The sequence below is a fragment of the Megalops cyprinoides genome, chromosome 4 (assembly GCF_013368585.1).
Source record: "Megalops cyprinoides isolate fMegCyp1 chromosome 4, fMegCyp1.pri, whole genome shotgun sequence".
NCBI lineage: Eukaryota > Metazoa > Chordata > Actinopteri > Elopiformes > Megalopidae > Megalops > Megalops cyprinoides.
Genome location: NC_050586.1, coordinates 24,154,992 through 24,443,349, shown reverse-complemented (window position 1 = coordinate 24,443,349; position 288,358 = coordinate 24,154,992). Strand labels below are relative to the sequence as shown.

Genomic DNA, 288,358 nt, shown 5'->3' with positions numbered 1-288,358 from the left:
GTGGTCTAAGAGGTTGAGATATAGTTATGTTCATGACATAGTGTTGTGGTAGTGGCCATGGCCATAACCAGGGTTTGAAAGATTGTGAGGTCCGGGGGGGGGTGGGGTAGGTTTTGTCAAAATTAAACATATAAACATTACATACATAGAAGGAAAGCTGTTGTTATTCACTTGTGTGTGCATTGCCAGTTCATACACAAGCCACCTGCTGCTGCCAACGTGCGTAAATTCTCTCTCTGATTTTTTTATCCAGTTGTATTTAGCTTCAAATTTTATTTTTAGCTCTAAAGAAATTAAGGACATACACATGATGTACAAAATGTACTTTACTGTATATTATGATCTGTATGATGTAGTATGGAGCTGCAAAGATCAGTAATGCGAATCATAGACATGTATCGGGTTGACTTTTTTCAAGAGAGGCATGGTTTACATTCATAGAGAAAATATTTTGCACTGTGGTAGTTTTTGCCATGGGAATTGAAGGTGAGACATAAAGACCATATTCCCTTAAGATGATAAGAAAAAAAAAAACCACGGGACCAAGTTACTAAAAATAATTTAAAAATATATTGAGTAGGTTTTCTTTGGAACAGTGCTTGTGTGACATTTTGTAATCCAAATAATAACTTTAATGATAGACCTATTTTGGCAAATGTTTCTGAAGATGAGAGAATATTGTTTATTTTAATTTATTATTAAAAAGATATGATTTATAAGAATGGGTATAGTGTAATAGACAAGAGTGTTCATTGTTTGTCATTGAAGTCATCTTCGAAGGCATCTTCGGTCAGAAGTAAAATTTAACTTGCCATTTTGAAAGTGTGCATGAACTATTACAAAACTAAGTGACATGGCTGTTCAGACTAGCTACCTTGCTTTTTCGCAGTTAAAATGGTAGGCATCTATTTTCTGCCAAGGGCAAAGGAGCCTTTACAATGATGTATTGTGATAGGAAAATTGAGAAGCAGAAGGAAGAAAAGAAAAAGAACACCAGAAATGTAGTGGAAAAGGTCCAAATTGAGGCATTATTGTGTTGCTGTATCCAAATTCTGTACTTTTGACTCAGGCTTCATCATCATTGTGGTTATTTTCATAGGAAAACACAAGAAGGCCTGACTGTCATTGCTGGATAGGTATAGGTTATACACTGCCAACTCTACCTTGGCAAATGGGTATTTCAATTCCATCTTCAGTGTGACTCCACATTCCTTTTCAGATTAAGATTACCTTTCTAAAAGCAATGACAAAACTAAAATACAGTTTAACAACCACTGTTGCCTTTTGTCAGGTCAGAGCATTGCTAGAAGTAATAGAAGTGATACCCCTGCAATACCTTATATTTTACTGTCATTATTTTATAATGTTCTTTTTTTATCTTGCATTTTCTGAAATGATTTTGTGCCCCCTTGTAGTAAAATTAGAACTAGAGTTTTGCAGTTACATGGCATTTCAGCGGCAATGGGATCAAATGGCTGAAAAAGGGAAGCAGATCAGTTTTTTGAACATATGTTTAGAACAGTCATATTAGACAATATATCTTATTATATCATTAACATGTGGTGTCTCTAAACAGGATCTGAAAATATTTTGGAATTTCTAATAAGATTTGAGAGCAGACATGAGATGGGATATGAATAACGATGCATGAATAATGAATGAATGGGTGTTTTTTACTTAGTAAACACATCTTCATAATAAATGCAAACTAGCCAACATAAATAAAATTGAAATATAGGAGCTGAAATATAAGAGGTGTGACTTAGAAATATGAGTGAAATGTCTGCAGCTGCCAATCATAGTAAAACTTGAAAGTGAAACAAGCAAGTCACTACACAGGCAACGGGAAATTTACTTTTCCCTCCCTTTACGCAGACCTGTTTTTACACTAGGCTTGTCTCACTGTAACAACCGCTGCACGTGCGCAGGAGTGCCGAAGCGAAACTAATGCAATCCCCTGGCACATTTACACGCAGCCTGCAACTGCATTTCACACTACATGTCATGCACTACAGTGTACTACAGTGGCATGAACATTCATTGGGGGATAGCTGCAACTCCACTGATGTCATCTGTCTGACGAATCACAGGGAGCAGTAAGACAAGGAAACACTGGCCAATCTACTCACTCATATCCCCTGTGAAATGAAGCCAGTTTGTTCCACCACTGTCCTGGTCATTGTGGAAGAATGACATAGCTAGCTGCAAAGCTCAGACTGCAGACTGCAGAGCTCATTCTGTGTCCAAAGTGATAGCTTTGCTGAGTGCACCACTTTGGATACAGATACTTAAATTTACATTTTGTTGCTCAGCCTCATGGACACTCTTATCCAGAGAGACGGACAAGAAGAGTACATTTAAGAAGACATTGGTCAAATTACATTTTTAATGCATTTCCGAAACATTTTTGAACTTCTTTTCAAAAGATGGAATATATCACAACTCTAATGTGCTATGTTATGCAATTACATTAATTTCAGTTTTCAATATACTGTATATTCAGTATAAACATTATTTTTAACAGCCCCATAATTGTTGTTTTGTTGTTTTGAATGACATTTTATATGCTATACATTATTTTTCTGTGTTTTATGTCTCTGTTTTTCTCAAAATAAAACATGTAGTACGTTTGGAGCTACTGACTTGAAAGATCCTAAATAAATAATGTATTTAAAAACTAAGTTCATTTGGGGGATTCTTAATATTAACAATGTATACAAATTAATTTTCATGAAGTCCTGATATCAGAATGTATACAAAGCAACCTCATTGGCATACATTCTGGATATCAATAAATTCATCACAATTTGTTTCTGACTGGATGTGAATGCTGTTTCTGGTATTGACGATTCAGGGATTACTATAATATGTTAAATTACTGTCATACTAGTTCATTCTTTTCATTACTACTTAGCACAAAAATGTATGATATCATTATGCGTGGAGCCATTGGTCAGTTTCTCCACATGCCCTGGAAGGTGTCTGAAGCTTAAGACTGAAAATAAAAATCTGCGCTTTGAGATGGCATTGGTGCTGGTATTGACTTGCCAAGGAAACAGAGTGTTTTCTAGGTCTCAGTGCGGGTTCTTTTGACCTCATTAGTGGGGGTGCAAAGTGATGGGTCAGTCTGCTGTTTCTGTGCCAGTGAGATGTTGTCGGCTCTCCCAGGATGTCAGAAGTGTGAGTGCAGGGAAGGGTGTTGAACAAAAACCTGTCTATTTACAAAGGCACCCAGGCCTCTTCACACCTGTCAGTGTGTTTGTATCAAGGTTTCTCAGGACTTCCAAGGTCCAAGGTCACCAAAAATAAGGACGTCCCTGATTTAATGAGAATGGACAATGATTATGTCTTTTTTCTCCATTTGTTCTTTTCCATCCATTGTTTACCATTTCCTGTCCTTCAGCTTTTTTTCAGTTTCTTATTTTCAAGAACCGCTTCCATGTAGCATTCCTGGCTCTGCCTCACAATCTCTCTCTCTCTTTCCTTTCCCATCTAAATATAACTGTTCCCTTCCTACTCACCCTCCCTCTACCCAACCCCCTCTTTCCTGGCAATGTGGTGATTGACACTTACAAATTACCCAACAGCACAGGCAGTGTATGTGACCCCTCTCTCGTCTCCGCCGAGCCCCACACCAGCCGCCGTTTTGTCATCTAATTACTGCAAATCCCCGGCCTGCTCCCCACTGCTGAATTTTTAATGTGGCTGTCTGCCTGTATGGCTGCCTCTACTACCTGCCTCTTCCTCTATTCCTTTCATCACCATCAGCGGCTCTTTTGTCACAACTCTTCCCTCAGAAGCTTCCTCTCTCCTCTCTCATGTTCTTCGCTTTCTTGAGGGAAGTTGTTGCCATGACTCTTTCTTGGTGCCTGGACAGCCTTGCCCTGTATTGTTGGGTCAGGCTGACCACTCATCCATAGTGTGGGGTCTCTCATTATCTGGTGTTGCTTTCTGTAACTATAAGGCATGATGTTAAGTACTGGAGGAAGTGGCTGCAATGCTAACCACCTGACCCTCCTGCTACTTGTGCCCTGTCACCTGTGCAGGTCATGTGGAACATGAAGTACCACCAGCAGTCTGGGATCTGTTCAGTGTAGATTGGTTGGCATAGGACGCAAAAGCCTTTTGAAATCCAGAAGCAAGGGTTCCACAGCCAGACTTGTAAAATCAAATAAAAACAAACAAATCAAAATTCCCCCAGTGATCTAGGCATGTCTTCTCAGAGAGTGAGGAGGGGGAATGTAGCTGGCAAGGGGCAGCCGAGGCGAAACCTGCCGTTTCAGTAAGAGTCCCATTGCTCTCTCTTCATAGCTAGAAATCAGTCGAGCTTATCTGCCTGTCGGCAGGGAACGGGGGGTGGGGGGGGGGGGGGGGGGGGGGGGGTGTAAGGAGGAGGAGAGAGACTTGGTTCTCACCTGTCAACCAGGCCTGAAGGCTGGGGGGTGGGAGGTGGTGTAAAGGAAGGCTGCTGTCACCCTTAGGATCTCAGCCTGATGTCCCTTCTTTTAAAATGTTGTCCTTGTCTCTCCCTGCATCAGGATGCCTTTTGCCTTTCAAGAGGGCATTCATTGGGATCCACCAGGAATACACAGTTTCCTTCCTGTTTCGGCAGCTGATGTTTGTTTAATAAGGGTATGTGGCTTTTTTTGCATCAGCTGTTCTTCCCTTTTGCTGATGATAGATTTGTCCAAAAGCAGGTGAATTTGCATACACAAACCTCACACCACAGTTTTCTCATTGTTGAGCTGGAGTGGTGGACGTCGATCTTTCTGATGGCCTTGAAATGCCCCGGGTCTTTTCATAATGAACATGTGGAAGTTTCCAATACAAAATGTCTGAAAAAGCCAACGCTGCAGAATGGACTCACCTCCTTGCGATCAGTGAATGCAAGAACGTTTATAAATGAGCCTGTGTCCACGCCTGTGGCACGTGTGAAAGCACAGCGTTGCTGCATGTGGTAAGCGCCTTCATATTTAAACATGAGCATATGGCATAATATTTGCACCGCCAATCAGGGGCAGGCATAATTGCATTGAGTTGCCTGGGTGTATATTTTATACATGCTGGTTTAGGGCATACAATACTGAATCAGAACAGCAGTACGGACAGTGGTTGATACACAGTGTCCTACAGCTGAAGAATAGATTGCTACACGGCTCCTGGAAAGAATCTCTTCCTGGCTAACGTGGCAATGCTCTGGGCATGTTCTCTGTGAGGGCGAGAGCAGGGAAGGGGGATGGGCAGAGAGAGAATCTTGGGGAGAAAAGTAGGTGTGGGATGACGGGAGGGAAAGGGAGAAATATATGCTCTGGATGGAGAGAGGGAGGGGAGAGGAAAACAAATGGCCTTGCACAGAGAGATAGTACTCAATCAATCATCTTTAAACAAAAGCGCTAGGGCCCGGGAGCCCTTTTAAAGGCTGCTTATTTAATTAAAAGTCCCATTTTCCATATTTATGGCTACTTCCTTCAAATATTAACCTTCTGGGCTGCGGCAGGTTTATATGGTGTGCTAGGGGAGCTTTGTGGATGTTCATTAATATCAGCTAAATTTCTCTGAGCTGGACTAGGGGGACAGACTCATTGATCGACATGGAAAAGAAACAACAGAACTGAAGTAACGTATGAGAGAAGTCAGTCCCATGCAGCATTCCTATATTTTTTTCAGTTACAGCACTGACATTTGCCCTCTACTTTCCACTGAGACTACCTTTCTAAGGAGCTTTAAAATGATCAAATACTTTTTTCTTACACTAGCAGGAAATAATGCAGAGTCTTTTCAGAATAAAATCTTTTTAGGTTCTTTCCACAAAGTTATGTAACCATACCATGACTTGTTCCCATATCCCCCTGTTGGCATGCAGCTGCATCCTCTTGTGGTGGAGCATGAAAATGTCTACCCTTTGGCTGACGGCTCAGAGGGAATCATTTTGTAAATTCATTGAATAAGCACAAAACCACAACCAGCTAGGTCATAGATCTTGCATTTGAGCATGCTAAAGGTACATTTGTGATTTAAGCTCAGTACAGTTGTTGATGATGATGATGATGATGATGATGATGATTTTTATTATGAGATGAAATTTGTCTCGCATCACAAGCCTCTGGTAGAGATCACATTGTCACAACATATAGTCAACATACATAGACAAGCATTTACACATTCACAAGGACCATATTATTAAATATGGTCCTTCATTGATAGATATTATCACTGTATTCATACTTTGAAAAATAATTTTTATTGATAAATCACTTAAAAACCCATTTATAGCTGTACTCCTGAAAACTGGAATTATATACCCAAGACTGATACTTTTTTATTTACCTGACCTTGTGTCAAATTAATCAGATATCAAATCAGCCAGAATCATAGTGGCCATTGCATCATTATATATTTGACTGCTGTGGATACTTATTGTCCAAAATGTGATTCACCATTTCTGTCAGGTTTGGCAAAGACCTTTCAACAGAACCGAGTATGTTATTCTAAAGGTAAGCCTCAGCTTCTGGCAAAACAATTCCTGACAGCATATTTCCAATCATAATACACATTTTAAACTGATGTTATTGACTCCATGGTGGGTTCAGGCCAAATCATATCTTTGGTTTATTTTGCTGAGACCCAGATACAAATCTGCTAAAGATAAAAGACCTCATGTCAATTATGCAAACTTGGCAACTGCAAACCATTTACTCTGATTCATGTAATTCCTAGTAATGTGGCTTTGAATCTGAGAGAATAACCTTTAATACATAAAGTGACTGTTTTCACACCATTGTCTCTTAGCAACGCCACCTTTCATGGCTAAGGGGCAAACTACACCGGCATATCAGATACATGAATATTCATTATAAATACATGCTGAAACTACACAGAACTAGCTAATGGTCTCTTTGCTCCCCACACGTCATGTAGTTAAAATATGTTCTATTCTTGACAGTCATACCACATGTCTGCTCTGGCTAACATCCATATCAAACTCTCCTTTAATTTCATTGTTTACATATTTCACTTCCTCCCTCTTCATGTGTCCTGCAATAACAGTACAGTGTATGTAGGTCAACCGAGGAGCTACGCATATTGACCTCAACAGACTAATTGTAAAATTGCAGGAGCACCACTGATAAATGATTATTGCAGGAAAAAATGATTACAGAGACTGTATAGTATGCTGCAAATTCTTAATGAATCTGGTAACTATGTAACTTTACATCAGTTCACTGGCAACTTTTCTGAATGGGTAATTGTATTTCTTGTCAACAACTTGGTTAGCTAAATGTATTAAAATGCAGCTACAATCCATTTATTCCATTATTACCAGTATTAGAATGTAATGCACTCAAATGAAATAAATGCAGTTCTCCCTCAATGGTTCAATCCATAAGTCAGCCCTCATGTCTACATAATATCTGCCATTTCTGGTAGATCTAGTTCTAACATGAAAGAAAAGCATCTTTTGGACAGTTGACTGCTTGTAGAGGTAAAAGGATATTTTGCAAAATGCAAGCGTAAGATGAATAGGACACTGTTGTGGGTGAGCCATGTAACTGTGTGATAAAAAGGTTGTGCCTCAATCTATTTAAAGCCTATCTATCTAGGAATATCTATGGTGGCTGAGGGGAGAGAAATTAGAGAGAGAACTGAATGAAATTCTGCGTAACTCCAGCTGTAAGTGATGAGGAGGTAGATTTTACACAACGCAAATGTGGCAGCAGTGCTTTTCTCTCACATGACTGATGAAGACACTTCCCACAGAGTGAGAAGTTGTTCACTTCATTTTTCAGCTTCCTCCCTTGCCCTGACTAACATGATATTCATGAACTTTTTTGTAATGTTTTGGGGCATTATTAAGACAGTACATGTCTTCTGTTGGTGATTTCCCATATCAAGACTGAACAAATATAATTGACATATTTTTGGATACAAATTTACTGTGAGTATTTAAGGCTGAAATCGATGCTCAAGTGTGCCAGCACACATCCTAGGATTTGAACCAATGGCCCTCTCTTTATGAGGGTCTCTCAGCCATTCCTTGATCTGCAATGCTGTCTTCATAACTTTTCTCCAACTGTTTCACTCACTCTTAATGGCTTTATCCCTTGAGATACATTAATACTTCCCACACTTCCCTTACCCTTGGCTGGACCATCAATTCAACTGCTGGACTCCTATGGCCTTCCTAACTACGTGTTTGGGGAAACCAGTACCAACATGATAGCCAGACACACAAAAGTTGTATTCCATTATAAATACAGGCGTGTACTACACTGAGTCAATGGTCTGTCTCTTCCTCATTTGTCTATGTGTACAACTTTTGTAATTCTCTACCATATTCTGTTTTTACAGACAGAATGCACAAAGCTACTTTAGTTAACATGTGGAGCTGAAACTCACCTTCAACAATATTGGCGACATTATTTACATCCTCTCTCCTTTCCTGTAACCTGCAACAACAGATTAGCATGCATGGATCAACAGTGCAGCTATTGTGGACCGCAATAAATTAATTGTAGAGGTGCAGATGCACCTTCTAGTATATGACTACCATGAAAAACAATAAGAAGATTATCCATTGAAGGTTGCATTTGAAAATATGATGCACATTCTTGATCGACTGGCAAGTCACGTGGTTTAACTGAGTGCTTATTTTTAAATCAGTGCCTTTATCACTGTGTTTACAAATCCAACTACTGTCCTATTTTGAAATAAACTGGTGTTGTTAATGGTATTTCAGTAGATACAAATTTTTAATACAATAAGAAGCACTGCTGTTAATGAGGGTGTAGAGGCACTGGTCTTCAGCTTAGAGTTTGAGGAAGGGGTAACATCTTGCTGTGAGGTTTTGGACCCCCCTCCCTCAACTGGACATCATACACAGGAATAGAAAAAAGGGAGGAGATGGAGGGGGATGCCATGAACAGCTGACATGAGGGGAGTGGGTTTTTTTTATTTGAGGATGGGACAGATTTGTATGGAGATTGTCTAAATGTTTTCTTCCTGAATATGTGTTTATAACTTGAGTAAAAATTGAACTAACCCTTCAACCATCCACTCCATGGCTCTGGTTCTGAGGTATACCAGTTAATCTAATCTATGGTATTCCTGGTCTATTTTAGAGAAATACAAAGAACAAATGAAGGAGCCACATAAAATGGAAAAAAAAAACAGACTAACACAGGGCATAAGCCTCACAGTTGCATCTAGCAACCTCACAGCCTCCTCCTTCCCGACGAGTAAGCTATTCCATACCTCTGGTCCACCCATCCTCTCTCCTGTCTCCAGGGGTGTCACACCCCTTAGTTAGCATACAGAGCCCAAGAATTCTCTTGAAGAATAGAATGGTGTTGACGTGAGCCTCGCATCTTGGACCATCTGTGTACGATTTTCGCCTATCAGTCAAAATGAAATGACAGCACATTTCTCTGAAGAGAAAGCCTTGTGCGTATCTGTGTGTGTGTGTGTGTGTGTGTGTGTGTGTGTGTGTGTGTGTGTGTGTGTGTGTGTGTGTGTGTGTGTGTGTGTGTGTGTGTGCGCGTGTGCATGTGTGTGTGTGTCTGTCTGTATATCTGTGTGTTGCAGGGGGGTGGGGGGGATTTGTGAGCCGAAGTGTGGGTATGGTTGGGGTGGCGGTGGCGGTGGCGGGGGGGTAGAGGGTTGATAGAGCTAGTTTCTCTGGGGGTGTAGCACCGGCTGAGGTTATCACTGGGAAGCGTGAAGACAATAATGCAAACTGACACTTCTGAAATGAGACAGTGGTTGCCTGGGCGACGGGCCACGGGAGAGGGGCTCCCAAGAGAGTGCTCCGAGATAGAGCCTAAATGATGTTTGATTAGAACTTAAATCATTTAGGCGGGCAGAGACAGGCCTTTTGTCAGCGAGGAGAAAAAGGAGGGGGTGCGTTTGGGGGTAATGGTCACCTGGGAAAAGAAATGGATTAAAGCAGTATGTATGGCATATGTGTTTTTGTATGTGCTTGGTGGAGTGGTGGAGCTGGAAGGTACTCCACCTCAAGGAAAAGGTAGGTGAGTGGAATAATGGACATTGAAAATAAATCTCGGTAGTGGACCTTTTTTGTGGGATTCAACAGTCACACCAATCCCAACAAATTGTACTGATTTTTTCAGTTGACTTTTGCAAAGGTACAAACTAGTAAGGGCAACACTTACAATCCTGATTTGGTTAGTAGCAAAGAGGAATAACACACCTTGTTCCAATATCGGAGTAAAGCGTCATCATTAAATCGAATTATAGTTCACTTTCATAATATCCACAGTGGAATTCCAAGCTCATGCACAGTAATACATACACAAAATATAGTGTAGTGGTTAAAATGTAAGGGTTAGCAGTACAACTAGCTGTAACACCAACATTACAGCTACAGTTTCAGCTCTATCCAAGTTTTCCCTTTGTAATTTCTATATGAAAGGGATGAGTGAGAATGAAATTGAGAATAGATGGAGTACAGGGACCAGCAGGGGTGTGATACACGCTGCCTAAACAGTGTGTCTGCTGTTCATTCCTCATCTTTCAAGAAACCACTTGACAAGGTACCAGGATTGAGGGGCCAAATATATACATGTGTAAGGTAAATTAAATGCATTCTAGAAAACAAAGCATGTTCTTATGACCATGGTTACCCACTTGATAACAACAACATATTTTCTCTTGCCTTCAGCCCTGGGATAGAGGCCGAAATGCCATTTACTATCTGATTTTAGCTCTGCTTAGCTGTTGCTCACATAAAGATCAGCAAACAATTGAATATGTCTTTCCTTATCAACTTAGACCCACTAAACTGCACAGATAGTTTCCTTACCATGTATTCTTATAAGACTTGCATTGTTATGGAATTTCACGTTTAGTGGCACGAAATTAACTTGGCTTGCTCAGTTTTCTTGCTCTTGCCAGCAGCTATACATATTCAGCTACATAACAGGTGACCTAACTGAAAACAATTTTCTCTTCCTTTCCCTCTTCTGCTTCTGGTACTGCTTAGCCACCTCAGTGCGTTTTGCACTTTTGACTTGGTATTTCTGTCAAGTCAGTGCCATTAACACCTCCCAGGAAAGTTAGGTACTTGTGGAGCTGCGTAACTGTCAAAATGCGCATGAGTTTTGATACAGAGGGCCTACTCACTGGTCTCAGCCATGATGAATTGGTAAGAGTTCCAGACAGTTTAGATTACCCTTTAGGGAGATCATGGAAATACCAAAGGGGGGTCTTTGGGTGTGAGCTGGGTGTCTGTATGTTATAATTGTAGAGAAGGATGTGCACATTTAAGAGGCAATAACTCCAGAAATGGTCTTTTACAGGTGATTCCACCCTGTGCAGGTATATGACTTGGGCCCACATTCTTCAAGCTTCAATGTCGGAGTAAGCAATAGGTCCTAAGTGGTGAAAAATCTGAGTCTGGTTAATTTAGTCCTACTCTAACTCCTAAGAGCAGAAGAAATTTAACAAGATTCTTTACAATTAAAAATGCTCCTATCTCGGCAGGTGTTTAGCGGTCCTCGCGAGCTGTCATACCCCGCTAGGAATTGCCAACAGATGGCTACATCAAAACAGTGTGCATGCATTTTTTGGGACAGAAAATATGTTTTGCGTATATTTGATGACACAGAGCTATTAAAAAGATACTGGAAAAGGAGGGTATTTGTCACCAACCTCATCACAAGCGTAGTCACTCCTTTTGTGAGAAGAACGTCACCACTCACAACTTTAGTAAAAGTAAGTTAAAAAGTAAGTTAAACTTGGCAACAGAGAAATGCTTTTATTTGAGAATATTTTTGACCACCAGGATGTGATGTACCCAGTGGTAAGGGATGACTGCTTGCAGGTGCACAGCACATGTACAACAGTTAGCTACACATCAAACATTTATGTTGCATCATAGTATTTATAGCAATATATGGCGGTGTATGAAACTTAAAGAATATTTCACATGTCAATTATGTAATCTATAGGGGTCATAAGATCACGGACAGTGATGAGGAGACAGGAACTGGGCAGCTGGAAAATGAGATTTCACGTTCTCCACACATAAATTTACCAGCTACCCTGAAAAAGCCAGCTGCATAATAGCATGTGCAGTTCTGCTCAATATCTGCAAACTGTGGACTAGGATTGGTATAGGCAGGGTGTCTATCCTATTAAAACCAAGAAATTAAAATCAAGAATTAAGGAAACATTAACTGTAATGAAAGAAATAAAACAATATATTCTTGGAAAACATTTTATTAATGTGATAATTTATAATGTATAATTATAATGTATAATGTGATATTGTTAAAGTAATTATATTTGTTGCTTTCAATTTGTCTAAGTATGGAAACCATCTGTACTAATTTGCTGGCATTTATTCACGTTTATGTTTGATCATGCTTACAAATTGCAGCACTATGACAACACTGTGGCTTTTGCATTTATTGGGCATTTCTCAATATATGAGACAAACTGTGAAAGATGTCATTATTGCTGTTCATTTGTGGCACTTCATATGCTGTAAAAATCAACTGAAATCTCTTTGTAGGAAACAATCTTACTCACATCTCAGGTGTAGGAAGCTTAATAAATAAATCCTACTGCTCACTGTAGGTAGGACTTTTTTACTCCTAAAACTTCTTTTTGTATGACTAATTCTCAGAAATTGCTGACTATGGGCCATTTATTGAGAGGTGAAAAAGACATTTTGGAAGTAGATGTGATAAATGGGGGTACAAGGATTAGCCATATACTATTTCAGAATGACAAACATTTTTAATGAAATAAAAAAATACATTCATTGATTCTGTCCGATGAAATGTGACAGATAGACCATGAAATGCATTCAGCTCTTGCCCTTAAAGTGTAGAACAACTGCGTTTCACTTTACTATTTAGAGTGAAAGAGGCAAGGAAGATCTTCAAGGCCAAGCGGTTTGAGACCAGGGCTGGCTATGACTTATGTGGATAGGGGTTCAGAGAAGCATGCCAGATAAACAAAAAATTATGTTTATTCACAGGAAATAAGAATTAGACCATACTCTTGGGACCAGTGCATATCAGGGAATTTGCACCACGTTTTGTTTTTCATGGCAAGGGAGGGGGCTTCCAACTCACAGGGATCTTAATAATGGTATGAAGAGAAATGAAATAAAAGGAGTGGTGCAGAATCTGCAGTTGTTGCTGAATATTTTCAGTGCACTCTCTGCAATTTAATGCTGGCAGCTTTGCTGCATGCAGAAGGAGGTGCACTGGCCTCGCTTGAAAGCAATTTTCCCCATGCAAATGGGTCCCCACTTCAACACCCCCCCCATTTCATTTTGCACACATATGATTAAAACCATTTCCAGGACTTAGTTTTTCCACATAGCTGATACAGCAGAACAAATTGAAAGTTTGAGTGAAGGAATAAAGTAGGATGCCCACATGTGTGAGAATAAACACATGGACAGATGGATAAAGAAAATGTTAGAGAAAGACAGGGTTAAAGAGAAGGTAAAGGGGACCATTTAGACTTTTTTCATTACTGGATTATTATTATTAGTATTTATTTAAAGAACACAGCATTGCAAATTGAATCTCTCCTCATGTGCAATGAAAAGGGAGCAGTAAGCAGAGGCTGGTGCAGAACAGACACTGCCCTCACTAACTTTGGTTGGTGCCACATTTAATGATAACTACTCTGAGGATAATGATGTCAAGCTTCCAGTCACATGTATATGGAGGATGCGGATTGGCCTTCTTAGATTCAGTATGCAGACACTGAATACATCATATGCTTACTGAATCAGAATGGTGGCACATCTACTGTATGTAAGGAGTCATTACACATTCAGTGCCTTGGAACACATTGAAATGGTTTGGTTTGTTAGTTCACAATTTATCACCACCAGCCCTTGCTGGTTTGCTGTTTGTGTGCTGTTTTTCCTAAACTGGAGTTGCAGCTACAGCGGTTGGCTTCTGGTGCTGGAGAAGATTTCTGGTGTAAGCACTCCTTTATTAATCTGGGGACATCTTCTAAATCTGTTTTTGCACAGTACCAAACAGAGTATTACGGACATGCATCTACATAGAGTGTACTTGCATGTTCAGAACATCAACTGATTTTTTAAACTCTCTGTGGTGGTAAATGACCACTGGGTGGTAGAGAGGACAGGTTTTGTACTGGCCCATCTGTACACCAGACTGACAGAGATCTGCCACTTTCCTATCTCTTCACTTTACACCAATGGAAATGATGTATGTTAATATACGTGAAATATAGAATGTAACACTTGAGGGAAATATTCCATGTATGTAATATTATTATTATATTGTATGTAATACTATTATTATTCATGTATGTAATATTATGAAATAGCCACCACTTGAATAATACATGTATATAGTTTAAAGCTAATTCTGCAATATATTTGTTTATAGCATGCGTACAAATGTATGTTACAAAATGCATATTATATGATGCATTCCTTATGTTCTGTTAGTTTCTCACCCATGCAACTCTTTTTTGTACTTTCCTATCCCCCCTCTCTGTATCTTGGGGCCTCCCAAGACATCCTTTTTCTCTGCTGTCTCCCCTCCATTCTTACCTCTCTACCTCTTTTCTATCCTATCACTCTTTTTCTGTGCTTCTTATCCCCTTTCCCTTTCCCCTGTTACCTCTTGTCAAAAAAAGTGTAGATATTTTCTGTCTTTGATTCCTCCTCCATCAGTCTCACTGTTTACCTCCTTTTTCCTTCCTTTCCTCTCTTCTCCCTCATCTCTCCATCTATCTCTCTTCTCTCTAGCTCTGTCTATTCCACTGAAACTACCCTTTGTGCTTGCTGCAGTGCAATAGATTGTGTGAAATTAGGCACAGATTTTTTTTTTTTTTTTACAGAATTTTCCTGGGAGCGATGACTTGTAAATACAGCCTGCTGGGACAGAAGGTCTAGATCATCAAGCACTAGAGTCTATATGCCTCAGTGCAGCAGATGTTGCACTTACCCTGCCCTACCCAAATATACCAAAGGTAGCCCATAGGTCACATCCCTCATCGTCTCCATCTGTTCCTGTCTCTACAGAGAGGGTGCGCAGAGCCAATCCTCTTTACAGTTATTGGACACCACAATACCACAATACCAAATCTACCCACATTAGTTTGGTTGTGTATGTCTTGTGTAAGGATGATAGTGTTTGATGGTGTAAGTACATTCTACAGTTAGTGCATTGTGTGTCTCAGTGGTTTGATTAGTGTCATGATGGGGGGCACCTGAGTAGCTCAGGCAGCAAGGCAGTCATCTTGAGTGAAGTTTTAGCTGTACAGAGTGTGTTCAAACCGCCTGTGCCACTTCCACCAATGACCAGGAGCCACAGCAGCAAAGTAATTGGCTTAGTTCCACTGGAGATAGGGGTAGGTAGGTCCAACTGGTACCTCAGGCACCTTGAGATTCATCAGGCACCTACTTGTTGGTTGGAGGACATCAGTGAAGTAGTGCCTATTCACCAATGAGCACCTACATCACTGAGGTGCACTGTGTATGACTTGTAGTATGAAAAACAGCTATTGGCTGTATTTGTGGACTGGATTTGTCTTACTTCGGCACTCCTGCATTAGGAAAGAAAATTTGTTTCATTGCAAATCCCTAATCATCTGAGCAACTCATAAGCACCTGACAAGTTGAAGAGTGCTGTCCAGAGCAATGTGAAGGGGAAACTACAGCTGACAAAACCTGCCCTATCCCTATAGAACAAAGAGGATTGTGTTTGACCACTACAGACTCCTGGTCATTGTCAATGAATGGGACAACGGGGACAACATGTTTTTTTTTGTTTAATCATTGTCTTCTTCATTGTTTAATTGTATTATTATCATCTCATACATCAGCGAGAAAGTAAAAAGATTTTCTTAGTGACCACCTTCATCATTCTGCCTGCCATTTGAATAAACAGTTGCTAGAGGGCAGTTTTCCAACTGCAGTCAGCAATTTGTAAGCTGCTTAAAATAAAATGTTTGGATATGTATTCTCTATGCCATAAAATATAAGAAACATGTGACCTACAGGCTAGACCCACAGTTCAAATATCAATTTGAAAACAAACCAAAATCAAATAATTTATGTAACTAAATGAGATGCTTTTTGTTTGAACTAAGTATGTCTATTTTTTATAACATTAGTTAATCCTTTTTGATATTAAATAGGGACACTTTTCTTTGTTTTAGGCTACATGGAAATACATGCCTTTCCAAATTAAGACACAAATGGAAAATTGATTAACTTTTACATATAAATTAAACAAATAAATTAAATATTGTATAGTGTAATTTTTCTTTCTTAAAATGTCTTCAAAGGAATGAAAACACAGCTTTTTACTAATTTTCCGAATTTATGTAATGTTAATTGCAACAACCTCAGTCTAAATGCAACAAAAATTATATTTTTTAGTTAACAATAAAAGCTTTCATAGTGCCAAACAATAGTATATCATACATACATGGTGCCTAAGGCTGCCTTTTGCAATTCATAAAGACATTTTATGAATAGAATTTTTAATATTGACTATTTTGTTTGCATACAGAAAAGATTCCTAGCTGAGCTAGTTGAAAAATCTCAGGACGTCTGATGCTATGAAGCACATTGAGAGGCAGAAAATTTCCTTTTATGGTCTTTAAAAGACTATAATGTGATTTTTTAAATAAATAGGGTTTCTGGTCAGGCATTTAAAATTATATTTTAAAATTCACAAAGATATTCAAACATATCCAATGCAATCGTATTCACATGAGTGCAAACATATACACACAAACACATTCTCCCTTTCTCACACATACACTATTACATTTACGCTTACGCACAGACATATACGCAACCCTCTCTATTTCTCTTTTTCACTCTTTGGCTGTCTTTCTCTTTCCACACACACGCGCGCGCACACACACACACACACACACACACACACACACACACACACACCTTCACAGGCGTGCTGGTATTGAATGTGATTGAGAAGTAAAAAATGATTAACCTCGGGTCAGCTCTCCGCCTCAATCTACGCAGCGCTCAAAGCTCATCTCCGCCTGATTTACAGTGGCCATGTACCGCTGCACACATTTGCATATATTTATTAAATTCCAGTTGTATTAAAGAATGAAAAAGAAGAGGAGGATGGATGGAGCAGCAGCAAGGTGCAGGGCTGGGAGGGGGACATTTAAAGATACAGTGTGATTTTTTTTTTCCATCACATTTTTTGGTTTTTATTGGAATACCACTTTGTCTGAATAGGAAATAGTAGGTGAATTGGACAGAGCACAGGCATCATGACTAGGAAATTCTTCTCATGGAGGCCCTTTACTCATAATAGTAATTTCAACATAAATGCAACATAAACAGATGCCATTTGAAAAACACTAATGATACAGAAATATTTACCACTTTAAACTAAATATTCAACCTCAGTGATCACAGTGTATAATTATTGTGCGGCCGTTGTGCAGCTTCATATGTGGAGAACAGGCATATAAATGAAATGACACATATTATGCAATGTTTTTTTACATGCTTGTGTATAGATGTGTGCACAATATATAAATGCACACCTAACAGAGTGTAACCAAAGATTAAGGAATCAAAATAGTTTGGTGTTGCAACGGGACTAGAATTCTATGTGTTTAATTAAATTTTGTTTCCAGGAATGGACTATTTAAAGTTCTACAATGCTGTAACAGCTATGAACCCACCTCTCCCCACATAAAATTATTCAAGGGGAGTAGAGTATCAGCATTCTTAAATGCATTCTGGGAAATACATTTCAGTGTTTCCCTTTGAAAAAATTTGTAGATGGGTGTTCTTGGATATTTTCTAGTTATCATTTAAATTTTCTCATAAAGCCATTTTTTCTAATAAATAGCTTTCTAATAAATAAAATAGTTTAATATGTTCTCTTAAATTTTCTACATTGGCAGCTGAAACCATCTACAGTATGAAAATAAGAAAATTCTTAAGAAAATTAATCCTGTGCTTAAAGACAATAGTATTGACATTAATGTGGAGAGTTATGGAACAACAGTTTCAGGTTATGGCATGCAAAAGTTATTTGACATTTATAGTACATTTTCTAAATTGCATGTTAATTTAAACAAGTGCCAATTGACTGATTTAAATGCCAAAAATATAACATTTGTGTGCCATAACCAGCTTCCAACACAGATAGTTGAGCAAGATTATTGCATGACTTGCACCCCTCATAGTTAATATTAGATTATATTGTCTATCAACTCTCCATTTGATCAACGAGAAATGACACTTTTTTGAGTTTTCTTTGAACATAATAGTTTTTCCCTTTTTAGCATGGTAGGCTAGATTTGTTAACTGGTAAAATGCATTTGCTTAAAACAAGAAACATTTTTGGAAATACCTTTGTCTTTTGGATAAGGATAATTAAGATACCTCTGATTAGGAACTAAAATGGTCTTAATATTTGTTGCAGGGTCTTGCAGGGTCTTCTTTCAGTTCTATTGTAAAACATTTTGCATGATGCTTTTGCTTTAAAATATTTCAGTTATTTTCAATCACTTAAATTGATGTTTAAAATCAATACTTGTGAATATTGTAATTAGAGGGGATTTTGACTCTTGGCTAGTCTTGATCAATCAATTCTGCATATTTAATTCCTGATCATAGGTGCTGATAGTATCAAATCTTTTATCTGTCTAGAGCCAACCAAAAATCAAAACAAAAACCAGTGGTAAAGATTCAGCTGAATAGTTGTGTCTTGACATTAAAACAACATTAGCAGTTTTATCGAATTAACATAGTAATAATGACAATATTAATGACAACCATAATTACAGTTATTATGCTGTAATTATTGTTTTTTACTTGACACACTTGCTGGAAGCACTGATGAATTTCTTTTTGCAGTTGGCAAATAATACTTGTAACTTTGTAGTTAAACTGTTGCAGATCACTCTTTTTCATATACTGTACACTATATGCTCTTAACAGTATTTTTCATACCTCAAAAAAGAAATGTTATTTTAAATGCATAGCTGTTTAGATTGTTGGATGCAACCTTGAGGTCCACCTAGACATGACAAGCTCCACTTCTCTATAAGCCTGTTTGCTATTGATAGGGAGTGGAAATGCCAGTGGAGATGACAATACACACCCCAGTCTGTGGTCACTGCCGAGACCCTTCATCATGCTGCTGTGCCTTCATCATCCACACCCCCCACAGGAGACCCCTGCCTGCCATTCTCCAACCAGCACCTCTATCCCCCTCATATCCCAGCAATCCCCCTCTAGTAAGTCACCATATCTCTGAGCTGTGCCCACTGCCTCCCCCATTGCCCAGTCCCCCTGTGCCAGGCGCTCCTCCCTCCCACCACCATCTCCACTCCCCGTTTCTCCCCCTGTGTGTAGTAATTAGCAGTGAAATTGGTGAATTACGGGATCCGGCACATTTGCAGACACTTCACATGCTCATAAGCGCCACTCTAAACTCCTGAAAGGCCCAGAATCCTGCACTATCACACAAAGACTGCACGACAGAGAGGAGCAATTCCCCCTTCCCTCCTGAAAGCTTTTCATCTCCTTCCCTTTGTTATCTTACGGTTACCAGGTTTCTGTTTTGCATGGTCTTTGAATTATATTTTCCCTTGTTCTGTTTAGTTTATTTCATGTAACAAACCACTGTGTAACATATTTCATGGTGTGGGCTTACTTCAACTACCATGTTTAGTATATACTTTCTTAACAAGCAAGCATTGTTTAGGCCAGCAATATCTATCTATCTATCTATCTATCTATCTATCTATCAATATTGTGCACATAGATATATAATTGAATATATCACTGAAAAGTTTTAAAAATAATAAGTTGATTATATGCTTATTAATAGTTTATATAAATAATTAGGACAACAATTTGCACAATAAATAAAATGTGATGTTGAAATTCTTTAGGTAAGCACAGAAAATTGGCAAAACATAGAAGAGTTTGGTCACATTCAGACTCAGTGTAATGAAGGGCCACTAGATGGGGTGTTGCTATAATACACAGCCTGTGCGGTGTAGCAGTAGGACTGCTACTGCTGGCCTGAATTTCAGCATCTGACATTGTGTCAAATCATCAGCATTGTTCTCAACCTTGTGGACCTCCCCCCATGACACTGCTAATGAAAGGATAAATGGTATTTTGACAGTCACTCACATCCGTAGTGAGGATATTTAAGTAGCTGAAGGGTGGTTTGGATCATATTCATTTTAGTATATGTATTTATGCCTGTATTCGTGCAATAACTTAAAACACATTATTTTTACAATATAAATCACATAAATGACAAGAGTGATACTTGAGACGCTTGTCTTGTCTCAATCAACTGCTTGAACAGCTTTGCATCTAGTGTCTTCATGACAGGCTTGGTGATGGATAACATGAGTGACCTTTGGATAAATTACTTTTTGGGGTGGTGAAAGTAGTATATTAGTGTATGTGATTATTGTTTTACCATATATGCCTTTTGTTTGTTGATATGCAAAATGATCTAATGTTGAAAGGGGTTATGCTGATTTTGATATAGGATATGCTGAAGTAGTTCCAGCTCTGATGTCCTTAAAGTGAATCAAAAAGTATTCAAATGTCCGCTCACTACAATGTCTGAAAGATCTGGTCAACCGGCTAGAGTGTGTGTGAAAGGTCTGGTCAACAGGCTACTGTGTATGTGAATGATCTGGTCAACATCCTGGTGTTTGTGTGAATGGCCACATGAACAGGCTGATGCTTCTGTGAATAGTCTGGTCAACAGACTAGTGTTTGAGTGAACAGTCCGGTCAGTAGGCTGGAGTGCGCGAATGGTCTGGTCAGCAGGGTAGAGTGTGTGTGAACGATTGCGTGTGACCAGAGTGGAGTGTGTGCAGCCATGATAAGTGCCACATCTCTAATGAGACCATCAAGAGAAGGCACACATTCCATCATTTCCTCTTCTTCCAAATTAATCACATCCAATTTGATATTAATGGCAAGAATTAAAATCATGCAATGCATTAAAGCAGTAATTTAAAATTAATAACTGGTAATTGTGGCAGATGTCAGACTGGAGGCAGGGGAACTGGCTCCATCCTCATGCAGCTGTGACAACTCTGGCCTTTCCATTACTACCCACATTTAAAACACTTGTCCCTACTGTAGACCAGGCTATATATATATATATATATATATATATATATATATATATATATATATATATATATATATATAGCCATGAAATATAAGTGCAAGCTAACACTTTCCACTAAACAGGTGTGGATACTCAGTCATGAAAATCCATTCCTCTCTATGCCAACCATGTCTATGCTGTATACTACAGAAGGATTAGTTTCGGGACCATGGGGACAGCTAGCTGTTCTGAGAATAAACTGGCATCTTCAGACATTTAAATATCAGGTTGTGCATCACTCACACATCGCTGACTACTACCCCTCCCTCAGCCCTCACCTACATTCACCAATCAGGCAAAGATAAAGAAAGTGTGTTCATTTTTATCTGCATTCCTCTTCACTTCTTCTTGTGAGGGCAGTGTGTACCAATATCTGAACTTCATCCAGGTTATGTTTGGGGTGAGTGTTCAGAGTGACAGCAGCCAATCATCCTTTGGTTTTGTTATTGGTCATACTGAATTGTTGTAGCATGTTTTGCTTCCTCTACACCCAGACAGTGATGTAATACACATATATTTGCTTATCCTTTGCAGTAGAACAAAGGCTACCCCAAACAATTGTGGCTGAGAACTCAAAGGCTGTTTCCCACTGAAGGCCTTGTCATCACAGTATATCTGTTAACATGTAACCAACTTCATAAAACCCTATTCACAAGGCTGAACAACCAATTAATTTGTACATCACAGACACTCTGAAATTTGTGTTGACCTGTTTCTCTTTTGTCCATAGTCTTCTATTATGGTTCTTTCTGAGAAGCATTCCATACATGAAGAATGCTATTGGGCAAAGTGCATAAAGTGAGAAAGCATCCTCAACTTGGAGGATGCTTTTGTAGCTTGATAACAGAAAGGTAGAATTTGACTCAATATTACTCCATTTCTGGTTCCACTACTGGTATAATTTCATTTTTGATGTTAGCTTTACTTCTGTTTCAAGTGCTGGCATTTGGGAAAAACACTTATAAAAAACCTTCTACACACCTCTTCCCTTGATCTTGGTTTCTCTCACTCTCCCTCTCATTATCTCACATAATTAAAAGGTGACAGCGTGTTGGAATTTCACAGAGCTGGGCCCAAGCCGGCCTTTACTCTGCTCCCAGGAAATTAGTGTGACATGCAATTAGCGCCTGGGGCTCCTAGCCACAAGGGGAGAAAGGGAGAGAGAGGGGAGAGGTAGTTTGAGAGATACAGATAGAAAAGGAAAAGGAAATAGGAGATGAAATGGGCAGAGACTGCAAAGAAAGAAGTTGACAAATTTATCATCATTACTGTCTTCACATTGTTATTATTTAGTTACTCCTATGTGGCATGATCTTCAGGTCTAACAATGACCAACAGGAATGAGCTGGTTGTTTCAATACCGGAACTTATTTTACTTGATCATGCAAATCAGTGAGGTCAAAGTTGCTATATACTTGATATGTAGCCACTATGTCATTGAGAATATAATTGTTTTTTTTGGTCATTTTTGATCCCACCAGTTGTGGTATCTGGGCAAGAATGGTCTGCCAGGGCTATAGCTCTGCAAGTTTCAGTAATGCCTTTCAACCAGCAGTTGGCAAATGGCCATAATAAGAAGAAACTTGAGTTACCACTCAGATACCATAAAAAAGTAGGACTTCAGAGCCTTCTTAACTCCAAGTTTTTGCATCAAAGTTTTTTGTAACAAAAGGTATAATGTGGATGTAGTAGTCCTGGGGGGGGGGGGGTGTAGGAGAGTATTCTTACTCATCCCTAACCAGCTTCTGTCTCTACTTTTCTTCACGATAAATGGCATATACATTTTTGCCCCACCCCATCGAAGTAATTATTCAAGCAATTATAAGTTGTATATATCACACATCAGTTTTTTCTTCTGTCAGTAATAGTCCCCATATTTCCCCATTGCTAATTCTGTCCAGCCTCCTGGTACCTATCAGTCACTAGTTGTTGAGTCAGTGACACCTTCCCTGTCTATTACCCCTTGTCACACCTGTGCAGGTGAGGAGAGCAGGTGTCTATGTGGCGGTGTAGGGCAATAATACCCTTTTAAGTGTAACCACCCACACACGGATGCCTCCTATATCAGACTGAGGGGTCCTCGCAATGCAAGAGACTGTGACTCAACTCCTGTACTTCACTTCCTGTCTCAGATAACTGGATGTGTGTGCGAGTCTCTGATTTTAACCTTATTTCTTCCGCCACTTCTTTTTCTCTTTCCATCTCTCTCTGTCAGACACCCTTAATTTCACATTAATATGTTTGAAAAGAAGGATGTAGCTCAGCAAGTGAGTGAAATGGAGAGAGAGGGAGAATCTAATCCCTGTTAATAAATCATGTGGCCACTGGCAGAGGGACTGCTTCAGCCAGCAGAGCTGGGTTTATCTCCCTCTCTCAGTGGCGCATGGGGACCTGAGATACTCAGCTGCCCTATCGCCTGCCCCATCCCTCACAGTAATGTGCTGATTAGGGCTGCGGTACAAGCGATGAGGGTAAATGTGTGTGGACAGACACACACTCGCTCACACAATGCATGGAAATATGCGCACACATTCAAATTTACATGCATTCATACATACAAACACATTTGCACCTAAATGCACATATACACCTTAACACACACAAATTTGTGTGGTGACAGCTGGCTCACTGGTAAATGTGTGGATAGGCGCACATAGTATTCACTCATGTAGTTCATACATCTCTCGTCAACTGTAAGATTCACCCTGCACACAAAGACACACACTCAATGGTAGAGACTAATAGATGGATGTCAATATAGGAACATATTGGATGCCAGATAAAATGTATTTGAAGGGATGGAAAAAATGGCAATTACCATGAAGATAAACAAGAACCTTTCTATCCCACATTTATGAAATTCCAAACTGCAACTTTGAATAACAAATATGCTACCCCAAAATGATATATTTAAGACAAAAAACAATTATGACCAAAATAAAAATAAGCTACATGTATTAGCATGAAGAGTTTTTCTACTCAGCATGAAGAAATGTTTAGAGCCTTCTTATAAGTTAGTTATTCAAACAATGTTGTAAAAGTCATACATTTAGTCAATGTGTAGTTTACAGAAATGAGCACCCTCATATCCATCATAAAAAAATAGATTAGAGTGTAGAAATGGGTAAATAAACACATAAATATACACAAACATTTTAATTCTCTATGCATGACTAGAGGTGACTAGCTAATTGATGTGTGTGGACCAGCATATGCACACAAAGGCATCACACATCCTACTCAGGCACATGCATATACAGTCACAAACATAAACCCACCGACAGATATACGCTCAGCGGTGGGTGAAAGTTAAAAAAAATTGTTTTGTTTCCCGCCCCTCTTTGTGTTCCTGTCTTATGCCATTCAATGCATCATTTCAGTGATCTGTATGGGGTAACAAAACAAAATAATAATAAAAAACAGAATGCTGATGAGGTAAACAGTTCTTTTCCCGATCACCTACTCTTACTTTTTAATGAAGTGTGAACAAACAATCCAGACGGTGAACGCAAGCGTGGTGCGGAAACAACAAATGACCTCCTGTGGGCTGGCCTCAGTGTGCTTGTGATGGTGCGTGTGCGCTTATGGGTGTGACCATGTGTGTGCATGTGCAGTGTAAAGGGGGCTGGGCAGGCCATGCAGTGACAGTTGGGAGTGTTGCTGTGACATTGTGCTCCCATTGAATAGGTGTGGGCGCCACTGAATGAGCCAGTGGGGAGAGAGACAGATTGCGTTTTAACAGCAATCGCTGTCATCTCCAACAGATGTCAACTTCCCATCTTCCCATTGAAAAGGCTGTGTTTGCATTGTTCTCCAGGGCTTCTCACGGCAGACACACTCAAAAAGAGAGAACCCCACCTCCTCCCATTTTGCTGCTATGACCAGGGTTACACAGTCCTACCACTTCAGCTCTGCTCTGACCACAGGGGAACAAGGGGCAGACATTTTAATGATCAAAACAATATGGAATTTACGTAACCTACCTAAATCCATAATAGAATGTGTATGATTTGTGTATTCTTTTTTTAACCCAAGAACAAGGAACTGTCTGTCCTTTCTATGTCTGTGAAAATCAACACAGAAGGCACCTTATGTTCCTTGCAAAAAAACAAAACTAAACAAAAACAGTTATCAAACATACATAGATGAAGTGGGTGCGTCTAAAGAAAATGTACACCCAGAATTTGATATTGATTAGCCAAGCAGTCAGAACTCTTGCTGATCATTGTCTAATTCCTCACAAGATGTTCTAATTAATTCTTCTGTTCTGATCAATTAACTGGGTGTGTTAAGTTCATGTTTGCTGTAAAATTGATTTTTTTTTGTTCATGAACATTAATTTCATTGAAGTCCATCTATGAGCTCCACTGGTCTCCTGTGGACTCACCAGGGGAGGACTTTAGGGATTGGAGCAAAAAAGGTGAGGAGAGAGCACAGAACATTGTAAGCCAGTGTCACAGCCCCGGCTTGTAGCTGGTAGATGGAAAGAAAAGGAACTTTTACACTCAGGGGATGTGGGGGGTCAAGGATCATCCCAACAACAGTGCCTGAGCCTAGAGATAAGGCAGCTTTAGTGAGGAATTACCATGCTCGGCATGGGGGTGTGTGGACATAATCCGGCTGCTTTTGCCGCTCATAATGCAACACTGATAGCGATCTCAACTTCTCCTAATCGTCCTCGCACATCCAAATATCAGCCTAGCGCAGGATTGCTTCCCACCCCACTCACCAGTCTAGTAACAACCCTTTTGGGATGGAGGACTAACACAGCCCCTGGATCCTGGGCTGGCCTTGGTCCTTGCTCTGACAGTGGGGGTCAGTGTTGGTGCAGAGACTGACTGGTTCATGGCTGGTCCTGAGGTTTGTGTCATAGCCTCTCTGCTGCCATTCTTTGCCAGTAATATCCATATCATTTGCACATCAGAACCTGAAACTGTGTCTAAAGTATGGTGCTTGCGTACCAGTGTTGAGTTTATGTGGCTTCATGTTGCTGTATTATGTAGCTATATTCCTTTTCTGCGGTGGGACTCCTAACACTGAATTGTATAATAAGAATTGTACTTTTGCTAGGTGGCACATGTCTTCTGTTATTGGGTGGGTGGTCTTGTCTTTGCTAGAGAATGGCAAAGCTTGGAATCCATCAGATGAGAGTGAAAAGCAGCAATGTGCAGATTGCTGGGTGGATCAGATACGCCATGCATTGCTTTTGTGAGATTTATGTGTTTGCTATAGCCTATTGATAACTTGGATCACTGTTTTCTGTGACAAATTATCAGTGTGCATTACATGGTGAAATATCAGTTTAGAAGACATTGTAGGTACAAAAATAAAATACTATGTAGAAGGTGACGACAGGGGCCACAGAGAGAACTCCTATTCGGTAAAGAGATGCCTTTTTATACCAGTCAGCACCCTCCAGGTTCCATCCAAGCCAACAAATTAACCCAGCCAATACAACTATCCTTCCATCTCTTTTCCACTCCCTCCCTGTTTTTTTCTTTCTCTTGACTGCAAGACTTGTGGGTACTCTCCCTCCCTCCCTCTCTTGCTTTTCTCTCAGCAGTTAGCTTTCTCTGAGCTCTCCCTCTCCTCTTGCTTGGCTGTGCACACTGAATTAGCCGACATGCCACCTCCCCGCCTGCTCCCTTATCTTCAAGCTGCCGTCCCAAGTAATTATTATTATGTGCCGTGGAGATAATTTGAAAGCGGTGAGAAAAAAAGAGGGAAAAAAGATAGTGGAGTTTAAAAAACAGCAGTGGCTTCTTTGGCTGTTGGTCCTTATCTGACCTTGGGCAGAGCTGAGGCTCATTGTTAGGCAAATCTCGTGTGCGGGGAAAATAGAAAGAGAGCAAGAGAGGGAGGGAATGCTCTGCGCAGAGATAGGCGTACCAGCGAAAGAAGAAGAGGGGGCAGAACAGGCAGAGAATGAAGGGTACAGAGAATTAGATGGAAGAAAAGGAGGAAAGGGAGTGGATGCAGGAAAGCGGGAGAGAAGATGAGTGAAAGGGATTTGCTGAATTTTCAGATTCCCAGGCACCGATGTGCAGTATTTGTCAAGTACTGAGGGGGTGTAATGTGTGTTGAAATGTGCCAGGAGGGGGAAAATTTCCATTCAGCTGTAGATGGGTTTGGGAGCTGTTTGTGTACATTTAAAATCAGGGTAATGATTTTTGTTTGTTTTGGACCACATACTTGCTCTTGAGAACTGTCATAATGACAATATGGGAATGTCCAACTTCAAAAATGTTCAAAATGAAACATACACAAACACATAAATACATGTACATATAATGTTATATATATATATATATATATATATATATATATAATATTTATATACTATATATATATTATTTTTATATACTGTATATATATAATATTTATATATATATATATAAAATAATGTAGGAGGTTGTTTTAATATAAGTAACTTCTGAAAATGCTCAATGTTATCTGTTCAATCTTGGCCCTGATCAAAAAATGCAACATAAAAAGGGGAGGGGAAAAAGGCAGACATTTTCACTTTGACAAAAATGATTGTATCCAAATATTTCTGTCTCCTTTTCAATTTCCATTTCTGAAAATTGTTTCTGAACTTTGACATCCATGTCTATGCGTTCCTCTCTCATCCCATCTAATCTCTCTGCTCATCTTATCACTGTCTGTCTCCCTCTGTGGCCCTGCCGTATGGAGAAGTGTTCCTGGCACCAAGGGCTGGGCAACGTGCCCAGCTGGCACTGCCAGAGGAGGTTGGCTGGCAAGGATGTGGCCCTGCCGGGCATAACAATGACTGGGTTGAGAGGGGTTAATGCCTGCATGGGCACAGTGGACAAAACCCCTCTCAGTGGGGGTGCTTTATGTCTTTTGTTTGCCAACATTGTGTGAAGGGTGAGGTCTGGCACCATTGGGGGAACCCTTGTTTTACCAATGCTCAAACTGAGGAAGTTTGCAGCCAGTTGGATAGAATAGAGATGGTGCAAAACCTGTCCCACTCCTTTTCCTAATGGGAAACACACTTAAGAAGCTCCACTTTCATTCAGCAAACAATGTAATCAACCTTCAACAAAAACATTAAATTCATTCATTGATTCATTTTAAAAATAATTCTATTTTCCTTCACTCAGCCTGATAAATCCAATGAGTTACAGGGTGTCAAGAGCTCTATGATGAGAGGACCCCTAGCCCCAGCAGAACCAAGCCAATTTGTTCCACTGCTGTGGCCTCCTGTTTCCCCTTTGTAGATGACCGTTTGTAGCTGTGGGGTTCAGTCTGCATCCAAGAAGAGAACCTTTCCAACTGAGCCATTTGGGTATGGCATCAGAATAGTGGCAAAAGTATGCATATTTGTAAATACCTATCAGAATCAGATCAGAATACTTTGATTGCATTTTGTGCTTCTAACTTCCAATCCACACTCATGATAAAAATGTACATTTCAATCTTAATCCTCGCCCCCTAGTATCTGCTATCTCTAGGATGAAGTTTACTTTATGTGTAGTATTGTGATGTATTTTGGATTCTATGTTGTAGTGACTGATGCATCATAATATACCTGGCTTCCGTGTTAACTTGTGCTACGGCTTGAATGGTGTTATGCTCACACTCACTGGTTTGGGAGTGTTGTTAGCCTGGACTGACACTGTTGCTCGTTTAACTTGAATGGATACACTTGGATGTTCTATTGTCCTGGAAGTCGCTCGTGATAAGAGAGTCTGCTAAATACATGTAATATGGTTTCGATAGCCTGCAAAGCTCATCTTGTTCCAGTAGGTGGTACACACACAAATAGTGATTTATTGCAGAATTATTACAGTACAAGTACAAAACCTGATGAGCCATGGTTGCCTGCACAGTTTGTATTACATGTTACCAATCAGAAAGCAGGAAGTTAAGTAGCTAACGAGAGCAAAATCTATAAATGACTTCCTGCATTATATAAAAGCTGGGTAATTGTTGGATAGCTAGTTATCTACTAACTTAGACTGCATTACACCATTTTCATTTGACATTTATGCTCTTTCTTGTGAAAGTTTTTGGCAATCCTTCCATGGCTTCTTTCCCTTCCACCTCCCTATAGCTAAATTGTTTTTTTTTTTTTTTTTTTAAAAAAAAAGAAAACTACAATTAACTACTAATTGTATAATTAAATGCATAATTAGGTAACAAATTATTTAAAAGATACGGATAATTGAGTACTGACAGGGACGCCTGGATTAAAAAACAGGTTTACATCGTCACGGGTCATGTGGTCAAGAAAAAGTGAGAAAAACCTACTTATAGCTGATGAGTTGGCTAACTTGAGTTGGCTAAGGCTAATAGGCACGTGCAGAAAGGCAGGTTAGGAATGCTACAACAGTACAGTCATGTCTTTGCTCATGGGGAGGGAGATTTGGTTTGTACTGATGTAGTTTCCAAAGAAATTCCCTTAACCTAAGTTGCTTCAGTTGGACTATAAAATAATGCATTCCACTCTTGCAGTATGAGGTTGTCAGGTCACACATTAAACAACTGCTCAATAATCAGATCATACAGGAGAGTACAGGAGACCCCTATGCTTCATCAATATTCCTGGTTTAAAAGAGTATGTGCATTGACTACCAGAATCTTAATATAAAATCAAAAAAACATACAAACATCTTCCCTTGCAGTGATGACTCAGTACCCTCACTGGATTGTGATGGTTTTTTACCATTTAATGAGCAAGTGGATACAATCAGCTTCCAATGGCAGAAAAAGATAAAGACGGAATTCTGGAATCCATTTAAGCCCAATCAAGTATCCATACCATTAGGATTATGCAATGCCCCTGGGACACTCCAACATTTCATGGAACAATTCTTTGGTGATCAAAGACAGTCAGTACTTTTATATCTGGATGACATGCTCATTCTCTCAGGGTCGATCCTTAAATAGCTTGAGCACAATAGTCTGAAAGCAAAGCTGAGTAAATTTCATTTTTCCAGCAGGAATTTCAGTATCTGAACACTGGTTGTCCATAGATGGGGTAGCCATGGATCCTGAAAAATTCCTGTAGTTACTAACTGGCTAAATAAACACCACAGAATGCAACAGAGCTATGGCATTTTCTTAGCTTTGCTAGCTTCTGTCCCCGGTTTGTGCATGGATTTGCAAAACTGGTGGCTCTACTCTATGTGCTGGCAGAAATGAGGAGGCCTAAAAGGTGTGTAGAAAGCCCAGCAGTTCCATCACCTCCACTGGACCGGACCCCTACTTGTGAAGCAAGTTTCAGGTAACTTAAAACTGTATTTGTGATTGTAATTTGTGGATTTTAATAAAGATTTTGTTGTTGAAATTGATGCAACTTATCAGGGCCTAGGAAAGGAGCTGTCTCTAGAGCACCACAGAAAGCTGAAACCTGTAGTTTTTGTTATTTGTGTATTGAGAAGGTCAGAAAAGAAAACAGAAACTGGACTTTTTGCACTTAGGCGGGCTATTTCAGAGAAATGGAATAATGGAAATGTGGATTCTTTAACCCACCAGCATACAGAATCACCAATGCCAGCTGAAACTGAGAGGATGGTTTCAGGGATACAGTTATCAGGAATTCAGAAGTCTGTGGCCATGCACAACACCATAGCCTTTCCTCCCAGTTCACAAGATGACTTGACCACCCTTCAGCAGGTAGAGTCAATTTTGAAATCCTTCTCTCTTTCCTGGAAAAGGCAATAGCAGCCAACTAAAGAGGAACTCGTCTTGCTGTCAGCGTGGAGCTGATCTAGCAGTGGGACAGAATTTGGGAAAAGGATGGCCTGTTTTATTGTCTGGCTCAAAACATGCATGGTGATTGTGAGCTGCACCAACTCCTCCTTCCCCTTTGTCTCAAGCAAGAAGACTTTATGACCATGACATGATGACCATGAACATCAGGGGGTGAAACACACCAAAGAGCTAATAAGGCAATGTTACCAATGGCCACAAATTGGAGTTGATGATGAAGGTTACTGTCAGAGCTGTGAATGGTGCACCTTATCAAAGGCAGTTATTCTAGCTATTAAAACTTACCTGGGCACTTTGATGGCTAATACTCCATTTAAAATAATTGCTATCAACTTTACAGTCAGGGAGCGTGCTACTGATAGCCAAGAAAATGTTCTTGTCTTAACTGATACTCTCTCCTAGTATGCAAGTATGGTCAGTGTGAGAGATTCAGTCGCACCTTATATGATCTTTTTTGCAGCTGAAATACTCTTGAGTATTTATTCTCTTCAACAGGAACACTTGAAAAAAGGCCTACCATTAATGTTACTGAAATCAAAATTAACACAAATTACACAAAACTGGAGGAAAAGGGTAATACTAATACATAATTGCTTATGGCTTATTGGTATAATTTAACAACAACTGCTTAGAGAGTTACAGTTTGGTATGTGGATGGTTTTGTAGTATTTTGGAGTGAAGAAATTCTGCTTACATATGCACTGCTATTGCTGTAATTTAAATATTATTCCTCATTGCAGGTAATATTGTTGGATGTATAAAGGTTGTAATCTTACAGTAATGAAAAGCAAGTTACAAGCAAATATATATATATATCTGTTCTGGAGAGTAATTTTTAAATTGTGGTGTTTTCTTTTGAAAAAAGAGGTGTAATTCCCCTCACAGTTTCGTCACTGGTAGTTTCAAGTGAGATTGCAAATGTAGAGAGTAGACAAAGGGCTTATATATGTCAAGGTATTGTTGTAATGTAAGTGCAGGTCTTTGCTGTGATATGATGATAATAAGTTAATAATGTGATGATGCACACAGGTTATATGCAAGCATAGTAATATCATGTCATATCATCAAGTGTTTCATCAAGTGTTTTTTCAGCATTTTTCCTGTTTTTCAACTATTTTTGTGATCACAGATTCTACTACTCTTCTATTACGCCTTGCCTTGCACACCTGGTTTGTCTCACCACTTGTAAAGGGCAAGTTGAATTCAATTCTCCAATACATACTGATGCCAATAATACTATTTTCTTTACCAGTGGCGTCATTAGGTCCGATCACTTGGGGCTGTAGCCCCAAATATTTTAAGCCTAGCCCCGAATATTTTCGCCCTGATTTATTAGGGCTGTACGATATGACCAAAATCTCATATCCCGACATAGGTCATTTCATATCTCGATAACAATACATATCATAATATAGCACATTTTCTGTAAATTCAATGAATAAATAGTTTATATAAAATGACCACATGGAAAGGCCTATTTCTTATTACAGTTTGAATTATATACTCGTTAATACAAGTTAATTTAAGTTGATTAAATGACATAATTAAATCATCAAATAACAAGTTAATTATTTACAGGTTGTAGGCATTTGGAGATAAAACGTGTCTCTCTCCTTGTGTGATTGTTTCTGAAGAAAAAACTGAAAATCAGTTGAAAACTGGGAGGAAACATTTTATAACATTATTTCAGAAAGGGGGGATGTATATTTCTCCCACTCACTTCCACAGTCTATGCGCAACTTTATCAAATCAGGGCCACATGAAATATCCCAAAAGTTACACACCCCCTCCCTCTGGTGTAATAGAATAGCAAATGATTACAGTGTACTTTGATCCCCCCTATTGTTGGTCACATGTGATGATAAACAGTGGTAATTCTATATATAGTACTTTACTTGTTCTCTTGTCTGTTAACGCAGTGTCAGAAAGTATGTGTTCTTTTTGCCACTAGTTCATCTTTGTCTCAAACTATTCCACAAGTTGGCTGCAGATTGCCATTTACTATGATAAGTATGCATTCTTACATAAATTGAACCACTTCTTTGATATCATGATCATGAAAATCATACCAGCAATATCTTCAGACATCACCATATCTGATATGGGCTGTCTCTGCAGGCCAACCCTGGAGTGTTCACCTTGATGATAACACAGCTGGCAATAGATCATCAGACATTACTCCCTGGCCTTGATGTTTGGAATCTGCAAGCAGAGTTGCTCTAAAATCTCTTTCAAGAGCAGTTAGCTAGTTAGCTATGAAAAGCAAAGTGATAAATTAGCTTAGAAAATCAGGTATGGAAATTAGCAGTAGTTACTGTGTTACTGAGATACTGTGTAGATTCACCTTTGTCTATCAATGAAGTATAATGAACGTAGGCAGAAAATCCATAGTCCCTAGAGCAGGAACTGCTATTTTAATGCAGTTTGTATGAGATGAGTTTGAAGATGAATTTTGTAAAGTAAGGGGGGGTAGCAACTGAATGTGTTTCTTGAAATATAAATTTAGATGCTTGTTATTGCTTGTGAGCTAGCTGTAGTCATTTGTTCATCACAGTATGTTCTGTCTTTATTCCATATTGCAAATCATGAGTGTTTGCAAATACTGAAGAGAACCTTTAAGATTCAACCTAGTCAGTAAAATCGGTACAGACGTAACCTCCGTACATCAGTTCTAGCCTTTCAGATTTACTTGTACTTTCCAGTTTCCTATGTCATATTTCATGCTGTCTAAACATCTAGGCTGTAAAAATTGTACCAGGATTAAATTTTGGGAGACTCAGAGGACTGTACTAATAGTTCTACTAATTATACTTATGTTTTGTCCAAATCTGTTATTACATGTTTTGAATTGCTTGCATATACACATGAATCACTATGTTATTGCATTATCACATTATATTACATTTGTTTTGTGGTGGAACACATTCCTGTTACACCTAAGTTCGTTATTGGTATTGATCCAGGGGATCTCAATAACATAGTCCCAAGAGTGAACGTGAATGGTTAGGGTCACCTGCATTGCATTAATTGAAAAGATGTCATGCACTTGGAGTTGGGCTTAAGCCACTGGTGTCAAGTGAACACAGCACAGTTACATTTCATACTTACTTGGATTGTGAATGCAATTCAATTGGCTGGTAAAAGTTCAAAGAAATTATTCCTTTTAGCAAGGGCTGGAGGATTGGTATTTGAACCTGTGCTGTTCATTACTTACATAAATGACATCAGTAATGACATTAAAAGCAAAGCAGTTTAATTAAACAATGTCACTAAACGTGGGGTTAAACAGTTAGGAAGCCACTAAAGTATTTCATGATGATTCAATCAGAATCCAGAATTGAATGGACACTTGGCAAATAAAAGCAAATGTAATATTCTACATTTGGACAGTAACAATTTTAGACAGGATTAATACATGGGATGTACCAAACTAGAATATGAAATGTGAAAAATTCTGGGGTGCAATAAGTCACTCAACTCTGTCTGCAACTTAGATATCGTGCCATAAAAAGGCAAATAAGATGCTGGGATATATAATAAAAAGTATTCATTATATTACCATCAGCTGGAGCTGGGAAGTTTCAGCACGAGGGGAGAGAAAGTAGAATTGTAGAATAGCGGAGAGGAAAAAAAAACTGATGAGTTTGGTGATGCCGTGATGGTTTTTATTCACTCAGATCTGTGACATGTGAAAGTAACAAAAATAATACTAAACTAACTTCATGAAAAAAAAGAAAAAAAATACTAGTGCAAACAAATAACCTACAAACAATAATTGCCTAAGGCAGGCAAAAAGAGAATACTTCAGTTATACAGCTAAGAAGCATCAAATAAATCAATTAACTGCACAAAGGCAATAAACCAATAGGTATTGACAGGCATCTCTCTAACATATTTAAAATGTTTCATATGTATTTGCCTCTTTAAAACACAATACAAATTAATTATAAAAGATTTAAAAGCAAACACAGCAAAATCCCCCACAGTCGCAGCCCATGTTGTTCAGCCCTATTTGCTGGTGCCCTCCCAACACTACAAATCCCATCAGCCCCCAGCCCTCGGGTCCTTTGGCTGATGGAACCTGTCCTGCTGGTGCCATTGAATGAACAGGTAAGCCATGTTCCCCCAAACCACGAACATTTAATTTACTTTAGCTGTTGAAAGGTGCATTTTGATGAAAAGATGTCCAAGATTTAGAAATTCTTAAACATCCAGTTGACCACCCTGCATGTTTAAGATATTTCTACCTGCTTCCTTGTTTGCTTGCAGAGTCCATGGTGTGGGTGTGTTTGGCAGGAGGCAAACAAAGGAGTTGGTGAAAGAGGTCTTAATACAATGTCTTTTCCTCCAAGTTGGGTGTCTGTGTATGTTTGTCCAGGATATTCTTGCTCATTTTAAAAAGGTCCATGGAATGGACATGCACTCCGTTACATTGACTTTGCTGGTGTTCTTTTTAACATAATGGGTGTATGCCAGTGATGGCCATGACTTACCTGATGGCAGTAGCATGGTGGCTGAGTTGAGGCAGCTCCTGAGGGACAGACTTGCATGGGAAGCAGAGAGTAAAGCAGGTTAGGCAAAGGTGGGACCAGTCGACAATGCTGCGTCTGGGGTGGAGTGTTACACCATAGATGGGGTGAGAGCTCCCTTATTGTAAAGGGCGTACTCTTTCTGTTCTGTGGACTGGCCTTGCTGCTTCCTTTCTCTTCCCCAAGGTGCAGTTTTTGACAGTATGGGAGACCATTTGCTAGAGGCTATGCAAAGTGAAGGGACTTGAAGGTGAAACCAGGGCAGCGGACTGGCATGTGACAGTGCTGTGTTTTTTATTTGGGTTTTCTTTTTTTACTTTGGGGTGTAGATGGGACTAGCATGGCAGCACAGGCTGATGCTACACCCCCATTTATCTTTTTTCCCTGAAGTAATTTTGTGTGGGTGTGTGGTACTGTGCAAGCTCTCCAGTTGCAGTACCTTGTCATACTCATAGGGGCAGTGGTGGAGAGGGAAGCCATGTGGCTGTGCGGAAGGGGACTGACTCGGGGGAGCTTTAAGTGTGGCGACTTCTGGGTTGCAGTTCTGAGGAATTATTTTGTGCTTAACAGTGCCAGAGTATGTCTAGAGAGATGAATTGCTTAAAGTGTGTTTAGTATAGTGGTTGTGGGAACAGGTGCACATTTATTACCTCCAGAAGCTCATCTGGGCAGTAACAGGGCTTTCAGACAGAGGTAGGAGAGAACCAAGGGGCATAGCATCATAATGATGGTATACAACAAGCAATGTACAAGAGGCCATGGTATGTCATGAATATAGTCACAACTAAAGTGTGTTAGACACAACCTGCAGCGGAGTACCTGCAACCCCTCAGCTGTGACTGTATTCACTATATACAACAGCCTTGAATGCCTTATTGCTTTTATAAAATGGTTACTTCATGTTCAAAATAATATTAAGGACAAATTTTCATTCTAAAAAAGGCTGTTTTAATAAGTAGATTTATTAGACATCTTCCTTCCATCAAAGGACACAGTCCCTGAGTGGAATGAAAAAGAAATGTTTGCTGTGCAACAGAAACCATTACATGGTTAAGTGAGTTATCTACTGTAGGCTACGTCCAGGGTAAGCTACAGCTGTGTTACTGCAATGCTGGAATGCTAGCAGGCAAATGGCTGTTATTAATTTGTATTTATTTTGATGTCACCATTTCTGTGCAGGAATGAAAGAACTGTTCCATTCATTTTTTTTAATTTAGAATGGCCAATGTTTTTTCCCCCCTTTCACCCAATTTGGACTCCCAGCCATCATAACTGATGTCATGACTAGGATTGAACCTGGGCTGTAGTGCTCAAACTGGCTTTTACTAGTTGAGCCACTCAGGAGGCCCAAAACTGTCCCATTTTACTCAGCTCTCAGTCAGTGGTAATATTTAATATTGTGTTTATTTAATGCTAATGTTGGCTGGTAGAGCATTGGTGGTGTCAGCAACATCACTCCAAATTTGGCCTCTGGTAGATCTGTAGCAAGCTGTCCAATTTATACCAATATTGAATAGTTTTTGCAGCAAGGTACAACGCAGTAATTTATAGAGTTAGATGTATGTGGTGGTGCCTGTCGCTTTGCAAATCCTCAGCGACATAGTGGGGAGTAAGTTCTTCACTACACTTGATCATTTTTATGTTGAGATTTACTGGAACAAATTAGGCATTGCACACTAAACTTGTTTTCCAACTGCTGTAAATAACCAGCTAGCACTGTAGCTAATGATTTATGTACCTACCTTTATCATTAGACATGACTGCCTGTAGCTAGTTAACAAGTTGCATTTTTTGTCTTTGTTTTGTCAGCATTGATGTTCCAGTTACTACAACAATAAATTGGGGTGTGTTTTTTCATGTTTTGCTTTTGTGTGCTGTTTGCTTTTGATACTAACATTAAGGTAAAAAGGTTTTAGCTGGGGTATATTTCGATTTAACACAGGGCTGGTATGCTGAATCAGAAAGAAGGACAGAAATGTTTTATAATTCCTTTTTTGGACCACATGTAGACTGTGGTGCAGTTCTGGGCACTACGCTTTGAGAAGAACATAAAAGCCCCTCAAAACATACTGAGGAGGGCAACAAGATTGGCTCCATGTATCAAACATGTAAGTTATTGAAAGAGTCCAGAAATCCAATCTCGTTAGACTCAGCAAACTGAGACTCGGGATTTGATTAAGGTTTTACATTTTTGAAAGGGATTAATTAAGTGGACTACAGAAGCCATTTCAAGATGTGTTCTGTCAGCATAACAAGAGGGCATAGGTGGAAATTGGTTAAATTTCACAGATACTAGGAAATATTTTATATGAAATTGCTTTCCAGGATTTGTAGTGAAGCAAAGACCCATTTCTCATTATTTCCTCATTAGTAATTGTGACATAGGCCCCTGGCGTGCTGTGAGCTTTATATTTTGCAACTTAGCTAGTTAAGTCTTTCAAATTTACAAATGCAAGAGGGTCCATCTCTTAGGTAGCATATGTACACACAACTACATTTTTTCTTACTTTACTGCATACTACTCAACACAGACCATAAAGATTTTCTTCTATTTTAATATCGATTTGATATTTTAAGTGTCCAGTTGGGTTGAGATATGATGACTGAGACAGCCCTGGCATATGTATACTTTGTTTCATGCTTATCAAACTATTCAGGGACCGCTCAGGCCCTGTGGAGATAACTTCTGTCAGAATAGAAATGCTTCACCATAAGATGAAGTTGATCACTCAGAATGGCTTTCTATTTATTAGCATTTACCTTGCCCTCTAAGGGGCTGAGTGGACCATAAACCATGTCAGGAGGATGCACCCCACAACATAACACAGCCATCAGAACCCTACACTGTTGGAAAAAAAAACACTTGGGCCTGTTGGTCTCTTTTGGAATGCACTACGCATGCACTCATCCTCTCGTTGAGAACAGGGTGAAAAATGTCTTATCTGACCACATGATGTTTTCCACTGCTCTGGAGACTACTGCCTGTGTTCTTTACATTATTAGAGAGCAGTGTAATGATAATTGATTTGTTGTTCAAAATATTTGATTGATAGCAATTATTGAATGGCAGGGTGCAATATTTCACAAAAGAAAAGAAAGGAATTGATTATTGGGTGAATTTCAATGATTTTACTGAAGAAATGCCTGTGAAATAATGACTGTGTAAACAGATATACACACAGAGCACGCCTTGTTTGAACTGAGGGCACCATGATGTAATCTGTTTCTACTGATAAATCAAGGTCCCCCTAACAACACCAAATTAGAGAAAGTCGACAATGCTAATCTTGAGGAACTACCATCTTTCTGCCAAAATCACTCTGTGTTAGTGGGCGTCTGGGGAGTGTAAGCATCAGTAGCCTTTCTGATTGCTCTGAAATTTTGCAAAATCACTTAAAATTCCAATTCCCTTTTGTTTTGAGTGTTTTCCCAACTTTGTGGTTTTGTGGGTTATATTTAGCTCCAATTCCATTCCATAAAATAGGCTGAGACACTGGGTTGAGAATGCTTTGGACCTGTGAATGCGGCTACTGAAGGAATTAACAAGCAGGAGTGTACCGTTCAGAGGTTGAGCAGGCCTTGCGAGGCAGGCTAATAAATTTCAATCAGCCGGGAACAGCGCTGAGCTGACGAGCTGCCTTTTCCACGGAGGCAGGTTCCTTTAATTAGATCCTGTTCTGATGGAACAACAGTTCGTCCTTCTGTGTGATTTAAAACTGCCGATTCTGGTAATTAATCGTTCGCCTGCTCTTCGTTAGGTTCGGGGAGAAGGAAGAGAAGGAGACCAGGAGAAGGAGGGGGAGGTAAAAGGAGATAGGAGACTCATATAAGGAATGATTGCAGTGGAAGTGTATGCTAGCTAGCAAAATGGAACAGTGAGATGAGGTATGAGGATGTTTGATGATTTAAATAGAGACATGCTTTTGTTGTTTATGCCGTAAAACTGGAATGAGATGCAACAGGGAAATAAAAAGAAAAAGGGAGCAGGAAGGACAAATGAAAATGAAAAAAAAAATAGGTAAAGCAGTGAGAAGAAACAGGTGATGAAGAAGAGATTACTACTTGTAAGGTCTTGTTACCTTGTTGAGGAAGTTCTCATTTCTAATGTATTATCTATCACCACAATCAACTACATTTGAGTCTGAAAAACCCACATGCTTTATATTATGTTTATACTGCAATATACTTCTTCTAAACTTCTGTATGTATTACTATAATCATAATGATTCAATATTGACTATTGTGTTGGAGACAGATGTGTACCTTAGCTCTGGAATACTCAGAATGTTTCTGAATCGTGGGCTGTGAGGTCAGGTTCTTAACATTTTGTTTCGTCATACTTGACCAGTTGCTCCAGTAAAGAAGCAGTGGTGTAAGTGAGTAAGATTTGTATGCTCAGAAAAGGTAACCTTCCTCACATAAGGGATAAAATAAATAAACAGAGCAAAATGCAGGACACTGTGATGATGGTCATGCACAACACCTTTAGTATATAAGCTGATCACAATGATTTTAAAATCAGATTTGAAAAATCAGCAAGAATACATCCATTTTGTTGTTTATTTGTGATTTAGAGCTTTACATTCAGCTTTAAGACAGAAGAGCTGTGTGATGGCAAAAGTATCTGCCCGCTGACATTCCTGCCATCTGCATGCTTGTTTGCCTAGTCATTTCTTGTAGTTGTGCCAGTTTTGTTTTGTGTATTGAGAATGAAATCTTTTAAGCTTTCTTTATACAGTATAATGTTTAAGGTGCAAAATCAACAGAAAGACCTGACAACCTTAACATGTTGACCTCAAAATCAGAGTGCCACCATTGATCACATGACAATATTCAGTTGTATAGATTAAAATGAGTCAGTGTGTAGAGAGCATTCAGAGCAATTTATTTAATAAATTGTCCAGTTTATATGTCCATTTGATGCTTCTCACTGTAAATTTCCCTACTTGAAACGTTATGTAAGACCTTTGAAAATGGCATTCTTGCAATATCTTGGGGATGGATGTTCCCACCATCTTACTTTTCTTGTGAAGTGATTATGACAAACTAAAATTATCTGGCAAGGTAACTAGCTAGCTTCCTAATGAACCAAATGCCAATATAATGCGCTATCTTTTTAACATTGTGCACTAACAATTGATAATATGGTTGAACAATGTGATATTAGGTAGCTATACAGCTATATACTAGATAGTTAACTTCAACAAACTTCCCCCTGTTCCCCTGCAACCCAGTCCACACACACTCCCCCTTAGCTATGCATGAGATGTGGTAATGTTCTTGCCAACATCAGCACCCTCCAGGAGAATAAGATTGAAATAGACTTCTTCAGAAAAGACATGCTAGACATCTTCATTATCCCCTTGGGCAGGTGTTGCATTGAGCCAGCCCCATTGTAGAGCAGTAGTCAATAAGATAAGGTGAATGGACCTTTGCACCAAGAGAAAGCATAGGGCTGTCACTCAGCAACCCAGGACCACTCATCGTCACACCCTCACCTCTGCCACAGAACCTCCAGGCCTTTTGTCCACTGCCTCTTCAGTCACCTGCTACCTGTGGGATTAGAGATCTGTGTCTCCCTTTCCCAGATGATCCTTCATTGTTTTTGAAGAAGGACAATGGGAGTGAAATGACACTGATAGCAGTAATGAACATGTCTTTGCAAAAAGGAGAGCTCCTCTATTGACAGAGGACTGAAATGCCTTTTAGAATGAATGTGATCCGTGCAATGGTCATGTCCTCTCCACTGTACTAAAACAGAGCATTGAGGGAATGCCCTATGGGCCAAAGGGCATCTTTCTTAATCAGAAAGCATCACTGAACTGGATATAGCTTTGCCTTCTGTCCTGTTCTTCCCTTACTGGCCTGGCACAAATGTAATCCATTATATTTCAATGTAACTGTCAGAGATGAAGGGTTTACTTTCGCACTCCTGTGCTCACCTTATCAGTGAGTTTACAAGTGTATCCACAGTATACTGACTATTGATTCTAATACAGCTGGTAGTATTGAAAACCTGTAGGCTAGGTTGTTTGAATGCATGCAAGTGTGTATGGGTGTATATTTTAGCACTTGGCTTTTGCTGAAATGACTGGTTGAAATAACTATTATTTCTAGACAACGTTTAATTAGTTAGAAAAATCATAAATGTACAATAGCCAATATTTCACCAGAGAATCAAATCCACATCTCTTCTGGTTCGGAAGCCAATACATAAAATGGCACCAGCAAATTGCATCAACTAACAGAATAACCCTGTGACCAATCCTTTTTTCCTTCAGTCCTGATAAAAGTGAAGTGGCACTAAAAGATTCAATATCAGCAGGCATCACTGGATATGGTTAAATATCATCTCATCTTCTCATCATCATCACAACATCTCCAGTGACCATCACACAAACAAAGTGTTTTGGTAATGGCACATCTATAGTGTAGTGAATGAAATTGGGCTACGGTACCAGCAAGTGAGCTATGACATGAGAGCCCTTGACAAAAAATTTCTCTTCAAGGTTATTTTTATTATTTGGTTAAAATGAGAGGCCCTGTAGGTTTATCAAAACATATCCAAGAAAGGTATGGTTTGCAGTTATATTTAAAATGTTGTAATCTTAGACCATCCCAGTACTGCATCCTTTCTCCATTTGAACCTTTCTGTGGAGACACTCTAAATTATCATTAGTAATTTACAGCTAAAAACTTTCCGACCTGCAAACAATCATTTTCCTCTTCAATCAAACGTTCTTTATAGAGAAGTTGCAGTATTTGGACTAAATAATATCCAAGCTGGAAAATTGTAGCCCATTAACCATTTTCACCAACAAGGCATCATTTACTGAGACAAACTAGCTGTATTTGCCTGGCGATGGTATGCAAAAGCAAATTCGCCTGTCTTTGCAGTCTGACCACATCATGAAGCCAATACAAGAGAGTCATAGAATAGAGTAATGGCATTTATTGATAATGCACTTCTGAAATGTTTAATGAGAAAGAAGAGTGTAGCTTTATAGTGAGTGATAACAGGCATCATACATGCTCCATCTCTTGCTTGCATCCAGTGCATTCCCAGTTTAACATTCCCCATCCTCTGTGTCTGCATTCCTGCAGCACAAATTGTGATATGTTTCTTCTCTTGCTGGGAAGTGAGGGTGACTTTCCTGAACGTCTGCACATAACAGTATCACCGGGATCTGACAGCCTACATGATGGGCTCGGCACAGCTGGGCTATCGGACATAAATAAGCAGACACTGACATGCCATGCAGATGGCTGTGTTGGAGATGGAGAAGATCGGGGTGGAACACATATGGAGAAATGAGGGTGTCTTTCTAGTGGAGCAGATCTGCTTTAGGGCAGCATTTCTACTGTGCACTATGCAGCAAGGTGACCCAACTTAATGCAATTAACTGCATGTCAAGTCTTAAGAATTTAAGCAACTTATTTGTGCTATGTTAATATGTATGTATGCAGTATGTATATAGTATGCATATATTGTTGAGCATGCATATGTATGTTATTGGGTTGAATTTGCATCCACATTTTAAAACATTGCGAAAATAAGTTAAAAAAGATGGAACATATTCCACAGTCAAAAAAGTGAATATTGAAATATTGAAATAAAATATACTTGTGATGCAAATAGCTGTTTATTCATAAGATGACTTTAGCTAACTTGGAATGAATTTCACGTCTTAAAATTCAACTTATGATGCAGAATAAAATGTGCACACGGTTCATACATTTCATTACAAAATATATATATGTTTCCCCTGGATGTAAGTTATCTTGCATCTAATGTAACAACTGAGAAAAAATATTTTCAGACAAGTCATTTTGAAAGTAATTTGTCATTTGATAGTCATTCAAACAGTAAGAAGAACAAAATGTTCACACATATAATTAAATAAAAATTCCAATTACAGTGGGAAATTATAAGCACTGCATACTTTATATTATAGTGCTCGCATAACAACATACATACTACCAGCATTAGCACCTACGTCTACTGCAATGTTGAGCAGCCTGCAGTTGCTAGATATGCACTCTATATATTTTTATCCATTCGTACAGACATGATTTCTCTAGGTTCTCTGGATCTTTTGCTTTTCATTTGTGAACTTCTTAATTGATTTTTTTATGTAGCAGTCAGGATAAAGTAATCAATAGATGTTTATTAGAAGATGACATCATTTTAATTGCATAAATATGATGTGTCTTATTTAATGTTGTTACTTTTGGAGTGGCATGGGGCCCTATAAGTAGTTGGCTAAATGAAGTTTTGATCACCTAAACAGACAGCATTAGAAAATGAACCGACCTGTAAGGAAATGATACTGATCTTCACCCCTGACAGAAAGGATACTGCAAGTAAAGCTCATCATAGGCACCTTCATTACATTCAAGGCCTCACTCTCCTGTTCTGTACAACATTCTGTTCTTACAAAGATATTGTGTTGGTCACACTTTATCTTAGGGTTCACATAAGTGCTAATTAAGACCTAATTAGACCTAATTGCTGAATAACTTCCAAACAACAAATTATTACATGGTTACTAATCACTTTAAAATTTGAGATTTGTTGAGATTACATTTAAGCCTACGAAGCCATAGAGCTCACACCAGAACCCAGCCTCAGTTCAGCTCAGCTTAGTGAGTCTGACTCAGGTGATGAACCAGCTTTGCCCTCATCTTCCAGAAAAAGGAAAGAGGGCATTAAGTGGAAGAACAGTAAGGAAAGAAAGAACATCCACTTAGAAAATGTGAGAATATTTTGAATAACTGTAACAAAAATGTAATTTTTCAGTTAGATCTTTCAGCGGTGTGTTTGGCTGAGGGTTTGCTGAAACTACTATAATGTATTGTTAAAGATTCACCAAGAGAGAATATGTCTCATATTTCACCATACAGTCATGAACTTCTGACAGATGCTGTTGTTACTGAGTTTAGCTCCATCATCAGTGTGCTGCACCTGATATATATCTGCTATGCTGATGTTACAATATAATGGATCTAATATATTGATATATACAGCCAAAGGTCACAAAGAGGCCATCTGACAGTGTATAAGAGTACAGAAGACATACAAAGAAGTGACTGGAACCTCCAAAAGGAACAAAGGAATATCGTGGAACTATCACCACTACAAGTGCTATTCCTAAGCTAGAAATAGCTGATGAAACTATATTTGAGAGTATAGTTTTTAATGTATCAGAGGAAACCCTGCTGAATTTTACTAAAGTGTGTTCTGCCAGCATGTCTGAAGGAACAAAGAAAAGAATGAAGACAATCAAAGACAATGGTCTCTTGCTTCCAATTATCTCAGAAAATTGAGAGTGGCCATGCATTGCTGTTATAAATTGTTGTTGTAGTAAGAAGTCGTTAACTTCAGATCAGAAGAAATATCCTGTGTACAGTATAAAAGCATGTCTTAAGAAATGAAAATAATATGAGTATAAGAAAACAGTTCTGCAAAATTGTGAAATTACGAGTAGTACATTTCATTTGAAAGGTTAGATGTTATAGTTTGAAAAGTGAATGTTATGGTGCTTTGGCATGGCTTGGCATGACATAATGAATAAATACCTATAATATATGGGTAACGTTTGTTTAAATATTAAAAATGTATGTATAATAAAATACTTTTCAAGAATATTGGGTTCAGTGGGTTTCCTTGACATTCTTAGCAAACAATAAGCAAAGACTATTAGACCAGTATATAAGAAGGAACACAAGATGATTTACTAATGATTTGTTCACCATTTATTAGGGAATAAAAAGGAAAAAAAAATATATTTGTCTGCTTCAGAACAGGGAACACATGATGGTGATCAGTAAAAAAGAGTATTAGTTCATTTTAGAACAAGTTAACCACTAATACTACAAGTTAACCACTAATTTCATACTCTCTAAACAGTCTTTTAGATATTTTGTATAGTCTCTTTTTCCTGTATTAAACTGTCTAAATTCAAAACTGAGCAAAATTCAAGGATTTATTTAACCACTGCAGAGACCCCTTATTCAGCTTATTTATCCTTATGAATTTGTACTGCAGACAGAGAATAATTTCTCTGAATATGTGCCAATTTTCATTCATTGTCCCACAGTCTAGAAGATTTACCCAATCTTTGCTGATTACATCGTATCTCATCTTATGAAAATTAGCTTGCCTAACCTTGAAAACCTTAGGTTTGGGTAAGTTAGCTCTGGCTTTTCTTTCTAATATAGCTGAAATGTAACTACGTTACAATTGCATTTACATTTACATTTACATACAGTTACATATGTTGTGATCACATAACCAGTGACTCAGCTACGTCAGCAGAGTAGTAAGGTAAGAAACCTGTTGTGTTAAAAACAATCATTTGCAACATTCAAGAAATTTTCTCAAAAAATCAATGGAGGGGAAATTAAAATAACTTTTCTTTAATGGCTTTCCTAAATGACAGATATTTTTTGATATTGTTACAGAGCATGTTGTCAAGGTTTTAATCTGATCCAGTGCATAATTATATATTCTTATATTTAGGTCCTTCTCATTTTCCCCCATAAAATTTAACCCATATAGGCAATCACTTCCAACAATTCCAATCCTGCACGTGCACACGCACACACAACACACGCACACACACACACACACACACACACACACACACGGGGTAAACTGACATTGCTGGGACAATAAACAATTTAACTGGATGATTTGGTGATCTTTTCTACTCCATGAACAGAGCCCTCCTAAAACTCCCTGCACTCAGGCAGGAAATTGTAGGTCAGACCTCACACCACCTAAGAGCAGGGGCTATCGTGTTACCACTAACCTTGTAATTTGGGATAATTTTACAGTTTCACACATTAGCTCCTCACTATACACAGAGACAGACTCGTGGGGATTGGACATGTACTGCAACGGGGAATGAGCATTTTAATAGCCCACAGTTACTTTGTTTTTTCTTATATTTGTCTCAGTGACAACTGTTAATTCAGCGGTGTTGTTTGGGGCAGTGTTGACTTTGTTGGATCAATGAAACCCTGCCAGTTAACTGCTAAAGAGATGGATACATTCCAGACTAGGGGAAGGGCTGTAATAACACAGCAAATGTGGCTGACCTTTCCCTTCGAGTGGTGACTTGATTTCTGACATTTAAGATTCAAACAAGAAAGAAAACTGCCTTATGAGTACAAGTTATTGTTTGCATTGTGGAAGTGACACTGAATTAAAAGAGTGGAAAATAATTAGGTTACATTTAATTATTACAGAAAAGAAGATAGCAAGTAAATTTAATCCTTATGTAAAAAAGAAAAAAACAGAAAGGGGCCAAAGTGTTTGAAATGAAGTTTTGCTATACTATTGAATAAAGTTTAGCTGTAGGTAGCTTTAGGTAGATTTCTAATGCTGTAAATTGCATCTTATTTAGCAAAAACTGGAAAGATGAGAATTGGACTTTGCGGTTTGAACCATTTTCATTTAGTTACTGGTGTGAAGAATGTGACTGAAACATGCTGATACACAATAGACTGAGAATTTTTCAGGCGTCTGAGAATTTAGCTTTGATGTTTCTTTCCAAGATGCATAATGTCTCCTTTTATCTCTCCAGTTTCCAGGTTTGGTATTTTTGGAGTTTTTCACATGTTATGGGAATGAGGGAGATAGAGTCATCCTACAGTAGAATCATAGCAGAATTATAGTATTTATCCATTCTGAACCAGCATATTTTTCTTAAATATGAATAAAAAGAGCAAGTATGTTATTCTATTATAATAAAAAAGAGGCGAGAGACAGAGGCATAGTATGTGTTAATATATTGCTTGAACCAATATACATAGGCAGACACGCACATATATTTAGATATACATACTCAGGCTTTTTTTTCTCTCTCTTTCATTTTAACCACACCATGGGGTCAGGGTCTGTTTCTATTGCAGCTGTCACAAAGGCTGTGTAGCTTCAGCAAATGACTTGCCCAAACGGCCCCTTGTGGTAATTACCTAAATGCGCTCATTCAAAAACTCTTCATTGTGGAATCAGTTAATTAATTAACGGTTTCGGTGACAGGCTGATGGCAAGAGCATGTTAAATAGGCAATGAAAGAACTTGATTTATTGTTGAAATACCTCCCCCATTCTCTGTTTCTGTCTGTCTAAATCCCTCCCTCTCTCTCTCTCTCTCTCTCTCTCTCATGCTCTCTCTCTCTCTAACATACTCTCTCACTCTCTCTCTATCCTGTTTTAAAACTCACAGATACATTGTTATGATAGGATAAGAAGAAAGAGATGATTATATCTGGGTAAATGTGAGGTGCCTTTTGCCTTAACAAGTTAGAAATATTTATGTATCTACGATACAAACCTCCTGTAGCATAAAGCGCAATATGTATTATACAACATATATGCAATTTCCTCTATTGGTGCATTATAAGGAGGGGTTCAAGAACCTCGGATGCACGCAAATTAGTGTTATTATAATAATCATTTTGATCACTATTTTGAAAAACTAGGATATAAATGAAAACATCTCATAATCTACTGGTGTGCTTGTCCTGATATATTATAGACAATGGAAATTTCACTACATGCAAAAACAAGGCCATCCCAAATAAATCTGTTGTGTCTTATGTATATGTATATGTATCTTTAGTAATTTATTCCTAAAACAATTACCCTGCTGGACATTGGTACAATTTTGAAATTGCCAGTTGTATTCTAGGTTTGTTTCTGGGTGCTGAGGTGATGTAATCCTCTAATAATCCCACAAGGGGCATATTTTTTGTACTAAAACTGCATCCCAGTCCACATTTTTGCTTACGTGCCCAAAGCACTTCCCCCGAAAATGGCACTGAGTCACATGGTCGAGGGTATCCCAACCTGAAAAATGAAATTTCACTTGCTCTCAGCTGCGCCCCACAAATGAGTGTTCAGGCTTGTACCCTTCATGTTTGGTGTGGCATCCCAGGATCCTTTTCGTTCTGCATTCCAGAGTGTGCATTTGCGCAGACCGCTCTGTACAAATTTTAAAAGAAGTTCAACTTCAGTAATATCAAACAACACTGTGAAGTTACCACAAATAGTGCTGAATCTTACTGCATGAATGAACATTTATAGAATCGATAGAATCAATGCAGTCTAATTGGCCGCAACTTTTCAAAATTGTGTGGCATTACAACCCTCTTTCAGATTGTTATATTTTTTTAGTTAAGATTCCAATGTACTTAGCAGATGTTTCTGTTTCTGCCATTTCCAGTTTTGTGTAATTTTTTGGAGTCGTCTTGTCACAAGCCATGGCACTGGATTGATGACAATGGAGTGTCTCAAATTGCTCCCAAATAACACCCTTCCCCATCCTTGTAGGGTTCTCCTCAAAGTACCTCCTCAAGTATGTACATGTGTGATGTCACGTGAAGTATGGACTGGTTTGCTCACTTCCCTCACTCACTTGCAGATTGGGATGCAGCTATACAGCACACTACAGCTACAGTGGAGTGGGCGCTCATGGGAGGATCGATGTTAATCAACTGACGTCATCCAAACAACTTTCCGGTGCCTGACGAATTGCTAACCCCTGCTGACATACCCACCTGTATCGCTAGTGGAGTTTGTTCTATTGCCACAGCTAGGATCAAACTAAAATATTGCCCAAATATTGCTTTTACAATGCTGCACATTATTGTAATGTAAACTAACAAAGCTGCACATTGTTTTACAGTAAATGTAAACCAGACAAATACTTAAGTTTCTCGTTAACTGCCAGTTCAATATATTGTGTAGGATATTTGCAATGTCTTTAATAGTTTTTCTCTTTGAAATCTCTGGAAAACAAATATTTCTCCATTGCTTTTTCTTGGAACTCACAGTCACTTCTTGCGGCTTAATTCATTATTACTAGTATTTTTATCTGTCATAGTTTTATTAATGTTGCTGCCAGTTAAGGTAATATAGTTGTTATTCCTATAAATTGTGTGAGTTTTGGGCCTCCATCTTCCTAATGAGAAAGCAAGTAGCCCAAATTTCAGAGACAATTTACAAGTAAATTAAATACTAAATCTAACCTGTTTTATTTAAAATGTCTTGTTAAACATTTGTCCGCAGTTCATGGTCTTTTACTTTTGCCCCTACAGTAGCTTCAACAGATCTGTTTCTTTTCTCATGTCAAATAGAAAAAACTGACAAAAGGAAAATGTACAATCTCACCCTTTGCTTCAGAAACCCATCAATCCCCACTAGGAGTGAATGTTCCTAGCTTTCTTGCAGATGCTCACCTGCCTGATAGGAGAGTGATAGCTGAATGTCTGTGACCTATCTAGGAACATGGGAAAGTTTTAACATCACATGGATAATGCAAAGTGAAACTGTTGTTTTTACACCACAAAGTGGCTAAATGTCATGTTATGGTGCCACTACAACCAACTAGTCTCCATCTTGTGACATTGTATTACTATACCTATTGTTATTTAGTGTTCCTATTTTTGTTTCTATCTAAAATAACACTTGCCATAGTTAGACTACCTACATATTTCATAAATGGACTCAAATTGTGAAAAGGACTGCCCCAAATAAAAATGTAGACTTAATGAGTTAGATTTTGTAATTGCACATGATTAAAAGGACAGCAGCAATAACATGCTTCAGATGAAGTTTTAATGAGATGACAGAGAACTAGGGGGCAGCCAAGTCAAACCCCCATTTGACAAGACTGGGGGGGGGGGGGGGGGGGCGTTCACAATGGACAATTGAAGTTATCATATATAGAGAGGGATGAAGCATTCGCTGGACAGTAAAACTGTTAGGAGCTTAACTGCTTTTGATGATTAGGAGTCAGGGTGATGAGTTGCCGGCTGTGATTGCATAGCAAGGAGTTCCTTCTTGAACTTACAACTTTCCTTTGCCCAGAGTAAGCAGTAGTGCTACTGTAGCTTACCTATGCAGCTTTATATAGCTGACTAAGCAACTATGATTTTTTTTACAGATGTTATGGACAGACATGTATATTTTAGCTATGTAGCCAGTGGGCAGAACCGAGCAGGAGATAGATCCAACGCTACGTGCAAATCAATGTTTCCATGAGGTATGAAACATTGTCAATCCCATTTAATACATAAATCAATGTGCTTATACTTTTAGACTGAGACGCAGGGAGAATTGCATCTGTATTGATTTGACATTTAGGAGGCCCCTTTGTCACCCACATGACTACATAAAAATACATTTTTGGAAGTTGTTTTTATTTATTCATTTGGGGTCCACAACCACAGGAAACACAATGCAGGATTATTCTGGGGATGAATGAAGAGAATATAATCATTTGAAGAATAATTTGTTATTGCAGTGAAACATTACAGAGGTCTAGCATTTTGTGTGTGTGTGTGTGTGTGTGTGTGTGTGTGTGTGAGTGTGAAATTGAACAATCTTAAAGTAAACATATGTGCTTGTATGTTTGATATTTGTTTGTGTGTGTGTGTGCATGTGTGTGTCTGTGTCTGTGTGCAAGTTTGCGTGCCTACATGCGTATTGAATTAATCTGTGAGTGAAAGGGAAGGAGGCAAGCTGCTCCTTGATGAACTGACTCTTCTCTGTCCCATTCCCTAATCATGTCACAATACCCCCCTGCCTATTCTGGCCCAGCCCTCCTCCCTCACACCCCCTACTGCGCTCTTGTATTGCAAATCTCAACAACTCTCCACAGCATGCCCCCCCCCCTCCCCACAACACACACATCCCCATCTCCTCCATCACCACCTCCTACTAACCAAATTTCCAAAGATCCTCCTCTCTGTATAGCAGGCTTCAAAATCCCCAAGATTAATCTGATGGTCATACACACAGACAGAGAGACACACAGACACACACACACCTTCAAACATGCAAATAAAAATACACACACCCCATTCCTATTCCCTTGTGCCTTTATCACTGGACAAAATGCAGACAGGGGATTTACAAAAAGCCCCCTTTTCATTGTAAGTTTGTTTGCAGACAGATTAGCCAAAAAAGAAGAGGAAAAAAAGAAGAGAAACACAACTGCCATCTTCAAGTATTTTTAATAGCAGAATAAGCTTCATATAGGGAAACTGAAGTTAAATAAAAACAATACCAGAATAAAAAAGGTGTTGACAGCCATTCTGCTGGAGTCATATGAACAATAATAAAAAAGTTATCTAAAGATTTCTTTTTCTCTTTGAAACAAAATAACTGTTCTGATCTTTGTGTTTGAGAACACAATTAAAACTTCGTGAAATTTATAAAAATGTGTGTGGGAGTTGCTTTCAACTCATTTTTCATGTTGCACATTCAACATATCAGGTCAGGTGTATTGATGCTTTGTCTGTGATTAAATTCACAAAATTCTCAAACTAAATAAAAAAAGGAACATGATTGACAGGCTAACAATGGTCTTCTTTGAACCAAAGGGTAATTTGATTTATAATTGAAATATACAAAACTAATTTGTATTTTACATACTATGCCACATACTTATCATTCATTGTGTGTGTGTGTGTGTGTCTGTGTGTTTGTCCTCCATTCTTATTGAATGGATGACCCTCGTTTTCAAATACAGTCTAACTAGCATTTTGTTATTGTACTTATATTCGTTATGGAAGCTTCAGGCTCCAGTGGTTGTAAGAGGCCAACCCAGTACCAAGGACAGAGGTCTTAAGCTTCACTTTGGCTGGAAAAGTCATCCTGGAGACTACCCCAAAGAACAGGTGACATTCCATCTCCCCAAAGAACAGGTGATGTGTGAGAATATATTCTGATGTCAGAGTATCCTTTGTCCATGTTGACCACTTAATCATTCCTTTTTTGACTACTATGTTCCATTGTACATGTAATATAAAATGCAAGATGGCAGAACCCAATAATCAATGTATCGTTCCAGAATATTCCTTACTGTAATTCTTTACATTCTGTATGAGAAAACGTGTCACCCAGCAACTCCTGATATGCCTTCATGGCAGTGGTGTGACACACAATAACAGCGTGACCTGATTGACATACAGAGCGGAGCTGCTGTTTCTCCACACACTCACACACACAAACAAGCTGCTATCAGGCTACCCCAGACACACACTCATGAAATAACTGCACTTATTCAGAGTTGTGTGAAAAGCTGCTTGTTTTGCAAGTTTTACTCTTAATACACTTGCTTCTCAGTCAACCAGATAAACACTATTTTCATGTGCAGGATTCATGTGTAGTATTACATTTGGATTATCTTGCAAATGTGTGTGTGTGTTTGGTTGGTAATATTAGAAGCTGAACAAAGTCTTCCCTTTGCAGGGTTTGATGTGCATCTTATTTCACAGGTAACGACATACTTTAAATATAGGTGTAACCATGTTTATTTATAACTCCAGTCCAGTCTGCTGAACTTAGAGTATCTCATCCTGAAGTAAGCTTAGACTTTGTCCCTTCTACCCACAACCCAACCACAAAACGTCTACATACTGTTGAGCTTTCATCGACCCCTTCAATACTCCCTCAAAGACTTCCATTAAACTGTGGAATACAGAAACAAACAGGATGGAGTAAAAACTGACACACCAGTACATAACTTTATGTCAACACACAGCCCAGCTACAATGATAACAATTATTCAGTCTGGAGAAAATGCTCAATACTTTGAGGGATGAGAAAATCCCAGGTTAATCAATAGCGAGACACAGCTCTCACGCTGAAGCTAATAAAAATTAGAACACAAATTGCGCCACTCTGCATGCCAAATCCTCTTGTTGCTACAGCGGGGCATGAAAGCCAGAAGGGGAGCTCTCTTTTGTCTGCACAAAGGCAATTTAACATGCTTTCACACCAACAAGAATAAGGAGGGGTGGGAGGGATTGTCTCAGGCTAAAGTAGCGAACAAGAGGTGTGAATGAGATGTGATTTTCTTTGGCTTTACCTAAATCCTGTCCGTCTTTCTCCCTATTGCTTGTTCCTGAACAAAACAACAAACAGCACGAAGGAGTGAAAACAAGGGGTCTGGGAGCTTACATGGCTTGTAATCCTTATAGCACTTCTGACCCAGTGTTGGTACGCAATGTGCTGACCTCTTCATTGAAGCTTTCTGGTGTATTTCTATAGCTGGGAGCACCCCCCACCCCATCCTGAAAAAGCTGATTAAATGACTACCAGTGCCTAGGAATTTAGGGCATTGAAACCTGCTTGGGCAATGAAAGGGAACTCTAGGGAGCGTAAGTAGGGAAAGGCTGATCGCGTTTCTTTCTTCTAGCCCATAATTCATCTTCAGGAGCACTCTCGTTAACACGATCTTCCTTCACTTTTTTTCCCCTGAACCCCTTTTCCCCTTCTCTCCAGGCTTCAAAGCTCCCGCTGACCAACAAGAAGTCACCTCTTCCCTTCTTTCTTTCTGTCTTTCTTTCTCTCTTCTTCTCTTTCTGTGGGTTTCTTTTTCTTATGTCCCCCGGCCTTTCCTGGAGAAATCAGCTCAGTTTCTGCATTTTTGCATGTGAAAACAGGAGCAATTAACCCCAGGAGGTATGGGTGGCAGGGGAAAAGGGGTGAACAGTCCCTTCTCCCTTTCTGGTGGGCTCCCCAGCACCCATACTTACCCAGAACGTAGCTCCAGGCCCCCCAGACTGGGCTGTGCTTGCAGAGACTCCAAGTTCCTCCTGGAGGCTTATGGTAGTTTCAAAACTATCTGCCACACACCTGATGGGGTTTCTTAATTGATATTGAGCAATAAATCTGAAAGTACAGAGTCTACATTAAACCATTAGTAGTCCCTTGCTCCTCAAGTGTCAACCTTCATGGGTTAAATCATCATCAGTGTCTGTAAAAATGTGCATAAATGTCAGCCTTTCAAAATGATCTTGAGGAGACTTTAACAGCTGATGATGACTGTTACTGGTGGTGACATTACTTCTTGGAATCATGAGCCAGAGCTGTTTCAGTTCCCTGTGTAAAGGACCTGGATGTATGATTACCAATAGGCTAAATGTTTATTGTCTTGTGTAGTGAGCTATAAAATTATGAAGTTTGCTAGTTTAAGTTGCTAGCTGCTAGCTGAAGATAAGAGATTCATCATCCCTAGCAAACAATCTGCAATTCATTCCATATTTACAATTCAAACACATTCAAACAGAAATTCAGCTGTAAACTTTTGAACCTGGAAGTTTTGTTAAAAATGTCAGTTGTGGCCATAAAAGGTATTTATTCTAATACACAAATATGTAAGTCAGAATTTAAAAAACAAAAACTAGTTATGTGAAGTAGAGGTTGATTTTGGAAAAAAAAACACATAGGAAAAAAAACCCTACAGGGATGGATCATCTTTCATCTTAGGAAATGGTAGGATGCACTGACTATGAAAGAGTCACAATGGGTGAATCCCAAACCTTCCTCTCAACACTGACATCAGCACCCAGCCCTGAACACATGTCATGCACATCTCATACTGTCACCCAACATTAGAAAAATGAGACTAGGATATGATGCTCTTAATTTTCTCTCCACAACAAATGAGAATATTTAGTCATGTCATTGATCTGTTTAATTAAATTTAAAAACATAAAAGCATGTATATAATAACATTAACGAATGCAATACATTGAAATAACTATTTCCAAAGAAATATGGTTCGGCAAGAGTCAGCATATTTAATGGTCATATTTTTATGACCATTAAATTTTAATATAACATTTTTTAATATAACAATATAACATTTTAATATTACACTAATATTACGTATGCTTCACAGAGACACTTATGCAGAGGAAGGTACATAGCATCCACTGCTATCCATTTATTCAGATAGATATTTACTGGGGAAATTTGCCCAAGGATACAAAAGCAGTGCCTCACCATTGACTTCAAACAGCAACCTTTAGGTTGTCCTGCTCCTTACTTTACCACTTTGGATGTTTAGAACCTATGTGGGTTTTTGGCACAAAATTCAGTAATCAATGATATTACAATGAATTAAATATTTAGTATATGGTTATGAGAACAATAGGCAAAAACAAGGATGTTTTTTTATTGCTGCCCTTCAATTCTTTGAGCTTTTTCTCATGAAGGTGCTGTAGGACTTCATCTGATGTGTCCTTCACACTGGGGCTCTCACAGTGCCAGTTGCAGAGTGAGGCTTGGTGGAATGTATTGGAGCTGGAAGCCTTGGCAGCAAAGTCTGTCAGAAGATCATGACATGGCTCTGAAAACCACATTGTAGAGCCAGATAAAACTAGAGCAGACTGAGTGAGCGCATGCACATGTGTATGTAGGGAGGGGGATAGCAGCCATACATCGGAGAATCTGATGGCGCACTCAGCCCCAGAGAGGGAAGGATGCAAGGGAGGAAGGACGGGGTGGAAAGAAAAGCAGAAAGACAATGAAACTAGAAGGGGGAAATTAGATGGTAATGAGAAAATTTTTATAATTAATTTTTTTATAATTTTTTTTTTTATCATTTATCTAGTTTGTGTGTGTGTGTATATATATATATATATATATATATTATACATATGATATTGATTATTATATAGATTATTATATAGAATAAAACATGCATGTGAGGAAGTGGTAAAGGTATAACACCCTTGCACACACACCAGCCATAGTCCACAGACGAGACAAGAAGACGGAGAATGTGAAAGGTTCTCGCCAGTTAACATTAGGCCATCTTAATCAAAGCGTGAAAACACTCCTTTAATCCAGCAATATGCAAAGTGGGGGGCCCTCTGCATCTGCGCTGGATAATTTATTCCTCTCTTGTTTTTTTTTTTGTTCTTCTCCTCTGCACTGATGCAGCCGATAAGGCCCTACTGTTATCGGCACAGAGCAGGCAATTAACACACTCGCCCCTACCTCCCCACCTCACAGGCTCTTTGTGCTGTGCAGATCAAGGTCAGCGTGGCTTGTCGCATGGGCTAGCAGGCTTGCGTGCCTCCCCCACCACCACACACCCGCGTCTGCAGTATGGACAATGCTGCCCTGTCCCTACCACCACCTCTCAACAATACCAGCCTTCCATGACCTCACCATCCAACACTGAGTCAAGTACCTTGCTGACAAGGTGTTCCATTCATCTACCCAACAATAGGTGACACAGGATGACAGCTGCAAGGAGAGGCAGACAGACTCAACCCCTGCCAGCCCCCTCATGCAATGCCATGTCTTTATTGTTGTACTGCCTCTCCTGCTTTTTCCATTTCACATCCCAAGCAAGTTCACCTCCCAACAGCAGGCTCCATCACATTGCATGTTCTGCCCAGCCGCAAAGTGGCTGTGGGTGTGTGCCTGTGCACACTCCAATAATTATTATAATTGTAGCCCCTTTAACTACTTAGTGGTTAGAGTGTGATCATGATATGTTTACTTAATGTATTGGAACCCCGATCCTCATTGAATAGGTGCATCCATTTCACACAGTGAGTGAAAATGGAATTGCCTTGAAAATGGGCCTGGGACTATGAAGAGCAGAGCTCCTCTTGTCTCTTGGAGGCTGCCCAAAATGAACCTGAGTACTTACCAACAAACTGTCTGCCTGTCTATCTGTTCATGTTTGTTTGTGTACCTGGAGCATTAATATGTAGCAAGTGTTTCTGCATTTTTATATGTTTATATGTAGATATGTAGTATATGAGAAATATAACTCTCTCTCTGCAGTTTGGGGAACAAGAAACACCATTGCACTTGATGTGCCATTGCGTCTTTGCCATCTGTTCAGAAAATATTAAACGTAGCCTTTGTGGCAAGACTGCTCAGGTCTGTGTGACAACCATATTACTGAAAACAGGAATTTAAGCTGTGGTGTGTTACAGTATTGCTTTCATAAATATAGTAAAACTAACAGGAGTTTGGAAACATCTATTATTATTCTCTTAAACCAAAGGTCTTAGATAATGCTATCATAATCAGACTATCAAAAGTACCACACATGTGACTGTATAACAGTGACCTACTTTACAATCTTCACTTTGAACCCTTCCTCAAGGAATGTCACCAACGCATGCTCATTTTGCATCTTAATATATCCAGCAGTTTAGAAATGCAATATTCATTAGCATGTCTCTTATTGTTTAGTAGTATACCAAACCACAGTGCACATTGGATTCACATAAACAAACATAAATTTATGCCCCATAAACAAGACATTCTCATGAGAACAGCAGAAGCCCATAAACTTCAGACGGACTCTGTTGTATTGAGTAATCAATGTGTTTGACTCATTACTCATATACACACACACACACACGCACTATATGGCACAGGGGTACAGTCATGCTGGAACAGGAAAGGGCCTTCCCCAAACTGTTGCCACAAAGTTGGAAGCATACAATTGTCTAAAATGTTTTTGTATGCTGTAGAATTAATGTTACCCTTCACTGGAACTAAGGGGCCTAGCCCAAACCCTGAAAAACAGCCCCAGATCATTATCCTTCCTCTACCAAACTTTACAGTAGGCAGTGTGCATTCTGGTAGGTAGTGCTCTCCTAGCATCCACCAAACCCAGTTTCGTCCATCAGACTGCCAGATAGTGAAGCGTGATTCATCACTCCAGAGAATGCGTTTCCACTACTCCAGAGTCCAGTGGCAGCGTGCTCTGCAAGACTCCAGCCGTCGCGTGACATTGCGCATAGTGATGTTGGGCTTGTGTGCATCTGCTTGGCCATGGAAACCCATTTCATGAAGCTCCTGACGCACAGTTCTTGTGCTGATCTTGCAGCCAGAGACAGTTTGGAACTCTGTAGTGAGTGATTCAACAGAGGATAGGTGTTTTTACGTTTATGTGTGTGTGTGTGTGTGTGTGTATGTATGTGCATGTGTAACACCAAATGTGAATAAAAAGATACACTCATATTGATGTACAAATTAATTATCTTTACAATTTTCTGCTTGTGACCTATCATTGGTAATGCAGAGGTTTTTCTTTTTTCTTTTTTTAAACATGGAGGTTCATTAAGGATATACAAACATAAGCAGTAATGACAGAAAGCTGCACATTACAAGAGAAATGTAACTAAACAACAACATTGTAACACGGCATCGGAATGGTCACACTTCATACTCCAGAAGTGCCCATATTGTCCACCCTCAGGTGCCACACTGATGCAGCCAACCCTGGCCCCTGCCCCCCGATATGTCAATAAGCCTCCAAACTCAGTAATACTCATGCCAGTGACACTGTGTCTGACTGACACTGCACAGATTCTTGGGTGGCTTCATGGGCCCAGTGCCAAAAGAAGAAAGGAAATCAAAGCCTGAATTCAGATGGAAGGGAGAGGTGTGACAAAGCCAGGGATGGGTGTTGATTTTGTAGTGAACACCAACTGTCAGGGATCCTGTCAATGGACCAGTAAATGTGAGTGTCTGTTCTGGGGAGGGGAGCTGTTTATACGCTTCGAAAAATATTGATCTTTGCGGAAGGGAAAACATTGGCAATAGCGCCTTCTTGGCGGGACGCATTGGTAAATAGCTTTGTCAGGCCTGGCAGATCCACTTCCATCAAGGAAATAAATAGAGGCTGTATTTGCCGGCCGTCTGCAGGAGGCAATTACCACTGAGGCTGATGCCACAGCCAGCCCAACGGGATATCTCAATGGCTCAGTGCTGCACTGTAGTGTGCACAGACGATTTGTGTTTTCCTACGCTTATGTCCTGTGGCTGTGTGTGTATTAGCTGCTGGCCTACAGTTTGTGTGTTATAGTTGACCAACAGCATGTTTAGTGCTTCTGTAAGTAAGTGCTGACCTGCAGTGTGTTCAGTGGCTTTGTAAATGAAGCACTGAAGAGGCCGGATTGTGACAGATGAAGAATGTAAATGAGAAGTGGAAAGAGAGCAGGAATGATGTGTGTCTGACACAGCTGCTTTGAGAGTGTGTGAGAGCGGTGGGTACCTCCTCCTCCCCCCCATTCAGTTTGGCAGCTAGCTCAGGTGTTGGTGTGAGACTGGACATTCCCAGCTCATGCATAGCAATCAGGGGCTGTGAGCTTCAGCGCTGGAGCGTGGCATGCCTAAATGTGCACCAAATATCTTGCCCCCCTGCCATCCCAGGGGAACTGCTGTCTGCACACCCATGTCCCAGACCACAGACATCCCTCCCCATCTACCAACAGCTCCCTTCAATTCCCCCACCACCACCACCACTACTGCCCCCACCCCCTTAACAATGCAGGTTTTGGCACCTCCAGTGCCACTCCCCTCTCCCCAGGCTGTGTGGGCTCTGCACAGAGGGTCCATCCAATCTGTCAGTTGCCTTGGGCCTAGAGCACACGGTTGCAGGAACCAGGTGGCACCACAGGGCAATCTTTACTCTTTTGAGCTGGCACCTCAGGGGGGTGCAAGGGAAAGGGTGGGTGTCTGGGAAGTGATGCTAGGATATGGTGGTCTATCACCTGTGGTATTCCATCCAGCCTTTACCATCTGTATAGATGCAAGCAGACACTGACATAATTGTATGTGAAACAGCACTGTATGTGTCAGAGAATATGGCAAGGATGGAATGACGGGATACTATTTGCTGTCTGTTCCTGGGGACTGGCTTCTGGAGGTTAGTTAGATGTAGTGCTGCTATGTCAAAATTTAGAGAAAGCATGGAAATACACGCTGAGGTGCAGCGGTCATCACTAAGTGAAAGGAATACAAGATGGCGGTGGGATTGTATGTCTTTAATACAAGCAAATACCTGTTAGCACTCTAAGCCTGAGGAAAAGCTAAATCTGTCATATCCTCTGCCCTACTCTTATTAAAGCCACACCCGCCCCCCCAAACCATACTACCACTTGCACACACACGCCATCACCACCCCTAAACATACACACACAACCACCAAACTACAAACTAGGCAGGACATGAATATTTAACAGTAGCTCCTTGCAAAGCACTAAGCCTGCCAATCCTTGTCAAATAGGGCCTAATCTTTTCAATTTCTGCGTGCAAATATTCACACTGACCACTGTTTGTCAGCGAGATTAATGAGTCCCTGTCCCCATAATCCTCCACAGCTAATTCAAGTGGCTGTCGGCAGGGACTGGGAGGGTAGGGAGGCATGCTGGGATACATACAGGGCCAAGATTATTTCCCTTCTCTTTCTCAAGATCTTGTGTTCCTGCTCTATTGTCACAGTGGTGTATGCAGCCATTATCCAAGAGCTGAGTGTGGAGGTAAAGCCAGAGTGCTTCAATACTTCAGGATCGATAGGACAGGCAACTGTTTCGTCTTTATTGCTGCTGATTAATTTCTGTCTTTGGATGGTGAAACAGAGACGGGCCCTCCCGAGACGTGGCAGAGTGGCAAGGCATGCTGGGAATGAACGTTGTGTCAACCTGTGAAAAGTAATGGCAGTGTTTTAACACTGAGAGGAGAACAGAGTGCTTCTGTGATGTAGAGGGCCAAGAATGAGTTGAGAGGACATGTTTTAGTGCTGTGGACTGAGCAGTTTTTTTATAGCTCTGGCCCTCCAGTGACAATACCTTATTCTGATATATCACCCCCTTGCAACAATAAAAATGAAAGTAACCAATCTCAGACCTAGAAAGCCACAATGAAAACTTGTCCCTCCACCCTTCTGTAGTGCAAAGGGAATGTAAGAAAATTTTCTCTACAATCTTTAGATCTGTGAATGTGTTTATGGAGGGTTTAAATACAGGAACAGCTCTCATATATTTTCAAGAACCATAACATCCCTTTGATTCTATGGTGATTTTGAGTTTTTCCTCACATGCACATACAAACACAGTTGTGCACATGCACACACACACACAAACAAAGACACAAACACACACAGGCTCATGCACACCCTCCTCTACCCACAAAGCCACAGACGGAAGACTGATCGCAGTGACACTCACATTTGCTGTGATGCATAGATGGCTGTCAGAGCTTCATTCTGCCGTGAGCACCATGAGATAAAAGGCTGACCCTTCTTCTTGGGGTCACACAAGGGTTAAGGGCATCCGAGATGCGCTACACACTATCAGATTTAAAAAAAGACTGAATTTATATATGGGGCCAAAACATTTTTCCACACAAAGTGTTATCCATTCATTGTTATTAAACAAATAATAAATGAGTTAATAACATTAACTTTATTTATTGGAATGATTCATAAATGAATACATTGGCTGCAATACTTCGGTAAAAGTTAATCTCTTCATTGTTTTGTAATAAACTTTTTAAAACTAACTTCAAGCTTATATGACCTTCTGACATAAATGAAATGTAAATATACTGAAAAGTTTACCGTTTGCTAATGACAATTGTTTATTGCATGTTTGCTAACTTTCAGAACAGGATTGTTCATTTAAAATAATAAATTCATAACCATTTTATTAGAATTAGAATTAGTTGGCTTCCATCAAAGCAGAGCACCGTGGTTCTTTTGCTTTCATAAAGCAGCTGAATTTAGGGCAAGGCTTTTCATTAATGGGTTTGAGTGGAGTTGAAGTATCAGCTTTCCTACCTGTGCCAGGCAGCGAAAATGGTCTGTACACATAAAAAGGTAATATTCTCTTAATATAACTCTTCCACAATCAACCACAATGTCAGCTTTCCCCCTTGTTTGAAGTACAACCTCCAAATGTAGAATGAAATGAATGACAAAACAACAATGTAAATTTACTGTGAATTGGAATTTCTTCATAGCAGGTATTGCCATTCTGTGTTTGGATGAAAGAGATGAGGTTTTGGCACTGGAGCTGACAACTCTGTGTTGGTGTAATCAGGCAACCTCTTCTCATCAAAGAAAAGGGCAGAACTGTCTGCCTCTGGTAGGAGACTGGTTGCTATTGGCTTAGTTTATTATTATATAGAGACAGAGATAGAGCAAGAGAAAGAGATTGAGGGTAGTGCTGTTCTGCACACCGTTCAGATAACACACAGACACACGTGCATGTATACACCTCCACTCTGACACTCTGTGGTGCTTTGGGTGTCTGCTGATGGGAGCTGCATGCTAATGAACTGGCTATGCGCAGTGATGCAGACAGTGTCATAATGGCCTCCACAGAGGTGCTCTACACCTGATTCTGTTCCTGTTCAGAACCATCACAAAGGTGATGGCCACATCCTCTCAGTGTTACAGTTTAGCAATTTGAAAAGAGATATTGTTGAAAAGGTGCCAGCATGGAATGTCATGAGTTAACAGGACCCTCTTTCTGCTCCTTTGGTGCAATGCATCTCTATATTTCTCTTTCTCCCAGCTGATGTTAAAAGTTATTTATCCAGTTCCCACAGAAGCCTCCCCTTGGTTGTACTCCAACCCTAACCCAAAACCATAACCCTAACTCTAACCCTTTTGGTTGAAATTTTCCAGAAACACACATACTGTGATAGTTACATATTCAGCTGATAACGAAGAAGGTCATAAATCAATTGTTGTTTGACATTCTTATGTGAATTGTGGGTTGATGCTTTTCCTGTCCTGAACAAAATCTCCAACATACAACAATTTTCAAATGTTGTGTATTACATATTGGATTTTATATTAGTACAAGTCATTATTCCAATGTCATTACAATCCAGTGTAGAATCTAGAACTGAATTTTCCTTCAAATGATGGTGAAATGATAACAGCAATTCAAAGTGTAGAAATGTATGCATTTGAGGAGGAATGTGCTCAAAAAATGGTTTGTATTTCAAATCTTCCTCAGACACTGTTCAGTAAAGGGTTGACCTGAGTGGTGATATTGTAATCCCACATACATGAGACAGTCTGGATGCATCCAAAGCTGCATCATATTTGACATCCAGTTATTGAAACTCCAGCTAAGAATTTGTCTGGCAAAGAGAATATTTTGATTACCATCAAGTGTTCTCAATTCTCCTTTAATTTCCCTCCCTTTTCCTCTACCTAATGTAAAGGTGACATCCTGAATGGCTGTGGGCGTCAGGCTTTACACTTCCTGTCATGACCTCCTATCTCCATTTCACTCTCCTTCACTCCCTCTCACTATCCAAGAGAGGGGGGTAGCAGTTGTCTGACTAAACGGACCTCAATTAATGCATCAGCGATGGTGCAGGGTGAAGAGGACAGGATCTGGCAGCTTGCAATATCTGGCCCCCTAATCTGATTAATGGGGCAGATGAGGAGAGGGAGCAGGCGCAAGACAGCTTGCCGCCACGCACCCCATCCTGGCTCATTAGCACGGGAGGTCACACTGGCGGCTGCAGGTAATTTCCCTCATTACATGTCAGCAGCAGATCTGCCTGATAGCACATTCAAGGTTATGAATATGCAAACCAGTCAACAGTGCTGGCCTTGGGTTGGGAGGTACCACCACCTGACAGATACTGAGTCCTGGTTCTAGAACAACCTATATTTACTGGGTTTACTCTCCAGTTCAAACGAGGGAATAAGGCAGCTAAAATGCAACAAACTCTCTTAAACTTTCTGTAATGTTATGTGAATTTAGCTACATCAGCACTGAGAGAGCGTCCTGTGTTGGACACGGTGGACGAATAAAAAGCAGAGAGCTCTGGATGGTTACCTCAGAGCCTTCTTATAGCCCTTGTCACTCCTTAAAGCCATTGTGAAACAGTCCTGGTGTATATGCATCCATGCATACATCTATATGTGCTCTATCCCAGATGGCTATGCTAGCGGATTTTATTTGGTTTAGTGAGTTCTCATTGTCTGTGTGGCTCACGATTGGGTTGTGGTCAGGTGGTTGACTCTATGCTAATGGGGATAGAGGCAAGAAGTGAATTAGATGATACATAAAAGCCTCCACTGAGTGCTGTTCAGTATAAAAGGAGCCCACTTTAGGAGAAGTAGTGGTAGGGCCTGACAGTGGAGAGGAAGGAAGGAAGGAAGGGAGGTGGGGAATAAAGTGTGAGCGCCAGCCTGCCTGTTCAGGGGAATAAGGATACTGTCCATAGACCACGACTCTAGAGACCTGAATTTTGTAGTCACATTTAAAATGAATTATTTTGAGCGTTTCAGAAGAAATATCATGGTATATTTTTTGCAATCGGTAAAACTCATCAATAGAGTGTGTCAATGTTTCCTACTGTGTGCTTTTCAATCCTCATGTGAAAACATGTATCTTTGAAGCAGCTTATGCATGTGTGTCTGCATTTGTGCAAATGTGTACTTGTCTTTGATCATGAATGTGTACATTTCTGTGAGCGCCAATGAGTATACATAGGTTTGCATTGTTTGTATGCATGGTTGCGTTTGAGCCTGCTTTGCATTTGCAAGTATATGAAATGTCACAATATATATGTGTGTTACGGTATACGTGTATGTTCATGAGCACTGATGAATACTACATTTTCAAGCATGGGTTCTGCCGTGACTTAGCCTCTGCTACTCATTGGCCATCCAACGAGGGTGCTGTGTGACTATGGCTATGATACCAACATACATCCCCGTAACTGTGTGTGAGCAAAGCTGGGAAGAGGGTATGCTAATAATTTGGGTGCAGAGTGATAGCGGGTGTCCCACAGGCTCCCCTCTTTGAGATCCCCTCGAGCATGTCCTGCTCATGATGGTTCCCCTGACAGCCTTCTCTAATAGCCTCTCTCAGCGCTGCAAAATTGCCATGCAGCACCACGCACCTGAGGGCTAGCTGCTCACTCTCGAAGGCAACAAACAGCCTTTTAATTTGGAGCATGAAAGGTGATGGACACAGGCCCTGGGGAGGATCACCAATCAGACATCCATCAAAGGGATCTCTCTGGGGGAATACCTTCTCTGAACAGAGGGGGAAACCTCCTCCTGATGCCGCACTGCCCCGAGGTATCCATGACTCCTATTCAGAGAGGCAAGAGATATAGTGGAGGGTGCATCAAACAGATTCATCATTGGATTCTGTCCACTCTGTCCTTCTACTGTTGAAATGGGCCACTTGTGATTTTGTTGACCCTGCAGTGAATCAATAAATTAATGAACTATTGTTGTCGTTTAGCATATGCTTGTATACAGTAGGTTATAGTTGTATGCATTTACAGCTGGATATTTGCGTAGGTAATTATGGATTAAGTAAGGGTACAACAGTAGAGACCAAATGGGGAATGAAACCAGCAACCTTTTGGTTACAAGCCCTGCTCTTTACCACTACACCATACTGGTGTCCATCAGTTTCATCAAGAAAGGGCTCGTCCAGGATTTGAACCTGGGAACTCTCACACCCTAAGTGAGAGTCATACCCCTAGAACAAGGAGTCCTATCCAAGAAACCAGGAAACCTCCTCCTGCTTTTGCAAACTTTTATAATTGTACTGTTACAAAAAGCTGGGCAAAGTAAAATTTCCCAAGGAAATAAAAAATGGAAAACCTGGATCCAATGGACCTGGAAGATCATTCCCTGACCTCATCAAAAGGTGGGTGTGAGAAAATCTTGGAAAAAATATCTAAATTTTAACAGAAACAAATGAAAAGTTGCAAATGAAATATTTCCATTGGTTGACTGGGTAAACCCAGAGATCCTTAGAAGGCTGGAGGCTATTGCCTTGGCAGGTCATGGGTGGTGGGATGGGGCAGTAATGTAGGTGAATGCTCCAACAACACAGTCAGCTGCTTCACAGCAGGAACATAATCTTGAATAAACCTGATGCCTATGACAAGTTCAGCCTTGGGACACCAAAGCAGTTCTTCTAAACCATTGTTGTAGTAGAGAGCATTTAATGTTTCACTGAGCTTCCAAATGTCTGGGTGTCCGGTGGTAATAAACAACAATAGTATTGTCTACATTCAGAGGTATGTCATAGGTCTTTGGCTTAATTTTAGGACGTGGGGTGGCAATTTAGACTTGTCCCTTTTACCACCTGCCCCCTGACTCTCCATCTGCATAACTGAGTGGACAATGCTGGTCATTTATAATAGTCCCTTTGCATCCCCTATATAAATTGCTGAAAATAAATTTCAAGCAATTAGTACCACACCATCGTGCTACTTGCTCAGTAAACTGTATTTCTTGGTTTTATATAAAATAACACATGAGACATCTAAGTTTTTATTAAGTTCTGCTCAGCAATAACATTTGATACAACTTTTGCAGTCAGTCACGCTTAAGCAGGCCCTCAGCTAAATTGGACATGGACAAAATTGTCTGATCCATTCACAGCCCCTTCTCTTCCCAGATTTTTCGTCACCTCCTCCTCTTCAGTGTGTAATTGAAAAGCCTTGTGGATAGTGCAGGAGTCTCAGTTTATTTTCCTAATATACTGTAGATGTAAACATGCTATAGTTCCTCCAGGGATAGGGCTTAACTGGTTAGCATATTACAAACAAGTTTGATGCTTAAAAAGCATTACGAAATAGAAGGTGACCCACCCTCTTCATGACTGATAAATTAGTTATTTATTTCCTGACAGCAATGTTTTTTATAATATGATTCTCTTAAAAGGGTATAAACATCTCTGTTTCTTTGAAACCCAAGTTTCTCTAGACCAGCATAGTAGGGCTGTACTCTTTAGTACATGGTTGCAGTTTAGAGCAGTGGTTACCCATTAGGATATGTGCTGTATCTTTGTCAATGATGCAATATCTGAATGGTCAAATTCATGTATGGTTTACTTTTATGATTGGGCTGATTAGTAGATAATGTGCCTCTAATTATGAAATGAATACATCCATCAAAATAATCATAGACAAACAAATGAAAAATTTAAAATGAACAAAATTAACCCTTCACAGGATGATTCACACACACAATGTAAAGCCTCTCCCTATTTTCATTACCTCACAGATGGGTCTTTGTGTCCAGGGAGGTCTTTGTGACAAAGGATGCTTAACCACCGGAACTCCCAGCTATGCTAAAAGTAGCTGGGCTAACTTTATAGTGCATAATATAAAGTGTATTTAAATAAAGCTGCAAAAAAGACAATACATACACACTGAACTACCATATCCAAACATGTGTTAGCCCCTTACACAGTGTGACAACTAATGAACAATAAGTCCACAAACGTCATACATAAGTGTAATACAATATACCCGAAGGTTAATAATGTTTGAGTAGGGGAGCTACAATTGAGTCTGAGGAGATGGGTCTTCAGTTCATGGCAGAAGATGGCCAGCAACTCTTCTGTCTGACCTACATGTGACCTCTATCAGTGAGCACTATATTTGTCACATATATTTTTGTCGGGAGTGTGTGTGTGTCCACCTGTAGAGGGAGAGAGGTTATTCAGGTTATGGCGGTAGGTGACCACAGGGGTGAACTTGAGATTTAGTAGAAAGGGAAGAGCAAAGGAATTGAAATTGTGGTTAGAGAGATGGAAGGGGGGGTTACCATGAAAGTGGAAGTTGTATTGTTCCTGGTTGCCTGCCGTCTGGTCAAATGAGTGGAGGAGGAGGACGCCTGTAGTCTGGGAGTTCTCTAGTTGAATGTTAAAGTCTCAAGTCTCAAGTGGTCTTTGATTAGCAGAGGCCAGAGGCCTCCTGTGATGGTGTGATAGCCGCATTGAGGGAGCTGTGGGTATGAGGTTAGATGGGGTACAGTGCTCTGGAAGATTGTGTCAGTAGCTGCTCATTCTGTGGGAAGATACAGAGGAACAGGCAGGGATGATACACATGTTAATTTAAGCGTAAAAGAATGAATTCTTTCATTTACCCACTTTGTCACACTAAGGCTTTAAAGACCTGAGTATGCTGAAATAGATTACTGTTTATAGGTAATAAAACTAAATAGGTCACTGTTTGCTAACCATTTTTTAAGTCATACTTAATCATTTCACATTTATTCATTTAGCAGATGCTTTTATCCAAAGCAACTTACATAGGTTACAGTTCTTTACAATGTTATCCATTTATACAGCTGGATATTTACTGAGGCAATTGTGGGTTAAGTACCTTGCCCAAGGGTACAGCAGCAGTGTCCCAGCAGGGATCAAACCCGCAACCTTTTGGTTGTGAGTCCTGCTCCTTAACCACTATGCTACACTGCCACCCATCATAACTACCAATGTATTTATCAGCTGTAATAAGTGTAATCAATGACTAGCCCCTGAAAACATTTTGTAAAGAAGCATTTTTAAGAAGCTTTGACTTTAATAAAAAAAGGCCTTATGGTTCAGTGGAACGTGATGAAGGTGATTGAACATTTCCCTTCTCCCTTGGGGCTGTTTTTGAAATAGCTTAAGGAGGAAATGAGGTCCTAAAGGGCCCCTGTGGTTGTATTTTCTTTTCATACTGTGAATATCATGATCACTGAATATTAACAAATAAAATCACACCTGTGCTACTGAAAATATTGACTGGCAGTGCTCTCTGTCTCCCCCAACAAACCACTTCGGTTCATTCACTATGCTGCTTCTCAGTTGGTCTTCATACTCCAAAAGTGTTCCCTTGTCTCCGTTCGTTAAGTTCCAAACACGGTTCATAGAAAATTCAAGGCTCTGACAGTATGCTACCATGATGTCAAGGGCATGGCTTTCTCCAACCTGTTGTCCATCATCTGACCTTACTCTCCTACTCGAGTTCTCAGGATGAACTACAGCTTCTGGTTATCTTGCAGTTTCTTCTTTCAGCAGTTGTGAAGCCCACCTCTTCTCTTCAACAGCCTCCCAGTCTTTGAATGACCAATTTGTAACTGTCATACATGCAGAATCTCTCACTATTTTCTATGGTAATCCATAAATGCTTATATGTATGGTAATCCATGTATGTATGGTAATCTATGAAGACGTGCTGAGGCATAGCAAATGTAATCCTCCAATACACTTACACACCAACCACAACTATTTTTCACACTGCAAGTTACCTAGGGCACTGTGATGCTAAGCAGAAACTGGAGAATGAGCCACTAAACTACCTGGGAGCCCCACAAAGACTTATTTGTTCCTCTTTCTACCACTTTATTCCCAAAATACAAATCCATCATATGTTTAGCACACACACAAGCATATCTATTTAAATCCTGAATGAAAGTTATGCTGTTTGTTGAAAAAGTACTGTAATCAGAAGCAGGGAGTACTGTATGTGTTCTCTAGCATGTTGCTGTTCAGCCGTTTACAAATTAAATTTGGATATTGTTGTGAAAATATTAAGCAAAAAAAAAAAAAAAAAAATTCCTCAGAGCATATTTCCTTGCTTGTTTGAGAGCTTTTGTGTAATGCACATAATTGTAAGCTGTCTTTGTCTTCAGAGTAGTCAAACAACCACCAAAAAAATATTGATTTGAATTTTACTGCCTCTGCTTTTTTTCCAACGGAAGCCATGCATTTCTTTTTGGTAATTAAACGAAGCTTTAATTAAAGGTAGTGCACAAGCTCATACGTGTTTCGATCAAATTAATCTTTAAATTACAGTGTTAATTGGTTGTCCTGAAGCTGAATTTTATGAACTGAAATATTTTGACTGATCTATGACCAGATAAAGAGAATAATGAGAGGACAGAAAAGCATTATTTTTCAGAGATGCAGCATTAAAGTGGTAATACTTGAAATAAATACAGTATTTGACAAAAGATATTAAAAGTATTACATGTAATTCTTCTCTTTGTATTACCTTTGTCTATCCATCTATCAGTATCCTATTTTATGGGAATTCCACAATTTTCCAGAAGTTTGATTCTGTTTTGTAGATTACATTACATTCACTCAAGCAGTCTTGCCCAGATCAACTTCCAGCCCAAAATGGATTAGTTTGATTTTACAGTGAATGTATATAGTTTTTAAGGTCATTTTTAATATGATAGGCTAGCTACTTATTTTTCTTTCAGGAATTTATTTTGCTATGCAAAATAAAAACTACCAATCATGGACATTTAAAATATATTGTGGGATGTTTATAATAGCCAAAAAGGTAACATACTTACAATAAAACAAAGAAAATTCCAAGAGAAATTGCCACAGAGCACACTGCAGAAAAATGATATCCAATATTATTTTCTCATGGCACGCATATCTGTATCTCACATTGTGTGACTTATGGAAACAAATCATTGTAAGTAGATAATACAGAGATCTCATTACACTTGGGATATGAAATTTCAGTTTTAACAAAAACCTACACAGCTTATACAGGGGACCCAGCACAGTGTTTGGGAAGCTACAGCTGTGTCTTGGTTATATAGAAGTGCCTTGCATAACAATATCATTTGATTGACTTGAAACATCTGTCTAGTGGAAACCTTTGCTGAGAAGTATTTAGAAATTACAGCACATATTGTACATAGCCCCCCTGCCCCTTACATTTTAGGGCAACACAAGTATTTAGACAGATTATAGTTCAATGAAGAGGTCATGTTCAATACTTCGTTGTGTATCTTTTGCATGCCTGCTTGATGACAGCCTGATGTCTGCGACCCATAGATATCACCAGATGCTAGGTATCTTCCTTGATGATACTCTGCCAGGCCAGTAGTATAGCCATTTTCAGTTCCTGCTTGTGTAAAAGGGCTTTTTCCTTCTGTCTTGCTTTAACATGCAAAATGCATGCTCAGTCAGATTTAGTTCAGAGTATTGCCTTGGCTAGTTGAGAATTCTGCACTTTGTGGACCTGAAAAACTCTTTGGTTGCAGTAATTGTTAGTTGGAGTCATTGTCCTGCTGCATGATGAAGCACTGTCCATTGATTTTGGTGGCATTTGGTTGTATCGGAGCAAGATGTTACAGTACACTTCAGAATTCATCCTGCTGCTATTAGCAATAACATCATCAAAAACAAATGAGCACGTTCCAGTGGCAGTCATACATGACCAAGCTATAATACTACCTCCTCCATGTTTCACAGATCAGGTGGTATGTTTGGATCATGGATAGCTCCTTTTTTGTCCACACATCCCTCTTTCCATCACTCTGGCGCAGGTTAATCTTCATCTCAACTGTCCAAAAGACATTGTTCCAGAACTCCACAGGTTCTTTCAGACTTGTTTTAGCAAACTGTAACCCGGCCATTCTGTTCTGAAAGCTTACTGTGTATGGAACTCTATGACACATCTAAGCCTACATTCAGGTCAATGTTCCTGATCTATTGAACTTTTGTGAGTGGGCTTTCTTCACAACTGAAAGTATTCCTCCCTCATTAACTACAGAGGTCTTCCTTAGTCTAGCAGGTCATTTGCAATTGCTGAGTTTACTATTGCTTACTTTCTTCTTGACAATGGCCAAACAGTTGATTTTGGCTTGCCTAATATTTTGTCTATGTCTCCGTTCAATGCATTCTGATTCTTCAGCTTCATGATGGCCAGCTTTACTTGCGTTGATGCTTCTTTGATCGTTTTGCTGTCAGTCACCAGCAACAGACTCCAAAGGTAAATGCAAAGCCTAAAAAGAAGACTAGACATCTTGTGTGAGTCTAACAGCTCTTGTATGCATGCACTAATGTTGCAAACAAACACACCTGCCCTATAAAAAGACCAATTGTCCAAATACTTGTGGCACCCTAAAATGGGGGGACCATGTACAAAACTTGCTGTAATTTCTTAACAGTTCATTCAATGTGGATGAAAATACCCTGAAATTGAAGCTGACAGCCAGCATGTTAACCCTGCAGTCATTGTATCCTTTCAAATCCAAAATCCTGGAGTACAGAGCTGAAAAACCTCAAAAAATATGTCACTGTACAAATACTTTACTGTAGTTTGACAATTCAATGCCAACACTCATACTGCTTGGTGTCAAAGTAAATTGATTCCCCCAACAATCAGACCAGTTTTGCTAGCTCCTGGGATTACCTTTTTTTACCTTGACATGCTAAATGTCTTTTCTCATTGTTCATTGCTCAGTCAGCTCCAGACCTATTTCTTGATCTCTCAGTTCCTTTTAATGCAATGCACTTCTCAGGAGAAATACCGTATGAAATGTCCATGGAATTAATGAACAAAATCTGAATGCATATTTTGTATGCATTTTGTATTACTTTCTCTTTGTCATATAGGCACTGTTCAATGATGAACCTTTCTGCATTCCATTCATGCATTTTGCAGACATGTAATTAAGGAACGAATATGTTGAATGCCTTCAGATTACCCATGATCACTGACTTGACCCTATGAAATGTAAAAGTACATACTTAAGTGTATCTCATAACATACAGAATTGTAAATTATCCAATGCAACTATTCAAAAAGAGCTGAAAGCCCCTTGTCAATGTGTTGTCTGCTTTAAAGACAGCGGTACAGTAAAACATGGAATTAGAATTTATGTTTTACATCCCACTAAATGTGGAGGTTACGTTATATGAGGTTACGTCTTTACATGTGAACATCAGGGATTGGTGAGATCAGTTCTCTGTTTATGCCTCCCTGAAAGACTCACTGCAATTAAAGTGTGCCTAAAACTACAAGTGTTTAAAAATATTGCACTCAAATAAAGAGGAATGGGTGAACAGAGCTTGGTGGTGATGGAGCTTCTAGGCAAAACTACCTTTTAAATGTTATCATCTTTACCACATGGTGGCTGTGAAAACATCAATAGTGATTTTATATTCACTTCACTGAAAAGTGACTGAAGTAAGAAAACAACTTGCCAAGAGTCTCTTACTCTTGCTACAACAGTTGAAATCAAGAGAGGTAGGAGACCTGTTTGTGCACAGATCAATACCAAGACCTTCATATCTTTAGGAACAGTTGCACATTCAGTAAGTACAATGTACATACAGGTGCAATTGCTGATGTTCATTCCAAAGACACTTTCTCATTCTTTTCTGGGCATCAAAGGTGCATCTGTGCTTCAATGTGATTGCTGGTGAGAGGGCAAATAAATTGTATCATGGTGGCATAATATAGCTAGGGTTTGCATTTAATAATCTCAATCCCTGCATTTTCACTAAGTGCCAATTTTATAACTTATTATTGTGTTAACCTATGTTACACCTTAACAGTGTGTGGCATGTAATGATGACTTGATTATTTATTATTATTTTGTGGTTAGTTTGGCTAGTTGTTGTGCTCAACATTGGTAGTTGATCCAGATAAGAACTGGAACTGCTAGATGTCAAAAATGTAAATGTAATGTTAAATGTACTTACATGTTGTACATAGCTCTGGATGAGAGCATCTGCTGGATGGCAATATAATGTTAAATGTACTCACATCTAGCATGGTGCTCTGGATAAGAGCATCTCCTAAATGACAAAAGGTAATGAAATGTCAGTCAGGGCTGACCCACAGTACAGCTAATCTGTCCTTTTGTCTTTATTGACCATAACCCTATATTCATAATCATTGTCAATAGCATAACTGTGGCTACCATTGTTACTCTCCTCTCTGGGTTTGATTGGCTTGTGTGTTTCTTTTAAGGCCCTTTTTACAGCTATAACAATGCTGATGTGTAAGCCTTGTGCATATTCTGGTCACAAAGCCCCCAAGGTCACGTCCTGCATTGTGTACAGTGCCACTGTGTGTCACTTGTATTCACCTTTTCCGAGCATGCAGGGCCATTGACATTAACAGGAAGAAGGGGCTGCTTGACTAATGTTATTGGACTATTGAAACAACTCTGGCTCATTATTTTAGAGAAAAAAAATTCTCATAGATTTAATGTATATGGCATTGCTGTAGTTAGAAAGGCAAGATGTCAAAGAATCTTTTCAAGGATTCGATTCCTTGGCAACACAACAAGGGGGAAATGATGGACACAAAAAATTAATTTTATACAAGTGCCAAAGCCCTATTTGATAATGAGCAAAGACATTGTTGACTTGTAATTGTCAATTTGTAGGGCATATTATCATTTTAGCCTATTTTTTATCAAGGAGTCTTTTGGTTAAGAAAAAAAGGGCAATAATATAAGAAAAGTGTACCCCTACCCTTGATCCCTAGACATTGCACCAAGGTTAGTAAAAAAGCAAATAAGATGCTGGGATATATACTAAAAAGTTTTGGCTACAAATCTAGGGAATTTATTTTAATGTCATGTAATGCTTTTGTTAAACAACATTTAGATTACTGTGTCCAGTTCTGGGCCCCTCACAAAAAGAATGATATAGAAGCTCATGAGAAAGTATAGATGGACAGAAAGACTGATTTCAGGTACACAAATGACCAGAGACTCATGACAATTAACCTCTTTAGTCTTAGCAAAAAGACACTCATTTTGACCAAGGATTTTACTTCTAGAAAGTGGAATACAGAAACTATTTCAAGTTGAGTTATATCAGCAGAACAAGGGGACATAGGTGTAAATGAGTTCCAGGTAAATTTCACATTGACCCTATGAGGTTTTTTGTCATTCCAAGAGTTATAAATATATGGAATATCTTACTGGGATTTGTAATTGAATCAGAAACCAAAATTAGCCTGGACACTATAGACTATTGGCAGAATGACAAGCCTAGTTAGATTGAATGGCCTCATCATTAAAATTCTTATGATCTTAGTAAAATTTGGGCTACGGAAGACAGAAAGAATCAGAAGAGAGCATTCATTTGCAGAACCTTGGATAAGGCAAGATGTTTTCCTTGGTTGGCCTCCATCAAATACACTATACAGATAAAGTAAACATTGAACATCATCCATACAGAGAAGAAATAAATTACACAAAACTGCTCCATTATCAAACTTTGAGGTAAATACAGCCAACGTGCAGACTCCAGGATTTAAGTGGGTTCACAAGTTTGTCAAGATGGTTGGATTCCCAATAGTTAAGCATTAATGTGTGCTTAATGTTCATTATATTTTATCTTTATCTTTGGGAAGCAAATATCAGTCTCTAAAGAATACATAAGCATGTGTGTGCTGAAATACAGGCCATATTAATTTAAGCAAATCTGCTTAGCAATAGTGCTAATTATATTGAAATACAATGAATAGATACTTCAACAACAAATGGAACAAATGGCCAAACGGTTTTACAACAGTAGTATTTCATTGTATGTGGGTATAACAGAATGAGCACTGTACAAGCTTAAAATGAATGGGTACCCATACTGATTTTAAATTATTGAGGCTTGCACGACAGATAACACTACAACAGTGTGAAACCAGTAGTGCTAAGACCCATCAGCAAGTCCATTTTAACACCCTCATAATACAGGCAAAGTAATATGAATAAGTATGAGGAATGTGTGACTCACTATGGCAGGGCTTTAACAGTTACAGCTCAATAGTCTTTCCCTAAGTGATCTGGAGAATAATGATAGTTCTTTATATCTACAAAAGCTCTTTTGGTAGATGTTTCTGATATATATTTGCAGAAAGAATGCTTGTTGTTCAGTTCATGCTTTTAAAATCTATTTTATTCTTTCAACTTAGAGATTTTTAATGCATTCTTCTTCTTCTTCTTCTTCTTCTTCTTCTTATTATTATTATTATTATTATTATTATTATTATTATTGCTACTGCACTAGCATATTTGGAAAGTCTCCAATGCGTTAAATCAAGTAACAACCGGTTATTTAATCAACACAGAAAAATAAATGGTAGACACATTTACCTTCAGTTAAAATTACATTCGCGTTTGAGCTGATGCATTTTTTTCAACCCACTTATATGACATATGTGATGGTTATATGTCTGTGGTTTTAAAGTAATAAACAAAAGGTTTCGCTGTGGCTGGGACTCACTGGTTACAATTTTACGGTGTGATGCAATGGTTCCGTTCACAAAATACTTGCTTTTCCTTCACCCTTAAATAAGTATGCAGCTGTAAAATCCGACATACGGTTTCTGCAACATTCAATGAGTCCACTCTGTGTAGGTAGTTATTAATCTGGCTCATAATGACAGGAGTACACCTTCACCAATGGCTAAACTTGCGAGGAAAGCAACAATATCCAACATGCACTTTATATTTTGAAGAGAAGTGCCATTTATTTCTGTTAAGCAATGAGCCACATGGGCATCTTGTTTGTACACAATATTTACGCACTTGTAGATTCACATATACTGTACACTGACCAATGGTCCAATGGTCCACCAAATGTGTGGGTCCGACTGGTGTGTTGCCAAAATTACACACAAATTACCTTCAGGGCGTGTAATTTAGAAAAACCTATTCTGAGAGGGCGTATTTAAAGTTGTTGGGGAAACACTCTAGCAGCAATTGTTCCTCGGAGACTTTGATGAAATGTTTTAGGGAAAATCAAGTGCACCTTAGTGGGAGAAGTATAATAATAATAATAATCACCGCCGTGATCAAGGAATTCAAGGAAATTCAAGGAAGGAATATCTAGGGTCCAAACAGGTCCAAACAACCCGAACCCCCGAGTTCGTGGCTGCAGTCGCTTACCAGTGTCGGCAGGGGTCTGTCATCTGCCTGCGGGCTTCCCCTTTCTCTCTGTACAACCGCAACGGCATCCCCTTGCGAGGGCAAATCGCATCTTTTTTATTATGCAGATTCGCTTCTTCACGCCTTCACAATGGATAATGAAGCCAGCGTTCTCAATATCAACATAAAACTATTTACCGCTGAAGTAAAAAAGCCTCATGGATTTAAGAGTAAACAGGTGCATGGTTGCATTTAATTAGTTTAAGGTGGGGTGAAAGCATATTGTAGCGACGTAATAAACGGGAATACTCGTACACCGGTGAGTATTTGAAACGAAAAATCATGTTTCAAGCATTTAAGGGTATCTGATTAATATACACCTTAAACTAACTTCTCGCCACGTAATCTTTTTCATACACAAAAACACGGGCGCGAGGCGAGCGCACGCTCCTGCTCTGTCCCTCGCTCTCTCGCGCGTCCTTGCTGTCTCTCTCTCTCTCTCTCTCTCTCTCTCTCTCTCTCTCTCTATCACACACACAAACACACACACACAATGGTGGAATAAACCAAAATAGTATGGTAAGGGAACTTATTTCCTCCAAAACATTATATTGTTCCATATACATTATGCACTTTCAGAACATGAGGTGGTCTTTCTGCTTTTATTGATTATGTTTATTTGAACCCATGAAGATGGGTTGACCTTTAGATTACTAATGTGAAGTGAGGTGAGAGCTAAACATGGTTCTCATAATAAATCACATTATTTGAATGTCCGTTGAGCTGTTTTGTTTGGTGAATAGGTGAATCGAGTATCTTCTGAACTTTAATTCGTTGCTATCGACAAACGGAGACATCTCAAGGACCACGACATCTTTACGTCCTACACAGCGGTTCTGAGCCGAGCATACCCAACACGTTCACCATAGCTAACCTTCAAGTACCTCTTACGGCATCCTTTCAATTGACTGTGCAAAGAAATTAACATAATCTTTGTTCTTCATTTATCAACCAATTTTACGTGAAATCTTTCAAATCTGAGCTGCTGAAGGTGGTGTAGTATTTCCAATCATTGTTTTATTGGAACGAGGTATATACCATTAAATCAATGAGCAGTTGCATGGCTGACAGTTTATCGTTTTGTTAGCTACATTATAACTACAACAATACGAGTAAATAATAAGCAGATTTTGCGCTTACAATGGTATACATTCTTTGAATCTAAACATCAGATAATATAATCACGAACTGCTACAGAATTGCATCTTGTGCTTCAGTCAAATAATTCCAATAATTTATAGGGTTATAAGAAAAACAGTAATAATAGCAAAATACGAAGAATTGTAGATAAATAGTGATACAATTAAAAAAAAAAAACAATACATTTGTTTCGAGACACTCAGCATTTAATAGCAAGGATTGCTATCAACAGTGGTATTAAACGTATTTATTCAAATATTTTGTTTTGGGGTGAAATTGGACAAAATCTACTTTGCTTTCACACAAAAAGTTAATTGCTAATGAAAAAATTATGTTAAAATACCTTCCATTTTACTGCTACTAGAGAGCTCTTCAAAAATCCGAGTTGAGTGAAAATACCATTTAGTACCAAAATGTGTTCGGTGTGTGGAGGTGGCTTATATGAAGTACCACCGTTAATGAGACAATTAACTAATTGATTTTAATAAACCCGTACGGTCTGCCCGCGTTTAACATCGCCGTCGCTCCAGAGCAGAAAGAGGGAGGGAGGGGGAGTGGACAATGTAGGTGGGAGAGAAATCAGCGTTCGTAAATACAACGCAGCCAAATAACAGCACTACATGTTGTGATACGGATTTTTTTTTTTTTTTTTTTTTTTGCATAAGTTCTCGTTTCACCATTTTATACTGCAGAAAAAGCTTAATATTTTAACGTACATTCCATCATGAATAGCGTTCCTTTTCGGATTATTTTTCAGTTGTTTAGAACTGTGGGAATTCATATCGAATGTATTTACAGTCTTTCCATCCACAAATAGTCCTATTTGAATCAGGAGGAACTGTGTGACAAGAACAGAAGCCTTGCTATACGAAAACATATGTAAATGGCGTGAACCCTCGTACAAAATTTTTTAAAAGCGCATTAGGTTTTAGGTTTTTTCTTGTGAGATGCGTACTTTGTGTATATATATATATATATATATATATATATATATATATATATATATATATATACACCGGGATTTATATCCTCAGAGGGCTGTTAGATTCAGGTATAGCATGCGAATATGTGCAAATGTGAAGACAGCTGAGATGAGATGCATCCTCCTCACTGTGTCTGTGGCACAGTTAGGCTATGTTCTGAGCCTCAGGCTATCTTAATAAAATAACTGACAGATTTGATCTTTAATTCAGAAACCGCCTGTTAGGTAATAGTCACCCCTTCATCCTTTTGTTGGGGGGAGTAGAAAGTGACTGAGAGAGCGAGAGAGAGAGAGAGAGAGAGAGAGGTGGTGACTGGGACGTATTGTTCCGCTTGGCAGAAATCAAAGAGGCTTTATAATGAATGTGGCGAATTATTTATATATACAATTTGGAAATCAGCCACTCGTGCAAAAGTAAAAGAATGTCTATGAAAGACATGCTGTGCTTGTTTAAGACCTGGACAGTTAATATAGGAAGGAATAAAACTGAAAGGAAGGGGAAAACCAACCGAGTTCCTCAGCTGAGGCGACTGGAAGCGTTTTTCTGTGTTGGTTTATCTAGACGTTCACAAGGCTATTGCTCTTGAAACACAGCAGAACAGAAAAAAAATCAGACGATTGTGAAGTGTCATCATACTTACATGTCTCTTGCCTCACCTCTCATTTCAAATGATAGAAAGGCTTGACTGTTTCCTATGTAAACCAAGCGGCCAAACAGAGCTTCGGATGTACTTAAATGTTCAGACCTATGGTTACGAATATAGCATTTTTCATACCACACTTTTAGGAAAGACGGTAGGTTTTTAATGGCAGGAAAAGGAGAAGTGAAAGTTGTTGAAATGTAATGTAATATTTACGGATATTCAGAAATTGAATACAATTAAAATGATCGTGATGATCATATTTGATTCATATTTGCCAAATTTTACATATTTCTAAGCACATATTTATATATGATGGCTATCAGATTGTGTCTTTTGTCGTCTTTTGTCATGTTTGACACGTCAACAAAATCAGCGTTTATTCTTTGCATGGTATAGGGTGTGAGATAAAGCTGTTGGAATCCATGCTCAAGAATTTTGATCGCACATTTTCCTAAAGTAAAGAACTTTTTAGTTAGAGTTCACGTTGGTTACAAGTTACAGCTGTAATCACATACACGTGTATGTGTACATACACACAACAAAATCTGTAGTTCACGGAGAGGTCAACTCGGGGACTCTCTTTTTCACTAGCTAGGCTACGCAGTTTTCGCTGGTCAGTGCCAGGACACACCAGCCCAGGTCTGTTCACGTGTTTAATTAACTCAGCAAATGAAATGACTAACTAAACAGTCCAATTCCACTCCATTAGCGACTACTTTGTCCTGCCAATTGCCAACCCCCCCCCCCCCCGTTAATCCTTAACATTTCTCTGTAAGCATCGCGCGACAAAAACCATTGCGACGGGCCGCCGGCACCTCTGGCTGTCCCTGGAGTCAAACACACCTCTGCACACTCCCCACACACTCTCTCTCCTACATTCCAGTACACGTATGCCACTCCTCTCTCTTTCAGTTTTTGGGTGTTATCTGTTGTCTGTTGGTAGCCTATCTGTTGTTGGGTGTTATTTATTTTTCTGACCACTCTGCGAACGCAATCACAAATTAATTAAGATGTTCTGAAACAAACGTACGCTATGCATACAGATATTTCAATAACGTCGATACAACTGTGACAATGTCGATTTGCCCAGCATTCCTAGACTGCTTCCTTCATCCAGCGTGAAATAGCGTAAAAGGACTGTTTACAATTGAAATCAGAATAGCGTTGAAGCCCACCGAATGTTTTCAATCTCAAACAAAGGCCAGGATCACCTCGCGGGCAACTAAAATAATATTGCAGATTCTTAACTGTATTCCTTTCTAAATGTTCCCTCATTCTACCCTGGAAATGTCGCTCGCTGATTGGTATGCAAGCATGTCGCCCGCATAACAAAGCCACTGTTTCTCAATGGGGGATTGGGAGTAGATTGGTTTTCGCTTTATATCGATTATGCAACGAGTAAGACACTCTACATCTACGTAGAAATAGTCTTGAGTCGGGACAGCCCAAGGCGTTTGGGGTTTCAATGAGGCTTAGCCCAACCATGGCCCAGTCAATAATACAGTTCTCTTCTTTCAGGTATATCGCTTACAGTGACTTTGGGCTTTTGTATTTATGCAAAAAACCACTATCCATGAAAGCACTCCCAATATCCGAGTGTAATCGAAGGAAAACGCCAAGTAGGACAAACGGGACTGTTTTTTTTCCTTCTTGATGTTCTTGGCCCAAATTGCAGAGCGGTGTTTGTGACAATGTTGCCATAATGCTGTTCCAGGGCCATGGTGAAGTATACGTATACTTTCTGTTTTTAGTCTTAATCACTGCCAAGACTTAAACATATCAGATAGGCCAATCAGAATTATAAGCAGTTGATTGTTTGAAAACCAAATGAAATGTTTAAGTCCATATGAGATAAATTAAACAGGTTGCCATGACAACTTCACCCCGATTGGCCATCCAAGTGCAAACGTGACCCAGGACGTCATAAAATCTGAATAAGGGTGCGCGAATTACTCCATACTGGATGCACAATGATGAGAATCGTGGCTGTGTGAGGTGATGTTAAAAAAAGTAAGTAAAAGAATATAAAAAGACCATAAGGAGGAAGACGAGTGGGGAAAGGACAAATATTTGCAATTACTTTCTTACGTTCGTGCTAAAAGACAATAACATCCATGCCACCCATCTTTACCGAATTCTTCAATGAAGACCACCACATTACTTACCCTTCCTGAACCCTGGAGGATAAGGATGACGGCTACAGCGTGACAGGAGTAGCTTCTCGGGTTATCAATTTGAGTTCCAAGCGGCGAAGGAGGTGACCCGTTTTATGCCGACACTGGAGAAAAAGTGAAGGGGGGAACATTTGCTCTGTTTTGGTCTTCTTCAGCAGTCAAAACGTTGTTCCACGCAGATTCGTGTGGCGCCGGTCCGGACAGCAGTGCCCACTCCGGAAGGTCGGCACTGGTTCTTCTCCAGGACAGCGGTAGGATGGTGCACTGCGCTGGGTGCGAGCGGCCCATTCTGGATCGCTTCCTCCTCAACGTGCTGGACCGCGCTTGGCACGTGAAGTGCGTCCAGTGCTGTGAATGCAAGTGCAATTTGACGGAAAAATGCTTTTCCAGGGATGGCAAGCTTTATTGCAAAAATGACTTTTTCAGGTAAGACCTTTTTGGGTTGTTTTTTTTTTTTTGGCAAAAATGGCAAATGTTGAAGGTCTTCACTCCTGATTACTTGAAAAATTGAAAAATACTTCTAAGGATTCTCTACATCTGGGTGATTTCCTTTTCAGCGGGGAGTCACATTGTTCGCTTCTGCAGTAAATTCTCATTTCATTAATTTGCAACCTTACTGAAACTGCAGTGTTCCTGGTCACACAGCTACCGAAAATTGCACATTTATTGCTTTGTCTATATGTTAGGCAAATGCAAAGTGATTTTTTCATATCTGGATCTACTTTGTCGCTGTCTGTCTTCTTTACTTAATGTGGTTTGGCGATCACCGTCAGGCAGGTGACAGATTAAACTATAAACTATCTAAAATGGGAAAATAATGGATCAGTCAACAAATATATTTACACAGATTGTGTGTATTAATAAAATAAAAACTATTCTGCAAAGAGGAAACATATATGTTTAAGATATTCAAAACTGTATTGACAATGTTAATGTTTCTCATTGCCGTAACGCAAATTACCTTAATTGTTGATGGTAACTCTCTCGTAGTCTTCATTTGACTAAGTATATGTATGCGGCTTAACCTATAATCAGCCTTAATCGATTTTCTTAAGAATTTCATCTGTATTTTTCTCCTTGCCACCCGGGTGTTTGAACCTAGTAGTAACTGTTATTGTATTCATATAGATTTAGCTTTGTTGTTGCTGTTATAATACCACCATAGAAATCAATAAGACGTGTATTCATAAATCATCCCACATAAATTCATGCGTTTTTAAAATATTCTAATTTAATGCTGTCATTGTATTATGTCGACAGAAAACGCCGTAAACACGGTACAAGACATAAACTTCATGATTTAAAAAGCCGCTGTCCATGCCGTTATGTGCTGTAATAAAAAGGTGAAGCTACTTGAATGAAATCAATGGAAACTATAACTTTGGCCATGATTTCATTCGAATTATTTAACAAATTTATGCATTATTCTTTATTTGAACATATTCAAAGTGCTGTGCATTTTGTAGATGCAAACATTCCATTGATAAACTAATAAAATCTCTACAAATACATATTTTGACATACATTAAAAATTGTATACAATATCTGCGTACATATAATTGTATTATATTTATGGAAATATGCATAATTCAACGATGTAGGCTTACCTTAAATATTACAGCCATTAAAGTAAAAAATAACACAATGCATTGTTAGCTTACACAAAATATCTTTATATCCTTCATGCATTGCAAAATTGTTTTGTTAAATTGTTTCGATGGTTTTGACCAAAACGGGGTTGACCATGTAGGACAACCATTAGTGTCAGCTGTGACAGCTGTATGCAGAATCTTTACAATGTGTATTATTGGGAAACTGTATTTGTAGTAGAGGCAAGCCCTGTATCTCCTGACATATCCAGGTTCATCTGAAAGGGGCCATAGGGCCATACTACTCACCGAAATTGGAAGCTAGATTTGCCTTGCAGGTTGCGAGGGATTATAGTGAGGGAAAAGGTGTAAATTGATTTATTAATGATTATAGTCCAAATAAATATATTAAAAAACATTCTTCGTTATTATTATTATTATTATTATTATTGTTGTTGTTGTTGTTCTTGTTGTTATTTTTGTTATTTTTGTTACCAAAGCCATGAATAGGAGGTTTTACTAGGAGTCATAGCAGTAGGGGAGTAGGAGGCAATTAGGAAATGACAACTAAAATTAATCCTAAAACCACTGTGACTTCAAAACCTTCGTGTCTCTGAAATTGTATTATTATGCTTTGTGTATTTCAAAGCTGTAAATCTGAAATGCATTCTTATCATCTTATATTAGGGAAATGGTTTTACAACCTTAAACGTTTGCAGTCTTCTAATCCTGTACTATCTCTTGCTATTCACAATGTCTTGATTGTCAGTAATACGTTTTTGCGAATTGTACTGAGCTTAACTGTTGTCAGGTTAATTTCTAGAATTCCGTCAGAATTGTAATGATGTTTTAGAAGTATAAAAATGGCAAAGCAATCTTGATAGACAACCATCAGCTGTTTAAAAGAGGATCAGGCATTAGCCCAATTTGAAATGGGTGCAACAAACTGCTTTATTTACCATCACAGTCTACTGAATTCATTTGAATATTAATGTCCCACGTTTTTTTCAATGTAGAAAATACGTTACGAAGTGTGGTTTGAACAAACAAATTTTTGACTATCACTACATATACGCTATACGACAATTATTGCGCCTATATTAGTAAGAATAACAATGATAACAATAAAGAATGTTGCTTTTATTGAGTTTGGTACTTTATTTGTTTCATTTCAGAAGTACTTCAGAAAGGAAAGGACAATATTTCTGTCAGGCTGACACATTTGGCAACATCTGGAGTATCTTACAAAAGAAGTACAGCTGCTGAACACGACGAACTGTTATTTTCTGAGCTGCAGACAATTTAAATGTAAATTTGAGGCCTCTCAAGGCCTTCTCCAGCGGAATTGCAGCGCGAACATAAGAGGTCTAATCTGTCGGAGAGCTGCTAATATCAGCCATTTTCGAGGAAAGGGGAAATGTGACCTCCATTTTATAATCATCGAGATGGATAGGCTAATTGTTTTAATCTTGTCGATTTTTATACGAAATCATCCGCTGTCGTTAATATTATATAAGTGGGTGGTTCTCTTTCTCTGCCATTTTCCTATTCTTAAACTTTATTTTTTTCCTTTCTGATCCGGGTTTTTTCTCCTTTTCAATTCCAGGCGGTTCGGAACAAAATGCGCTGGTTGCCTCCAAGGTATCTCCCCTAGCGACCTCGTACGAAAAGCCCGGAACAAGGTGTTCCATTTGAACTGCTTTACCTGCATGGTCTGCAACAAACAGCTGTCCACGGGAGAAGAACTGTATATAATAGACGAAAATAAGTTTGTCTGTAAAGAAGACTACTTGAATACTAGCGCCATTAAGGAAGTCAGTTTAAATTCAGGTAAAGTACTTGCTTTCCAATGCTTATTTCCATTTTCTGTGGGTCTTCAAATCAGTATGTAACTGAAGTGTACAGCGCATGCACGAGCACTGGCGTTGAGCAATAAAGGACATAAATGACTAATTAACAAATAACATCCGTACTCGAAATAGTGTCATTTTAGACTACATCTGCCAAGGATCCCTCAGTAGTAAGGTCACATAGGCCTATTGAGTGCAAGGATAAGGTTAGACTCCCACTATCTGTATTGTACAGGAAGTAACTATATGAGAACATTTACGGGCACATTCATATTAATTTACCACAAAATACATATTTTGATGTGTTTCGTAGAATTATATTACAAGTGTGGTCATACCACTCACTGTTCTTCAAGAAAAGTATTGTAAAAGATGGACGAAAGCGAATTTGTGTAAAAAGTATGGTCTTCTCAGTTTCGGCATAGTGTATGGTTAAGGGGGCAGAACAAACATTAAGTGGATTGGTCATATTACTTTCGATAAGGAATTTATAATTTAATGCTATGAAAATTTAATTCAAACTGATTTGCAATTTCATTGGGTCGCTCCAACCAATTTCAGCTGGCGTCACAAAGACTCGTTGCATTTTTTGATGTCTATGCAAAATATCCAATATGGAAAATTCACATCATACATCAAGAGTAGAGTAGAATAGAGTAGTGCTATTGCAAGTTCAAACATTTATTCAAAACATACATTCCTTTCAACTGTGAAAAAACAACAACAGGAAGTACACAAAAACTTCATCGTCGCCGGTTTTCTTTAGAGGAAATTAATCCGTGCCAGGTTTTTCTTGGCAGTCTACATTGGCTTTACAGAATTTATCGGATTACCCAGCAAAACACAAATCCGCGGTGGCATTACCAGGTCTGTTCACGGAAAATAGCATCTACAAGTAAACGTTCAAATGCGCCCATTCTCTCAGCATTAGCCCAGCGAGGGAAGACATGGAGCAGGATAGGTAACGTTGGCTGTATACTCTCTGCAATCATTTATTAATCACACTGATCATTTGTTCTGAGTGAAACATTATTGTCGTTACGGTAATGCTGTTTGTTAAAATTTATCCCTGCCCATAGGGCGTAATTGGTGGGACGACATGTTTCTTCACCTCTGATATAATACATAAAACCCAATTTTCATATTTTTGGTATTTTCAATTGCTTTACGAATCGTAAAAATTGCTGTGTTCAGCAATCTGAAATAATAAACTGGGCCCGCTTTTTGAAACGCTTCTCGAGAGAGTGTATTTTATATTTCTGTTGACCTCTCTGTTAGCTTGGACTTGCACGCTTGGAGCATGCGTTTTAGATGGGTGTATGAGCATACACCCATCTAAAACCATAACATTTACCATAAACTTGAACTATCGTATGCTGATTTGCAGAATTTATTTTTCCCAAAAATTCCTCCAAACGTTTACATAGATTGCTCAATGCCCTTAAAAGTTATTTTCATCCATATTAAAGTAACTTGAATTTTATTAGGCCTGTGGTCAGTAAACTATCCACATATTAGTGAACATTGGGGAATTACTGGGGTTATTTGTTCAGATGAATATGACTTCCCAAGATGAAATGATAGGGACCATTTCTTCAGGAAATTCAGCACCATGGACAGAGAATACAAAATGCAGGTCCAGCATGAAACTGCATTTAGACGCATTGAAAGGCGCGATACTCGTTATCTGTGTACTAAATGTAAGCAAATATTTGGCTATTTTGCCGTTTTGCCATTTTGGCCGTTTCATTAACTGCTACATTGTGAAAGAAACAACAAGAACGAGCGTTCATCTAAATGTACTACTAGTATATGTTGCGGGTGGATTGCTTTTGAGCATGCTCCCGTACGGCAATCACTTTCATTTATCATTTCAATTTATTCTAGAGGTGTTTATAGAGTGGCGGGGTGTTCTGAGTCTGACTGAGGTCCCTAGTGTGAGCATGTACGTGTGATGTCGGAGTGAAACACACACACACACACACACACACACACACACACACACACACACACACACACATTCCACACACACATTCAGCTCACTAATAAAAAACTGTTAAAATTACAGTTCTAATGTGATATGCGATATACCCAAATCTTCATATAATTAGTCTCTGAAATGCAAAAATGATGGTGTAGCAACTGGCTATGTGATGGTCATGAGATCATGTAAATATTTTCACATTCATCCTCCTCCGCTTCCTCCTCTTTCTTAGTTTTATTCTCCTTTTGGTGACCATTGACAACTGAGACCGTGTTCTGAGGGTGAAAAAAAATGCTTAGAAACTAGTTTAAAGGAAAATGTACATTGAAAATGTCGGGCACCCTGTGGGAACAGCCATTTTTCACTGTCATCGTGTAAACATAGAATTGCTGGAAGTTAACTTGTAAGTTAACTTCAGGTAACATAGAAAATTAGGTTTTCTGTAGGTAAAATGCTGTAAGACAGTAGTTGGCAGGTGGCTAGACTTGGAATAGTTTCTGAAAAACCGGTAATAATTTCACGATCATTGTTTAATGCCATGATGAATCTTTTTTATGTTTACATTATTACTTCTCACTCTATCACTCTTTAATTATTTTCACTGCGAAATTGTCCCTATTCTCCCCGCCTAACTACCAGTACTTTTGATTTCTTAGTATTCAAAAAAATAAGAACATGATGTTCTTACTTTCCTGTCAAAGATGAGTAAAACTGACTTTAACCAGGAAATTAACAACGTTCAAACGGACAACGTGATTAGATGATAAAACGTATTTGGCACCACTGTTTTCACCGGGCCGCATTTTACCAAACAACTTTATTTTTCTTTTTGGCATGAGTAAACGAGTCACAGAAAAATAACTGTTAAGCCACCATTCATACAATACAACCGAATCGACCATTGGAAATGTTTTTCCAACAAACAATTTTGCTCGCGTACAGCACCATGGCGTATTCGGCTGAATAAAAATGCGACGTGGATGAAAATATTTCAAGAAATACTAAACGGTGAGTTATTGCATGGATTCAAGTGATTCCTTCAATATGAATCCTGGAAGAACCATAGTTTCCTCTTCATAGTGTAATATCGATATCGATTCAACATAGCATAACATAAACGTAACTAGGCTGAATTTTCAGGTGGCAGACACGTATTTCATTTTTATTTAAACGGTGTCGTTTTATTTCTAAAAACCACGAACACGGGCGTACTTTATCAACAGCAGTGTTTACTGTTACATACAGATGAAGATTAAATGCACTTTATCATGAAATGAATGTAATTCATCTATTCTAGGCATGCAAGTTAGGTCACTTTTTCACGTTTCGCCTTTTCACATTTCTTTTTGTGTGTGTAGCCTACATGAGATGTTGTTTTAGGGGTTATCTCAACCTGCTTTCATATAACAAGCCGCTGCTGCTCAAAAGTGCACCTAAAAGACTTTACATCAGCAATAAACAAAGGCTTGCTTGTTAACAAGGTTCCATCTTAATGTATCTAATATGAGACAAATATGGGATAAAATATTTTGCATAAAACATACGAATTGAAAATTAGAAGAGGAGTAAAAGTTTTAAATTAATTATTAAGTGGCCTGTTCTACTTTTTAAGTTGTAATACTGTTTTTCGTTTTTAATGGTCTTCCAGCAACAGGTTCTACTTGTTACGGATTGATGATGAAAAACCTGCTTACCCTCTGAAAACACCAATATGCTTTTAGTTCATGTTATTGTACCTATAATCTTGGATAACACATGTTGTCTGTGAAAATGAAAGCGAGTAGCACCTATTAAGGCATGTTACTTTTAATTATGTGTTAATAATAATTATTAGTAATTCTGTGACCTAGCCTATTGTCCACACGTATCAGATAGTTTCAGAAGACAACAAACACGCTTTCTCTTCTGTATGGTGTTATTATCCCACAAAACGGATGGGTTATATTGAGTTAATTTATTATTTGTTGTATTTGTGACATTGCATCCGACAGGCTCAATGATTGACAATTATTTTTTAAAAAATTGTTCGAGTACAGACAGTAAGCATGACGCGATTGAATATTACAGGAAATGCACTTTTAATATGTGATGTGGTTACAGCGATTTCTGCAAGGGGAAGAATATTTTAAGGACATTTAAAGACCCATTGGTTTGTACAGCCCCTTTACGTTTTCGATCCACTTGCAGTGTCTTCATGTACAGACAGAAGTTTGTCGCCGGACCTCCAAGACCCGATACAAGATGATACAAAAGAGACGGACAATTCCACGTCCTCTGATAAGGAGACGAACAATAATGAGAACGAGGAGCAGAACTCTGGAACCAAAAGAAGGGGGCCTCGGACAACTATCAAAGCTAAACAACTGGAAACACTTAAGGCAGCTTTTGCCGCAACGCCCAAACCGACCCGACATATTCGAGAGCAGCTGGCTCAAGAGACCGGCCTAAATATGCGAGTAATCCAGGTATGTCGACTCTTATTATTGACCATTGCGGCTTTTCTCTTCCAAAGATTCACTTTAACCACTGGTAAAAGAGGGAAAAATGTTCTATCGAGTATCATCGTAGTATAAAAGCGCATTTCAAAACGCTTTCCTAGTTTTGTTGACAGTGAGGATATATTTAATGATTTACAAATCAGTCATTCACCTACTCTTCCCTATATCCACCCCCAATTACATTAATACGTAGGGCTACACTATTTGGAATCTTGTAAAAGATGAATATAAATATTAATATAGCAATGCATGTTCTATAGACAATTTAGGCCTACATAAATTGTAATATGAATTTACGGAAATGAGACGTCCAATTGGTTGTCTTAGACATTTTTATTACCTACAGGCATCCTGGTAAAGAAATGAATCCTTGAAGCTTGCACACTCTTAAACGCTTATTTATCACTATTCCTGTTAGTCTATTAACCCACGCAAGTTTGTTTTGAAGTTAAAGGTTTCGTTTATGAAAAATGGAATTAGAAAATAATTTAAAAATACATTTAACTTGCAGATTTTTTGAAAGAAATCCAGGTACACGTTTAAATAAATAATTTAGTCTGTATCATTTGCATCATTTCTTCGTAAGTTGCTCTGGATAAAATCACAAAATGTAAATGTAATGTAAAGCCAGCACAATGTTGGGTCGTGCATTTATTTAATTACTGAGAACATGGCTAATGTTTACCACATTATTCTGAAAACAGTGTCTTGGGATACGCTTGCATATGAACAGTTTTGGGGGAAAGGTTAAAAAAGGTGTAGTAAGCCTATTGAGAATGAGCTCGCAGGTCGATTGTTTTGCTTGGCCGTATACTTCATCTGAGATGAAACTCATATAATTGAATCACAGAGAATGAATAAAAGCCCATGTCTGTAAACGTAGCTATTGCAAATATTTTCTACCAAACGTAAAACAAAAATGATCGAATTTATATTGAATCGCAGTTGTAAGGATGCAACTTAATTTCCCATTCTAAATCTCAAATAGTGTATGCATATAATTATTTTCAAATATTGTATTATATGGTTTTTTAGTTATTCTTTATCTTCCTGAAATTACACATTTCAAATCCAAATAGCTTACAACTAAGCAATTTTGTTTAAAAAGGCATATTAAATCTCGCATTCTCAACATCGTGCACATTACAGCCTGTTAGAACAACGTTAACAACGTTATTCCAGAGAATGTGTGTGAGGTTTATGCTTTGTATTACCATGTTCTGGATGGATTACTAAAAACTGCAACTGAGCAGATGATACATTAACTTCTCAAATGCTTTATTTCAGAATTTAACGTTTTTTTCTTCTTTTTATAAAAAGGACATCAATCAATAAATACATTCACTGAACAACAATGACGTCCGGTACAATACAATCATTATAATTTTAGATACTGGGAATTTAATAACATCTTCTCATTTTTTGTGTATTATGCAAACTTGTATTTGGTATGTCCTTGGTATGTCCATGAATGGTACTCTAATGATTTCACATTGACTCAAGTTCTCAACTTCACTATGTGAGCTATGCATTGTAAATACAGAAAACGAGAGCTTTATCCACTTTCTAAAGGCATTGCCTTTTTTAGAATGCATAAGGGATCATTTGTCATTTTAAAAACGCTGTAGACTTGTGACTAGTGAAGGTTTGGCGTGTTGCTCAACTGACATGCGATTATTATTTTTTTTCTCAACTCTTAAATATCATTGGGAACTCTGAATTCACTGGCATTGATGAGAAATGTGATGTGAGAATAAAAAATGCAGTACTTCAATGATTAAAACCGTTAAAGACGATCCGTCACAGCCGATAGACTGAATGTCGCCCTCAATTCAGAGTGAATGACTTACACATCCCATAATTACCTGTTGCTATGTTGGGAAAAAATACAGTAAAACCACTAAACCACTAAATACATATTGTTACAGTCCATAGATGGTGTATGTACAAATCACTTAATCTTCTAAATAATATAGATGTAGATAATCTATTTCCTGTGTATATCACAAATAATCCTCTCACTCATCCTTTCCTAATTTTTCATCACCTTTCTCTCTCCCTCCCCCCTTCACACACACATAAAACATGCATCACACTCTTGTCCCCTCTTGACAACCCCTCTTGTCAAATGTGCATCCTTAGGAACCTGTCAGTCTATATTGTACTCAGGCACAGGATTTTGCCTTTTTAACATATTTTACATTCAGATCCCTCACATGCAACTTGAAGGGTATGGGGTACTGAGTGGGGAGCTACTTTAATCAGATACTTCCATTAATAATCCATTATGTACAGCCATTTGTTGAGCTTCACAGGGGGACAGGTCCTTTATGTACAGTCCTAACAGAAAACGGGTTTCCTGGGGAATGTCACTAAGGCATTTAGTGTTAGGGGATACATAGGTATGCTCTGAAGTGTTTTTAAGCCATGTTGCATGTAAAATCAAATCTCTGAACCCATATACTGAGGATGGGGATATATTACATAGATAGATGATTACTTGTCATCTACATTGCACATCCATGGGGAAGCATACATATACCATATTATCATTATGATTGCTTTTTATTGAGTGGTATTGTACGTTTCCTTACCAGATCATTTACTTTTCAGTTGTTGAGATACATTGGTGTTCTGCCTTTAGTGTCACCAACCAGTATATTAGCATCCATAATATACTTATTGTGCCAGTACAAGGGAACTTAATAAGACATTACAAGTTTTGAGGTCTTACATACAAGTTTGTAATGTCAGTGGTATATAGGAGAGGGCCACTGATCTTGCATAACTGTGGTACGAGGACAATCAATATAGTTACATCCATTCATGCAGTAGTGATGTCTGACCATAAAACTGACCTATCTCTGGAATCAATATTTTGATTTTGTGTTGCGGCACAGAACACGGCTTCATACATTGCAATAATGTGCTTTTATTTCTATCTCAAATGTGTTTATTGGTAGAGGCTGTTGTGTTTTAACTCTCTTTATCCGCAGTCTGTAACTGTGGTTGATGGTAGTGTTTGTTACAGTTCCTCTGGTATTCCGAATAGTGGATTTATGTAAAGGCTGGAGTGGCAGGGCTGTAGAAGTAGAGATGGGGGAAGAGGAGACATCAGAGTATAGGTTCCATTCCATGCACAAAACAGAGATCTCTTTACTGGACTGAAGAAGGGTAGAGCTCCAAAAAGGAAAAGGAGAATGTTGTACTATTCAAAATTCAATGAAGAACAATGATTTTGTCACTCAAAGAGGACAAGACACAATGTTAAACATTTATACATGCAAAAAAAAAATTCAAAACAGTACAGTTAAACACTGCAATGATGATACAGATTTATTTGCTTTAGTAAAATCTGAAATAAACATTAAAGAGACAACAAACATGTATTTTCCAGAAATAACTTCTGTTTATATAAAGTACAAACACGGAATGTTCTGTTTCAGTGAATTGGCTGTTCCAATACAAGTCTGGTAGTGTTTACCCAGGTATAGTTTCTGTGGCACTTTTGGTGGTGCAAAGAAGTCACGAGTGATGGGCACAACTTTGAAAAGGAAATTCAAATTTGCACAACAAATCTGCACTTACAAACCCAGCCCCACTTTCCACAGGAGGGAGTGCTCTGTTTGTTTCCTTGTGTAAATATGTACAATGAACACAAACACTTCAATGATTTCCGCCCACCCAAGGGCTGCTGAGCCTCAGAGGAGAACTGAATTACCATCTTGCTGATGCCATGCCAATCCTAATTGCAAACATTCTATCCAACAGTGAATGCCATGGGCTCTCACACCCTGGCACATCAAGACTGAGGAGCAAAACAAACCAGCATTTTGTGCAGCCACTGTTATAGATATTTAAACGCATGGGGTTTGGTTCATGTGCATAAGATAGTTTTGCTTCACGATAGTCACATCATGTTACGTGCTTGCCTTCTTTTCTGTGAGCGTTATTGTGTAACAAACTTCCAAAGCAATGCATCAATTTATGCAAGTGTAAAGTTTCTGGCGTATGGTAGAAAGACGGCAGAACCCCCTATACCAAGATACAGCCTAATTGGCTAAGACTGTGTAGCTTAGTTGGCTAAGGCTATCATTCTGTGTGAAATTTGAGTCCGACAGCTCAGACCCCGGTTTGTGTCTGAACTGTGTCATTCACTGACGTTTAGCTTTTTCCCACTGAGGTGCGGTGGGTTTCATCTGTCTTTCAGTATTGTGCCTTGTCAGGTGCCTATGAGCTACTCTGATTACATTAGGGAGATGCATATGTCCTCTATTCAGTGCTTTCCCTCCTGGTGCACTGTTGGACTTATATTGTGAAAAATATGTTTTTGCTGTGTATGTGTATTGGAGGATTGCATCCCAGTGCTCTTGTGCACATGCAGAGGTTTCTGCTATGAGACAGGCCTAATATAGAATTGGAGATTCCAAAAGGCACCTCTGTGTTGGGCTCCTGAGTGAATAAGACGGTAAATGCTCTTGTTTCAAGCGCAGACTGAGCCATATGGCCCAGTTTAGAAACTGGCTGTGTCATTTGCCAACAATGACCAGCAGCCCACACTGGCGGAACAGATTGGTTTCATTCCACCAGGGATAAGGGTGGGCAGGTTAGCCAGGCTCCACTCATTGCTCCGCTCTCGACTCTGTGGGACTCATGTGGAGCTGCTTAGATAGCGTTAGTATAATGTGCCTATCCTTCAACAGTAGACCTAGAGGATTCCCCGTGCTCCTGCGTGGCTTCTGTGGTTGTAATTGTCACTGTAGCAGTAATGAGCTTAATGTATAATTGGCAGCTTTTTAAAAAGTTGGTTATGAATGAAGGAAAAATAAAAAAAAGTGTCATGACAGAAATTCCAATGATATCAGTGTCAACTGGACTTATATTTAAACTGCCCAAAGTGACTACTTTGCCATTACAGGTGTGGTTTCAGAATCGTAGGTCCAAGGAAAGGCGGATGAAACAACTGAGTGCATTGGGAGCCCGGCGACACGCCTTCTTCCGGAGCCCGCGCAGAATGCGTCCACTGGGCTCCAGGCTGGAGGACTCAGAAATCATGGGCTCCGTGCCTTACAATTACTATGGTGGTAGGTCAAGTTAACTTCCCTTAACAACTCTCTCATTACAGCTAGCTTGCATGCATATCTGTATTTTGGAAGCTTGATTCTGTGTCAAGGTTCTAGAAGCTTTTGATCTACAAGTCTGTAAATCCATGGAAATACAGAAAAATTATGTGGAGTTCTAAAATGTTCCATTATTTCATGCTCCTAAATTGGTAGATATGTAAAAATAGATTGGTAAATGCAGCTGGTGATTACTGTTATGCAGTCATTACTGATATTGTTTCCTTTTAATCAAGATTTATCATTTAGCGGTGTTCTGATTTGTACTGCTGCTAAATATGAGTCACACAATTGCTAATAATTAGTGTTGGTTAATACTACTAAATTTAATGCTGACAAAGTAAATTCCATTCGACAAGGAGGTCTGCTAAATGAAATAAATGATAATGTTAATTGAAAATAAGAAACTGAGAAACATGTAGATGATATAGTATAATTATCCATTGAATGGTAGGGGCAGAAAGGTAAATACAGCATTTTCAGATATTATCCAAAAACAAACACATGTTGAAACAATTGCACACATTTACACAAACAAACACACACCATCTCTCATTCACAAGCAGACACACATTCTGTTTTACAGAAGATGCTATTACTTCTGTATACACTCACACGCCCTTTCACACACACACACACACACACACACACACACACACACACACACACACACACACACACACACACACACATTTAATGGCCTACCCGCTGGCTTCCATCACTATTTCTGCAGTTGCTGCTGGTACCCAGACTGTCACAGCAGTTATTGGTTTTACTGTTGGGCTATGACACACTGTCTTTCTTTCAGACATTATAATGCTGTTGTGTGAGACTGGCTGTCATATTGCAGCCATTCATTTTCTATATTATCAATGCAATAAATATTACAAAAGGCATTATTAGCAGAATTATTCAATGCAATGTCTTAATGAATCTTTTACATGGAGGATATTTGTTGTTACAATCATATAATTCTATAAAACTGAAATGTGTTTGACAGCAAAGCTGAACTGACTAGAAATGCGTTGATACATTGTGCTTGCCAATTTGAAATATTTATCCTCTGAAATCAATATAATTGCTTTTTTTGTCTACGTGTGGGGTAATTTAAGTCAGGAGTTAATAGTTCAGATATATTTATTATGCATAAATCATTTGGTAAAACCAGTTTATTTTTCCATATAAGTGTATCAGCGCTAATTTGCAAAGACAGTTGGACACATGTGGCTCAGATTATATACTTTAATAGATGTTATCACAAATGATTGGCCTCTCAGATTACCCACACTTATGTGTATCAAGAAAGACTTGGACTACTTGATTTGCCAGGTTGTCTGTGGTCAGGTCACCTTTTTCCCATGAGGTCAGTTTTAAGGAGGGAGAATAATTATGGTAACATTATCAAACCCAACATCTTGTAATAGACAAATTGATAAAAGCCTGGTTAGTAAAAATGCAGAAACAGCTAGTTAAACCAAAGGGTATTCCCACACATGTCTGTAACTTTGGTACTGTATTTCATTCATTTGAAAAAAAAGTTTGACACTTTAAATAGTTTTATTTGGAAGTATTTAATATGACGAAGATACTATGAGTTATCTAAAAATTCTGAACTGTCATTAAAGGAAATTATGCAATGCTATTTTGTACCACTGAGTGTTCCCTCCCATGAAGTCCATAATGACTCATGTTACTGCCTTCAGAGCATGTGAAATGTAGCCAGATGGTCAGGTGAAAGAGAGAAAGGTAGCCACCTTGCCATCTCCTTCCTAACAGTTCACAGTACAAGTCTTAGTAACACTGCCCACACCCAGTTTTCTTATTATTTGATCCTCATGCTTGCTAGTTTGAGAAAGGCTAGTGTAATATTGAGACATACTGTATAGTGGCTGACATACCCTTAACCTAAGTTACTGTCTACCATGCTGTGTGATTACTGAAAATGTTGGATTTCAGTCATAGAATGTTAATACTGTCTCAGTAGTGCAGTGGCAATAACACATACATAAAAAACAATTTCATTTAACTGTAAAATGCATCAATAACCACAGTTAAAATTCCATTCTTATTTCTCCCACTTGGTAATGCCATTGGATAATACTGGAACCCCGTTAAAATCACAAAACTACTAATAACACTGTAGGTATTTTTTTCTTGTTTATTTGTTGTTTCCTTGATTACTTCATTTTTCCCCAAATGCAATATGAGCTTGGATCTTCAGAGGTATTTTCTGCAGACACTAGAGACTAAACTTCTGTAAAGATGCCTCAAGACTTATCACTGTCTCTACCAATGCAGTTATGCAAAACTTAAACATGTTTACATGCACGTACAGTAACATTAGGACAATTTGACATCAAATGCCATTGACAAAACCTGAACTTCAACTGTTAATTCCAAATGACTTGTGCAAATGACAAAACAAGCTTTAGATTTTTATTCTGTTCACCCTTGTAGTGTGGAATGGTTTGCATTTTCTGTAAACATTCATGAGCCTACATCCCTTTCAGCACCATTGGAGGTTCCTGGGTCCTCACTTCGTCCACATTTATATCTGTCTGTGTTGAAAACGTCTTGAAAATTGGGCTGCTGAAGCACTAGGCTGAAGCTGTTTCATTGCACTAGTGAGGTATTTAGCTAATGACCCCGCTGGCTGCCAATAAAATGAGCAAATTATCTAGGTAGCTAGCTAGTAAGCTAGCTGACCCATGAGTATGCCAGCAAATTAGCTTCCTAGCATGGGAGGGGGTTAGGTTTTGTCTACATACATAGAAAGAGACTTGTTGCTATTTACAAGAAACAAATTTTATTTGTGTTTTAATTGTAAGGTACACCATCTGAACTGGATTGTACTGAATAACCTGTCATGTGGGTTCTGTTTTTGGGGGTTGCCCCCTTCCATCCCTGCAACCCCCCAGCCCCCCCACCCACATACGAAAACACAAACATCTATCTAGAGCATCACAATACATAGGTCTACAGTATGAAGCATGATAATTAAGCTAAGGTTATTTGTAACCTTAGCTACCTATAAAAATGAAAGAAAAATGCTTGAGAGTAACACCATTATAACATCATTATATACTTATATTCATTTCCAAATTTGGCTTTGAAATGTTTCGTTGGCCTACTATTATTGATACCTTGCCCACATAAGATGTTTTTTAATCAATGGCATTGTGTGAAACGTTAGCTTGCCTACTAATATGAAAGAAATAGCCTAGCCTTCATCATGACCAGAGTACGCATATTTAACATGTTTCATACAATTGCTTTTACTCCAGATGCTGTACCAGGTTACTGTTTTGAACGTTTCTTACAGATAATGGCATAACGATCATTACTTTGTCTTACTGAATGGTATGCTGCCAGTTTACACACAAGCCACCTGCTGCTGCCAATGTGCGTAAATTCCAATTGCTGCTGTCAGTGGAAGTGTTGATGATGCAAGGGGCTGCGCTCGCACCCTCTCTCACAACTCTCACACACAGCAGACACTAAATAACAATTCTAAACTGAATTAAGCATGCACTCATCTCGTCGGAGAAGTTCTCAACCACTGAATTTTTTATCCAGTTGTATTTAGCTTCAAATTTTATTTTTAGCTCTAAAAAAATCACCGAGGTCTGGACCTCAGTGACCTCATAGCTGGTTACGGGCATGTTTCCTAGGTATTCAGCTAGCTGGCTTGTGAGCATATTTAACCCAGAGATGGTCAGTTGCAGCTGGATGTGCATTCCAAATAAATTGGGGATGTTAAGGCCTGCCTTTCAACCTTGACACCTGCCATTAGATGACATGTCAATAAATGATATTGAATGTATTTTAGAAATGTCTTGACAGCCTGTTGAGGTTATTCTGATATATTGGGATTATTATTAAGTCTGCTTGGGACTGAGTGCCAATTGAGACATGGTTAATAGAAAGATTTTCATGTTGTAACTTGAATTATGGTTTGTTCATTGTAAGGAATCGAGACAGAATGTGTTTTTATTATCTTCTGATCAATTTGCTCATTAGTTACCTTTAGAATAAACAACATTAAAATATGTATTTTTTTCTTATTTGGATAATCCAGCCCCTTACTTTATATTCTTTATCTAATTAAAATATTTCTTAGCTCAGCATAATGAATAGTTTTCCAAAACACCAGTTTTAACATTGCCCAAATTTCCAACTTCAACGTATATCTGACGCAATTTAATTTGATTTGTGTGAGGCTGCTTCAGTTACAGCTTCTGTCTAGTCTTCACTCTTTCGGCAGCCATGAAGGTGCTAAATGCAGTCCTAATAATGTTGAATTTTTTTTCACTTCATAGGAAGGATAATATCTATTTTGAGTAATATCTGTAGTAGTTTAGGCTATATGAACATAACTGGAACATAATCAAGTGGGACAGTACTGAGTGTTTGTAAGTAAAGTATTGCCAAGGCCAGATTGTATTTTTCATGTGTTTTTAAATTGTATGTTTTTTTTTTTATCTAGTCATAAGACATAGTGTCTTGTTGGAAACTGCATATAGTGTCATCATGAAGTCTGAATGGGATTTGCAGGGGTAGATTTAATGTTATTTAACTGTTTTGTTTGTAGTTTGTTAGCTCGGCGTAACTGTTGTGTGTATATACGGAGTAGCATTGACCTTCTAGAAAATGTCCAAAATATTCAAATTTTCATTATCCTTTTCAGCTGCTTACTCACACACACACACACACACACACACACACACACACACACACACACACACACATACATGCACACACACGCACACACACACATTCACCACTTACGCATTATCACAGCTGACTCCTCTAAACAGGCAGGTGGTATTATAGTCATAACCAGTTCAACATCCTAGAGAGCACAGAGAACAAACACTAGACATTTTTTTCAAACTGGGGCCATAGGACCAAAACAATAGCCAGGAACTTGAGCATGAACCTAGGAAGCTGTAGTGTTTTTGCATTGTCTTTTTGTACATGACCTCTGGCTCTTAACATCACACTTGATCTTGATCAGGTTGAAATGGAACATGGATAACTGCCAGTCATCCCAAGACAAAAAATGATTTCATTGTTGTTATATTTAGTAGTCTAAGTTATGACGACCTCCAAACTGAAAAATGAATAATTTTTGCCATTTATTTAGCAAACACTCTTATCGAGAGCGAGTTACATAGGTTCACTGGTCAAGCTGGCTTTGATATGCAAATTATAAATGCTGAACCCTGATGCCTTCTCAAAAACTTGTACCTTTTTAGTTTTAGATTTCTGTATTAACAATTGATGCCAAAATACTTAATGGAGTTGGTTCATGCTGCAGATGACAGATCAGTACAAGAAGCAATACATAATTCTTTGGATGCCAGAAATCACTTGTCAATGTATAATATTCAATAAGCATCTAAAGAGATTTTATTTTAGTGAACTAAATTTTGGCAATGAATCTCAAAAGTACAGAAGCATTGAGCAGTTGAATTGCTTATTGAGTAGTGAGTTAAATGATGAAAACCACATTAAAGGGGAAACATTGTTGGTTAGAAACCCTAAGCTTATCATTTAAAATGTTAAACAAAAACCTGAATGAAGGGTTATTTATACTGTGATAAAAAAAAAAAAAAACTTGAATGAAGGATAATTTATATTTTATGGAGGTTATTTTATGGAGGCTGTGTCCAGGTGTGAAAAAGAATCCCTGGTCTGCCCTCCCACCCTCTGTGAGGACTACATGGGAGGGCACATGTGGTGCTTTCTCAGGGATGATGGGAGCGCAGACCAGGATTTCCTTTTCAGGATAGTTGCTATGGCACTGTATGGTATGCATCTAAGCTTACTGGCTGAATGCTGTCCTGACCTGCTGGGGTATATAATCAGCCTTGCCAGAGATTTACTTGCAACTTTAGGACAATGTTGAATGTGTGAAATAAAATTCTGTGGATACATGTTGAAAGCATTGAAAGCATTTCTTGCTTTGCATTTATAAGGTTACAAAGGTTACAAAGATTTGTTTATATCCCAGGATAATGCATCATTGGGGCAAGCTAAATTCATTTTAGCTGTAATTCCTGAAATATGTTTTCAAAACTATAGTTTTGAACCAAGTTTGTCATATTGCTGTATGTGTAAGTTTTGTGGTAATTGTCTTGTAAACAGAAGATTGGCAAAACCATTGGCATACTGAGTATCTCACTTTGAATTGACCTAGGTCTCAGCAGGGAAGTTTTTCTTAATTAGCAAAACAAACTTGTTGTGTGTGTATGTGTTTTCTCAGTGTGCCTGTATTTAAGACTTAAAACAGATTTGGAATTGTACTACTTTTGACCTCTGGTATGAAAGCATTCACATTTATTATATTGGAAATATAAAAATAGCTCCATATTTTAAGTATAATCAAGGTTAAACATTACCCATTTATTATGTCTTTTCAGAATGATTTTTAACAGCAACAGTAAATTGCTAATTACTTCCTCCCACTGAAGATAAGGATTCATTTAGGGGAAAGAAAATGTAGTAACAATTATATGTAACGCAACCATTGACATTTTTATAAACATGATGCTTCAGGCTTCCATCAGTAAAGAATAACCTTAAGGCATTTTTTAAAAGAATTGGTGGGGTTGGTCATTCCCCAACGATTAATTTAATGACTTGTCTTTCTTAACTGTAGCACAATTGGTAAATTGTAGAAGGAAAGTGTTTTTGTTGTGGTATTATCAAATACATAATTATTCTAAGCAATTATTGAAAAGGCATTCTTTGTACAGGAAAAACCTCACAATAACCATGGATTACACATCACCATTGTGAATTTCCTTTTTCTCTTGTTCTTGCCTACCCCTCAGTCTCCTCTTTCCTCTCTGCACATAAGGACAAAGATCCAGCTGCATTCTCTTGTACCACATTCACACAGCATTTGTTCCAATTCCCTCCCAGCCTTACTAGCATATGGAAGGTCACTTTCACAACGTGGGGGCTCCTCTGTTTATTGTTTATTGAAACGCCCCCCTCCATCCCCAATACACATACACTAAGCCCCTTCCTTGCACTCGTTGAAGAACAGATTTTCTTACTCTTGCATATCTTATGGAAAACTGATGAAAATATCATTTTTTCCAAAATAAAAATGTTTTTTTTTTTTTTTGCATAAGCAGATGATTAATTAAATGAATACATATGCACTTTATGAAGAATGCAATCTATCCCCTTGGTTTGAATGTTGAAAACCATACCGCAATGTGAGCCTTCTTTTACTTATGTTATGTTTACCTATGTTATATTCTTCTTTAAGAAATCTATTGTGTATTGCATTTCCTTGTTTTGGGGGACAAGCTATCCTCTTGGAGATGGAGGTATGAGGCAGTCTCCCTTGCTACTAGAGCTTAGACCTGTGATGAAATGGGATCAGTATTCTGCCCCTGAAATATCTTGGAGGTCTGTTTAATGTGAATATGTAGGGAGTGACACAGTCAAGCCAACTCAAAGAAGGAGAATGATGCTTATATATTTTTTTCATGTGTGGGCATAACTATATGATGAGATGGAGTGACAGACTGCTGAAAATTGAGATTTTTGAGGTATACATAGATAATTAAGTAGTATATACTGAATAGATGAGATAGATGGAGGTGATTAGCCTGATAAGTAAGTAACTTATTCACCAGTGGCTTTCATGTCTAAACACAGGTGGGTATGTAGCAATAAAGACAAATGGATATATGGATAAGTAAGTAGGATTTGAAGCCCTCCCTAACCCTCTTTGGCTAAGTGTGTATACTCTCAGCCCCATTGGCTTGTGCACTGCCATCTCTGTAGAGAGAAATCAAACCTTTATTCTTCATTTTATTATTGCAACTCATAACACAATTTATGCCAAGCTGAGACCTTAAGAGCAGGTAGATATTCACCTAGCTGCTGCAGTGCTAATGCAGTAACACAGGGCAACCAAAGAAATGAAAGACTATCTGAGGGGATCCTCTTCATTTCTTTAACCTGTTTACTGCAATAGCCTCTTACATAAACACAGAAATACTGTACTATCATGATATATAGCTTCTTTCTCTGCATTGTGTAAACATTTTGCAAACAATCTGTAATAGTGTGCACTTGTCCTTTCATGGACCTTTAAAGTAATAGTTTCAAGGTCTCAAGGTTTCAAGGTCTGTGTATGTATGTATGTGTGTGTGTGTGTGTGTGTGTGTGTTAAGTAGTGATTATGAAGGTGTTGGCTGACATAGTCATATCATTTTAAATGAAATATATTAGTTGTAGTGTTATAACCCTTTACAGTAACCTTGTAAATTCTGAATGAAAGAAAAAAAAAAGTTCCCATTGCATCTTAATGTTATTTTATGTCGCTTGCACTTGTGTGTTGTTTTCTGTTTCTTTTCTTAAGTCATGTATGTCTAGAGTAATTAGTCCTGTGAGCAACATATCAACTAATCACTCAACATACATAACGACTCTCTGTTACCCCCAAGGGTCAAGGTTTTCATGCCTGCCCTGCTCTCAACTCAAAGCAAAGAATCCAATTCAGATGGTTAGGTAGTTGTAATATGCCCGTTTACCTTCTCAATTGTTCTGAACATCGTGCCATTGTTATTGTTCAACGCCTTGCTCATCGTCTTTTTTCTCAGAAGGTCTAAATGGCAGTCTTACCTTATTTGTTAAGGGCACTGCAGTGTACCAGAGACACGGTAGAGAATGCCAACAAGGAGAAATGTAATAATTAGGCTTGAAGCATCACCTGCTCCCTGTCTTCCTCAGAGTGCCCTCTCGCACTCTGTATGTATGTAAGCTGTGCTACAGTGCAGAAGGGCATTCATTAGCCTCTTACTCTCAACACCTTCTTTCACCCCAGATCTGTGAGGATGTGCAGTACTCAGGTCATTGTGTAGCTTTATTTAGGTGATATATTCCAGAAGGACTGATTACAGCATTATTTCTGATGGGATTAATTAATCTTTGCCTGCATAATTTGTGGAAAGAATGGACTTTCTTCAGAGTGTTTTGAAGGGATATTGTGCTGTGTAAAAGGGACTGTGCATGTTTCGTTACTTAAGTCAACTGGGGCTGTGTACAGTGTGCTCACCAAGGCTAGGAGTGGAGTCTTGTTGTGATCATATATGAATTATAGTGGTTACCCTGTGTCCTATTTTTAAAACATTTTCTTCTATTCTCCCCAGACTACCAAGGTGACTACTATGGCCCTGGAGGTAACTACGACTTCTTCCCTCACGGACCCCCCTCCTCCCAGGCTCAGTCCCCTGCTGATTCTAACTACATCCCTGGCTCAGGGCAGGGGCCTTTGGAGGGGCCCCTCTCAGGCCACCATCCCTCAGACAACCAAAGGTATACGGACATGATCTCCCATGCTGACACACCCAGCCCAGAGCCTGGCCTCACTGGGCCCCTGCATCCTATCCCAGGAGAGGTCTTTAGCGGGGGGCCCAGTCCACCTTTCTCGTTGGCCAGTAATTCCAGCTATAGTGCCCCCCTCTCACATCCCAGTCAGGAAATGGGTGAGACAGCTGTGTGGTAGAAAGGGATGGGCACTGTGGAGAGGTGTGCCATGAACTCTTGTGTGGAGAAAAACTGCGTCAGGGGTCCATTGTCACTGAAATATGGGCCTGTGGCATCTGGATACCTCTCTTTCCCAATAGCTCCCTCTTACCTCTGTGAACTTTGCAAAAGCTGGTCTGCCTATATCTTTAGAATCGTTTCACGTTCTGTCAGAACTCTCAAGGTTGTACTGAGTACAAAAATCAGGGCAATGTTTCCACCTTAATTTAAGTTTCATTGCAAACAAACCATTTTTTCTGTCTGGGTCTCAGTAGAGGGTAAATTGGCTGAATTCTTCCTTGCTTTTAACGTTTAAAAGCATACACTTCTCATTGAAAAGAAAGCAAACTGGTAGCTGCTCCAGAAGGTTAGAGCTCAGATACAATAAAGAATTGTCTGATGTCTTCTGTAAAAATAAGTGTTGCATCTTGTTCCTCTTTATGACCTCCCCAATACATTATCCACAAAGCCACAGAGATGCACAGACAATTTTTTTTCCTTTGTCTCATCTGATGGATAACTTTCCTGGTTTGAAATTTTTTCCTGAATGTTTCTTTATGATTTACTTCCCATAAATTTTATCCTCACTAAAAAAATTAAACCCAATGAAACAATCATTTCAGTTATGAAAACTAATAATGGGCTGTGTGCATGCAAATACACTTACATGTGCAATGAGCTGTGCTATAGGGGTCCTTTAATGTATACTAGATGTATAAGAAAAAAAGAGGAAGAACTGAATGCAATCCATGGTTATATAAAGAAATTCAGTTTCAAATTTTGCATCATAAATCCTAATGTTTGCACTTCTAATTGAACCTAGTAGGTTTTGACCTCAATAACAGACATAATTGGTATATATATATATATATATATATATATATATATATATATATATATATATATGAAATTCTGATCTTTCTCTCCTGTAAGCTATATAATATGTACTTTATTATCGCACATATACACTTGTTATTTATATAGCATATTCATTCACTATATAGTTACAGTGTTTCCCACAGCTAAGATCAGATCTCACAATGTACACATAAACAACGGTGTTCTTCAATATTCTGCCCCTAAATTACTTTACTTGATTATATGTAGCATTAATTTTTAAATGGATTTCAACATTGCAGAAATATATAGAGTAAATACAAAAAATTACTATAGGGGGCAAAATGAAATAGTAAATCTGTAAACTGATTAACTGTATCATCATACAAGAGATTGTTTTGGTAGTCATAATGATGCACTTAGGATCTCCTTTAAAATACTCCAGAAGGAGCTGTTGCCATGGTGTGTATTCAAATGGAGAACAATCTTGAGACATGCAGGGAGCAGCCCAACACCTCAGCCCAGTTTTCCCAGCCCACCGTCTCTACTGCTCCACAGCCCAATTGATCAGAAAAGCCCCCAAGTGTGACAGGAGGTTGTAAAATTGCCTGATCTGCCTCATTTTGTTCTGCTGCCAATAACCCTCATTTTGTTGCCTTCCTTAAAAAATGTTTTAAAAGACATTATTAACACGAGAACATCGAATCCATTATGGGCCATCCCTTGTAACAGCTGAGACCTCCTCCCTGATTGGTGTTTTTCTTTGCCATTTTTTTTCTTCTGATGGAAAGGGAAAAGGAGGGGGGAAGAAAAATGACAACATCTGTGACTTGACCCTCTCCCTCTGTCTGTGTTCTGTCAGATGCCCTTATTTGCCATTTTTCTGATGTCCTGGGAAAGGTCAGCTAGTTATATAACCCAAGGCGTTATATGAGAAAAATACTTTTAATTTCACAAAGCATAAAGGAAATGACAATGTAAACGCAGGCTCTTTTGTCATTGGTCATATTTAAGGTCATACCTGGAGATAGCACTATTTCACATGAATGCACTGTATGACCCGATATGGTCTATCTTTGCACAAAGGTCAGATACAAAAATTGAGCTGTGAGTATCCATAATCAGTTAATTCAAAGAAAATCCGTAGGGAAACCCTACAGCATTTCTTTAGCAGCATTTTGAGTTTCTTGTCCACATCATAACAATTTTATGTCAGTAATACAAGCAATGAAATGGAATTTACGTTATTCAGCAGCAACCACAAATTTTGTTTTATTATGAGGAAGTTTTCTATGTGTGTATATATTTATAAATATATGAATATATTTTGTCCTCTATTTCATGGAAACCGTTTGCTCCTCAATTTCGTACTCTGTATGGACATCAGATGAGACACATGCCTTTTGTTAGGAGGTCTTATTTATTGTGGGATATCTGAATGAATGCTGGAGTATGACATTGTGAGAAGTGGGGGTGCTTGATATGCCAGCCCAGAGGGATGAATATGTGTCACTGTTTCTGTTGTTTCAATGTGAATAACAATAAAAAAATAACATTTTAGCTACACTTCAGTTCCAGCTGTCTTTGTTGCTTTGTGCTTGGATTTCTTCACTCTTGCTGCTGAAACAGACCACATAACAACGTAAAAGGAACAATGTCATGTATGTTTTATTTTCCAACAAACATCAGCCATGTTCCTCATTCCATTGCCCTCCAGGTTTCCAGTAAAGAGCCGCAGGCCCTGTTTTCAACCCATCTCTTGGGAGGATATCAAAGGGGCTGGCAGAAATTGGAATAGCAGCACAAAATCAGACACAGTCCCCTGTCAGGCTTGCTGACTGGGAGGGATGATCCAGGTGGTCTCACAGTGTGAGGGTCTGCTGCAATTTTCCTCATGACTAGTTTTAATGTAAGAGTAATGAGGGCCATGGTGAGCCCTGCACAGCTCCTCCCCCCTACACACACACACACACACACACACACACACACACACACACACACACACACACACACACACACACAAACACATATACACACACCACATTTTACAGAGGAGACCAGGGAGCAAGATTGCCCCCTCATGCCGCCCAGGCCAGAGTGGCCACAGACCACATAAACATCTTTGTGTTACCTTGGAGGAACTGGGATTTTATTGTTGTCTAATCTGACATTCACATAATGTTTCTGTTATAGAAAGGTGCAAGAACATTGTGCATTTTTTGTTTTTTATTTTCTTTCTGACTCAGAACCTATTTGGACAAGACATTTCAGGTACACATGTAACACATAACATGCTAGAGGTTTGCAAGAGATGGGTTTCATGATTACTTCAGAGGAAATTGCTCTTTGTTTCTTTATCTTATTATTTTTTGCATGCCTGAACGTAATATACACCAGCACACAGCCACCCCTTCCTGATTCTCCCTGAATAGTGGAACTCACCCATTGGCCATTACTGAAAATTCAACAACATTTTCATTAGATTTAGCAGTATTTAAAGAAAACATGCTGCTTTTAAGGTGCTTAGCAGTGCTGGAAATGTAACAGTTTCATTTGTGCAGTGATGTCAGCATTAAGTTACAAATTTTTGTTGACAAAATGACTTGCATTATTCGCAATGTCAGTGATTATGTGTGGCCTAACAACATCTTACCATGCTTATGAGAAGTGCCCCTCTGGTGTAGTTATTCTCCCAAAATTATTTGAGTTAAAACAGCATCTTGTTGGGCACCATTTCCAGTTTAAATTATCGTGTTTTTCACAGATAGTAATGGACATGATACGTATTTTGTGAATTCAGAGTGAAATAAAGGTTCCCCACTGGACGGCTGCAGGCAGCTTCTTTTGAAGCTAGCTGTATCAAATGGTGAAAAGGGGGGAGGAGCTGAGACAGCTCTTTGAAAGTGCTGGAGTTGTAGTGTTTGCATATACAAAAACCAACATAAGATTTCACATCCATTAGCAAAGTTTATCTAAATACACTACATTTCATGGCTACATTGTTGCATATCGCATTTTTATATTGCATTGTCACATGGAAGATCTCTTAACAATGTAGAAATTATATTTAGCATCTTAACAACTATACACTAAAATACTGCTTTTGTTTGATTGTTTTGCTGAAGTTTGCATTCAGTTCAATTGAATATAACATGAACATTTAACTAATGCCTTTTATTGCCTTGCAACCCAATTTATTGGCGCATACCTACAAAGGAATGATTTTCACTGGTACAAGGTTGAAAACTCTGATGCACCTGGTAATTATACGTTACAAACATGAACAGAGCTGATTTTGTCAGTTCTTTGTTGCAGATGGGAAAGTGTTAAGATTTGGTGCGTTTGTATTGTGACTGGCATGTAGGTAAAAACGCGGAATCTGCCTATGATTTCACCTTTAGTCTCTCTGCTGAAAGGTTGGTTTTCCACAACATTGGCTTAATGATTTTCTCACACCATAGATACGAGCATATGATGGAACCAGGTATACAAATGAAGTCATCCTTTTTCAGGTCTCGCTAAACTGATGGATAAGGGTGCTGTCTAGCTTCCTGGTTAAGCCTGGTAGTGTCAGGTTTTGCATCCCACTGTAATTAATGATATGACCTTCCTTCTGTCTGCTATTTGCAGGGTAATAGGATTTCCCAGCCCCTGGCAGCAACTGGGAGCACCCATGTGCCAGCACTGATAGTGCGGTGGGCGAGAGACAGGTGGGGTGTGGGAGCGGGCAGAGCAGGTGATTTATAAGGGCTGCATTGTGCTACTCCCTCCCACAGGAGCAAAGCAAAGGGAAATCCATTATAGAAAAAGGTACGGCGATAATAGGGTTTAGGAGGTATGTGTGTGTGTGTGTGTGTGTGTGTGTGTGTGTGTGTGTGTGTGTGTGTGTGTATGTGTGTGTGTGTGTGTGTGTGTGAGAGAGAGAGAGAGAGAGACAGCAGCTTTAGAGGATAACGAAAATGTGAACAATAAACAATTCATTTTAAACACCCTTGTTCCTTTTCCAGTAAATCAATGGTACTCCATAGGGTATCATATTTGGCAGCATTTGAATCAGAAGGACCAGGCATTCCATGTCCTTGCAATGCCAGTCTGTGCACTTGCAGGGCTCTCTGAAACATCAATTACTAAAATACCTGGAGCACATGGTCTCTGGTGTTCATTTGGCCAACATAACTGACCCCACAATGTAATTAAAGATTTGGTTAGACTGGACGCTTTGCATCTCCAGCAATCCAGGACTAAGGTTGAACACCCCCCACGCCACCATTTACAGTATTTGGTTCTTAGAAAAGGGGTAGGCAAGCTGCTATTGGTATTATTAAATTTCTTCTAAATATTTGCAAAGGCTGATGATTTCTGTGGTAAGTTAATACTGTAAGACCACTACTGTTTACCTAACTCTAACTAGCATGGCGTGAAGCTGGACACCTAAGAGAAAAGAGAAGTGGCCACTTGATTCTACTGCACACCTGTGCAAGTGGGTTTCATTTCCCAGCCTGCACAATGGGGCTGCAGTGGGCTTCGTATAGGAAACAATGGGGTAGAGTGAGGTTAAGGGAATCAAACAGCTGAACATTTTGTTGCCTTCGGCACACAAAGACAAGCAAGACCCTTTTTCACACTGGCTGTCTTTGGTAATACACACTCCCACTTACTGGCCCTTTCAGTTTGAGGAAAATAGACAATGGGTTTCAGATAGTGAATGTTTCATGAGCACACAATTACTGGGTGGATGTCCATTCCCCTTCAGCTATGGGTTACAGAGCAACAAGCAGCTGGTTTGTATTTAATTTAGATAAGTTTCAATGAAAGCTAAACTTGGACAGGTCTGTCTAAATCCTGAAAAGGTCAGAATGGTGGGCAAAACTGGAAACATGCACAATGTTCCATGTGATATTATAGTAATATTCCAAGGCAAATTCCCAATGGTGCACATCTAAACGTTTTGCCACATATCATTTTGTTGCGTAACTCTTTCTAAGTCTTTCTGTTTCTGTACTCCTTATTATGTAACATTGATTTCTCAAACATTGAAAGTGATACTGTGCAAGATCATGGGAAAATAAAATAGAGAAGAAGCAGAGGAAGACTTTATTTAGAAATTGCTGTGTGGCCATCCAAAGTGACACAGAAGCGAATGTTTGTGAGGAGTCAGACCTCAGGTTCATCATGCTTATTTCTGTGGGACAGCCCCAAACGTGGTCTAATTCTCAGTACAGTAAAGGCATGAGATATACCTTGCCAACTCATGCCTGTCATCCCAGTATGTCATTTTGGGATATTTCATCGACATATCAATGACATCAGGTTAATCAGGTTCTAAGTGTCTTCAACAATGTTTAGTGATACATGTGCCTTTTCTACATTCATATGACAATTCTACTGAATAAGATGTCTATGACTCCGATATATGTCTTTGACCAAACCATGAAGGTGTCTTTTATATGCCCGGTTGGCCATCCCAATGAAACATTCCTGCGTTTTGATAAAACACTGGTGTGTTTTATTAAGACGGGTATGTAAACCAAGACATCGGCAAACCAGGCAAATACAACACTGCCATCATGTGGCACCGAAGACATGGTAGGTCCGTGCAATGCATGTTTACGGTGAGTTCACTACATTTCCCATGATCCGACGCCACAGAACTGACAAGACGGAAATTGCAACTTTTGTTACAGATTTTTCAAGAGCCAGATAATTCTGTGCTGATCAGCCGGCGTCACTTGCGTCGTTACAACCGAGACAGCACTGGTGGACATTCAGTAGCGTCTTCACGCATGCAGTAACGTGAATAATAGTAACTTAATTCGTTGCAAAGTAATTGGTTTGACTAGAAGCCCTTGCTTCACAGTGGAAACGTAATCATCTCTCAAGCAAGCAAGGTTGATTCATTTTCATAAAAACATTCGTGCTGTTCCCACCACAACGATTCAGCTCTCGAGTAGTGTAGTGTCTTGCTCTGTTACACTCTTGGATCGACTCTATTGCTATCTCCAACATTTGACAACAGACCGACGGACTGAAGGTGGACCAAGGTGTACGGGAGGTCTTTTGCGATGTCTGGTTATACTGCTTTGTTTTTGGGTGTTTTCACGTCGTTTTTGGTGCCATGGACGGTGCTTTCCGAGGTCCACTCGGTTGTTCTAGACAGCCTTACTGGAAAACTGTCCCTCGAGCCAGGATTTCGAGCTGACTTCGTTGCATGGGCGAATTTTACCGATGACATACATAACACGGGGTAAGATAGCTGTAGTTACCTGAAACTTCCGTGATATGTGCAAGTCAGTCACTAGACAGTTAACGTTAGTTATGTTTCTTAGATTTTATTTAACCAGGGCTTGGAATTCGTAACTAGAGCTAGCTATGGTATCAGGCTAGGCAGCTTTTTGGCTTGCTAACTCATTGAAGGTTGACTAACAAGGGAATACTTGGTGCAGTTTGTGTCTGTAGCTCTGTGTAGCTGGGCTAGGTACCGAGCTACCCTCCCAGTATAGCTGATCTTAGCTAGCTATGTTTTCTTATCCTGGCTGTAGACATTTTGTCATCCCTCAAAATTCTTATGGATTACTTCAGGTGGGCCTACCTACAAGTGACAACCAGCGGTACCTACAACGACAGCCTACAAGCTTATGCAGCCGGTGTCGTGGAGGCTGCCGCAACGGCTGACGTGAGTGCAAACAAGTCTCTGAACATCGCATAATGACTTGAAACATTTACTTATACATTTTAAATACAAAAGATTTCTCCAGTTCAGAAATTGTTTTGGGTTGATCATTTGGAAGCTTTTGGACAAAATGGTTTATATCAGCTGTAGGAATTATGAATATTCTTGAAAGCACAGACAGACAAGAAATATGTTCGGATAGCAAATTACAGCTTTTTGTGCCTACTGACTTTTATAGTTGGCCTAGAAGTGATAGGCATGCACCAAAACTGTGGCATGTGCTAACATCTTCCAGCTCCTCTACAAACACTGGATGAACACAATGGTGGGCTACTGTGGACCGTTCAAGTACGAAAGTGGGTACTGCCAGCGGCTCAGGGACTATATCCTTACCAACCTGCAGTGGATGTGGCAGCAAATGGAGAAGGGAGAAGACTCGGAATACTGGCACCAGGTACTGTGGGCTCCTTAGGTAATCTGCACAGTAATGGCACCAGGTGCTGTCAGCTTGTTTAGTAGTCCAAATAGTAATTGAATCAGGTACTGTTTGGCTGGTTATCTGCTTTCACTATCATGTGGCACTACCTTAAAGGGATGAGCACCATATAGATAAGGAAGGATTTGTCCTGGTGAAGCCTGCACTGTCATGGTGACCTGTGACAGAAGAGGAAATTCACAAAAACCTCAGTCAGTCACATGCGTTATGCTGTAGAGGAAGTGTGGACTGTATGTGCTTATGGATGCAAAATGCAGATTTTTGTGGAAAAAAAAAAACTCCTCACAGGCCAGCTCTGCCCTCTGGGCTCCACAGCCACAGGGGCCACAACAGTGGTTTGTGTGATGTTTAATTTATTTCTTTATATTAATAATTATGGCACAAAGACAGCAGTCCAATGCTCTGCTTCATGGGACCAGCAGCAAACAGGTGAAATGAATTCCAGTCCCATTGACACAAAAACAGCACAACAAACAACCCAGCAGTATGGTCATGTTAAGTCCCCAACAAACCTTGTGTACCAGCAGCCCATCTTAAACACACAGCATTTGCAAATGACTGAAATTGATGTAAGCCCAATTACATAATGCTGATTACATCAGATTGCATCAACCAGCCCCAATGGCTACATTGTGTTTAAACTTTCAGTCATATGTATGTCCTCTCCCTCCTCTTCTGGTCAGCAGTTCATCTTGTTATGAAAATCTGCAAAGGAGGCTGCCTCATATTGCCTGTTGATGTTGCAGCATTGCCAAATAAAACAAAACAAAAACTGTGTGAGTGGACTGTGTGTAGCCTTAACACCAACATATCTTCTCACTAATAGAATTTTTTTTTCACTCAGAACACGCACACTATATATGGTATGCACATACAGTGGTGATATATATTTAAGAGTACACAACAGATAGGAAACGTCCTTCATAAAAACTCATTCTACCCAGAAGGGGAGGTGAGAAAACTTGGCAGTTGTCTTTGAACTTTAAAGATACTTTGGGACTAGTTTGGTTGTCTGAACAGGGAGACCAGTGTTCAGCATTTGTTGGTGGCTTACAACAATCGAGTCGTTTACAAATGTTGTTTGTTTATGGTATACAGTCTGTTGGGGCCTGCCATGCCTGAAGGGCTAGGTTGTTTGTAAATGCCATTTTGGTTCACTAGGACCTGCAAGACTACCTGTTTTTGGAGTCACCTGTTCACCATTGGGTCAATGAAGCAATGCTTTTGATGGTCGCCACTGTGCTCTTGTTTTTAATAAAACTCAACTGAACACACCACCGCTGGGGATCTGGTGGCTGCAGAACCCAGAGGACAGAACTGGTTTCAGAGGAGATCAGAGGGGAGAGTTCACCTTGGTTTCTAAGAACAGCACAATTAGCTACTAATTGTATAATTAATCAGGAGGTGACTATGCCAATTGTTTAAACACTACTGATAAATCAGTGCCTACAGTGACATCTGGAGGATGATGACTGAAATACTGATTTATATCCCAGCAGATCACGTGGTTGAGAAAATTATGTATATAAGATATGTAGGGTTCAGATAATTGTATCCCTTTTATTTCTTGCTGTCTGTCAGATCCGCTTGGCCTTGCTGCAGCTGAAGGGGCTAGAGGACAGCTATAATGACCAGGTGACCTTCCCCAGTGGCCCCTTCTCAGTCAACCCATTTGGCTTCTTGTGAGTGACTGATTCATGTGCCCTATGCCACATAAACTTTTCCCAAGAGAGAAGGTCTTACTGTGCTATGAGAGAGTGGTGACCACCAGCACCCTAAAACCCCTACCTTTGCTTTTTGGGCAGGCTGTTTCAGATGGGTGGTGACCTGGAGGACCTGGAGTCAGCCCTCAATAAAACAACTCAGTCGCGAACTCTGGGCTCAGGCTCGTGCTCTGCCCTCATCAAGCTGTTGCCGGGTAACAAGGAACTGCTGGTCTCCCATGACACATGGAACAACTACCAGTCTATGCTGAGGATCATAAAGAAATACTCCTTTGCCTACAGGATGACCCCTGAAGGTACCACAGTCCCTCCCCTGACTTTGCCTCACTGACTTGCCGTGTGTCAGACCTGCCTTATTTTGCCACAGTTGAATATTTTTGGTGACAACTGTGTGTTTATCTAAGATAAGTATGGACAACCCCATACATATTGATGGAGGGAGCAATGCCTTTTATTCACTTGTACTGACCATGCTAAACCAGCCATAGAAACCAGGAGTGAATTCAATAGGCAGTAATGTAAACAACATTTCTTATGAGCAAAGTCCACAGAGTGGTTACCGTTGGCCTGTTGAACTCAATCCATTTCAGCATTGGGACTAGTCAGTGGGACGTCGGATGCAACAGAATATTATTACAACATCTGCTGAGCTTTGAAAGACTGGAGTAAACGTCTTCTGGAGTAAATCTTTCCATTTGTTGTGATTTCAGGGTTGTGCCTGGGATCTGAGACAGTTAGGCAGTGTATTATATGATAATTGAAAGCAGTTGGACACATGGGCTGGCAATTTATAATTGGGGCTCTGTTGTGGGAATTGTGTTACTCATCAGAGGCTGCAAAATGATCAGTTATGCACAGTGAATGCAATAAAATACATTGTGAGTTGCATCAAAGACCTTTTTAGATGTTTATAAAGAACAGATCACGTGCAATGCGCATGCATTGTACTTCCTATTTTAATGAGCCCACGATGGCATTTTTTAAAAACTTGGTAAAATGACTTTCTAAATTTAAGAGAAAAGCTATTTTCATTTCTTTTATGTTTTGTTTCCAAGATTGAAGTTATTTCACAGAATTACAGAATAGTTCATAAAATACAGAATTATTGTTTACATAGATTTGAAAGTGTATTGTTATGTTTATAAGAACCTGAGAATCTTTTATATAAAACAGAATTTGTTTTTCAATACATTATAAAACTAATTTCATTTTCACTTACACTAATTTTACACTCCCTTTTAAGCTGCTCAATGAATGTTAAGTGAGTCTGTAAAGGTAAAACATCCTTGATTTTCAGTACCTTATGGTTAAGGTGTGTAGTCCAGTCCATGGGTGCTCTCCCTCTGATTTGCACAGAATGTTTCTTGTCAGATATGCATAATTGTTAAAGATTTTTGAAGGCCAACAATTCACTCAAGTAGGAAGCTCATTAGTATTGGAAATGGAAGTTGTAAATGTTAACAGTTTTGGTTGCACCATGCATGAAAATGATTAACTCTTGTATAATTTAGCCAAGGCGTATTGTCTTAAAACATTCTTAAAAGAAACCTCATGCTGAGCAAAGAAACATTAAAAGATTGAAAAAAAAAAACTAAAAGAGATGTTATTGCTTTTTAAAATCTCCCACTACTCAGCTGTACAACAAAGCTTCTGGTAGTTGCTTAGAAATATAAACAAGATTGTTTTGTTCAGTGTGCCTGTGTAATTTGCAGGTAACACCCCTATTCCTGGAGGGACCCAGGTTTTCTCTTCTTACCCAGGCTCCATCTTCTCAGGAGATGACTTCTACATTCTGAGCAGTGGGTTGGTAAGTGACAGAACAAAAAAACAAAAAGAATAAAATTCAGTTCAGTCAAGCTGTTTGAGCATTGTAATTTTATTTGGTTTGGATATCTCATTCCTTTGTGAATGGAATATAATTGTTTTTTGACACCCACAAGTCATAGTGAATATAGGCTTTATATGGGCTTTTAAAAGTCACAGCATATTTGTTATATAATGTAGGTATCTATAGCCAGGTGGATAGCTCAGGATCAGACAAGAAAACTAGCAAGCTACTAGAGTTGGTCTCACATGCAGTAATAATGTCACATCATGAGGGAAACTAATAGAAAACTAATAATTAAACTAATAATCTAGCCTTAGTCCTATTCCCCAGTATGTCAGTCTTACTGGTATCCTCTCCAGTGTCACAGCTTATCTCTCATACATAACAGGCACACAGATCACTATGTGGCTACCAAAAAAATTATACATGAACCTTCTACACAAACACTGCAACCTGTTCTGCCCATTTCCTATTCAGGTTACCCTGGAGACCACCATTGGCAATAGCAATGCTGCCCTGTGGAAGTTTGTCACCCCAAAAGGGACAGTTATGGAGTGGCTGAGAAATATTGTTGCCAATCGACTTGCTGAAGGTGGCAAGGACTGGGCTGCCTATTTCACCAAGTACAACAGTGGGACGTAAGACATTAACTGTTTCTCTATGCATGTGTCATATGTACTCTTTGAAGTGCTTTCAGTGGGCTGAGTTCTCTGTTTCCAAATAGTGTTCATGTGCCCTTTTAAATGAGGTACACCTGACAATCAGTTTGCCATGTTGTGTCCTGATTAAGCATGATTAAATGCTTGAACAATCTGCAGCGCAGTATGGACAAAGGTTGAACTCTAAAATCTGTTAGTGATATTTTAAGCCAACATATTGTGTAATGTTTCCAATATGTAATAGATCTTGTATCTCAGTGAGGTTTTTGATAACAAATTCCTTTGTATGTGTGTTGGTGTGTGTTTTAGGTACAATAACCAGTGGATGATTGTTGACTACAAACACTTCACTCCAGGAAAGTCAGACATCCAAGACCAGCTTTTCACAGTTTTGGAGCAGATTCCGTAAGTTAGAAGGCCTAGAAGTGTTGTTATATTCAGCAAATGCATTGAGCTAATTATATTCAGCAAAAATGGGGTGGCACAGTTCTGCTGCTGACAGTCAGATTCCTTTGCCACTGGTGAGGTGGAGAATGTAAAGACTGAGATGTACAAATGGAAGAAAAAGAAGCTACTGGTTAATGATGAGCAAATGAAAAAAAAATCATTTTATACATTTTCCTTGCAGTGGTTTGATTGTGTCTGAGGATAAGACCAAAGAGTTACTTCAGACAGGATACTGGGCCAGTTACAACATTCCGTAAGTACTGCACAGTGTGAAGAGCCTCATGCAGTGGTAATCAGTGGCTCAAGAGCCAATAACAAACAAACAAGATTTTAATATGCTAGTTTATTTTTCATTATAAGCTTACGGGTCCTCTCAGAGGTATTTCATAATCCCGTGGAAACATGATAAAATATTTTGCTTCGATTTTATAACAGTTTGTGCTGTTGCATAAATTCTACAAGTTCATTAATGAGCTTGTATAATCTCTTCTGAGCTTGTTCATGGGGAAAATCTGGGATAAACACAGGCAGAGGAGGAACCAGTTCATCAGCAATGAGAATATTAATGCTGAAATTGAAGCTAGGAATGAAAATCAGGGACTACATTAACATAGCATGTTGATTAAAGTTGTAAATATCAAAGTACATTGCAAGGTTCACTTTTGAAGAGAAATAAAATGTTATATATTTTATTATCAAGAAATTATTAAATTGCATTTTGTTTTGGGCTGCCTTTAATATTGTTGTGCTTTACTTACAGATACTATGAGGAAATCTTTAATGCCAGTGGCTGTCCTGAGCTAGTCCAGAAGTATGGAGACTGGTTCTCCTTTGACATGAACCCACGGGCCCAAATCTTCCGCCGCAACCATAGCCTGGTCACTGACATGGAGTCTATGATCCGCCTCATGAGGTCAGTCATTCGCCTGCACCAGGGCCATTCCTAGCTTTCTCCAGTCTCTGCTAAACCAAACGTACTGTTAGTGACTTCTTTGACACTCCCTACTCTTCCTTTTGGACAGAGATTACAAGCTTTTCTGTTGAAAAGGACATAGAAATACACTTTCAAGTGCTAAACTGATGACTAGAAATGACATGGGAGTGGGAAAAATGTCTGCATATTTTAACTTTAGCAATATACTGTAAATAGATCAATAAGCATGTACATTCAGCATTGTCATCTGATTGTCTAGCAGTGGGGTGCAAAAACTGATACAATGGCTAATTATGTAGCTAGACACTTTTTTCTCTCCAGATGTTACAAACCACCATTATTTATTGTGCCTTTCTTGGTCCAGATACAATAACTTCAAGGAGGATCCTCTGTCCAAGTGCCAAGGCTGTGACCCTCCCTTCAATGGTGAAAATACCATTTCTGCCCGCTCTGACCTCAACCCTAGCAATGGCACATACCCCTTTGGTGCCCTGAAGCAGAGACCACATGGGGGCACAGATATGAAGGCAAGTCTCTGAGAACCCTTTGCCACATCCCTTCTGTGAACAATAATTGAGGGCATCTCTAGCCAAGACATCTTAGTTCACTTGATCTGTTTAAATTGCCCAATAAAGCTGCAGTTCACTTTTTCTTACATTACATTACATTATTATCATTTAGCAGATGGTTTTTTTATCCATTTATACAGCTGGATATTTACTGAGGCAATTGTGGGTTGAGTGCCTTGCCAAAGGGTATAGCAGCAGTATCCCAGTGGGGAATCAAACATACAACTGTCCGGTTACGAGTCCTGCTCCTTAACCACTATGTAAGATAGTGCCATGCACAGAAATAATGTACATGGCACTATCAACATTAGAAAACTTTATACTGCATTCTTGGATGCTGTCTCAGTTTGTGGAGTTATGTTTATTGATGCTCTGTCTGTTTCTTCATTCCCACAGGTGACGTCGTATGCTTTGTTCAGGGACTACCAGCTCTTTGCAGCGAGTGGGCCCACCTGGGATCAAGTGCCTCCTTTCCAGTGGAGCAAATCCCCGTATAGTGGGCTGCTTCATATGGGACATCCTGACCTCTGGGCCTTCCCCACTGTTTCAGTCCGCTGGGGTTGAACTGTCCCATGCCCCACTGGTTCCATCAGCACCACAGGTCTCTCCACTGTGAGGGCTAGGTCACATCAGGAGCTCAAGAAACCTTGATCACATTTGGAGAGAACGCACATAATAGAATAGGGAGAATTAAAGCCCAGAAACACAAAGTTGGAGACTGATGAATTAGTTGGAATTTTTTATGGATAACACATAGCAGGCTGGGATTTACTGCACAGTGTTGAAAAATGTTCTGCTTTTTATTGATTCTTAATTTTGCATCCTAAATACTGTAAAATATGCAAGGACGATTTTGTAATGACCGTGCCTCTAATGACTGCACTGTTCATTTTAGCAATATATTAAATGTCACCTGAAGTTGGCTGCTATTAAAAAAGGGGTTTTTTCAGGTGCTTTCCAAATGGTGGCAGTAAGTCAAGATGCTTGTGCAGGCCTTATCTCAAGCACATTGTTTTGTAAAGTTCATGTGTTGAAGAAGCCTCTGACTTCTCAATAATAAATGTATATGAATTACACAATTATTGTGCCGTTATTCAGAGAGCCCCTATAATCATTGTAGGGATTAAGTTGTAGGTGCTGCATTAATTATGACCGAGAAAAGAACATTCTCTTAACTGTCTGATAATGTTTCAGATGGTTTGCATTACTGTTTTTCATTCTCTTGAATTTCATTCATGAGGTATTGTTTTCATGTAAGAGTTCCAGGCAGTGGAAGGGATATATATAGGAATTGGCCTATAATTGGCAAAAGGTGCGAAAGTATCAGCTCAACAAACCTTGTGGCTGGTTAGCCTTTTTTCAGTGTATATTGCAATACATATAATAATGATTAATTAACATGAAATTGCCAATGTAATTTTTACTTTTTACATCCATAGCTCAATTTCTGAAGTGAAAGGTTTGTCCTATCACAGGTAGGGTTCTCTCATCAATCTAGAACAGCGTTTCCCAACCCTCTCCTGGAGGACCCCTTGTCCTGCATGTTTTAGATCTCTCCCTGCTCCATCACAGCTGATTCAAATGATCAGTTTGTTATTAAGCAACCTCAGGAGTTCATAACAAGTTGATCATTTGAATCAGCTGTGTTAGAGCAGGGAGAGATCTAAAACATGCAGGACAAGGGGTCCTCCAGGAGAGGGCTGGGAAACACTGGTCTAGAAAGTCAAATTTGGAAATACTAATCATAATGACACAGAATAATGAAATTTGAGACAAATGAATGATGAAATGTAATTGAGAGATACCTAAAGTTATTTGTGGGGAGTAAAATGTGGCCATTTCTGTGATTTAGATTTTTGTGGATTGTTCTGACTGTTTTAATCTTGTACTATAAATAGTGTCTGGTAATGATGTATAATCCAGTAATGAGACTGCTCAGTTGACATACTGTTACCAATCGCTATGTAAACTTCAATTCCAAGTTGGGCACCACGTATATAGACATCAAACACTTGGTTCAGAGACAGCCACAGTGAACAGAGGCAATGTTAGGAGAGTTGTCCGTGGGTTTAAGATGGCATCTTTTTTGTGAAACATACATATATTTACATTCACATGTAGCCATTTCGCAGATGCTCTTATCTAGACCTGGTGGTGACTTGGCAATCTGCCCCAAATATTCCTATTTCATATTATGGCCATGACGCACAAACATGAAAAAGTTAAGGTAGGGAATTGTTCACATCTCGTCAAAAATGCCACTATATTGCTACCCACAGGATGAAAAAAAAATGCAGAAATAGGCATGGCAGGATTAGAACCTACTGTTTTACTATATAAAAAGGTTTGCCCCCTCGCCATTTTTAGCTGCCCCCTCAATCATTTCAACGTGGCGCCGGGCCTGGGTTAGGCATTGTATGGAAGAGTTTTTAGGGACAGTGTGATTTTTTTAAATGCATTTTGAGGTTATAGTCAATTTTTTGAGAAAACTTGTATATATGGAAGTGTTTTGTGTATATGTATGGAAGTCAATAATATGACTATACATAAAAGTTTCATGAGTATACATAAAATGCGTGTGTGAGAGCATTTCAGATAAATGTGTAAGGATTTCAGAAGTATTTGAGTGTTTCATATGAATGCGTGCAAGGTAAAGTCTGAATTATGCACCACACCATGCCTGATACACAATGACCACCTGAGACACATGCCTGATAGCAGCCAGTAAACTCACTGTTGGTATACATTTGTAATATCTTTTATAACCTTATCTTAATGTCATTATGTCATTGCTGATTTTTGAAGTGTTGCCTCTGCAGAGAGGGTTTCTCCTAAATACTGCAATACTCTTTAAATATTATTAGCAATTGGTTTAAAATTCTTTTAATGCCTTGTGGCCGATATGTGACATTATAATTACATTATAAATCATCAGAGGGAATTCCTTAGTATTTGAAGGTCCACTATGCTGTTAAAAATTCTGTGCACATTCACTGTCTGTGATAGTGTGAATATCAGCTGTTGCGATGTTTACATTGAAAGTATCAAGCCACACGGAAAATGTAAAAATTCGTGAATATGCTTAGACTTTTGCGCATGACTTCCTCAAACAGGACCCTCCCACTGATGTTCTATGCAATATCCAGATATTCAACTCAACTAGTGACTCCCTTGTATCGGCGGTTCTAGGCCTGTCTCCGTTGCAGTGTTAGCTGTTGATGCTCCCTTTTGAGATCATGTCACTTCACGGATATTTCTGTAACCAAATCAAACAATGTACAGCACGCAAAAAGCTTCAAAAACAACAGATACAACTTTCAGCTTGAAGGACATAAAGTTGAATATCGTTTCAAACCATAGAAAATCTATGTGCCTTGCTTTGCGTCTCTCACTTGGGTTTTTATTCAGGACGTGTGCTCCTAAAATGTTATAGTCAGCGAGCTAGTCGTACTTTGGTCAGAAATGGCCGGGGCACAATGTAAGCTTGCTAACGTCTGGAAGATTTTCTCTTACAGGCATGGATAGGATTTTATGCGAATTCAATTTATGTACGGGTACTCTAGTTCTCGAGCTGTCTCTCTTTTAACGTTACGATAGCTAGCTAGCAGTGTAAGCGTATAGTCGTTCTGGGAATCTGCTCAGTCGGGGTATGTATGTAGGCTAATCTAACTAAATAACACACTAACATTACCTGACTGTTTGTTGTTGTAAAACCAGTTTCCAAAGCGTTTTGTACATAGCTAGCTAACGAACAAACTTAATGCAGCTGTAAAGTTAACGAGTTAACGATAATCGCTTAATATTCGTACGAAAAGCAGTATATCCTAATCACCTAATCGTCTGAAGACGAACTAAACTAATCTTAAATCACAAGTAAATTAATTTGCTTTTGGTTATCAATCTACAATCGTTTTCACTGTTTGCCTTATTGCCATCAAAAAGTATTATGATGCTTAAAACCAATGTATAAAACAAACGTAAACACCTTCACTGCGTAAAAAGTTTACATATACTATAGTTCTTGTGAATTACTGTAAAATGTCAATCATGTTGTGGATGCATTTATTAGCTGTTAAAGAGTTTTATGTTAACATCCGTCATATATTACGGTAAACACTGAACAACGGAAAGTAAAAAGGGACAAATGAAATTCGCGTTTCATAAAGAAATTTTATACTTTATCTTACCTGCAGACGTGTGTTATGGTTATTTATGAAAGTTAAAAACAAATTTGTGAAAGCTGGGCACAATCTGTTTTGCATAGGGAGCTCCATTTATTATGATATCTAAAAAACCCCACAGATACTGTTCTTTTCAGACCGACTTTCTGCAATGATCCGACTTGCAGATTCATATCCTGTTGTTATCTGCTGGAAAGAAGTATTTGCCAGCTAGCTGCCATTTAACTATGTCAAACTGAAACTGGGCAGTTGTTAGTGACAGCTTATCTTTCTTTTTAGGTGTTCTTGACATTTGCAATGGGAACGTGGCAGCCCCTAGGGAATTTGAAGAATTACCTGGAGCATCATCCACCATCCATCGTTTTTCTCGTGTGCTTATTCACATTGGCTGTTACTTTCATTAGCTTTGGAGCATACATCAAGGATCATGAAGTGAGGAACCCAGATGTAGCTCAAGTGAGTTTCATTCTTTTGTTTTACATAAACTATAGAAGTATGATTGAAAAATGTGGGACAAGTTGTAAATTGTGCAAATCCCTTAGCAAGCTTGTTTTGTGTAGACAGGCAGAAACTGTTGGTAAAGTATATATATAAAAAAAATAATTGTTGTTTCTTGTTGGTGGCATTCAGGTTTCAAAGTATTCAATTGGTCTGAGATCTGGTGACTGAGACAACAGTGGCATATAGTTTATACCATTTTCATGATCACTGATGCTTCCATGCCCATTCATGCCCTGTGGATGAGGGCCTTGTCATCCTGGAAGAGACCACTCCCATCAGGCTAGAACTGCTATCACCATAGGATGAAGGTGGTCACTCACAGTGGCTTTTTATTTCTTGGCAGTTGTCTTCTTACCATCTAAAGAGTCGAGTGGATCTAAATCATCCCAGAAAAATTAACCCCCCACCATAAAAAAGCCATCAGAACCCTTCACCACTGAAAACTAGCAGTAGTATCTGTAGGTTTCTTTTGGTGTACGCCACATATGTTGAGCTTGTTGAAAACAGGGTGAAGGATATCTTATCTGACCGTATGGCTTTTTTCCACTGCTCAGTAGACCACTGCCTGTGTTCTTTACTTAACTTGCAAATGTGCATTTTAGCTGTAAAAAGAGGGTTATGCCCTGTAACCTGAACACAGTATCCCTCTCTGTGAAGTTCTCGACAGACTGTTCTTGATTAAACTGCCTGCTTACACCCTAGATTTATGTTTGTAGTCAGTGTTGCTTGTTTTGCGTTGCTTCTCAAACCAGTGAATGGAATTCATGGTTAAGCAGTATGCAACCAGTTTCCCCTAATTCAACCAGTTTCCCCTAATTAGTGATGTGTTTCCTTTAGATTTACATGGCAACATCGCCTTCATTGTGAAACACCAGCAAGTTAAGCAGTCTTTGTCACTGAGGTAGGGCTGGGCGATATAGACATCGCGATATATCAAATAGCTATTTTTAGTGCAATAACAGCAATCTCCGGTATGTGGCGTTTGGTTTCTTCCCATATTGTTTTCCCTTAAATCATACCTAATGCGGGAGTACACCTCCAGTTTTCCGAGGCCATGTGAAATGCTTCTGGGGGGAAAAACACCACTCGTATATTCAATGTTGATATCACAGCAACAACTTCCATGTGGTAGATAGAAACACAGGCTACAAAGATAAAGAGTGAAAACATATGCTGTGTCTAATCCATACAATACATATGCTATGCCTAAAACAAATGCATAATATGTAAGTTAACCAACATATAGATAGAAGTGATGTTTTTCTGCCCTGGAAGGCAGAAGCACTTCACTGAACTTTGGAGGTGTGCTCCCGTATCAGGTATGACTAAAGGGAAAAAACACGGGAAGAAACCTAACGCCACATACCGGAGATTGTTGTTACTGTGCTAAAACTAGCTATTCGATATATCTCGACAGCTATATTGCCCAGCCCTACACTGAAGCTCCTGCCAACTGTGACTCAACAATCGCCTCTCTTTCAAAGTTACTGAAATTTCTTCCTCTAGCTATAGTAGCCAAAATAATGGGCGGTTGTGCCTGTCCAGCATCCCTTTCATTCAAGTGTTTTTTTATTTAAACAGTTACCTATACAGTATTTTTACCTCCCTTTGGAAGATCAGAATACGCACTCCTGTGTTTTCTTACATTTTTAGGACTGGAACCAAATTCTGGCTTCTCTTGCTAGTCTGAAGTTCTGTGTATTCAACAATGAGACGGACGCAGAGGCTGTATCTCTGAATCAAGAACACGTGGTTGCCTCTCCTCCGCTGGTTGAGCATGAGACTGCAGATGGAATCCCTTCCAACTCTTCTGATGTTCCCCTTGCTTCCACTCACCTCTCCCTGTTGGTGCCACTAGCCTTAACTGAGAGCAGTCAAGGCAGAAGCCCAGCCAGTCTCCATACCACACTATTGGGAAGTGAACTGGGGCTAAAGGGTGAGGGTCACCTCTGCAGTTACTCACTTCCACAGTTTCAGATCCCTTTCCATATCAGTTATTTCACTCATTTTCAAATGTATCGCTATGTTTTTGAATGCTACTAGTTGATGTTGTTATGTAAAATTACATAGAAGTATTGTATCTAGTTACCTTGACTAGTACATAGCTGGGAGTACTGCCAAAGCAGGGAGACAAGCTGTTTAATAGTGCTTAAAAATATAAATTAATTATGATCATTAATGTTTCCCTAAGCCTTAATTTTGTTGTAATAGCCATGAGAAATTGATAGTTCTCCTTGTCACCGTTGTCTGCTCTAGTAAAACATAACAACTTTAATAACTTCTCTAATATTTTTTCATCATTATTGTCATGAATGAAATGGATTTTCATCAGTTTAATACAGTAAAAAATACAGTAGCTTGGATGTGACAAATTACACACTAGCATATTGTACTACCCTACCCTACTAAATGTTTTAGTACATAGTATACTTAGTACATGCATAAGTACACAAGTACATAGAAATACATCAATTGTGAGTGCAACTGTGAGCACACTGCATCTTAATTCTACATTGGTAATGGTAATTCATCTGGTAATTTGCTATTATAATATATACTTCAATTACAACTACCACTAGCATGTTAACTTACATGACAGTACATCAAATCATTATATTAGTGTGATACCAATTGAAAACAAATGTGATGTTTGATATATACAAATGGATGTTCACTACCTGAGTTCTTACATGGACTCAACACCACCCTTCAAATGATTCATCATTTTTTCACTTTGAATTCCACCATAAAGCCACATCCCTTTTATTTTGCAAAGAATTCTATGATGGGAGAAATCTTCCCAAGGGAGCAACTGAGGGCACCCATTGAAAGTTCCCATTGGAATTGGGATGCCTTTGGCCACATGGCAGAGTGCCATTTTGAGAGGAAATGCTTAGTGAAAACTACATAGTATGCTCAGGTGTGATTTGGGACACCAGCTTTATGTAACCACTGTTGAGAAGTTAACATTTTACACTTAGTTGGATATCATATTAACAACATATAATTTTGCTAACAAGGTTTTTTTCATATAGCTAGTAGGCCCGAGAAACATGTCACAATGGTATTTAGCTAGCCAGCTAAACAGCCTTGAAAATGCATAAAAATACAAACTGAGCCAAGCTAGTTAAATGTCAGTTATTAAAGTGATCGTCACTCTCTGTAAAGTTGACAGAACTCATTTCTTGTATATGGACTTGTATGTCTCTCTTCCTTTTCATTTAAAGGTCCTGCTGGAAAAGAGACCTTGAACTTGACACTGCTCTTCTACTCTCAGCCTGAGCTGACCAGTAGTGGGTCGGGTGGTGAGATTATACCGACAATTACTTGCCTGAGGGTCACTGCACCTACATATATCCTGCCCAAAACTCCGTAAGTAACTCATGGAGACAATTATGATGTAGGAAACAAAGAATTACAACAGTTGAGGGAAAAGTGGTTATTTTAAATGTGCATGTTGTTAAGAACAGTGGCAAGTACAACTGATTAGATCAGGCAGGCTATTTTGTAAGTAAGCATTCTGAAGTCTGCTTCCACCAATGAGTCTAATTTGATGGCATGTCAATTGCACAGTACAGAAAGACTACCCATAAGTATCAAATTGAAGTTCTGAAACCACTTCAGTTACATCTCCGAAACTTAAGTTTGTGTTTCCATACATACTGACACTATTGTTGGGATTGTTTTGCAGTCCTGGACATTTCAGTCTTGAAAGTCTGCCAATCACACTGTAAAATGGTGCATGTGATAGTTTGGAACTATCCAGTGTGAATCATTTCACATAGATACTCTGAAAAATATGAAAATGAGAATGGCATGTATTTTTATGCTGGTAGTGGAAATATAAGTGAATGTTTCTTTATGTCAACAAGAATTTGAAGTCCCCATAATGTCTCTTGAATGTATGTACTTGAAATGAGTGATAGAAGTAATGTTGTGACAGGGTGGTTGTGATTTTTATTCAGTTATTACAAATTAATTTCCTCAGTTCAGATTCACATTTTTTATTCTCACTTTCTACAAATATTAATCCTGAAGGTGAACTATTTTTTACCCGATAGCCATCCTCCTGCATGCCCAGTCAGTGAAGATGAGGACTCTGATCACTCCCCCTTGACGGCCATCACCTCAGAACAGAGAAACCCAAATCCCCAGCATGCTTTGGACTGCTACTCTATGGACTTTACACCTAATCCTAGCCTCACTGTTATGCTCTCGCAGGTGAGCACACCAGGGTAATTTACAGGAGACTGTTGTCCACTGAAGTATGACTTTGGCCATGAGGACTCGGAAGAATGGAAAACTTGTATGAGCCTATGCCATAATATGTCTTTGTGCATGTGAAATTGTAATTAAGTGGTTGGGGCAGTCCTTGAATTCACTGGTTTGCAGCTACTTACATAGTTGGCATTTTCATCCTATGATCACATGGTAACACTATCCATCCAATTAATCATGTGGAATCCAGTTAAGTAATCACTAGAGGGGGGACAGTACTACTAAGTGGTGCTAGCAGTCTTCAAACACTGTTACCTATGGCAATGAAAGGAGTTGGACTGGGGGCTTTGGAGCACCAGGTGAATATCAGTTGCTTAACATTTACAACACACTAGGAACACTGAGCTACTGAACATGTCATCATCCCAATGATACATGTTCACAGCTTTGAGCGTACACTAGTTGGGATTCCTGATGTCAGATTACAAAAATGTGATATTATGATGAAAAAAATGAATATTTATTTTCCTTTTCATGCATCGTAAACATTAGTGATCTTTGACATCTGCAGGGGGAGCGGGATCTGGCTGGACACCATTTGATGATGGTCAGCGTCTGTCTGCTGAGTATATGTGGTGTGCTTTGCTTTTTTTGGAGCCTCTCTTGTTCCAAATCGCGGAGGTTCCATGGTAATGGACTGGACTTACAGAAGGTAACTTGTTATTGTTGTCTGCAGGTTCTTGTTATACTCCTGCTCCTGAGTATCTTTTTATTCAGTATCCTAACTGCTGTGGAAGCTCAGCATAAGTGTCTAAAGTGTAAATATTCCACTGAATTCTCCATAAAAAAGGGAAAAACTTGCTAACATTAGTTTTTCAATTGATTATTTAATAAGAATCCTGTTTAATGATTTGATGGCCATTGGTGCTTTCCATACAAACATGTTATGACATATACACTATATGGACAAAAGTATTCGGACGCCTGACCATTACACCAACAGGGACTGTAATGACATTGTATTCAAATACATATACTTTAATATGGAGTTGGTCCCCCTTTTGCAGCTATAACAGCTTCCACCCTTCTTGGAAGGCTTTCCACAAGATTTTGGAGTGTTTCTTTGGGAATTTGTGCCCATTCATTCTGTAGAGCATTTATGAGGTCAGGCACTGATGTTGGACGAGAAGGCCTGGCTCACAATCTCCGCTCCAGTTCATCCCAAAGGTGCTCGATGGGGTTGAGGTCAGGGCTCTGTGCGGGCCAGTTCTTCCACACCGAACTCATCAAACCATGTCTTTATAGTCCTTGCTTTGTGCACTGGGGCACAGTCATGTTGGAATAGAAAAGGGCCTTCCCAAAACTGTTGCCACAAAGTTGGAAGCATAGCATTGTCCAAAATGTCTTGGCATGCTGAAGCATTAAGACTGCCCTTCACTGGAGATAAGGGGCCTAGCCCAAACCCTGAAAAACAGGTGTGGCCAAATACTTTTGTCCATATAGTGTAGGTCTAAGCATTAAACAAATTTGAAATATGCAATTCAATTTTGTTCAGTACTGTTGTGCTGTGCAAAGAGTTTCATTGTTTTTAATGTAATGTTTTGTTTTTTTTTTTTTTCAGGAACCATTGATCGACTCCTGAATGTTGTCAGTGCAAACAAGACTTTTAAAAACACTGATGAATGTTGTAATTCATTATTTTTTTTAAAAAAAGCCTTTTTTCCTTCCAGTTTTTTTTACCCAATCAACAGTAGAGCAAACACATTAAAATGTAGCAGGGATGAACAAGAGGGGAAAGACGGAGTGGGAGAAATGCAGGAGCACAGTAGAGGAAAGGAGACATTTAGATAGAGGTAAAAGGTCTGACTGAACATTGTAATCATAATTTCAAGTTTATCATACATAGTTGTGACCCACTGAAATCAGGAGGATGGGAATGCAAACTTCCATTTGAATGCAAAAGGAACTACAAAATGATGCAACCTCATATAGTATCAGATAAATGTGTGGTGAATAACATCTTCAGGGTTATACATATGGCTGTTATTGGATTTAGTTTTTTAATGCTTTTTTCCTCTTTATGCAACCATATGGAATTGCTAATTCCACATCAGACTCCTATCACTGTGAGAAATTCTGCACTTTTGCAGCAGTGCTTAAGTGAGATGAATGAAATCTTTAGATACACTTTCATGCAATCAATGGACATTTTTCACACTACAAGTCACACAGTGGAGCTAACCTCAGCTGGGCAGCAAACAGAGGACAGGGGCTATGCCTGGTCGTTGACAGCAAATGACACGTCTGCTTTTGAGTCCAGGCTGTAAGGGTCAGTCTGAAATCAAGATGAGTGGCTAGCTGTGTGAGCCACTTGGGAGCCTCCAGTTATTGGATTGAATTTATCAGTCCATTATCATGAGAAAAGGCTTTAAAGAGGAAAATATACAGTATTCTGAATAATTGCTGTTTTGAATCACATGATATGATTTCATGAGTTAAATACATGAGAGTATTTTTCAATTAAGGAAATCTATTGATAGTAACAGTTATATATCCATCACTTACGCTTTGTTCAATTTATTTGTTGCTAATTAAAATGATAAAATCTGGTTTCATAACATATGCAGATGTGTAGCCTTAAAGTTTGTTTCCTGATACATTCTCGTTGTTTAAAAAAATGTGATTAATTTTCCAATTGTCCAAGCCAGAAAATGTGATAATAGATTTGGAGATTATTTTAATAAATTTACAACTGATATAACTTGAAAATGTATGAGTTCATACATATTGCTATTCATGTCCAGCATCTCTGGTCTCAGCTAAATGTATCCCTCACTTCTGCATTCACTTAAATGTTGAAGTGAATTCAGCAAAATTTGCATCACAGGTAAATCCTGTAAAGGTAATATTTTTCATGGGCCACTGAGTTTCAAGACAAAATTTTTGGAACAATAAAAATTACTAATTGTCCTAAGTCCCCCAAACATAAATGACTGGAAATTGTAGTGCCAGTGGCTGTCTCTGTATGTTTTCTGTGACTCATGGTTTGACTCCTACTTGTGTGGCGTGATACTCATTTTCAGTTTTACTGGTTCATTAGTTTCACACCAAATACCACAAACCATAATGAAAGATGGAAATAAAAAAAAATACCACAAACCATTTTGGTAGTTAACCATTAAAAAATTATATACCATTCTTGCTTAAATCTTCATACCCATTTTACAATGTTTCAGAGTCATAGTCATATCTGGGATTGTCTGCACATCCCTGAGGAGTTATTTCACCATCAATTACTGTGTATATTCTATGCAATCAGGAACTACTTATCTTCAATTTTTCTCATCCTTCTCAACCTTTTAAAATGAATAACATCACCTGCATCATTTAGTCACAAGTGGCAGTTTTCTCTTCCAGTGTTTGGCTATTTACATTCTCTTTTAGCTAGCAAAGTAAGTCCGCAGACCTCAGTGTGAATAAAATTAAAACAAAACTTCTCCCTCCACCCATGCTGTGTCTGTTCGCTGTAGAAAAGATTTTACTTGAGGAAGATCCAAAAACAAAGGCTACTTGTTGTTAAGTGCAGCAACCTCCTTGTTTGTCATGTCCATGAACATGGCTACTTCTATCAAATTCAGAGTACACTTTTAACTTAAGACAATGGTAAGTGTAAACTACCTTTTTAGTCTGGCCACTATTTCACTATTTTTTGCACAACTACACTATGTAACATATAAGCGATTTAGGTACCCCTATAAAATTAGCTTGTACATTTTATTTTAGATTGTATTCACAACATGTACCACACCATGAAATTTAATTATTGGTAGCTAACTAATGTCAAGGATTATTGTGGCAAAAACTAGTGCAATTATGAATTACTTCAGAATACATAAATAAGTAAATAAGGCTGAAAATGGATTGCTCTTACTGTCCAGGTACATAAAAAGTTGAAAACTGACTGAGCTCTAGGTTTCTAGAAAGCTAATGTAACAATCTTGAAAATGAACTCATTTTGCCAGCTAGCTGACAAACTGATAAGATTTACAATTACTTTAAGATTACAAGATTCCTCTAACTGCCTAGCCAGCTACTTATATAAAAATGTTGAAACTGTATTGATCTGTTTGCTTGCTAGCAAGCAAGCTTCAAAGCTGACCAAAGTCAGCTGCCACCTAGCAAATATGGTTGAGTTGACTTGCTCCATATCATTTGTATTGCCCCAAATAATTTTGATATATTACATAAATACAATGTCTACCATTACTACTGTTAGAATGGCCATAGTATATACAATCCAGACAGTGCAACAAAACAGAATTACTTCGATATGAGTAAAGCACAGGTATTTGATGGGAAACGGAGAATAACATTGGTATGTAATTGTTGGTAATTGTTCAAACATATATTGTACAATTACAACATTTACATAAATATCCTCCAACAAGCTGCCACAGCTGAATGGCATGCACTTTTCATTGACTGTCCAATATTTTACACTTTGAAAAACAGTGCCACTTAACATTGTAGAATTTAGGAAACAACTGGGTAGGTCTGCGTTGGAATACTGCTTATTCAGTTTATATTTAGTAATGCAATCTGACATTGTTTGATATAACTTGATTTCATATTGATAGCAGTAATGTAAACGGCAGCCCTATTTTGCAAGCGTTTTATTAACTTGTTGGAAAAATGGGGACTTCATTCGTGAACTGGTTTTGCGTTTTGTGGCGATCAGGGTTATGAAAACGACCCGGATTATGCTTGATCAAAACACATGGCAGCCATTTCATGGAACTATCATTGTAGTATTCGCTAGCTAACCTCGTGGACGTACAACATGGCTGATGGGACACTGCATATTAACGTTTGAACACCACTCCATGCAGTTCATTTCCCAGTTTACCACATTAGTTAAATCATTTGGTAGTTAACTGTCAAAGGGTCAAAGGTTAAAACACGCAAACTGACCACCAAAACACGAGCCGGCCACTTTAAAATAAACACAAGTTAGAAAACTAGAACAGGTCGCTAGCTAACGGTAACTAACAGGTACTTACATCCTGTATAACTATCCAGTGCTAAATTAAGAATACGACTTCTAGGTATTAGCTCTAACTATCGTATTTACAACACCGTTAGCTTGCTAGGTTCCTTGTGGCAACTAGTTAAGTGGCGATGCAGTTAGTTATGGGATATGTTAGCATCTGGTTGAAATGAGCTAGCTAATTAACTAACATTACGTAACGACGACTGCTAGTATAGTTGGTTACAGCCAGTGAGATAATCATAATAGGGGTAACTAGGTTGCTAGTAAACGTTACCAAAACGAACAACATCTTGCCAGATATCTAGCCTGCTAATAACTTTAATGAACAGCTGCCAACGACGCAGATCTTACAAAAGATGACTTTTAGGTGGCTAGACAGAGGTGAGTTAGATAACACCTACAAAGAGCAGACAAAAAGAAACGTTACTCAACAGGACGTACCAAGGTAAACTAACTGACTAGCACGCCATGCCGGGGACACCTAATGGTAACGTTAATGTAAAGGTACAACGGAAATCGACTAAAACAAAAAGTCGATTTTCTGTATTGTGCTCCAGCAACAGGGGACATCGACTGCCACTGCTATTACGGTTACATTACCAGAGGGTAAAATATTTGGAACGAAAACGAGGAGGGAGGACGTAGCTCTTTCCCGTCTTCTTCTCAAAAATTCAAAATAATTATTCCCTTGTCGCCCGTCTTTGTGTTGATGTTTACTGACGGCTTGTTACCAACTTTCCGCTGCACTATCGCCACCTACAGAGTTGGAGTGTGGATCAGAGCCATTGGGAAGCCTTTACTGTGGATGGTAGTCCTTTGAACCCGAGAAAAGAAACAAAGAAATATGAATTTATTCATAACCCTCTCGACTCTTTCGTCTAAGACAGTGACATGTCACCGAAATTTAAGCCACGCCCAGTGTCCTTAAACTCGCGTGTACATGTTGCCTGCAGTGATGTGGACAATATGGACAGGAAAATTTGCGAATGAAATAATGGTCTCAGCTACTCGTATGCGCTCTGATTGGCGATTGTACTCTGGTCCGGAGGCGGGTTTTCAGTTGAAGGCAAGACTTCTTCCTCAATTGACTACGGCGTCTGCGCACATCAGCGAGTGCGGAGGTGCAGTAGAGATTTTCGCGGCCTTTGGGTTGTTATAAGCCCACTAGCTACATAGATAGCAGCCTTCACGGAAACATAGAAAAAAAGTACAGAGTAAGATATCGTGCAACAGCCAAGGTTTGACGAAAACAAAAATTCTAGCAGGAATCGCTGGCCGTTTAAAGGGTTTGCTTGAGTAAAATAAATCCTGCCAGTGTTATACAACGAGCTAATTGGCTAAGTTAGCTACCAGAAATGGTGTGTAGGGGACGGATAATGGGAACATTTTGGGGTGCAGAGATGATCTATTTTTCGGGGTATTTGTGCTAACTAATTCAGTGATGTTTATGTCGACAGATAACATAGCTACAGCTCTTGTTTAGCTGGGAATGGTATTTTCAGATTATTTTGCTAATAATGTAACGTTAGCGATTTTTAAAAAAGATACAGTGAAAAGGCCTTCCACGTGAAAATGCATGATCCGTCGTTCTGGCCGACCAGGCGAGAGTCAAGGCTTAGTATGTCCGTGTCTGCTATTATGCTAACAGGGGATGTAATCATGTTGCAGTGTTGATGTAATTAAATACATTACCAATCATACGAGCTCGTACAGTTAAGATAATTAGACAGTTAGATATATATTCAAATGCATTTTAGCTTGCGAGCTGCCACATCAAGTGTATAACTTCAGCACCTATTGCTTGTTTATGTATTTTGGGTCATCTGCAATATCTAGTGGATTTACATTTCTTGTGTCATCCAACTTAATACACAAAATGTATTTGAGTTACTGGATGCATTTTATTTATAGGAGTGTCAGAACCCTGAACAAATGGCTGGATTTTTAGATGGACCTCTCCATTTGGATTAAGCTGGTAGGAGCTCCAAGGGAAGGATCATAAAGGGTTGCACCCACTAAGTTATTTCACAAAATGGCCTTCTCAAACTACAGCAGCTTAAACCGAGCACAGCTGACCTTTGAATACCTGCACACTAACTCGTAAGTATCTGGTTAGCGGGAAAAAAACCACTGGCCATTGACACAAATCACTGTCCTGCATATTTACAAAGTGGGTGATATCAGTCTTAAGACTTTTAAAAGCTCAGTAGCCATTGAATGTGTTTGATGTTATGTTGCAAATAAAGTCCATTGTTTGAAGAAGGCAGTATTTAAAATGATTTTAATGGTTAAAAATTCATTTGGATTTGGATGTAGTCACCACTGTCCATAGCTGCATGGAGGAACCTGTGTGGTCAGTTCAATGCAATTAACTTTGATAAATGCACTCGTTTGTACACATCTCTATAGTGTTGAGTCTCTTAAAAGGTAATTGATGTGAAAGACATGTTAGATAAGTGTAAGGTAACAGTACATTTTTTGTTTACAGCTAGGTAGTGTCTCATCTAGCTTTGCACATAATGTAAGATCAGAAACATTTTACATTACATTACATTACATTACTTCATTTAGCTGACGCTCTTACCCAGAGCGACTTCCAAATAAGTGCATCACTTTGCTAAGAGTAGTTACCGCAAAGCATTACAAGAGGTCAGTAAGATACAAAGGTAAGTGCTAAGCTAGTGTAGAGTGCCTTTTGTAAATGAATATATCAATCGATAGAATAGATAGACATAGATAGGGTGGAAAGTAAGCTAGAGATACAGCTTGAAAAGAAGAGTTTTAAGTTTTTTCTTGAAGGTGTCCAGGGAGTCTTTTAGTCTCATATTAGCGATTAATTGGAACTTTTCTAATAGTTTGACTACTTAATATGACAGACCATTAACTAAACATCTTGACAAATGAATCTTCATTGACTAGTTCTCTAAACTGAAAATCACGTTTTGACATCATTTTCAGTTTAGGTCATGAACGTCATGACGTTTTGACCAATATTGAAGAGGAATTGGATTTCTTTGAAAGTGTTTCGTTAAGGGATGGAAGCAGCTTTAAAAATTAATTATCAAGAAGCTGTACTTTGGGTGGGAATACTTTCATGCTAGTTTTGTAAGGAGATAACTGTTGTCTGCAGTAAAACTTAACTTTGTTGTAAGCTACAACTTTCATGAATGTGATAGCTCATAACAAAATAAAATGTTCCATCAGTACAAATTACCTAAGCGTGGTGAAAACAAATATGTTCTGATTTAAAAAAATGTTTCAAGCACCTTTTTTGGAAGGCAGGGCAAACAAAATCGAAGTGGTGGCTCTGACATTGCTATGACTTAACAAGCGGATTATCTGAATGTGTGGAAGAGAAAGATCGTGAAGAGCCAAAAGATAGGAGACCAAAGGACAGACTCATTTTTTTTGTCTTGGACATGTAGATTGGGTTACCAAATGTGGGAAGTGTGTCTGTAGACTTGTAAGGAGAATGCATTGTACCAAAGATGAAATAAGAATGAACATTTGATGTTTATAGGAACTTATAATTTTTTCTCTTTTTAGATGTTCATATATGGGATCACCTATAGAAATGCACAGAGAAAAAAAAAGCTAGATCTCTAGAATGGAAAGAATCCAGAACCTGTTTTGAAGTTTGCAGTTATATTGTGCTGTGTCTGTGTATATGGTACCCATTGCAAACGGTTTTTATTTGAAATGTATTCCTACCTGCTAATTTTGTGAATTCTATCCCTAAAGAAATTGCTTTGACTTTGTATACAGATTTGAGTTTTCATCTCCCAATTTCACATGCATGCATATATGGAAGAGCAGAACCTTGTCTGTTGACAAAACCAGTGGCAATCTAGTAGCTATGTGGTTAGGTATGAAATATGATCTGGATGATTACTGTTCTAGGAGGCAGATTCCAGTTTTAAGATTTCATTAAGATCAGTCTTAGTAGATAGTTAATTGACAGTGGAGTAGCAGCACTAATTCAGTTATATGCTATGGAAGTGAACTTCCTAGTTCACGACTTTGCTGAAAATGATAGGCACAGGTTTTGCTGCAGTCTTGTCTTGTATACTTGGAGAATAAGAGAATACAAGAATATTTGATTTTCCTTTTATGAGGGTTTTCAGTCTGTGCTTCTTGCTGCTTTTTAAAGTTTTCTTTGCCGGTTATACCACATTTTCCATCTGTTTTCCATACGTTCACATACCACTGTATGAGGTACAAAGTGACTGTTAAAAGTGCAGTGTGATTTTGTTGCAGATTTGTTTCTTAAAGTAGAAACAAAACATTAATGCACTCCAGTATTTTTTATTGAGCCTGGGAATGTTTATGATGGCAATTTTCATTGAAAAACAAAAGTATCCAGTGGAGTGAAGTGAAAACATCCAGTTATCATATTTGTGAATGGCAGAGTTATAAAAGTTGAGATCAAAACCTAGGCTAGGTCTGTGCAAAAGACATTAAGGTTGAGTTTTGTATTACTGATCTTGAAAGTTAACCCTGTTTGCATTCTTCTACATGAACTTAACCTAAATCAGTGTGATGTCTTTGAATGTCAGTTTTCCATTATGAGTGATTGAGTTGTACTTGCAGGACAACCCATGAGTTCCTATTTGGAGCCCTGGCTGAACTTGTGGACAATGCAAGGTAACATTTTTTATTAGAAATGAGTGCCCACGGTGTTGTTGAAAAGTCTCTTGCAGATCCTTGTCTTTTCAGTAAGCATGTTTGGCTTGAGTTGGCAGAGCCCCTGTGACATAACTGTCAGTGCTTCAGGATGTAATTATAAAATTTCAGTTGTAACCACAGTCCTGTCTCTTGATCTTCAGAACTGCCTGAGGTGGTTCTGTTGTATCTAATTAATCTCTTTGTTTGCAGGGATGCCAATGCAACGAGAATTGACATCTATACGGGTATGTCACAGCCAAAGATTTGAACATGAAACAATCTTTTCATTTGGGCTATGGAAATTCACTTGCCTGTTTCAAAGTTGGGGAAATGTCTTTTGTTTTATATCATTGCATATTCAATATTCAAGCACAGAATCATTCCACTCGATATCACCTTTGTTATGCAGAACTAATATTTTAAGTAGGATGTGACTTTAACTGGCTTCCAGTATTCTTCCATGATGCTTCCTAACTGGAGTACAAAGAATGATATTTTAACTCTGTATTATCATTCATGTGTTTAAAACTTGCTTATTCATACAGTTAAATAAAATTCATTTTAAATGTTATTGCCATACTGAAAAATAACAACAGAACACTAGTCTGGGGTTTTGAATAATTGCACTGTGTTGGGGAAAGTCATCATTGATTATTAACATACAGCATAGGAATTTAAGACCATGCCAACAACTATACAGTATTTCCCCAAATTATGTTAATTTTTCTCAATCTGTCAAGCTAAAGTGTTAAATAACTGAATAGTATATTCAGTGCTGCTGTATATATATATAGCAAAGCTGTTTCCCAATAAAAAAGGCAGCAGCCATTGAGAATGTGGCGCAATTTTGTCAGTGCTGTTTATAGTTGAGAATAACCCAGAGTACAACAGAGCCAACTGTTGTAGTAGCTATCAGCTATCCAAGTAGCTATCCAAATATGTTTTGAGATTTGTTAGTGGTTAAAACTGGTTTAGGTATCTGATCCTACCAGAGAAGTCTCAAAAAGCTTCACAATCAAAACTTATCATTAAATGAAGTCTAGCCCTACACCAGATTGCAAGGAAATCTACTTTGCAGGAAAACCACAAAAAGATTCAACTTGAGTTTGCTAAATATTCATCTGAATGGTAGCTGGAATGTCTTGATGTCAGATGAAGCAACAACTGAACTTTTTTAAACATGCTCATCAGTGTCACAGTTGGTGTTAAAGATTGAATCTTTTGGGGAAAAAAAAACATGAAAACATAAGAACTGAAAGGGCTAGAGCAATTCATCTGTTTTTCGGTGCAAGCTGAGCTCTACGGCCAGGGTTCGATCCCAGATATGCCATCAATTGGTTCCATTGCTTGTTCCTGATTATATTTGCCAGGAATTTGGTGGAAAGGTACGCCAGGGGTACTCATCTCAATGCTTTGAGGCAGTATGCAACTTTTCAGGTGCATTCAGGTTGCTCACATGACATCAACAGAGTAGGGCTTAACCTGCGAAGCATTAGATACATTTTCCTGTCATGTTAATTTTGTTCATATTTAGTAGGGATTTGGAATAAATATGGAGGCCACTGTGTGTATAAATGAGAGTCCTCATACTTACTGCTGCACAGAAGGAGGTTGTCCCCTGGCCATGTGATCCCCTCTGTCCATATACACAATATACAAACAAGTGGAACAGAAAAACTGACAATGTCATTCAAAGCTGTACTTTTAATGCTAGTGAGCTAATTGGCTACAATATCAGTGTGTTATTTATGATACTGATTAATGTCTGATTGCTGATTCAGAAATGTAATCGGGCAACAGCTGCTGGATCTACCTCTAAAGCACAATTATAACTCGTTCATGCGTGCTCCTGAATAGATGTAAAACAAGGTAGGTGTTTCACAAGCATCTTATGTGTTGACTTGCTGCACAGATCTCACGGAGTAGGCTGTCTTCATAAGAATCCATGTTACCTGAAGAAAATTGCACTTTTTGTTCTGTTTTATTGAGAGAAACATCTTATTGGTCTGATGGCTAGTAACACATGAATATCATCTGAAAAATACTTTTCTTATGCAGGCATGCAATTGTAATGTCCATCCTTAATACTTATAAATTGCAGTCCAAGGGTACGCTTCCACTGCAGCGAATTTCGCTTTGCTCTCATTCAGGTTGTCTGGGGGTTAAATTCGCTCTGGTTGGGCAAAATCAGGGCGAATTTGCCAAGGCAAGCGAAATTGAGATGGCGAAATCCCAACTTTATACAAATGAGAATCACGTGAGAACCAATCAGTTCAGCATGTGATGTGTTTGGTACTTGATGTTAAAAAGAGAGGCGGGAGTAGCAATAAAAAGTCTGACCAAGATGGCAGAGGCTAAAGGATACATGTAGCATACAGAGAGCATACACAACACAATGTCTATGCCATTTCATCGCAGCTGACTGGTTGACTTCACAAGCTAGCTGAATCGCTTGCTACAATAGCTAGCTAGCTGGCTTGCCTGCTACGTCACCTCACCACAACTACACTTGCTACTGGCCAAACATGCTTGCTGTTTTTGCGACCACACCCCCAGAGCGAAAATTCACCAGGCAAAATTCGCAAGGTGTTTTGCTGTGTGGAAGCCTAGCGTAAGGAGGAATCTCACATAGACTGGCAGAAACCCATTAATGCTCTATAGATTAAAAGCATAATTTATGATAATGCCACAGTTTTGACCTAAACCTGTGATGTCTTGGGTGGTATGGCATAAGCTGTGCTCAGAATGAGCACCATTTGGAAGCCTCCAATCTGGCATTTATTGACACACAGTGGATCAGTCCAAGAAGGGGTATGATGTAGTGTAATGTATTTGTTTCAGCTCAGGGTCCTGAGCAAATGACACTCAGCCTGCAGTCAAATTCAATGCCTTGGGTGTGACTGAGTCTAAAACTTGACTGAAAGGTCTCCCAGATATTGTTGGAGTTTAGGAAGGCTACAGGCTGTTCAGCTATAGCTTTTTTCCCCAGGATTTTTGCTTTAAGAAGTTAGATTTGATGTAGGCCTGTTTTTTGGATCAATATTTATGTTTTTTCAAAAGGGGCTTGACTCCAGCTAGTTTTAGAGAAGGCAGGGTTTTTAGCCATATAAAGTGAATAAAACAGTCTTTAAATGGGCTGGCAGCACAGGGAAGAGATAATTCATAAGTATGGTTGATCAAGTGCACAGGTTGATTTAGATGATACAATAACATGATAGGTCTCTTGGAGGCCAAACCAAACCAAACGCTTCAAAGTCAATGCCTTCTCTGACTGAGCCACTCAGGAAGCCAAGAATGTACTTCATTTAAATAACTGAGTGAATAATTAATAAGCTCAGGACTTACACAATTAGATTGGTGTAATCATTTGTCCAGTTTCATTAAAATATGAAATAAGCCTACATTGTTGGATGCTTGGTGCCTGCAATGTAAAATATATGAAAATGTGAATAGTTGTGAATATGTTGTGAAAGTGAGTAGCTAGAAGTAACACATCAAATACAGTGTAGCTTAACATTATTACGAATTCATGTTTTTTGCCCTGATCTACCTACACAAAATGCTGCCAACCAATCTGAACCTGAACCTCAAAGAGACCACACTTTCAGTTACCACACTGACCATTACTTTTTCTTCTCACTCCCCTTTCACAGGGGTCTCCCACACCAGTGGTCATGCTCCGATGAAATGTGTAGTCTTGCACGCAATGTAATTTTCTCTCTTGAAACTGTAGAGGTGTTTTTTACAGCCACATGTGGATATTGCAACATTCTCATTGCCATTGACACTGTCATCCACTCTGAACAGTTCATGTCCACTCACCTCCAGGCCTTCAAAGGCTTCCTCTTCAATCCCATGCTTGACTGAGACACTGTGTGCCTGCAGGACTAGACTGCACTGCACTGTGCTGAGCTCAGCAAAAATGGGGGGAAAAAAGCAGACCTGCCCTCCGATCCAGTGGAATGTTGGTGTTTGCGTTCATCTTTTTCCTCTGCTGTCTCATCTACCAATGCTTTACATTTTCAAACAAAAATTCAAGCAACTTTTTATTCAGCCACCCCCCCCCACACTTCCTTCTATGCTCAGTGCTAATTTGAATTCTATTTCAAGAAAAAGTGACCACAACCACTCTCCTAAAGTGGACCTGTTCCCCCAGTCACGCTGCTGCTGATTCCACTGCCAACATGCCAGTTTGTCCAGAAACCTCAGTAATTTCAAGTGTTGACGACCTACAATAGGATAACCACCTTTCCCTGAACCCCATTCCATTTCTCTAATGCAAGCCACCTCATCTGCTCTGCTTCCATTTATTTCCTTTTTGTATGAAACTATAGTCTCCCTTCTCTAGTTCTTTCAGAAATCCTAGAATAGGCTGTATCTAACCAGCTACCGCATTACCTAGTTTAAAATGACCTACTTGATCCTAACCAATCTGGTTTCCTAGAGAGTCATTCAATGAACACTACTCTGCTTTCTGTAATGGAGGCTTTCAACCTTGATAGAGCTACCCCCATGTCATCTTTCCTTATCTTTCTTGATCCATCTTCTTCATTCATTACAGTTGACTTTCAGGTCCTCCTGACTAAACTGGGACTTTCAGGGCACTGTCCATAAGTGGTTTTAATCCTACCTTTCCAACCACTCCTACATGGTAACATGGTGTGACTTTGTCTTAAAGCTGCACAGCCAACCACAGCAGGCTTTCAGGGGTCCATCCTTGGTCCCTTCACTTCCCGCTTTACATAAAATCTCAGATTGGTCATTTCCTCCCACCATTTCTGAGCAGGTGATACGCTCTCTGTCATTTTCACCCACTGACAAGCATATTGCCTCATTCATCAAGGCTGACCTCAGTTATGTGTCCTTTTGGATGATTAGTAAACATTTCAACTGTAATCTCTTCAAAACCAAACGTCTCTACATGCCAGTGGTCATCACCACTACACCATATTTCCTTCTCCCTTGACAACAGAGCTACAGATTCCTACTCTGTGGCATCCTTAAAATCCACCCATTTCTTACTACCAATTTAGCACAACTCTTGGTTGAAGTTACTCTCCAGACTATGCTACTGCAACTATGCTATGCTATTTTTGGCAAATGCTATCAAACATCTCCAGCTGATTCAAAATACTGCTGTTTGACTGATCTACAACCAACAAAACTACTGTCATGTCACACCACTCCTCCTGTCTCTATACTGGCTACATATTATGGCCCAGATAAAAGTAAACTGTGACTCAGTATCAAAAACTAACAAAAACTGCATTCCCATGCTTACAACCTATCATCACACCTTACACTTATGCCAGACCACATCACTGTTGTTGCCTTGTAGTCCATTCCTGGAGGGGTTGCTCATCTCCTTCATGCCCCTGCCCTACCCTTGCTTCCAATGGCTGGAATGAGCTCACCACAACTGTCAGAACAGTGGAATCATTGTCCGTTTACTGATGCAGACTCAAAATCCACCTATTCAGACTACACTTGGGTTCTCCCAACTCTCACCCACATGAAGCTCTGTAGGGCCATATGAGGCCCAAGGACCACAGTGTTGCTCTTTTTGTATGAAGACATAGGAAATTTTAATGAAAATGCAAGCATTTTCATAGAGAACCATATTCAACTAAGTAGTCAGTAACAGGTGCGTAATAACGGGCCTGCAAGCCAACACTGGGTGAACTTCTGTGGCTATCAAGTTATTCCAGCCTGGTAGTTACTTGTTTACACAAGACATGTTTACACAAAACACTATACTTGGATTATGGATTAGTATGTACATTAAACATTTAATTTATTATGGTGATGGAAAAAACCTCCCATATGCTACGCAAACAAATGGCATGATTTCAGTCTTAACGTCTTTATAAGCCCAGACACCATCAGTATTTTGAGCTGTTTCTGCATATAATGCAAAAAAAAAAACAAACAAAAACAAACTATGAGGCATTAGCTTCATCTCCTATCATTGAAGCCAGTCCTTTCACATTTCAGTGGAGGGAGCAGTTAAGGGTACAGCCACATTGCCCCTCAACAGCCACATTGATTTAATCATCTATCTGATATACTAGAGTATTTACGCCTTTGATTTGTTGTCGGAGAAAAACTGGTGAATAGCAAAAATGCTGAGAATCCTGCTTTCTCCCACTCTTTTGTTTTACAATATTCAGAGAAGAGACCAGAGCTCCGAGGTGGTTACATGTTGTGTTTCCTTGACGATGGGACTGGAATGGATCCCAGTGAGTAATTTTTCATACAACTTCTGGTTTGAAAGACAACCATCTACTTTGTTAGTTTTACAACCAAGAATTAGAAATGTGGAGAAGTTTTTGTTTGTAACTGATCCCCTGTTACCCCCTTCATACAGATGAAGCAACCCATGTAATCCAGTTTGGGAAATCTAGCAAGAGGTCCCCTGAGTCAACGCACATTGGGCAGTATGGCAATGGGCTGAAATCGTAAGAGCCTCATGGTTGTCACTTTTGTTTCTGGGTTGATTGGAGAGAGAGTGAGGACACCATTGAATGTTGAAGCAAGCAATACATGTAAATCTTAAGCGACTATGAGGATGTTTCTCCCATAAGTGATGGGTTTGTGTCTGTTTGTCTATTTTAGGGGATCCATGCGGATAGGGAAGGATTTCATTCTTTTTACCAAGAAGGAAAACATGTTGACCTGCCTGTTTCTGTCTCGGACGTTTCACGAGGAGGAAGGTTTAGACGAAGTAAGAACATAACTGAAGTCTCCTGTCGGAGTTAAGCTAAGGAATGATTTGATTCACCGTGTATTAAAAATAGTCAACTGAATCAGAATTTCCCAAATGAACTTAAGTCCTGGCAAATTAAGGATTTGACCTGAATTTAATAAGAAAATCACCAAATTACAGCCTTACTGGGAAACCTCCACTCCATAAGCGTAAGTCTGATGCTGTCAGGTCTACATTTGTGGTGTAAGGTAGGTTAGAGATCATTTTCACAAAAAGTATCATGGGTTTGACCCTTCTATAAGGCTTCCTTATATATAACGTTATAATAAGGTGTTGATCATTGAGGAGGACAAGGGGACAGAGAGTGTAGGAAGAATAAGAGGGAGGATACTTTACTATCTCTTGAGGTTGTAGGCATAGTTGTGACTACTTTTGTAAATTGATTTGTGTAGATAATTTTGTAATATTTTTATGGATAGTTTTTTTTTTCCAATGATTTAGCTATACTTTGCTCAGAGACATAATGTTTGCTACATCACCAAGAGTGTTATTCTTTCATTTAAGGTTATTGTGCCACTTCCTACCTGGGACAACCAAAACAAGCAACCAGTCACTCAAGACCCAGAGAAGTTTGCCATCGAGACAGAGCTGATCTACAAATACTCGCCCTTCAAAACAGAAGCTCAGCTCATGGAGCAGTTCCAGAAGATTGAAGGGCAGAGTGGTAAGTCCTTTCTGTTACAGTAGGTTGAGTGCTACACCCGATCATCTTAATGCATTGTTACAGGGCTCCCAAACTGCTCAGGCAGTAAGGCGCTTGCCTTGAGTGTAAGCTGGGCTGTATGTCCCAGATTTAAGACGGGCTGTGTCACTTCCTGTCAATGACCAGAGGCCTATAGTGATGGAACAAACTAGCTTTATTCTGCCAGGGACAGGGCCGGGCTGGCCACACTACAATAATAATAAACTGTTATTACTTATAAAACTGTTAGCATAATTGTTATTATTTTACTTTGAAAATAAGTCTGTGAAGAATGTGTGACGTTTGGGTTTGCTGGAGGGTACCACTTCTGAGAGAATAAGCTTCTGGAAATGGCATATGGGTGAGAAAAATGATGTGCTCAGTGTTCCTTGTTGAAGAGGAAATAAGAATTCATTGCCTTCTGTTTATGCTTCTGTTTATATAGCAATGCTTCTTATATAACTTTCTGTATGGTTACACAGTATGAAATACAGAAAATTAATTTTGTGGTCATGTTGCTCTATACTGTTTTCCCCCAGTTTAAGACCTGAACTGTACTCTTTAGTTTTTGAGATAATATAGTTTATGGAAGACCTTCTAAAACAGGTAGACAGCAGTGCCTTGTGAGAGTAACATGATGCCTAAAAGCATGTTGACAACTTGATTTAATGTTTCATTTGCATATGAACAGCATATTACTGGAAAGCTGATTCAAACAATGACCTCTGATTGTGAGAGATCCATATGAAGTCTTTTTTTTCTGTAGTTTGACGAGAATGGAGAGATGGTTGATTACAGTTTTTACAATGACTAATACTTCCTTTCAGTGTATTTTCTGCATGACTGCCAACTTTTTTGTGTATGATTTTTATTTGAGCATTTTTTCTGAAGGTACTTCTGTAAAATTTTAGGCTTGGGATGGATTATACTAGATTTTTTTTTTTTTTTTGAAAAGGTAGATAGCTTTTTTCCTGATACTTTTTTTTAAATTTATGTTTAGGCTAGTATGGAGTTCAGGGTTCTTTTATCTCAGACTGTTCTGCACAAATATGTATAGCTTGCACTTGCTATGTCACTTCTGTCTCTATGTCACGAGGCAGTATTTGCTTGGTGGGAACAAACTAAGTTCACATGCTAGTCACATAGCTTGTAGGAGAAAAACAACATAAATGAAATCTAATCACCATCATAAACATCAATCATTTATAAAAAATATCTGCAAAAAGGCCGGATTTCTGTTCACAGCCTGGATTTTTTTAACTTAATGGAACCACAGCAGATTTTCAGATTCCCTTGCTTTTTTGCTATAATTTTTAATTAAAATTGGAACAGGGCTCAGTAACAGAGAGGAGCAACACAAAACCTTTGATTTTTTTGTTTGAAAAAACTCATGTGTCATGGTTTGTTCAAATTGGTTTATTTTTTTTATTTTAGCTTGTTATAGCAACTGAAAGACTGGAGTCCTTGAAGATTGGAGATATCCACTCCTTGTTTGAATTTTTAGATCTACATTGAGTTGAGCCTGAGGTTACAGAGTGTCATGTTGCCCACTCTGCAATCTGTCTGTCCAGGGACTCTGGTCATCATCTATAATCTGAAGTTGATGGACACTACAGCACCAGAGCTGGATGTGGAGACTGACCACAAGGACATCCTGATGGCTGGGACACCCCCAGAGGGAGTGTGAGTGAAAGCAGCTTCTTTAGTGGTAGTTTAAGGTTCGGAGGAGTGCAACATATAGGTGGTTGCATACAACATATTCCTGTCTTCCCTTCACTCGAAAAACAGGAAACCGGAGCGCAGATCATTCCGGGCCTATGCTGCTGTCCTTTACATTGATCCCAGGATGAGGATCTTCATCCAGGGTCACAAAGTACGCACCAAGAGACTCTCCTGCTGTCTTTACAAGCCAAGGTACGGCAGAACTGGATTCTGAGACACTTCACCTCTTGCATATGGTAGAGAATCACTGTAAAAATAATAATACTAGGGGTGGGTATTTGTAAGTCGCTCTGGGTAAGAGCATCTGCTAAATGAAGTAATGTAATGTAATGTATCTTCCCACACAATAAGCGAGAACCCATCAAGGGAAAAAGAATAAAATTGCCATGAAGACTTCCTTGGCTGATATCGCTGTACAATATCTGACGATACTGTGTTGATGAAATGTGCATTTTCATAGTATAAATTCAATATAATGTAGACACACATACAATAGTAAACAAGGGATCGTTGAAGAAATTCACACATATTAATATTCTACAACATTAACATTTTTCCCTCCCAGGGTCTACAAGTATACTTCCACACGTTTCAAAACCCGGGCCGAGCAGGAAGTGAAGAGGGCAGACCACCTTGCCAAAATAGGTGGGTAGAATGGAGGCGGAGATGGGGGGAGCTATAACATTTTACACTTTGTCCTCAAGCATTGATCTTTTTCATCCTTCTGTTCTTCACGTAAAATTCTTCACATAAAATTTTTATTTTAGTTGGTCTATGAAACTTTCTTAAGAAATGTTTCAACCCATTCCCAACAGTTATATTTATTATGTCTGTCAAACTTTAAGGGCTTTAAGAGCCTAAGGATACCGCTTGGTAGAAAGTTGTAGTACATTCACAGCTTGTAAGCTGTTAGAAATGAATGATCTTATGTATGTCATTCTGAAATTTGGCCAAATTAAAGTTGAATTCATTGTTATGTATAGAAACTTGTGTTCACCTTTTTTCTCAATATTATTTGTTGTCCAGATGGATAGTCAGTGACAATAATATTAAAACTGGTATATTAGTACCTCCAGTGGTTGCCATTTATATATACTGTATGTTCACTCATTTATATAGTTATCAATATCAACATTGATATGATGTAGTAGTTGAGAGGTATCTTATTACCGGTGTTTACATTCGTAAATACATATTTGTTCATTGCTCTTCCTCCTGTAATATTTTCATATATATTTGGGGGAAAAAATATGGATGCCCCATCTGTTATACAGAATATCATTGTTGCACAAGTTGGCATTAGTAAATTATTTTCAATTCCATTCTGTTGTCTTAGCTGAGGAGAAGGCGAGAGAGGCAGAGAGCAAAAGTTTAGCCTTGGAGATGAAGCTGGGAGGTGACCTTTCGAGAGAGGCACGGGTAAGAATGTATCTGCACACTAGTCACACTCAGTGCAGTAGTAGGTACAGGTGAGTGAGTCCTCTCCCCCTGGGTCTCACCCCTTCTCCCAGGCCATGCTCCGGAAAGCTCAGGAGTCGGCCATGATGCTGCGTCGAGAGGCAGACATGAAGAAGAAGATCCACGAGACCAAACAGAGGTGGGTCTTTAGAATCTGATGAGAGGATTTTGTCCCAAAGCTGTCCCTGTATTCAGTAATACTGAACCATATTGTTCTGAAGTGGCACCCCGGTATATTTTTTGTACTAGGGCACTGGCTGTTCTGATTTATGCTGGATAAAAAATAGAACTGAAATAATAGCAGATATAAAATCACGCTTAAATGTGTGAAATGTTAAGCAGCAAATTGATGTGTTGGTCTGCTAGCTAATTAGAAATAGAGGTCAGTTTTATTGCTTTAAAACAGTTGAAGTTGGAGATTTGGCCCTGGTATTTCAGTGCTGAAATCTTTGAACCAGCAGAAGCCTGTTTTGTACAGTGCATCAGTTTTCTGTCTACTACAGTAGGCAAGAACCTCTTCTGCACTTTCACAAACTGATCTTGCAGGGAAGGCTTGCTTTGAATGTAAGCTTGAAATCTGTAATTCTCGGTTCTTCTCCTCTGTCTCACTGAAATGAGAATTTTGGCCTCTGACATTACTCCTGATCCAGCTAATGCAGAATACAGAAACTGCCTGTTACGACAACATGACCACACTGGTTGGGCATCTTATTTAGCATGAGCACCAAAGGCACAGGTTGAAAAAATGTAAACATTCCACTGGAGCAGCCAGGACACAAGGTCAGAAAGTATGCACAACTTCTCAAAGTTTTAATAGCTTACTTATTGTCAGTTGAAAAAGAAGTGACAGTGTATTGGAGTATCCTAGCTCGTTGCCCTCCTGTTCCTCTTTTGATTAAGGGCCACAAACCAGGCTAAAAGCAAAACCTCACGGCTTAAACCTCATTTGTGACCTTACAACGTCCTGAAAAAGATAGTTGAAAAGTTTTTTTTTTTTTTTTTTTTTTTTTTGGTGAGTTCTAGTTCTGGTAATGGAAATAACTAAGGTTCAGTATTTTGTATATTGTAGTGGACAAATATTTTGTGCTGAGGAATCTTGCACCGGTTTTACACTTAGGGCACTAGCTGAAGGCTAAATATACAATGCTAAGATAAACCTTGTAGAAAGTCTGCAGCTTGAAAATAGTTGGATAGTGGTAATAGTAGTAATAAGTGAGAAAGGAGGCAAGTACTCTAATACTCTTGTATGCTTTGAAGGCACTGCTGTGCCTTCGAAGCATTGAATAGAATATCATAATTACAAATTGTGTTAAATTGGGTTGAGCTAGCATGCTATTACTGCTTGTCATGTTCAGCCATTAGTTGACAATGTATTATTTTAATTTAACATGTTTTTGTTACCATGCCGCTAAGGTCAAAATCCATGCCTTACTTTATGATTATTTTGAGTTCATTCTTGTGACATTTGACCTGGTCCTCAGAGCCCTGAAGGAGCCCAAGGAGCTGAGCTTCATATTTGGGGTGAACATCGATCAGCGGGAGCTGGATGGCATGTTTGTGTACAACTGCAGCCGACTCATCAAGATGTATGAGAAAGTAGGCCCCCAGCTGGAGGGAGGCATGTGAGTAGCATGATTTCTTTTTTTCAGACAGTGTTTTAATATTTCTTGGTGGCAGCAGCCACCTGAACCCACAGTAGTATCAGTGAACAATTCTGGTTTGACAAGGGCATGTTAAGCAGTTCTGCTAGATTATGGAGAGTTAACACAAAGAATGAGTCCAAATGAAAACCAAAACATATTCCTCATTACGTCTCTTCCAGAACTTGATATTAGCTCAGCCCCCCTTTCATGTTGGTCCTCTATTTGAGTTCACCCTTGTGTTTATTATGTCACAGTGACCATTTATGGTCATACAACAGCAGCTGCCACCAGGGATGCCTCAAAGCCTTTGTCTGAAATCTAAACTAGTCAAGACTAGCTGTATGTTACAAACAGTCCACAACACAAAGCAACAAGTTACGAAAACCTGCAGGGGTGATGAAGATGATGTCTGATCATCTTGCAGCAGCTTGTGTGATTCCACATCCACGTTGTCCATGGTTCTAAACAGTCAGACTGAATTCGAGATGGTGTAGGACCTAAACATTGCAGCCATTTGTGCTCAATCAGTGGTAATTAATTAATCAATTTAGATGAGGAGGTCTTGCAGCTGGATAATTGTTTAACAAGTGGCTTGAAAAAAAAACTGAGGTCTCTACTTAGATCTCTACTACTTTACTTTTTAAATATGCTTTCCTCAAAAATGTGAATGTTTTTTCAAGTGTTTGTTTAGTGATGCTAAATTAATTATAGATAGTTTGATAGCACTAATGATAAAAATGCTAATCAGTTTTTCCCAGTGACTCCCGATCTAGAGTGTCCAACCTGGTCTCTGAGGGCCCAACAGTTTTTTATTTTTTCAAGTTCTCTATAATAAGCTGTTGCGAAATCAGGAGACTGTTATTGTCGTTCTTCACCTGCTAAGAACAGAGGGTTTTGTGCTCAATTTGGATATGATTACAATTTATTTTTACAAGGGCTTGTGGGGGTGTGGTCGGGGTTGTGGACGTGCCTTACCTGGTCCTGGAGCCTACACACAACAAGCAGGACTTTGCAGATGCCAAAGAGTACCGTCACCTTCTGAAGGCCATGGGCGAACATTTGGCACAGTACTGGAAAGATGTGTCCATTGGTAGGATTTTTTTTGGTGTGTGTTTGTGTTTGTTCGTTGAGAGGGAGGGAAAGTGCTGCCAGTATCAAGACTGTCGGCTTTTAGACCAAAAAACTAACTAAAAAACTGTGTCTTTGAGAATATACTAGCTCTCATGTGTGGTACTATCCTCAAACACCTGATGTTGTATTCTGCTTTGTCCAGCCCAGAAGGGGATTGTCAAGTTTTGGGATGAGTTTGGTTATTTGTCAGCCAACTGGAACCAGCCTCCTTCCAATGAACTGCGTTATAAGAGGCGCCGAGCCATGGAGATACCTGTCACCATCCAGTGTGGTGAGTGTAGCTCACTGCTCCTCAGCACTGTAAGAACTTTCACTTCAGCTCCACTCAGTCACAGCCTTTGCGCAGTGATTAACTTAATTCACGTTACTGGAAAATTAGTTACATGTCTAACAGGGTTCAACATTAACAGTTGCTTGATTCCCCGGGACAAGTGAAAACACTTCAAGAAAGTAAAACTACCCAGTGACTTACTAGGTAGGTGAGTGACAATTCAGAGCAAATTCAAATTTCAGCTTGCAAAGTCTTTCCTTTCTGCATGCAGGAATTGGCAGTTTTTTGAGTAAAAAACAATCAAGGCAGGTCACACCGGGTCCTGTGACCAATAATAACTTGGCATTTGACAAATAACAAGTTACCTGTGACAAGTAGAACAGAGTAAAACGACTGCCAGTGTTGGAGTGCAATGTTTTCTTCCCTGTGCACCTTTCACAGCTACTTACGGGATTTCTCTTCCTGATCCCTCCTAGTCGAAAAACTCTCTCGCATTTCTCCACCACTGGGTTGTGACTTAGAATGGTTCACAGCAGTTTCTTAACTGGGTTGCACGAGAAAAAATTCTCTGTTAATGCTCATCAAATAGCAGTCAGTGAAGAATTTAATCATATGACTGAACAGCAATGACATCTACTTTTGCATTGCAGGACTCATTTTTGATGACATGGTGAATTGAATTATAGAAAGGTACAAGTTAGAGGGTGGGTAGCTAGCTTGCACTTCTTTTTAAAAGTGAAAACTATACTTTGTGACTCCGACGGAATTAGCCACCCAGAACGAAGTTGTGTCAGAAGGAAATTTGATCGCTGCTAGCTTGCTAGCTAGTTAACACTTAGCTGTCTTACCATACCTGTGTAGCTAGCCTGCCAGTTATCCAGCCACCTAGCTGTAGTAGGTGACTTTATGTTTTCTCTCGGAAAAGGCGGAATTTGTGCCATGTTTGTATTTCTCATACCTGAACTACCGCGATGCGGGCACGTCAGGCAGATTGGGCAGTGACTGCATCTTAGCGTGGACCCTGATATGAGACATAAGGAACAAAAAGGAAAACAAATTATAAAGCAAACACACAGGTGATAAAAGTAATGACGTCATTTTTCTGTGCTTTATATTACAGTTTAACTATGCCATATCCGGGGAAGTAGAAATTTAGTTCGGGCAAGTATACCTGTCGCACTTACTCAACTGAGCAAGAAAAAACCTTAATGTTGAACCCTGACTGATATAAACACAAAATAAATGCTTACCCCATGTGATGTAATTAAGAGGCTTCTACTGTATGAATGAAGTTTAATGAAAAAATTCCCTGCCAGTTTGGTTGGTCCGACCTTCCATGTGTTGCTCCCATAGGATGTAATACGCTTATTAATTGCATTCTGATTGTATCCTGATTCATTTTCAAGCAGTCACAACCTTTCACCTTTCCTACACTTTCACATGGGTGTCATAGTAGTATCATCCTCCATTATATGCACAGGTCTGTGCCAGGCTCTCTTCAGGGCTTAACTTTTTATGAATTATGCTCATATTTCTAATTATTTCCTTAGACAAGTGCCTGAAGTGGCGCACTCTCCCTTTCCAATTGGATGCCGTGGACAAGAGGTACCCTGACAGCTGGGTCTGTCTCATGAACCCCGACAGTACACAGGACAGGTAACACCTAACTTGTGAAGTTGTCTATATGCAAGAGAAATTGTAGTTATTTGTTTATAAATTGTTGATAGTGAATAGGATTTGTGATAAACATTTCATTGACTCAGTGTTTTTTTTTTCCTGGAACATTTCTTTCAGATGTGATGCTCCTGAGCAGAAGCAGAATCTGCCCGTGGGCGTCCTGCGCAAAGATATCAAGTCCTCAGAGGATAAAGAGAAGGAGCTGTCGGAGAAGATCAGGCAACAGCAGGAGAAACTGGAGGCCCTGCAGGTGAGTGTCACATTTTTATAGACAGTTATTTAGCCAGGATTAGTAAACTCACAGGGATTACATGATAAGATAAGACCAGCGATTATGGGGTTTTAGTGCTGATGACGTCACTGGAGTGTCCGCCACTGTAACTGTGAGTATTGCTACTGTTAATGTAACTGTTGTAACTACTGTAACTGTATCAATGAATATTGATACTGTAGATAGTGATTAGTGGTTTCAGAATGAATTCTGAACTGATGCTGTCACAGTGCTCTAGTAATTGCCCAACACTTGTCATGGGTTCCATTTTTTTCTTTTTATTTCTTCTAGAAAACCACCACTGTAAAATCTTCTGCAGATGTTAAAAATTACCGCAAGGTCGAACATTACAAAATACATAACAAGTGTTCTGTGTTGCAGTATATGAAAACAGCATGCTCATTCCAATTTCACACATTACACATTATAACATGAAGACAATGTCAGTGTTTTATAGTATGTTGTAGACAGTAAGATGTGTAACTCAATGACTCTGTCAGGAGAAAAGACTTTTGTGTTTTTGATTGGCCGTGTCAAAGTCCTAACCTGAATCCAATCAAGATTCTGTGACAGGACCTGAAGCGGGCTTTTCATGCCAGATAGCCCTCAAACCTCACTTAAAGACTGATGGAGGGTAACATATAATGCTGAGGACCCTCTTTTCTTCAAAATCTGATAAGCACCCGTGCAAGTTTTGAAATGCTTTATGTTTCTCATGTTACATGATGCATCTTACATCTGCCCAGTGATTGTGGATACTAGGGGTGGGCATCTTCAGTTCAGGTTCATTTGTAGTTATCGAGTACTCAAAGTCTGTAAAAATAAGATGAATACTAGAAGAGCATCCTAGATGTTGAAATAAGGATGCATTTAATGTTTTTTATTTCCAAATAATACAGATGCACTCAAATAAAGAGCACATATATAATTGAACAATGGCTTTTCAAGTATGCATTCAGGATAATCGTCCAGTGTATTTCACCTCTGAAAGGGTCTTCTGGCCATCATAGGCAACAAACAGATTCCTGACCAATGAAAACAGTAGGATTGATTGGCAGTTGTCACAACAATTAGAAGAAAGCCATCACAATGTACATGAAGAAAAGACGAAACACAGTAAACCTCATCAGCTTATCAACAGTGTAGTATGATCACAAATTATCTAGTAGTGAAATTTAACCACAGTAATAAAACCAAAGAAGACTGAGATTGCAGTATCTGTTAATAAATGAATGGTGCCTCTGATTGTGTGGCGTGTGCTTTTGCACCGGCTAGGCTACCCGAGCATCAGAAAGGACAATGCGACCCCGCTCCCCACCGCTTCCGGCCATGATCAAGAATGCGCCAAATCGCCCACCCCTCTCCAAACCCCCACCTTTGAGCAGGAAACCTAGCACCCCAACACGGACAGCCAAACTCCCCGCCACCCCTCCCCAACCCCCACCTGTTCAAAGGGAGGATCCACCTGTCAGAGGAAGAGCCTTGACTGTCAGCAAGCCTCAGCCAGCTCCCCTCAAAGTGGCTCCAAGCGTGAGAACCCCAGCAGCCAGATCTCCTGCCCACGCCCCCAGCAGAGGAGCAGCTAGCCGTAGCCCACGGGTAAATGTATGACTGGCTCTGGCCTCGCTACTAGTGTTTGAAAATCTTTTTCTCTGTTTCTCTGTTCCTCTCTTCAATTGGTGCATCAGTGTTTGACTAATTGACTAATCGTTCTTTAGCAGTATACTTGGCTAATGAAAAGTGGTGTCGCTGCTCATGTGTAAAATCAAATAATTTGGGAGTATCGTAGCAGTGTGTGGGTGTTCTCTGATTTTGCTTGTTTTTTTTTTACCCTGCATTAAGTAGCTCAACAAGACTTGACATTTGACATAATTTGACATAATTTTCAGTATGGTACTGTATGCAGCCTGGCAATGGCTGTATCTGTACGTAAGGGCTATCAACCTTCATTCAGCAGGCACTCCCTGCCTGCTATGTTTGTCGTGGCCCATTCTCACTGAAAGGAATAATGTAGCGAATAACTAAATTGGAAACCAGCAACACTGCTATGTCTGAATTTGTATTTTATTCTAGGTACTGTTTTTTTTTTCCCTGCATCTGTATCTGTTCATCTATTCAGAGCTCAGCAAAGCAGACCCCTTCAACAAGCAGCCAACGCAAGAGGGTTCCTGAAAAGGAAAGTAGTGAAGAAGAGGAGGATGAGGAGGAAGAGGAGGAGGAGGATGAAGAGGAGGAGGAGGAAAGTGAAGAGGAGGGAGAAGAAGATGAGCCACAGCCCAAGAAATCCAAAATGGCATCAATGGCAGAGGAACGGGGCAAGGCTGCTGTGAAGAAGCTACCTGCAAAGCAAGGGAGAGTGACAGAGGTGCGAGCGCAGACAGCGGAGCATAGTGTGGTGATAGAGGCACTGCAGCCTTCCAAAAACCCCGCAATGCACCTTTCCATTTACTGTAGGTTCAGAGAGGCTAGGATCATCGGCCAATACAACAGTCTCATGACCCTGTCACAGTATATGTTTACTGGACTCCTGACTGGCTTAGTCATTAAATGAGCTCCTTCTGAGCGCAGGCTAAGATCCAGCCCAAGACATTGCATGCTTCAGTCTGGGCTGTCACATTAGCTGACAGTGACTTCGAGTGTACAGCAGTGGAACAAAATCATTTCCACTCAGCCAGGTAGGGTGGGTTGGCATCAGGGACTTGTGGACAGTGTGCAAAGAATTAGTGGCTGACATCACGTGTTTCTGAGGAAAGCATTGTGCTAGTCTGAGCTCTCCTGAATGATAGTGGAGGTTGCAGCAGCGAATTCGGTTGGGAATTCCAAATTGGGAGGGGGAAAAAGGGGGAAAATAGTAATAATAAAAAGAACAGTTTTTAAAAATCCCAACACAGTGGTGGTGGGATACCTGTGGGCTTATCCCTTCCCTTTGACAAAATCTCTGGAGTCACAGGGAGTGCGCTGTCCTTGATCCTGCAGAATGTTCCAGACCCACACCGCAGAACCCTCCCTTCCCCTGTCAGCAGCAAGGAGAAAAAGGAGATGGTGCAGCAGAGCTCTGGGATAAAGGCACTGGTGGCTGCAAATGCGCCCCAGTCAACCAAGGCAGCGCTGAGTGCATCTGCACCCAGCTGGTCTGCTGCCCCACAGCTCAGCAAACAGGCAGTGCTGAAGGTACTGCCCCCCAGCACCCGATTCTTCGTTTCCCCTTGTTTAACACTCCCAGATGACTCCCATTCTCACCTGTCCCAGGACAGCGTGCATGAGTGGAACACGGGTGCTCCAGGATTCTCTCAGCAGCTCATATTCAAGGCTTGGGGTGTAGATATGCTCAAATTGTGTGGTAGCTAGGGAAATGTGATGAAAGGTTTTGTAAACACAAACCAAACGAGAAGTAAAAGGTTGATTGATAAATGACAATGACAACAGCATAAGTTGTGCAAGTAGCTTTTGTTTTATTTGGGTTACCTGTTTCTATCGTGAACGTGGAGAATGAAATTTTAGGGATTTTGAATGAATTTTAATGAATCACAAATGACGGATGTGTGTAGGGATGCTATGTAATTTGGTTGTTTTTAGTTAGCAAGACGGATTTGCTGAATTTTATGAACCTCATTTTATAGCATTGTGGTTTTTGCAGTGAGACAATCGTGTCTGATGTGTCTACAGATCACAGATGGCAAAGGAGAGGAGGATGCAGGGAAGTACCTGAAGGATGCCCAGAAAGGTGAGCCACCAAGCATCTGAGTGAGAGGCGTTGATGTGCAGCACTGCAGTTTGCAACAGTTCGTCTTTTAACCTTCTGTCACATTTGATTACTAATATTCATTACTAATATTTCCGTTTGAGACCAAAAGAAATCAGAGGCTAGCCTGTAGTGAACCAGTGACGTGTGCTGGAAAAGTTCATGCAGAGGCCCATCTTGACTTCCCTTGTTGTTTGCAGACAAAGGGCTGCTGGTGGAGGTGAAGGTGAACAAGGAGTGGTTCACTGGCCGGGTGGCAGCTGTCGAGGCCAGTAAGCAGAGCGTTCGCTGGAAGGTTAAATTTGACTATGTTCCCACCACAACCACACCTCGTGACAGATGGTAAGGCATTAATCTGCACTAAAGAGTATCTTGCCTCCTTAAAGTTTAACCCTGCTAAGGGTTGGTAATAATTTAGGGCCATTTATATTTCCTTGTTTCTCAACTTGCATTCTGCCTATTCTCCACCAGGTGTCTCTGTAACCACAACAGTTGAATTAACAAATACAAATTAAGTATTTTCTCCACATCATCAGTAAGTTAGAAGACTGATAATTATAAAAACTGATAGAGAGAGAGACTGATATGTACAGAGAGATTCACACCCTGCTCCATAAGTAGGATGCTAAGAATTTGACAATGGACACACCTTTGAGATATCAGAAAATGACACTGAGTGAATGTGTGAAAAAGTACCCAGAGGGAACAATTTTTGAAGCAACTTCAGAACACAAGTTCAAACAGAACTGATTCATATTGACATTCAAAGAGAGATTTATACTGCAAAGCTGAGAATAATAGACTTGAAGAAGAGACCAGTGAAGCAAAGTGAGGAACAGAGATCTCAGCCCCACAGAATTATCTTTGGTTTTGAAACCCTTCCATTATTCTTGGCAGTATGCTAGCTCAGAAGCTGTAACGTCATGAACAGCATAAAAGGACAGCAGTGGATCTGCTCAGTTAGATAGCTAGATACTAGTTTGTCTTCACAGTTCTCGATTTGAAGTTCTAAACAGCCAAAACTGTCATTTTGTGGGCCTCAAAATACTATTTTACTGTCAATGGTATCATTTGTAGGCTGAAAGCACTGAAGGCGTAAACCTTACAGAGCAAAAACGGAATAGTTCGACCTGTGCATTTTTCTGAATTATTTTGATGGCTTTTTACTGTTTCTGTTCTGTACTTTTTATTATTGTTGCTCCTGTGTATTCAGTGTATCATTTAATATCAGCCTTGTAAGATGCTCTAATTAAAAGCATTGTTAAGTATTATTATTGTTATGTATCACTCCATGTATTGTCATATGCTATAAAATTAGTTATATAAATGTATAACTGAGTTAAGTAATATATTGTCCTAAATGAAAGTGTTTGTTGGTGTGGGCGACAGGGCGAGGGTGACAGTGTAGCATAGCGGGTAAGGAGCACGGCTTGTAACCGAAAGGTTGTGGGTTCGATTTCCCTACTGGAGTACTGCTGTAGTACCCTTGGGCAAGGTACTTAACCCAGAATTGCCTCAGTAAATATCCAGATGTATAAATGGATACTATGTCAAAAAACTGTAACCTATTTAAGTCTCTATTGAGTGTCTGCTAAATGACAATAATGTAATGCAATATAATGTGTGTGGCTTGCAGGGTGTTTAAGGGCAGCGATGAAGTGCGGTTGATGCGCCCCCCATCTCCCGTGTCCCAGAGCCCCGACACCCAGGAGGAGGCAGAGGCGGAAAGAGCACCAGCCCGCATGGAACCTGACACTACACAGCCTGGCACCAGTCGTGAGGTCACTGACAGTCTGGTCGTCATGATGAGGTAACCAGGCTAATTTAGGGAGATGCAGCCGCCACATTACATTTCATTACATTACATTACACATAATATGCCGTGCCATCTTTTTGTCTCTGTGTCACAGTCCACTTCATCCATGTTTGTGTACAGACCTTTAGTTACATTCACTCTGAATTACAGTCTCATAACAGACCTCAGTACTTGTTTGTTGTCATAAACATACAGTTGCCTTTTTCCCTGCAGGACATTCTTGCGCTACTTTTTCCCTCCTGATTTCCGAATCCCCAAGGAAGACGTGAATACCATGACTGCTGAAGAGCTGGTGGCATTTCCGATGGTAAGTCTGGTTTTTGCGCCACTGAATGAGAAACGTATCAGGTCAGCCAGCTAACTGTTGCTGGTGCTGGCATGTTTACAGATGAGCTGCGGGTGAAGCTGGCAAGCTGCATAGCTAGGTTGCTTCTATCAGCACTCAGGCAAGAGATACATAAACAAAGTAACATGCTACTTTGGCTGATCATTGTAAACAAACAGTAGAAAACTAAACCTCAGTCTAGGGTTGCCAGTGAAGTCAAAGGAGTTATTTAGGTCTACTGTAGGTAGACACCAACATCCAGCAGCAGTTGGAATTAACACTAAAATTGAAAGGTTTATGATGAAATTGGCACAGGTGATGTGTGAAATGTGTGAAACGGTGCAGAGATGTCCAAATGTGACATCATGGACCCCAAATCTGGTAGCAGATAATGCAAGCAGTCGTTCCTGCTCAACCTGAGTTCGGCTTTACAGTGAGACTGAGATTGGATGGTTTGCAAACCTGTGGTTTGGGAGGTGCTTGCAATGAATGCATATCTCCCTGCAGAAAGAGTACTTCCAGCAGTATGAGCTGGGCCTGCAGAGTCTGTGTAACTCCTACCAGAGCCGAGCTGACGCCCGAGCCCGTGCAGTAGAAGAGAAGAGCAACAGTGCAGAGGCTCGGCTACGCGAGTCAGAGGAAAAGCTTCAGAAGCTGCGTACCAACATCGTGGCCCTACTGCAAAAAGTCCAAGAGGTGGGCTTTTGTTTCAGGACACGATTCTGTGAATGGAGTGCATGTTTACTATGGGTGTTGGCTTCATGGGGCCCTGTTAATGTTTGCATCACTCTTCCTTTCACTTTCCCTGTAGGACATTGATATCAACACAGATGATGAACTGGACGCCTACATTGAGGACTTACTCACCAAAGGGGACTAACTTCAGTGTTTCTCCTACATTGGCCCAGAGACTAACTTAACTGCAGTACACATAACCAGCATGGCTCTCACTCCAGCCCCACCAGCCTTGTTTCCATTGGACCTTGTTCTTTGTTCTGGGCTACAGGGACTTGTCAGTCAACAGTGGGCTGGCACAAGGACAGCAATGTGATGGACTGCTTTGAATATAAACCTTCTGATCTGTATAATCTCCAGTTAAACACCACCACATTTCCTGTATGCAGCTGTAAGGAGACAGAGTTTTTGGTTAAAATTGGTTAATCTTCACTTTCTATGTACAAATACAGTTATCCAGGAGGTGTGCAAGCAGGGTTTGGTTGTGGACCAAAGTGACACAAACAAGACGTAAAAATTCAAACCTGAACCTGAGAATCTTTTATGTCTACCCACTTTTACTCCACAGATCACTTTCTCAGTGAGTGAGAAGTTTCATAGATATCCTGGAACTGGGAAAAGTGTGGAAGAGCTTCAGAGGAGCACTACAGGGTTTTGAGTAACTTCATTTTACAGCATATTTATTTATTTTTTTCACTCGTCAGGATGCTCTTTGATTTAAATGGGATACATTGTTTCATCTTGTGTATTATTTAGCCAGACTGAGATTAGTGTAATTTTAGAGCCATTGTGTATAGCTGGTATGGTTTGGAATGGCAATTCGACTAAAAGCTCTGGATATCTTAATTTGTCCATCACCACAGTTAACCTCTGTGCATTTTAGGCTATTGCCATGTGTAACGGAGGTGGCTTTCATGGACATAAAGGTTTGTCTGAAGAGATAAATGAAACTACTATTTCAGGCAACTGTTGTGCATTACACTAAGGTTGAGGATAGGTGAAAATCCGTTGTATGTAAAATCTGTTTCTAATAGACGTGGGGGTTAGTTGGTTACAAAGGATGACCTGCATTTAATCATGCCTCTGTTGTGCTTAACAACACGATTTGATGGATACACATTCCACTGTAACTGTTCAAATGTATTGCAATTTCAATTTTCATTTTTATTTGCTGTTGAATTTGTTACTAATTGAAACGTAATTGTAATGTGGATTAAAATGATGGTGGAATTATAATGGACAACTACAGTTGACTGCAGGACTGTTCTCCAGGGAGGTCTGCTTTTGGTATTCAGAAGATCAGGAGGTATGAGTGATGGGAGTTCAAAGGGAAGTTGTCTTCCACTCACTTTTTTTTCTGTTCCTTGTAGCGAATATTGTCTAAAATGGAGAAGGTAATAAATGGGAAAAAAGTAGTGTATCAACCAAACATTTGGGGGAATTTCCACAAGCATACCCTCAAGCCAATGTGTTTACTGGGTTTTATCAGTATATATTGTTTTTTATGTTTTATTTAGTCATAATACTACATTAATCTTCACTTTCCTTGTTTTTTTTGTCTTGGAGAAGTAATTTGCAGTTTTGAATCATCTGAATATTTTGAAGTTTATTTACTGTTGAGGGTATCTTTTCTCTGAATATTCTGTGGCAATGTTTCTTTTAAAGAATATTTTTTAAAATGTTAAAGAACTGTTTTATTAAAAGGTGTGATTTACCTTGTGTTGTGTGTTCTTGGCATAAAAGTGTCATTTGGATTAATAGCTGTCACGGGGTGTGCATGTATTACTGGCTGATGCGTGACACATTACTGGGTGAACCAGTTGTACTGTATTTCTCTCGGAGGGTTGCCACACTGTTATGCAGCGCAGTGGTTAGTACAGCTAGTGCTGTGGTCGTGAGCGAGGCTGTGAATCTGTCAAGGTGGGACGTGTAGATAGCTAGCAAGTTAATATTGATTTTTTTTTTTACCATTACAGTTGTCAAAATAAAGCAATTTTAAAATTTGCAGCATTTTGTTATACATCTGACGTATAGCATTTAATACTGAGCTTAATAACTGAGCAGTTTCAATCCCCTACGTCTGTTATGTGATAGGATGATAAAGTAATCACTTGAAATGTGCTGTGTTGCCAATTGTTTCTAGCTAGCTAAATAGCTGTTGCTGCTCTATAACATCACTTGGTACATTCTCACTTGATATTTCCCATTGAAATAACTGAGTTAAAAAAAAAAAACTGAGTTACACAAAGTTAGCCAGAAAAATTGTCACACTGACATGATCATTTTACTGGTGACCACAGAAACGAAAATGTTGGGGCACCTTTTTGTTAGGTGTAGCTAAAATGGCTCCGGCCCACCCTTTTCAGCAAAATCTATTTTCTTTTTGCTTATGTGGGCATGCACTTATACAGTTCTTGTCAAGACAGGTGATTCCTGTTAATTTCATTACTGATAAAACATCTCAAACTCAAGAAAAGGGGAAAGCACAATCCAGACACTGGAAATGACAGCTATCTGGCTTTAACTAGACAGGAGATGATGTTTACCCTTTAACTGGGTTAACAAGCAGTAAAACGTCCAGTCTGGGCTTTTTGACCAAAGTAAATGTAAGCAATAAAAGCACAAAGTCAGAAAAGGCCCATAAATTAGGCTACTGAACCCGTTTCATTAATACACTTTGTTTTTTGTTACAACCCAATATACAGTAGGTGTCACACTTTGAATAGTGCATGTGTACCAAACATATGAATCGACGTAAAAAGCTCTAAATGTCGAGGATTTCACATATATATCGTTATTGTATGTTCTACTCGACGAATAGGCTTTTCGTGCCAACAAAACGTAATATTTGAAACATTATCATATTTCATCGGTAAGTGAGAGCTTTTATTTTGACGTATTTATCAATAATCGTAATCCGGAAGTACTTCTGGTAGTTGCTAGTTTGACGTTGATATTAGCAAAATGATTGGCTGGCTGATTGTTGTTTGTTGGTTTGACGCTAAGGCGTCCTAGATCGACGAACTTTGGCATACTTTTTATTGATCACAAGTTGATGTTTAGAGCATGCACCGTAATTAACAAGTTAACGTGAGCTATGAGGAATCCGCATATTTCAAATATGAAAGTTACATACACGGGTCACTGGTAACTTCGCTGGCTTGCAGAAAGTCTCTCCCAACTAATTTTATTACTGAACGTTTTCTCCTGTGCTGGTGTTTCTTCTTCCAAACTTTACAGTGCTCACTAATATAGAGGTCAAGCTATCAGAATCGTCTACCATGGCAGTGCATATACTGATCTATCCACGGTTGGCAGCGGGTGTCAAAGGCAGAGTATTTCGTGGACTCAGTCGCTTTCTGTCCAGCAGTAATGTCCAAGGTCGAGCGGAGCCTCCTGAGGAGCTAGGAGATTCCGTGGAACAGCCGATCTTCTCGCGTTCTTCCATTGGTACCTTTTTTCAGGAGAGACCAGTTCTCAACAACCCATTTCTTGAGGACGCCTTACTTCAAAAATACCTCAGTAGACACCTCCCAACACAGGTCAGTTTGTGTGCATAGTGAACTCCAGAGATATTTGGACAGTTGTTTTCGCTCCGTACTCTAGCAGTTTGGATTTGAAAGATTGTGACTGAGGTTCACACTGTCAGATTTAATTTGAGTGTATTTTCACCCATATCGAACGAACAGTTTAGAAATTACAGCACATTTTCTACATGGAGCCCCCTATTTTATGGTAGAAATATTAAAACAGATTAACATTACAGTTCAAAAAGTTGACATGTTTAGTACTTGGTGATCGGTATTTGCATGTCTGAACTCTGCAGCCCATAAACATCAGATACTGCCTGTCCTCTCAGGTCATGCTCTGCCATGCCTGTAGTAAAGCCATTTTCAGTTCCTTCTTGTGTCGGGGGATTTTTGCCTTAAGTCTTGTTTAGCATTTGAAATGCAAGGTCAGTTAGATTCAGATCAGTAGATAGCCTTAGCCAGTCAATAATTTTGCACTTTTTGACCCTGAAAAACTCTGGCTCGTTGCCAAGTGTGTGGGTCATTGTCCTGTTGCATAATCAAATGTTAACCATTGATTGGGGGGGGCATTTGGTTGTATCTGAGCAGACATGATGTTTTTATGCACTTAAAAATTCATCCTGCTGCTTGCGTCAGCAGTCACATCATCAAAGAAAGTGAGCCTCTCCCAGTGGCAGCTATACATGCCTAAGCCATAACACTACCTTCGCAATGTATCACAAATCAGGTGGTATGCTTTTGATCATTGGTACTTCCTTTTTTTTCTCCATATTATCCTCTTTCCATCATTCTAGTACAGGTTAATCTTCATTTAATCTGTCTGTAAGACAGAACTCTGCCAGAATTCTGCCAGCTCCTTTAGGTGCAATTTAGCAAACTTTAACCTGGCCTTACTTGGTCTGCTGGGTCATTTGCCATTGTTGAGGTCACTGGTGCTTGCTTTCTTCTTAATGATGTACCAAACCATTGATTGTTTTATGTTTTGGCTATATCTCTGATCAGTGTATTCTGTTTTTCAGAATGATGGCCTGCTGTACTTGCATTGACATTTCTTAGTTAGTCACAAGCAACAGACTCCAAAGGCAAATGCAAAGCCTAGAATCAAGGCTAGACATTGACAGCTTTATTTTGCATGCACTAATGATGCAAACAAATACACTTGCCTTATAAAAGATAATTGAGAAACCGGAGGGGTGGGGGTTGGGCTTGGGGTGTGTTTGAATACTTTATAATGGTATCAAATATATTTTGGTGTCCTTCAAAACAAGGTACTTATGACCTATTTTTAAAAAATAGGTTAAACTTAGCTTAATATATGGGTAGTCATGCGGGTTGTTTTGAAATTCTCATTTGCCTGAAAAATAGTGAAGATCATTTCCAAAAGGTACAGATTTATTGATTTTTTGTTTAATTTATTTTATGAGTTCCACTTTTATACCTTTTAAAAAACCTTTATTATTTATTAATAATAACTTTGAAATGTTTCATGATTACAGTCTTTGCATTTGAAATTTCAGGCACTGGGGAACGTTGGGGCAGATCTAGCCAAGTTTGGAGAGAGGATTGTAAGAGAGATTGATGCTCTGGGGCGTCAATGTGATGAGAACCCTCCTCGCTTGCAACACTATGATGCTTGGGGCTGCCGTGTGGACAACATCCTCACCTGCCCGGCCTGGGCACGCATGAAGGAGATATCTGCCGAGGAAGGGCTTGTGGCAGCTGGTTATGAGAGAATATATGGCGAGTGGAGGTACTGCAGTTGCAGCCACTAAAATCTGACAATTTTTTAGCCAGTCTTTCCTCATCAATATTTTATATAATATCCCTTATGAGAACCTCTAACATGAAGTGCATTGTGTTGAAAATAAGTGTGTCCTTTGGCATTGTTTTTATATTGCATAATTTTGTGAAAGTCCTAACCATGAAGAAGCACTCCTAATTGGATAAAATGTCTTGGTCATGTTTTCCATAGCCGAGTTTACCAAATGTCCAAACTGTATCTCTACTCCCCTTCCGCTGGACTGTATACCTGTCCACTGGCAATGACTGATGGGGCAGCTAAAGTTATTGAGGTCAGTGATGACACTGTTTTCATTGGTTAGCCTCAAGTGTGTCATCATTTCATATACTGTTTGCATGGTTGTAGTGTTGAGATATGTTTGTATAGATGTGTGCCTGACTGCTTAACTAACATCAAGTGATTTTAACTTTTTAACTTTTCTGTCCTCATGCCATGTAACAGAATTATTAAAATTGATGAGAAACTCTATCTGCCGTGACCTGAGGTTATTTACAATAGTGGATACAGTGACTCATCACCTTTGCACTCTTCTGATATCCAGCTTTTATATTGCAGTCCTTAGGGGTGACATGGCCTGTAGAGAAGGCTTACAGACGTTTAACTTCTCGGGATCCACAGCAGTTCTGGACTTCGGGGCAATGGATGACAGAGCGGAAGGGGGGATCAGATGTTGGTAGGGTCATTAGCACACTCTGTATGTGTAGTATCTGCTTTCATTATTTTTAGGTATTCTGAATATTTTTATAGCAACATATAGTTATTCTTTTGAATTTTCAGTTTATTTCATGGTCAATGATGACTTTCTATGCTATGGCTGGTGTAAGTGGCTTTCCTCTCTTCAGCTAGTGGGACAGAGACTCTTGCCTTATCCCAGGCTGATGGCACTTATAAACTTCATGGCTTCAAGTGGTTCACCTCTGCCACGGATTCAGACATGACGCTCACGCTGGGGAGGGTGGTGGATGTACATGGACTCACAACAAAGGTTTGATCTACTCATCTTCTTATTTTCACCTTGTTGTCATTCTCATTAATTCTCAGAGTACAGAGTAAAACTGAGATGTCCTGTGTGTCACAAGCCACTGAGCTGCATGTAGCTAAATCTCGGTGAACTCTCTAGTGAAGTGTGTGGTAAAGCTTGATTTCGAATGTACATAAATGGATAGAGACTGCATCGTTCACTGATGTCATCTATCAAAATGTGCAGACAACAGCTTTATATGCATAAAATATATAAGTCCAGGATGACAGCTTAATCATGTTAGGTAATAATATGAGCACAGGCAATCCTTGATTTTTTCATAACTAAAACAGATATGGAGTCAATTAATTAATTCTGTATATATAAACATGAAAAATATTGTATGAAGTGGAAGCACTTCTCTACATAAAACAACATATTATAATTACCCTTAAAGGGGTACATACAGTTCAGAAGTTGTTTGACTATATATTTATCACTTTTATTTTTGTCTGGTTTAAACAGTAAAATTCTCTTTTTTACTGGTGTTACTAATTGTTCTACTAATGGATGTTTTTCTTCACGCCACATGGCACTGCAATCCATGTTTGCATTCAGTTGCATTGATCTGTCATCACACATTTGCATTTCTGTTTACAAGAAGTGTACATCAGACAAAGTGTACATTAACTAAACTAAGCACTGTGGAGCTGTACACAACCCCTCTGTAACTCTTTTCTTAGGGCAGCAAAGGGCTGTCTCTGTTTTATGCAGAGATTCGAGACCAGCAGGGGAGGCTGAATGGAATTGAGGTCCAGCGGCTGAAGGACAAGTTGGGGACCCGGCAGGTGCCCACTGCGGAGCTGCTGTTAGACGGCCTCCCAGCGCACAGAGTTAGTCTTCTCCTGTTCAAACTCAAACAAGCCATCATGGACGCTGTTGAATGACATCTTGAAGGATTTATTAGGATCATAGGATTTAATTACTGGCTCAGCACAAGCACTGACCTTTTTGTAACAAAAAGATATCCTGGATTTTATTCTAATTTACTTTCTCTGTTAGTGTCCAACAATAGCTTTGCACCATAGATTGAAATCCAGCTTATGTTCTTGTGCTCTCACCCTCAGTGACCACTGTTCTCTTTCCCTTGTTCTGTACGTGTACCATGCTGTTACCCTAGATCTCAGATGAGGGGAGGGGTGTGGCCTCTATTGCTAACATGCTGACAATCACCCGCATCCACAACACAGTTGCTGCAGTGGCTGTTATGAGGAGGTATGACTGTAGTCTCTTGAATATTTGTAATATCAAGTATTCAAAGTGCTGTGTCCAACACAATAAAGTTACAGTACTGCAAAAGTCGATATGCGATATGATGGTGTATATCATATAATTTCTTGTGTGTGATCCATAGTATTTACCATTTTTAGTGGAGGTTGTTTAAAAAGCAATAATTCTGTTTCCTATTTGCAATGTCAGGTTTCACAGGTTCTGGGATATTTTTTCATAGGGGCAATGTAATCGTTGCAGTACAATATATGTTCTAGCGTTATACATGCTTTAACCAGGTACAAGTAATCTCTTGTCTTTGGCTTATCGTTAGAATCATTCAGCTGGCCCGGGAGTATGCTACAAAGCGCTTTGTCTTTGGAAAGTTCCTGAAGGAGCATCCCCTTCATGTGCAAACCATGGCTAGAATGGAGGTGAATTCCTTTGAAGCGACTGCGGTGGAAGTCTCTGGAAATCTGCTCCCAAGATTCCCAGTCTCCAACCAGTATCTTACATTCCTGCATCTTGGTGCATTCATATTCATCCTGAAATCTGTGATAAGCTGTATTGTGACATCTGCTGTGTGGCTGCTCATCATATGATGAACAGCGGTGATGGTCCTTGGACCGGCATTCGATAGAGTGAGACAGTGCACCTCACATAATTTAAATCCATAAATCATCTTCCTTTCATGGGTTCACTGTGTGAGAACACCTAAAATAAGAAAGATCTACTTCACCACTCTGACTTATTCTAACTCTCGAGCTTTCCTCTCATTGTAACTCTGGATTTTGTGTAAAAAAAACTAACTCAGAAAAAGTAGACAATATCCATGCTGCTCAGTTGCTATTGCATTACTCAACTATTATAGAAGAAATGTGTTATTATAGCATACCTACCTTTTAGAGATGCATGTGATGGGCTTATATTATACGTTTGTGGCTAGATAGAAAGCTTAAGAGAACACAGAAGAGGATACAGAGGTGTATATCATAGCATTACTGCTAAAGGTATGATCAAATGGCTTTTCTCTTTTCTGTGAGTTCTGCGAGGTTTTACCCACATATGACACCTATTGCCTATCTCCTTTTAGGTGGAGACCCGTGGTGCCTTCCTACTGCTGATGAAGGTCTGTCAGCTCCTGGGCAGAGAGGAAACTGGCTTGGCCTCTAACATAGACCTCCATCTGCTCCGCCTCCTCACTCCTGTAGCCAAGCTCTACACTGGGAAACAGGTACACAGACAGCTGTTATTTGATGTGTTTTGTTATGCAGTGTCCACAACTTACATATGAGTTCCAAACATCTGTACAAGCTCACAAACTGAGTCTTGGCTTGATGGTGATGTGTCTGACATAATTGTCTTGAAACGTCTGTTGTATCTTGTGGTCAGGTATCTTGTAATAACCAAAATTTTTGATGGAATGGTCTCTTATTAATTCCTCTTTTAAATAATAAAACAAAAAATCTTTTAAGTGTACAAAAAACAAGTTACAAGTACAAGGTAGAAGTCAGTAGAAACGCTTTGAGGTCTGCCATTAAAATGGCATTGAAAGAAGTTATCCTAAACATTTTTCCTAAGTTCTTGGTCTTGGCCCTGTTTCTTTTTCTTTATCTTTAGCTCGCTGGAGAATTTACTACCTAATAAGTTAGCTTGTGCTTAAATTGTCTGAAAATAGAGTTAGTTAGCTTGGAAGCTAGCATGCTATCTAACTAATTCATCTGGTCATGGATTCATTATGATAGGTTTCAGCTTCAGTTTAATTTTTCATGACCTAACGTGGCAGGAGTATTAATATGGAAAAGAAGAAAATAAGGAGGAAAGGAAAATTGGTCCATGATTGAGCATTTTTCATGCAGCGTTTTGAGATTAAATACAAATTGTGTGTGGTGAAACCCAGTAAGTGTTGTATAGGTATGGGGTGTGCCCCACCAACATGTAGCTTTGAGAATGGCATACCTACTATCCCAGTATGTGGTTTGGATATAAGTACACTGTGGATGGATTACATAAATCAGAGGCCTTATTTATTTGATTGGACTTTGATAATGGGTATGCTGTGGAAATGGGTTACCCCACCCACTGAGGAGGGATAACAAGTACACACACACACACACACACACACACACACACACATGTATTTCTGTGAGGCCATTATGTGTGAGTAGATCTAGGAATAAGTTTAGAAATTAGAGGTATAGTACTGGGTAGGTTTGTGATAGCTACAGTGTGTGGGGGCAGGTGTGCATGAGCATTACATTGTTCCCTTATCATAAAACAATCTGTTATAGTGATACAACATTCATGGAATGAACTTGTGACTCTCATATCTCCATATAATCTGTAATAAAAGGTTATACAGTAATGACAATACTTCATCTATGGGTCCTCACAACAGTATTACGTAAGGGATTAGGCAGCAGTGAGTGTCTCTTCTCAACAGTGGAAGGGCTTATAGATATTTGTTTGCATTGAATATAAAATAATTGCATGTCCTCTCTGTACATTCTGATAATTGTTCGTGACTATGTCTCCTAGGCTGTTGCCATAGTGTCAGAGGGTCTTGAGTGTTTTGGGGGCCAGGGCTATATGGAGGATACAGGGTTACCCAGAATGCTGCGGGATGCACAGGTATGTTCTCTTCGGATGCACAATAGCAGTCTGTGCAAGGGTGTGATGTCGCTGAAACAACTACCATCAAGCTTTGTGATACACAGGAGGACAAATGGATAGATGAGTCTAAACCCCAAACCCCATCTGAGAAATGCTGCTGCTTTTAGTTCTGTCCATTCACATTTTGACCTTGGCTGACAATTCTTGAGGGGTATCAGTGAAACATTTCTGCCTCCAACAGTCATTGTTTTTTGAGCGTGTGTAACATACATTCATACGTGCTTCTTCATACATGCATTGTGTGCTGTCACATGGCAAGCATGGTCATTTAAAATGGTTTGACCATTCATGCATGAACCCCTCCCTTCTGCCCCTTTCCATTGCCTTGCAGGTGCTGAGTATATGGGAAGGAACCACAAACATCCTGTCACTGGATGTGCTTCGCTGTTTAGCTAAAAGCCGTGGACAGACGCTGGAAGCGCTTTTCACTGATGTCAAGGTAAAAGGGAGCAAGGAGCTGGAACGGAATGAAATCTCCTTCAGTGTCCATTTCTGTGTACACAGTTCTTTGTACTTCACTATATATTGTTTTTTAAGTGGATTCTTGTCCTTAAAGAAGACAAGTTGTGATTATCAATTACAATGTGATGTTATAGTGGCCTGTACTAATAGTCTGTTGTGTTTAGAGATGTGCACAGGAATGTGTGAGACGTTGACAAACTCCAGTATTAATGCACGGCATTGTTTGATGTCTAGGCCAAGCTCACGGCAGCCTCTGGAAACCAGGCTCTTGTTCCGTCAGTGACTGTTGTAGACAGTGCCCTCTGCAGGCTGGGGCAGTTTGTGCAGGCTGCAGTCCGCAGGCCCCCCAGTTACATGGAGTTAGCAGCTCGAGACCTGGCATACAGCCTGGCACGCATCTACATAGGTACAGCTGCAGTTTCATACCTTTGAACACTCACATTTTATTCATTTAAGGGCAATTACTTGATTTTCATATGTTATAGCTTGAAGATTGATGTTATTATTTTGTGGTCTTAAAAATGTTTTGAGTCAAATTAGCTGAAATCTGATATTATTGCAGCTGAGCTGTCAATATGTGAAGTATGTCAACAACCATGGGGAGGATGTAGTGAGAACTTTCGTTTGTGTATGAATCCTTTAAATGTGAGTAACATATTATTCTGATAATGTTTTTAAAACATGTCTGTCCACAGGGGCCCTTCTAATAGATCATGCTGCATGGGAGGGGGCATCTCATGCAGACATTTATGCGGCTCAAAGGTAGGCTCCCCCAATTAAAGACAGGATAATGTTCACCATAGTAAGAGTAGACCATCTCTTACCACCTACTGTCCTTTCAAAAGGCATAGCAGGAAATACATATGATTACTTCCTTTGCTTGTTGCTTCAGCATTTGATTACATTTTTATTGTGGAGCAAGGCACTAAATAATGTCAAGCACGAAAGTACCACTGTATTTTTACTATGTGTTTCTATGAACCTCTGACTGAGCTAACCTCTTGCAGAGGTGGAAACCCCAGCTTCAAAAAGTAAAAGTCCTGCCACGTATTTCTTCCACCCATGCACTAGACCAGCTGAATTTAATTAGCAACTCTTCAGCCAGGTAGAGGAGCTAATTAGTGAAATCACCTTGTTTAGTGAATGGCTAGAACAAATACGTGGCAGAACTTATACTTTCTGAAGCCGGGGTGTCCACCTCTGACCTCCTGTTACAAGTTACATCTAGCTGGCTAACTAGAATCTTGTCAAAGCAGGAGCAAATCATGGATACTTTGTTTTTCTTGATTGGTTCATTTTTCATCATCATTTTTTCATCGTTTCACTCTTCATACTTTCTAACTCAGCTGAAAGTGAAAGGTAGCTAACTAGCTGACACGACAAGTTAGCTATGAGACAGACAACTGCAGTTTGTTTTATGAGGCAAAAAAAAATTGCTAGCTAAGTAATATTACAAAAGGAACAATGTTTTTTCAAGCAAAAGAAAAAATTAAGCAACTATCTGGATAAATGGTGAACAAGGGAATGGTTGAGTAGTGCTAAGCTCATTCATTTAAAAAATATTGGAAATCTACACATTATGTGCTGTGTAGACTGATGCTAAATTTTATTTGTTCGTTTTTCATCAATTTTGAAAGAAATGTTGGCCAACTAGCTACATTGGTAGTATTGAAAGGGTGTGTTTAGAAGGATCTCAGAGGAAACTAGTCACAGTATCCAAATGTCAACGCCAGGAAGCAAGTCCAAAGATCGATGAAAAAACTTCAACTACAGGCAGTGCAAGCTCTGTTGCTTACTGAGTTGCTACACTTATGTGAACACATTATCCTCAAGATTGACAAGATGCTTCATTGCCTTATGGTTAACTGCCTTGAGAAAAGGAGAGGCTAGGTGGAATGTAAGCTAGAGTGTTCTGCATTCATTACAGTCATCTCATATTGGATCAAGGGAAAAAGCAGTACACATGTGCTGTGTGAAAAATCTTACTGTATGGCTGAATTGCTTTACAGGTGGTGTGAACAGGACTTGTGCCCAGTGTTCACCAAGGATGTCAGCAGTTGGTACAACCTTGAAACCCCAGACAAAGATGCAGCACTGGTGTATGAAGGGAGCCCACTGGTTCCTCAGAGTGCATAACCAGGTTCAGCCAGTACCAGTGGTGGAATTGGTCAGATAGCTTACCTTTGACTGATGATTATTCATGTTGTGAGGGAAATGTCTTTTTTTCCATCATCTGTGAAAGTTCATTGACTTCATGTTCTTGCTGTGGCCATTTGATTTAATAATACACTACCACAGATTGAGATTTAAATCTATGAATCACCAGGCAGAAATTGAGTTAGGCTGTTTGAGGATCCACTGATGCATTTGTCCTAGGAATATGAATAAAGTGTAGGTAGGGGTTCTTTTCCTATGATGGAAAAGAAATTTAGACCAGAGCGTACATACTTTTTAAAATAAAAACTCACAATAACTTAATGACATGAGTTTGCACCTTGTTATTATTCTCCATCACCTCCACCTCTCCCCAAAAACTGCTGAAAATAATTGTTCCACAGTAATACATGTTAATTGTGTTTTAAATTGTTCATAGTTTACTGGTAAATCCTTATCTAAATTACCAACTCAAATCTATCAAGAACAGATCTATTTCTAACAACCTCATGCCAAATAGCTATAGTTGTAACTCTGTGTAAGAGCCAGTTATTGACTAAAATATGCCAGATGGTTAATAAGCCACACCTGCCTTAATCAGCAGCTTTTAAAAAGGGTGTGTGGCTGCTGCTCTGGGAGTTTTTTGGAGTTACTTTTAGCAGGTGGTTTAGTTGTGACTGTGCTTAGGCTGGAGCCTGCGTAGGCCTGTGTTTTATGAAGTTTTAAAATAAATTGTTTTTTTGTGTTTCTTTGTGTTGGCCAGAAGTGTTACACTCTTCAAGTAACCTGGTTATTTCATGAAGAAATGAGAGAGACCAGTTTTGGTCAGGTGGAGTGCTCCCTCAAAGATGGAAATAACAGCTTACCTGTCATTGAGGGTACCACAATCTCAATTACAATGTGTGCTAGAGAGGTTTACCAGAACCTAATGACTCTTTGTTAATGGTTTTTCTCACTTCTGGGTACCTTGGAAAAAAAACCCAATTAACCATTTATGATAAAGAAACATCCCTTTAAATGCCATATGGACATTTGATTAGCCCCAAAATTTTGGTATAATGGTTCAAACAAAGAAATCTAAGAAGAGAAAATATTCAGAAACAGAAACATAGTGGTTGAGTCCAAACAAAAATTACTTTTTGGATCACTTAATACAGGCAAGTATTGTGAGAGTATGTTTTTGCAGGATAAGACAATAATTACACATCTGTCTCTAGGGAAATGGCAATTCATCCAAATCAACACAGATAATATGTAGACACTGAAATTGTTTACGATAAGTTGTATCTTGCTTGCTGATTTGCTGGGGTGCTGTTTCCTTATTCTACCACATGGTGCCATTGTAACAATTACTTTTAAGTAACTTTGCACATGTGCAAGGTTGCTCTGTCTGTGAAGGTGAGAGAGTGAAGTGAGAGTACAAAGTATGCTGTTATTCTAGCTATCCGAGCAGTAACGTAGAAGGAAGTGTATTGCTAATGTCCTCCTATCAAATGAAAACACACACACACACAGTGTGTGTGTGTTTTCATTTGTATATAACACACACTTATTTGTCTTGCCATCTAATACTTGTGTCTGCCTAGGCCATTACTAATGCAGACAGAAGACAGGATAGCACATTTTTGCCCACATTAACACCATGAGTATGCATGGTTGGAGCTGTGTGTAAATTTATGCACAGTCTGAAGTAAACGTGTGAGATGTAAAATTTCAAATGTTACTTTGAAAGTATGGTTTACACATAGATTTGTGCATATGCAATGTTGACAAATGACAAAACATGAACTTGGCCATGGAGGTAGGAACCAAATTTGTATTGTCTACACGCTATTGAAAATGTGTAAAATGAAGCTCCAGACTGAAAGTGTTTCTGAGGATTGTATTTGTCATGCCACAGTGTTCCTATGTGTGAATACAGAGGTCAGGGTGACATGAGCATAATATACAACTGTCAATTCAAAAACAGGGTTGTAAATGGGTAAATGTATAAAGGAGATTAATAACAGAATCCTAGTTAAAATCCTGCACATAAAATACATTCTGGTGAAGATTCTGTTCATGAACAAAGATCTAGTTAAGATCCTGCACAGGAAACCAAAGTATATTGTGTTTTCATACAAATTATTTTAAGAATGTCAGCATCATGGCCTACCTTATTTACAGCAACAACAGGCCTAAAACAAAGCCACATATACACTCCTCTGATTTTTTCAATAAATACAAATACAAATAAACAGGCTTACACTAAAGAGATCATTTTAAACAATTCTGGAACTTTGTGAGAGAATACTGTGTTTTAAAAGCTTTGAACTACAATTTCATGGTCTATGTGTTTGACGGGTGAATGTAAAGAGAGTGTTGTTTATTATCTAAGACAAGGACAATGGCATCTGTCATTGTTGCAGTAGTAGTACCATTATGTGTTCTGAAATTGGATTGAGTAGGCCATATCATTGAAAACCTCTTCCATTGTCTTCTAACCAGGTACTCAAGGCCAGTAATTATTAAAAAAGAGAAGTCATTCCCTTTCAAGGGGAGGAGTACACAAGGAGTACATAACAAGCCTTCCATACCCACAAGAGTATATTTTGTTTTAAATTAGATTGCAAATGTAAGATAAAGGTTTTATTATGAAATCTTTACTACATAACAAAAGTTAACAGTGGCGCCATCGATGAAATAGAAGCGCATATGACGTAAAATGATGGTGAACATAAGTCTACTTTAAAATGATAACAATTCTAATCTTTTAAACTGCATGAAAAAAATAAATAAAATCTCAAAACGAGCCACCGCTATATATATTATGAGATGACAGAGGTAAATCTGTAATTCAACTGATTGTTTTTTATTTAGCTTTGTCAATTTTTAAGTGTAGCCTACTTTTGTTTGATGTTTGGTGATTGTTATTTGATTATTGGATGAGAGTTGTTTTATTCCAACACACGTGTTATACCTTAGTAGTCTGTACAAACCGTCCCCAGTTACATAACCAATATTAATAATCGTAACGGTGCGCTGTTGTGCCTTTAAGAAGGAGGGATTCAACCCAAGTCAGCGTGACTTTTTTTAGGAAGTAGCCTGGCGAATAAGGACGTGCGTTTGATGAAGCACAGGTCAGAGGTAAACTGTCGACAGTGGAACAAACAAGCGGTGTTGGATGTGTACACTGGATCGTTGCGTATTGAGTTATGTTTGAAGGTACATTCATGTTTTTCTTTCAGAATTCACGAGTACCGTTTTTCTATAGCAAACGAATTCTTGAACATTTGGAGAAATGCCTGTTTTGTAAATTGGAGACAGGCTACTCACGTGGAAGAACGTAGCCAAAGCGTGACGGTTGTGTCTGAGGACTGCATTGTGACACAGGTAGCTACAGTAGCAACACCTAGCTGTCTAGCTACCTAGGTAATGACAGTCTTTCAGAAATGTGTACATTACGACATCAAAGTGATAAGTAAGTGTTCAAGTCAAGTTCTATAAGCTAATTCAATAGCCTGTGTAGCTGAGTGCAGCTATTGAATAAGTCCATGCCAAAGACACCGAATCGCCTTCAGCGTTTTTATATTGGCTGTAGTTGGGTCCTCGCCAGTCAAAAACAACACTTCGACGAAGTTCCGGCAGTGGTGCTACCTGGAAAATCATGTCTTTTTTCTTTTTCACAGGACCCCACATACACAAAACACAGCCCTGTGATGAGGAACATGAGCTAATATCGGAGTTAAAGTGATTATGAAATCTTGGGTTTTAGTCTCAATTTTGCTGTCGCCTCTATGGTGCAATCTGCAACACCATGCACTGTGTTTGACTGTGGAGTCGAGCCACAAGCCGATGGAGTTCAGCGCTACCACTTCAGTAAATTATACTGGTTTCAAGAATGATTTGAATTTCTTTGAAGATAAGCCTTTCGAAATACTACTGAAGGGGACAGATGACGAAGTAAGTTCTTTAATTGCAGCTGCTCAGCAGTATCGTTTCAATAGTGGAGAGTAATTGTTTCAAAAAGTGTATGCAAAATCCACAATTTTGATATAATTTATGATATAGAAGGATATGTTTGAAGTAATTCCCTATATGTTGGAAAATTGCAGCATGCTGCATTTCCAGTGGTGGCTGGCTACCCTAAAAGCATCATCTTTGTCATTGGTACTCTGTATACATTGCTGAAGGTGTGCATGTGTGTGCTTTTTACATCTGAAATCAGAACAACTCTAGTTTTATTACACCTGCAAAATAGACCTTGATTGCTTCAACACAAAGAGAATGTCACATTAATATACTGATGTACTGTTTGCACCACTGTTTCATTCATTGTCCATTCATCTTAAATTTCTAAAATATCCTTTTATCTGGTTGGTAAAGTATGCGGTGGGAGGTTAACTTGGTGGGGATATCATTTAAAATACATCATGAAAACTGGTTCAGTGTGACCAGAGGTCTGGGTGTACAGTCAGAGGTCCTCTCTTTCTTTGAGCCCACAGTGTCACCTGGTCATGAAGCATCCTCCAGATGAGCGCTGTGCTTTTGTCCAGAGCACTCCTGACTGCTCCCAGGAAGATGGCTTCATCAATTACTTGCACATGGCCTTCTGTCTGTTCCCTCCCCACCTCTTCCCACTTGCCATCTTCCTCTTTGTAAGTTCATTGATTTCATTGTCTCTTCCTTCTGTTATTACTGCATGGGGACATCCCAAGAGTGAACCTGTTTTGACTAGTATCATAGTGATGTATGCTTCCCTTCTGCACTAAGAAGAATGAGTAGTCTCTAATTTGAAGATCCTGATGTAGCACTCCTACATGTTGGCAGATCACAATCTTAGGCAATGGTATAGAGTAGTGGTCAGGGCCTGATGATTGTGGGTTTGAGTCTTGATGAGACTTGTCTGAATATATCCACAATACATTCTGCTATATGAAATGGTTAATATGAAATTAAATGCATTGCAGTGCAAGTCACCCCCATCCCCCAGGCTTGTGAAGCAAATGAATGTTGAAATGTTAAGCAGTTAGGTAAATTGGCCTGCATTGTGAAAGGTGTAAACAGAATGGCCCAGAAACACCTCCCAGCCCTTTTGACTTCTCTTTTCTCTCCCCTGTAGATCGTGTGGCTTCTCTTCCTATTCATGGCCCTCGGAGTTGCTGCATCTAAGTTGTAAGCTTGACACACGCTGTACTACTTGCCTCCCTTGTCTGCTTTTTTACACTGGGCAACAGATAGGCACATTTTTATATCTTGAGAGGACTTTGTTGGCAGGTTAATGGAGAAAGGTGCCATAAGGTACCATAAGTAGAGGAAAATGCCCCCACGGAGAGTAAACATGCTGATCTTGTGTTTTATGGCTCTGCAGTGGACTTTTTTGGGCTTTTACAAATAAGTGATTTCCAGTTTCACTGCGAGGTCATGCGTACTGGCTTGAAAAATACTTGACTCCAAATGTTTCTCATTGTGAGAGATAAGAATTATTGGCACGAGACCGCTTGTCTCGTGTCAAGGAGGAACTGCAAGCCCAGCAGACAAGCAGTTCCTTCATTTTCTGCAGACAAGGCGTTAACTTGTTGCCTCTCACAGCAGGAAGTTTGATGTCAGTTTAGAATGGGGTAGGTGCAGAAGTTGAGGTTTCAACTTGAAGTTCACTGTTGCCTGGGCAGTGTTTTTCTGATTTTATGCATGGCATATCCACTCTTGAGAGATGATGTGAAACTGCTCACAGTTTGCACACAGTTTTCTATTCCATGATCTTTATGCTCCAGCTCTGAAGCTGTTACATTTGAATTATTTATATTACCATTAATAACAACAACAATACCCTGTCTCTGGTCTCAATCCACAGCTTTTGTCCAAATCTGTCTGCCATCTCCTCCATCCTGCGGCTGACTCACAATGTGGCTGTATCCTTCCCAGAAGAACCAAAACAGTCATTCAGCACATTCCCTCCTCAGCTAAACCCACCATCTAAAAATAATACAGAGAAAATAACAACTCCCACAGCATGTGGTCAAACAGACAATGGATCAATAGCGCTGGGTGCTTTGTCCTGCAGACCAAATTGTGGGTACACCTTTTCCCCTACAAAGAGGGGAAATTTTATTGATTTTACCATAGATCAGTGGGAGGTTGATGTAAGTGGGAATGTTATGAGTACAGGCATGAGTTCCCTGTTCTTGTACTTTCTTTGACTCATCCTGGTTTAGGGGGTGACATTCCTTGCTTTTGGGAATGGAGCACCAGATGTGTTCAGCGCAATGGTGGCATTCTCGCGCCCCCACACAGCAGGCTTGGCTATTGGAGCACTTTTTGGTGAGGTATCCTCATGCGATGCAATTTGTGAATTTCAGTAAATCATCACACTATGTAACACTATACATTGCATCATTGCAAACTGTTAGTGTTGAATTTAGGGGATTGGAGATTTAATTCTTCCTCTTAAGCCTGCTCTTGCTTTCTGAATAGTGCCCCCTGTTTCATGTCCTCATTCTTGTGAGAGTAGCTCTGAACTGCTTTTAGCAGATGATCCCCACATGTTTCCCTGTTATCCTGATACTACCTCATCCCAATGGCACATTTTTTTCTCTTCACAAAAGGCAGTCAAAAAGTGTTTACCAATGATAACCAATAAGAAATAAAAAAAAAAGAAATTGTGGGAGTTATGGCTTTAGTTCACAAAGGACGATTCTTGCTGTGGTTCGGAGCTGAGTAAAGGCAGGGACTGATGACAACAGTAAAAACTGAAATGTAAGTCATTTAATAAGCCATGAAGGCATTCTTTTATGAAAAGAAAAGGATTACTACATGAACATGGGCAGGATAAAGCCCTCAAGTTATGAAATAAGATGATCTGCTTCCATTATGACTGGTCCCCTTCCATGTTTAATTAATCAGACGGAGTCAATCAGTCAGTCAGAGAAGGAAGTTAATTATATAATTTCATTCTAATCTGAATACGAGGTTCCTCCTGTACCTCTGCAACTGCTTGCACATCTTCCTGTTGTCAGTATCAAAGTTTGCTCTGTGTTGATAAGAACTTGCTGCTCCTCCTCTTTGTCTCTTATTTTTGCCCTCTTGTTCCCCCAGGTGCAGGGATCTTTGTCACCACTGTGGTGGCAGGTAGTGTTGCCCTAGTCAAGCCCTTCACTGTGGCATCCCGCCCCTTCCTGCGCGACGTTATCTTCTACATGGCCGCTGTATTCTGGACCTTCGTCATCCTTTACAAGCGTCACATCTCACTGGGGGAGGCCCTGGGTAGGCTATGTATCCTCACATTTTCTACCTGGCATTCTCCCCTTTTGTTGTACATCTGTTCTAGGCTTGTATTATGAAACAACCGTGCAAAGAGAGAAATGTTAAATTTGTGATGGAAAACCCAGTGATTTGTGAATTGTTGTCCTTGTGAAAACAGAAAACTCACACTGAATTACTACATCACTAATTCAGCTAAATTGGCTCTCTGAAACTATAAACAGTCTGAGCCCCTGGCTGAGCACAAATGAGTACAAAAATGTGTGTAAAAAAAAAAAAAGATAATTGCTAATAAATGGCTAATAAATGCTGACTTTGATTTTCCCTGCAGGATACATTTCCTTATATGTTGCATACGTCTTCACAGTCATCATCAGTGCCTACATTTATAACCGGCAGAAACGCTCCATAAATGGACCTTTACAAAATGGCTCTACACATACCCCAGGTAAGATGGACATACCATAAAACCCCATTAAGGTACTGGATAAACAGACATCACTTTTTGTTTTAGTTCTTGAATTTTATGAGTAGCTAATTTTGGTGATTGGATAGTATTGTAATACTTGGTAGCATCATATACATATAAATATACATATACACTATATGGCCAAAAGTATGTGGACACCTGACCATCACACCTATATGAGCTTATTGGACATCCCATTCCAAAATCATGGGCATTAATACAGAGTTGCCCCCCCCCCCTTTGCAGCTATAACAGCCTCCACTCTTCTGGGAAGGCTTTCCACAAGATTTTGGAGTGTGTCTGTGGGAATTTGTGCCCATTCAGCACATGAGAAGGCCTGGCTCACAGTTGGCGTTCCAATTCATCCCAAAGGTGTTCAGTGGGGTTGAGGTCAGGGCTCTGTGCAGGCCACTGGAGTTCCTCTACACCAAACTCATCAAACCATGTCTTTATGGACGTGCTTTGTGCACAGCACAGGAGCACAGTCATGCTGGAACAGGAAAGGGCCTTCCCCGAGCTGTTGCCACAAAGTTGGAAGCATACAATTGTCCAAAATGTCTTTGTATGCTGTAGCATTAATATTATCCTACACTAGTACTGAAGGGGCCTAGCCCAAACCATGAAACACAGCCCCAGACCATTATCCCTCCTCTACCAAACTTTACAGTAGGCAGTGTGCATTCTGGTAGGTAGTGCTCTCCTGGCATCCACCAAACCCAGTTTCGTCCATCAAACTGCCAGATAGCGAAGCGTAATTCATCACTTCAGAGAACATGTTTCCACTGCTCCAGAGTGCAGTGGTGGCGTGCTTTGCACCACTCCAGCCATCGCTTAGCATTGCGCATAGTGATGTTGGGCTTGTGTGCAGCTGCTTGGCCATGGAAACCCATTTCATGAAGCTCCTGAGGCACAGTTCTTGTGCTGATGTTGCAGCCAGAGACAGTTTGGAACTCTGTAGTGAGTGATTCAAAAGAGGATAGGCGGTTTTTACATGCTATACGCTTCAGCAGTTGGCAGCCCCGCTCTGTAAGTTTGTGTGGTCTACCGCTTCGTGGCTAAGCTGTTGTTGCTCCTAGATGCTTCCACTTGACAATAATAGCACTTACAGTTGACCGGGGCAGATCTAGCAGGGCAGAAATTTCGCGAACTGACTTGTGGCAAAGATGGCATCCTATGACAATGCCACATTTAAAGTCACTGAGCTCTCCAGTATGACCCATTCTACTTCCAAGGTTTGTCTATGGCGATTGCATGGCTATGTGCTTGATATTATGCACCTGTTAACAATCGGTGTGGCTGAAATACCTGAACATGGCATGAACAAGTAAAAGCTTTTAATTAGGAATGATGTGTAGTGGTTAGGTTGCTGACTTGAATTTGCTAGACTACTATACTGTAGATAGCTGGCATATAAGTTTAAAAAAATGTAAGGAGTGGCAATTGGGTTATATGTTTAAACCAATACATTCAATCCCTCTGTTTTGGCCAAATCTGCCGTTGCTGCACTTTGCCTTTATGTGGCAGTAAATGTTTCCTGTTGGTACAGAAAGAAGTAACGCACAGAAGAAATTAGCAACATGCATTGTCATGGTGAAGGTTAGAAAACTGGAAAAATGGTTATTGATGTCCACAAGTCAGGGTGCATAAAAGAGGCTGTAAAAACAAAAATCTGAACCTAATACATTCCTTATTAAAATTTTTGTTCATTACTAGGATTTTGTAATGTTTTTCTCCCATTTATGCAACACTTTTTGCAATTGCCAGTTTTGCAGTAGGCTCATGTCACCACAGCGTCCTCATCGAAGCAGGACAAATGCAATTCTCTGATGTAAAGAAATGTAAAGAAATATAAAGCTCTGTAATGTTAAGGATATTTTGTTTTTCCAGCAGACCTTCAGTCTGACTCTGATGATGACAGCCCCAGTCTGCCTAATGGGAGCATCCAGGACTATGGTACGCTCCTTTCCATCTTGGCTGTTTGTACAAAGAGCAATACAGACTGAGCTGACAGTTACATTGGCTACGAGACTGTTCAGCCCATAAGTCTGTCCAATTTACCATGCAGATGGGTTGTAAAGAGACATGGTTTGGAGCGGTCTTCCCTTATTCTGCATGGCTAATCTTTGTTGACAAACAGCCTTTCAACACTGAACCAATCAGAGAGCGTGAGGTGTGACTTGTGGATCGTTTAACCTTCCGCTTACACATATAGGTCATAGAAATCAAACCGGCATCATGTTTTTAGCATTCAGTGTTCATGAATGAGGGGAAGCAACCATGAACTACTGTAAAAATTAGTCTGTGAAACTGTTTACAGGGCATATATTTAAATGCTCAAATATTAACAAGGCCAGGGTTTTTTAGATTATAGGATTAAATGGATTGCTATTAACACATTTATATATTCTGTTATTTGTAGGATAAAGTTGGAATATTGATTTTATTTTGTCTTTTTAAATTGGATGTGGTTCTGTCCGTTAAAATATGGAGTGGTTTTCAGTGCCCAAGAATTGCCAGTCTTGGCATATCAGGGGCTGTTGGATTGAGTATTAGAGGAATGGGATGGGGTGTAGACTTCCTTGTGCCCATTCTAGAAATGGATCCAAGTCTGTTCTCCATTCTAACACCTTGTTCTTTGGATCTCTTGACCCACAGAAAAGTGCCTGTCTGTGTTGTGGTGAATTGACTGAATTTAATGCATACGTGTTTGTGTGTTTCAGAGAACGAGTACCAGCCCTTGCTTCCCTACACAGAGTCTACCAGCCAAATTTTCCTCAACTCCATTAATCCTGTCGACAGTAGAAAGTGGAGGAGAAAACCCTGGTATTGGAAAGCCATCAAGGTTATCAAGGTAATCACAGCTTCTGTGATGTTTCCATGTTTTATAAATGTTAATTACAACTTTACACGGACTTCACCTAAGCTTTACTGTCAATTTTAGAATCTCAAGAAAGGTTAGGTTGATTTGATTTTTTTTCCCTGTAAAGGCCATGTACCTTTTTTTGAATCATTGAAACTTGCCCATTGATGGGACAAATAGGCCTTCCAGCATTAATTTTAGGGGTGGTGGTCCCTAACTCAGTCCCTCATTTTCTCCACCATCTCTAGCTGCCACTAGAGGTGCTTCTTCTGCTCACTGTGCCAGTGGTGGACCCTGACAAAGACGACCGCAACTGGAAACGGCCGCTGAACTGTCTGCATCTTGTCACTGGGCCATTGGTGTGTGTGCTCACCTTCAGCTCAGGGAAATGTAAGTATGTTAACCTTTGACTTTGCCCCCTTTAAGTGTGTGTGTATGCGTGTGTGTGTGTGTGTGTGTGTGTGTGTATGCGTGTGTTTGTCAGCATCAGTATGTTTCATCATGTTTTCCTTGCCAACCACTGCTAACTTTAAGTCGGTGGTACCCTGATGCAGTGGTAGCGGATATGACTGGACTATCTCACCTGCCCGTCAGAAGCTCATTGAATGTTGCCATGTCCCTGCAGATGGGCTGCAGTACATTCAGGGGGAGTTTCCAGTGTGGGCACTGACTCTGATCACTGGCCTGTTCCTCTCTGGCATTGTCTTCTGTACCACCACCAATGAGCAGCCGCCGAGATACCATTTTGTAAGGGTCTGCTTTACCATTGGGGTCTTGGAGCTGTATATTATTATTATTATTATTATTATTATTATTATTATTATTATTATTAGTAGTAGTAGTAGTAGTAGTAGTAGCAGTAGCAGTAGTAGCAGTAGTAGTAGTAGCAGTAGAAAAAGAAGTAGAAATAGAAGACCAATGTCATGTCCTGCCCAGGTGCCAAAGTATATTTACTTCTCTGTGTAAACAATGTGATTTTGTTACACCTTTGTGGAAATGAACTTTGTGAGACCTCAACTAAAAACCTCTTTTAATGTGGAGGTGTTATTTTTAAGGGTCTGTTCTGACATTAACTATGGTGTCCAAGTATGTAGCGCTTTTACACTCTGGCTTATAATCACTCTACTGGCACGCAGCTAAGGTGTGGACATCCAAAATAGCCATTGCGTATTTTTGCTGTTTATCAGTGTCAAACATGATGGTGAAAGTGCAAGAACTGGCGATTTGATCAAAACGCCTTGCTCATTCTGCAGGTCTTCTCCCTGCTGGGGTTCGTGGTGAGTGCATTGTGGATCAGCACGGCAGCGTCTGAGGTGGTCAGTGTGCTGCGCGCTCTGGGTGTAGTCTTCAGCCTCAGTAACACTGTGCTGGGCCTCACCCTGCTGGCCTGGGGCAACAGCATTGGAGGTAATGCTCACCCCTTCATCTTCTGGCAGGCCGTAGTGGTTTGAGAAAAAGTCTTGTGCTCTTGTTCAGTTCTGTGTTCCTAATGTAAACATTGTCTTGTATGCTGCTACTTTTTGGGTTTTTATTTATGTTTTTTTTTTTTTTTCTTCGCAGATTTTTTCTCTGACATCACCATTGCACGGCAGGGATACCCGAGAATGGCTATCTCAGCCTGCTTCGGGGGCATCATCTTCAGTATCCTCTCCCTGCCCACCCAGAGAAGTGGACTAGAGTTCAGTAAATGAAAGCAGCCTAGGGTATCTGTAAAAGATGTATCTACTGCATGACTTATAATTTTAGTCAAGCACATAATTCCTAAAAAAATTAAGTATAATTTCCATTCCATTACAGTCAGTGGGATCTTTCATAGCACCACATGCTGTCCCCATGTGACTGTCTTCCTCGCTTCTTTTTGATTAACTTGCAGATTTCTGCCCTACTAAGGCAGGAATCCATCAGCATCCTTGCAGTCCAGTGCATGGATCCACCAAACTCACATGTAATACATGTTACTGGTATGGTCATCCAATGCAACAGTCATATTGTATCATACATAATTTATAACAGGTGAAGTTTGATTTGGGAGATGCGTTCATTTGGTAATGGAAAATTTGCGACAGTGACACAGTGACACGGTGACATACAGCGAAGTCGCTGCAGCTGTGAGCGCAGGGTAAGAATACAGAGTGCAATGTGCATATATGATTGTCCACCGTGTCCTGATGGATGTGGCATTGAGTACTGCTCTTACCACCATGGTGAGCAGGAAAAATATCTGTATGGGTGAATGAATGAGCCTGTCCTTGACTCTGGCCTCTCAGATATGCTCTTTGGCGTAGGGCTGGGCTGCCTGCTACAGCTATTCAACCACAAGCATGTGGTCGTGGTAAGTGAGATTGTCACACCAGCTGCATTCACAGCTCGACATGCACACAAAAGAACTGTCTATACAGAGGACAAAATGTTTGCTTTTCTCAATGAAAAGTACTGCCATTTGTATGGATATGTGTATTTAGTCAGGATTCTACACAAACATGTTGAGGTTATGGAACAGTGAAATAAGATGTTACCTACTCTGTGCTAAACCGTTCCCTCCTCTGCTCTCTTTGGCAGCTGGAATCAGAGGGACTGCTGGGGTGGGTGCTGGCAGGGGCACTGGGCCTCAGCCTGGTACTGTCCTTTGTGCTGGTCCCTTTGCAGTGCTTCCACTTGGGCCGCGCCTACGGGGTCTTCCTGCTACTCTACTATGGCGTGTTCCTACTGGTGGCGTTACTCACTGAGTTCGGACAGATCCACATGGGCGGGGTGTGACTGACACACTGTGGTCACAGCAGAGGCTAATGGCACGCGTCAATCTTTCAAGCGTTCTTTCCCCTCGGTAGGATGGAAAAAGATTACGGAATCAACCCCAAGGTAACCGAGGGACATAATTTTAACATGAGGGTTATTACACACAGAAGTTATATTTTTCTGTAAATACAGGAAACTACTTTTGGTTGTTTTGTTAGTAACGGCAGTGAATTCTTTCTAGCACACTAAACCCATGTATTAAAGCCTGGTGTTCTCAGGAATCTTTTGGTATGATCCTTTAAGGACCCTTACACTGCAGTCAGTGCATTCTGGCTGAGAAATCTTTAACTATATGGGGCTGATCTAAGCAAACTGTGAAAACTGGGGTCAGGGTTGCCCTTTCCACCAAGCACCAAGAAACTCTTCAGTTTGTGTGATTGAGTTTCACAGGCATATCACGTATTTGCTCCTCACTTTAAAAAAGGGGAAAAGCAACATTGAGGCATTTTTATGTAGTTGTGTAATGTATTATGTTTTTTTTATACACAGACAATCAAATCTGGTTTTCTGTCTTGTCCAGGGGAATTGATTGTCCAGTGGACAGATGGGTTTTTCTCACTAAACACTGAAGCACACTACTTCAGAGCCAGTCTACTTTAGTTACCTTTGCCGGTGTCAGTCTGTGTTTTGCTGAGGAGCACATCACAGCTCGCTAGACATATGTCTGAGCTGTGGGTCTCCCACGTATTCACTTGTGGTATGGGTGGAAAGGTAGGAGGGTTTTTCCTCTGTTTTGAGGGACTTCATTTTGTGGTCTACTGCATGTAAGGGGTTAAGCTGATGAACAAAATTGAGGGTCAGTGGTATCAAGTTGGTTTCTGTGCTTAGTTTTTTCATAGTTTAATGTAGATTAACTTCTTATGGATTTGCCATGACTTTGAAAGCAGGGAGAGCAGCTAAAAGTATGGGGATGTTTTTGGCTTCTAGAGTAAACAATAACAAGACTGGCATTTCCAGTTTCAAGAACAGAAAACAAGGAGGGCACACAAGTGCCTTTAATTCACTTTATACTCTGTTCCAGTAGAGGGAAAACAGAAGTATTCTGCTACTGCAGTACCTGTAGCCTTGAAGCAGTTGGTCCCTTGTGTTAAACCTCTACATGGAAAAGAAGGGAACGCTCTTCTTAAATTTAACTTTGTAATAATGCTGTGCCAATGCTGTACCTGAAGTTTCTTATGCAACACTCTCAATTCTGTTGTCACTCTTAAGCCACGAGGGAAGGAATATGAATACACAAAATTGAATTAGCACAGTACTTTCAAAGGGATGCATTTTTACATTTGAATTTATAGGCATTAGAAGTATTGACTTCTGAGATGTAGTGCATTAACTTGAATAATGGTAATGTCTGAGGCAAACCAGTGATGTTGTGCATGTTATAACCTAGTTGTTATCAAGAGCTCATAAGCATGGTAACATTTGAAATACAGTTGGAAATGCATTTGTTGCATTCTCAACGGCAGGGTCTATTTACTCTAGCTCCTCCTCATGTATATCCAGGTCAGTATATTAGCATTTTTCCCCACTTTGACCTTTTTGTTTTTGCACATTACTATATTTTTGTACATATGTATGTACCCTGAAAAATTCAAATGTCTATGATTTATGTTAAAGAGGATTTCTGTTGTTTTAATAAAGAAACTATAAAGTCTGAGAACCTTTTTCCCCTTCTGAAATGGTACAAGATGAAAGAACTCAAAGCAGTGTATTTATTAAAATGTATTCCTCATATTTAATACACAAATACATTATACAGTTACAGAATAACAAGTTAGAAAAGTAAAATGCTTTCTTTGTCTTTAAAACATGAGTAAATTTTATTAGAATGATCTCATGGATCTTGATGACTGAGACCTTTGGTGCTGCTTGCTGGGAAATAAAGGAACTGGGAGTGTTTAGACTGGAGCTAGCAGCGAGGAGGCTGTGTGAAGGGCATAGACAGAGTGACCTCTGACCTATGAAGAAAGAACTCACTGCTTGCCCAGGGGCAATATGGCAAGTCAAGGGGGCCAGTACATACTAGAATCCTAAGATGACCTGCCTGGGTGCTAGACTGAGGAAGCCAAGCATATAAGGGTGCTTTTCCCCTTTTGATAGGCCCTGGTCTTGTGCTTTTTTTAAAAGAGTCCTCTGATAGCAAGATACAAGCTGACAGCACAGTGAACCGGGAATTCACAACTCCCAAATGATGCCAATGCCTGAAAACAGTCCATTAAAACAGGCGAGAAGAGGCTGTAATATATTAATGCAGCTCTGGGTTTGCCTGACAAGGTTAAGTGCCTGGTCAACCACAATAGCAGCTTGCTTTGAACACTGATGGGCCTCATCTTATTTCAGTAAAATCTAACGAAGCATAAAATACAAAGCACATTATTTGCAACATGAAGTTCCACCTTAGTTTAAAGCTTTAATTGTAATACTTTCATTTGTACAAAACAATGGTACTTGGAAACCTGGCTAGCAATTATTCAGATACTTAAATATGACATATGGGCCTCAAGGGAGGAAGGAGTATTATCACTATGTCAGCTTATACTATTTTAAAATGGTCCAATAATTTACCTTAAAAATTGCAATGGAATGCAAATTGAAATATTTCCCCATTATCAGATGTGGAAATAAACAACAACTATTAAAACAGTTGGAAATGTCTGTCAAGTTTCAAAGTAACTTAGCCTGTGTCTGTCTGGGCAGTGGCCTTTGCCATAACAAGGCCTCTCTGCAGTTCACATTGGCTTGTGACTGTGCTTTGAAAGTTGTCGACCTAGTGCAAACGCATGATTTGTCTTCAAGCTTTACCTGATAAGTCCTTAACTACAACTTCCTTGTACTGAACCACACCATGGCTTCCATCCCCACCTGCCTCAGCTTATGATGAAAGGAAAGTATTCCTTGTGGCATCAAGCAAATAAAAATGTTTTTCTTATGTAATGCCTGTGCTGGGAGGGGTAGTGCTTTTAACAGAATTGCAGGAATGGCACAGCCATAGTAATACACCTTCAACTCTTCCCTCTGTGGACAGAACCCTGTCAGCTATCCTCCACTGGGTGCAGTGACAGGGCTTTCTCAACCTGTTAATGAACTGAGTGAGGACAGGAGATTGCAAGGCAGGCAGGAAGCCGGAAGGGCGGGGCTGGGGTAGGGGGCGTGGCTAGTTGATGCTCTGAGAGCACTGGCGTACATCCTGGTAGGCCTCCTCCTGGGAGGGGCAGTCCATCTCACGGTCCGACAGCTGACTGGGCTGTGGCAGGCTCTCCCTGGAGTACTCCTCATACCACTCCTGGAAGAGTGTGAACAGTAAACCATTTTACTAACCATTCGACCCACGACAGTCCCCCACCATGTGTGTGCTGCTGATGAGTAACTAATGCCATTTCAGTTAAGACTTAAAAATATGGCTATTTTTTCCCATCTTAGATTGTAGTAAGCGGTATATGTTATTCCACATTTCACACTGAAAAGATCACAAAAAGATCTGAATTTTGGCATTTAAGTTGACACACTGAGCCACACCATGATTTTCAGTTGAACATGTATATTTTTTCGTAAAGAATCTACAGTGATGGTTCCCGTGTGTTTGCCATCTAAATCCTCACACCCCAAAACTACAATCCCAATTAACTGTCATCAAACCTAGTTGTAAGAAGTAAAACACAGATGTAAGACAGTATCTACACACATGTCCACATAATATTGTTCCATTGTGTTGATTTGTCAATGGATTCTTTTTTATTTCAGGTTTTGCAATGAGTGGTCATAACAGAATACAATGCCCACAATAGGTTAAGGCAGAATATCCACTACCACAGCCTTTCCAGGGTCTGCATGAATTGTTTTCACACAAAGGTTGTCCAAAGTCCTCTGCTGTTTTTAGCAGGTAAAGTGCAGCATCACTGTTTGAGTTGCATCTCACTTGTGTATCAGAGTTCAAAATAGTGTAATTCAGGATCTGTTTGCACGCACAAGTTTTATTTATTTATTAGCATTTTGTAATTTCCCCTCCATTTTTCATCCAATTTGATTTTGGTAAGTGCAGTACAGAAGGTTCCCGTCTTTGCAACACCCTCTTGTGCAGCACCACTGAAGAGAGATGAATGCAGTCCTCTGACACACTTGCACGCATTTGGAGAGCCACACTTGAATCCCTCTAAAAACAGAGGCATTCACGCAAACATGAAAATCATCTGTACTGGGTGTGTCCTTAATTACAAAATCGGATGTTTCATGGAGGGCAGGTGTACATGCTGTTTTTTTAGTGCACTCCACTTATAACAGTCATATCTATTGAGATATAAGTATCATATTGTCCTAAGCACTTAATTTTTTAAAAGCGGAGGTCCAAATGAAGGGATACAACCTTTGTTTTTATCTTAATTCTTTGAGAAGTCTCCATAAATAAGTTATTCAAACTTGGAACAAAACATATTTGAAATGTTCAGTATCTTTTAATATATTGTTTTAATGAGATGAATAACTCCCGAGCATATCAGGAGGCTATAACACTATCTTGGGACTGAAGAAAGCAGCGTTTTTCATCTGTAGGAAGTATCTCTCCTACCAAGACTAGTCACCCAGGCTCTTACCAAATCTGTACAATGCTTTTATCAAAATATTTATCATACTGGGCCTTTTGGTAATTAGTACGACTTAAATTCTAATTTGAACACTTTATTTCATTAATGATGTACCATTTCAGTACTTTAAGTACTGTATTACAGTACCCATTGGGCTTTGAGCCCAAACTGATTCATACAAATTGCCTTACCATTTCAAGTGGAATTTTTAACCCAACATAGGAATGATTCACGCCTTTGTTTTTGACTGCTATGTACAAGATTCTTATACCTTTTTTCTATAACCAGAGTGCTGTGTAATTGTAAAGCTACCCAAATATTCTACAATGAAATAATTTCAGATTAACAATAGGCATTGTGTGGTGAACACCTGATATGATCATAGACAATCGTACTGTGTAGTGCCCCTGGTTAAAGAACAGCACCCACTCTGAAAGGGTCAAAGCACTCACCTGAATCTCCTCCTCATACATCTTCATGCTCAAGTCGCTCTTAGTACGTGACCGTCTGCCAAGGTAAACCAGCGAAGAGTGCTACAGAGTGAGCAAAGAGAATTACAGACTTGAGTGAGTACCTTAAACCCGTCAGTGAGTAACCCTGAGCTTTTAAGTGACCCTAAGCCCTGGAGTGAGAAATTCTGAGCTCAACAGTCTGCCACAGCAATGATCAGACCAGAGAGGAGGGAAATGTTTAGTCAAAATGATTAATGGATGCAAATGGCATCAATGCAAGCCTACAAACATAGCAACCCTTTAAAGGGTTAAGTTTCCCTGGATTAGATGATTACTACCAACACATATAATGACAGTTTTCATTAAAGGAGATTTTAAGGAAATTTAACCTCAATTGTAAGTTGCTTTGGATACAGCCGTCTGCCAAATGAATAAATGAAAATGTAAACCTGCCTGTTTTCAGCGACATGGACCTACCCCAGTTCGCTCCATGCTCAGCAGCACCCCCTGCAGGGAGTTGAGGTTTGAGCCTCCAGGACAGGTCTGCTTGTACAGCTCCAGCGTGGCCAGTGCTTCCACACGAGTCACTTCAGCCTCGTACACAATGCCATTCTCATCTGTGCATTCAGACAAGAATGAATATACTCTCAGCCAAAACATCAGTTGGCATGAAAGGCATGAAAGAAATCCTCTACCCACACTCAAAACGCAAGACCTCACTTTATAACAAATGCACAGCATCTAACCTTCTGGGTCGCCCACTGGCTCTCGGTTCTTCCGACAGTAGTTCATCCGGAAGACGAAGGCATCCAGAATGAAGGCCACAATGATGGTCATCACAACCTGAGTTGGATACATGAACGAAGATGGTCGTTCCACTCAAACAGAGCGAGGATGTGAGTGCTCACAATCTAGTACTCCAAAATTGCCTCACCATGGTAACAATGTAGAAGGTCATAAAATACAGGCGGCTCCAGTGGGTGGTCTGCGATGTCACCCCTTCCTGACGGTGAGATCACAGAAATGGGACAGTCAAAACACAAGGTATGTTAAGTCTGTAAAATACTCTTAAGAGAGGGCAGACTTAACAGATTGAACTAAAATTGAATATGTGATGCCTCAGTAGTCAGCAATAGCTAAAAGGTTTTTACAGTACTTACCATTGTAATATACCAGTTGTTGACAACTGTCAGCTCGAATAATGTAACTGAAATTAGAAAGAATGGTATTCTTATGAAGAACTGTAGACCTCCCTATAATTCAGCAAGTTAAAAGTAAATGGGAAGTGGCCCCATTGACCTAAGTGCCAATGGGACTGAAAATGTCTGGAATATTAAGCACTGTAACAGTAGAAAGAAAACTTGTGGAACAATAAATATTCAACTCAAGTGGTTTTAATACCATTCATGGTAGCAAGGTAGCCTGAAGTCAACTAGGAAGTGATAGCCACTTGAACTTCACAATTTTTCTGAGAAGTCTGTGGGTATATGTGGTAGTTTACCAAAGCTGCTAAGGATATTGTTGAAGTTGTTGAGATAGTAGTAGCCCTCGTCCAAGACTGTCCGGTTGCCCACAGTGATGTTGACTTGCCTGTAGGATGCAGCCACTGTGCTGGTGCTGGGGGAGGTGAAAGATTTCAGAACTGAGGAAATGAGTAGATCATACAATACCATTATCTAATCCTAATCTCATTTCAGCAAAAAGATAAAATGATCTGGAATGTGTTCTTTTAGATACTGCCATACGACCTTAGTTCAGTTTAAATTTAACTAGTACTCATTTAAACTGTGGCTTAGCTGTCAGAGATGAACACACAATGATACTATATGCATGGGTGTCGCCATATACTCATAGTGAACGGCTACTTAAAGAGTTTGCTATCCAGATGTTACAGCAACTCAACATTTGATTACTTTAACATTTGTTTACTTTGAGAAAAGAACCTTGTTATCACACATTGATTACTTGATTGTGCAGGTTTTGTTAACACAAAACAACAAAGATTAGGCTGAACACCTCTTTGAAGACTGAAAACACCTTACTTGCAGCAGTTGGGGTAGACAACATCAGCAAAAAACTCCATCCCCACAATGGCAAAGGAATAGTAGAAGATAATGAGGGTCAGACCCAAACTGCAAAGGAGAACAAACTCAGAGAGTCACATGGCCAGAGCTCAAACATGTAACAAAAGTAGCACTATTGTTCAAGCCTCCACTGGCATGGAGGGCTCTTTACCTGGCCATTCTGGGGAACAACTCGAACATGGTGTCGAGGACATTGCGGTACCTCAGCTTGATTTTAAACAGCCTGGAGAAGAAAGAGGGAGGTGGTTAGCTTGGCAATATCGTGTCACTCTGTCCCATGGAGGTTTTCATGACATAACGCTGCCCCTTCACATGCACAAAGCCCCTTCTGAATACCGTGGCAGAGGCTGGTGACACTGTGACTCACCGGAGCAGCTGTAGGGGCCGCAGCACTACAATGAAGTAGAAGGGCTCCATGTCGAAGGCCAAGGCAATCAAACCCAAGAAGGCAAAGAGAGTGACAGAGAAATCAAACCTGGAGAGGAGGGGGAGAGAAGCACTGATGTCCATATTTTGAACAGACACAATGATGTTACAGAACTTTACCCTGGTCCTAGAAAGAGAGCAGTAATAGAACTTAAATGATGACTCTACCCACTCTCTGAATACTGCAACTCATCAACTAAGAGTTTTGGAAATATTTAAACAGTACTCAACATTTCCATTATGTATCTGGTATCTGTGTCTATGTAGATAACTCAGGTAAAGGTTTCTTATACCTTACTCATTGTTTATTTTCAGGATCAACAATTCAGATTGATGATGCATATGAATAAAGCTGGGTCTGTGTCCATCATATGAGAACTGAGAATTAATAGTAATAAAAAGGTTGTTAAAAATATGCTGAAGATACTCACAGGTTCCATCCTGAGCTGAAATATGCCAAGGGTCCCAGGCCAGTGATTTTCAGCAGCATCTCAACTCCATAAACTGCATGCCAGTAAAAAGGGGAGACAGGGCTTTTGCTCACTGGCACTTCTAGTCTAGTATGAGGGTGCCCTCTTCTGTTGATCATGCAAACTACCCACTGAAACTACCAACAGGAAACGTTCTACCAACAACCAACTACCCAAAAATTTGTATTTTATCACAGGCTGGCTTATTTTGCTGCACCACCACTTTAGTTTCAGTCTTAAATAATGTCGGCAAACAGCAGTATTCTAATGACACGGAAAACAAAAGTTATGGAACCCAACTTCTTTCAACTGTTATGCACATCTACATATGATCAACAGCAACAACACCAAAAAACCCCACAACGCAGGAATGGGATGGGGGCACAATTCAAAATTAGTTACTTACTTGTGAGGAAGACTATGTGGGACCACGAGAACCCACCTGCCGACAGAATATGACTGGATGAATATCAAGGGCGTAATTACAGAGACAGTGGAAGAGGACTCATCAAAGAACCTTGCTGACTTCTTTTAACAGATGGCCTTTTTCCAGTGTGGAGAGCCAAAAACAATTCACCCTCAGACACATGTTTAGACATGTGAAGGACTGAAGAAGTGTAATAAGAATAAGCAATGTTTCAAATAGCTCTGAGAATACACCAGAATTCAGCTGTATTGTGCTTGTGATCACTACACAACATGTGTACAATGTGTACAAAGTATAATTAAATAGATGTTTATTTGTTGAAGTGAGTTCACTCAGCACAGCTTTTAAGTGAAAACTCTGAGCACACCTTAATTTACCCAGATGAATTTATGCACATCCCACTCCATCATGAAATCAATAAGAAAAAATTCTAAAAATTGCCTTGACAAAGACACTCAAAAAGACTTAAGCCGCAGAGTTCAGAACAGTATGAACACAAAATCAAAATTAATTACCAGTTACATACGTGTCTGGATGTTAAGAATCCGAAGGACTGTTTTACTGCATGTGATTCTCCATTGTACTACATAATCTGTGGTTAACTGATTGCCAAATGTCTGCTCTCAAAATCAGAATGTATGTTCAACTAGTGAAATGTATTTTTAGTGAGGTGCCCTCCGCCATTTAGATGAGCACTTTTCATGGTGCTAATAAGAGATAATGTTAATCAGAAAAACAATACTAATAAAAAATTTAAAATGTCATATTGCATCCAATGTTTCTATCCCCCAGTCTTCATGCCTATTTAAAAGAACGACTCCATACTCTACACTATATGCATGGAGTAATTTGCAATCAAAGTCTGGCAGCAGGAATGCTATGGGATATCACAGTGACACAAGGTGATATCTAAATGATCACATATACTGATAGGAGGCATCTTACTGTTCAACATGTATGTCTCCACTAAGATCCACACGCCATTGACCGCAACAACAGCATCTGTTGAGGACAGACATAAGCTTAGTCTCAGTTCCACACAGGTTTGTGGTGATAAAAACCATTTTCACAGCATTTGTTCCCCTTTGTAGAGGCACTTTCAGTGCATAATAAGAATGTGGGGAAGTCCTGCTACTTTCCAGTCACACTCAGGCCCAAACTCTTATTTTTCTCGCAAACTTATGTCATCTCCTTCACACACAGTTTTTAAAACTAGTAATTGTACTTTGCCTGCAACATAGTATGTCTTCTATTTACACCTTCCAAGTTCATTTTAACGCAAATCCCAATACATCTTGATACAACTGGGGCCTTGCATGAGGACATTTGCTCGGAATAGTAGCAATAGTAAATATAATGATAATGACAGGTAAATCTGGCATTAGATGTTTCTGAATTTTTCCCTGTGAAAAACCCTCTAGGCCAAAGAAGAGAGAGAAGAAAAAAAAACATTGTGAAACAACATGAAAACAACACTTACACATTGCATACTGAAAAGCTTTGGATTTCACAAGGATGTTGATGCCTGTAAAAAGATATTTCCATTAAAGGTGACAAGTTCAAGGAGAAGCAGATGTAGACTATGTTTACAGTAATTTTGACTATTCCTTCAGCCTATAAAACAAGGTACTTGAGACATGTTGAATACCACTTTCATAGTAATCAAATTGTTATAACTATTACACACTTTACACACTGATGCCAGTTTCATTATCAGTGAAATGAATTCATAAACTCCATTTCCTGGTAGGTTTTCTATTAACAGTAACATGTCTGAGAAAATGTCAGACTTAAAAATGTTTTTCTCATATATAATGGGCCATATGGTTTACATGCAGAGTCCAAAACAGAGATTATCACCTTTAAAGATGAGGAATGTGGTATGCGGGAGGTCATCAAACCAGTGCTCTCCGCTCCGCCGGGCCTGTGACACACGCAGATACACAAACACTTAGACAAGAGAAAGTTGGTAGTGGAGCAGGTATTGAAAACATCAAGAAGTGGTAAAAGGAAATTTCCTCCAAAGTACCCACCTTCCATTTCAGGCCAATCACTTCATAGAATTTATAAAAGTCCTTCAGGCTGGAACACAAGACCACAGTGTTACTGTAATTCTACATTTCTGAATTACTGCTGTTCTCTCTGCTGCTCAAGGATCAATTTCTAATGGCAATGGAGTGCATACTCCATTAAAAGACTCCTTTCAAATCCAAATATAGAGCCAACAGGGATGTGCATGTGATGCTAGTTAGCTACACAACTATAGATCAAGGTCAACCTCCAGGTGCTAGTTTCTTGGTTGACAGCTGCACATATTACCACAGATCCAGAGTTTAATGCCTGGCTGACACTGTTCAGCATGTGACCTTATGATACATAGGGGCTCTCTTCAAAAATGCTGCTGGCTGGGTACTTTCCTCATGACATTCACAGCTATGGACACATACACATTTCAGAGATGGAAAACTATATGACTACACAAACACACATACAAATCTAGAACATTTCCTGTTTCTTGTAACACTGCTGGTATTCACTTGTAGAATGATGTGAGCGCATACTGACTTCATAGTGCAAAGGAACAGCCCAGGCCCGTAATGCTGAACAGCAAGGGAAGGTGGGTACCTCAGCATAGGCGCGCCAGACTGGTTGAGGGCCTTGAAAGTGAGAAAACGGTCCCGTGCACTCATCCGTGGTCGGTAGAAGCGCATCAGCCCATCAAACTGCTTGAAGGACACCCCGTTGGGCCGCTGAAATGAGATACGTTTCACATCAATGAGTATAAGCATTGGAACAATTTAAGTTAACATACAACTTATTTGAATACTCCTCCAAGATGGTCGCCCCAGCAGCTTGAAGTGCCCTGTACATGAATCCACACTAGGTTAAATATAGTGCTAACAGAACAATTTTTTTTGAAAGATCAGCAACCTACAATATTATTAGAGTCGGTAGGTCTCAAATAAGGAAATGGAGAAACAGAGTACTTCACTGCCTGGAAGAAATCTATCCCTTGGCTTGAAATTTTCAACATGAGGATGGCAGCAGGCTGCATAACTCTAATTTCAGCTTTTCAAGCAACACTGCCATAGTTTTTGCATTACTTCTACATTTTGTCTTGTTGTTTAGTTTCAATTCAAGCTTTCAGTTGTATGCAATCAGACAGATGTTTCTACCTATTCAATAAACAGTCGGTGTAACAAATGTTACAGTCGGTGGTGGGGATGGAACAGAATGCAGAAGACGCTGGTTTAGGAAGTGAATTATGGAACTGGATCCACATTGTGGTTTGAACAGCTGCACGTTAATGGACTTATTTTTGGATTTTTTTTCTTCTCGCCGGCAGATGAACTCCCCCTTGCACTCTCTAACTTCGAAATTCATTCTCATGTTTATATGGTAACATGTTGTTCAGCTTCTGTACAAATTCCTCCATTTCTCCACCTCATCTGAACGTCCCTGCTCTATGATGCCCAGATGGCCTTAATCATGTCTGTACCACTGCAATGTACTGGCAGGATCACATTGTCTTACTCAACATTCCATCTTATGACTAACTGAAATAAGAGGAATATGAATAATATTTTCCATGTGAGACTGCCATTTGTAGATGCAGAGAAATTATGCAATTTGGGTGTAGATACAATATACCTAATACATTCAGGTGTATTACCTAACCAGTGTTAACTAGTGTGAAGCTTATGACTGAAAACTCACCAGGATGCAGTATTTAGTTGCTCAATTCACAAATTTTTCCTACAGGGGAGCCTGCCCCAGGAGACCCCTGGGTGCATTCCCCCAGTGAATTTATTGAACTGCCACCACTATTGTAGATATAAATACCTGTAACAAAGCTCTCACATGACACTTAATAGCACTGTTTTCAGCAACAGTAAGTGGGGACAGCTCTACATGAACTCAGCACTTACAGTCAGTATTAGCAGAAGGCCCACTCACCTGTCTGCTGACCAGGAGCTGGAAGGCATGATCAATGGCGGACCTCTTGTGTAGCAGCAGGGATTTGAACTTCATCTTCTCCACACCATTGAAGGTGTCAAACACCACAGCTAGAAGCTAGGAGCAGGGGAAGCCCAGTAATACATTTACTTAAAGAGGGCTACATAATTATTACAGTTAGTAACAAGGGAAAATTGTTCTTTATCACCCCCTGACTTTTTTATGCATCTTCCCTTTATACAACTCTAATTTGGAAGCACCAACTGCACGTAAACTTGGCTCATTGCAATAACCGAGGAAAATGAATGCAATTCTTCTATTATGTTGCATGCAGTCAACCATTACTTCTTCAAGTCCCACTGTGCACTATAGTGAAGTAAGCACCAACTGGAGTATAGACAGCATGCAAGCAAATCACAGGTGCCCGACACTCCACAGGGTGCCTGAGAGAAGTGAGAAGAGGAAGCCTTGGCCAAAAATCCCTTCCTACCTTGGTGTATGGAAGGCAATTTGTTCTACCACTGTGAGCTTGCTGTCATTATAAGCTAACGACACACTTATAATCAAACCCAGGCCATAGGGTTCAGCCTGCACTTGAATAAAGTGCCATCTTCTGGTATTGTAGAGATTTCATCTCTCTAATCTCTTGGCACATAGATGAAATTGAAAGAAAAGATGAAGAAAACGATCATTTCAGAGACCTCTATGCTCTGTGCTATAATCTTGGTCTGAAATCATTCATCATCTGGCACTGTCCATCATCTCTGAAATGTGCTACAATGATCTATCTGATGTGGCTCAACAAACTAGCCTGCAAATGCTGTAGACTCTTCTGCATAAACCTTTCACAGTGCCAGCTCTAAAACTGTTTATCACACACTTCATACAGCAGCATACACCAATTAGCATAAAACTGTCACATGAGGCACTCTGAACAAAACCTTTGGACGTTTAGTCCTTTTGCACTTCCGTTACTTCCATCAGAATAAAGAAATTCACAAAATGTGATAAGCCTTCGTTTTGACAGCAGATGCATTGCTATTGTGTATGAGCTATTTTAAAGAAACCACAGGCTGTGATAGCAAGACAGAGGTAGGATTATATACATATCATCACTATCAACATGTTGATTTTTGTGAAAGGCATGTGACATCCCTAAATTGAAGTGAAAATTGGGTTTTTTAGAAAACCACGTGGCTCACAGTAAAGACCCACAATGACATGCAAGGTGTAAAAGGGGCTCACCAAGTTCATGATGAAATAGAGCTCAATGGACAGGTAGACAATGAAGAACACACAGGACCAGCGGTTCCTAGAGTATGCTGGCATCATCACATCTGGAAAGCTGGAGAAACATCAGGCCATTACTATAGACAGACAGCATAGTTTATACATCACATTATTTTATGATAAGTAAGGTAGCTTCTTATTTTATGATAAGTAAGGTAGCTTCTTACTTTGCTGTAGTCAAGAGCACAAAGAGACTGACAATGCTGTTCTCTAGAGTGTTGAAATACTGAAAGGAGAAAGAGAGGTCAGTCAGGAGGCAAAAAATAAGGGCAGCTGTAAGTAAAGAAAGAACTGGCTATAGCCTACTTACTGGGTCTGCTGTATTTGGGGAGAACAAATAAAATCCTGGTAGAAAAAAGACCAGATATATACAATCAGTCTTTTAGTAATTTGTTGGGGCTATGATCAAAAAAGTAGCAACATTGGTAAAATGCTCACCCAAGATAGAGAAGATGACCATGAAGAAAAGAAGCAGCAGCAGGATGTCAATGAAGGGAGGCAGGGACTGAAAGATCTGCCGCAGGTTCCTGGAGGGAACGGGACGGGGGTTCAGCTCAGACTATCACCAACGCATTATGCTGAGTCTTGCAGGAGCTGGACTTACCTGCGCACAGCACCGCAGTACCGGCAGTCCACAAGGAAGATGGGTCGGAGGGCCCTGGTTACACGCAGATGGGAGGTCTGCCGGACCAGCACCACAATGGCCTCTACAAACTGGAGCAGCAGCACACAGGTCTGCCCCAGGGTGCAAGAGGGGGGACTTTGTAGGGGTTACATTGCTTTTTGTAAGGTAAATCATATGCTACTACTTTTACTCTTTGTACCTGTATTTTGCATTTTATTACTCAATAATTCCATTTACTATACGCGTAAAAACAATAAAAACCATTTATTATATACAAATAAATTTTACACACACACACATTATACACATACATTTACATACATACATTTTTTAAACACTTTTGGCCTGCAGTCCACCATCCTGTCCACAAAACACTTACAATAAGACTGATAATAACTACATAGGCTGCATATTTTTTCACTGTTGAGCAGCTGCAAGTAAAAAATCTATACTTTTTAGCAAGTCTGAGAATTACTGCAGTGTAAAATGCATGTCTCAAAGTGATGTAAAGGCATAAGAGATGATGACAACGCCCATGACAGAAATGGGAGCTACCTTGACCATGGTCCTCTTGTGGCGAATGAACGTCTGGAGGCCCAGCCAGCGTAGCTTCATGCACAGCTCGAAGGCCACCATCACCAATGCCAACAGCTCCAGGGTTGCATGGACCTGTGGGTAACAGTCTATGGTCACTGCAGCTCAGCTAAGCACAAGTTTATCTGTCATGGCATCATGCTACAATGGAACCAGCTATACTCTCACATCCAAAGGGAGCTGTACAGTTCAGACAATAATTAGTACAAGCTAAACAGCATGCTTCCTAGGTCAGTCCGTGTGTAGAGAATACCTACATAGATATCCAGCCGAAGGGAGGGCACAGCAGGGGCCTCACACAGAGACAGCATCATCAGCAGCACCCCGGTCAATAGCTCCATCATGTAAAACAGATGGTTGTGGGCAAACAGGTAGGCGGCCAGCGCCTTTGAGTTTCGCGGGTGGGTGAAGAATTTGTCATTGTTTTCACCTTCCTGTACACAGCATGCAAACAAGCAACACTGACCAACTGTACACTCATAATTAAAGAAAATCACATAATGTGTCTGAGCAGTTTTCACATGCATTTAGGGCAAAACATAAAAAAATACATACACCCCATTTATGTCAAAGGATTTTTACGACTACAAATAAGGTTAACCACAAAAGCAATGTCTACAATTTGAAACAAAGGTTGTCAGCTTCTAAATACTATGTTCTCAAACTACGACCACAGCTTTTTTCCCCACATCACAGCAACTTTGTATGAACTCAGGCTACATATTAACTGTGTCCATGTTGCGTTTATGTGCCCTCACCTGCAGATAGATTGCTGCCTCTTGGTAGTTCATTTCCCAGCTCTGCCTCAACGTGCCCAAGGTGGACCTGTGGTCCTGCGCCCCAGGGGTTGGGATCACTGCATTATTCGCAATGTTGTATCCACCACCATCTACAGTGAAACACAGCATGCAATATTGACTGACATACATACAAGAATTAAGACCAGAATTAACATGTTAGATCCTGGTCTCAGCATGAGAGTATTTCAGAAACACTGAAACAAAAAACCAAGTGCAAACTGCAATGCTTTAACTGTGTATTCTTTCACTGGAAAAGATCGACTCAAATGAAATTTTAAAAAAAAAGAAATGTGCAAACACTGAAAAAATTCAAAACAAGGACACTACATTTTGTTGTTACCCTCACACACTTGTAGACAGCGTATAGCTTTTCTACTGAAACCCAATATTTTCAGAGTTCTCATTTCTATTTAAAAGTAACATGCTGACGGAAAACTACAGTGTGAGTTATAGGTACATGTCAGTAGAAAATACATCATATTCAAACCACAAGGAGACATGCCTATATTATTGTGTACGACACCACAGATCACACATGCGTTTACCAACCACGTACCGACGGCGTCAAACTGCTGGATGTATGAGGAGGTATACGCAGGGGTCTCTTGGGTCTGCTCTGGTCTGCTCGTGTGCACACCACTGGCCTGCCCAGCCTGCATGGCCATATGCTCTGACACTTTTGAGGCCCCAAAGGTCAAGAGGGGAGCACAGAGGTCTCTGGCACTGTCCTACAGTCTAACACAGCGGCCAGGTCTTTGGCCCCTCTCTGTACACCAAGCATGGGTCATTCACACTTCAAAAGAAATCCACAGTGTTACAAAAAGATCAACCCAGCAGAAATTGGGCTTGGTGGAAAGAACCAGTATTTCCAATGTTAGGCCCAGAAACAACAGCAGCAACTGGTTTCCAGCAGTTTTTTTTTTTCTTCACAGCCGCTTCCCACACTTTCCCAAACAGTCAAAAAGACACAAAATCAAATCAAGCCAGTACTATGAGAATCCAGTTACTTGTAAAAATGAATCCTCAGATGATGTCTTCATTTCTGCAGCTGATGTCCTGGAAATGTCGTAAGTAGGCAGGAAAAGACATGGAAACTCCTTCAAGTTTCACCATCATCTTCCACGTCCAATTCTGGGTCAAGCTGGAACTACTTACGTTGCCCAGTACTATGCAGATTCTACTTCCACATGCTTTTGGAACTTCACACGGAAACCATTCAGAGCACCAGTGGGCTCACGCCTAGTGAACAGCCTGTAGCAAATCTACAGAAGGTCGTAACTGATTTAACAGCTGTCTCCCATGTGCTTCCTCTTCTGCTCAGAAAAGGCTAACCTTCGGACATGGCATAAATTGTTTTTAATTCACCCCACGACATGGGCTCTTCTTTCTCTTCCCTCACACGTGATGTGATGTTATTTTGAGAGAGGACGTATTTCCTCCTTTTACCAGTCTGAAACCCAAACTGCAAATCATTCAGAATGACTAGCCTAGTCGAGTCCTCACTGATTAAAGGTCCCTTCTTTAGAAAGAAGATAGTTTAAATTATTCATAATTTGTTCAACCGAAACTGCTAGAATAGACTCATCTAATTCCTGAGATTACACATTTGATAAGAACATAAAAACAGTCAGGAGGAAGGAAAGCATAACTGGTCCATCAGTGCACATACTATTCTGTATTCCATAATCTATACTCAAAAGAACTCCATGCAACCCTGAGTAGGGGGACCACCTTGCCTCTGGGCCAGATGCAACGTCTTACAGAAGTTAGGGCTCCTCAATCTACTTACAGAGTGACGTTAGTGTTCCCTCGTCCCTAAATCAATCTAGTTGTTTTCCCTTGTACGACACAATTTATCTTCACAGAGATACATCTGGGTCACAATATATTTAGTCTCTTATAGCTTACCGATACACAAGTTTATAAATTTGATAAATCTGAAAAATATATTAACAAAAGCTTCAGAAATAATTCCCCACACTCAGGATTTGCAAAATACCGTATGAGACATATTTTTTGAGACTCTTGAATAATTTTCATGAAACTTCAAACAAGCAGGAATCTTAAGCTTTCAACTAAACTGAACTAAATCATATAGAATTCTTAAACAGTTTGTATTATTCCATGCATAAAGATTCCTCTACATGTCACTGTCAATACATTACACTGATATGGGAAATATCTAGAGATACAACTGAAACAGTGTAGCAAATAGCAGGCACACCCACAATAATAATATTCATCTTTCCATGTCTGACTGTCCCTCCTCACCCCAGCACGGAAATTCCTGTGTCCTGCGCAGTAACTCTACTTCTGCCAGCTGATGTAGTGGCTGACACTCCCACAAAGCAGATGTTTGTCCTCACACCATCAATCTACTTTCTGGTAACTATCCATAGGTTTGCAGTAATAAATGCGTGAAATCATTTTAAAAATCGATGCTAAGAGGTTTGTTTTTCTTCTGGTTTTCTTCTCCAGTCTTGTTTGCGCGCACACATTTCAAAAAGCTGTTCTGAAGTCACAAGGAAAGGGCCAAATGTTCTTGAGAAAAAGATGTTTGCTCCGTTTTTTTGAGAGTATAAAAGTACACAACCTGGCACTAGGCAATGCTTCATGGCAGGGTATGTTCTTGGAACAGACTCATCAGCAGCACACGGCTGTATGAAAGCTTGTAAATCCCTCAAATAACACGCCCAGTGGTGTTTACATTATTACAGGCTTCTTTGGTATCCCAGATGACAGACCATCCAGAGTGCTTTAGCAGATCTCAAACAGAAGTTTGACGGTGTCATCCAACCTGTTTTCATGCTCTGCTGGACCAACAAGAACACCTGCCGTCTCCAAACAAAAAAAAAAGCTCCACAGTTTATTTGTTCACCAGAGAATAACAAAATCCTAACAGTCTCACCGTCAACAACACATGGTGCTCAGTCCGATCCAGGGACTGCAGCTGTTGGGCCCCCCGACAGACAGACACAGGGAGGGCTCATGGGTCATTCCAAATCCAGTCAGAGAGACACAATAGAGCCACGTCTCTGTCATCCAACACAGATCGAACAAAAACATAACAAAAGAAAGCCCAGGGACACTTGTTTGAGCTAGCTTTTCTTTCACGTCAGCTCGGCCCGGCTTCCTCCAGTTTGCCATGAGGCTGCAGTGGCAAAGCACATTTTTTTGTACAGACAGCAAGCCTAAGACTATAGAACTTCTGTACGGTTATGGTTTGGTTCCTGGCCCAGTTCAGAAGATGGATCACTCAGACCTCACTGTGTTTCCCATACTACCAGAGGCAGGAAGCCACAGAGAACACTCCCACTGACCACTAGCAAGCTGGCCCTACAGCACCCTTTGGGACAGGGTACACAAAACAGAAAGGTATCTGTGGCACTGCTGAGAAAGCAGTTTCCCGGCAGTGGGGAAGGTACAAAGGCTGCCGGATTAATGAAGTGGATGCGCTAACATGTGATCTTTAGTTTGGGAGCCCGCTTTTTTAAAGCTACAGTGATCACTACAACCTGACTTTTACTGTATGTCAGAAGGGACACAGAAATAGCTCAGACACTGTTATATAATTAACATTGGCTAGTGCAGCATTTTGCTTTGGTTGCAAAGATTGCACTTCCATTTTTTGAAAAGGGCAACTTCCATTTTTCAAATGGCCAGTTTCATTTTTTTCCTCCTATTTTCACTACTTTTTTGGCTTTTTTGTTCATTTGTTGTTTCTTAACCACATTTCTCCACCTACTAGCATTATAATGTATTTCAATAAGGTAACAAAACCAAATACACAGAAAAACACTTTCAGTAACAAACACACATGCAAACAATTAAACAGCAGGGAATGCGTCTATAAATGCGGCATCACGGGCACAAACTTTGAATGGGTTTTAGGTGCCCAAGGTACATGTGTTATGACTGCACCAGTGCTTCTTCTCACTATCGCTGAACTACCAGTTGTTTGGAAACTCAAAGCCAAGCACATTTCTTAATGTCATTTCTTAAAACAGGAAGATAGCTGCACCAGTGCTGCAAGTGCTATCATGCATATACAAGCAACAAACGTGAACTGACTTCCTATGCAGCAAAATCAATAAACACACCCTCTTCCAACTAATTTTATTGGGTAAAACTACTGAACAGTGTTCTCTATTTAACTCACATTACACTATTTGCAGAGCCAAAAATTATGCATCAATGGGTGCTCTTCAATCCTATTTTAAATATCCCCACACACTGAAAATGTTCAGTGTTAATAAATTATTATCTATTAGAGACTTCTGAGACAATTCTGATGCTATTTTCTGAGGACGACTCTATGACCAATAGAACACTTCTGCATTTTAAAATAATTCATTGACACAAAAAAAAACACTTTCAAGTTTAATGCTGACAAAAGCCACAAAAGACGAGAAGTTCATGAAATTACCTCTGTATTAAATTCGGTCTTTGCACTGCTACGACTTTTCAAGACACTAATTTGGTACATGCCAAGATATTTTAACTACATGGGGCGACTTCACACAACATATACTCACCACTGGGTAGATTGCTGAAGACTTTATCTCAAATAGAAAAATATGTAGTCCTCAATGGTATACAACAAACAACCATGTAAGTATTTGCTTACTATATATACTTAAATATTAGACATATGTCTTATGTTTGGCAAAAATGCAGAGCAGTGAGTGACACAGTATCATCAAGTGAGAGGTTTTACAAGCTCGACATGACTTTCTGCTTGCTTGGGAAATTAAACTAATCTGATTTAGCTAGTCTACCTTCTATTTATCTGTCTATCTAACTTATCTAACTTAGCCTAGGCGATGTAATAGTCATTTTAACATGTGGATGTTGTTTACACTTGTGCATTCACAAATCAACAATGCTTACTTGGTGTTATGTAAATTGGAGCGGGGTGACCTGTTGGCTCAGGGTCCGTGGGAGTGACCAGTTGGACCTTGCAGAATTGCCAGGTTGCACGGCATGATACTCAGGATGGGGGCTGACTTGTGGGCTCCCAAAGAAAGTGTGGTGGTCTGTGGGCAGGGCAGTTAATGCCTGGTGAATCTGGTGTTGGTGCCAGCCGTGGCTGTGGAAATGGGGCGGAGTGCTGTGGCCCACTGAAATGGTGGGGGAAGCTGGTGATCAGCATCTGACTGAAAAGACGGCTTCATCCAGTCATTTAGTTGATCCTGTGGGGCCTCAGGCTGTGAATTGTTAGCATGTTGCTATATGAACGCCATTAAATCTACAGCCCCTGTGATCACACAGTTAGGACACGGCACTGGTACTATTCATGGTACAAATCATTTGAAATTTTAAGACTAAACTGCTCAGTAACATATTTGGTATTTGAGAGAAAAGTTTTGTATTTTCACTTTTGTCTTATTTATGAAAAATACTGCACAGATTTTTGCAGCTGTGGTTGCAATTTGTTGCTTGTCATGGTCAGAGTTGTGCAAAATCTCAGCAATTATACTGAAATTATACTGAAATGGTTCAGATATCTGATGCTGAATTTTGCCAGTTTAGCTGAAAGCTGGTTCAAAGTTAAACACTCCAGTTATGCTATAATCAAATGAATTCTACAAGAAAAAAACTTCAATTCCAACATGTAATATAACCGTAAATCAGCTGCAGTCAATTTGCAGGTTTAGGCCTATTTTGTCACACCAGTTTAAGGTTGTATTGTACAATGGGGATACAGTACCTTTTAATGGCAGAAAATGGTACTGCATCCTCTTATACAGTATCTCACAAAACAGGTGTAAGCCAACTGTGTGACTTTGTACCCCACTGACTTCAGCCTCAAGACACCTTCATCTGGACAGGTTTATGCTATTAATATTTGATCTACAACTCTCCCTGATTGAACATATTGGCCTGAACATAAGGCTGCCAGAATCATATGCACAGTCTGATTAGTACTGGTTAACAGTATGCAGAATGAGTCTGGTAAGACTTCAATATCATCAGATTTTTTAAATTACTACTGTGGGCTATATATAATTAGGTTTCAGCAGTTCAACTTGGTTCAGTAAGGAGAAATCCAACAAATTTACATTCATAAACCAGTATAGTTTCTGCTTCTGAAGATGTTTTTCAATTTCAATTTACTGTCAGGACAGTCAGTGTGGTTTACTGAAGACTGAAGAAGTAAATGAGCACCATGATGTTAAAGGTCACTTGGTCCCTTAAAGGCAGGCAAATACCAAGAAATGTTACAATATTACAATTGTTACATTACTTAAAAGAACATGTCAGGAGACTCATATGACAAATATTCCTTCCAGTAAAACGTATATGTTTTTTGAAAGAGTATCTCAATACTGAATACTATAGGCCTTCCTTGCCTGTTAAGCCTGCAAGTCAAATAAAGTCAATGGCTAAATTTAAAAGACAGAGGAAAGGCACTGAAGTAACAAAAAACAGTTTAACACATTCATGGAGAGAGAGCCACAGAATGTGGTCGAGACCTAAACTTTCAAGAATCCAGAATGCTGGATGCAAAATCTGTGTTTTTGTTTTTTTTGTTTTTTTTTTTTTGTAAATATGGATGCGGAACTTCATTCTGGTGACTGGTGATTCTGGTGAAATAATTTGCTAAAACACTTCTAAAATTTCTAAAATGAAAAAAATGTAGTGCTTCTGAGTTTGCAAAGCAATGCTTGGGTTAAGGTTTTTTTTATGATTTCTATCCTGGAGAATTAAAAAAAGCTTGGGTTCCATTCATTTTTTCTCCCTTAGTGAGCTGTGAGCTAAGCACTTATTGGTGGATGGGAGTGGCTTCACTGACATCATCCAAGATCAACAGAGTGGTGAGAAGAGGGGACCCTCGCTGATGTACCCACCCCATCCCCAGCAGAAGGAAGCCAATCTGTTCCACCACTGTGGATTCCCAGTCATCATCTGAGGATAATGTGGCTAGGAGCAACCCTGAGCTGTAAAGTGACATAGCAACTCTGAAGCCCTGGGTGTGATAACTCAGTGGGCAGCTACTTGCAGATTGTCCTGATTTAATTCTACACCTGGATGGTGGAGAGTTCACTTCACAACCATGGGCAAATATGCTAAGCATCTGTTACAACAATAAAGCTGAAAATATTCTGTTGTGATGAAAACATATGGCCTCAAGGCTGAGGGTGAGCCCCTGAAGTAGGATATAGGGACACAGAGAGAAAACTGAAAACTGCAAGAAAATGGTTTTTGTTGTCATGTCACTTGCTGATGAGTTGAATGATGTGATTATTATGATATTTTCAGTTATATAAATAGCTAAACAACTAGCACGACAGGAAATCTGTAAGTACATTACCTACAGAGTCCAGAGTTTTTCCAGACTTGTTTTTTTGCATGTATTTCAGTGCTTTAGCATCAAGAGGGCAGTACAGCCTCATTTTAAAGCTATCTGTTAAACAATTCCCTTGTGGTACCTCAATCATCTCAATTCACCATTACGACAAATTAAGGCATGAAGACTGACAGCGTGTATTCCCATTCACACTTACGTGTCCAATTCAGTCTTACACTTTAGCAGTGCAGACAATATGACAACAGATTCTTACCAGGAACATGTAGACAAAATAGTTTTTCTTTGAAGGCATGGGAAAACACTAGCTTTAGAAAATGAATTCATTTTAACCCATTGTCACAATCACAAAGTAAAAATGAGGTGAAGTGCTCACAGCAGAAGCATGTGAAATGCCCATCAAATAGCAAACTACTAAAAGTATGAATGTACGTGAATGTCACATACACTATTTAGTTAATGGCTTTCAAGTAGCTGAGTGGTGAAGGTACTCGCGTTGAGCACAAGCTGAGCTTGCCGTAGAGCTGCGATTTGTCAGATGCCTGCAAGTTGCCTGCATGGCATCAGTGGATTAAGTTGGCCTATTGTCCAAAGAGTGTCCATTAAGATGTGGTATGCTGTGTGACTTGCAGTACCAAAAACAGCCTCTGGCTTCGTTTGAGTATCAGAGGATTGCTTTTGTCTTCCCTCAGCACTCCCGTGAGAACGCAGGTTGTAGTTGTTAGATGAGTCTAATATACAATTGGCATATTCAAAATAAGTTGCACAATGGGTAAAAGCATAGAATAACAAAAAGCTGAACACTGTTGCTCTTTGCCTCTGCTCTCCATCACACATACATATGAGGCCAACTCGTTTCTCCATCTGAATGTGAACTGCATTGTGAGCGTGTATCAGACTTTGATGTGAAGGAATAGCGCCCACAAACTACATAATGTTCTAATTAGAACTTTTTTATTTTGACAGCATTTTGATCCTGCTGAATCTTTGTTATGTCCAGAGTTGTAAGGATGGCGATATCAAGATTTTATCTTCGTACTTACCTGGGGAAACACTATGATACATCTTGATCATAATACATGATCTCCAAAACAGATTTTTTATTTAAAGTTTTATTTCAATATAAAAACTAACTGCAAAGCACTAATTTGCCACGCTTATTTTGAATGTTGCGGAGGCTGCTATATTATCATACCTTACCCCCTTTATGCAAACTGATACAGATGCCACAGCTGTTTTCTTTTTTGAAGAATTGGATGTTTCAACACATTTCATGAACTTCATGAACACATTACATAACTTTTTCATACACACTTTTCCCAACCACAAAATACAACTGTTTCTAGAAAGATGAAGCCCAATGTCTCTAATGTTTCTAGATGAAGCCCAATGTCTCTAAAAGTTGCCAATCAGTGGGATATGGCTTTGATTCAATTTGTGAGCATGAAAAATATGCAGTAAGCATCTAATATTGTCAGAAGCCAACCTCCCTTTTGAAAAACCAGTCTCATCAAATGTATCATTTTCCCACAAGCAGATTCCATTCTGCTCCATTCCATTCTGAAAAGAGCCAAATCTGAATAAAAACTGTCCCAGATTGCAATCAAAAATTTGGGTGGAAATCTATCAAGACCTGGGGATTTACATTTTCTGTTTGAAGAAAGTACAGTTTTATTTTGCAATTTTTAGATATTATCCCAGTATTTTTACAAGAGTTCATGTGGACTTCCAGAAAATAAATCAAGGAATGAGTTTCAGAGTTTCTTTTCTGTAATTTAATGTTTTTTCTTTGTTTTTTTTTTTGTTTGTTTGTTTGTTTGTTTAATTCCCTTTGAAATATGTCCACTCTGAAGCAATGCATGACAATCTGATTTAAAATGATACTACAAAATAAAGAATGATTGACTGATTGACTGGCCCAAACATTCATCAGTTTATTGAAACCATCTACTCTAGCTAGAGGGACCTACTTTCTGTAACATTTGCAGTAATTATAGCCAGCTATAATTATATGACATAAATGCTTCCCTTAATGCATGACCATATTTGAGATGGCATGTATGCCAGTCACACATTAACAGCTGGTGGGACAAAGAACAAACTTACACAGCACTAAAATGGAGGCGCTTGTGAGTTCCAGCCGGAATAAACAGAATGACCTTTGAGGTCTGACTAATTACAACCATTTACTTGTAATCTAACCTCACTGAAATATAAATCTGGATACAATCTCATACAGGCACACACAAAGTACTGTAATTTCATTGTCCTGAACAATGTCTCATGTCTTAAAGTGTCCAAACTTCAACCCTGTTCACTTCCTTCCTCTTTCCTGCTGCATTACATCAACACAAATGCTTCCCATTGGTTTCTTCCCATATTCATCCAACAGACATCTTGGCAGACAACTGCCAGCCACTTTATGCCCTTGACATTGATGCCTACCATCTTTTTTTACTTTTAACACATTAACACATTTATTTTATGGTAAGAAAGAAAAAACATTGGACCAAGTTACCCAGAAGAATTTAGGAAATATTAGGTTTTTTTTTTTTTTTTTCCCACTACTACTTGTTCGGTTTGTGTGAGGTAATGCGGCTTCAATAATTTTAATGGCACACCTTTTTGGGCAAGGTAACTCATTTTGATATCTTGTTCATAAGCTATCACAAACAACTTTATAACAACTATATATAGTAGCTATGTATTGCATGCTCATAATGTGATGGGTTTGAACTTATACGCTAGCTCACTTGATTACCTAGCAAACATGCCTGTGTAGGCCCCTTCAGGTTTTTTGTGGCAATGTGGGCTTGGGCTAAGCCACAGTAAAGCTACAGTGGGGTAGCCCATGCAAGATTCTAGCACAGGGGCCCTAACAGCATTTGAGAAATCCTTAGGGTAGTAGCCCTAACCCACATGAGGCCAGCACTCCAAAGCCCACGGGGTGAACAGCAGGCAGAGAATGGTCCTGCAAATTATCTCAACTGCATGATAAAAATGTACATATTGATCCAATCAACCTAAAAAAGAATGAGTTTTGGTTAAACTAACCGAATAGCTTTTTTGTAATAGTTTTGTAATTCATCTGTTTTTATTTCACCAATGCAATGTAATGAATATAAAACCAAGTTAAAACCATATAATAAATATACTATAATAAATATAAAACCACCAATAAATATAAAACCATGCATGTACTTTATATATATAATCTGCCCACAGTAGGCCACTGCATCAAATGTTTGAGCCCCTTATTACCCCTACAAATACATATGTGCAAGCAAAGTGGTGCAAGGAACACAGGCAGTGGTCTTCATCCTGTACTCAACAAGCAGATGAGTGCATGTGTGGCCCATGCCAAGAGAAATCTACGGGCTCAAATGCTTGCTTCCCATGGTGAAGCATTCTGGTGGCTATTATGGTGTGTTGTGCATTCTCCTGGCAGCATTTAGATCTTCTCAACCCCAAGCCTTAGAGGACAAGGTAAATGCCAATAAATGCAAAGCCATTCTGAATGATCACCTTCATCCTATGGTAAGGCTTTGTTTCCTGATGGGAGTGGTGTCTTTCAGGATGACAATGCCCCACGTGGCGTAAACGGTTCCTGAATGGTTTGATGAGCACTGAAATAATGTAAACCATATGCCACGGCAGTCTTGGTTACCATATAGCAACCCAACTGAACAGTTATGGGATTCTGGAATAGCACCTGAGACAGTGTTTTCCTCCACCATCAACAAAATTCCAATTGATGGAATTTATCGTGGCAGAATGGTTTTGCAACAGAGCTCCAGACACTTGTAGGTTCTGTGTCAATGCACACTGAAGCTGTTCTTGCAGTTCCCTGTGACCCAACGCCCTATTGAGACACTTTCTTGGCGTTTCTTTTATTTTGGTACTTACTGGATAGCTAGTTGCTTGGGCAAAGTTGTTTTGTGCTGTTTAGGAAGGTGACATGAGGTTGCTAGGAATTAGCAAGACCGTCGACGTCACACTTGCGTTCGTGTGCGGGGTGACAGCATTTGCCATTGAAAAACAAGTCAATACCCAGTCAGTCCTAATATTGTTAGTTACGTTAATGTGGCTGCTTAGATGAGTTGTCCATTACATTTAACGTCAGCTATCACTAGCTAGTTAACAGAAAACAAACTTACTTTCACTGGCCACCTCCACTCTCTCGGTTTCTTCGCTTAGTAAGCCACAGTTTGCATCATCCCAGGTCAAGATGAGAGGCACATCGTCATCGTCACTGCCTGCCATCCTCTGCCGGATCAATCCGTATCAGTCTAACGTCACCCAACTATGCAGAAATTAATTTTAATCTATTTTAATTTCGCTAGCTAACTTGCTGGAGTCTGTAAAACGATGCCCTGATACGGTCAATGTAAATTCAGTAAATTAGAATAAATCATTTTAGCTTTCTTTGCTAGTTTGAAGCTAGCAATATAACTAACGTTACCATATGGCTAGCTAGCAAACTTCTTTTTTAGTCAATGTCAAACTTTTTCTCCGACAAACTGGCGTTTATTCTGGTACAAGGAGGCTGTCACTTGCTAGCTAGCGTTAAGCTAGCTAAATAGCTGTCAACTAGCTAGCTACTTTAGCTAGCTAGCAGCCACGCATAGTTTCATGTAGCTTTCTTCTTTTTAAGGAGACTATGTCAAACCTTTAACTAGCTAATTTTACAGCAAAACTACAGTGATAAATGAGAATGTTCGGCATTTCAAAGCCATCTATATAGCTGATCCTAGTCTCTTGTTGGAAAACTTGCTACAAATTTCAAACCCCTCAAAACATCCGAGCGTAAAGTTCCGCCTTTATTTCAATATCATTGGGTAAAATATTTTCACACGCTCTCGAAACCCACACTATTATTGGCCAAATACATGCCAATCATGAACGAACCCTCTTCTGTTCCTGTGACGGTGACGCACAAATTGGCCAGTGACCGTTCGTCCTTCGGGGACTGATTATTGGCTGAGAGTTTAAATGGCAAGAAACACTGTGTTATTCTAAACCATATCTTAAGGAAGGGTTGTCTAACATGAACATTAAAGAAAAATTAAAAGGAAAGAGCCCACTTCGCTCATACAGAAGCACATTTCTGAAGTAAACTACAATAATCACAGGAACCATTCAGCTGGCATTTTATAGGTTCCACTTCTAGCGAAGGACACTTTTTATGACCATGTCAGGTCTTCGTTTCTTTCGTCCTCTGGCACTAAGCAGAAATTCTGTCGGGTAGAGTAGCATCAAAAAGCGAAGATATGTTGGGCACAAACACATCAATAAATAAAATGAAATTTTTTAAAAAATAGAAACGCTTTGACTGCAGCTCGATTAGTAAGTTATGTGCCTAACTTTCCGAATTTTGTGTCTATGAGACTTTAACAGCGAAGTTAATAGCGAAGTTAATAATGAAATATAACGTTTACTAGACACTGATATGGATTACACTCTGTTAAAAATGAGCATTCTCATATCACCGATTGCGGATCCGAATATATATTTTATAATATGTTGCTGGGGTGAGCGCGTTTATTTTTGATCAGTTTTCAACAGCGGAGAGAACCCTGGGTGTAAGATCTCGCGGTGATACTTGAAACAATGAATCGCCGTCATTTGGTTTTTGGTTTCTTAGCAACGGTGTTAGTTAGCAACGAAGTCAGACAGACAGAGACGCGGTGCACCGTTGTAATGTCAGTTTTGGCAAAGAGTTTTTTTTTTTTTTTAGTTTTATAGGCTAGCTATATGGAAGTTTCAGAAAGATCCACCTCTGAAAACATATGACGCGCCAGTTTATCAAGTACAAATACATCACGGTGAGTCCCTCAGCTTTTGGCTAAAGCTGCTGTCTGTTCTTTCTCACTTGAGAGCACATGCAAACCTGCCAAAAATCCAGCCCTAACTCATGTTTTAGCTGTCTAGGTAGCTTGACACTACATTCGGTAGACGCTTTTCATTGCTGACTTAGTGCCGCATTTTAATGGAATGCGTTTCGTTTTGAAGCCAGTGTTGTCAAATTTGAAAAATGTGGCCTGTACCTATATAGAAAAAACGTGTTCTGTGCATTCACATTGGTTGCAAAGCTTTTAAGATTGCATTGATTCATTTTAACAACATATTTGATTGTACCACCAAATTTTCAGGTGGTACATCCATTTGTGAATATTAAATATTACGTTTTAATCTATTCTCATGAATGAATACCTGTAAATATTAATTACTGTTGTGTCTGAAATACACATCATATAATAAATTCACTTTGCATTTTGGAACTCTTAATTGCATTTTATAGTAACAGCTAGTTGTGTTTGCAAAGAATTAATTTCAAATGGGGAAAAAAACTTGGGAGGAGAAAAGCCTGCTTTTGTCAGATTTTAAAGTCATATATTTCTAATAGCATTGGTAATGGATGTTTTCAAGTGTAAAATTGCTGGTTCTAATCATGGCCATTACCCCATCTAACATTGTGCACAATATCGATTGATATTCACAATATAGCATATTTGAATGCATTTTATTTTGATTTAATTTGGCTTTTCATTCAAATCTCTTTAGAAAACCAAGCAAGAGTCTGAAATGAACTTTTTGGTCCAACAGCCAAGGTAGCTGGTAGATGACAAAAGCCAGTCAGATTTTTCACCAGCTAAAACATTACTGCGAATCAAGTAACATTTTAAGTGAATCCACAACTCTATATCTGTACAAACATCATATACCATCAGCTAGAACACCTAACTATTAGATAACCTTAAGTAATATCAAGCTGACTGCTATACCACAGTCATATTTGCTACTGCTAGCCTACTATCTAGCGAGTTACTTAGCCAGACAAAATGTAAGAATCAGTGAAGCTGGAATTAAACTTGCTCGCACAGCCACAGGAATGGGATCTCACCAAATCATATCCTGGGCAGCGTTTTCTCTACGGAAGGAGGCGGTCAGTTGCTGTTAGGCCTACATCTGACCCATGCCTCAGTGCGGTTCGGTGGGCTATTAATAACCAAAGTTTGCTACGGTTACTAAACACAGTGTTCATGGGGAATATCTCTACACACTAATATTGTTTTATCAAAGCAATAATACATGGCAGGGTGTGTGTTGCTGCAATTACTGATAGACTACGATAGTGATGCGATCGTAACTTGGCCTACTGTCGGCATTGCCGAATGGCAGTAATACCAATAATGCACACCCCTTCAGTGTGTTTTTGCTTTTATAAAACGGATCCACATGCTAATATTAAAAAACAAAAAGACTTACACCTCTAATAATGCATGCTAGGAAACAAACTCAAAACCTTAGCAATGGTAGCACTCTTCATTATATTGTAGATACTATGAAATAATAAAGCATAATCCTGTCCTCCAACAATGACGTTGGAGGTGGGTTGAAAAAGAAGGAGAAAAGAATATATTATTATACACTGTAGTCTTGCTAGGATGAAAGAAGAATAATTTAAAAATGATACATATTTTTTAAAATGATCATTTTTGAACACTGTCCCTACAACTTTAACCCACTGGTGGTTTTTGTTTCAGGTTTTTGTTTGAGGAGTGTGTGATTTTTGAGCAGGTAACAACAATCAGTGGAAATCTCCCCAAAAACAAGCAACAGTACTGTATGGCATTAGGATACAGTCTGGGTATTTAATTTTGGGTACATTAAATTAAGAAATGAATCCATAACCCTCAAAATTCATAGAAAATAAATAACACAGTTCTATAACAAAACTCTTTTTAAGCTCACTTTCATAGAAGATATCATGAAACTCCACATGTCCCAATAATAGTTTGTCAAGTCCCAAGATAAAATAGATTCAAATTGCATTTATTAAGTTTACACCTTGAAATTGGACCTTAAAAAATGTAACTTTCTATAAAGTAGATGTTTTAAATCCTCTTTGATATATTAAATGTGTTGTTCTAAATGTAAAATACTCTAATGTAAAATACTTTATAAAATGCAGGGTATCAGGGTTGTAAAAAATGAAATTTTTAGTCTTGCTCATATACAACTCGTCCTCACAGAATCTCCATCATGGAAACTGAGCAGGATTCCTCGAAGGCCATGGGTCTGTATGAATCGAAGCTGGTCACCCTGGACATTCAGCGCAACGTCAAGGTCCTCGACGAGTGCATTTGGAAGGTGGAGACAGTGTTCCTCCTGCCACCCCTGCTAGCGAATCTGGACGGGCTGTCAGCAGGAAGAGGGGATGAGCTGGTGCAGGTGCTGCAAGAGCACAGGCTCCTGGAGGAGAAGCTAGCCACTCAGCAGCAGACGTGTCTGGAAGGGAAGGGGGAGGAAGAAATGAATCAGCTGGCAGGGCTGGAACAGGAATTCTGTGGCTCTCTTCGGAATGTCCTCCGGGAACTGAGGGCCCACCCGGCTGTGTGCCAGGGACTAAGTGATGGCGGAACTGATGAAGAATACCAGACGCTTGTCGAAGGACTCAAAGAGTTGCAGGGACTCCTCATGGAGAAGCTGTTGCCTGGCTCAGCTGAGGAGCAAGCAGAGCAAGAAAGGAGTCACTACATGCAGGAGCTGTCTCTTAGGCACCGCAATAATATGGAGATGGTGTCTAAACTGGAGGCAGAAGTAGCTGCTGCAACCAAAGACAAGGATGCTGAGGTTAGAGAGCTCCTTTTTCTAAACAAACAGCAAGCTCTTGGAATCAGAGTTTCCTCTGCACAGCCCTGTATAGCCCTTTCTTTTATACTGTGGCACCATATGAATCCTTCTCTGTAAAAGTCTGTTTGAACTTGTTGCGTTATTGCCCCCTAGATTTCTAAAAGGAATGAGCAGATCCGCAAGCTGAAGAGCTCCCTGATGCAGATGGAAAAGCAGTCGGAAGAGTTTGTGACCCGTATGCAGCAGGATGCGGAGAAGCAGAACCTGTCGGACAGAAAGACCTCGGAGGGCCGCTGTGCACACTTGCAGCAGGAAGCCAACCAGCTGCATGGACAACTTAACAACCTGATCACCGAGAACCGCGAAGTTGAGATGGCCCTCAGGAAGGTCGGTCCGGCACTCTCCATCATTCATAGGGCCACCATCCTCCTGTCTTAATTCCTCATTATCTCCACTCACAGCCTTCTTTCTCAGGGAACACAGTGTGCCCTATCGCGTCTCATATTTATTCACCAATAATTAATGTATATCCAGAAAACATGAAGGTCACATTAGGTGACTTAAAAGTCAAGCCTGTAAGTACTCTGAAAACAAAATCCAACAAAAAATCTATACCAGCATTGTGCTTACTGGAAGTTCAGTGGAGACTTCTGGGACTAAAGAGGCTTCCAAATTTTTTCTTCTTTCCCTGTGGCTTTAAAATTGATAACACACAGAATAGATTCATTGATAGCATGCATTATCATGTTTAAGGTTAGAGAATCTGTTAGAAAATGGCCATTGACCACCACAAGTTTGAACATGCATTTAAAGGAATTCACAAAAAAACTGAATCTACCACTTTCCACGGTAGTGTCCAATATTAAGAAATTTAAAGCTGCTGCCAGCCCTGAAGACGATGCATGTCTATTTTGCTATGGCTTGTGAGAGAAGTGGTTTGCGGGCAACTTTAAGGCAAACTAAGGCAATAGTTGGAGACCTCCTAAAGAAATGGGCATGTTCAGGTTGCAAAGTGTAAAAAAAGAGCCATTGAAATTTGCACGCATAAGTGTTTCATTCATGGCCTGTTCTCAACTTGCCAACATTCTCTTTTGAAAGCAAGCCAGAAAAAAGGCAACTTCAATTTTTCAAACTACGCCTGGGTGACAACTGGAAGCATACCTCAAGGTCAGATGAAAATTGAGCTTTTTGGACATGCTCATCAGCTTTATGTTTAGCATTAAAAGTGAACCTTATTTTGATTAAAAAAACATTTTCCACTGTTTAATATGGTCAGTGGTTTATAATGTTTTGCATCTGTGGGTCCCGGAGCCTTTGTTAAGATAGAGAGAGTTACGAACTCCAAAATATACCAGAACATTTCGGCCAAAAACATAGCACCCTCTGCCAAGAAGCTCAAACTTGGCTGAAAATGGACATTCCGAAATGAAAGTATTCATCTACGATATTAATCCAAATGTGTAAACAACTGGTTAACAGAGCACAAAATGAGTGTTCTCAACTGATCATCCCAATCTCCAGATCCTGGTTCAATCAAATATTTGCAGTTCAGAATCAATGAAAACCACAATATCTGAAGGATCCAGAGCAATTGTGCCAAGGGAGATGGTCAAAAATCCCACCCACATAAAATTTCCACAGAAAGTGTCTTTTAATCAATGCCAGAAGAGGATTTAAAAAACTAACAGGGATGTGAATAACTGGAATAAAATACATTAGTTTTGAACAATCTAAATTTGCTTGACACAGTGGTACTGAGATTAAAGTAGAACATGTTTATATAAATCCAATTATATCCAATATGTACTTTTTTCTTTTTAGATGCACAATCACATATTTCATAAATATTTCCATTCCAACCAACAAACTCTGGGCTAAGATGTCATTTTCATTTTTCAGGATTGACTTTCTTCTTTTGCCCTGAGTCATTTTGGAAAAATGTAAATGGAAACCCCTCTGCTAGTTATGTTTGTTGTTATTTTTTCTCTTTTCATCATTTATTACTGAACATTGCCATGCTACTTCCCAGGGATGTGAAAAACTAAAATATTCCATTGCTGTGTTTTAATTTATCAGAAGAAGAACAAGGTGGAGACTGAGACTGAGAACTGGATCCAGAAGTATGATACAGACATGGAAGAAAAACAGGTGAAAAATACAGCCAAATTCAGCATATATATGACAAGCAATTAACTGAGTTTAATTTTTCATCTTTGGTTGTGGTTAAATAAATTCTGACACTATATCCCAGAATAAGAGAACTCTTATCAGCACATTATGGACCTTCAAAGGATTTCATAATTTTATAATAACCTATGTCATCTACCTTGCTACCTGTTGCTTTGAAATTAGAATTCTCTTGCAATTAAACATTTCGCTTTCAAAGAACTGAATACTCTGGGCATGAGGTGAATTGGAATTCATTCAAGTTGCTAAATAAAATAACATTTTTAATGAGCAGTGTTCCCAGGCAAAAAATGGCAAGTTACTCACATGTACAGTTAGTAAGTATTAATAAGTATTTGGACAGTGCCACAATTTTCATTATTTTGGCTCTGTATGCCATCACAGTGGATTTGAAATGAAGCAATCAAGATGTGACTGAAGTGCAGACATTCAGCCTTAATTCAAGGGGTTTTACAAAAATATCATATACAGTACACCATTAAAGAATTATAGCAATTTTTATACATAGTCCCCCCATTTTCAGGGGCTCAAAAGTAATTGGACAAATGATCATTCTTAGTACTTGGTTGAAAGTCCTTAATTATAAGAATTATAGGCAATTTAAAAACCTTGGCATTGAAACAATATCAACTTTATTAATTGCATATATCTAAAACTTCTCTTAATTGTTTTCATTCAGACTGTGACATTTATTAAAAGCATAGCCCCATCCATCCTATCTAACGTATGTAGATTTTCAGATGCATCAGAGTAGGCTTTGGATTATGCAGTCTGATCATGTGGTATCTATATGCCTACAGACAGAGCTGGAGGAGCTGTCCACGTTCTACACACAAGAGACAGAGGAGCTGCGGGACCTAGAAGAGCACTACGCAGTGCTGGAGCTGGAGTACAGCCAGATCATGGAGGAGAGGAGACTGGCTCAGGAGCAGAGGGAGGAGGAGGAGAGGGAACTAGTCATTATGCACCAGAATGCAGTTGTTATCCAGGCTTACTGGAGAGGCTTTAAGGTTCGCAAGGCAATGAAGGGCAAGAGCAAGGGCAAAAAGGGCAAGAAAGGTAAAGGAAAGAAGAGCAAATGAATTGCATTTGGCTGCCCTCACTAACAATTTTCCCAAGACACTTTGGCTGGAAAAATGGGATTATTTTCTTTTGTTGAATTTTATTTCTTTCTGTGCTTAATGTATAAGAACGCGTAGAGTTACACCGATCACATCAAAGGTATACACACTTGTGGGAATATAGTTTACATGTAATTGTGTCATAGGTCACCACCCACTAAAATCAGGCTTGACAGGTAAAATCCTATATAAAAGAGAAGAACCCAAATTTTATGAAATTTTGGTAGTTTTCTACCATTAAACCAAATTTTCTTGCCATAGTTTGTCCATATTATATGGTACATAGCCCATAGGAGAACTCAGCAGGAGAGTGTGACCTGGGTGGTTGAACAAGGATTTTAAAATTATAAACCTTCACTCCCGACAGTGTCAAGGATGAATTACACTTGAATGTAATGCTGTAGTAGTTCATATGTTCAAATTATATTTCAGCCTAAATGGATGACACTGGGAACTTTTCTGTGCTGAATGCAATTACTGAAATGCATATCTAGGAATAACATGGCTGCTGTATAAATCCAGTAATGTGATCTGTTCTTTATACTGGTGTAGATCTGTGTAGATTTGCTGCTAATTTACAAGAATTATTTCCCACTGGTGCATTTACTTCGTGATAACTGAGTATCATGGACACTGAGTATGAGTAAATCATGCCATTCATTGATGTTAATGATCAGCCACTAATCATTGGCTTGATTGTTTTGATTAAGCATATAATCATTAAAAATGGTTATACATATCCATGAACATGACAGTTCTAATGATGAACATTGATTGATTGGTGCATTGTAATCTGACGTTATTGCTGATCTGTTTCTTCTCTCAAATATATGAAATCAACTTAACTTGTCTGTCATTTTATGATATAGATTCACCAACCAATTCACCAACAGTATATGCTGTATAGAAACCTTAATGCTGGAAAAATACAGAGTGAAAGGGGTGAAATGTACTTTTCAGAGGTCAGAGATTAAGAACATATATACCAATGTCTCCGCTATATCTTTTGACCCAGTGTATGTGCCTGTACATTAATTTTTTATCGCCCCCAAAATTTACATCACTGACAAGGAAAGGAAAATACAGTATCATGTACTCTCTCAGTTGTTATTTTTTTCCAATCTGTGCTCCTGTGCTCTGTTAGCTTAGTTATGGATTACCAAGGTCCTATCAAGGAGTGTAACTGCAATTGCGAATACGTAATTGACAAAAGACAGCTATCCAGACATTTTTAAATAAGGGCATCCAAAATTGAACATTTTTACCATTTAAAATAGCATTGTGATAACAATAATGTGAATAGAAATGGTAATGTGAATAATGTGATTAATGTGTTTATTTTCCCATCAGACAATCATGATTATTTTCAATGGGAAGAAAGTTTGCTAGGGGTGCATTACTTTTGGTTGTGTACAGTGTTACGGGTATGTCACATGACATCAGGTAAAGGATGCACGAGAGTAGGGGTTATGGGTCACGTGACGTCAGGGTCACGGGTGCATAAAGGTGTGCACCTCAGGTATTTTAAATTGCTATGGCAGTAAGCGCAGTCGTTGGGGATTATTGTGAGTGCCAGTGTGGTGTATTGTGCCAAACTAGCCATTCTCTTAAACAGAATTTAAGTGCAACCCAGTTTGTAAAGTCCGCGAAACGGTGACGCGTTTTATTTTATAGTTTTGTTTTGTTGTTTTGGGTAGGACAGTGGAGCCAGTCCAACTGGCCCCCACCATTTTATTTCATTCTTTTGCGCACCATACTCCAGAACTCATCTTCTCTCCGCTCCACATTACCTTCTTCCCCCTCTCAAACCACTCTTTCTGAAATTCTTGTGCACCCCTAACTCTTCACCTAGGCTTTGAAATCTTTTCCTCTGACCCATACAAATACTATCTAGCCAGCTAAAACCTTGCAACTCTTCGCCGCTGCGTCGTCTGTCCAGCTGGACCAAACACTTAAGTGTGAGTAGCTGGGATGATTTACTTGTGCGGAGTTTTTATCCTGCTAACTGTCCTGTGACTGTCTGTAGTCGCCTTTGGCAGCAGTCTGGCCGTAACAACAGTGGGAACTTAGTGCATCCCCAGTGAATTGTTTTTACAACTCTTTTCTTCTATATACAGGTACGGATGCCAAATTTCCATCCATGTGAACTAAGCATTTTATTCTAAAATGTATTGTAAAAATTATGGTATTCTGTACTAGCATGAACTTTTGATTAGTTCTTCAGGATATAATAAGGGAACAGAGGCATGTGTGTCTGAAATTGAATTAGATTTTTTTTTTATTTTAAAACAATATTTATTTGTTTTACAAACAATACAGGTCATCCATTTTCTCACAATTTCTTAAAACTGGCATTTTAGGTTATCTGATCTCAGGGGTGCACTGACAAAGATCAAATGCTGCATTTGACTCAACATGTGCAACATTACACACCAGCTTCACCAAGAGATCTGGCCAATTTTCCAAAGGCCAGAATCATCTTTGACCCAGTTGAGTGCAGCAGGACATGATAATATAAGGCTTCCACTGTCTGGAGTCACACTGATATGTATCTGCATTCAGTACCACAGTGTAGCTGTGAAAAACAGTTATAGTTTAGACAGACATTGGCACTGACCCAAGGAATGATTTTGTAATGTTTTCAAATGGAGATGGCACATGGCCACTTTTTGACAGAATCATATAATACAAGCCTTCATGCTCTTCATGTATGCAATGTGTGTTCCATCTTTTGAATTTGGAAAAATGAACTTTTAAGTTTTTTTTTTTTTAAGTAAATCAGATCAGTAGCCTTCAGGAATATGGTTGATTGGGTAACCAGAACATACAGCATATGGCTATTTTGTGCATATCATAGAAAACAGAGGTTTTATGTATCATCATCGTGATTATAGATGTGACAATTATAATTTTTATATATCATAGTATTACATTTCAGATTGCCCATAGGACCCCATTCACAAAATATGGCGACACCCTATTGCATCACCCTGGCACAGAACACTGTAAACCTAGTAAAGGTAAGGACTGAGAATTGGGGGAAAAAAAACAAATCCCTTACTCCTCTCTCTGTAGATACTTTAAAATTTCATGCCGTTAGGTTTGATGCGATCAATGCACTCAACTGGCATTTGCAACTAATCTTTGGTGGTAAAACTGCAGGCTCCAGTAATACTGTCACAATATCCAGAGCAAGACATCTGATGAAAGTGGATGATGAATGTCAGCTTTCCTTTTTCACCTGCTGTACACATCCACCCCGATTCCTGAATTCATCTCTGAGGAGGTGAAATTATCCCTTTAATTACAGAAAAACAAAAATTAGAGATGGGCAAAACTGCATCATAATGTATTTTAATACAATGTGGAAAAAACCCCTATGGGTACAAAATAATGTAAAAAAAAAAATACTGATATGAAAAAATGTATCAAAACAAAATTTTGAAGAATACATTTCTCAGGAAGCATCAAGTGAACAATTGATATTATATTGAAATGTATAGGGAGTCAACTTTGCATAACTGTCAGTTCTTCTCAAAGGGAAGAATCAAGTGAGAACGTACAAGGTGGTGTTCTGTTTACCTAGCTAGAAATGATGGCAGCATAACCAAGTGATTACGTTATCTAGCCTGAAGTGTGAGACTAAAAGTACTGAGCATATGAAATGCTCAATGCCAAATGTTAACAACATGCTGCAATCCTAATATTTTTTTTTTGCTTTTACAACTACAATGGTTGAAAATCAGTATTAACTCGCTAGCTACGCCTTCCACCTCGACAGATTTACATCCTTGCTTACAACTACTGTGCTACCTCACAACACAGAGAGCTGACTGTCTGGGAGATGTACAGTATTTCTGGTTCAAAAAATGACAAGTGAAAGAATGAATCACAGTACTAGACTACGAAACACAAGTGGAACATCAAAGAGACCTCACAAAAAATGATAGGTCTATCATGGGGGGAATGAAAGAGAGACCAGGAAGTAATTTGAGTATTTTTAAAGTACAAAAATACCTCTCTCTGAAGTATCATGATACAAGTATCATGATACCTTCTTACAACATTACAAATTGCACAAGAGTGATGAGGGCCACCAAACAAAATTTTGAGATAGGCTTGCATGCCAAAAGCAACATTTTACACACTACAAGTCCCATTGTGCACCAGGAGATTGAACATCAAACAGAGGATAGACACATCTCCCTGACATGATCTGAGGGATTTATAGGTTCAACAAGTTGCAGGGTACAACAGGGGAGCCCTGGCTGACGAAACCCACGTTACCCCAATGGAACAAGACCAACTGCATTCTACTGCTGCAGTCAGGTCATTGTTGGTAAATGACACAGCTTAGGCTCCATCCCAGATCTGAGTGGTAGGACTAAGCCTGCGGTTGGTTTGACTGCCTCAGAAGACTGAGCCGCTTGGGAGCCCCACCACTGTCTGAATTCTGATCCTGTTCATTTGCAGGCCTGCAGTACGTTTGGCTCTTACCTCTTTACTTCATGTTGGTGTTTGCATGTTGGTCAGGATTGGTCGCTCTCAGATCACTCACAATGTCAGCCTTGTCCTGAATGAAGAGCCGGATCTGGTGAAAGCAGTATAACATAAATGTTCCCTCTTAAGCTGGGTATATCCATCAAAGCAATTCACTTGATAATTTGTTATAGACAGATTTGAACAATGCAATGTTGTTTAAATCTGACAATCATGTGGGGCTTTTGCACTGTCAGAACTGGAACGTGGTCAGTTTGGGATGTGTGGACTAAAGAAACAGGTATTTAGCTAGGTAGAAGTCCCACTGGTTCACTTGTGTTGCTGCATTTGACACAATGAAGTGATCTACCTAAGGGTGATTGATATGTATTAATATGAAGCTTACTTTTGAAGCGATAAGGATTTATTATGTGGTCCTTGCATAACTTCAACTAATAACACACAGACTGAAAACCTTAGGCATTGTAGGAGAGGAGACTTTTCATTCCATTTGATAGTTTTTGCACTTGTAGCTAAATTACTAGTGCAAAAGTACAGAATTTGCACATTTTTGCATGTGTAAATGCCAATAGTCACAGAAGTGGAATTACCACATGAGCAAGATCCTTACAATATTGTGGAAATATGTAAAATGGAGGAAACACAAAATGCAGCCATTGTGACTGCACTTCTGCCTTTATAGACTCCTACTCACTCTTTCGAGTTGCTCCACAGTGTCATCAATAGGTACTCCCTTGTCCTGGGCTGTTTTCCCACCCATCATGTAGAAGAGGTTGAGGGTCACCACCTTTATCTGTCCTAGCAGGAGCGTCTCCTTCGCTGCCGTCGACTGGATATGGTTCCATGTGGTCTCCTGCTCACCCAAAGAGGAACAGAGCTCTGGTTTCACCAGCTTTGTCTTGATCATTTGTAGCTCAGTAATGATGTACTATCTATGCTGAAGGAGGCTGACATACCCACTTGAAGGCCAGCGATCGAGCCTGGTCCAGCTGGGTCTGCAGAGCTGACAGCTGGTTGTTGCGATGCAGAACGAGATTGCTCTGCTCTTCCACGAAGCGACGCAGCCTCAGCCGCTGAGCCTCGAAATGTTCCTGCCCCTCGCTCTCCTTCACCAGCAGCTGCTCTCGCGTGGCTAGCAGGGTGTCGAAGCGGCCCAGCAGCTCTCTGATTTCCTCAAACTGCAGACACCAAAGGGGGGACTGTTACGCGCTCTGGTCATTTCGCTTTTTTTTGTTGTTGTTCTTTTTTTTCTGCAGCGTCCATGTCTGGTTGCGTGGGTCCGATCCTAGGCAGAGTTGTTCGGGCTCCAGCTGACTTGCCTGATGTGGATCACACGTGCACCTGAGGCCAGGCCTATTGAAGGCCTTCTTGTTTCCTGTCCAGGGTGCCTCAACATCGGTGTCACCGCAAGATTCACATTTTTGTTTTCGCTTAAATTCTTCATGCTAGTTTCGTATTATTATTTTGGTTAATTTTTGCCTTTATTTTGGTTTCAAAATATATTTTGGTACCCCTTTTTAGGGCAGGACACAGTGTTTAAGATCAGTGTCCTTCTTCCAGCTAGTTAGGGTTGATCTCTCAAGGGTTATTTGACATGAAAGAGCAATCATACTAAATGATCTGTTTACACAGGTGCATACCATAGGCGTAGCTAGAGATACCTTTATTTACCTGCACTGACTCGGCATGTCTTGTATATTTTGACTTTTGATTAGGTCTTACTCATTAGGAAGCAAACTGCAGGTACAATAAAATCAAGAACAACATACCACAGGTATACCAGCAAAGTGGGACCACAAAGGTAACTAAAATAAATTGCAGGGACTAGATAGAGGACATATTTTATCCATGGATAATTATTCAAGAAATTTACTAACATTTAGATGCAGCAAAAATACAGTCATATTCATATCAAGGGTGCTGAGGATAGCTGAGCACACACTACATTGTGTTAGAAATGCTACAAAAATACGCATCTACGATGTTCATGTTATTCACCTCTACTACTGAAACACAATCTTGTCATGTTATATGTGGAGCATAAGTGATGTTTGTTCAGACATCAATTTGTACCCTAAATTCCCTGAAATCAAAATATGGGAAAGGGACATTCTGTTCTAAGATCTGCCTGTTTTACACTTCTGAGAATGACTGGTGCAGAAGACAAAAGTTGTCACCAAATTTTCTCACCTTCTTAGATCTCTTAATGACATTAGTTAAGAACTCCCAGTAGACAGCTTTCCTCTGCACTCTCTCCTGCAGCATCTCTTTTCTGGCCATCAGGACAGCAATCTCCTTCTCCAGACACTCAATCTCCTGCTCCTTCTGCCGCACTAGCTCCTTATCAGCACATGCTTTCTTCTTGGCCCGATTACACTTGGAGTCATTCTCCTACAACGACACTGACAGACTGTTTTTTGCTCACAATTGATACCACTTAAGAGCAAGCATTCACACTGCACGGAGAAAGAAAGAGACCAAGCATTCCAGGCTCTGCTCTATTATTTAAACAGAACTTCATTGCTTCCCAGATTGCAGCTTGAATAGTAACATGAAAACCTTTATATGTGTCAAGGTATATACAGTTTTTAGCAGTAACATTTACCCTAATCTTATCTCCAACTATTCCACTTAAATAATCCTGATTATTTCCCATATGCAAGCTTTATATTTGGAGATACTGAATTGAATTTGCCAGCTGTCTGCCAAATTCTAGTTTCTATGTAGAACCTCCTGAAGTAAATCAGACGTAGTTACTTTATAGCCACCAAATAAATGTAATGATTTACAAGTTTAAATGTACACATTTTGCGTTGATATCAGCGTGAAAAGGATCACGTTTTGTGAGTAGACCAAAAAACACAAAGGTCCCATCTGTTCGTGAAATTTTACTCCAAGTTTGAATCAAACTTACTTTGACAAATTTGTCAAATTTGAGCAGGGACTCCTTCAGCTGCTCCTCTTTGACTGCTAGCTCCGCCCTGCGCTGTCGCAACCTCTCCATTCTCATTTGGAACTCCTGTAGCCAATGAACAAGGCACTGATTGCACTTAGTTGTGTACACTCATTATGATTTTTTTTTTTTTCTGTAGATGATGTAGCTGCTGCTCCGTCATCAGCCGAACAAATAACTATCAACAATGGATGAACACGTTGACAATATTTCTCAGTTTGCATTAAACCCATGTTAGTCGTTCTCAGAATACTGAACAAATTCAGCTTCGAATGACGCTCGAATGAAGCCTATTTAAAGCTGATAATATGTCCACTAATTCCTGTAACTTTGATCAGTACTACAGTGAAAGTACGAGAACCTCTTTCTGTGCAGTCAACGATCGTTCCACTTCTTCCAATTCCTCCCTCTTCTGCAACAATCGAGCGGCTCTAGTCACCAGCCCTTCCTCCGGCAGTGGAATCTTTCTTCATTAAAATCATTATATGGAGTGAAAAATCACGTAAATTAGCAAGTTTTTTTTGTATTTAAAAAGTTTACTAGTTTTTATTTATTTATAAATAAACACATTTAACAATACTCTGTGACCATATGAAAAGTAACCAGGAGTTTCAGGTGCGTGCATAAAAAGAAATTAAGGAAAGTTTACAATGATGTAGCAATTTATGTAGTATGTCCTACGGTAATAGCAAAGGATCACTATTACAGCGACTACTGTATGTCCATCCTCTGTCGGTATGTAGCCTAAAGTTACTCTGAATGCACAGGGGGAAAAAAACTCACACTCGTAGTTGATCTTCGTAGAACATTCGAAAGTAGTCATTTAGATTGACGGTCATTTTTTCTTCTGTTGTGTTTGTGGTCAGCCAGCTGGTAGAGACAGGCTATAGTTTTGCTGAATTTGTTTGTACTATTGCTGGGTCCAAACTGCACACTGTTCTCGTTTCCAAGGTAACAAACAAAGTGTCGTGTAACTGCCTCTTTGACGCCCCTGATGGTCACCAATTTGTTTGCCAACTTCAAGGCCGACTTGTAGTTTGCAGTGCTGCACCAACACTTACAGCAATGCATATTTTATGTAAAACGTTATTTGCTCATTTATGTATTGAATAAAACCAGCTAAAACATTTGATTTTGCAACGAAAGACTGTATTTACAAGATATTCGTTATTATCCTTTTTCACCACAGGATGGCAGTATATGCAAATAAACATAACTAGCAATGTGAATAACTGTCAGATTTTTAATGTAAACGAACCTTTTCCCCTCTGTCTTTCTAGAATTATGATTGATAATATGATTATGATGATTTCAAAAAAAAAGCTAAAGAGATATTTTAATATAGCAGTGAGGGTAGCAATCAAACAAGAAGTCAAAAAGATTAACTTGTAGAAATCTGTAAAATGAAATTGTTACATTTACCATGAGGTTAGTCTAGTAACAATGTAACAATGCAATGCGCGCACACACACACACACACACACACACACACACACACACACACACACACACACACACACACACAAACACACAGACAGATTACATCATGTAAAAAAATCTCACATAATAGTGTGGTTCAGACCAATGCTAGTGGGGCAACAGAGTGAATAATGTGATAGCCTACAAGAGAAATATTATTTTTGAAAACTGAGATGCACAGATGATTTACAATTACAGGACAGCTTGAAGGCAGTTAAACAAAGGTTTAGCTATTGCCCTGGAGGACAGTGCACAGTATGGGTGTCAGAGGGTGTCAGAACAAAATGTATGCTCTGTCCTAATGTAACCCAGCTACAGTTCTGTCTCAGTGTCAGATATTGATCCAAATTCAAGGTTGATGGTACTGCTATGACAGCTCTTACTCTCTCCAGCGTGCATGCAGAAGGGATATTTACCATGCAACACTACTGGGAAAGTGTAATATCTGACACTTCCTGTTGGAAAAGGATTGTAGTGTCCAGCCGCTGTAAGATCAGTCTCCCACAGGGGAACTGTATCCAAGTCCTGGGATGTCCAGCCTGACATTTCATCAAAGCCTGCAGACTTAGTGAAGTGCTTGTCTACTGACAGGTCGTCCGTCATATGGGAATGTGATATTAAGTTCAGCCACCATCCACCCAGCCCCTCTCTGAGCAACATACTCCCAAGAGATACCCATGCTGAATTTGGACTGTAGCTGAGGGCATACTGCTGTTTGCTTCTGAATAGATTTGGTGTAAAGCAAAACACTGTCGAATAGGACAGCAATGACTAAGAAAGGGATCAGATGGATCAGTTAGCTAAAGCATTGACCAGTGATCTTTCTTTGTAATCATTTAATCATTCTTAATCATTAATACTTGTACCAAAGCCAGAGATTTTTCTTGAAAACCCAGCCACAGACTCGTTAGAGTTCTCAAAAATTTATAGCCATAACAACATAAAAGTCAAATTAAACAGTGATCAACACATTACATTGTATTGTATGTATGGCTACATTTTCAAAGGTGACTCATGCTGAATATCCTCATTGGCCATGCACCTAGGGAGAAGCCTTCAGGTATGACTCCTGAGTAATATCATTTCATTGCCTCACCATTCTCCAATATGGTGGCACATGATGATATTGCCTCCTTGTTGTTCTGTGACTTAGATGGTTGCACACTGGCCAGAGATGTTGTGTCCATGACTTCCTGTCTTTGCCAGGTTGAAGTCAGCCACATTAATGAAAACAAATATATGGAGATTCTGTGCTGCATGCTAGCTGCCCTAAAATATTTTGATTACAATAACATACATGTACAGTACATACGTAATCAGTATCAACTACTGTAAAATGTTATGACAACCAATCTTGCAGACTTACTCATCTATTCAGTAATGCAATGGCAAACAATGGGCTGAATCTCTCCTAAACATACCAGGCCTGCAATTGTTTCACCCAGGGAGAATTACTCTGAGAAGGCACCAGGTAAATTTGTTTTATTTAAAAACCTAGTTCATTTCAAAATATGTGCAATTATTGTAACTGATGGTCTTTGCTCCCTCAAATGTTCCATTGCCCTTTATTATGAGGTGTTTGATTTCAGTTAGCCTGATGTAATGTTTTTCTCAAACCATCCCAGCTACTGCCCTCTCCTGGTGGCTGGAAAATAGATTCCTCATGGCCATCAGGATGTGCCCTTCTCTCACTTCTACAAACAAAACAGGGAAAATATAGTAAAGCGATACGGCACAAAGCCTGTGGTAAACCAGTGGCTAGTTTACTGTGACTCTGTGAAATCCCTGTAACCTGGCTATTTTACAGCTAGACAAAAGACAGTACTTGGTACAAGTCATGCACTTCATCTGCGGGCAGTGCAATATGAGAAGTTTTTTGAGCATGCATGTCACAACTTGCTCCACATCCATTACAAAGATGCTATGTTGCTTTGTTAGCATTAATAACAGAATAAATTAGATAAAGGAATAATTTTCAGTAATAATTAAGTTATTTTTAGAGGGGGAAAATATTCTACTCAAAATGCCTACTGGATGGGTGTGTGGGACATGCATACTACTGGCATGGCCTGGAACGGATTAGTGTATGCAGAAACCCTACAGTGCTACTTTGGCAGTGCCAGTGTGGCCTCTGCTAACATGCTCCAGGTGCCAGGGGATGGGCTGAAAGACTATGCCAAAGAAAACTTGTAAGTGGTTCTTACACAAATGTCAAATCTTGCCATGGGATTTATGGTACCACACCAAAGGAATTCTGCCATCCTCTTTTGTTATCCGCATTAGGAGAAAGAAGCATCATAAGCTAAGTGGAGAATTTGGAGTGGTGGCATGAGTCATGCAATGAAATGGATCCAGAACTGCAGGACTTAATCCAGTGGACAGAGGTAGGGACATTAGACTAGTGGAAATATCTACAGCATTAAGAGTTGTGTGGTCTGGTGTTGGGACACACAAGAGCTGTTTGACCATAATTTCAAAGTTCAAATGTCCCACCATTTAATTTCCTCTGCATTGCTTCCACTTTGATATTGATCTGGTCTATATTATTATTATTATTATTATTATTATTATTATTATTATTATTTACTCTTAATAATAATAATAATAATAAATAAACAATTCAGAAATAACCAGCTGTACTGACAGGACTCAGGCTGTACTGTGAGGTGCATAATCTTACAGTATTTTATTAACGTAAAAGTTAACATACTTTGTGTGAACAGTCAAATTTTAAAAATTGATTCAATTTTTAAATTGAACCATCAATTCTGACATATCATATCTCCTTTTTATGTATGAGTATCATATATTAGTTATCACCATGAAAGAAAAGTACCATAACATGAGTTAAGAATATTAAATCTGAATTTAAGATGCATTTGTAACAGAAAAAAGTGATTTGCAAGGGCTGAGATCTTATTATAATTAGAAAGTGGTAAACTAACTGGTTTGTTTTATATTTTTGATTAAAATAGGTAAAATTTTGATACAATGCTGTGCATTTTCCTTGATGGTGTAAGAATTTTAATATAATTTATTCATTTTTAAGGTGCAACATTTAACCAACAATTTGCAAAAGAAAATATATAATTGCAACGAAAGGGTTTAGTGTCTTACAGATTTGCAGATGTGCTCTCAGACATACATTATCAGTAACAATTTACAGTGTATCACATACAGCAGAAAACACAAAGCGATCCTGACCTAGATGACAGACCTTTGAATCATACAATGGGTGCTTGTTGCAATCTCCTGGGGCAACAATATCCAAGTGATCCTGTACACACCTTTGAAATCCTTGTACAGAGCCTAAATTTCACTTAAGGTTACGGTCGGTGCCCTCTTGTTCTGTATTCTTTTGCTCTGGGCAGGTTATTATGTATAGTGTCATTACTGTGTGAGGTGTTGAAATATGGTCAGATATAGTCTGTGATTTTCTGTATGTATTGTTGTTGTGACCTTATTGTATGCAATTTTGTACACTTTCTTTGGATGACTCTGGATAAGAATGTTTGCCAAATTACTAAATGTAAATGTAAAATATAACTTGATATTGTTAGCCATTTTCCACCTTAGATAAAGTCCATAATTATATCTAAGAAAGTTTAAAAGAATTTCATTAGATCACTTCATCCTCCTTGCATAAGCATATTCACAGCCAATACAGACTACAAAAATGAAAATTTCAAAGAAATTTGGATCAATGATACAGTCAACAGGACAATTTTATTAATACAATTGCTAAACATTTTCTGTTAAAATTAATTAGTTGCTGTAAATTGCTGTAATTTGGGGTGAGACAAAAATCATAACCGAAATGGTGTACCATTACAATAATGGGTATCTTGCTTTATTGAAAATCACATATTTTTCAATAATAAACACAAAATAATTTTCAAGTCATATTACTCCACCTCCTCATAGCAAATAAATGTTTCATTAGTCATTCTTTAAATATCTTTCGAAAATTAAACCCGTAAGTAAATAACTAAGGCCTGGCTTCAATTAACATTATATCTTAACACTGCAAATAACTTCAAGTATTACTTCATACAATTCACTTACTTACAAGTATTACTTCAACACAGTTTATAATTTTATTGTGATCATTAAACTTATTGTTTCATTAAACTTACTGTTTCATTCTGTTTAATCTTAATCTTCAAAGTTCAGAACAAATGTTGATTGAACCCAGGCATGTGTTAATCTAATGCTTAATTAAGATGTAGATTCAGCTACTTGTTACAAAAACTGCTTTATGTCTTTATATCCATTTAATCAGAGCACTATCAAGTTTCCACAAATCAAGTGTCAAATAATTGCTTGTGTATAAGAGAAGAGAAATATCATGCACCATGTCATGACATTTTTGTGAAAGGAAATTAATATTTCTCTGCTGTGAAATTGGTTCCTTGCTTTTCAATGTGCATATGTCCTGAACTGTTAAGTGAGGGATAACATAATATTTTATTATTTGTAATCTTACATTTTAACTAAAAATGCATTTAAACTCATACACACAAACACTGTGAAGTAATTTGCATGGAATGCGTTAACTAATGCACAAAAAAAGAAATTAATAAGCATGGGCTTAGGGGTCCATGGACTACACGTTAAGAACCCATGCCTAAATGCTAGCACAGAATGGCAAGTGGCATGTTTTTCATATTCTGCCAATATGAATACAAATATACCCTTATGAGCATTGATTTATTTTCTAATTACCAATTTGCAGAGACCAATACATTGCATATAGAGGAATTTGTATGTTTCATCATGGATAAAATCAAACATCTGTACCAGTTAAATTTGTACTCAACAAAGTACTACCAGATCTACAGCATGACATATGCATGCATTTTCACATATTTTCAATAACAGACCCTCATACATTTATGATGTCAACATATGTGTAGTATGTACTGAGTGTAATATATACCTTACGGTACTGTGCATGCATGCATACAAGGATATCATGTCATGAATAAGACTATAGTTAAACTATAGTTAGACTATAGTTTTTTTTTTTGCAGCAGAATGGATGACATGAAAAGGGACTGCTAAAGATTTATTGTTTAAAACACCACATTTTCTTCTCCTGTTAATTTGTGCCAGTACTGAATATGTATTAACTAGGCCTGCTGCTGTAGGTCCTGATATTCCTGTTTATGTTAGTTTCTGGTTTTGTGGAATGTTCTTTGCTCTCTTCCATTTTCCTAGTTTGTTTACAAACAGGACTTCTGGATTAAAATGTCATAATGTAAGCATATCAACCAGCCAAGTTTAAAAAGTACATTTATTCATTATTACAGACTTGATACTAGAAGATTTGTGACGTACATGCATGTGTAGTCTGGATGGACAGGAATAAGCAGGGCATTCGGTTGACGTGCAGTAATCCATCAGAGACAGCATACCCCTGCTCTGATAAGGTACTGGGTCAGACTGCCCTTTTCTCAGGCTGGTGTGCTGCAGGAATCCACCAGCTCTGAAGTGACCTGGCCCCCGGCAGGACACTCTATCTGCCATCTTGCGGCCTACACAGTATCCACTTCAGATAGCCCCTCAGAGACAACCGACAGGCCTGCCAGAGCACAGACAGAAAGTGACTTCCGTTGCTCAAGGAAGGTGAAAACTCCTTTCCCTCTACTCTCTGAATTCTACATTTTTGGAGTAATCAGTGCTGTACAAAAATTAATTCAACAAGGAATCTTGAATTCATTGATTTATTTGTAAAAGAGTAAAGTTTTAAGATATAGTGTAACTATCCTGATGACAACATGTCTATGGCAAAAACCTCCCCTGGTACAGAGCATTGAATGAATGATACATGTATTGATTGTACTTATAATTTGGTTGGAGGGGGTGGGGTGTATTTCACTTTTTGGTGTTGTTTACTTGTTTGGTCTACTTGATATCAATGGAGATTAACAGTAATACTTGTATGTGTGAACTCCTTGCACTGTCTACAGGGGCTCAAGGAGTGGAGTCAGATTTGGTTAGGGGCTCCAGTGAACTAATCACTGATAAGAGAGTGACAGTCTCCTTTTGTTGGTGGGGCAGAGGTCATCTCCTTAGAATGAAGGGGTATGCAATTACTATCCTCACAGTCTGATTTTACAGATTACATAGAACTAAACTTAGTGGATGTAGACTTTTTTTGCCTACACTGCTGTGCCAACATAACAGACCTGATAGAGCACTGTAACTGGGCCTGTAGTTTGGCTCATGGTTGTGTGGTATGCTATGCTGCAATTACCATTGTCATTTGACAGAAAGGGGAATTCATTTTGGCACTTCAAGGATTGTAATATCTCAGGTTCGTCAGGTGCCTTTGTCAATGCATGGAGTGTGGGAAATTCTAATGACCCTGAAAGACACAGAATGGGTGAAAGAAACATTCTCTTTTCACACTATATGTCACAGGAAACCTGTAAAAATGATAAACCTTCAACACCAAGAAATTTATTCTCATTTTATTAGACAAATTAACAAACACAATGTATTTGTGCTGTTGGTGGTGTAGCTTTAGTTTTCTGGGTAGAACAATTGCTTGTGGTAGATAACCACATGGTGGCATGAGAGAGCAGAGAGAGCCCACATATCCCTCCATTTCAGTCTCTCCTCTAAGATTGATCCTTGCTGGCTCAATACAGCAGCAGGGAGCTGCTGCACTTCCGCTGCCAATTAAAGACAGTGCTTGTGTTTTTCTTCCCCAACCTCTTACGGTTAATTTGCACTGGTCCCCCGCAGGCTCCTAACTTTCTGCCCCAATCTTGTATCTCACTGGACTTTCCCAAAGGCACTCAAAATCCTCTTTGGAGCATCAAGACCTCAAATCCTACACACCTCCCCACATGACCACCCCTTAAATGCGATCTCTGACCCCTCCACTGCTTGTTGCTTGAGAGCTGATTGGACAGCTGCCAGAGCCAATGGCTTGTATGCTGACTCTGATGACTGCCATGCATTGCGGCAGAGAGACTGGAGGTGGGTGGTATGATGGATGTAGGTCTATTGGAACATCAGTATTTTCATTGTTGGCTGAGTCAGGATTAAATTATAAATTGAATATAGTGTTCTAATTTAATAAAATACTCTAAATGCCATACAATAATGTATGATTACATATTGAACTATTTCAAAAGATAAGATAAGATTTGTATGCAAGGATTTAATTATAGTTTAAAAAATTGAGTGAGTGAAATGAGTATATTCTGAAATGTTATTAATTAAATGATTACAAAAGAACTTAAGGTATGTTAAGTAAATGTTAAATGTTCACTCTCTGTGGTTTCATCTTCTCTGTCCCATCTTCCTTCCTCCACTGATGATGAGATATTCCATGAAAAAATGTTAAATTTGAAAAAAAGAAAAAATATTAAGTACAAAATATAAGGAAATATTTAAAATATATGTCAACGCATATTATACATAAAACATCAAAGTAGATCAATTTGTACATACAATGTATTGTGTGTTATATGGAGAATATATTGTAAAATATATTCGCCTAATTTCACATGTAAGTACCAATCACTAATTTTGTTTTCCAGCATTGGTTACATCTGAATGTTTCATTTTTTAACATCCATTCCTCTTTTTTTTAAGGGTATTGCCCAAATCCCATTTATTTTAATAAAACAGGGGAATGGAACCCCTTTTTCTGTTGAACCAGATGTCAATGACAAATGAAATATGGGCAAATCCCACAGTAAGACAGGGGGCTTTATGTTCTGCATGAGTTTTTGTCCATCTGAAATAAATCTTGGTGTGTTCTGTTAGACAGGAAAGTGTTTTCTGCAGAAGGGATTAGTTACTCTGCTGTCTAAAGCCTTGTGTAGTCTGTGACCTGGAGTCCTGCCAGAAAGCTATGGTTAATTCTTATTGGTTTTTGCTAAATATGCGGTATCAAGGGTCCTGTGATGTTGTGCAGACATTGTTAGAATGTTCAATGTTAGCTGGCTTAGTTTTGTGTTTTTTTTTTTCAGTCAGACTTGACCCACGCTGTAGTCCGATTACATGGGTGACAGTTTTCATGGTTAGCAGGTCACAATCCCCAGGGCTGAGGGAAGAGGAGTTGAGTGGCAAGGCATAGCTAAACACACAGCTAAACACGCAGGGGCTGTGGGGTGGACACAAGCATTGCAGTGGGGACAGAACTCCTCTCACCTGGAATGATTGGCCACTCTGTCTAATGCTGAACATTTAGAGTGATGTCATGCTCATTAAAATGCAGCAGGCATATGGTAACAATATATGACATATGACACACAGTATATGTATTTGTATGTGTAAGAACATGTAAAATTTGCTTTTTTGTTTTTATTTTGTTATTTTTGCATCACAGTTATGTGGTGTTGAAGAATATAAAGCCATTTCCTTCAGGGAAATAGAGTATGTGAGGGGAATTTAGTGGGTTTAGAGTGTAGAGGTTATGTATGTGTGACGATGCTGGGAAAGAGGCAGTGGTGAATTTCACACACACACACACACACACACACACACGCACACACACATTCACACACATTCACACACACAGTGATGGGATGCCCTAGTAGTGGATGAGCTCTGAGGTTCTGGCATGGTGCCACTGTGGTTATTTCTGGGAACTCAGGTGGCTGTGCTTTGAAGGACAAGGCCTTATAAAGACGTCCTTCTGAATGGGGTGGAAGCGAGGTTATCAGCCAGATTGTTGCACTTCACAAGGCCAACTCGTTTGTATCTAGTCAGCACCTTGCAACTGCTCTTACGCTGCCAAGCAGAGCTTCCTAATCCAACCGGCGGTTCTTCGATAACATGCTCCTCACGCATCGGATTCCACTCCAGCGCTTAAAATGAGGCGCCCCTATTTTTTTGTATTAGAATTAAAGGGTGTATTTTTGGCTTGTCCACTTCAGTCCTGGACTGCTACTCAACTTTGATGGGATGTTAATGTTGGAGTACTTACAGTGAATCTCTCCTAGTGTTAAGAGTTTTTAGTTCAGACCCATTATGGTCCAATTGAGTGCACAGTGAGATAACATTTTATCCCGCTCTTTTGGTGTAGTATGAAACTAAGTCAGGATGTGGATGGGATATTTTATTCAACCTCTAAATAGCTAAATTGCTACATTAGTGTGTTGCTGTATTGTAGGTTTTCTGACCAGAAAAAAAGGGAAAAAAGGACCAGTGAATTTTACCACCAAAGCTCCATTTTAATAACAATAAATCAAAATGTGTACAGTCACCAGTCAGTCAGATGTGTGTCTACATTTTCACCATCATTCCTCCTTTGTGATCATTTATTATTTGTTTCTGGCTCCCTGTGAGAGCTTTACCATTTCATTTCCTTTTATGAACCAGTCATTCGTCATACACCTCAATGCAATGTTCTTCCTTTTATCCTTCAGTTTCTGTTTGCGTTTCTGTAAAGCATTCAGCCTGTTTTTGACATTTATGCTGAACATTCTCTTATGTAGATGTGAGAATTGCCATCTTTCCTTTTCTTCTTGTCTCATGCTGAGGATTTTTGCAGGCTTTCCTTTGCACGCCTCTTTTTAGCATTTCATCTCTCTGGAGCTAGGCACTTCATTTGTCATATTCAAGTACAGAGAAGTGGTTGAAAAGAATACCAGCGTTTCCCCCTCTTTCTTTCTTTTCCCTCATAGTTTCTCTTTCTCCCTTAAGATACTGCTGCCACAAAGGGTTAAATGTATCTAAGGTAACAAGGCAATCCGGATTATATTATTGCTATAATGCCTCAAAAAAATCAAACATTCAGGTAGTTTTGGAGAAATAGCACTTGTGTGTAATGTCCTTTCTTTATTTTGCCTGAAAACGTAACAATAAATTTTAACTGTGTAGGCATATGTTGATCTTACTGTACATTGAAGACAAACTGAAGAGCAAGCCATTTCATGGGGTACTTGTATTGTTCAAAGTGGGAAGATGCCGATCAATGCCTGAACTCAGTAGAATTCAGTTAAAATGTTTGTTTAATTCCTGTTTTTATTTTTTATGCATTTAGTCTTCTGCAGATGGGATCTGGGCTTGTGTGGTCTTTTAATAATTCTGGTGAATAAATAAAACAGCAAAGCATACATGAACGGCTGCTCAGGGACCTGCAGGCAGTTAAGGAAAGCATTTTTGCAGACGCTTTGATCTTAATCCCTTATAGCTTGGTCCTGACCCTGGTGGGGTGTATTTAGACAACTCTGAAACAGCCCGCAGCTGAGTTGGGGGCAGGCTGGGCTGCCAAAAAGGCCTAAACACTGGGTCCTCACAGTTTACATTACCACTTTCCAAGATTTACAGGAGAGTGCAGTCATGTGGTAGTGGCTGCCATGTTGGTTGGACTGAAAGATGGTAATTTATACTCCACCCCCTAACATACAAGATTGATACTTGTGAATGCAAGCATATATTTTTATGACTAAATGGGCTGTTGTACATGTATGCATTTTTGGCACATATGTAGTTTCTAATACATATGACAAGTTAGAATATGTAAAATTGTTATAAAAAATTATCCTTGTTTTGTAAAGACAAAGCAGTACAAGAACTGATTCCCTCCATGTTGCTGACATCCTCCTGCTGTTAGTTATTCATCCAGTTGTTGTAAACCTAGCTGACTGGATAAAAGTCACCTCAATGTATAAATGAATCATTACAAATTTGTTCCATTGCAATCCATTGGAATGAGTAAAACGTGGAAAACAATATTTTTTGCCACCATAGGGTGGCACTATAATCTTTGGCTTGACTCCCTTCAAACTTACTCAAATGTTTTTGAAGTTGGAAAAGGAAGGGCACGTGCTTGTGTGAGCATGTGTGTAATAATCTTTGTTTCATAGAGAAAAAGAAAAACGGGAACATTAACTGGGAAATTTTAATGAGAAACAGATCTGCTTCAGAAGAGCTTTTTTGCATCAAAATACCCTGTGTTCAGAATCTCCACCTTTGTGTCATTTTTTCAGCAATGTTGCACACCTATCCTACCTGCACAGTAGGTCATATTGTTTATGTCCCTTCAACTAGACCAGACATGGGATTACAGTCTTTTGTACACTTTTAATGGCATTGCCATGACAAAGGGTAGGCATATGTTACTGATACTGGTCCTTCTATTTTTTGATTGAATTTGCTTTTGTTTGATACATAAAGCCCATGAAAACATGGTGGTGTGTCAAGGTAGCACTCATTCCCTCTCCTCAACGATTGTTTGGAGTGCATAAGCTCAATTTATTACTTTGAACCTATTCTGATAGTTCAAGGAAACAAAAGCCTGCACTCTCAATTGATAGCTTAGAACATTTCACTGTTAATATTGTTTGTTTTATTTTAGACATGGACCACCGCAGATGCATTTCAGCATTGCCTTCAGCAGTGTATCAGGGGTGACGAGACGTCAGGTGCACATGAAATAAACTTCTAATAGTTGCTGAAAAGGTAAAAAAAAACTTAACACACTATTTTAACAGTAACACATAAGTTTCAGGCAAAGTGGAACTACAGGAGTGTGTTCTACAGCTAGTTACATCTTCTGTTGAATGTGTAACTGAACGCCTACCCTGAGGAGTGTGGACTGCAGTACTGTGCTTCCTGCCCAGAATGTGTGTGCTGCATGATGCGTTTGCCAATTCCTCTCCCTGGAAGAGGACTGTAATTTGTGTGCCTCCTATTTGGTCAGATTTTGCTTTAACCATAGCATCCATAAATGGGTATGTATTTGAATTTTGATGGAGGTTTAGAAGCAATGCTATTAATTCAAGGAATCAAAGCAGCTCTGTATCCACTCCAGATTGCAAAAGACACAGCATGTATGACTTCTCATTAGCTGTTGGTTTTACACTTCAGTTTAACTTGTCCCAAAATGAAAAGATTCATACACCTAAATGATTGGGTAGATCTTACAGTTATATTTTGTCACTTAGCAGACAGTCTTATACAGTGTGACACTCATGTTATACCCAAAACAAACCAAAGACAAACATCAGCTGTAGTCTCTGCTGTCATGTTTGGTGTTCTCTTCCTTGTGTGAGAGGGCTGTGCTATGATACATGAGACATGATTTACTAGGAGGCCTTGCGGATGATGACATCAGGGAGGTGATTTGCAGCAGGATGGTCTCCTCTTGCCTGGGCAGCTGACCACCAGCGCTGCGTGGCGCCAATGGGGTGTTGGGTAAGAGTGGTGTAGTGGGGAAGGCAGGCAGTGGAGCTGTTACTGCCCTGGCCTAGCCAGTATTCACTCCTGTGAACATGTTGTGGAAGTGTGTGGCGGGCAGGGGCAGACAGGACATGACCCGGGCGAGGCGGCCTTGTGTCTGATAGGAAGACGAGCCATTGATCAAACCACACTGGCCATGGCCCCCAGGACTTCAAAAGGGAAGAGGGGATTAGGTGCAGGCCATACTTCTACAAGATGAATTTAACCCCTCTTGGAATCTGACTTTTGTCTCCTTCTGAGGGAGGTTTTTTTTTAAATGCACATGCTTGTCCTCTGAAGAGGTAAAAACATCTTTCACAAAAGGTTGGTGTTCCTATGGAAGCTTTTGGTTGTTTCTGCAGGGACAGTCTGAGGATGTACAGATGCACAGTAAACTGAAGACGGTATAGATTTCTTTTCCCCTTTGGAATTCTTTGCAATTGAACAATGCACCCCATTCATCCAAAGAAATTATTCATTATTCATCAATATTTTTGTCTGTAGTTTGAAGTAGAGTTATTGCTGGACACATAACTTCAATTGGAAGTGATTGGGAATTTTACTGGGAGATACTCCACTGATGCCATCAGTGCAACTTGCAGGTGTCCGATGAGTCACAGACTGTCTGAGAGCAGTGAAACAAGGAAAATCTCGTCAATGTACCCATTCCTATTCCCAGCTGAACTCAGCCAGTTTTTCGGCTACTGTCCAGGCCTCTGTCAGCAAATGACACGGCTAGCTTCAAACCCCGGATGTAGGGCTGAGCCTGTGTTTAAAATGAACGCCTTGCCAACTGAGCCACCCTGGACCCTTTTTATGATTCTGTGATTTTAAATGGAGGTATATTATTACCCTTTTGAGTGGCTTAATTATGTATTGCAAGTTGTGCAAAATAAATGACATCATTTGGTATGTAACTGGATTGCAGATATTGTTGCACTGCACTCAAGGCAGTGCATTTTGAGGTTGTTTGTGCATCCTTGTTTCATGTTTTTCTCCCTTACCTATTTGTTATATGGAAAAGGACTAAGGAAGGTGTTAGGGACAATTATTTACAGTGACAGCAGCAACAGTAGAGCTGTGGTGTGAAATTATGTACAATAGCATTAATAAAAAATGCAAACAAAAAAGTAATTTGCAAAAGCAAATACTCAAAATATAGAGAAAAATAAAAAAAACATGAACAAAACATGACATTCATTTAATAAATTTAAATGATTTCATTTAATAAAATTAATTTTCATTTCCAATCATATCATTTGAAACGAATTCTTACATGAAACATTATTTTGTGTGCAGTTCTTTATCATACTGGGTCTTGGATCTCACCAACCAGAAGCATACTATGTGGTGCATACTATATATAAAAAACCTAAGCCCCAACCGTACTACACTAACACAACTACCTACTTATGTATCTAAGATGTAGCATGCTGTGGATAACTCTAGCTAATGTTTGGTGCAGGTAGGACTTCACTGCTGGTTGACAGGGAAAGCAAAAGCATAGAAGTTATCAATATCATTAACACTTTCTTAAGATCCTGCACTGGCCCACCATGCTTTGCCCGTACACTGCAGGAAGTCCACATTTAATTAAGTAGTAGCACTGTAATTGCTGACACCTTTCCCCTCACACAGAATTTCTCTTACTTTTGCACTGTATTAGCTTGAGGTCACCAGTCACAAATGATTGGCTGTTGACAATGCTTTGTTTGCTCCTCTTATATGGATCCATTGCTCAATAATGCACAATTACTGGGGCTGCTTCCCCAGTAGTGAGCAAATGAGTGTCTGTGCTTCACATGACAGTACACATAATTGAGGTGCATACTGAAGTACATGGTTGAGGGGGATGGGGAAATATGTGGTGCAGGAGCGCATTTGAGGCACCCTCCACTGTCATTGTTCCAGGGCCTTGGTTTGTGATGAAACAAGAACGACTCAAAAAACGAAAATTACATACGAAAATTACATTACATGACTCTTAAAACATTAGGCTACCTATCTGAAAATGGGTTTTCACATTACACAATTTTACACACTTCTGTTAATCTTCTAGTTTTAGATAAATTAAATGTTACGTTGTTTACAATTGACCTCAGCTGTTTATCACCGTTGTAACGAAAAGCTGTCACTTTCAAATTTTAAATCTGGCTTTGTTGCCATGGTGTTTTAAGGGAGGTACCTGGTCAATGCACTCTACATTTATTTGCTTCTATTGACTGGATGCTGCTGCTCATGCCTCCTTTGGAGAGACAGTGCTGGGGCTGCTTCAAGAGGCTTGAAGTCTGTTTATGACCCCCTAATCCCATTCACAGAGTGTGTGTGCTGGCTTTGTTAAACTGTCCACAAGCCCTCACTTCATCACTTGTAGGGATGCTTCTTATACATGGATTAATTGTTCCTAGTGTCTGGCAATTTGACTTGAGTAGACACTCTCTCAGCCCTTGTAGCTCTGCTACATTACTACATAATTTATGTACGCTGAAGAGTCCTAACAGTTCAAATGATGTTAATGGTGCGCACAAATGCATTACATTATATATACTGTATATACTGTATATCTAAGTTTGAACTATTTTGTATACCAATTCTGCATAATTATTGATTTTAGCTGCTTAATTTCTTCACCACATCACATGCATCCACATGTACACTAAATGGCCAAAAGTATGTGGACACCTGACCAGCACACCTATATGAGCTTATTGGACATCCCATTCCAAAACTATGGGCATTAATATGGAGTTGCACCCCCCCCCCCATCCCCCCCTTGCAGCTATAACAGCCTCCTCTCTTCTGGGAAGGCTTTCCACAAGATTTTGGAGTGTGTCTGTGGGAATTTGTGCCCATTCAGCACATGAGAAGGCCTGGCTCGCAATTGGCGTTCTAATTCATTCCAAAGGTGTTCAATGGGGTTGAGGTCAGGACTCTGTGCAGGCCACTGGAGTTCCTCTACACCAAACTCATCATACCATGTCTTTATGGACATCCTTTGTGCACAGGAGCACAGTCATGCTGGAACAGGAAAGGGCCTTCCCCAAACTGTTGCCACAAAGTTGGAAGCATACAATTGTCTAAAATGTCTTTGTATGCTGCAGCATTAATGTTACCCTTCACTGGAACTAAGGGGCCTAGCCCAAACCCTGAAAAACAGCCCCAGGCCATTATCCCTCCTCCACCAAACTTTACAGTAGGCAGTGTGCATTCCGGTAGGTAGAGCTGTCCTGGCATCCGCCAAACCTAGATTCGTCCATCAGACTGCCAGATAGTGAAGCGTGATTCATCACTCCAGAGAACACGTTTCCACTGCTCCAGAGTCCAGTGGCAGCGTGCTCTGCAAGACTCCAGCCGTTGCGTGACATTGCGCATAGTGATGTTGGGCTTGTGTGCAGCTGCTTGGCCATGGAAACCCATTTCATGAAGCTCCTGAGGCACAGTTCTTGTGCTGATGTTGCAGCCAGAGACAGTTTGGAACTCTGTAGTGAGTGATTCAACAGAGGATAGGCGTGCTACGCGCTTCAGCAGTCGGCGGCCCCGCTCTGTAGGTTTTGTGGCATTTTGTGGCTGAGCTGTTGTTGCTCCTAGACGCTTCCACTTGACAATAATAGCACTTACAGTTGACTGGGGGAGATCTAGCAGGGCAGAAATTTTGTGAACTGACTTGTGGCAAAGATGGCATCCTATGACAGTGCCACGTTTAAAGTCACTGAGCTCTCCAGTACGACACATTCTGAAGGTTTGTCTATGGAGATTGCATGGCTATGTGCTTGATTTTATGCACCTGTTAGCAATCGGTGTGGCTGAAACACCTGAACTCAATAACTAGGAGTGGTGTCCACATTACTTTTGCCCATATAGTGTATCTCACAAGAGCTTCCCCCAAACTAATCCTATTCTCATGAAGGTGAGGGCTTGGGGCTGACACAAGACAGCTATGCTGTGCAATGTCTAATATAAGAGTTTATTACTTATAAAACATGACAGCATTAAAAATAAGAATTAAAAATAATTTATGTTTTACTAAAGTTTTACCTTACTGAGTTAGCAAAAATTACATTAAAATGTCACTAAAATGACACGTTATCCCCAGCGCTGGCTAGTGAGCTGCTGTGAATAGTGGTATGGATATCTTGTGGCCTAGCTGGTCACATAGGATAGTAATGTTATCTAGCTTCTTGGTTACCTGTTAAGTGTACAGAAGGACAGAGACACTCCTACAATGAGACTTATCTGAGATGTGATGGAGTGAGCAGCATATTTGGAGATGTTCAATGAAAAGAACATTAAATTAAGGTTGTTTCATCCTCCTGAACTCTTGAATGTTAATGTTAAATGCTTTAAAAACAACAATTTCAGCAAAATATTGCTACCAATCACATCTGTGAAGAGCCCTATTTGCAACACTTATAATGACACCCACTGCACTAATGGATAGGAGTAATGACACTTTGATATTCTGGCATCAATAACACCATGAATTGTATAAAACCAAATGGCTTTACCAAATCCTCCATCACTGGGTTTCATATTACCACCACAATAACTAGTCCAGTAAATTGACTACAACGGCAAAACCCCTTGTAATACCTGCCTGTGTGTTTAGTAAATGAGGCCTGTAGTGTACAGCTAATCTTATTGTGAGCATCAAATTCAGCTTTAAAAATAATTGAATAATTGGATTTGCATTTTCATCAATCGATTATTGATTTATTATCAGAAAATTAAATCTATCTTTAATGCTTTTCCACACTTCATCATGGGTTCTGTCAGAATTGACAATAAACTCAAGCCCAGATGCCTTGTGGCCACACCCTGAGACCAGAGAAGGCTGGCTGGACATTGTAAAAGCACAAGTGCCTATCAACAGGCCCAGCAAGGAAAAAAACGCATGTTGAGAAATGTGTGCACATTCCTCTAGCCACTTTCAGAAGAAAGCTAACCTTCAAGTGGACACTAGTAATTTTCCCTGGCTTCAGAAAAGGGAAAAGGTGCTAATTAACATGGCTGTCAGGGGTTCCTTGAAGTGGAACGAGCGTGGCGATAAGGGGGCTGGTCATGAGAGCGGGTTGAGCTCAGACTTGGTCAGCCATCTGGACCATGTTGCTGATGAGTGGGAATGGATGCAGGGAACTGGTGAGTTGGGTGGTGGGAGGGTGAGGAGGCTACTCAGTTTGCCTACTCCCTCTCAGAGTCATAATGGCTGATGGTGACCAGACAGAATGCAGAGACAGAAAGACCCTGTTTATTGTTCCCACATGTCTCCTCGTACATTCTCTCAGACTCTCATGTCTGGATATATTTTTCAGCGCATAATTCTCGTGTCTGTATTATGTGGAAATGATGCATAGTGGCTGGCGAATAATAGAAGGGCATCATAAGTATCCAGAACGCTGAAGTTTATGTCACAGATGTGGCTTGTTATTTGCTTGCTAGTGTGAAGAAGAGGAATTTTTAGAATTTTCATAAACAATGGTGCTTACAAAATGATATACTGATTCATTTATAACATGTAAGAAAATCAATCAGAACAATACTGTCAAAAATGCACAAACATTTTGAAACTTACATCCTGTTATGGATTACAGCATGCTAGCTTGCTAGCAACATGCCAACTTATAATGTTAAAATTTGTTTCATTTCGTTTAAATGGACCATTCACAATAATCAACAAATCTTTGCTACACAGCTAATAATTTGTCACAAACCTTTTCACTGAGTTCATCTTCAGCCAACAACTAGCAAAATTGCTATCTTAAATCACTGTAGTTGTAGATTTTTTTTCTTGACTTCTGGAAAAATATAATGGTTGGCCAGTTTTCATGTCATGACTTCATACTGAGCTATGATATTTTGTAACTTCTGAAGCTGGTCTAAATGCTACTAAGATAATAAAAAATGTTTAATTGAGAAACAGAACATTTGAATCATAATTATCATTATGTAGACATAAAGGAGTCACGGTAGAACTGTTTGCCTGATGGGTCAAGAGGAACCATGCTGCTCTTGGAATCATGGAACCACCTGCTTGGAATCATGGAAGTGTTTGGCTTGGGGAGAACACTAGTGTGAATCAAAAGCCACTTTTCCATTTTCGTAACCTGAGCCAAAGGAAAATGGAACCATAAACCAAATGGCTAGCAGGGTCCCCTTTTGTTTTGGAAATGTGTCCTTTGTTGCTGTTGTACACGAGTGCAGTCTGTATTATGAGAACATTTGATATGCTGATCTTTATGCCACCTTGATTCACAACAGGTGCTGCACAGATCTGCTGATCTGTATTTCCTTTGGATTCAGAGCAGGTGCATCTGTATGTGCTGCCTCCAATCAGAATGACACTTTCATATAACTATGCAGAAACGGGTGAAACTGCACAGCCCTTGCTCATGAACAAGAACCATGTAGTGTTGACAGCAAGGACAGACATGTTTTCTGCTGCCTACATCACACCGTGTTTGAGAACTGAATCTAATGTTTTAATTACAATGTTTGGTATGTCACATCGAGCCTTTATTAAATATTCCAGGCATTAGGAGTGGTTGAAAATGCTATAGAATGATATCTTACTGACTAGTTGGTTGTCTCTCCCTTTCTTTTGACATCAGATCTTTGAAAAGAAAACCAATGGCAAATGTGACAAAACAATGTGTCAGCTGAATTCCAAAATTCTTTGAGATAAATTGGATGATCCCTGCAGAATCTGGGGCTTCAGTAGAGAATTTTGAGTTTCAGCCTGATGCCTCATTACTTACGTTCATCAGGCATCAAGCATCAGTCACTTCAGATAACTGGTTGTTTTTGACGCAGCAATCAAACAGAATGACATCAATTCTTTTCCCATATTCTCTGTCAACACCATCAGCTAAAACAGATGCATAAAAATAATGCTATCATCCATTTTTCCATATCCATTGGCTAAAGTGACTCCCAAACAAAACAGATATATGAAGGGAATTATAGCAGTGGTAGGATAATAATAATCATAGGAGGACGGGCCTTTTTCATGTTCTCAACAAAAAAACATGGACAAACTGAAAACACTCTAATCCCTCTTTCAAAACAATGTCATTTCAACAGAAAAATGTTGGTGTTTCTTATTCCTTCTGTCATTTTGTAGTATGGTTCTTTCTTTATGGGTGTCTCTTCATGTTAATCGATCCAAGTGAGAGCTTCTGAACAGCTGGATGACATTTCTCTTTTGCAAATGGCTGCTTGTCATGTCACATAACACATTAGATTGAGGCATGTCCTACTATGAACACTGTATTGAGGGACAAAATAAAGGGAAAACGTGTGCTAAGTGTCTGAAGTTTTAGAGAGAAAGTTCCTGTTTGTCTTGGACTTTTCATATTATTGGCCTAAATGCGACCGTGGGTCTACAGCTTACGTCATATTCCCCTGCAAACCAGCTAGGTGCTATATATGCCACGAGTGTGAATCTTGTGAAGATTGCCATGTAAAGATAATGTGAAGAAATATACCAGATAATTTTAAGAAATTTTGCTTTACATTAATGGGAATGCATTTGTGGTATCTGTCCTCTGAAAATGTCACTTAGCCTACCAGTTGCAAATATTTCAGCAGCAGTTGACTACATAGATAGTATATAATCACATACTACACATCATACACATCCTAATTAACAAACATTTACTTATTATTTATTTATTTATTTTCCAGTGAAGCAAAATCACTGACAAAGATACAGTATACCCTAACTGTACAATAAGTGCAAATATATGAAATTATTGGCCTTTGTTCCATATTAATGTAATAAAAACATACTCCATAGTCCCAATCATAGCATCTGGCAACTTCAGTTGGCTTTTTACTGCAAAATGTCATTGTCAACCAAAAGAAGTGAAGTTGCTGCCTCACCAGTGTCTTAGGTAGGTCGGTATAATGTGGCTAATGTTGATTAATGTTATCCATCCATGCTCCACAGAATGTCAGTAAGGTTATTCTGTTCATTTAAAATGATCTTTCTTTTTGTTTCTATCTTCTTGGTTAACATTTTTTTCAAAGGGACATATCTACATTCGCTGATGAAGTTCAGTGAAGTTTCATTTGTAGTAAATTTATGGGTTTATTTTTAGTTTTCAGTGCTTGCTCTTTTGAAAAGAATTAGAGAAAAGAACACATCAAATGAAAATAAATGGAAGAAAGTAAGATATTTACAAATTTACAGAGATGCATCCTGAAAGTGGTTAAAACTAATTTTCAGCAGTTTTTTGCAGTGTTTTCCCTTCGTCTTATCTGCTTTTGATGTTTTGCTTTACCCCTTTGCATTTCTTCAATTGATGCATTGATGCATTTTCCCAGCCCTGATAATTGTGTAATTTAGAGATATATAATATCCATGTATGGAAATTGGGGATATGTAAAAGGTATTCTATAGCTTCAGCTATAGCTGTAGGGAATGAAGGAAACTATCCAGCTGCACAAATAATGGAACTGCAGGTATAAGATGTACCCACCACTGTGCATAACCCCCGCTATGTGCTTTCAATCAGTTTTTTGCTCTCTGCTCCCCTTTCCCTAGGTGCTGACACTTGTGAAGTGTTTTCCACTTCACCCGCTGGTGTTATAAAAGTGTCATCCTGCAGTGCTGGGGATCCAGCCGTGTACTTTACAGGTAATCCAGCATCACTAATTGATGAAGGAATGAGTGTGCTGCAATGGGTTATATCCCCTCCACCAGCTCAGACAGGGATGCATCCCACTACACTCCTAGAAACATGACAGGCAGGCTGCCAGAGGCTCTCCAGTCTCCAGCAGAGTCATATGCTCACATCCAAGTGTAATGGAATCTTTCTGCTCTGTGCAGCTTAGGGACATGGAAGGTCATTATCTATATATTAACACTACTTCTTATTTCAATTATTCAGTTATTTTAAACTTGGTTCATTTTAGAAGTGCGGTATTACTTTGTACTATATGGAATTGTCCTTTGTGTGTATTTATTCCTATCTTACTGGAGACATTGGTCTTGAGAGGAGTGCATTCTTGCTGAATCATTTGAATGGGATCAGAACTTTCTTAAACAAATACAAATAAACTTTTTGGTGTCGGCTGGGTACACTCCTAACATGAGTGTATGGGATGTCATACATGGACTTATGTCATGTCAATAAGAAACAGCAAGAAATGTAGTAAGAGTACCTGTAGCAGGTAGAAAGAGAATTGCCAGTATGTAGATAATGCTGCAGGAATCAACACTTTACATCTGCCACAATCATAGCTTGATAGGATATCCGGCAGTCACAGTGGCTATTGCCTTGCAGTGAGAAAGCATCATCTCCTCAGAGAGAACAGGTCTACTGAGAGTGCTTAGACAAGATGGTAGAAGATGAAGGCCAGGCGTCCTTTTTGGACAGCAGCTGCCAGTCCAACACAACCTCCCACCTTTCCCCACCCCCAGCCCCATTGCATCTGAGGAGGATGAATCAGAACCCATGACCTTCATCACTCCTTTGAATTTTTCATAATTGTAAAGAAAGAAATAGTTCTTACAGAACAAAAAACCTCATTTCTCATTTCTTCCAGCACATTTATTATTCCTATTCCTATTATTATGCCTATTCAGGTATTTACTAGTGAGCACTTTTTCTTGCTTCTGTTCTGCAATGCATTACCAGCAGTACTTTCATTTCAAAAGAGTCCCTTTTTAGTTTAGTATTTAGTAGTTACTGTATTGCTCTTTTAGAACAGCTATATTTGTTGAAAATGACTGTCATTGATTTCTCACATTTTATACTGAAAAACACATCAGCTTTAAAGAATAAGCAGTCATAATTGACTCAAAACATGATTGTTCTACTTTTAACTTTCATGGTTATTGAATAATTCCTGAAAGTTAAAAAAAAACATCAGGTGACTCTTAATGGATCTCTAATGGAAAAAACTGTTGTCATTGACAAATTAATGTGATAAATATCTATATTTTTGTGAAGCATTGATGTGGAAATTGAGTTAAATGAGCAAACCAGAAAAATGCATCTTCAGTGTCTGTACCAAGAAAAAAACATGAACTAGTGTCACATCAGGTATGTGATCGCAGACCAGTTAATACCTAGTAAGTGTCTGAAAAAAGGAAGGAAAAGGCTTATAAACAACAAAAAAGGATTCCTAGGTATTTGGCCTTATGTATTTTTCATGAAAGTGTTGCATGCAGAGATGAGGGCTGATCTGAGCGCGCTTGATTAATGCTAATGTAGGAGGAGGGTATTTGAATAAAAGCTTTTGTTGTCGGGGGCAGCAAGTGTGACCTGTTTGGATATGGGCTCCTAACACCCATGTAAAAGTCAACCACCCCTTTTAAGATGGCAACACGCAGCCTAATGTGTTCTTCAGGGCATTAATATTTGTCTGCAGTTTTATTAGGGATCTCCTCAAGAGTTCAGTCTCTGGAGATGGGGCTTGGGGAAATGACAAGATTCAGTGTATTTTGCCTGTAATGACAAAAGTATGTTGATTGACTTTCTTACTTTTTAAAGCCGTCTAAAGACAAATCTCAGTCTTTAGAAAATATCAGTTGCAGACATTCTTGAAAATAAATTCCCTGTGCTGTTAGATTTTATATTACAAATGTCTCGTAGACTGGTTATTATCATGCTGTGTGAGCTTTTTCAGTGAAAGTCTTTTGAATGTTTGGTCCTTGTGCACACCATACTGTATTTCTATATGTGTGAAACATTGAATCTCCATAGTATAGTTAGATAGGAGGGTACTAACAGTGGATATGAGGGGCCTCCTCTGCATCCCCTACTTAGATTGTACTACAAATAAAGTAGTCTACAACACAGTAATTCTCAAACTGAACCATTGAACTGAACCACCAACTGAAGACATTTCTCAAAGATGCAGGACAGTGGAGAACAGGAGTAGGCAGACAAGAAAAGATGTATTGATAACATCAACGACAGAACAGGAATTTGCTGGCGTTGGAAAAAGCCCAGTAGGCATAGAGTCAGTTAGCACAAAGCTTAAATTTGGTGGCGCTCCAACATTCTTTACACTAATAGGGAATCATAATATTTGTAGTAATTTCATTTGGTAGTCTATTACACCTTCCAGTGTAGATTTAACAACACAATGTAACAATACAACCATAAAACCTTCATTTACCTTCATCGGGATATCTGTAGTGCATAGTCTGCACTTTCCATATGGCACCAGTGTGGTAGTAACTCAGGAATAGGAATAAACAAGGTCATCATGGCCAAGCTCTAAGACTATATCCTTAGAAGCCTATTGTGATTATTATAATACAATGCACTCTGTTCCCCAGGGGACAGCTTTGTGTAAGGTGCAGTGGGCATGAACTTATTCGCGTGAGTCTCTTTTATCTTTCTACTGAGGAAGGTAGGCGATAAACACAGCGTCATTTATTATTTATTCGCAATGAAACGGCATCCTAGAAAGGGAGAGGATGTTTATGGAAATGATGGGGAGATACAGGGGTATGAAGTACACTTTGGGCTCATGGATAAATTATGAGGAGTGATTTCGTTGTGGTATGGGTTGCATGGAGTGGGGAAAAACAAGGCCTACAACAAAGGAATTAGGGGGGGAAAGGGTATGTCCATTTGTTTGTTTATTTACTGTTTATGTAACGCTACATTTTCTCAGTGGTATCCTTGTTTGCTGATGACAGACCACAAGCCAGAAACAGGTCAGTCACAAGCGCAGTGAACAAACCCCCTGGGACACCGAGGGAAAACTTGGGTCTTGTAAACAATCCCAGCTGTCAACTGCCATAGTGAGAATGCAGAATATTGTAGCTCCTGACCGGAGGACCACAGATTACAAACTAAATCAAAAAGAATCACTTGCAAAATGTGGTAGTTGAATTTTTTTTCTTGCACTGAGACATCTCATCTGAATCGCTTGTTGAAGAAATATCATGTCACAGAATCACACATCTGGCAAAAGTGCAAAAGCTGGTGCTGGCAAATAATACAAAAAATGAATGTCAGTCTTATCAGGACCACAGAGGTTTGATAGTCTTGAACATAAATTTATTACCTGAAGTGTAATGTCTGCCTATCTCCAGCTATGGTCGTTTACTGTCACAGGCCCTTGGATGTTGAAGCCTGTGCGTGCATTTCATCTCTCTGTGCCGCCCACACAGAGACACCGAGCTGTCCTCAGTCTCAGTCACGGCCTTCCCCAGATGATACATGTGGTCTGCCTCTTATGTAACTCAACATGGAGGGATTTGAGGGTTCCTTGGAATGCTGTCAATAGTCTTTTCACTTGGAAGAGTTTAGCATCTCAGAAAGGACTATCAATCAATGGCAGTAGGTCCAGCAACTCCAAAGTGGCCAAATGTGGGCAGGGGCATGACAAGTCAGTGCATTTTTTTGTTATGCAATAACAAAGCTCACAACCCTACAATCGTTTGTCTCTTTCAAAGTATTGCGCAAAATACATGACAACACAATTTTACTGAACGTCTATAGATGGAAGCAATCCAATACAATGAAAAATAGAGGTATGGTATAGTAATGTCCTCTAGGTGTTTGAGTGTGAGGAAATCTTAATTAAATTACTTAATGGTGGCTTAAGAATCTATGAATGTCTTGCATATTATCTTTAAATGTATAATACATTCTTTACAGTATAAGACTCGTTACATGTGCAAGGCAGCCGACTAGCTAGCTATCCCAGATGACTTCACTGGATGAGCAGTACAAATAATTCACACAAATACTTTTTATTCAGATCCATACCATCATTATTTGTTACATTATTCAATATTTGTACCACGCTTCCTCAGTCAGGACAATGCACCTGACCCTCTGTAGGATTGTATCTGTCCTACTACAAACCAATCTACTGTGTGCTTTAGGATGCGATTTCACACTATACAGACCTGGTTGCACATTTTTCAGAGTTTCAAATATTGCCATAAATCACAACATGGCTTAACATTTTTTTTTCAACATATTTCACATTTTCAATAACTTCTGCAGAGGTTTTTGAACCCTACAGAAAAGAGCTGGGGGACTGGGGAGGAGGGATGCCTACATTAGACAAACAGTGAATGCAGATTAGTCTTGCCAGTTTTTATAGAAGCAATGATACGTAATTGGGAGGGACTAAGGTGTGGTCCTTCCTCCCAACCTCAATTCATTTCAACTGCTAATATAATTTTAATTTGCATGAGCAATGTCTGTGACAGACAGCCCTTTCCATTGATTAACTCTGGCTTGTGTTTGAATCAATTGTGAAAGCAAAACTGTTTCAACAATGATGCGCAGACTGAAAACATATTTGAAGGTGTGCTTCCTAAAGCAGATTTTAAAGAGAAATTATGTTGGCCCCATGCAATGGGAGTCATCTGGACTCTTAGTGTGTGGGAATGATGTGGATGGAGGCTTCAGAGCACATTCTTGTCCAAACATTCCACGCAAGGATTTGTATTCATTGCACCCCTGCTGCTATTGATATCATTACGCAGTGAGCCCCCACTGAGAGACAGGGGCTTGGGGGGGGGATTAGGAGAGGCCGCGGAGCTACCGGCGATAATGAGAAGTGACACTGGCTCCAGGTCGACCGAGCATCCCCCGGAATTCAATCGGAGCCGCGCTTTCCCAGTCAGCGCATTAGATCAAAGATCATTACCTGCGAATCAAAACACATGAACATGACGGACGGCCTTCACTCCAGTGCACTTTGGGATTCGGGAGCCGGCTACTGGATGGGGCCCTGCGCCCTGCCTTGCCTTGCCTCGCATTGCCCAGTGGTCTCTGTCCTCATTTGTACAGTATGTGTGTTAACTTATGCTGCAAGTAGGTTGTGGTGGGGCCAGATCTGGAGAAATGCTGACCATGGTAAGAAAGGAGAGGAGGCAGAGGGTCATTATTTCACCTGGTGTGTAAAGTATAAGGTTTTGTGTGTAAGTCACACCTATGCAGTGTACAACACAGGCACAACATAGCCATGATGTAATAACCACCACCCCCAACCATCTCCTTCCACCTGGCCAGGGGATCTAGGCTGCTACTAAGTGTTGCTAATGTGTGCCAATTTTAAGTCAAAACTGTGAAAGTCAGTTGACAAGGCAAGTGAGGTAGTTCCCACATTTCTAGAAACAGTATTTGCTGTTTGATGATAGGAACCAACATTGTCATCATGTCTCCCAGCCTATACATTCAGTTTTATGTAATATCTCTCTTACAATACCAATTTGTTACAATGCCAAAACGATGAGAGGCTATGTTTCTGATCCTTTACAGCATGTAAAGAGAAGCCTCAGTTCTGATGCAACCAGTTTCAGTGAACCCAGATGTGGAAAAATCTTGTTTTAAATGCTGTGCTTTTTATTTGCATTTAAATAGGACCCCAAGGACTCTGTCTGCAGAGTGGTGTGTTTTTTGCCATCTAATGATCTGCTTCTCTGTGTAAATCGCTCTAATCCCATTCTGGCTGCACTGCTGGTACCTCATTAGGTCACTTCCCCCAGCCGAGCGTGGCAAAACGAGTTTGAGCTTCTCTATACTAGGAAAGGCTAGAGTGCTCTGACCCTCATCAGATACTGGCTTCCCTCTTATCCCATTAAAAGGTACTCCATTCCACCCTGGCACAACACAGCCATGATGTCATAACTACCACCCTCAACCATCTCCTTCCACCTGGCCAGGGGATCTAGGCTGCTACTAGACTGTTCTCCCAATCATTGAGAGCCATACTAGTATTACAACAAATTACATCCATAAAAAATGCCTGGCTTTTCCCAGCGTCCAACGTCTGATTCATGCTGCACCTCTCTGTTCTACCTCCATCCTCCATGTTTTTTTTAAATATTAAGATATATTTGACTACAAATGGCCTCATCTGAAAGTGCCTCAAGATATAAGGTGTTGTGGACACTGAAAATATCATGTATTATATTATCACTTATTTAGCTTTCCCCAGCAGGTTTGACTGCCTTCATGCCTTCCCTTGTGCTGTGGCTGTCTGTGTGTGGCAAAAGAACATGATGCACAGAGCTACTCCCTGTTTTAGTGCTGTGAGAGCCTGGCCCTTTAAGAGCCTGCCCTAGGCAGCAAAGGGGTGGGGGTAGTGTTGGGGGTACTGGAGGTTTTTGGTGGAGGGTGAATTGGGAGGGGGGGGGGCTGTGCTGAAGGGTCCGCGGCACATTAATCGTTTGTTTGAGTTTCCGCCCTGGCGAGCATGTCATGTCTCCATTAGGACTGGTTTGTTTCTCATTCCTGCCTGGCTGCTGGCAGCAGGGGGCTCTCAAACATCTAGGCTCAGCTATGCTGAAGTCTGGTGCCAGGCAGACTGACTGTTGGGGGCTGGGGGAGTGGGCCAGGGGCGGGGTCTGGGGTCACTCCCTCCCCTCCACTACGGAAGCTTAGAAGACATCGATGATGCGATGATGGGCGTTAGACCCCCCCCCCCCCCCCAGGTCAGTAATCCAGATTTCCATTCCATGGGGTCACCCTGTCTAGGAGAGCAGGTGGATAGCTTTGTTTTGTGCCCTGCTTTGGCTCAATAAATGGTCCCTTCTGATGGAAATACTGTTATTTGTTTGTGCGTGTGTTGGTCTCAGCCCATGACTGAGGGGTTATCAAAACATTTGTAATTTTCCATACTCTAGAGGCTGGCTGTTAGCATCTTAACAGATTAATGATTGAGCCTGATGAGGGTGTTGAGGTTATTTTTGAAAACAGTGTCTGCACACCATGGATGGAGCATGAGACTAATTAGTTGCAAAAAAGTAATGCTTAACAATGCATCTTGTATCAGACAGATTCTATCAAGAAGCAATGTTTTCATCACCATAAATCTTGGGAGGAAGTGGTCCACCATGAAGTGAGAATGCAGGACTGTCAGATAAGGGTGGACTAACAAAGTGCAAGGTGCAGATAACATACAGCAGTACTGAGGTAACTAGGAAAAACTGGAGGACTATGACAAGGTGCAACAGCAGTTGTGATGGTGGTAACATTACCCTTAGACTGTTGCTGAATGTTGCTCATTCTGCATTTATCCTTTCGTATATGGGATTTGAGTGGATTATTACTGAAACCCCCAAAGCAGATGATATGCCCCATCGGCCCCACCATCCTCATCCTCAGGTTGTTCTGGTAATGAGGCTGCAGCAGATTTCTTAATCTCCCTGTCTGTGGGGCTGACTCCAGTATGGCTTCCCTGCCTGACTGGCCCACTCCGCCAGTCCAGCGGCTGTCCTGTGCCGCCAAGGCCTATCTTGATGTTAGTTTGACCCCTGACCTGGCCCTTTTTGTCTGATGGTTGCCCAATGACCTGTCAAATGGGCCCTTTCATTCCCCTGACCTGCCAGGTCATGCCTTCCTCTTTGGCTAGAAATATGGACACGCGGCAGGCAGAAGCTGGGTGATTATCTCTGGGACAGAGATCAGAGAAGCACAATGGGCTGAGACTAATGATGATTTCTGTTTATCTCCCACTCTACCAATTTACTGCCTTTTAACTCTTTGCTGGCTCATCAGAGTTAGAGACGCAATTAAAGACAGCAGATAATCAAGGTTACAATATTGGCATTGCAGCGGTGTTATCATTGACTTGGAAAGCATATGTACAGTTTATGTGACTATCTAATATGCATGTTTCTTACAAAGCTATTATACTCTACACACACAATAATATTTTACAAAATAATATTAGCAATTAAGTATTAGTAATGCTTAACAATGTGGTATTTTTATATTTCCTTGAGCTGATTATTGCGTTGGGGTGTAATTGTATGACTAACCATTCAAGAGTAGTTTTCTCTAATTTCAAAAACTTGCTTCCTGTGAGTTCTGTTGTTGGTGGTCTAAACAAAGGAGAACATTTTTTCTATGCATCCAATTTCCCCTGACAATATGTACTTATACATTAAGATCTACTCCTCAGAAACCTATAAGTGCCTTGGCAATAAACCCTCATTTAGGTAAATTAGCTTCAATCTGGGCCTGGTTGCAATGTATGACCTAATAGCATTACATTAAACCATCCTCAGGCTCCCTGCATTTTAAACAGTGCATTTTGTAAAATGTCTGAAGTGCTCTGGAGGTAGCAGGGTGCATTTGCCATGATGCTATTAGACTTGGGCTGACAGCTTTGAAAACAGTGCTGCTCACTTTCTCAAATTACATTACAATTTAAAACATGCGCAAATTACTCTGCAAGATACCCAGTTTAGGGGGAAACCATGCCTGCTGCAGTTGTTTGGTGTAGCTTTAGTATTTTGTTTCTGGGTCCATAGCCAAAAATGCTTAGACACTGACCATGCAGAGTTTTAAATAATGGCATGAAGGAAAGGAGAGCTTAGCCTCAGTTTTTGAGGAAGCAGTGGATTCTATGCGGGGGAAGAGCTCAGAAGCCGACTTTTTATTTTGTTGAGGAAGAAATGTCTTATTTGCACAATGACACACTATCAGCAAAATATAATACTGCAGTTCACCTAGGTTCATAAATATACCCCTTTTAGAGCATTTTTACATAGCCTTATTAAATTATTGAGATATTACAATTCCTGGCCATACTACCAATATAGTTATTCTCTGTCCTCGTGAATAGTACAAATGGACTGTGTGCATGTGAGCAACACTGTGCAGGGAGTGACACAAAAGATTCTTCTATGAGGGTTTTTCTCATAAATATTCATGGTTACAACATTACATTGTGGGATATCAAAGGGAGGGAGGAGCTGAGATTGGATCTCCATGTAAAAACAATGGTCACCCCTCATATCTTTAACCCTCTTTGAAGCACGTAAACAAAATAATTGTCTCAAAAAACATCAAGTACATGTACGTGCAACTAACTGAAGTGAAGCGTCCTCTGCTATTTTCAGGCCTGAAGGCTACATTCCAAAAATGATATTTGAAAATGTCAATTCTTCCATCCCACTTGACAAATTTTATGTGCATTGGTACTGCAAGTAAAACCCAAGATGGAATTCAGTTTCAGTTTGGCATTACATTTGACTTTAAAAAAATTAATCCTAGGATATGTTACTTTTTCAGAATTATTTCAATAGAAAACATCTGTTCAAATAGCAAATACAAATCTAGAACTCTAGAATTTGTTTTTGGAAGTTAATGACATTTAGGACCAAACTGCAGAGCATTAAATATCTGGAATTCACTGCACTACATTCTTCCTTGTGGAGTGGAGTTTCTCCACGTTTCAGTGGAGGAATGCTGAAGTATTTGGGCTATCTGTACTGCTTGCATCCCTGTGTGTCTGAACTATAATTCCTCAGACTTCTGCAATGATTCAGTTATGGCCCAGTTTGCCCGAGCAGAAGATGCCCATAGTGTGTGAAATCCTCCATAAATGAGCAGCTTGGCAAAGGAGCATGACAAGCGTTACAGACGACAGCAAAGTTCAACACCAGTAGATGATATGATGAAATACTGATGGGAAAATGAGCAGCACCCTGTTTTCTTAAGCGGAGTGGTATTGATCTCCAATATGTTGGCAGCTTGTGTGGGCTCCTCCCAGTCCACATACTTGCGCTTGAATGCTCAGCGGCACCCTCTCACCCTGCTTGTCACCTGGCCTACATCTGGGGCGGCCAGAGCGTGTTCGTCTGGATCTGCCAGTCCCCAAACAGGTCCTCACAGCTTTCCCTCCAGTGGCCTCTGATTTCTTTCCCTTCCTTGTCTGGTTCAGGGCTCTCAACTTTCTCCCCCCTGTCCCAGGACTGCCTGAAAGACTGTGCCATTTTAATTACAGCTAACCCCCTCCAGAGGCGTCCCTCTGCCCACCTCCACCCTGACACTCTCCCCGCACTTGTTGTTAAAAGGCGACAGCCACTTGTATGTCCCAGCAGTCCACCAATGACAGCCACCAGACCCAGAGTGCTGGCAAAACACCTTCTAGCAGTCTGGGGAGGAATCAATAGTCCACTGGAGTGGAACCCTTGCTGGCTGTTAGCTCCAATTTTTCATCATGTTGTTCGGAAACCCAGCTAATATCGGTCCATGTCTGGATGTGGAAGATTGATATCTGTTGCTCGTGGAAAGTTGAGGTGGTAGGGTTAACCCTTCACCAGCTGGGAAAACCACAGCAGCATGTAAATCATGGAGCTATATTTGAAGCACTGAAATGAGATAAAGACAAAATATTTGGATCATTCAATATTATCAAATAAGCTCAACTGATATTTGCACCTCTTTGAATCCATTTGAAATCAACACTTGGCTTCAGCATGAATGTATTGCTTAATTAATTTTCTGTATGAATTATGCCAATATGTAGAAAAATGAAATCTCAAATATGAGGAATATATTTTCCTATGTAAATTAAAGTCATTTATTAGTAATACGTCACTAGCACGTTTATATATATATGCTCTTGTGCATTTTTTGTAGAATGTAATGTATGGTACATGCTCCAGTTTATATAATAATGAGGCAAACCCTCACCTTGAGCAACATCCCTCATTTTTGCAAACTCCACCCCAAATGCACATTTGCCACACAGGAGCTAAAGCAGTCCTTGTCCAAATGTGATCAGTAGTAACAGAGCCGTGCAACTATCCATGGAAGCACTTATGTTTGCCTATCTCAAGTCTGAATCAGCCTCTAAATTACTATATTTAGTCACCCATAAAAAGCAGAGAATATACAGGAATACCATTTCACTATTCTGTTCACATGCTTTCCTACACGTGTAACATGAAGACACGCACCGACCGAGTATATATTGCTAAATATCTTGATTTTTGTGTAGTAAAAATGGAGTGCAGTGCTCACAGTTTTTGACTACCAACACAGGTGATTAGATTAAGATACCCATACTATGAATACTAGTGGGTCAGTACAACATACACTTGAAGCAGGGCGACTCCTGTTCAAGTGGTGTTGAGCACATCCATACAATTTAGGGCCCATTGTTTTTAAAACAGAATCTTAGTACATCTCCTTTTGAATCAAAGTTACCTTCTCCGTTTACACTGGACAGTAGTGTGCTGTTGACACGTGCCACAGAATTTCATGATGCAAAAGTAAATGTCATGCTCCTGAAAATCATGGTGTTTGTATGAACTCCTCCAAAAGTACTCGAAACTGGGGCCTCACAACCCCACTATGGGGCCCCCTAGAGGTGGCAGAGAGACAAGACAAATCAGAAGAGACATATGACATAAAACAAAAAAATCTGTGAGAGACACAGAAGGAGGCAATCTTTTTAATCCATTGATGTGTGCCAACTGACTCCTTGCATTTAGAAGCAACAATTGCCAGGGTCTCTTCTCCTCCAGTAGGTGAGTAATCTCCAGGAACGATCTGACTTGGAATTCACACAGTTGGAATTCTGGCTGGAAGACTGCAGACAGAGCTAGCCAGCATCTGTGTTACAGCTCCATTCAGTCAAGCAAACATCTCAGTTCTGGACACCTTCCTTTATTTTGGGAGGAAGCTGCTCACTGACCCCAATGGTCTCCCTTCATAGTGTTGAACTTCTCCCCCTGATACCACTGGAAGGCTTAGCAAAACTATTGGCGTCAGACATCAGAATTAGCAATTTCAAATGTTATTCTTAACACAGTGGAGCACATTTCAGAGAATACATTGCATACAAACAATGCAAGCTTTCACTGATGTGAAATGAAAGGAAGGGCAATGATATTTTGTCAACAACGAAGAAACCAAGAGTGATAGGATTAGAAGCAATGAAGTGTGTTCAGACCCTGATACAGTACTTTGGAGACTGAAAATGTGTGATTGAAACACCTTGAATACAGAAAGATATTGAAAATACATTTTGGTTTGCCTCTGAAGGAATTAAAAAACACAAAATGCATATTCTTACAACAGATAAGTGAGCAAATAGTATGAATGAATCCCCAAGTCCTCTAATGTAAGATTAATCTAAGATTAACTTCAAAAACAAATCTGCTTTGGTGAGAACTAAGATAACCTGAGAAGCAACAAGATTGCAAAACAGATGTACAGTACTTCATTTAAAGTATTATCAGTGATTAGCAGCTGAAATAGAAGAAAACAGTGATAAGTTCTAGAATAGAGCAGGGTCTCTGCACTGCTCAGGCATTATGTTGCCTTGTGTAGATCAGGGAAAAGCAGGTGCTGAAGCTGTTGTCGGACAGTATCTGGCAGTAATGGGCATTTAACTATGAGAAAGTGAGAAAGACTACATTTACTATTTATTTAAATATTACAGTAGCCTCTAATTCACACATAATGAGGCAGCACATTGCGTAACTTTTGGGCCCTGTAGTCATAAACCCTGTAACGTGTTCCAACTTTTAAAATTCAGAGGGCGAGCAGACAGCCAACTACCTGAGAAATATCTAAAATCTAAAACTAAAATCTGGCTGGATTATACAGTATGGCTAACTACAGTATTTTATGTATAGCCTTAGCCAGTGGACACAAGTGTATCCTTTGTATCCATCTTTCACAAGATCCCTTTAACCTGGACAAAAAGCCTTATTGGCAATTTTCATAAATAAAATGAGACCTTACATAAGCCACAGTAATTACTGTACTGCCACTTTGTCTTGGATTTTTAAAGAAACATTGAAAAAATGCAGACAAAAGAGAAAATAACAATCTTCAGTTAAAGTCCTGGTGCAGGATATGAAACATTTTAGTATATAATTTTCATCAGATATTGTGTACTATAAACATGCAACACAGTTACAGTGAATTAACAATATGGTATAAAGCAAAAACATGTGGTGTGTGTTCCTGTTTGAATTTCAGAATAGGCCCAGAGCAGGATTTTGTGTCACACATACAACTGAAGTTGGCATTTCTTTCTTCTCCATCTCCACTCCCTATATTCCCTCCGTGATGTATGATTCCAGGTTTCCAGCTATCATGATTCCATGATTTCTTCAATGAACAATGTCACGTTTCTGTTAAAATGTTGCATTTTAATAGTTAGAGCATTCTTTCCCCATTTGTACATGTAGCGTTAAGCTTGGCCTATGACAAACATTAAAAGGAGCTTTTGGCGTGTGAAAACGATAAACCCACCACCTCTTTGCAAACAATGAGAAGAGATGAGAAGAATAAATGAAAACTAAGTGAGACTGTGCAAATAAATAACTGAAATCAAAATCAAAGTAATTAATTCCAGGTATAATAATTACAAATTGTTTTAAAACATGCAAATGTATGACAATGCCTGCAGGTCACCACTGAATGCACCCCAACTATGAAAATATTAAAACAGAAAATAAAAAAGTGCAACCTTAGATCAAGGAAATACAGCATTTTGATTAGGTCAGATTTATTCATGAGTGTGATTCTAAAGGTTTTCTTAGCCATATTTTTCATTTAGTACAACTGCATGATTTGGGGGAGCCAGTAGTAAGTGAGATGTACAGTCATATGCCTGTTTCAATTTAGGTGAATGGGCAGTAAAGGGCAAAATAGCAAATGCTGTTGACTGTAGCACAAGTGTAGAGCCACCACACTACAAGTTTCCTGCCTGTCATGGAAACATAGTGTTTTGAATGCACAAAAAAGATCTCTCCTTCCTAAGGTTGATGTGGGCTAATGAATAACATTCCAAATTCTAAATTCTTTGACACAATTGCTCAGCTCATGAGTAAATATTCAGTTACATTCTTATCAAATTCCCTACACTTAATAGTAATTCATTTCAGTAATAAAATCGATGTTATAAAAAGTCTCTGCAATTTTCCCAGTATTATGGAGCTCAATGCCCACTTGTGCATGCCCACTGCATGATAATGTCAATCTGCTGAAGTCCTCCTCCCACGTACCCACTTCAAAATGTTCACAAATGTATTATAATATCCAAGGACACTACACTGTAAGCCTGTAATCCATAAAAATAGCATGAAAATTCAGGGACTCTCCTAAACTCCTAACATTTAAATAAATGATAGCTGTTACGGGAAATGGTGTAACCTAACTGAGTGTTGTGTATGAGTGTAAGAAAATCATACAAACAAGCCCAAAACCTCCTAATCCAAGTTATCCAAAATGAACTAACCAACTGTGAAGATCCCCTCTCAGGCCAATTCTGTCTTCCAGGCTCCAACAGAACCTCAGCAGTGGGGCATTTGACATTTATTTTATTTTATTAAAACAGTGGCACTGAGGTGACAGTCCAACTCCCTGTGTGGTGTCTGTGAACATGATTTGAAGGAAAAAGGAAAAACAAAAATATGGATAGGACCCAAAAATTCTACGCTGATCTTAGAGTAGAAACAGAAGGCCAAAAGTGTAATCCCCTCCAGGGAACAAACGAGGAACTGGTAAACTGCAGGCCTGTTGGTTCAAGCAAAAACAAAAGACATGAATGATCTGGTGCCTTAAGATGTTGTAGGCCCTAACAGACTGGATCTACTGGTCTCATGACACAAAAAGAGCAATTTCCATGCTATGAGCCAAACTGTGCTTGTCACCAGTGTCTCTATGAAGTTAAGTCTCTAAGTCACGCTTTTCTTCTCCTCCCCTTCCTGCCAGTGACAGCAACATGTGTCAAATCAAAGAAACTAAGAAAAGGTGTGTGTATTACATATCTTTTTGCCCCACAAAACAAGCACTCCATATTACTCTTTATTTATTTACAGATATATCATAAACTTCATGAAACATGACAGAAGATTCCTTCATTAAAGACTGATCCTATATCGACCCCACATCTCAGGACCTAGGTAATATTTCTGCAGCAACATCGTCTTCCTGCAATGTGGATATGCCAGTTCAACGACTATGTTACAAATGCACTGTTTAAAAAAGCAATGTATAAAACCAGCAAATCGTCTCAACAGAGCTAGCTACAACACACGTGCAGCAATACACAGGCCTGTCAATCACACATGATGAAACAACATAAAACTGTGCCATCTGCTTTGCCAATTTCAAACACACAACACACAATGAACCTGTGTGACAGCTAGAAAAAGCACTAATCCTGATGTAAAAATATCCCAGTCAAGTTCCCAATCGTCACCACCATATTCCCTCAGTGGACATGCCCAATCTCTATGTAGCCTAGAGAACCTAGGCTGACTAAGAAGGCATGCCATTTTTCTTTTGGGTTTTGCATTCAAACACAACATAAATGTAGCTTAAGCCATCCCATTACAGCCACCTTCATTGTTAGAATCCCAAGGCTGTACAGAGACAACCCTGAACTTCTAAACAAGATGGCATCAAGATCCCAGGCATCACTGTTATAATTTATATAAATGACACTGAGAGGGACATTAGAAGCAAAATAATTAACTTCATCTCTAACACAAAAGTCAGGGATAAACATTGGACATTGAGGTTATTAAAACAATTCAAGAAGATTTAAGTAGAATTCACCTGATTTAACATCACCAGATGTAGAGGTCTTCATGTGGGCAATAACAATTTAAAGTGGGATTCTTTTTACTAGAGCTACTACAGTGTGCTGAATATGAAAAAGATTTAGTGTAATAGTGCAGTCTGTCTAGATCTAGACATTATACCAAAGGAGTTAAAAAGGCATATTTAATATGGGGATATACAGTATAGCGAAAAGCACTGACTACAATTGGAAGGAGGTTTTATTAATGTTAAACAGTGCCTTCCTCAGCATATATTAAGATGCCTGGGCACCACAAGGACAAGGACAGACAAGGACATAGAGGCTTTTGAAAAAGTGCAGAGAAGGGAGAAGGTAACAAGACTGGATTCCAGTAGTTTTTCTGAGATTTTATATTTTTAAAAGGGATTGATAAATGAATAAAGTGGACTACAGAAGATATTTCTTCAGCAGAAAAAAATCATGAAAAGAATATTGCAGATTGAGACTATGAAGTATTTTTTTTCCATGCAATTAATTTTTAATGCATAGAATCCATACCAAAATTTGCAGTGGGACCAGGGCTTCTAATAACTTTTAGATTTTGATACAGGTATAGTATCAAAGACATAAGTTATAAAGACAGCCTCAAGTCACTACATCTAAACAAAAGCAGAGTCAGGGGAGATTTAAGTTTGTAAAATAATTTTAAAAGGATTCATACAGTGCACTACAAAGGATGAATTTTGTCAACATAGGTCACAGGTGGAAATTAGTCATATGTAAATTTTACAATGACATTAAGAAGAACATTTTCACTCTGAGAGTTAAAAATGCATACAGTACTTTACTAGAATTTGTAGAGGAAGAAGAGACCCTTTAAAGTCTATAATACCAGGCCTGGCATAGTTCTAGATAGGCTCTAGACTATTACCACAATGACAAGTCTGGCTGGGCTTAATGACCTGTTCTTGTTATTAAACTCCTTGTTTATGTTCTTATGTTCTTGGAGCTTGACACAGCACTAAATTCAGTTTAACTAGGTAAAATGGCGACCCTTGACGGGGTCAATAGTGTATTCTCCTCATCAAGCTGCTAATGTTCCTGAAATTGGTAAGTTCATATATTATACAATTTACAATATTATAAAATGGATGGTTCTTACCTCACAATCTGATTGGTAAACTGATGTTCCAGCCATGCTGTTATAAAAATAGCCTAATCACTCCACATATTAGTCTGCATCAACAACATACAGTGAAACACTGAGCTACAATGTAAGAGTGTGTGGTATAACATTATTTGCAATACCTGAAAAGAACACCTATATTACACATCACCAAATATCATCAAAGCTAATTCACTAGCTGCATTCGCTACAAATACTGAACATAGATGGCTTTAAAGTGTCTAGCTAGCTATACACTATTCCTGCACTGAACACAGTTACTGACCAGTACTGTCAAGTTTGTTTTCGGTTGACTGGGGTCTGTGGATCAATAAATCACAACATGTGGCCTGCGGAGTGTCGGGGCAGTGGGTGCTGGCACCATGATTCTGCATATCTGTAGTTTCTCATCAAGACCTTAAACATTCTCTCATTTGGGTCTCCTAATGTATCGCTTTACCTATGTAAGTAATTCACTGTGTTTGCAAAGAAGCAGGCCGATGCTTCTGACATCTGCAACAGAAAAAATTCAAATTATTTATTTAAAACAAACAGATTATCAGTTATTTGGGGCACAAGGCTCTTCTTCACATGTCCTTCCTCCTCTCCCAGTCTCACAAAGTGTGAGAAGGCACTGCTGTGGCTTCGGACAGCTCTTATTGCCCCACAGGTGTCCATATAAACAGATATTGGCAACTCATTAAGTCCCAACAGACTTAGGACCACTGGGCACCAGAAAATATTCCCTTCAGCTCAACAGACTGCCAGTCCACTCCTGTTTATCCTGGGTCAAGGGGGCTGCAGTGCTCAGGGCTCCTGAGATACTCCCCAACCATTTTTACAAAAAAATATAATTCATTTAAAATATGTGAAGTTATCAGTTTTTTGGGGGGACAAGTGAGGGCTCTCCTCCACACTGTTACGTATATATTATAAAGCTGTGCAGTTTACAAGATTTACTGAAGGAGTGGCATCTTATATTGCAACTATTTCTTTGTTATGAATTAGTGTTTTGATGGATACTTATACCACAGCTGATATGGCTCAGCTTTCTTCTGTCTACAAACTACTTTACACAATCAAAGCAATGACAGGACCACAACGAAAATCCAACCCAAACTTTGTCAGAGAGGTTAAGAGAGACTGATGAATGAGAAAGGGGAGGTGACAGGGAAGAACAGCATGAAAGAAAAAGCGCTAAATGTTTAAGTTATAAATAACAAAGAAAGACTAGAGAGAACAGAGGTTACAACTAAATCAGACTAACCCCTCAATTGTCCTGCGCCTTTTTAATGTATTGGATACTTTTTCAAGTGCTTCAGGCCCGTTATCCTCTGCTAACATAACATTTGTGTTGTTTTTCCCCCCATCGATTCTTCCGTTTCTCCCCAGCAAGTGTCCTTTCTGGATGTGTGATCCGGCTACGGGGAGGACTGCAAAGGGGGAGAGGGAGTGGGTGGGAGCTAGATAACATTAAGTACCACTTAGGCACTTTGATCACAAGGGAGCATCAATCTCCCCAAGAGAAAGCCTTGTATATTTTCCAAAGTGAATCAATGTTATTACTGGGACAGCTGGGATCAGCGAAACCCTGTGCTGTCTGCGATCAGCAACATGGACACACAGGCTGGTGCACCCATGTATACATGAACACACACACACACACACACACACACACACACGCACACACACACACACACACACACACAGGCATATATGCACATACACACATATGGCAACAGATAATTATGATTAGCTTTTGAGCCAAAGAAATGATGAGTTTGGCAGTGGGAGTTGACCTATTTAACCCTTGAATCACCACTGTGGTGAAACCCCGGGATTTGCAAAGAGATTATTATACCCTTTGATGGAGAAACTTTCAGTGCAGCTTTCTGACAGCAGAGCACTTCATCTTGGGGATCAGTGCGGAATTCTTTCTGGGTGGTTTGGCAGGGAAATCTCTTGGAATAACACAGGAAAGTCTGACTCTGAATGGTAGCAGACTCTAGAAAGGTGAGACCTGCACAATCTTCCAGTTTCTGCTGTGTTATAGTGTAACTCCCAGCACTCTTCTGTTCCTCAAGCCATCACTTTACAAGCTCACAAGAGCCCATTCTGCAAAAAAAAAAAAAAACTTTTCTGAGGAAAGTTCTTTTTCCCCCAGCATAGCTTTATTCCCCATTTAGAAGGGAAGAATAAAACATGAAGACTGTTTTTCAAAAGTGTTCCTTCTTTCTTGACTACCATTTTGTAATTCTTTCTTTAGGTAACAACAATGAAATTAATAATAATAGTTTTAAGACAGTAAATAACAAATCAAGCATTAGCATTAAATATTGAACATTTCTTACGAAACAATATTGTTTCATGGAGCCCAATACTGAACACTGGCTCAGTGGATGGTTATATAGTTCATGTCACTGATTTGGTGGCTTTGATGTCATAAGTCAAAGAAAAACTCCCACTTCTTTCAGTAGTCTTGGTCTTGCTGCATTGGCTGGACCACTTGTAGGCTGGTTTTCAATCCACACACTGAACTTTCTCCACTCTTTTTCTGCATCTGCAGAAGGGAAGGGGTTAAGGCAAATACAGTCCCTCGAAAAGCCGACTGCTTAACCTTGACCCGATGGCTTTTCGAAGTGGCTGTGTGCGACTGCAGCTGCCCCCTGCCAAAGTCTTGTGCACTTCAGAGAGTGTTTACATTCTGGCAGGGGTCTTTATCTTCCCCACGCCTTGGATCTCTCTGAGAGAGTTTACACAGTCGGCATACACTGCACAGCTTGGGGAGAGCCTCCTACCCAGCTCGAGAGGAGCGGCCTGTCACACAGCCATCCATCTCCACCATAGGGCATTCACTGGATTCTACATCCATAAGCCGTCCAGCCAACACACAGTATTCTTTTAATGTTAGGAGAATGTTTTGTCCCAGCGGAGAGGTAGTCTGGTTTTCTCCCTCCTCTCTATCCAGGGCTTAGAAAGTGAATGAAGAGGCCATACAACAGGCACTGCAGATGCTGCTCATGCTTGTGTTTTCAACTGTTAAACAGACTCATTCATTGTCACTTACCAGGTATGAATGCATATAGGTATGCCATGCAAAATGTCATAAGTTCAGGATGTCTGGAAAAACTACAGTGTTCTAGTTCTTCAGTAACAGCCTCTCCTGGTGGCATAAAAGCACTTATGCAGCACATTAATTAACTCCTTACAACCCAATGATCCCTTTGTGTTAAACATGTGTGCAGATCACAGCAAATGGTTTACACAAAATCCATTTTGCATTTTTATATTGGTAGTATTGTGTTGTGCATTCTATTGTAATAGTGCTGTGCATTTGGTTTCTTCGCACCAGTAAGGACTATGTTCAATGACTGTGATAATCAAACTAATGGAACAAACACACTCCTCTGAGTCTTACTGTATGATTGTGGACCAAAGATCACCTTTATCTGGACTGGAAGCAGACTTGATTGGCAGGTTATTATCCTTTTGGGGGGTAGAGTGGGGGGCCCTGCATGTCTTCAGCGTCGCTTCTGGCTCCTCCATTGTCTGCCTGTTTGATAATCAACCAATTGACCCCATTACAGCCCAGCACTGTCTATTGATTGTGATAGTCCTGCTTGCAGAGATAACCTGCTGTGCTGGGAGAAAGTTGACCTCCTCTACATTGTTTACATCACCCGCCAAGCACAGCCCTGTCAGCATCTCTGCTGTTTGTACATCGACAGAGAAACTTGCACAGAACTCAGGGATGGCTTAGTAAAAACATGGGACAACCACCAAATTATATCACTAGGTTTCCCATACTGAGATGAAAATGTGAAGGTAAATTTTATTAATCATCCTCCATACTCCACATAGGACTGAATACATTGTTGTCATGTCTGTATTTCTCTCAGGAGTAGTGTGTCAGTCACAATAACAGTATTTAGCTCACTGCAACAGCTACAGACTTCTTAGGATTTCATCTATAAGCTATTAATTGCAGGGTGCCAGTGATAAGATTATATGAGCAACCTCAATGACCTATACATCTGATGTGGTCATAAGAGGGCAAATCCTGTGTGGTTATAGCTAGTGTGAAAACTCATCCCTCCACCACCTCTTGCACCGGAGCAGAAACATGAGCATGTAATTGGAAATACAAATAGAAAACAAGATCAGGTCATTAGAGCCGGCAGGCAAGGTGAGAAGCTATTAGTGTGTGCAGCTCTTGTGACAGTCTTGAAAAGGATTTAGTGGTGGGCTACTAGATGTCATGATTAGGAGTCAGCTTGTTTGATGGGAGAGTGGGGACCACCAACAAATCCAAAATGATGCAACTCCACCCACACCACCCCGCCAACCCACCCAGAGAAGCAGGTTCTGAATTTGACGACTCTACTCCTTCAGTGAGAGGCCTCAGCTGTTGCAAAAGGCAAACAACCTGTCACAGATAAGATAAGACAGGCAGCTCCAAAATGAATGCTTGTATATTCGCATGTTTTTAGGCTTTTTAAAACTTTGTCAAGTCTGACGTCCCCGGGAATGTGTAATGGTGGTGTCCCCTCACCTTCCCTGTAGGAGGTCTTCCCTTTTTAACTTCTCTGAGGTGTATGTTTGTGTGTATGTGTGTGAGGGGAGTACTACTTTCTTCCTTACATGGTGTGAATGCAGCCAAGAGTGTGTCTGAAGCATGTTCAGTTTAATGCATCACATTTTATTATGCTAAGACATCATTTTGCTTAGCCCTTGTTAATTTTTAAAGAGCTTGATTTACGAACAGAAAATGACAGTGCCTTCAATGTTATCAATTTGACGAGAGCGCTTGGAATACTATTAGTTTCGTGTTCTTTTGTCGAGGAGCATTCTTTGTCCTCTGATGTCACCTTCCTCCAATTGATTTGGGGCACTGGCCTCCTGTTTTTTGACTCCTCCCCCTAGTTTTCACCTCATTTTCTCAGTAAATGGATTCTGTGCTATCAAGGATAAATAAATAGGTAAATAAATAAATAAATAAGATCTGTCACTGAAATTGATTATGCTAACATATCCATAACATAACATATCCATGACACCATGGCAGAACAGTTATGTGCTGTTTCAAATGTAAATTTCATTGTCATTTAAAACAGAAGTGTCATCGTTTATTACAGTATGCACATGGACTGAAATGTTGCTTGTGAACTTCCGACTTTTGTTTGTATGAAAACGGTATGTTAGTTAACTATCCTGCTGGACATCAGATAAAAGGAATAAAATAAATGAACTGTAATAATGTTTAAATGACAGTGATGTAATGTAAAGTAATGCAATGTAAATGAACCAAGCTAAATGTATCAGACCTTTTTGAGCAGTTGGAATTCTGGTTCAAATATTTCCTGTTAAAGTAACTAAACAAACTGGCTCATTTAAAGAAGTTGAGCAAAACAATCTTTCATGTTGCTATACCTGATAGTGTTATTTCAGCTGGAACTATGCACTCTGGAGGTAGCCACTTTCAGGATTACTGTAGGTTAACTCAGGTTGAGTGGAAACAAAGCTTTACTTTGCTCATATCCCCATCAGCATTAGCATTTCCTAGGGTCTTACCCCTAAATAGCTATACTGCAAGAATAAAAATGCCTTAGAGGATGTTGGATTGAAATGCCCTTGTAATTCTCAACCAAGGTGATAGGATATCTTTAAGGGTGAAAGAATAAGGCTCAGTTGTTTAGAAAGTTTGTTTTTTTCCCAAGGCCACTGTTTAAGACATTTGGGGATTTTAGAACTGTCTTCATGCAATCCCCTGAAAAGAAACAGCAACAACAAATGGATGAGATGAAAAAGCATGTGGATCTGAGAACCCTGGGCTTGTGAGTGTGGCATCGAGAGACGATGCTTGGAGGTGGTTTACTGCGCTGGAGCTTTCTCACTTTTCTGGGCCGTGATCCCAGTCCCTCTCGGGCTGCGATTTTATCGATGGCATCAAGTCACACGTTAGCCCGTTTTGGTCAGAGGGAGGGAAGGCACTCGTGTATCCTGGCTTCTGGGGCAGACAGGCCTGCTGACATACGGGCGGTCCAAGAACCGCTGCCTCCCTCATGAACAACGCGTCTAGGCCCCCGCATTTAGGGAGATCAATACCCCTCAACCGACAGCTCAGCCCACCTTGTCTCATGGGATACACGGGTATTGACTGAGGGGTGTTGTTAATAGAGATGCTTCCCTAACACATTCTTTTCTCCGCATACTGTCTCCTCTATTCTCTTCACTTTTTCAAAGAACATATAGATTGTTCCCTGACAGCAAACATTAATGATAGTAATAAAAAACTAATCTCATTGTCATCTTATATCATCAAAAATTTTCATCCCTGTAAGTTCCTATGCCATGGATAAAAAACAAACACATATCTGCAGTCATTGTAAATCCTGAATATGTCTTGGGGTGAATAAGCTAAGTATGCAATGGTGGAAAACATCTGATATGCAGACAGAAAGAATAACCTCAGAAGAGTCAAATACATTACAAACAAATATACCATTCAAATAACAATTCATGAAATATATCTGAAGATTTTTGAACATTCCAATGATTCTTTGAAATGCCTCTTTCCAGATGTTTATATTTTGGCCATACTCTGAAATTAGTAATAAATCACTAATGTAATCTCACCATTAAGACTGAATCTGCTCATTCATGTGAATTTGTAGAAACTACATTTAAAATATGGAATATGGAAAATCCAAGGCCTCCATGAGTGGGGACCTAATTATTAGTCTATATTGCAGTACACTGTGGTCACAGTTTCACATTTGAGAATGATTATTTTCTTGTGGTTAGAAGTCTAGAATGAAAGATGGACTTTTCAAGAGTTCAAAGTTAATTGAATAAATCCGATAACTAGTAAGTCGCATGTAGTACTTTTTAGTTGTCTTCAGGCTTCTAATAAAATGCAGACATTGGAATATAGAATTTTGTTTTTGGTTCTGAACTTTCTGGATTCACAGCTTGAACAGAGAGATATTTCAACCTTAAAGTAACAGCAAAGATTTTACAAATGAAGATTAGTTTCAATTTGTTTGACAATATCTTAGGTTTTTACCTGCAGTGGACATTCATATGTATTCCTCAGAAGAACAGAAAAAAATCTGTCTTGTTTTTGGCACATAGTTGATTAGTTTCTTGTGAGCACCTATAGTATAATCAATGTGCCAAACCAGGACAGAACCATGCATTTTCTGGATTACTCTGTTTCCATCCTGATCTGACAGCTGACTGATGGTACCAGCAGTTATATATTTCCTATCTAGAATTTAATTTAACTGAATCCTGTCCGTTTAAAAATGCCTTTTAAAACGTCTAATCCAATTACCAGTTGCTTGTATAATTGTGCCAAATTTCCAAATTTACTGTAATTTATTTTTAAAGGTTTTTTGTTCCCGTCCCAATGCTACTTAGGCTGTTCAGATGATTTCAGGATACCTTTTTCATCTTTGTCTTCACACACACACACACACACACACACACACACACACACACACACACATATATATATATATATATATATATATATATATATACTCCTTGTGGGTGACACAACCCATATATCTCTTCTGTGAGCTTTTAGTGTGCAACATACTCAAAAACATGCAACATTTTTGAAAAGTTTTTGCAATAATGAATAATATGTCCCTGTCTCTCTCTTGAATCTGAAGGCCATATACAAAGCAACACAATGCAATAACTGACCTGGCACTCATAGTGCTGTTCAATTAAATATGTGGAGGTCCCATATCGCTGCACGGAGCCTCTAGCTGACCTGCTGTGTGTGTTTCTTGGGCCCTGGGAGCTGGAAGGGCGTGCCCTCCCTGGAGCAGAGCCAGTCTGGGGGTATTGATCCTCTCGTTTGCAAGGTGTTTCCCGTAGAGATCTCTCGACGGTCAGCTGAGCCTTTCCGATACACTCCTGATCCTCCCCTGAGTCTCCCATCCCCAGAAAGCAGTGTCAGACAGGGTGTTTGCGCTCACAACGCGGGGGACATCTTGCCTCATTGACAGCTTTCCGTGACCACGTTACTTCTGCTCCCAGGACTGCAGTGGCATCGGATTAGAAGCTATTTGCTCTGCACGCGTTCCACTGCTGTACAGGCACCCAAGCAGAAAACCTCAAGGATCAATGCTACCATGCGACTCCCTGGTTCCTCTTGTCAAATAAGGGCTGCCACACTGTTTCCTCCTAAAGTGGTCTGGAGGACACTGTGAGCATGGTCTGGTCCATTGACAGTAGGAAGAATGAAAGAGAAGGACAGAAACAATCACTAATGGTGAAGGTGATGCCATGGTGTTAGGCCTGGGGGCTACAGTCCAGTATTGGACTGTGATGTTCGTAGCCATGTTTTTAATCAAGCTGCTCATCAATGGCTGGCTCTAACTGGTGTTGAGATGCCTGTGAACTATCCAGTTTAATAAAACTGGTGAACTCTACCTTACACTGATAGCTCTACCCCCTACTGCTATATCAAAATTTATTTCCCAAAAACTCCTTGGTTCAACAACTTATATATTGTCTGAATAACCTTAGCCAGACCAGAAAAAACCCAAGAGTACATTATCCTCCTGATGATAAATGTATTCTGTTCCATGTAATATATGCGTCAGTGTAGTTGTCTCCACAAGACAATATGTTCAAGGACACAGATGCCACTGAATGAACATCGGAAAGAACATCATATTGAATAACAATGGCTAATGCACTGAAGTGACGCAAAAGTTCAAAGAAGTATATACACGCCATCACAAATGTATATAGGGAAAGGTCTTGAATATGTTCCATATGGAGAAAAAATGCAGGTGAAAATGGGACCTTTGTGGCGCAACATCCGTGGGGCTATACCTTTTCCCACAGACAGAGAGGGTGCCTTATCAGGGCTAATGATGAGACAGCTGGAAGCCATTTGCGATAGACGGCATCTTCCTACTCCAGGCAGATTAGACTTTGAAAACCAGAGGGCCCGTTTAATCTCTTCATGTCAAGAATAGATGGAGTCACTCTGACATCAACAAAGAAATATTTTAAACTAATGTGATTATTATTTTTCCACGAACACACCGTTATCTCTCTTAAAGAACATCTCTGCATTGATCTTTTTTCATCTCAGAGCATGTCCATTTATCAAAGAATCACCTCTCTTTAAGTCTGGTTGATAATTATACTCAGTAGATCAACATTGTTTAAACAGAGGGCTTTTGTTTGGTTTAGAAAATGACTTGAAAATATCTCAGAGCTGTTTCATTATATCACATAGGAAGGTTTTGTGAGTAGTAGCTTGTGTTATTGTAGTTAACAGGGGACACACCTTGTTCTGTGACATTGCCATCTCCTGTGGTATGTATCTCAGGGGACAATGAGACTGAACAGATCAACGGTGCTTTTGAAACCTATCAGCTCCATCAGGTCTCCATGGACCAAGGGGTGGGGTGGGGGTGGGGGGGGGGGGGGGTTATTTGAGAGAATAGTTTAATCACATTTAATCTTATCATAAAGTTTAGCTGAAAAAGAGATCACTGAACCATACCTGCTGATGTCCATATGTTTGGTTTTTTCTTTGTTTTTTATTTATAGTGTATATTTTAATCTGATATAACCATATATAATCTGAATTGCAGAAACGTGACTAAAACTGCAAACAGCCATTTTATGTGACTGTGAATGGCTGATCTAAAATCGCAACATCTGCCCAGTATGTTTGTAGCTTCAATTCCATAATACTATCATAATGTGTTGATGGAATGCTGCAATAAAGGGATGGTCTGAAAGGATCAAAAATTCTGCCGTCGTAAGCCTGGAGATACAACAAGAGGCAGTTGCTGTTCTGTCTGTCATACTTGTTGCAAAGAGTTTGGAATTCCCTGGTATCTTGGTGGAATTCCCAGTCTTATTCTTTCAATCTGACCAGAGAATTGTGCGCTAATGTAAATCCCTCCCTCTTCACATTATCAGATGTATGATGAGGGTCATCCAAGGTGGTACTGGTGCTATGCATTGATGGTGGTTGAGATGAATCAACCCTCTCACAGTGAAGTGTTTTGATATCAACAAAAGGCACCATATAATGCACATACTTACAGGTTCACCTTGGTTTACAGAGTAGATGCATTCCATAAAGTCAGTTTGCTGTAGTAGTATGGTCAGTGAGAGACGAGTCCAGATCTTCAAGAAAATGGCACAGAAGTAATAACACGAAAGTGCAATGGTGATTTTCACTGCTCCCCAGTATTTACAATATTATCCTTTATGGCATTGACTTTCAAGACAATATAAAGGTAACATGAAATAAATTACGCAACTGTGATCATTTACTAGGTAACCCTAACCCGAACCAGCACACTCCATCCTACTGCTGGTGGGGCCTCTATTGCCTGGTAAGACCGGCTCAGAGAAATAAACTATTAAACACATACAGTCATCATATTTTGAATGCAGTACAAATAGCATACAGATCTATGAGCAGTGCAAGGGATTAATGATTATGCAAGACAAACAACAAATTTACAAATTCAATGTACCTGCACTTAATATCCATTTTTAAGATACAAAAATCAGTTAGTGACTGCAAATATGTGATTCGAGACAGGCACGATTAAGCCAGCCCGAGCTCTTGTGCCCCAGTTTGGCACATTAAAAATATCAAAAAGAGGATTTGTTAACCTAAATAATTTTCATTCCAGAGCAAAGATACCCAAAGTTTAAAAAATTGCATTTACATCTCAGCATGCTGTGAAGCAGTTTATTTTGCAGCTGTATATTATAGGTTAAAAGCTAATATGCATATGAATTGATGTAGTATTATGAAAAACAGTGATAGCAATATTATTTGTCAATGAGGGTTTGGCCATGATGTTTTCATAGTTGATAAACAGTGAATCTTTGCGGTACATTTTTTACATGGTATTATTATGGTAAAATAGCTAGCTAGTTCATAATGTAAATAGCTGGCTGAAATAAATGAAGCTAGCCAGCCACCCAATGTCATCCATAGTCAATGTTATTTGCTACCTATCAAGCTAGATCCCAAGCAAAATAATCCATTATTGAAGTTTATTACCTCACAATCAAGATCATAGTTCAGTTAATTCTCAATGGTTTTAGGTGGCTAATTTGGCAAGCTAGCTACCTAAAGAGCTAGCTAACTGGATAAAATAACCATTTTTAATTGAATTTGACTGTCTGCCACTTTTGTTTTAACTTAAACTTTTAACTTAATTGTCTTTTCTTGTATTCAATATTGCTGTGATCTACCATTATCTTGAGTGCAAGTGTTAATTTACATTGAGTTGACAGCTCTAGTGCAGCTATGATGTTAGTGGCTTTGACAGAGGGGCACATCCCTCAAAGAGAAAATGTTGACTGGAATGGACTGTTACTGTGTTAACAGTGGCCACCAAATATATGAGTGTGAATGAAACAATAAAAACCAAGTGACCTTGTTTAACTAACTAGATAGTGGGTTTGCTACCAAGCCAACGCATTAGCTAACTGGCTTGAAACATTATGCATCTTGTGATCCAGGTAGCCTGCATGTGTTAGCTAGTTAGTAAGAAATCAAACCGGCTGAAACTAGACCTAGTTACCTAACTAGTATGTTAGCTAGCTAATGGGAAAAATGTATGAAAAAAAAAATTGAAAACAAGGAGGGGAGAGCTATCTCACAAACTATGAACCCTATAGCTTGCTAGTTAGCAGCTTTAAATTTCACTACATTATTGTCATTTTGCAGATGCTCTTATCCAGAGCAACATACATAGGCTACAACTTTTCATATTATCCATTGTTACAGCTGGATGTTTATTGAGGCAACCTAGCAGGGAATCAAACAGGCAACCTTTCGGTTAGAAGCCCTCCTCATTACCACTACACCACACTGCTGCCCCGGTGTTCGGCTTTAGCTAGCTGATTATTTCACTCCTCAAAGTCCTTGCAAAAGGAAATAACACTAACTAGATAATTAAATGTTTGTATACTTATTTCATTTTGAAATAGTTTCTGTCACCCCTGCTTTGACACTAGATAGTAATAATAGACAAGGTGTAATGTGCAAGAAGCTAAGTTCACCTGTTTATGGAAAGATCCTTAAAGTACACTGTTTTTGCCTTTTTGTGTGCTAACGTTAGCTACATTACCATTAGAATGTTGGGATTACAGTCTGAATGTTTAGATTGCCTTTAGCGCATTGAGAGGCCACTGCACATGTATGGCTAAACTCCTCAAGGGGATACAATAACAACTCTGAAGGCTGCATACTGCTAGGTTTTATGCATATTCCCCATTGTGTCCCCAGTCTTGTTTGTCTGTGTTTGTCGTTGCAGATTGCATTGTAATCAATACACTATAGCAGCTTTCCAATACACTAAAGCAGAGTTGTAAGCTATTGCATACAACTGTCTTACAGATTGACTGAAAGCAGTTTTCTACTGCTTCTTCAGTGGTAATATTCCCCCCTTTTCTCACCGTCTCACCATTTCCCTCAGCAGGTAGCCCCTGTGGACTCTGACCTTCTGCTTAGAAGCAAAATGGAGGGTTACTGGGTTGAAGTGAAGCTTATTTTGGTGAAGCTGCCTGCCGGCCCTCGATTCCCATCGCAGCACTCTGCAGTTACAAAGCCAAAAAAGCCTGTGCAGATGCCGCTCAATCAGGGTGATGGATGGCCTCATTGATTTGTCTGACATTTTACAGGAACCAGAAGATGTGTTATCTGATGGAGCATTGCTTAATTTCCTATCCTGGTCTTGGCCCTGGCCGGGGTGTGCTCTGTTCCCCAGCCAAGGGGTGCTCCATCTCTCTCCTCTCCTCTCACCTGTAAACCAAGGGCAAGCCCTGTCTTCCATGTGCCAATGGGTGGCACTTGAGATCAGATGCTCCCGGACTGGACAGTAATATGGTCTTTTCCCATGGAATGGCACAATCCAGCAGTACACAGCAGCTGTTATGCCATTGGGCTTCACATCATGGGTGGAGCAAAGTTCCTTCATTTGTGAAAAATATGCTGCTATATAAATCTATATGCAGAATATTGTAGACTAAGTAATAATGGGTGAGGGTGTCTGTTTAGCATATGAGAAATGTCCAGACTAAATTTTCAAAGCAGAAGCACGCCTACAACAGCACAGAGGGCTTTTGCCAAAAACTTCATTTTTCTAACCAGTCATCCATCATTGGTGAGCTGTATTTCAGCACGTCTTAATGAAGTAATCCTCTTTCTCATTTTTCTCCAGTTAGGAATGCCCTTGTTCTTTTTTTTGCATTTTTCACTTCATCTGGAAGGCTTGGAGAGAGGGGCTGTGCAACCTTGCAATGATTTGTTTTCTTTATGGATCTGAGGTTGAGCAGGGCTGCTACTTATCACTGCTTTCACTTTCCCGCATCCCTGCTCAGCTGAACCTACTGTGGGTTGCAGCGCTCTCTGTGCAACGTGCATATGGTTTTGTGATGTTATAGATGTTATATATGATCTTATAGATGTTATCACATTGAGAGAACAGCGAAGTAGATGGCAGATGGGCAGCATTCATTGGGTTGCCAAAATACTATTGAGGGCTTGTTTTTTCCAGGTATTTTCCATGTTTGAAAATCTTACCAGAAAAAAAACATTAATATGTCACTGGATAACAGTTTGTTATAATTTTAACTTCAGTGTGGCAATGATTTATGTATTTGAACTTGTTTCTCTCTGTGTTTTTCACAGTTGTGTCCTGGATATCTTTTTATCCTACACAAATTAGCAGCTTTACATCCATTAAAGCTGGAGGCTTGGATCCTTTCTGCTGTTTATTCTTGACTCTTGACATTTTCTTATTTAATAATTTACATGTGGCCAGCGTTTGGAAGACCTCTTAGAAAAGAAATCTCAGTTTCTCACTCCTGTGTCTACTTAGTGTGTCGGGTGCGGAGTGGTAATTGTATATATGCATGTGTATGTGTGGTGGGGGTATAATCTGTAGAGAGGAGGGATATCAATGGCCAGGACAACCCTAAATCATGCAAGCAGCAGGCAAACTGAGGCCAGAGGGGAGAGGGTTAATTAATTTTTCTTGCAGTGGGATGGCAACGCTTTTGAGGCAGATAAGAGGGCCTGGAAAGGGGCAGGTGAAGCAGGGAGTTACCATGGATGAGATCAAAGGCACTGGCATTAGTGGGCCAGGTTACTTTGTTTAGGCCAAAGCCTAAGAACCAGAGGGGGGCTGGGGGGATGCTCTGCCAGACCTTTCCCTTATGTCATTTTTCAACATCCTTTGAACACACTGCCAGGATTAATCAGCTGCATAAACTGAACATGTTTGGAATGCTAGGGGGGCTTGGTACATTGTTATGCTAAAGCCTGCAATTTTTTTGTTTAGAAAAACTACATGAAAATGCAACAGAAACACAACACAAGTCACAAACATAGATGTGCTGGTGAGGCAGCAAACACTATAATAGCCCACAAGGACATGTCACCAACAAAAACAAAAAAAAAACCTAAACAAGAATGAGAAACAACCAAGGAAACAGTATTAATGCCGAAACAAAAAATAAATGATGTGACATGTAGAGTACTGAAATACGGATGTTTCATGTAATAAATTAAACAACTGCAACAGAGCGTAACAAGCTGGAAACTAATGTTATTCCAGAATTGTACATTTGGAAAGTGATCATGGCAAAGTCCAAAGAAGAGAAGATGGAGTTAATTATATTGTGGACTTCTGATTAAAAATTCAATATAACATTATGACATTTTGGGAACAAATTGCTAGTTCAATGACATATTAAATTGTTCTATTTGTTCTTACTTACAAGAAGAAAACTCAGTGTGAACTGTAGACACTGCTGCCTCTCGGTACTCTGACTGGACTCAATGGGATCCTATTCAAAGTTTCTCTGAATGGGGTATAGGTTTTAGGGAGGAGCTGAAACAGTCTGCTCATCAAAGAACATCACTGGAAGAAGTGTTGAATTCACCTCTGTGCAGACAAGCCATTACAATATTTCCAGTGTTGCTTCAACCACACAGAGCTAGTAATACTAGGCATTAGACAATATTCGTCTCACAATATGATTGTGATGTTTTGTGATGTTTCACAAAATAAAAATACTATATGACATTATTGCAAACAATATTCCCCGAGAAATAATGCTATTAAGAAAACAAAAACAAAATTGTTGAGTAAGTTTTCTTTCCTTGATTCATGCATCAAACCTTACACACTGCCAATATTCATGATGTACCCTAGGTTTCGAATGCCATATCACTTTTATAAACAAATCATAACTGCAATTGGCTGCTTAGCTACATAATGTAAGGAGAGACTGAAATTAATTTGTTGTATTGATTATGACCAAATGAAATATCTTGTTATGATACTGTTCCTGGCAATGTTCCTACCATTATCTAATTGTACTGGTGGATTCATGAGCTAGTTAACAAGATGGATTTTTTCAGTTATAATATTTATGTGTATCAATGCGCCATGATGAGAAAATGATGTATGAAGATTCCATGTACATGTGGTATTTTCTTAGATATTGTCACAATTGAAAAGCCCAATAAAAACAATGGGTTAAAACTCATTGATAAAGTAATTTTCTTGTAGAATTGCTGTGGAGTAATGAACAGAATGAGTAAACCAAGTATGAGCCGTAGAGCTGAGCTTGCACTCAAGGTGAGGGAAATAACCACTGAGCTACTACAGAGCACTGATAATTCGATTTTATGCTTTCTGCCTTTATGAGACCCCTTTTGAAATCATCAATTGCACATTAAGCTTGACATCAACAACACAAAAACCTCAACACTCCGGTAGAAGGATTGAAGCAACATGAATACAGTCTACATGCTGACAATGGCTATTTTACAGACTACAACTCCCACAGTGCAGTGAAGTGGTCACCAAGTGGAGGATAGGCACTACTCCTCTGACATCATATGCTCAACAAGCACCCGATGAGTCCCAGAGTACCGAGCATAGCATGCTGACCTATCCATCCTATCACCAGTGGACAAAACCAATTTGTTTTGCTAATGTAGGGCCCCAGTCATTGTTAATGGACAAAACAGTGAGTTTTGAACACCAGCCATGCAGCCTGCATTCAATAAGAATAGATTGCTTACTGAAAGCCATGGAGAGAAATTATATTTTCATTTAAAATTATTTTATTATTTAGACAACATTTAAATTCCTACAAGAATTATTGATATAAACCCAGAAGCCTAATTACTCAATCAGGGGTGAATCTATTACTGTTTTTCAGTCTCTTTTTAAAAAGGCCCATTAGATCTTACCAGAAATTACTACTTTAATCAAAGCAACAATTATTTCAGGATGATAAGTATGTGTGTGTGTGAGAGAGAGAGTTGGGAAAAAGACAAGACATTGTCATCCTTTTTTTGTTTACTTCATATTACAAAATATCACTTAACATTGTATTATCCAAACTCTTGGCAGCATACTTACATATAGTAAGTGTAACTACTGCTACTCCAGGCTATAGTCTGTGAATGGGAATTTACATTTAGACCTGTTATAGCTAGCAGCCAACTAGGTAAAATCAATTTGCTAAAATGAAAGTATGCCATTTGCAAATAAAGTTGCAGGTTTGCCAAAGCACATACATAAATCATTGGAAAAAATTAACTACAAATTAATAGAGTTGTACTACCATCTTACATCTACTTCGCTAGTTACAGAATAAGACATGCGTCTTTCTCACCTTTTGTCACTGGAGTCATGCAAACACACAATGATTTTGGTTGATGGTTTTGTTTACTTTATTTGAAAATTAATAATGCCTGCAAGCTGGTTAGACACATTCAATGAATAGTGCCAACTGAAAAAGATAAGAAATTTAATTAGGAACAAAAACAGCTGAAATAGAACTCACAGAAATAAAAAAAATCCACATATAAATGAAGATCATTATCAGTTTTACAAGATGTGATGCAAGTTACAACTGTAAACCCTAAGAGAACATTTTTCAGAATGGCAAAATGTGCTTGTGTAACAGAAAACAAAAAGATAGACGAATATAATAATATATACTAATAGGAAAATATAAATCAACTCTTATAATTAGTATCTTATCTTATTAGTATCGTGTGTCTTACATTTGATGTGCTTCATTTAATTGGAGAAATATGCTGGGGCAACAATTATAAAAATAATAATGCATTTACTTATCTATCTCCTTGCAGTGTGTGATTTTATAAACCCATCCTTCCTTTGATGTTATGTTGTGTTGATGAAGGGTACAGAGACACAGAGGCTAGTTGGGGAAAGGAAATGAGGTGCCAAAGTGGCCTGTCCTGTCTGATTACAGACAACCTGTGAACCATTGGCTGATTTGAGAGGCGTCATTCTTCTTTATACCTCCTCCCCCCTTCATGACTGAAAGCCACACCTACTCACAACATTGAGCATCATAGAATCATTCTATCCAACCACATTCAAAGCTGAATTCAATAAACATCATCCCCAGCAGTCTTTATGATAAAGCAGTTACATTGTGTCACAAGATTCAAAATTCACAATATTAGTATTTTCATCAGAGCAGTTGCATTATATTAGATAACAATAGGGTGTGGTGATCCCTAGCAAAAAAGTGGAGTTTCTGAGCACTTGGAAGGGCACTTTGTCAAATATGCCTTTTCAGGGCAATAGGTTAACTCCCGTAGTGGTTTAACTCTTAGGCGTTGAGGAGTGGCCCTTGCTGGAGCATGACACACTGGAGACCTTACAAGATGAAGACGTCCTTTGGGAATGCGTGGGAAGGCTAGGTAACCGCTCCTGATCCGTTTTCCCTAGAACAGTTCACTGATGTGAAAAGTAAGACAGTGGGTTAGTGGGTCCGTATAAGCTCACCCCTTTTGAAAAGTAGGATCTATCAACATTTGCTAAAACATGAAATGTAAAGTATAGGTACTAGTGATTACAAATATTTTAATTCACTTTTCATATTTTCAATGTTATTCATGCATAAATCTAATAAAACCAAATGACAAATTTACCTGCTATGGACAGTCCTCTCTGTGATTTTGTATGGTTCTGTGATTATTTTCATCTGGGAAACAATGAATATTTTGATTTTCTTTGAAAAATTTTGCCTTATATATGTAGCTTTATTTTTTAACTCTATAGCAGCTTCTAACTTTGTCAGAATTGTTAAAGTTTGTACGATTAAAAGCACATTTGAAGTTAGCTAACCTGCAGCTGGGTTACACTATGCCCTGAAGCCCTACAGTGCCACAAAATCCAATGACATTCTGAACTGGCCTGTTTCCAGCAAAGCTGATTGATGAAATGAGGTTTCTTTTTTATCCTGCTCATAGTTAATTTCTTTAGATATGTGTCACCAAAAATAAACAATGCACAAATATAACTCTTGCACATATTCCCAACTAGGAGTTTGCAGCCACTGGTTTGGGAACAGAGCATGATGGACCCACATGTCTAGCCCGGGTTAAGACACTAAAGCTACCTAATCTAATTCTGATCCCACTGTCTACTGAACAAGTGATGGAGTAACATGCCTCCCACTCATGCTCCTGGTCAGTGAAAATTACCCTTGCTCCCAGGGTCTTAAGCTGCATGAGTCCGTCTTACAAGCTGCCTGTCAGAGATCAAAGGCATCAGGGTCATTTTGTTGAAATCCTGTACAACATACTTCCAAAGGGGAGAGGTCTTTAATTTTCCCTTGGGGTCACTTAAAATAATTTCTGGAAAACCCTACTTCACAGTCTTAGATTTTGATTTTAATGAGGACATGAGTGCTTTAATATTTTTCCATACAATGTACACATGTATGTCAAATGGGTTTCTCCTATTCTGTAACATGTAAAGTAACTTTATGATGAAAGCAATATATTAGCATGTGATAAACTATAAATATACATTTTTTCTCACTTGTTTGCACACACATTTTGAAACAATATCTCAATATCTCAAAATTTCTCAAAACTATCAACACAACACTCAAAACTGATGATTCAGACTGTTTTTTTGCTGACTCAGACATACCTCACTAATCCAGGCAAAATGAAACACTGCCTTTAAAACCATATTACAGTTTTTCTCAATTGCTGAAATGCATTCACTGAAATACTATTTACATTCTCAAATCAGCCAGTTCAGACATCTCAACAATAATGCATTTCCTCAAAGCATTATATCATTTCTGGTATATTTCACAAAAAAATGAAAATGTAAAGCACATTTTTTGCAAAACAGTAAATGCACAAAAATCAATTAGTAGGTCTTGTTAACTAAAACTGATTTTTGTGTCTATTGTAGAGATAAAATTCCTATATAGTGTGCAAAAGAAAAACAACTCAATAAAAGGAGGTAGTACATCAAGCAAATATTTCTCATAGCGTTAGAACACTGGATATGTTACTAGTTGAAATTTTATCACTGCTATATTTTAAAATAAAGTGGTTATGCCCTAACACAAAAATAATTCTCATCAAAACAGAGTATGCAATGGTCATGTCCTCATATTTTACAATACATTATTGGCATTTAGCAGACACTCTTATCTAGGGTGGCTTACAAAGGGTACAGTTTTTTCCTCAACATGTTATCCATTTATACAGCTGCATGTTAACTGAGGCAGTTCTGGATTAAGTACCTGGCCCAAGGGTACAACAGCACTGCCCCAATGGGGAATTGAACTGGCAACCTTTTGGTTACAAGTGCTGTTCCTTGCCACTGTGTTACCCTGCCACCACTATGTTTAAATTATCCAAATAGCAATGAGCAAGGTTTGCAACCTACATTGTGGTAGGTATTTGACATTATGTACAGTAAGCATTCCCTGTGATATTCTACATTTTCTATTTTGAATATTATCTATATATATATATATATATATATATATATATATATATATATATATAGACTTTTGAATCAAAATCTTGTATACTGTACAAGACAAAATTAATACAAATGGAGTCCACAGCCTCCATCTTGGACATGTCCAAATCCATATCCATGACCATGACCTCAGCCACAACCCTGTCCGCGACCCTGTCCTTTAATACCAACTTCATTGGTCTGCTCCATGTTGTCAACAAACTGTCATACAGGTTATCTAGCACCCTTTTATGGAGTGGTGAAATGTTTACCAATAATGTTGTACTGCTACTCATATGGGTAAGAGTGATGAAAGCAGCAAGACATGACTGCAAATACATGCTGAATTGATTTAGTGATCTGCATGTCTAGTAATAAGTATTTGAACATGGTACTAATGAGATGGCTGTATTCTGAGAATTCATCAGGTGATTTAGAGTTTTGCACTTTTGTATGTAAGCAGAGCATTTTGTGTCTGAAGGTACAAACTTTGCTAGTCATGGAAACTTGGTTGTGAAAGCTGAGTCAAAGCAGTTGTAAAATACTGTAATTCATCCATATGCTTGTTGTTCAAACCCTTTCTTGCCAAATGCTTCAGTCAACACTCAATACATCAACACTTAAATGAGTTTACAGGGAGTTGCATGGTGTTGTTGAAAAATGGAAATACTATATATGATATCAGCAAATCCCACATGCTTATTACTTTACCTCACAGGTGCATATTGTACTGCTTTATTGCTCAATAAACAATTATTAGCTATCATGCACATATAAACATTATACTTATATAATATTACTTAAATATTGGTGTTGAAGTTGATGAAAAATGAAGTAGAACCAAACAGATAGACAAGAAGAGCAACCTCAACTCTGCAAGAAGGAGGGTTTGTTTATTTGGTGGTATAGCAGGGGTTAGGGGAAAGGGTACAGGAAGCGGAAGAAGAAGAGGAAGGGGGTCCATATGCATAGGGGTATAGTGTGAGGAAGGGGAATAAGAAGAGGAAAAGGGTTCTGTATGCATGGTGGTATAGCAAAGGGATTTTCTTTCACTACTACAGTTTGGAACACTTGCGTTTGTTGACTTCTATTTCCTGTGTATAATATAACATTATTGTTTACAATATATGGTAACATTGTTTTGGTCTATTTATTTGCCTTTGTTTCATTTTCAGTGCTGATAGAGCCTTATTTTCAATAAAACATTTGTGCTGTGAATATTGTGTGTGGCAGTATCTTTACTGGCACTAATAGTTTATGTATGCAGAATGTAATTACAACTCTTTGATCACAAGTATCAATAAGCTATACGGTAAAGGAACCTACACTCAGATTTCACTGAATCGTGCTCATTCTGATACTTAGCATTTTGAGTGCTTTTCTTAACACACTAATGAGAAATTATATACAAAGGAAACTTTCCATTATATGACACTGTTGTATTGTTTGGTGGATGTATTTTCTTTTGCCACATGTCAAATGTTTTGAGTGTCTTAGGGCCTTTTGCAGCTGAAATGTGTTATTTATTTATTTTTTTGTCCAAGCCAATTATACTGTTGTGGGATTTGCACATACTGTTTTCAAATTGTATGCAGTGTTTCAGAAAATGTTTTTAAGCAACTAAGAAAAACACCCCTCCAATATTTGCATGAATGTAGTGCACCATATATTAATAGCTCTCATTGAACATTTA

At 39.4% G+C, this 288,358-nt stretch overlaps 9 protein-coding genes across 21 annotated transcripts; 7 read left to right on the top strand and 2 right to left on the bottom strand.

Moving 5' to 3' along the window:
- The first annotated feature begins 81,740 nt into the window (after positions 1-81,740).
- Positions 81,741-104,060, top strand: LOC118776546 (LIM/homeobox protein Lhx5). Its single transcript, XM_036526928.1, has 5 exons — positions 81,741-81,910; positions 84,680-84,903; positions 89,095-89,372; positions 94,324-94,489; positions 103,705-104,060. The coding sequence occupies exons 1-5, from the start codon at positions 81,741-81,743 to the stop codon at positions 104,058-104,060; spliced, it is 1,194 nt and encodes a 397-aa protein (XP_036382821.1).
- Positions 104,061-110,646: 6,586 nt separating this feature from the next.
- Positions 110,647-119,244, top strand: plbd2 (phospholipase B domain containing 2). The gene is made up of 12 exons (XM_036526922.1): positions 110,647-111,161; positions 111,497-111,590; positions 111,883-112,041; positions 113,665-113,765; positions 113,889-114,103; positions 115,520-115,614; positions 116,113-116,273; positions 116,604-116,699; positions 116,923-116,994; positions 117,502-117,654; positions 118,040-118,202; positions 118,641-119,244. Exons 1-12 carry the CDS (start codon positions 110,980-110,982, stop codon positions 118,806-118,808), a joined length of 1,659 nt encoding a protein of 552 aa, XP_036382815.1. The 5' UTR covers positions 110,647-110,979; the 3' UTR covers positions 118,809-119,244.
- Positions 119,245-121,637: 2,393 nt separating this feature from the next.
- On the top strand, positions 121,638-129,615 carry zgc:158398 (uncharacterized protein LOC568894 homolog). 3 transcript variants are annotated; one of them, XM_036526934.1, is made up of 7 exons: positions 121,638-121,722; positions 122,705-122,881; positions 124,580-124,862; positions 126,154-126,298; positions 126,988-127,147; positions 127,716-127,856; positions 128,766-129,615. In XM_036526934.1, the coding sequence occupies exons 2-7, from the start codon at positions 122,723-122,725 to the stop codon at positions 128,784-128,786; spliced, it is 909 nt and encodes a 302-aa protein (XP_036382827.1). In that variant the 5' UTR covers positions 121,638-121,722; positions 122,705-122,722; the 3' UTR covers positions 128,787-129,615. The 3 variants fall into 3 exon arrangements, with proteins under 3 accessions (XP_036382827.1, XP_036382826.1, XP_036382825.1); XM_036526933.1 differs by having other exon boundaries at positions 121,638-121,792; XM_036526932.1 differs by having other exon boundaries at positions 121,638-121,891.
- Positions 129,616-133,286: 3,671 nt separating this feature from the next.
- Positions 133,287-160,556, top strand: morc2 (MORC family CW-type zinc finger 2). 7 transcript variants are annotated; one of them, XM_036526901.1, is made up of 27 exons: positions 133,287-133,315; positions 134,106-134,294; positions 136,785-136,838; positions 137,070-137,104; positions 143,030-143,098; positions 143,227-143,317; positions 143,475-143,583; positions 144,130-144,289; positions 145,879-145,990; positions 146,096-146,221; positions 146,595-146,674; positions 147,366-147,448; positions 147,541-147,626; positions 148,969-149,109; positions 150,066-150,220; positions 150,404-150,532; positions 152,083-152,188; positions 152,327-152,459; positions 153,756-154,079; positions 154,600-154,845; positions 155,457-155,651; positions 156,147-156,204; positions 156,423-156,564; positions 157,859-158,032; positions 158,252-158,345; positions 158,871-159,059; positions 159,175-160,556. In XM_036526901.1, the coding sequence occupies exons 2-27, from the start codon at positions 134,227-134,229 to the stop codon at positions 159,241-159,243; spliced, it is 3,228 nt and encodes a 1,075-aa protein (XP_036382794.1). In that variant the 5' UTR covers positions 133,287-133,315; positions 134,106-134,226; the 3' UTR covers positions 159,244-160,556. The 7 variants fall into 7 exon arrangements, with proteins under 7 accessions (XP_036382794.1, XP_036382791.1, XP_036382790.1 ...); XM_036526898.1 differs by having other exon boundaries at positions 133,300-133,408; XM_036526897.1 differs by having other exon boundaries at positions 133,300-133,552.
- A 1,523-nt stretch (positions 160,557-162,079) lies between these two features.
- On the top strand, positions 162,080-172,545 carry LOC118776539 (acyl-CoA dehydrogenase family member 11-like). Its single transcript, XM_036526915.1, has 14 exons — positions 162,080-162,640; positions 164,146-164,378; positions 164,601-164,700; positions 164,985-165,102; positions 165,272-165,414; positions 166,134-166,283; positions 166,571-166,665; positions 166,994-167,093; positions 167,753-167,893; positions 169,198-169,290; positions 169,664-169,771; positions 170,029-170,200; positions 170,490-170,556; positions 171,804-172,545. The coding sequence occupies exons 1-14, from the start codon at positions 162,380-162,382 to the stop codon at positions 171,928-171,930; spliced, it is 1,908 nt and encodes a 635-aa protein (XP_036382808.1). The 5' UTR covers positions 162,080-162,379; the 3' UTR covers positions 171,931-172,545.
- A 2,530-nt stretch (positions 172,546-175,075) lies between these two features.
- Positions 175,076-186,852, top strand: slc8b1 (solute carrier family 8 member B1). Of its 4 annotated transcripts, none has more exons than XM_036526919.1 (16): positions 175,076-175,152; positions 175,617-175,890; positions 176,433-176,585; positions 177,050-177,102; positions 177,782-177,839; positions 178,143-178,248; positions 179,023-179,190; positions 179,519-179,635; positions 181,547-181,609; positions 182,377-182,507; positions 182,765-182,906; positions 183,142-183,263; positions 183,770-183,923; positions 184,077-184,157; positions 184,784-184,848; positions 185,076-186,852. In XM_036526919.1, the coding sequence occupies exons 2-16, from the start codon at positions 175,684-175,686 to the stop codon at positions 185,271-185,273; spliced, it is 1,818 nt and encodes a 605-aa protein (XP_036382812.1). In that variant the 5' UTR covers positions 175,076-175,152; positions 175,617-175,683; the 3' UTR covers positions 185,274-186,852. The 4 variants fall into 4 exon arrangements, with proteins under 4 accessions (XP_036382812.1, XP_036382810.1, XP_036382813.1 ...); XM_036526917.1 differs by having other exon boundaries at positions 181,544-181,609; XM_036526920.1 differs by having other exon boundaries at positions 176,426-176,585; positions 181,544-181,609.
- Positions 186,853-187,177: 325 nt separating this feature from the next.
- tpcn1 (two pore segment channel 1) lies at positions 187,178-213,094 on the bottom strand. 2 transcript variants are annotated; one of them, XM_036526907.1, is made up of 27 exons: positions 212,478-213,094; positions 200,970-201,100; positions 200,469-200,645; positions 200,173-200,286; positions 199,597-199,727; positions 199,431-199,519; positions 199,303-199,337; positions 199,160-199,218; positions 198,948-199,047; positions 197,703-197,819; positions 196,371-196,495; positions 195,779-195,827; positions 195,606-195,669; positions 195,226-195,270; positions 194,691-194,747; positions 193,725-193,760; positions 193,280-193,352; positions 192,790-192,897; positions 192,574-192,645; positions 192,381-192,470; positions 191,840-191,955; positions 191,499-191,545; positions 191,273-191,341; positions 191,085-191,181; positions 190,816-190,955; positions 190,339-190,419; positions 187,178-188,592 (listed from the first exon to the last, which is right to left on the bottom strand). In XM_036526907.1, exons 1-27 carry the CDS (start codon positions 212,581-212,583, stop codon positions 188,464-188,466), a joined length of 2,457 nt encoding a protein of 818 aa, XP_036382800.1. In that variant the 5' UTR covers positions 212,584-213,094; the 3' UTR covers positions 187,178-188,463. The 2 variants fall into 2 exon arrangements, with proteins under 2 accessions (XP_036382800.1, XP_036382801.1); XM_036526908.1 differs by lacking the exon at positions 212,478-213,094 and adding an exon at positions 201,568-201,635.
- Positions 213,095-214,033: 939 nt separating this feature from the next.
- Positions 214,034-220,226, top strand: iqcd (IQ motif containing D). Its single transcript, XM_036526280.1, has 5 exons — positions 214,034-214,145; positions 216,357-216,957; positions 217,111-217,344; positions 219,034-219,105; positions 219,945-220,226. Exons 2-5 carry the CDS (start codon positions 216,367-216,369, stop codon positions 220,224-220,226), a joined length of 1,179 nt encoding a protein of 392 aa, XP_036382173.1. The 5' UTR covers positions 214,034-214,145; positions 216,357-216,366.
- A 4,540-nt stretch (positions 220,227-224,766) lies between these two features.
- On the bottom strand, positions 224,767-228,557 carry cfap73 (cilia and flagella associated protein 73). Its single transcript, XM_036526279.1, has 7 exons — positions 228,502-228,557; positions 228,080-228,185; positions 227,680-227,784; positions 226,956-227,156; positions 225,722-225,943; positions 225,460-225,618; positions 224,767-224,856 (listed from the first exon to the last, which is right to left on the bottom strand). Exons 1-7 carry the CDS (start codon positions 228,555-228,557, stop codon positions 224,767-224,769), a joined length of 939 nt encoding a protein of 312 aa, XP_036382172.1.
- Positions 228,558-288,358: the final 59,801 nt, after the last annotated feature.

Coding starts and splice junctions, on each gene's coding strand:
- slc8b1 (XM_036526917.1), top strand. CDS start 175,684: ATGAAATCTTGGGTTTTAGTCTCAATTTTGCTGTCGCCTCTATGGTGC. Junction 179,636..181,543: donor TGGCTCTACACATACCCCAG/GTAAGATGGACA, acceptor TTGTTTTTCCAG/CAGACCTTCAGTCTGACTCT. Junction 182,508..182,764: donor AAGCCATCAAGGTTATCAAG/GTAATCACAGCT, acceptor CACCATCTCTAG/CTGCCACTAGAGGTGCTTCT.
- plbd2 (XM_036526922.1), top strand. CDS start 110,980: ATGTCTGGTTATACTGCTTTGTTTTTGGGTGTTTTCACGTCGTTTTTG. Junction 114,104..115,519: donor CTACAGGATGACCCCTGAAG/GTACCACAGTCC, acceptor TGTAATTTGCAG/GTAACACCCCTATTCCTGGA. Junction 117,655..118,039: donor TCTATGATCCGCCTCATGAG/GTCAGTCATTCG, acceptor TTCTTGGTCCAG/ATACAATAACTTCAAGGAGG.
- tpcn1 (XM_036526907.1), bottom strand. CDS start 212,583: ATGGCAGGCAGTGACGATGACGATGTGCCTCTCATCTTGACCTGGGAT. Junction 200,646..200,969: donor AGGCAGCAATCTATCTGCAG/GTGAGGGCACAT, acceptor TGCTGTGTACAG/GAAGGTGAAAACAATGACAA. Junction 195,828..196,370: donor TCTGGCGCGCCTATGCTGAG/GTACCCACCTTC, acceptor CTTGTGTTCCAG/CCTGAAGGACTTTTATAAAT.
- cfap73 (XM_036526279.1), bottom strand. CDS start 228,557: ATGACCGTCAATCTAAATGACTACTTTCGAATGTTCTACGAAGATCAA. Junction 227,785..228,079: donor CGTTGACTGCACAGAAAGAG/GTTCTCGTACTT, acceptor CATTGGCTACAG/GAGTTCCAAATGAGAATGGA. Junction 225,944..226,955: donor TCATTAAGAGATCTAAGAAG/GTGAGAAAATTT, acceptor TGGTGTCTGCAG/TTTGAGGAAATCAGAGAGCT.
- LOC118776539 (XM_036526915.1), top strand. CDS start 162,380: ATGGCAGTGCATATACTGATCTATCCACGGTTGGCAGCGGGTGTCAAA. Junction 162,641..164,145: donor GTAGACACCTCCCAACACAG/GTCAGTTTGTGT, acceptor TTGAAATTTCAG/GCACTGGGGAACGTTGGGGC. Junction 167,094..167,752: donor AAACCATGGCTAGAATGGAG/GTGAATTCCTTT, acceptor ATCTCCTTTTAG/GTGGAGACCCGTGGTGCCTT.
- morc2 (XM_036526901.1), top strand. CDS start 134,227: ATGGCCTTCTCAAACTACAGCAGCTTAAACCGAGCACAGCTGACCTTT. Junction 152,460..153,755: donor AGAAACTGGAGGCCCTGCAG/GTGAGTGTCACA, acceptor TGCACCGGCTAG/GCTACCCGAGCATCAGAAAG. Junction 156,205..156,422: donor CCTGAAGGATGCCCAGAAAG/GTGAGCCACCAA, acceptor TGTTGTTTGCAG/ACAAAGGGCTGCTGGTGGAG.
- iqcd (XM_036526280.1), top strand. CDS start 216,367: ATGGAAACTGAGCAGGATTCCTCGAAGGCCATGGGTCTGTATGAATCG. Junction 216,958..217,110: donor CCAAAGACAAGGATGCTGAG/GTTAGAGAGCTC, acceptor ATTGCCCCCTAG/ATTTCTAAAAGGAATGAGCA. Junction 219,106..219,944: donor CAGACATGGAAGAAAAACAG/GTGAAAAATACA, acceptor ATATGCCTACAG/ACAGAGCTGGAGGAGCTGTC.
- LOC118776546 (XM_036526928.1), top strand. CDS start 81,741: ATGGTGCACTGCGCTGGGTGCGAGCGGCCCATTCTGGATCGCTTCCTC. Junction 89,373..94,323: donor TAAATATGCGAGTAATCCAG/GTATGTCGACTC, acceptor TTGCCATTACAG/GTGTGGTTTCAGAATCGTAG. Junction 94,490..103,704: donor GCCTTACAATTACTATGGTG/GTAGGTCAAGTT, acceptor TATTCTCCCCAG/ACTACCAAGGTGACTACTAT.
- zgc:158398 (XM_036526934.1), top strand. CDS start 122,723: ATGGGAACGTGGCAGCCCCTAGGGAATTTGAAGAATTACCTGGAGCAT. Junction 124,863..126,153: donor AAGTGAACTGGGGCTAAAGG/GTGAGGGTCACC, acceptor TTTCATTTAAAG/GTCCTGCTGGAAAAGAGACC. Junction 127,857..128,765: donor ATGGACTGGACTTACAGAAG/GTAACTTGTTAT, acceptor TTTTTTTTTCAG/GAACCATTGATCGACTCCTG.